A 221,973-nucleotide genomic window follows, 5' to 3' on the forward strand; every position below is an offset into this window, starting at 1 on the left:
AAATACTGTTTGTCGACACAAGTTTGGGTGACTGTGCTCTTATCCCTCAGAGGAAGCCATTTCGAAGGCCTCAGGAGGAAGCTATGCAACAGTCCCAATTGTTCTCAAGCAGAGGAGAGCAGCACTTTGGCTTACCCAAGTGCTGGCCCAGGAGGCCCTCAGCCGCTTTGCATCCTGCCAGGGACCTGTCATCACCAGTCAACTCTGTTTCCCGGCTCGTGAACCCAGATTACTGGGGATCTGAACACCAGGAGGGGCTGGCTGATTGCTGAGAACAGGTGGGTCCTGAAGGCCAGGCCAGAGCCTATTTGTGGGGAGGCAAAGTCAATTCCAGCCAAGATTCTGGAGAGGGTTAGAGAGGACATTTTTTTTTTTTTTTTTTTTTTTGAGACAGAGTCTCGCTCTGTTGCCAGGCTGGAGTGCAGTGGCATGATCTCAGCTCACTGCAACCTCCAACTCCCTGGTTCAAGCGATTCTCCTGCCTCAGCCTCCTGAGTAGCTGGGATTACAGCCACGCGCCACCACACCCAGCAAATTTTTGTATTTTTAGTACAGACGGGGTTTCACCATGTTGGCCAGGATGGTCTCGATCTCCTGACCTCATGATCTGCCCACCTTGGCCTCCCAAAGTGCTGGGATTACAGGCTTGAGCCACTGTGCCAGGCTAGAGAGCACATTTCTATCTCAGCCTCCATCTCCTGAGTGGGGGCTGGGGGGGCACAGATACCAGGCATAGTGAGGTGAACTTTGACTGAAAGCAAAATGACCAACCAAGACTTTGGGACTGAGCCCTTCATAAGAACTCAGGTCTGAGCAAAGCGATCCTGTTGGGGCCAGCCAGGTGCCTCTTTCTATGAAGGTGCGGGGCTCAGAAGAGCTTGGGGCATGCTCAGAGGACGACAGCGGCTTCAGTGGCCTGGACAAAGGGCATCCCTCTCCAGGGAGTCTCTTGCAGAGCAGTGCAGCCCACACCTGCAGGGCAGCTGCAGCCTCCTTGGGCTCAGGGGAGGTGCCGCCCTCCTGCACCCCACCTCTCCAGGACCAGCTCCTCAGAGTTGAGGCATGTGAGCACAGGTTAGGGGTGGGGTGGGGCCACCTGGGTTAGGATCTGACCGTGGGTTTGTCACTGCCCCACCCTGGCCCAGAAGGCTGAGTTAAGGATGGGAAGGGCCTCCCTGCAGGTTCCTGCCATGCCGAGACTTCAGCACCTTTCTCCCCACGCCATCCTTGTCCACAGTGTTAGTCCTTTACGCCAGATTTTAAAAACAGGTAAAGCACACACAGGATCCACGACACGTCTCCTTCTTCCAGCCTCCCTCTCTCCTCCTCCAAGGCCACATCTGAACATCCTTATTAAAATACCCCATGCATATGGAAGCACAGGTGTCATTATTCTCCTTTTTCTATCTTTTTTGGTCACAGAGACTCTGCTGAGAGGCTGATAAAAGCTCTGGGTTCTTAGTGCTTAGGAGTTAGAATCTGAAAAAACAGGCTGGGCACGGTGGCTCATGCCTGTAATCCCAACACTTTGGGAAGATGAGGTGGGTGGATCACCTGAGGTCAGGAGTTTGAGACCAGCCTGGCCAACATGGCGAAACCTCATCTCTACTAAAAATACAAAAATTAGCCAGGTGTTGTGGCACACCACCTGTAGTCCCAGCTACTCGAGAGGCTAAGGTAGGAGAATCACTTGAACCTGGGAGGCGGAGGTTGCAGTGAGCAGAGATTGCACCACTGCACTCCAGCCTGGGCAACAGAGTGAGACTCCATCTCAAAAAAAAAAAAAAAAAAAAAAAAAAAAAAAAAAAAAAAGCTCTGGTTCTCTTCCTAAGATAGGTATACACAAAAAAACATTTAGCATAGAGTTTCAGAGTTTCCACACTCCATGTGGCCCATCTTGCCCTACTCAGCAAGGGGTTCAGTTGTGGCTTACAGCAGTGAGGCTGATCTATACTCCATCCCCTCAAGGCCATCCCCCAACACCCACGGGTGCCCTCTGCTGCAATCCTGACAGGAGCTTGGCAAAGCAGCTCTTCTAAGGCCCTGAAAAAACGGCTGAGGCAGGCTAGCCATTCAGTGCCTTTTTGAATAAAATGAAATCTAAACTCTTGACATGGCCAAGAAGGTTCTTCACGCCTGGCCAGGCGTGAGCCTCCTCCCTGGCCTCATCCCAACGCTATTACTGCTACTCCGGCCGCACTGGCCTCTCCGTTCTTTATCGGACATGTCAATCCTGGGCCACCTCAGGGTCTTTGCCGAAGCTGTTCCCCATGCCTGGAAAAGCTCTTCCTCTCTAGTTGCACTGCTGGCTCCTGGCTGCTAGGGTGTTAGCACAGATACCTTCCTCCAAGAAGCAGCATTAGAAAGAGGCATGTGTCCCCACCCCCCAGCACCCTTTTTCTCTGTTGCACCATCTTAGTTTATTTTGCTCAGGGCACTTGCCACTTCTGAAATTACCTTTTTTTTTTTTCCTTAGTCATTCACTGTTTGTCTTCACCGTTAGGGGGCGAGCTCCATGAAGTCAGTGGCCTTGCCTGTCACCTCCCAGAACAGGGCCTGGCGCACACACTATGCACTCAGTGAATATCTGTGGAATGAAAAAAGGATCATAGTGGAGGTGAGATAAGAATCTTGACTCAATTCTCTGTCCCACCAAGGCGGGTGCTGGCAACCCCTGGCCCCCATTCTAGGCAAAGTTCCTGCCTTTCCCTCATGTCTCTATTGCCGGCCGGCCTGCTCTTTTCCCAGATCTCTGGAGCCACTCCCTCCCAACCAGCATCTAACAAAAACTCTTTTGTGATTTTATGCCTGGGGTATTTCATCTGAGTCAATTGGCTTCTCCAGCCTTAGCTCAGCTGAGTCCAAAGGTCTGATCAGTGTTTCCAGTGTAACAGCCAACTCTGTGGTCCCAGGGCTCAGAGCTCCACTCCAGGGGAACGAGGGAACTGACAGAGGACGGTCCAGCCTCTGCTCCCTGCGCTTTCGTTCCTGGGTCTTGTGGAAATAAAGGAAAACCAACTTTAAAAAAGCAAAGGCTGGCCGGGTGCAGTGGCTCATGCCTGTAATCCCAGCACTTTGGGAGGCCGAGGCAGGCGGATCAGGAGGTCAGGAGATCAAGAGCATCCTGGCTAACATGGTGAAACCCCGTCTCTACTAAAAATACAAAAAAATTAGCTGGGCGTGGTGGTGGGCACCTGTAGTCCCAGCTACTCGGGAGGCTGAGAGGCAGGAGAATGGCGTGAACCCGGGAGTCGGAGCTTGCAGTGAGCCAAGATCGCGCCACTGCACTCCAGCCTGGGCGACAGAGCAAGGGTGTCAGCCATCTGCACTTGCATTTTGACGGAGCTTCGAAGGCAGGCAGAGGAGTGGGACACCTTTATAGCTGAGGAAAGTGAAGGCTTCAGGTGTGCCCTGATTGGAGGCTGTTGGTGTGGGGAAGCTGCCCGTGCATGGGCTAACTAGAAGCAGGGCATCCTGTGTGCTTGGTTAGGGGTGCATTTTTGGCTTTCCCTGGTTGGTCCTAAAGTGAGAACAAAATTAAGGAAACTGTCAGTTACTAATCAAATTCTGGCTATTTGGGGCTGATCGTTACAGACATTACTGGTTATTGTTTAGCTTCCTGGATTGTCACTAGAGATAGCAATCTGGCTTCTTGCAAGCCTGACTTAGAGCAGGAAGACCTCCCAGGTTAATTGTTGCAGCTAATGAGTTAGTTTCCCCAGCAAGTGACCGCAGGCTGTGGGTGGGAGTTGTATTTTTTTTTTTTTCTTGAGATGGAGTTTTGCTCTTGTTGCCCAGGCTGGAGTGCAGTGGCGAGATCCCGGCTCACCGCAACCTCCGCCTCCCAGGTTCAAGCAATTCTCCTGCCTCAGCCTCCAGAGTAGCTGGGATTACAGGCTAATTTTATATTTTTAGTAGAGACGGATTTCTCCATGTTGGTCAGGCTGGTCTCTAACTCCCGACCTCGGATGATCTGCCCACCTCGGCCTCCCAAAGTGCTGGGATTACAGGCATGAGCCACTCTGCCCAGCCTAGAGTTGTATTTTAATATATGGTCTGGCCATTGTTCATTTGTATAATCAGTTTCTTAGTGTACAGATCGGTCATTTGGGGATTCTTTCTCCCTTCCCTTAGATGTGTGAATGCCTTGGAATAGTGGAATCATTGAGTATTTCATTTCCTTTATTCAGGAGCTCTCTACCAAAGGTATTCTCTGTGCAAAGATGGTGACAGATGTGGTAAAAAGAACAGGAAGGGGCCAGGCCTGTCCCCAGAGGCTGCAGTGCAGTTAGGGAACTGAGGCGTATTGTTCCTGAGAACTGCATATGCCACATGACTGGCTCAGAACAGGGGCTTCTGATGAGAGGAATTAGGAAGGCGTTATGGACAGTGTGGTTTCTGGAGTTCCGCTTTGAACCAAAAGCTGGATATCTATAGATGGAAATTGGGAAGGGAAGGGCGAGGGCACTCTTGGAAGGGAATACTCTGAGGAAGGGCGCGGGTGTTGCGGGCCTCCGTTTGGTCACTCGCTCTCTTCTGTGCTCAGTGCTTTGGCCCGTAGAGCCACTGGACACTGGAGACAGTGTAAAGATGCCTGCTGGGTTGTGACGGCTTCAGTGCGGGGCAAGGCCTGGTGGGAAGAGCCTTTCTTATCAAGATAAGGAGCCTGAATTTGGGCCCTGGGCAGTAAAAATCGCAATAATAACCAGCACTTAGTGAGCACCGGCCTCAGAGAGTCCCTGCAAACCATGAGGCAGTTACTGTTATCATCTCCATTTTACAGATAAGGAAACTGAGGCAGTGATTAAGGAACCTGCATGGGACCACACAGTATCAGAGGGGAGAGAATGATCAGATGTTGTGCTTAGCAAAAAAATTGTCTGTAACTGTGCTCCCCCAGATGCTGCCTCCCGATTCAAAGTCTTTGTTCTTAAATGTGCATCCTATTAGTAAGTACCCAGCCGTTACTAAGTACCCAGCATGGCCTCAGCATTTGCATGTATTATCTAACTTAATCTTCACAGCCCTCTGAAATAAGGAACTGGGATTATCATTCCCATTTTACAGAAGAGAAAACTGAGGAGCTAAGTAGCTTCCCTGAGGTGGTGCAGTCCAGGCCCCTGCACATCTACCTCTGTGCCACACTGCCCCTTGTCAAGAGGCAGGGATGTAACTGCCCATCAGTCAGGCCCTGATCCACAGCAGTGAATCCAGGGCCTGGGCTACGAGCTGACCCAAGTTAGGGGCTCTTGTCTTTCTGGATCACCCTTTAAAGAATTTGATGTAAGCTACAGATACTCGCCCCAGAAAAATGCACACACACAGACACACCGCATTTTGCATACTTTAAGAAATTCACAGGCTGGGCGCGGTGGGTCACCCCTGTAATCCCAGCACTTTGGGAGGCCGAGGTGGGCGGATCATGAGATCAGGAGATCGAGACCATCCTGGCCAACATGGGAAAACCCCGTCTCTACTAAAAATACAAAAAATTAGCCGGGCGTGGTGGCAGGCGCCTGTAGTCCCAGCTACTCGGGAGACTGAGGCAGGAGAATGGCGTGAACCCGGGAGGCGGAGCTTGCAGTGAGCCGAGATGGCGCCACTGCACTCCAGCCTGGGTGACAGAGCGAGACTCCACCTCAAAAAAAAAAAAAAAAAAAATCACAGATCCCCACAAATCTTTCCATGGGCCCTGCTAGGCAAGCAGGCCATAGGGGAAGACGTTTGGGGTAAATGCTTCAGCCTTTTTGGCTCCAGTCTAGGGCCAAAGGGCAAGCCTTTGAGTTCTACAAGGTTTCATTTTGGGGACAAGGAAAACAAAATTCCACATCTATTTTCATTTACTTCATCTGAGAAAGGAACAAAAGGCAGCAGCCTGCCCACCAAGCCCCCATTTTGGGGCTGACCTAATTACCCAGCTTCTCTCCCACACTCAGATGGCTGAACGCTGCTGGAGGAAATCTTCTAATTCTGCTGGTTTCTGCCAATGCACACGTATGGTTTCTAATCCCAGCTGGGCCTTTAACACTACTTGGCAGCTCTTACTGTACCAGATAAACACTCACACCCCGTTCCCACAATGGTCATTCCAACCCTTCTTTAATGATTCATTAAGCTTTAAAGTTTCCATGTGATAGCAGAAGCCCAGCTGCACATATTTCAATTCACACCTTTCATGGATTTATCCTGCTTCTCCCTCCACCTGTGCTCTAGATCCTTTGATTTTTTTTTTTTTTTTTTTTTTTTTTTTTTGCTATTTATTTAGTGGCTCCTGTGCCTGTCATTGGGCTAGGCTCTGGGATGCCTGTCATAGTCTCTGCTCTGGTGGAGCAAATAGCCCTGAGACAAAGACCATCATTCAATAAATATTAATAATTACAAGTGCCAGGCACAGTGGCTCAGGCCTGTAATCCCAGCACTTTGGGAGGCCGAAGCAGACGGATCAAGAGGTCAGGAGATCGAGACCATCCTGGCTAACATGGTGAAATCCCATCTGTACTAAAAATACAAAAGAAAATTAGCTGGGCGTGGTGGTGGGCGCCTGTAGTCCCAGTTACTACTCGGGAGGCTGAGGCAGGAGAATGGCGTGAACCTGGGAGGCGGAGCTTGCAGTGAACCGAGATTGCACCACTGCACTCCAGCCTGGGCGACAGAGTGAGACTCTGTCTCAAAAAAAAAAAAAAAAAATTAATAGTAATAATAATTACAAGTGTGATGAGGACCACCCAGGGACAGTGGGGAGTGTTACAGAATGTGTTGATCTGGGGGTTTCAGGAAGGCCTCCCTGAGGAATGACATTTAAAGCTGAGACTTCAGGGATGACATGTCGGCTGGGAATGCTTTGGCCTACACATAACAGAAAACCTGACTAACAGCAAAACCATAAGGATGTTGACTGTTTCCTCAAGAAGCCCAGAAGCAAAAAGTTCCAAAGTTTTTAAGAGGCTTCACAATATCAAGAAGCAGGAGTTGACATCTTTGCAATTTTCTTCACTTCTCTCTCAGTTATAAGATGTTGCCACAGAATCAACTGTGCCTTCCTTATATAACATCATCCCAATGCAAAAAAAAAGAGAAAGGGCTCTGGTTCCTCAACAGCTCTCTTTTATAAGGGCACAAAAATTCATCCACAAGTTCCCTGGAGTCTTCCTCTTGTGTCTTTTTGGTGAAACCTGGGTCATATGCCCACCCCGGATAGGCGAAGAGGAAGAGGGTTACCATGATTGACTTAGACCAATCATGATTTCTTCCATAATACAGCGAGGACCCCACCTTCCCTGAAAATATTTGCTGCCTATTGGATGCCTCACTTGAGGGTCAATGGGACCACCAATTCTGCATATATATGACTAGATAATTCAAGCAAGTCCTCCTACCAGTGAAAACTTTTATTTATTTATTTATTTACTTATACATTTTTTGAGACGGAGCCTTGCTACGTCGCCCAGGTTGGAGTGGAGTGGTGCGATCTTGGCTCACTGAAACCTCCGCCTCTCGGGTTCAAGCGATTCTCCTGCCTCAGCCTCCTGAGTAGCTGGAATCACAGGTGCCCACCACCATGCCCAGCTAACTTTTGTATTTTTAGTAGAGGTGGGGTTTCGCCATATTGGCCCCATGTTGGCCAGGCGGGTCTCAAATTCCAGGTTCCAGACCAGCCACCACGCCCAGCCTCTGGTGCTTTTAAAATGAGTTTTTCAAGCTTTTAAGTTTTTGGCCAGGCACAGTGGCCCACACCTGTAATCCCATCACTTTGGGAGGCCGAGGCGGGCAGATCACCTGAGGTCAGGAGCTTAAGACCAGCCTGGCTAACAGGGTGAAATCTCATCTCTACTAAAAATACACAAATTAGCCAGCCGTGGTGGTGGGCACCTGTAATCCCAGCTACTCGGGAGGCTGAGGCAGGAGACTCGCTTGAACCCGGGAGGCAGAGGTTGCAGTTAGTCAAGATCATACCACTGCACTCCAGCCTGGGTGACAGATCAAGACTCCATCTCAAAAATAAATAAGTAAATAAATAAAAAATAAAAATAGGCCAGGCTCACATGTGGTGGCTCACATCTGAAATCCCAGCACATTGGGAGGCTGAGCCAGGCTGATCACCTGAGGTCAGGAGTTCGAGACCAGCCTGACCAATATGGTCTCTACTAAAAATAAAAAAAATTAGCTGGGTGTGGTGGTGGGTGCCTGTAGTCCCAACTTCTCGGGAGGGAGGCTGAGACAGGAGAATTGCTTGAACCCGGGAGGCGGAGGTTGCAGTGAGCCGAGATCGCACCACTGCAATCCAGCCTGGGTGACAGAGCAAGACTCTGTCTCAATAAATAAATAAATATATAGGCCAGGCGTGGTGGCTCACACCTGTAATCTCAGCACTTTGGGAGGCCGAGGCGGGTGGATCACGAGGTCAGGAGATCGAGACCATCCTGGCTAACATGGTGAAACCCCATCTCTACTAAAAATACAAAAAAATTAGCCGGGCGTGGTGGTGGGCGCCTGTAGTCCCAACTACTTGGGAGGCTGAGGCAGGAGAATGGCATGAACCCGGGAGGTGGAGCATGCAGTGAGCCAGGATCGCGCCACTGCACTCCAACCTGGGCGACAGAGTGAGACTCCGCCTCAAAAAAATAAAAATAAATATATAAAAATAGAAATAAAAATACAAAAATTAGCTGAGCATGGTGGCATGTGCCTGTAGTCCCTGCTACTCGGGAGGCTGAGGCTGGGCAACAGAGCAAGACTCAGACTCAAAAAAAACAACATTAGGTTCAATAGATAACAGAGACATACTCGCCGTGTGCAGTAGCTCAAGCATGTACTCCCAGCAACTTGGAAAGATGAGGTGGGTGGATCACTTGAGCCCAGGAGTTTGAGACCAGCCTGGGCGACATAGCGAGACCCTGTCTCTACAAAAGAAAACTTTTTTTTTTTTGAGACGGAGTCTCACTCTGTCACCCAGGCTGGAGTGCAGTGGCATGATCTCGGTTCACTGCAAGCTCCGCCTCCCGAGTTCACACCATTCTCCTGCCTCGGCCTCCTGAGTAGCTGGGACTACAGGTGCCTGCTACCGCGCCCAGCTAATTTTTTATATTTTTAGTAGAGACGGGGTTTCACCGTGGTCTTGATCTCCTGACCTCGTGATCCGCCCGCCTCAGCCTCCCAAAGTGCTGGGATTACAGGCGTGAGCCACTGCACCTGCCCAAAAACTTTTTAAAAAAGGAATGAAGTACTGATGCATGCTGAACATGAATGAACCTTGAAAATATTATGCTGAGTGAAAGAAACCAAACAAAAAAGACCACATATGGAATAAATCTATTTACATAAAACGTACATGACTGGGCACGGTTGCTGACACCTGTAATCTCAGCACTTTGGGAGGCCGAAATGGGAGAATTGCTTGAAGCCAGGAGTTGACACCAGCCTGGGCAATACAGCAAGACCTCTGTCTCTACAAAATTAGCCAGGTATGGTGGTGTGTGCCTGTAGTTCCAGTTACTCGGGAGCCTGAGGCAGGAGGATCACTTGAGCCCAGCAATTTGAGGTTGTAAAATCAACTCTAGGTGGTTACTAGCCTTAAATAAGCTAGGCAAAATGAGCTGTAACTGTACCACTGCATTCGTGTCTGGGTGACAGAGGAAGACACCATCTTTATGAAAACAAAAAAATAAAACATAGAATGGTGGGACCAACCAAAACCAACAGATTTAAGTTTTTAAAAATCAGGATTTGTATTAAGTGTAAATGGACAAAATATTTCATTTAAAAGGCAGTGGTTGCAGACTGGATTTTTTTTTTCCATTTGAACTGTATGCTTTTTGTTTGTTTGTTTGTTTTTTAAGACATGGTCTCATTCTGGGACCCAGGCTGGTGCAATCATGGCTGACTGCAGCCTTGATCTACCAGGTTCAAGCGATCCTCCCACCTCAGCCTCCAGAGTAGCTGGGACCACAGGTGCATGGCACCACACCTGGCTAATGTTTTGGGTTTTTTTGTTTTTTGTTTTTGAGACGGACTCTTGCTCTGTCGCCCAGACTGGAGTGCAATGGTGCCATCTCAGCTCACTGCAAGCTCCGCCTACTGGGTTCCAGCGATTCTCCTGCCTCAGCCTCCTGAGTAGCTGGGATTACAGATGCGTGCCACCATGCCTGGCTAATTTTTAGCAGAGATGGGGTTTCACCATGTTGTTCAGGCTGGTCTCGAACTCCTGACCTCGTGATCCGCCTGCCTCGGCCTCCCACAGTGCTGGAATTACAGGCGTGAGCCACTGCACCAGGCCTTTTTTTTTTTTTTTTTTTTCCAAGACAGGGTTTCACTCTGTTTTCAGGCTGCAGTGCAGTGGTGTGATCATGGCTCACTGTACCCTCAAACTCCTGGGCTCAAGAGATCCCCTCAGTTCAGTCTCCTGAGTAGCTGGGACTACAGGCAAGTACCACCACACCACTCTAATTTATTTTTATTTTTTGTAGAGACAGAATCTTGTAAACTCCTGGCCTCAACTGATCCTCCTGCCTGGGCCTCCCAAAGAGCTGGGATTACAGGCATGCGTACCTGGTTGCTTTTTTTCATTATAGCCATTTTAGTGGGTGCAAAATGGTACCTTCTTGTGGTTCTAATTTGCATGTCTCTAATCACTAAAGATGTTGAGCATTTTTTCATTGCTTATTAGCAGTCTGTATATCTTCTTAGATGAAATGTCTATTCAAATCTTTTGTCCATCTTTTGATTGACTTGTCTTATTATTGAGGTATGAGTTCTGGATATTCTTTTCTGCATATACACCCATGTTGTTTTTCAGTAGAATTATGTCTTAAACTCAACTATACTCTGGTTTTGGATTTCACTGTCAAGATGATGTGACTTTTTTTGACATCTTTGTAGAGGTAGTCTAGTTATTCTTAATAACTTATGATGCTGTGGAAGCCTGAGATTTTTTTGAGTCTCTGGTGTATATAATATTTAAATTTAAAGAAATTTGGCCAGGCACAGTTGTGCACCACACCTGTAATCCGAGTGCTTTGGTTGGCTAAGGTGAGAGTGTCTCTTGAAGCCATGAGTTCAAGGCTGCAGTGAGCTCTAATCGCACCACTGCATTCCAGCCTAGGTGGCAAAGTGAGAGACCATCTCTAAAAAAAATTAAAAATAAAAAAATTAAAAAACAAATCTAGCAGCGTAAAACAACAGTCATTTATTCTCTTATAGTTCCAGAGGCCAAATGTCCAAAATGAGTCTTATGGGGCTAAAGTCAAAGTGTCATCAGGACTGGTTCCTTCCGGAGGCTCTGGGGGAGAAAGATTCTTTTGCTTGTTTCTTCCTGTTAATGGTGGCTGCCCACATCAATCACCTTGATCTCTGCTTCCACAGTCAAATTCCTTCTCTTCTGTTGTCAAATCGCATTCTGCCTACTTTGTGATGCCATTTAGAGTCCGCGCAGATAATTCTGGATAAGCTCCCATCTCAAGATCCATACCCTTGGCTGTATCTGCAAAGTTCCTTCTGCCTTGTAAAATAAAATTCACGGTTTCCAGGGAGTAGGACCTGGAAATCTTTGGGGCCATTATTCAGCCCACCACACTGTCCAGCAGAAATATAATTCCAGTCACCAATGTAAGCCACATATGTAATTTTTTTTTTTTTTTTTTTTTTGACGGAGTCTCGCTCTGTCACCCAGGCTGGAGTGCAGTGGCATGATCTCGGCTCACTACAACCTCTGCCTCCCGGGTTCACGCCATTCTCCTGCCTCAGCCTCCCGAGTAGCTGGGACTACAGGCATGCACCACCATGCATGGCTAATTTTTGTATTTTTAGTAGAGACAGGGTTTCACCATGTTGGTCAGGCTGGTCTCGAACTCCTGACCTCAGGTGATCCTCCCGCCTTTGGCTTCCCAAAGTGCTAGGATTACAGGCATGAGCCACCGCGCCTGGTCACCACATATGTAATTTAAAAAAATTTTAGTAACATTAAAAAAGTAAAATGAGACAGATGAAATTAATTTTAATAATATATGCCAGGCGCAGTGGCTCACACCTGTAATCCCAGCACTTTGGGAGGCTGCGGTGGGCGGATCACTTGAGGTCAGGAGTTTGAGACCAGCCTGGTCAACAATGCAAAACCCCATCTCTACTAACAATATAAAAATTAAGTTAGCCGGGCATGGTGGTGCATGCCTGTAGTCCCAGCTACTCAGGAGGCTGAGGCAGGAGAATCGCTTGAACCTGGGAGGCAGAGGTTGCAGTGAGCCAAAATCATGCCACTGCACTCCATCCAGCCTGGGTGACAGAGCAAGACTCTGTCTCAAAAAAAAAAAAAATATATATATATATATATATATATAGAGAGAGAGAGAGAGAGAGAGAGAGAGAATTCATTAATCCAGTATACCTCCAAGTTTTCATGTAAACAACAGGAAAAATATTGATATCTTGCATCCTTTATTGTAGAAATCCATTGTGTATTTTACACTTACAGTACATTGCAATTCAGACCAGTCACATTTCAAGTGCTCAGTAGTCACAAGTGGCTGGTGGCTACTGTATTGGACAGTGCTGCCAACTTCTTGTTTTTTTTTTTTTTTTTTGACGGAGTCTCGCTCTGCTGCCCAGGCTGGAGTGCAGTGGCGCCATCTTGGCTCATGGCAACCACCCCCTCCTGGGTTCAAGCGATTCTCCTGCCTCAGCCTCCTGAGTAGCTGGGACTACAGGCATGCACCGCTATGCCCAGCTACTTTTTGTATTTTTAGTAGAGACAGGGTTTCACCACGTTGCCCAGGCTGGTCTTGAACTCCTGACCTTGGGCGATCCTCCTGCCTTGGCCTCCCAAAGTGCTGGGATTACAGGCGTGAGCCACCACTCCCGGCCAACCACTACCAACTTCTAAGCTGGAAAGTCACTGGAATGACTGTTCAGAAAAGGATTACAACATGGCTTTTCTTTCTTTCTTTCTTTCTTTCTTTTTTTTTTTTTTTTGAGACAGTCTCACTCTGTCACCTAGGCTGGAGTGCAGTGGCATAATCTCGGCTCACTGCAACCTCCATCTCCTGGGTGCACGCGATTCTTCTGCCTCCACCTCCAGAGTAGCTGGGATTACAGGCACAGGCCACCACACCCAGCTAATTTTTTTGTATTTTTAGTAGAGACGGGGTTTCACCATGTTGGCCAGGCTGATCTCGAACTCCTGCCCTCAGGTGATCTGCCCACCTTGGACTCCCAAAGTGCTGGGATTACGGGAGTGGGCCACCACACCTGGGTGGCTTTTCCATTTTTAAGACTTAAAGAATTTGTATATACTGTTCCTACAATTTGTGTCCAATCATTAAACAATAGCCAAGACTTTCCTGAAGAACAAATTGGGAGGGAGTGCTTGGCCTATAAATATCAAACTTTAATATAAAGCTACCAACTGTGCAGTATTGTGCAAGGAGGAACAGATAGTAGAATGGAAGGTCCATAAATAGACCCATGCAAATATGGACACTTGATTTATGACAAACATGGCCTGCAGAGGGGTAATAACAGTCTTTTCAACACATGGTGCTGGAATAACTGAATCTCCAAATGGAATAATATGAATCATGACCCTCTACCTCCCAGTAAATGTCAAAATCAACTCCAGGTGGTTACCAATCTTAAATGAGCAAATAAAACAATAACACTTTCAGAAGATAGGCAAGGGACTTGAGCAGGCATCTCACAGAAGATATCCAAATGATCAGTTGACATATCACAAGGTGTTTAACCTCATCTATAAACACAGAAATGCAAGTTAAACCCATACTGAGGTACCATTGCACCACAAACTCACCAGAATGGCTAACCACATTGACAACCTCAAGAATTGGAGAGGGTGTAGAACAAGTGGAACTCTCATACACTGCCTGTGGGAAGAAAAATTAGTACAACCACTTTGGCATTCTCTAGTTAAGCCAAATAAACTCTCACCCAGCCATTCAACTCCTAGCTGTATACCTGACAGAAATTCATGCAATATCTACCATTTTTATAATAGCATATTTGAAATAGCTTAAAACTGGAAACAATTCATGTATCTATCAACAGTAGAATGGATAAATTGGCATATTTCTGAAATAGAATTCCATATGAAAATGAGGCCGGGCGTGGCGGCTCACGCCTGTAATCCCAGCACTTTGAGAGGCTGAGGCAGGCAGATCACCTGAGGTCGGGAGTTCGAGACCAGCTTGACCAACACGGAGAAACCCTGTCTCTGCTAAAAATACAAAATTAGCCAGGCGTATTGGCAGGCGCCTGTAATCCCAACTACATGGGAGGCTGAAGCAGGAGAATCCCAGGAGGCGGAGGTTGCAGTGAGCTGAGATCGCGCTGAGCCAAGATTGCACCACTGCACTCTAGCCTGGGCAACAAGAGCAAAACCCTGTCTCAAAAAAAAAAAAAAAAAAAAAAAAGAAAAGAAAAGAAAAGAAAATGAATGAACTACAGGTATATAAAATAACATGAATGCATATTTAAAAAGTCAGACATGCACAAAAAAATATGTTGTAATTATTCTGATTCCATTCTTATGAAGTTCAAAAATTGGCAAAATGAAATAATTGTGCATTATTCACAATAGTTGAAAGATGAAAACGACGCAAATGTCCATCAACAGATGAATGGATAAGCAAAATGTGGCATATACACACATCGTATGTATACACATACAATGGAATATGATTCAGCCATAAAAGGGAATGAAGTTCTGATACATGCTGTAACATGGATGAGCCTTGAAAACATTATGCTAAGTGAAATAAGCCAGATGCAAAAGGACAAATATTATAGGCACATTATATGAGGTACCCAGAATAGGCAAATTCATAAAGACAGTATATTAGGAGTTATCAGGGGCTAAAGGGAGGGGGGATGCCAGTTATTGCTTAATGGTTACAGAGCTTCTGTTTGGGGTGATGGAAAAGTTTTGGAATAGATAGTGGTGATGGTTGTACAATATTGTGAATATAATTAATGCCACTGAGTTGTACACTTAACAATGGTTAAAATGGCAAATTTTGTCATACATTTGTTTATTTATTTATTTTTGAGACAGAGTTTCACTTTTTGTTGCCCAGGCTGGAATGCAATGGTGTGATCTTGGCTCATCACAACCTCCACCTCCCGGATTCAAGTGATTCTCCTGCCTCAGCCTCCTGAATAGCTGGGACTACAGGCATGCACCACCACACCCGGCTAATTTTGTATTTTTAGTAGAGATGAGGTTTCTCCATGGTCAGGCTGGTCTCGAACTCCCGACCTCAGGTGATCTGTCTGCCTCGGCCTCCCAAAGTGCTGGGATTACAGGCATGAGCCACTGCGCCAACCTATTTTATTATTATTTTTTGAGACAGAGTTTCGCTCTTGTTGCCCAGGCACAATCTCGGCTCACTCCAACTTCTGCCTCCCAGGTTCAAGCGATTCTCCTGATTCTCCTGCCTCAGCCTCCCGAGTAGCTGGGATTACAGGCGCCCACCACCATGCCCGGCTAATTTTTTTGTATTTTCAGTAGAGACGGGGTTTCACCATCTTGGCCAGGCTGGTCTCGAACTCCTGACCTTGTGATCCATCCACCTCAGCCTCCCAAAGTGCTGGGATTACAGGCGTGAGCCACCGTGCCTGGCCCTAATTTTGTATTTTTAGTAGAGATGGGGTTTCTCCATGTTGGTCAGGCTGGTCTCAAACGCCCCACCTCAGGTGATCTGCCCACCTCGGTCTCCCAAAGTGTTGGGATTACAGGCATGAGCCACCGCCCTTACATTTATTTTACCATACTTTTTAAAAATTAATAATGTAATATACCAAAAACCATTGAATTGTACATTTTACATGGGTGAATTAATGGTATGCTAATTATATCCAATAAAGCTGTTTACAAAATCCGAAATGACTGCTTTTAGGGTTCATTTTTAGGTGGTAAACTAGTTTTAACAAGCGATTGAGTGATAACTCTAAATATCAAGGGAGCAGGATTCCTTCATGGGCACGGGAGGAGGGCGTCATCAGGAAGCAGCACTGTGGGGGCCTCTGGGATGCTTTGGCTTGACTTAGGCATTTGTTGCAGGAGGTTCATTTTATAACCATCCATTGAGCTATACATTTATGTTTTGCATACTTTTATTATTAATTTGTTTGTTTGTTGAGACAGAGTTTCACTCTTGTCGCCCAGGCTGGAGTGCAATGGCACGATCTCAGCTCACTGCAACCTCTGCCTCCTGGGTTCAAGTGATTCTCCTGCCTCAGCCTCCCAAATAGCTGGGACTACAGAGGCACGCCACCACACCCAGCTAATTTTGTATTTTTGGTAGAGACGTGGTTTCACCATGTTGGCCAGGCTGGTCTCAAACTCCTGACCTCAGGTGATCTGCCCAACTCGGCCTCCCAAAGTGCCCAGATTACAGGCGTGAGCCACAGCGCCCGGCCAGGGATTTTCAAAGGTTATGTTAACTATGTAATTTTGGCCTTATGTACTGACTTATAACCTAACTTTGGTGTAAGGTGTAACTCTATTGCTGGGCGCGGTGGCTCACGCTTATAATCCCAGCACTTTGGGAGGCTGAGGCAGGCGGATCACCTGAGGTCAGGAGTTCGGGACTAGCCTGAACGACATGGAGAAACCCCATGTCTCTACTAAAAAAATGCAAAATGAACCGGGCGTGGTAGTGCATGACTGTAATTGCAGCTACTTGGGAGACTGAGGCAGGAGAATCACTTGAACCCAGGGGGCACAGGTTGCGGTGAGCCGAGATCACGCCATTGCACTCCAGCCTGGGCAACAAGAGTGAAACTCCATCTTAAAAAAAAAAAAAAAGAGACTTGGCAACTGATTAGACTACAAGGGGAAAGGAGAGAAACTAAAGAATGATATTCCCAGGCCTAACAACTCTGATATTCTCTGGCCTAAACAACTGACTAAACAGTTGTTCTATTTATTGAAATAGGGCACATGGGAAGAAGAATAGTTGGAGGGTAAAGAGGATGGGCCCACTACTTTTTTCTTAATATTTTATCATGAAAAATTTCAAAAATACAGAAAAACTGACAGATTGTACAGTAAACAACCATATACCTACCACCTAACTTATTGCTATATTTTCTTCTTCACATCTTTCCATATACCTAGAAGAATTCATTTTTGAAGCTGAATTTGTGATATCTAGGAGACATCCAAGTGTCCTGTGTAATAGGCTGCTAGTGTAGAGTGCAGAAATACATTAAGAGCAGGCTACAAGTGCTGCCTCCTTTTCTTCATCTCCCATTCATACTCAACTCTCCAGAATTTGACTTTTGACACCTTCCGTTTGAAGGTGCTACCACTGAGGACACCGACTACTGAGAAGTCCAAAATTGAACTCATGTCTTCCCTCTGTGAAACCTGCTCCTCTTCCTCCTGTATGTTCTGCTGCCTTAGTCAGTATGAGCTGTGAAGTACCATAGACAGGGTGGGTTAAACAGCAGAAATGTATTTCTCACAGTTCTGGAGGCTAGAAGTCCTAGATCATGTGCCAGCATGGTCAGGCTCAGGTGAGGGCCCTCTGCCAGGTTGCAGCCTGCCAACTTCTTGTATCTCACAGGGCAGGAAGAGCTAGAGAACTCTCTGGGGTCCCTTTTATAAGAGCACTAATCCCATTTATGAGGGCTCCACCCTCATGACCTAATTACCTCCCAAAGGCCCCACCTCCTAATACCATCACACTGGGGGTTAGGATTTCAACAAATGCATTTAGGGGTACACATTCAGTCTGTAACACTTACCTTAGTTACCACAGCCTCAAACTTGGTAGTCACCCTAGACACCAGCAAACAGGTTCTCTCAACCCTATCTCCTGAAGAGCTTTTAAAAAAAGTCCCCTCCCTCACCATGCCCTCAACCTTTTTTTTTTTTTTTTTTTTTGAGATGGAGTCTGGCTCTGTCACCCAGGCTGGAGTGCAATGGCACAATCTCGGCTCACTACAACCTCTGCCTCCTGGGTTCAAGCAATTCTTCTGCCTCAGCCTCCCAAGTAGCTGGGATTAGAGGCATGCGCCATCACGCCTGGCTAATTTTGTATTTTTAGTAGGGACGGCTTTCACCATGTTGGTCAGGCTGGTCTCGAACTCCTGACCTCGGTTGATCCACTGGCCTCGACCTCCCAAAGTGCTGGGATTACAGGTGTGAGCCACCACGCCTGGCTAGATATATTTAAATATACCACACTTTCTGTGTTATTTCCTCTTCCTGGAAGATCTCCCTGAAGGCCAGGCTAGGTGGCTGTCTCAGAATTCTGAGAATATTTCTAACATTAGATGTTCAAGTCTCCACAGACGCTAACGTCCCTGAAGGTGGTGTTGTAGTCTTCGTTATAGCCAGAGTACTTTTAGCACTCTGCCTAACACAAAAAGGACTGTTTACTTTAGCTGAACTTTGCATACATTCAATGCTTTGTATATCCTTCCCTTTCAACAAAACCCTACTCAAGCTTGAATTCTGTGAAGCTTTCCCTGGCCTCTCCAATAATTAGGAGCTCTGACTCCTTTACTTTACTCACCGCCCCTGAATTGAGCAAGTTATATTTTAATAGTGTATACAACGAATTGCAGTGAATGTTAACACGTTCACCTTTTATTGCTAACAGCAATGCTACCCGTGCTTCCAGGCTCTATCCAAAATCACTGCTTCCAGATAATAGCTGGCTGGTCCCTAGGGAGAATTCTTTAACTCTCAGCATTTGATGCTCAATTCAGTACCTCCTCATATTCAGCACTGTAGCTTACAAGTGCTCTCCGGGTTCCCTTCCTCTCCTCCCCGACAGACTAAACTGCTAGGGTTTGGGACCGCAGTCCTCCTCTCCTCTGACTCCCACCTCTCTGCAGCATTTGGCGCTGCACTTTGCAAACGCAGCTCTAAAGCATCTCCGGGAAGCTCCTGCACAGACCAAAGCACCCCCCAGCTCCCTTTTTTTTTTTGAGACAGAGTCTCCTCTCTCGCCCAGGCTGGAGTGCGGTGGCGCGATCTTACTGCAGCCTCCGCCTCCCGGGTTCAAGCAATTCTCTGCCTCAGCCTCCCGAGTAGCTGGGATTATAGGCGCCCGCCACCACGCCCGGCTAATTTTTTTTTTTTTTTTTTTTTTTTTTTGTATTTTTAGTACAGACGGGGTTTCACCTTCTTGGCCAGGCTGGTCTTGAACTCCTGACCTCGTGATCCACCGCCTCGGCCTCCCAAAGTGCTGGGATTCCAGGCATGAGCCACCGCGCCCGGCCCAAAGCCCTTTAAAGACAAGTCTCCGCTTGCGGATTCGCCCGCCAGGTGACAAGGCTTCGTGGGCCAGGACTCCGCCCGCTCCCCGTGGGCTGGGGCGACCCAGGCCAGGAGGTTACACGTGGGACCGGGGGGTAGGGGAATTGCTGGGCCGGCCTTTTCCCCCTGCCTCCCCCGGTTCCTCTGTCCTGGAGGCCGTAGGAGATGCGCAGGACGCCCGCACATGCGCAGTGTCACTCTCGAGCTCCAGACTCGAGCGCGGCGGGCAGGAGGCCCAGGCGGCCCCGGGCTCCGGAGACTGGGCTGCCGGCTCAGGGGCGGGGCACAGCGCTGCCCTCGCCCGCTCATTGGCTCGCGTGCTGACGGACAGGTGGGGCGGACAGCCGGCGAAAGATCTGAGGGGCCGCTGGACTGGAAACTGCTACTGGGCTAAAAATACTTAAGTAAATAAATGAAAGCCTGTGGAGGAGGAGAGGAAGGAGAGGCGGGCGTGGGTTTGGGAGCAACTGAGGCTCCGCTTGCCCCTGGCTGGCGCAGGATGATGGTTCTTGGTTCACTCTCTCCGTCTCCGCTAGAACTGGAGCGGAGAAGTCTGCTTTCTGGAAGGTCGTCCTGGCGGCGGAGTCACACAGGACTTGTCCCCCTGGGACTCTTCATTCCGATTCTTTCAGATCCAGCCTTGAGGCCTCGGGTTCCTGGGAGCAGCTTTGTAGGGCTTGAGAGTCCTAGTCACCGCCACCCTCGGGTCCAGCTCAGGTTGGGGACTACAGCTCCGTCCCTCCGGCACTTGGGACGACACTCTTTGAACTGGCCTCCCAGCGTCCCGCCTTGCTGGCTGCCGACTAAACTTTTTTTTTTCTTTTTGAGACTGGGTCTCGCAGGTTGAAGTGCAGTGCCGAGACCATAGCTCATTGGGTGGCTGGGATTACAGGCGCGCGCCACCTCCCCGGCTCTCCGACTAGACATTATTTTATTTTATTTTATTTTTTGAGGCACAGTCTCGCTGTGTCGGCCAGGCTGAGTGCAGTGGTGCGATACTGGCTCACTGCAACCTCCACCTCCCAGGTTCAAGTGATTCTCGTGCCTCAGCCTCCCGAGTAGTTTGGATTATAGGTGGGCACCACCACGCCTGGCTAATTCAGTAAAGATGGGGTTTCACCATGTTGGTCGGGCTGATCTCGAACTCCTAACCTCAAGTGATCCGCCCGCCTCGGCCTTCCAAAATGCTGGGATTACAGCGTGAGCCAGTGCGTCCGGCCTAGACATTCTTAAAAGGCAAATTGGAACACATCCTCCGATTGAAAACGCCAGTGCTCCCTGGGCCAGGGCACCAAGATCCACTTAAAACCCTGCGGGTGAGGCATTAGTGATGAGCTCTTGCTTATCATTCCAGCCATATCTGAGAGGAAGGCCACCAAAGAGTCAGGCCCTTTTAGCCTTGACCCTTGTGCGCACTCTGCCCGCTCACACCCTCTACTTCTTTACTGGAGAAGCTCTGACCTCAACGCCCCTCCTGTGCACCTGTGCTGCCCCCAGCCCCACTCCCACCTCGGGACGTTCCTGTCATGCTCAGAGCACGCTGGGGGCCCTGTACCACAACACTTGTCACACCTGCTAGGCTCAGGGACAGTGAACAACCTCAGGGCAGGGGCTGTGTGTGTTCTGGATGTGTATCCCCAAGTCTAGCAGAGTGTGCATAGATAGGGGTTCAATAAATGGATATTGGCCAGGCACAGTGGCTCACACCTGTAATCCCAGCACTTTGGGAGCCTAGCCAACATGGTGAAAACCCGTCTCTACTAAAAACACAAAAATTAGCTGGGTGTGCTGGTGCACACCTGTAATCCCAGCTACTCGGGAGGCTGAGGCAGGAGAATCGCTTGAACCCAGGAGGGTTGCAAGTTGCAGTGAGCCAAGATCGTGCCACTGCACTTCAGCCTGGGCGATAGAGCGAGACTGTGTCTCAAGAAAAAAAAAAAGGATATTGAATGAATGAAGGCATGAATTCTAAGGATCAAAAGTGAAGCTTTAAAAATGTTAGGCTGGGCTGTGGCATTTTGGGGGCTCACCAAGGCCAAGAACCATATCTTCTTTGAGTCCTGATAGCTAGCTAACAAGGTGGCACTCCTTTCAAAATATGTGAATAAATTCAAGATGGCAAAGTGACGTCAAGCTGTTTAGTTATGGTCCCATCCCACAGCCTGTGAACATCTGCTCAGTGAAGGGGGCAGGGCCGTGGGCCTCAGGGGCCAGGCACTGAAGGAAATACAAGCAGGCTTAGGAGGGTGTGTTTGTCTGTGGTGTGTCTGAAAACGCCAGTGCCCTCCTGGGCTAGGGCACCAAGATCCACTTAAAACACTGCGGGTGAGACATTAGATAGACAATGAGGACACCAAATCCAAGAGGTGTTTACTGTAATGAGTGTTCAGAGGGGTGGGGCAGGGTGGGGTTCCCCCCATCTGACCCTCTAGGGCTCTGGGGTGACTCATTCTTCCTTGGGCTCAGAGGTGGAGCTGATATTTGTTCCTCCAGTTGAGCCCTGCTCCCCCTGGCCCTTGGCGTTCTCAGTGTCTCCAGACACTAGAGCCACGTTCCTCAGATAATTCATGTTGAAGCAGTTGACCTGTTCATCCCCAGGACTCAGGTAACAGCAGAGGGCAGGGTCTCGCCAGAAGTTACGTCGGGGACCACACAGATCATTGATGAAGGTTAATTTCTGATGAATGAGAAAAGTAAAACAGATGATGGGGTGGGGAGGTGGTCCAAGGACAGATGTAGATACTTGGGTGCCAAAGTCCCCCTTTCATCAGCTTCTACTGCTCTCTCCCTCATTCCCCTCCTGGGGCCCAGAGAGAGTGCAAGCCTGCCTTGCACAGCTGGATTCCTTGTGACTGACAGATGTGTACATCTGGAAATGCCAGAAGCTTGTGGCCCGGAGAAGGCATAATAGGAACTTAGAGATGGGGAGCAGGCCAGGTCAGAGTGAAGACTTTTCTGGAACCAAGAAAAAAACACCTCCCCCACTAGTCATTATAACCAAAGGCTGGTTTGAGGTACTAAAGAGAAGGGGTGGCCTGCAGTTCTAGCTCTTTCCCTCCCCTCCCCTGCATTCCTCCGGAGACTAGACTCCACACACTCACCTCCTCCTCTGCACAGCAGGCCTGTTCTGGAAATGGCAGGTCACAGCAGTGGGCAGTCATGTTGTGGATCAGCCCAGGAATATGTTTACTATGTTGGTGTGAAAGGGGCAGGGGTTAGGGTCTTTGGGCATCTTCTGGCATCAGATGGGGTTGGGATATTATGATTTTGCTTTTCCCAAAGGTGTCCCAAAAGGAAGTTTTCGGGAAAGGAAGAGAGTGGGGAAGGACTAGGCAAGACTTACTGCTTGGTGAGAATTCTTTGGTTTCCACAGAGGTGGCCCATGAGGTTGGGGGTGACTCGACTGATGTCAATGGTCAAGATGTCCCGGTCATAGTTGGGGTAAGGAGCCCGACGGGCAAAGCACTCATCCCGAGTAGGGCTGGGAGGGTGGCGGCAACACAAGTGGTGGTGGGTCTTCACAGCATACTCCCGGTCACAGTATTTGTCAAGGGTATCCTCCCACTGTGGACCAGAGAGAGGGAAGTCAGAAGCTGGACACTTGGCCCCTTCTCTCCTGACCATTGACTTCCCTTATCGTCCCTGGCAACTAGATGAGGGGCTCCCAGCCCGAGGGGCCCAAAGGGAATGGCAAAAAAGTAGAGGGTTAGGAGGCAACTGTTGATGTGTGGGCTTGGGAAGGTGGACGGGTGGAAGCCTGGATGAGGTTCCAAGCTGGTGCCGGGAGATGAGCTGGAACAGTGGATGGAGAAGGTCAGGTGAGGCCAGAGCTAGACGGATGGATGGATGGTAGACAGATGCGTGTGTGGATCATGAGTGGAGGAGGCCAGAAGTGTAGTACGAAGCTCAAGATGAACAAACTCAGGTGACAAACACAATGGATGGACGGACAGCCACAAGCAGATGAACGGGTGGACGCACTCACAGCAGGGGGTACATGGATGGATGGACTGGCAGGATCAGAGGTCGAAGATGGGCAGGCAGGCAAACAGGCTCTCGGGGAGGCTGGGACGCCCACTTACGGCCTTCCATGTACAGGTGTGATTGTTCCCCTGGCGGCAGCAGCGCTGGAACTCCCTCTCCAGCTGGATCAGTGCCAGCAGCTCCCTTTGTAGGGGGTCAGTAGCTGGCAGGTTGCGTGGCACAGAGCGGAAGCGCCTCAGGTGGCAGATGTTCTTGATATTGTCCAATGTGGGCACCCCAGGAGGGAAAGGCAGCTCAAGACCCGAGGAAATATCAGGCTGATGGCTGGGGCAGGCCCGGAGCTGGTAGTGTGGCTGGGGAGCTTCCTCCTGGAAGCAGGAGAACCGAGCCTCCCCCTGCCGCGTGCAGCACCAGTGGGGTCGGGTCTTGACCGAGAACTCGGCCTCACAGAATCGGCTCATTGCTTCCTCCCACTAGAGCAAGAGGGGAGGATCAGCCCACTTTCCACATTCCTGCCTTCCTCCCAGGCTCCAGGAAAGGACACTGGGCAGGCAGATAAAAAAGAAACAGTGGTTGTCCTCCGCTCCCCTGGCACATTGGGGAGGCCCAGGGTAGGGCCAGTGAACGGGACCTGAGGTTCCTCTAGACCCAGGCCTAGTGCTCTAACCCTTAAAACACACATACTGTCTGGGGGTTAAAGGACACCCCCCGGCATCAAGAACCCAACCTTACCACAAGTTTGGCACACTCTAGGCGGTTTGTGTGGCTGCGGCAGTGGCAGCAGCGGGAATATCCAATCTCCAGGAAATTGAGGGTCTCACCCTGGCGAGTGAGGTGGGAGTAGCTGGACTGTGGTAGGTTCCAGGGACCATATACCACATGCTGACGGTTAGGAAGGCAGATTTGGTTCAGATTGTCTGGAGAAGGCCGCCCAGGGGGGAAGCCATCCAGCCGGTGGCCCCAGCCCCCTTGAGACCGGTCCTGTTGGCAGTGCTGGGCTGCATTCCAGGACTCAGGTTCTGGATGGCTCTGGTCCCCAAATGGAGCTGGCGTTCCTGGAATGGGGAAAACAGTGGGAAGCGGGGACATGTGAAGGAACCCACAAAGGCTGGATGAGCTGGGAGGATTGAAAGAATCTGGGGTGGAGGAGAAAGGGTTGGGAGGATATAGGGGAAATGAGAAAGAACAATTTGTGGCTCTTCCTTTTAAAATAACTGAAAGGAAAAGAGAAGCGAGGTGTGAAAGGTGTCAGCTCACAGCCTGCCCCCACCTCCTGCTGCTTCTCAAGGCTCGGGCTTCCTGCTCCTCTCCCCAGGGTCCTGAGCACTAAGGCAGGAGGATGGACAGACCAAAGCTGTCACTCACCCTCTCTCGGCATGGATTGGATGATTATCTCCTCCTGATATGGAAGAGGTGGGTCTACTGGGGTAGAAGGAGTAAGCAAAAGCCATGTTGGGATGGCCATCTCTAGCAGAGAAAGCCTGGCTAGTTTACATGCACAAAGAAGAACTCAGCAGAGAAGCAAGTGAAAATAGATGCTATTTTTGCACATCTAATCACATAACTTTCTAAAACAGGTATGTCCTCAATTTTACAGATGAAGAAACAAAGGCTTGGAGAAGTATGTAACTTACCCAAGGTTATACAACTGGTGAGTGGCAGAGCCCACCGTCTTGTCTGCCCCGAAGCCCATGCTCTGGGGGAAGGCCATGAGGTAAAGGTGGGTAAAGAAGAGAGGGAGCTGCTTACCTTCCTTCTGTTCATTGGGGTGCTGGAGAGAGGGCAGCTCTTTTTGGAGGGGGACAGCTTCCTGAGGGAGAGGGGGACCCACTGCAAGATAGGGGTGAGGGCACCAAGGAGCAGGGATCAGCCTGGTGTCAACAGGATCCATAGTGGGATAGAGGTGAGGGAGGGTGGGCAAGCGCTCACCTTCCTTTTCAGCAGGGAGTTGGGCAGGTAGCAGCTTTTCCTGTTGGAGAGGGGTGGCCTCCTGAGAGGGAGGGGGCTGCACTATAGAAGGGGGAATGTGTGAGCAGCCCACCCTTTCGCCTAGCCAGGGCTGGGAGTGGGGGCGAGGGCCTCTTCCCTCCTTCCCACCTGAAAAGTGGGATATAGGCCAGATTAGAAACCTGGAGGGTCACTGAGGAGGGCATGGGGTGGTGACCTTACCTTGACTCTGTCCCTCAAAGGGAGGGCCATGCTGAGAGGAGTCAGGGTGATCCATGGGGAGGCTTCGGGATAGGGGTGGGGAGGGGGGAGCTGCGTAGCCAACTAGAAGCAAGAGGGGAGACATCAGAGCCCACAGTGCCTCCTGGAGTCCCAATCCCATGCTGCTCCCCCAAACTCTTACCTTCTTGAAAGTGCTCTGGCCTCAGCTGCCTCTGTCCTGTAGCCGTGAAGCCTGGAGGGAAGAAGGGCAAGTCAGGGGCCACTGGGAGGGCCTTCCCTGGACTTCAGCAAGGGATGGGGAGGCTGTGGAGATCAAGAGTGTAGGCCAGACAAGCAAGACACGAGATGCCCCTCTGTATTCACCTGCCCCGTGTCCCCTAATCCTCTCCCAGCCCCAACACACCTAGACATGACCAGCTGGGTTCTGAGAAAGCCTGTGGCGGTCTGATAGCTCCACCTCTACTGGCTCAGAGGTTGGGCCTAAAGGGAGTATGGCATACGGGATTGGGGAGGGAGGCCCTCATTTCCTCTGCCAGCTTCTTTCCCTCAGGGCTGTGGGTTGTCCTCCCCAGTCTCTGCTGGGATGCGTCTCTAGCTTTCAGAGGAAAAAGTCTGGACCTTGAGCTGGTTGGAGCCTACCCAATCCACCTCCTCCACCCACCCTGCTACTCCAGGCCCTTGAAACATCTTTAGGCCTTTGGTTAAGGAGGCTTCCTGAAGGTTGAGTGCTTCCCCTTCAGCCAGTCTCAGCTCTGCCTTAGTTTAGGTCTCAATTTAGGGCCTGGGGGACTGGGACAGGCACAGGGAAGGGTCACTTGTAGGTGATCTGCAGACACAAAAGACCAGGAGCTGGGAAGAATGATGGCATGTGGCTTCACAGAGAAGTGGACAGATTTGCTGACATCCTCAGCAGCTTCCTGCAGGAGTGCCCTGGGTGGTTTTTTTCCTTTTCTTTTCCTTTTTTTCTTAGTTTCCACCCACAGCATTGAGGGGTTCCTGTTTTGTTCAGGCATCAAAGCAGATAAAGAATGTGTTTGTGCTGGATGGAGGGTGGGTCTGTGGACGGACACCCCTCAACTCCTCTAATCAGACAGGGAGTCAGTCAGGCTTGCTGGGCCAGCAATCCGGTTTTGAGCAGCCTGGGGGCCCCTTTTCCCTCCCTTGCCTCTCCCACCAGCCACCTCCCTACATCCTCATCAGCAGGAGACCCTCACTCTGTGAACCCACCCCCCACTCAGTTGTCTATTTGACTGGGATTCTGTGTTTCTTGGCAGCAGTTTCTAGGAACCCCTCTCCTTCTGTGCCCCTGCTCTCTGCCTCCTTGGTTAAAGGCTCCACTGGCCTAGGCCCACTTTGGGCCTGCTCAGAAAAGGGAAGCCAAACGGAGAATCACTCTGCTAGTGATGAGCCGTCTGGGATGCCTGGACCCAGACCCCTGCCATGCAAGCCCAGACCCCCTCCTAAGTGCTGATCCCCCAACTCACCTCCCTCAGAGGCAGCAGAAGCAACAGCCAAATAGGTCAAGACCAAGGCTGCTCTGGCTGTGGTCCCCATCCTGGGGCAACTGACCACTGGACACTCAGAGGTGGGTCCTCTCAGGCAAGTCTGGATGTGAAGGGCCGGCCACTGAAGCTTGTCTGGTGGCTGTTACGGTTGTGAGCTTCAGGACCAGCTCTTCTTTTATAATTGTCTGGTGTGATCTCCCGCCCTCCTCAGCTTCCTGCCATGACTCAGTCCCAGCTGCTCCTCCTCTGGAAGCCACTCCTCCCAAAGTCACCCTGAAGCCTCCTCAGAGGATTGAGAAGAATGGGACTGATTAGAGGAGAACATTCTTATGAACTTCAAGAGAAACTGATTCAGAGAATCAAGGAGCAAGAGGTGTTTGAGCCCCTAGTTTGTGCCTCAGTTTCTCCATCTACATGCTGCCTTCTGTGGAGAGGGGATCTGCCAACTCATGAACTGGGGTTGGGGAAACAGGGCACAAAGGAGTTTACAGCGGGGAGCAGGAAACCTATCCAAGGGATCTCCCCTACCAGTGTGAGGTCTGGACTGTCCCTTTTCAATTTCCCTAACTCTCTGGGACAAAAAAGAGGGAGACAAAGTGGAACATCCTTTTATCCCACCTCTCCAGAGTCAGAGATGAAGACATATGACCAGCAGCTTCCAGTTTGTATTTATTTATTTATTTAGAGACAGAGTCTCGCTCTGTCGCCTAGGGGAGTGCAGTGGCGCAATCTCAGCTCACTGCAACCTCCACCTCCCGGGTTCAAGCGATTCTCCTGCCTCAGCCTCCTGAGTAGCTGGGACTACAGGCGTGTGCCACCATGCCCGGCTAATTTTTTGTATTTTTAGTAGAGACAGGGTTTCACCGTGTTAGCCAGGGTGGTCTTGATCTCCTGACCTCATGATCTGTCCGCCTCAGCCTCCCAGAGTGCTGGGATTACAGGCATGAGCCACTGCGCCTGGCCAATTTATTTTTTTTTGTAGTTTCATTCTCCTCACACCCAAACAGCTACAGCTTCCCTCCTTTTGTGGGGTCCCCAAACCAAGTCTCTTTTCAGGAGAGCAGACATGTGCCTCCACACAGTTCTGAAGTTCTGGGGGCTCCACACTGTCAGCTGGGTTGGGGTCTCCCATGTGAGGGAGGCTGATGGCACTCGCAGGTTTTTGCCTCATCTATGTACAAAGGCTCAGAAAATTTCTTCGGCATTTGGGACCCTCGTGTTCTGTAGCTCCACCAGTCGCTGCACAGCCTCAGGCAAGTCCCACTCCCCAAGGCGACGATTATCTCGAGTCCGAATGTTCACTGTTCTCTTACTTTGCTCTTTCTGGCCAACCACTGCAGGTAGAGGAAGTTTGGGAACCTCAGGGCAAATTCACCCACATGGAACAGTTTCTTTTGCTCTGCAGAAACTTGAGAGACCTAAATCTTTAGGAAGGGTGGGAGCAGAGCCCAGATATGGTTCACAGAAAGGAAGTATTCAGCTGTGTCTGCTAATACTAAATGACCAGTCCTGCTCATCCTGAGGAGACAAGGAAGTGCTTCAGTCCCCGCAGGCCTTATCACTTCTGGTCAAGAGCCCCAGGGTCAGAGACATAAGAGTCAAGCAGAGAAAGACAAACACTGAGAACCCCACAGAGAGAAAGTGTGTGTGTGTGTGTGTGTGTGTGTGTGTGTGTGTGTGTGTCAGAGACATTAGAGTCAAGCAGAGAAAGACAAACACTGAGAACCCCACAGAGAGAAACTGTGTGTGTGTGTGTGTCTGAAGGGGGTATTAGAGCAAATGGAAGGTGGCAGGAGTGGTGTGGCCTTCACACTGCCCCGCCTCCCCCCAACCACTCTGACCCTTAGAACAGTTTCCTCTCATCAGTCCCACTCTGGCTCTTGGTGTCTGTTAGGGCTGGATTCACAGAGTGAGGGGCCTCTGCTGAGGAGGATGTATGCAGGGGCTGACTGGGCGGTAAGGGAGGGAAAGGGGCCATGTACAAGTCCCTGGGATTGCAGCACAGCTTGCTCTGGGTGCTTGTGGGGAGAGTGGGGTGTGCAAAACTCAAGAATCAGGTAATCTGGCTGAGGAGTTTCTGCTCCTCGCCTTTGAGATAGAGCCCTGAACCCTGGAAAATGAAAAAGGGAGCATGGCAGTGCCAGAATTTTCTCCCTAAGGCCTTTCTCCTCATCCCTTAGGGCTGATTCCATCTAGGTCTAAAATAAACAAGGGCAATTAACGCTGTATTAACCCTCCCGTCCCTTTCTCTCTGATGCTCCCTTGGTTAATTAACCTAACAGACACCAACAGCTAGAGTGGAGTTAAAAAGAGGAAAACTATTTTGAGTGTCAGAAGTGGTTATGGGGAGGGCAGGGCAATGTGAAGGAACACAGGGCCCAAATGAGTCAGGTGTCCTGAATCCTGGCTCCTACCTGCTCAGGTAATGAGCCCCAATTAACCCAAATGTGCATTACCAGACTTGGTAAACTTAACAGCAAGAATGCAGACGGCAGGTGGGAGAACATTGGCTCTGAGGTTCAGCTTACCAAACTGAAAATTGTAGTGGGCAAGCTGGGCCCGGCGGATTCTCCGGCTGAGGGTCAGTCCAGAGTCTGCATCCAGGTCACTGACCAGTCCGGCAGCCCGCAGGCTCTGCTGTGCCTGCAACAGAGGTTTGGTGACAGGAAGTTAATTTACTGGAAAGTTAAGGAGCTAGAACAGTCTGATGCTCTTTTCCCTCAATGCCCCCATCTGTTCCTCCTTTCCCTGCCTCGGGGCTCTCCACTTCTCACCAGCAACCTCTCCTCATTTCATCTCCACATTGAGGCCTCCTCCCCATTCATCCCCAACCCCACAACCTTTCTGCCTCCTACTGGAGATGACCCCCCAGTTATTCCGTGGACTTTGCCTTCTAGCCACTGCTCTACCCAACCAGCTGTTTGACTCTGGTACCATCCATATCCTCAATTCTCTCTAGAAAGGAAAAATAAAACTGTGTACTCAATCCCAGTTTTGTGCCAAGTGCTCTTTTGGTGGCTTTCAACATTTGTTAATTTGTTTAATTTTCATACATCTCTACAAGGTAGGCATTAGTCACATTTTTTAGATACAGGATTTCCAGCATCTAGGACAGCAGCCACTCGAGCCCAGTCTTGTGGCTGCGAGGGCTGTGCTCCTTCCTCTACCACCCCTGCGGCCTCCTCCTGCCCACTGCAGGGCACCAGACTCTCTACTGGACCTGCTTCTGCCCCCTCCCTTACCTCAACTCCTTACCTCTTTGGCGTATTCCTCTTGCTCACTCCCCACAGGGATGACCACCACCTGGAACGGGGACAGCCACAGTGGCCTGGTAGGGAAAGAACAGATGATGGCAAATTAGTCACTCTGGCTCTGGCCAGAAGTGTGCTTGTATGGAGCAGACTTGAGAAGGAAAGAGGCTGGCATATGAAGGGGGACAGGATCTGGAGCATAACTATCCGGTTTGGGGCCAGAACAGAAATCCAGGTCAGAGGTCTCACCATTTCCCCCCGCAGCTTTCTGCCAGCACTCCCAACAGTCTTTCCACAGAACCGAGCACTGCTCGGTGAATGAGGACTGGACGCTCCAGGGCACCCGCCTGCCTTGAAAGGAAAAAGGGGGGGTGGATGGAATGGTGGAAGTATCACGAATTGTGTACCCAAGATCACCTTCCAGTTTTTAAGAAATATTCAGCTCTGGCAGGAGAGGGTGTGGAGGGTTTAGTTTTTAGGGCCAAAGGCAGAAGGACTTATTCCATGCACTGTCAAGGGAAAAGAGGATAGGGCAAGGTTTTATACCCCTTATACTGGAGGTCAAATCTCAGGGGCAGTTGGAAGTCAAGCTGAATTGTCCCACACTGATGTGGCCGGCCCAGGGCATCGTGGAGGTGCACGTCAATCTACAGGAAACAGATGGGAAGGCACGAGATAAGCCAGAAGCACTATCCAGAACCACTATCCTCCATTACCTGTGCCATCCCACCCTTTAACCTACCCTCATCCCGGGCTACTACCTTCATCATGTCACCTAGCTCTATCATACGCTACCCCTCCACTTCACTCTACTCAACTCACTCTGGCAGTAGTTCTCAGCAGCTCTCTCCATCTAATAATGGTGTTATAATATTACCTGATGTCCACACCCTGGCCTCTCAATTCCTTGAGCTCCTCATCTCAGAGATCTTCACCACCACCCATCTATGGCTACACCCTTTATCCTGTCATCTCCCCCAATGGCTGTACCTCTGAAACTGTCCATCAGACACCCTACTCTGATTACTGTCTCTTGGTCAGCCAGCTCTGACAATTATTCCTTTTTTTTTTTTTTTTGAGACAGAGTCTCACTCTGTCACCCTGACAGGAATACAGTGGCACGATTTCAGCTCACTGCAGCCTCCGCCTCCCGGGTTCAAGCGACTCTCCTGCCTCAGCCTCCTGAGTAGCTGGGACTACAGGTACATGCCACCATGCCCAGCTAACATATATATATATGTATGTGTGTGTATATGTGTGTGTGTGTATATATACACACACATATACATACACATATATATACACACATATATACATATATACACATATGTACACATACATATATACACATATACACACACACATATATACACATATACACACATATATACACACATATATATACACACACATATATACACACACACACACACACACATATATATATACACATATATGTGTATTTTTTTTTTTTCAGTAGGGATGGGGTTTCACCATGTTGGCCAGGCTGGTCTCAAACTCCTGATCTCAAGTGATCTGCCCACTTCGGCCTCCCAAAGTGCTGGGATTATGGGTGTGAGCCACCACACCCGGCCATGACAATTATTCCTATTAATGGCACTTCAACCCACCGGTTCTTTAACTCCTCTTTTTCTCTCCCATCCTCAGGCCCCTCCCACCTTTGTTTCTTATCCCATGAAGCTGTACCATTTTCCCTAGTTCCCTTTGTACCATTCATTGTTCTTCTGCACCTTAGCCTCCTACATCTTTGGCCCTGCAAGAGAACTGCTCAGTGCTGCCCAATATGTCACAAACCACACAGATGCAAATGCAGAGATTGATGCCACCATGGAAGTCAGTATTTCGAGATTCAGGTGGTCCCTGTCTGCTGCCAGCAATCCTTTGGATTGCCCTAATAAGCTCTATGCTCTGTTCTCCTCAGGGATTTTCCAGCTTTTTGCTCTCTCTTTTTATAGCAGTATCTGAGCCAGCAACTTATTAGACTGATTCAACATAATACACACTTTATGACTGTTATCTCTGTAACCTTAAGCACATTGTTTAACCTCTCTCAATTCTTTTCTTAGTAATAAAGATATTTTATTTGCCTACTGTTATTGCTGAAATAAATCAGAAGACACACTTTCATTACTGTTAATATTTTAATTTACTAACTACTTAGTGAAGCAGGTAAATAAATACCATATGCTGGAATAAACACTTGGGACATAAAAATGAGAATACACATGTTACCTGAATAAAAGACCCCAACACAGTCAACAGCAACTTTGAGTACTCAAAAGATTTTAGCCAGGCAAGGCACATGGCCCACTCCTGTAATCCCAGCACTTTGGGAGGCCGAGGTAGGTGGACCACCTGAGGTCAGGAGTTCGAGACCAGCCTGGCCAACACGGTGAAATGCCATCTACTAAAAAAGGGAATACAAAAATTAGCTGGTGTGGTAGCGGGTGCCTGTAATCCCAGCTACTGGGGAGGCTGAGGCAGGAGAATCGCTTGAACCCAGGAGGTGGAGGTTGTGGTGAGCCGAGATTGTGCCACTCCACTCCAGCCTGGCGACAGAGTAAAACTCCGCCTCAAAAAAAAAAAAAAAATTAGCTGGGCGTGGTGGTGCACACCTGTCCCAGATACTCGGGAGGCTGAGGCAAGAGAATCGCTTGAACCTGGGAGGTGGAGGTTGCAGTGAGCCAAGATCTGCCACTGCACTTCAGTCTGGCAACGGAGCAAGAGTCTGTCTCGGGGAAAAAAACAAAAACGAAAAAAACGCTGGGCAAGATGGCTCATGCCTGTAATAATCCCACCACTTTGGGAAGCCAAGGCGAGCAGATCACCTGAGGTTGGGAGTTCAAGACCAGCCTGGCCAACATGGTGAAATCCCATCTCTACTAAAAATACAAAAATTAGCCGGGCGTGGTGGTACATGCCTGTAATCCCAGCTACTCGGGAGGCTGGGGCAGGAGAATCGCTTGAACCTGGCAGGCAGGGGTTGCAGTGAGCCGAGATTGCGCCACTGCACTCCAACCTGGGCGACAGAGCAAAATTCGGTCTCAAAAAAATATATAAAAATAAATAAATAAAACAAAACAAACAAAAAAAAAGATTTTAGCTATATAACAGTTTTTGAGTAATTTCCTTTCTCTATCTTTTTATTTATTTATTTTATTGAGACAGGGTTTTGTTCTGTTACCCAAGCTGGAGTGCGGTGCCTTGATCATAGCTCATGCAGCCTCAAAATCCTGGGCTCAAGTGATCCTCCCACCTCAGCCTCCTGAGTAGCTGGGACTACAGGTGCCCACCATCACATCCAGCTAATTTTAAAATTTGTTTTAAATTTTTTGTAGAGACGGCCGGGCGCAGTGGCTCATGCCTGTAATCCCAGCACTTTGGTAGGCCGAGGCGGGCAGATCATGAGGTCAGCAGATCAAGACCATCCTGGCTAACACGGTGAAACCCCATATCTACTAAAAAAAAAAAAAAAGAAAAAAATTAGCCAGGCATGGTGATGGGTGCCTGCCTATAGTCCCAGCTACTCGGGAGGCTGAGGCAGGAGAATGGCGTGAATCCAGGAGGTGGAGCTTGCAGTGAGCCGAGATCGAGCCACTGCACTCCAGCCTGGGCAGCAGAGCGAGACATAGTCTCAGAAAAAAAAAAAAAAAAAAAATTTTTTTTGTAGAGACGAGGTCTTATTATGATGCCCTCTTACTATGTTGCCCAGGCTGGTATCAAACTCCTGGATTCAAGTGATCCTCTCAGCTCAGCCTCCCTAAGTGCTGGGATTACAAGAGGGGGCCACTGCACACAGCCTTTTCTTCATATCTTCAGCCCCCTCACTGACAACTCTCCTCTTCTCCACTCTCATTTCAGCAAATGATCCTGCCTCATGAAGAATTCAGATAATTGATACCATGGGATGGGAAGAGCCTCAACTTCCTGTTACCATGCCTACAAACTTCCTTGCATCTACCTTCAGCCTTTCCTTCCACCCTGGATACAATGGCAATGGTGATCCTTTCTATGAAGGCTTCTCAATCCTACCTTAAACCTCTCCAGGAACTTCCCTTTACAACAACTTCTCCCTCCAAATAGACTTCCTCTCATTATAGCATTTATTTTATTTTTCATTTTATTATTATTTTTTTGAGATGGAGCCTCACTGTCGCCCAGGCTGGAGTGCAGTGGTGCGACCTCGGCTCACTGCAACCTCTGCCTCCTGGGTTTACAGGTGCCTGTCACCACGCTGGGCTAATTTTTGTATTTTTAGTAGAGACAGGGTCTCAAACCCCTGATCTCAGGTGATCCACCTGCCTCAGCCTCCCAAAGTGCTGGGATTATAGGCGTGAGCCACGCCCCCGGCCTGTTTTATTTTTACTTTTTGGGATGGAGTCTTGCTCTGTTGCCCAGGCTAGGGTGCAGTGGTGTGATCTTGGCTCACTGCAACTTCCCAGGTTCAGCGATTCTCCTGCCTCAGGCTACTGAGTAGCTGGGACTACAGGTGTGTCCTAACACCTCACCCGGCCAATTTTTATATTTTTAGTAGAGATGGGGTTTCGCCACGTTGGCCAGGCTGGTCTTGAACTCCTGACCTCAAGTGATCCACCCACGTCGGCCTCCCAAAGTGCTGGGATTACAGGCGTGAGCCACCACACAGGCCTCATTTATTCATCTTCTAACTCCACCCTCAGGCCCTACTTTACTGAAAATGGTCCTTTGAAATCCAGCAGCCTTTTTACTAAATCCAGTGGACACTTTTCAGTCCTTTTTTCCCCTTGACTTCTTTTTTTTTTGAGAAAGGGTCTCACTCTATCACCCAGGCTGGAGTGCAGTGGGGCGCAATCTCGGCTCACTGCAGCCTCTACCTCCTGGGATCAGGTGATCCTCCCATCTCAGCCTGCTGGGTAGCTGGGACCACAGGCACAAGCTACTGCACCCAGCTAATTTTTTTTTTTTTTTTTTGGTAGACACAGGGTCTCCCTGTGTTGCCCAGATTGGTCTGCCATGTGTTTTCATCCTTATCCCCAGCCTCTGCCTACACTGTTCCCTCCTGAAACACACCTTTACTTGGCCAACACTCACCTTTCAGATTGGGAAGTGATTCCTGCAGGACACCTTTTGTAACCTCCCCGAGTAATGCTAACCCCAGCTAACGTGCTCTCTTGGTACCTACACAGCACAGATCTCGCAGCACTGATATGGCCTATTTACCTTCAGCAGCCCTCACTAGATTGTAGATGCCAAGAGGGCAGAAAGTATATTGTTTTTCTTTATATCCTACGTAAGTTTAAAAATATTTCTTTGTGGCCGGGCGCGGTGGCTCACGCCTGTAATCCCAGCACTTTGGGAGGCCGAGGGGGGTGGATTGCCTGAGGTCAGGAGTTCGAGACCAGTCTGGCCAACATGGCGAAACCCCATCTCTATTAAAAATACAAAAAAATTAGCCGGGTGTGGTGGTGTACACCTGTAATCCCAGCTACTCGGGAGGCTGAGGCAGGGGAATTGCTTGAACCAGGGAGCTGGAGGTTGCAGTGAGCTGAGATCACGCCACTGCATTCTAGCCTGGGTGACAGAGTGAGACTGTCTCAAAAAAAAAAAATTCTTTGTATCTATTAAATATTTACTAAAACAAAGCAAAAAATAAATAAATACAACACTAACCAGGGTCCCAAGCTTACCTTAGGTCCATAGAAGGCACCATCTCCAGAGTTGAGGTCCCAGGGTTCTCCAAATTCCTTCAGGGCCTGTTTAAGGACCTTTGAAGGAATGAGACAAGAGTGGAATACATCATCTTAGACTTCAAAAGCAACACATCCGGTCAGTCCCCAACAAATGACCCACTCACCAGATGCCTCTGAGAACCTTGATTACTGTACTCTCCACTCCTTCCCACCAGAGAGTGGTTTATCTGCCTCTATTTCTCTACCTCCTACTCACCTGTTCGGCCTGGTCCCAAAGGCAAGGGTCCCCCAGGAAGCCAGATGGCCGGGTGGACAGTGCCAGGCGGAAGGAGAAGCCAAGAACGGCATAGACGGAACGGAGGAAATCGAGACAGCTTTGGATCTCTGCTTCCAGCTAGGGGCAGGAAATAAGGGTCAGTGAGCTGTGAGCCCGCTAGAGATCAGGGATGCTGGCAGTTTGAGGAAAACAAAGGGCAAAAACAGAGAGGAAGCAGAAGCAAGCTAGGGGTAGAATGTAGCTGAATTATAGTACATACAGGGGGCAAATAAAGATCAGGGGTTTGCAGGTTCATAGGGAGAAAGAAAGGTGGTTTAGAAAAGCTTTGGTGGAGCCAGGGAAAGGCCACCTGATCTGTTGTACAGAAGATGTGAGCGTCATCCTGCTGGAAGCACCGCAGTCGGGTCAGTCCCCCCAGACCACCAGAGGCTTCGGCCCGGTGTAGAGCCCCAAAGTCAGCTAGTCGCAGGGGCAGTTCCCGCCAGGATCTGGGCCGGTGGGCGAACATCAGGCTGAGGTTGGGGTGCAGAGGGGTCAGGGCCATAGGGAGGACTAGCCCCCGAAGACTGCTCCTCCACCCAATCTGCTTGCCTACTTTCTCTGCACCATCTGCTATAACCCTCTCCAGCCTCAGCACATCCTCCCACTGAGTCCTATCAATCCCACTCATCACAGTCTGAGCCCTGAGGTTCAAAAGTGGATTTCTCAGTAACACAATAACAGACATCGTTTACCATTTCCCTGTTCTGTGATGGTCACTGAGCTGAAGGAGAAGCCTTAGATAGCAACTTTAAGGAGACTGAGACCTAAAGAGGTAAAATGAGTTTCCCAAATTTACATGGTTAGCTAGGGGGAAGACTGTAGGCTCAAATCGGTGTCCCAATACTCTTTCCAAGGTGCTTTCTTTTTTTTTTTTTGAGATGGAGTCTCGCTGTGTCACCCAGGCTGGAGTGCAGTGGCGCGATCTCGGCTCACTGCAAGCTCCACCTCCTGGGTTCACGCCATTCGCCTGCCTCAGCCTCCCGAGTAGCTGGGACTACAGGCGCCCGCCACCGTGCCCGGCTAATTTTTTGTATTTTTAGTAGAGACAGGGTTTCTCCATGTTGGTCAGGCTGGTCTCAAACTCCCGACCTCAGGTGATCCACCCGCCTCGGCCTCCCAAAGTGTTGGGATTACAGGCATGAGCCACCGTGCCCGGCCCCAAGGTGCTTTCTATTATTTAATATTTAGCAACCTGATTGTAACCCTAGCTCCCAGCTTACCAGTGTGCAGGGCAGTTCATAGGCTTGAGGGCGAGTGTATCTGTGATATGCCTGGTAGAATCGTCACTCTGGGAGCTGGGAGGCCTGTCAGAGCCTGGGGGCTGCACGGCAAACATGTCTTCCTGATAATGCTCCCAGTGCCCTGACTGTTCCCAGAGCTTCGTAGAAAACAGTGTGGGAGTTTTCACCTCGGAGAAACCACGATGGGCATACTCAGCCTGGAGAGGAGGGTACAGACATGGAAGGTCAGAGTAATTGGAAGGAAAGCAGGTAGGGTGTCAGCTGTGTGATCTTCCTGGGCCCTCAGGCCATGCTGATTGCAACCACAACCTATTAAATACCAGGTCCCATCTCTATGCTCCCCAACTGCAGACCACAAAATTGTAGTATTAAAGGTCACCAGCACTTTCAATATTTATGTTTATGATTCCAAACCAGCCCCCCCGCCTTTTTTTTTCTCTTCAAGACGGAGTCTCACTGTATCACACAGGCTGGAGTGCAGTGGCTCAATCTCAGTTCACTGCAACCTCCCCTTCCTGGGTTCAAGGGATTCTCCTGCCTCAGCCTCCCCAGTAGCTGGGACTACAGGCGCAGCCACCACACTGGCTAATTTTTTGTATTTGTTTTAGTAGAGACAGGGTTTTGCCATGTTGGCCAGGCTGGTCTCGAACTCCTGACCTCAGATGATCTGCACGGCTCAGCCTCCGAAAGTGCTAGGATTATAGATGTGAGCCACTGTGCCCGGCCCCAACCCCCATCTTTTAACACAAACACCTTAGCTTCTTCTAGTCCCTCAGCCCCTCCCTGGTCTTCTTTCCTCTAGACCTGGGTCCCCTTACCCTGATAAACGCCACTAGTGCATTATACACCCTTGTCCCTCGTGGCAGGAAGAAGCAGCTCCCAGGGCTCAGTTCATGGAAGAAGAAGAGCTCCTGTTCCTGGGGTCAGGAATAGCAATATTGGGTCACTTCAAGGGCAAGGAGGTGGCTTTGGAACTCAGAACAACTGACGGAGCTGCTCAGTCTGTGTGACTGAATCTGCTCCCAATTTCATAATCAGGTTCTGTCATCTCTCTCCAACCCTTATCACCATCCCTCCCTATCTTCCCAATCCCTGTACCTTCCCAATGCGCCGGTGGTCCCGCAATTCTGCTTCCTCCCTCCATGCTTCCCAGGCCCTCAGCAATTCTGTTGTGGGGAAGGAAATCCCTGACACTCTCTGCAGTGTCTCTGGGGCCCCTGAAGACCTCCATAAGGATGATGAGTTCTGTGTGAGGACATAGGGGATCAAAGGAAAGATGAGGACTGAAGGCCCCCAACCTTTTTCAAGACTCATATGATACTCTCAGTGTTAAGTGTCACAGGTATGCCTCTTGACAACAATCCCACCAGTAGGATGAACACCTCCATCCTCTAGACACCCTTCTTCTAGATTAAAGTGTTGAAATTGCCTGACTCTTAATTCCTACATACAACCTGGTCAGGCCTAACCTTACCTTGCCTTCTCTTTTTCTCCCCATTCTCATTACCCCTTTACTTAGTTCCTTCCCATTCTAATCAATGACTGCTTAGAGGAATAACCATAAGCTCTGGTCAAATGTCAGTCTATTCCTCCATTTATCAATATCCTATACAGCTGCTAGAAAAGTCAGTCTTCTATACCATATCCCATTCCTGGCCACATGAAATCCAAAAGCCTCTGCCTGCTCTCTCCTTTAACAGTACTAATGAGCCGGGCGCGGTGGCTCACGCCTGTAATCCCAGCACTTTGGGAGGCCGAGGCGGGCGGATCACGAGGTCAGGAGATCGAGACCATCCTGGCTAACATGGTGAAACCCCGTCTCTACTAAAAATACAAAAGATTAGCTGGGTGTGGTGGTGGGTGCCTGTAGTCGCAGCTACTCGGGAGGCTGAGGCAGGACAATGGCATGAACCCGGAAGGTGGAGCTAGCAGTGAGTCGCGATCGCACCACTGCACTCCAGCCTGGGCGACAGAGCAAGACTCCATCTCAAAAAATAACAAACAAACAAACAAACAAACAAGTACTAATGAGAGGCCGGGCGCAGTGGCTCACACCTGTAATCCCAGCACTTTGGGGGGCTGAGGTGGGTGGATCACAAGGTCAAGAGTTCAAGACCAGCCTGACCAACATGGTGAAACCTTGTCTGTACTAAAAATACAAAAATTAGCCAGGTGTGGTGGCACGTGCCTGTAACCCAGCTACTCAGGAGGCTGAGGCAGAAGAATTGCTTGAACCTGGCAGGCAGAGGTTGCAGTGAGCCGAGATCGGGCCACTGCACTCCAGCCTGGGCAACAGAGCAAGACTCTGTCTCAAAAAAATAAAAATGAAATAAAATAAAACTGTTAAACAGTACTAATGAGAAACAGTTTATACGTGTGTGTGTGTGTATATATACATCTGTCACCCAGGCTGGAGTGCAGTGGCGCGATCTCGGCTCACTGCAAGCTCCGCCTCCCAGGTTCACGCCATTCTCCTGCCTCAGCCTCCCAAGTAGCTGGGACTACAGGCCACCACCACCACACTCGACTAATTTTTTTTTCTTTTTTTTTTTTTTTCTTTTTTTGAGACGGAGTCTTGCTGTCGCCCGGGCTGGAGTGCAGTGGCGTGATCTTGGCTCACTGCAGGCTCCACCCCCCAGGGTTCACGCCATTCTCCTGCCTCAGCCTCCCAGGTAGCTGGGACTACAAGCGCCCGCCACCTCGCCCAGCTAATTTTTTGTATTTTTAGTAGACAGGGTTTCACCGTGTCAGCCAGGATGGTCTCGATCTCCTGACCTCATGATCCGCCTGCCTCAGCCTCCCAAAGTGATGGGATTACAGGCGTGAGCCACCGTGCCCGGCCACACCCGACTAATTTTTTGTATTTTTAGTAGAGACGGGGTTTCACTGTGTTAGCCAGGATGGTCTTGATCTCTGGACCTCGTGATTCACTTGCCTCAGCCTCCCAAAGTGTTAGGATTACAGGCGTGAGCCACCACGCCCAGCCCCTATATGTATATTTTTTGAAACAGAGTCTCACTCTGTTGCCCAGGCTGGAGTGCAGTGGTGCAATCTTGGCTCACTGCAACCTCTGCCTCCCAGTTCAAGCAATTCTCCTGCCTCAGCCTCCTGAGTAGCTGGGACTACAGGTGCATGCCACCACGCCCAGCTAATTTTTTATTTTTAGTAGTGACAAGGTTTCACCATGTTGGCCAGGCTGGTCTTGAACTCCTGAGCTCAAGTGATCCGCCCAACTTGGCCTCCCAAAGTGTTGGGATTACACGTGTGAACCACTGCACCTGGCCGACAGTCTATATTTTACAGCACTTTTTAACTTTTCCTTTTTCCTGCATTAGTTGGTTTTCATTATCTTTTTTTTTTTTTTTTTTTTTTTGAGATATTGTCTCGCTCCGTGGCCCAGGCTGGAATGCAGTGGCACAATCTCAGCTCACTGCAACCTCTGCCTCCTGGCAGAGTTCAAGTGACTGTCCTGCCTCAGCCTTCTTCATAGCTGGGATTACAGGTGTAGGCCAGCACACCCAGCTAATTTGTGTATTTTTAGTAGAGACAGGGTTTCACCATGTTGGCCAGGCTGGTCTCGAACTCCTGACCTCAAGTGATCCGCCTGCCTCACCCTCCCCAAAGTGCTGGGATTACAGGTGTGAGCCACCATGCCTGGCCTGGTTTTCATTATCTTTATGAGGTGAATTTACTGGTAGGACAAAAAGGAATAGCCTCATTTTATAGATGGGGAAAATAAGATTTACCCAAGGCCACCGCGCCACGGGGTTTTGCCATGTTGGCCAGGCTGATCTCAAGTGATCCACCCACCTTGGCCTCCCAAAGTGCTGGGATTATAGGCATAAGCCACCATGCCCAGTCTAAGTTCAGAGCTTTTTGCTCTACACATCTGCATTTCCCCTTGCTCCCTTGTAACTCATCCCATTCCATCTAGTAACTCATCTTGTCCAGAACAGTATTTTCTTTTCTTTCTTTTTTTTTGAGACGGAGTTTTGCTCTTGTTGCCCAGGCTAGAGTGCAATGGCACGATCTTGGATCACCACAACCTCCACCTCCCAGGTTCAAGTGATTCTCCTGCCTCAGCCTCACAAGTAGCTGGGATTACAGGCATGTGCCACCACGCCCAGTTAATTTTGTATTTTTAGTAGAGACAGGGTTTCTCCATGTTGGTCAGGCCGGTCTCGAGCTCCCAACCTCAGGTGGTCCACCCACCTCGGCTTCCCAAAGTGCTGGGATTATAGGCGTGAGCCACCATGCAGAACGGTATTTTCATAAAAAGCATGCCCTTCACTAAAGGTATTCTCCCTGTGCCTGTCAAATGGTGTTCATCTTCCTCCTGGACCACGCCCCCTCTCTCTACAACCCTTCCCTGTATAACCCATCCAGCTTGCTCACACCCTCCTGCTCCACCCCTCCACCCCCCTTAATACTGACATCATATTACAGCATCTGAATTGGCTTCTGGGCCCTAGCAGGCTGTCCAGTGTGTGCCATCAAACTGGGGTTTTTAGAATGTGGGGACAAAGTTTCTTTCTCCTGTATTCCCCGCTCAGCTTATGAGAGTAAAGAAAGGGCTTACAGGGCCAGGCTCAGTGGCTCATGCCTGTAATCCCAGCACTTTGGGAGGCTGAGAAGGGAAGATCACTTGAGATCACCCTGGCCAACATGGTGAAACCCTGTCTCTACTAAAAATACAAAAAGTAGCTGGGCATGGTGGTGCACACCTATTATCCCAGCTACTCGGGAGGCTGAAGCAGGAGAATTGCTTGAATCCAGGAGGCAAAGCTTGCAGTGAGCCAAGATCGCGCCACTGCACTCCAGCCAGGGCGACCGAGAAACTTGGTCTCAAAAAAAAAAAAGGGGGTGCCGACAGAAAGTATCACCTTCCGATTCTCCTGCTCATCCCAGTGAAAATAGGAATTTTTTTTTTTTTTTTTTTTTTGAGATGGACTCTCGCTCTGTTGCCCAGGCTGGAGTGCAGTAGTGCAATCTCGGCTCACTACAACCTCCGCCTCCCAGGTTCAGGCAACTCTCCTGTCTCAGCCTCCCGAGCAGCTAGGACTACAGGTGTGCGCCACCACACCCAGCCAATTTTTGTATTTTTAGTAGAGACGGGGTTTCACCATATTGGCCAGGCTGGTCTCAAACTCCTGACTTTATGATCCATCTGCCTCAGCCTCCCAAAGTGCTGGGATTACAGGCGTGAGCCACCATGCCCGGCTCAAAATAGGAATCTTAACCTAACTCTGTCCCACAACTGACCGATAGCAGCTTCAGTCCTCCAATCTGTCCAGTATGCCGAAGGTGGGGGCCCTGGCAAAGGTCAACCAATGTGCCACACCTAGGAGAAAGAAGAGGCCAGTTAGTGATTTTCAGAATCTTCAGCTTCTAGCTTTCTCCCTCTCATGGTCTTTAGCTGACAGAAGAGGTGAAGAGAAAGGAACTGTCCTACTGAGAGAGGGCAATGGCAGATAAAAATCAATTCCCCGGCAGGGCGCGGTGGCTCATGTCTATAATCCCAGAACTTTGGGAGGCCAAGGTGGGTGGATCACGTGGTCAGGAGTTCGAGACCAGCCTGGACAATATGGTGAAACCCCGTCTCTACTAAAAATATAAAAATTAGCCAGGCATGGTGGTGCACGCCTGTAGTTCCAGCTACTCGGGAGGCTGAGGCAGAAGAATTGTTTGAACCCGGGAGGCAGAGATGCAGTGAGCCGAGATCGCGCCACTGCATTCCAGCCTGGGTGACAGAACAAGACGTCATCTCAAAAAAAAAAAAAAAAAAAACTAGCCAGGCATGGTGGCACATGCCTGTAATCCCAGCCACTCTGGAGGCTAAGGCAGGAGAATCACTTGAACCCAGGAGGCGGAGGTTGCAGTGAGCCGAGATCGTGCTACCGCACTCCAGCCTGGGAGACAGACCAAGACTCCGTCTCAAAAAAAGAAAAAAAAAAAATCAATTCCCATTCCCATTTCTTTTTCTGGAGCAACACAAATTACCTTCTATCTTTTTTCCCTTATCGCATTTCTGGCCTTCTTCAATGCTTCCCCACCTCTCTGTTTGCCTTACTCTTGACAACTCTTACCCATATACTGTTGCTGTTGGACCTGTCACTTTCTCCTCAATCAAGTGAAGCTTAAAGGGGTTATCCTGGAAAAAGGTAGAAGGGAGATTGAAGAAAAGTGTTTATTCCCACAAAGATGTCCTGGAAGAGCCACCTCTTCCCTCCACCCCACCTTGAACAACTGGCGAAGCTGATCCCGTGAAGCCTCTAGCCTCCGGAAGGGTCGAGCAGCAGCTGTAAGTTCCTGGCAAATCCGCTCCAAAACAGGCAGCTCTGAGCCCCGGATTGTCCTGGAAAGAGGAGAATTGGTTGGGTTGCATCCTATGAGGTGCATCAATCACCTGGGTGACAAACCTGTTGGCTAGCGGGTAAGGTCCTGTCCTTCAAGAGAAATCTAGAGTTATAGGCAAAGACAGACAAACTCAGAGAAAATATAAATAGGAAATCAGGTAACAGATATTACAGCTGGAGAAAAAGCTCTATGCATGAAGTTAAAAGTTGAATGCAGGAAATCTGGATAGACAAAGTTAGAACAATAGTAATGAGGGCGATTAAGTAAAACTTGAATTTATGAAAGCTAACAAGTAACAAAGTAAGTTGTTTCTTCTTTTTCTTTTTGTTTTTTTTTGAGAGAGTGTCTTGCTGTGTCACACAAGTTGGCTGCAGTGGTTAAGATCATGGCTCACCACAGCCTCAACCTCCCAAGCTCAAGTGATCCTTCCACCTCAGCCTCCCAAGTAGCTGGGACTACACGTGCACCAGCCAAGAAGGTAAATTTCAAGCAAAGTTAGAAGAGGGACATGGACTAGCACAGAAGGAGATACTAATGTCATAGTTGAGACCTAGAGAAACCCTTCTCCTCCAGCTTCCTCATCCAAATGGAGCATGCCCAAGGCCCCTGAAAAGAGCCTCAGAAACCATCCCAGAATCATTCTCCTCCTTCCTTTCATTACTCACCTCTCCTTTCCCAGGAAGAAATCATGGTAAAAGCCATATTCTGTACTTGGACCTCTGCAGAGAACAGCACCTAGGAATTGTTCAGCTGCTGCCCCCAGGACATGGGTGCTGGAGTGCCAGAACACCTGGGTTCACAAAAAAGGGGTTCACAAGTTCATAAACTTCTCCCTTAACCCCTAGATCTCTGAGCTCTTCCTCACAAAAGCTGGTAGGAAAGCCGGTATGGTTCTTCTAGGAATAACTACCACAAAATGGGGATCCTAGATTTTGGGGGTGACCACTAAAAAGTAACAAGCTTTAAAAAAAAGGCTGGGCACAGCAGCTCATGCCTGTAACCCAAACACTTCAGGAGGTCAAGGCAGGCGGATCATCTGAGGTCAGGAGTTCGAGACCAGTCTGGCCAACATGGTGAAACCCTGTCTCTGCTAAAACATACAAAACTAGCCAGGCATGGTGGCGTGTGTCTGTAATCCCAGCTACTCAGGAGGCTGAGGCAGGAGAATCACTTGAACCCGGGAGGTGGAAGTTGCAGTGAACCAAGATCGCGCCACTGCACTCCAGCCTGGGTGACAGAGTGAGACTCCATCTCAAAAAAAAAAGACTGAATAGAAAAGAAAGAAGGCCAGTATTTTTTCTTCTTTCAGTGCATAGAAGCTCCAGCCCCACCCCTCAATCCTTGGTGCTTCCCAGTTCCAAAGCATAGAAGCTGGAGGCCAGTCAATCTTCTGCTGCTCCTGTAAGCTTTTAGGGCTTCAGAATAATTTTTCTTTTTCTTTTTTTTTGAGACGGAGTCTCGCTCTGTCGCCCAGGCTAGAGTGCAATGACGCGATCTCAGCTCACTGCAACCTCCGCCTCCAGGGTTCAAGCAATTCTTCTGCCTCAGCCTCTCAATTAGCTGGGATGACAAGTGCTCACCACCACGCCCAGCTAATTTTTGTATTTTTAGTAGAGACGGGGTTTCTACTATGTTGGCCAGGCTGGTCTTGAACTCTTGACCTCAGATGATCCACCTGCCTCGGCCTCCCAAAGTGCTGGGATTACAGGCGTGAGCTACTGTGCCTGGCCAGAATAAGCTATCTTCTTAACACAGTGGTTACTTAGGTCTCTGTTTGGTCTTTTAGTCCTATTTTTTTCTGTCCCAACGAATCTAGTGCGATATATTCCTCTTGGATTTGGTCACTATTTACACATAGATGGCAGGAGAACTCTATTTTTCTGGATCCTAATAGGCAAGGTCTGTGCTACCTGAGCTGACATGAAGAAGACAAGGTGGGGAGGTGACCAGGTTGTTTGCTCAGCTGTATAAGCCATGTTAGAATTGAATATACACTACAGATGACTTATAATGTACGTGCTCAAGAGTTGAGGGGGCTGAATTTACATATTTATCCTTTCGTTTTTCAACATATCATCTCTCTCCCTTTCACTAGCACAAATGTTTGCTTAATAGATTGAAGCTAAGTTAAAAACTTTCACCATAAGTTTCCTAACCAGAAATAGTCAAGACAGTCTGTGGTAGGTCTCCCTCCCAACTGCAAATGGAGAAACTGCGGCAAAAGAATAAAATGTTAGAATTTCCTGCTTCAATATCTCTTGGTTTAGTAGTCACTGTATTCCTGATAAGAAAGAAACTTACTGCTTTCCCCTCTGGGGAATCGAATGTCAGAAATCTGAGGTCAGAATCTGTCTCCAAGGGCCGCTCCAGATCATAAGGTTCTCCATTCACTTGAGCAGCCACTGCAGTATCTGCCAGTGTTGAACTTCAGCAGTGGAAGGTGGGGATGAAGAAAAAGACAGGGTTACAAGGCACAAAAAGGGAAATATCACATGTTCTGATTCCTATATGAGAGTTTAAAAAGTTGATCTCACAGTGGTAGAGAATAGAGTGATAGTTACCAGAGGCTGGAAAGGATGGGGGAGGGGAGATGAAGAGGTTGGCTAATGGGTACAAAAATAGAGTTAGACAGAAGGAATATGCTCTAATGTTCCATAGCAGAGTTGGGTGAATACAGTTAATAATAATTTATTGTATATTTCAAAATAGCTAGAAGATTTGAAATAGTCCCAACACAAAGAAATGATAAATGTTTGGGGTAACAGATATCCTGAACACCCTGATTTGATCATTACATATTGTATGCATATATCAAAATATCACATATATCCATTCATATGTTCAATTATTATGTATCAATTATTAAAAAGTAAATTAATGATTTAAAACAGACAGGGTTACAATCCACAGTGGGGAGAAAGTTGCTCATCTCTCAGCAACTGTAAACTTGCAAAGGTGAAATGAGTTACCAGAGCAACAGAAGCTTTCATTTCTTTCCCCAATGAAAGGACAGAGACTCTGATGCAGAAACTAATACAGATAAAACAAATCTCAGGCCGGGTTTGGTGGCTCATGCCTGTAATCCCAGCACTTCGGGAGGCTGAGATGGAAGGATCGCTTGAGCCCAGGAGTTCAAGACTAGCCTGGGCAACATGGAGAGACCCCGTCTGTATAAAAGAACAACAACAAAAAACAAAAACAAAATCTTCAGGAAAGGCTATCTTAATGGGGATGGAACAGAAACAAGCAGACCAAGTTTTCTTCCCCTGCTCAAGTGAAGAGAAAGTAAAGGGGCAGAAGGATAATCCTGGTAGTTACAGGATGGACCTGTTACCTGATCTGCCGGGCTAGTTGGTAGGGGGTTGTGTTCCATGCCACAGCATCAATTTTCTGGCCTCCAGGAAGTGATATCTTAATAGTCCGGGGTTCCTTCTGTGCCATGCTTGCTAATCTCTTTACCTGAGCAGCCCATAGCTCCTCAAAAAGGCCAAGCCGCTCTGCCAACCAGCGTGGAGGGGTCGACACAACTGCCTGGAGGGAAAGATATATTAGCAGGTAACACACGTCCCATCATTCTTTCTTAGAATTGCAGATGATGGCACTTTGGGATGGTTAAGTGGACTTCGTCCGAATTCCTACTTTTTAAGGGGATTGGGTGATACAAGACCCTAGGCTGGGGGTCCTTCGAGCTCAGAGACCCCCAGACCGCTAACTCGAGAATTAGATAACGAGTTTAGATACGAATCCTTTTCTGGGGACTCGGAGGACCAGGGAGAGGAGGAGTGGCGTGAGGCTGGGTTAACATAAAAATTTGGGGGCTTCGGCTGGGCTAAGTCTGATGCGGATCGGAGCTTTGGGGGTGTCTCACGCACCGTGTGTAGCCTGCAAGCCTGTAAACCTTGGAGCCGGAGACACCGCCACCTCTGATACAGGGCCATGTTCCTTCACTCCAGTGCCTACATCCTCAAACAGATTATCGCCGCTTCTCCTCCACGTAATTCTTCATTGGCTTCTGGTCCAACAAAGTCCGTGTCTATTGGTTACTACAGCTGCCACTCTAGTCTGGCACCACCTCCAGGAACTCCGAAGAGGTACACCCTACACAGCACCAGCAGCGGTGTGAGTGGTTCCGGCTGACCGGAAGACCGAAAATGTAACACACCCTCGCTATCCCCCAGACCCGTGGCGTTTCAGCTGAAACCCAAAAATAGCAATTAGGCGTCCTGTGGCTTTGAGGACAAGGGCAGGTGAACTTTTGAGGGCGAGAGTGGGAGAAAACCAGACAGGAAATGGTAGTAATTTCCCTTTAACTATACATTTTATTTTACGTGGTCCTTACAGCAAGTAGCAAAACTTAAGAGCATAGACTGGGGAACCAGACAGACCTAGTGTAAATTCTGGATCTGCCATTAACTATGTAATTTTGGGAAAATTATTTAACTTCTCATATTTATTTAATAGAGACCGGGGGCGGGAGGGGGGGGGGCGCGGGTCTCACTATGTTGGCCAGGGTAGTCTCGAACTCCTGGCCTCAAGCAATCCCTCCCCTCCCCCCCACCAAACTGCCACCGCGCTCCGGCCTCCCAGAGTTCTGGAATTACAGGCATGAGCCACCTTGCCTGACCTATTTAATTTCTCTAAGCCTCAATTTTCTCAACTATAAAATGAGAATAGTGTTACTCCCAATTGTTGAGTTAAATTTTATGTAAATCGTCTAGTGTGGCCCATGGTTTTTTGGTAATGGGCAAAAGCAACAAGAAGCTATTATGATAAATGAGTGTAACAGTTTTATTTTTTAATTTTGAGACAAGGTCTCACCGTTGCCCAGGCTGGAGTGCAGGGGTACAATCATGGCTCACTGCAGTCTCGACCTCCTGGGCTCAACTGACCACCTCAGCCTCTGGAGTAACCACTTTAAAGCTGGAGCAAAGATGGCCGCGCGCAGTGGCTCACGCTGTAATCCCAGCACTTTGGGAGGCCGAGGCAGGTGGATCACCTGAGGTCAGGAGTTCTAGACCAGCCTGGCCAACATGGTGAAACCCCGTCTCTACTAAAAATACAAAAATTAGCTGGGCGTGGTGGTGGGCACCTGTAATCCCAGCTACTTGGGAGGCCGAGGCGGGTGGATCACCTGAGGTCAGGAGTTCTAGACCAGCCTGGCCAACATGGTGAAACCCCATCTCTACTAAAAATACAAAAATTAGCTGGGCGTGGTGGTGGGCGCCTATAATCCCAGCTACTTGGGAGGCTGAGACAGGAGAATCGCTTGAACCCGGGAGGTGGAGGTTGCAGTGAGCCGAGATCACGCCATGCACTCCAGCCTGGGGGACAAGAGCGAGACTTCATCTCAAAACAAAACAAAAACAAAAAAGCTGGAATCAAGAATCTGCAGAGGTCAGTTTGAGTCCCTTTATACTCATGGTGCTTAATAGGGACTTTATAGACCTTTTAATCTTTTTTTTTTTTTTTTTGAGATGGAGTTTCACTCTTGTTGCCCAGGCTGGAGTGCAGTGGCGCGATCTCGGCTTACCGCAACCTCCGCCTCCCCAGGTTCAAGCGCTTCTCCTGCCTCAGCCTCCCGAGTAGCTGGGATTACAGGCATGTGCCACCCCAGGCCCAGCTAATTTTGTATTTTTAGTAGAGACAGGGTTTCTCCATGTTGGTCAGGCTGGTCTCGAACTCCCAGCATCAGGTGATCCGCCTGCCTCAGCCTCCCAAAGTGCTGGGATTACAGGCGTGAGCCACCATGCCCGGCTGAGACCTTTTAATCTTACAGATGAGGAATTTAAGGTCAAACAGCAAGTGCTGATGGTGATTTCTGAATCCAAGCTTGGTTCTCTTTTACCACACCATGCTTTCTCTAGAAGAGTTTGCTCCCAGTATACTCCCCCATCACCTCAGAAAGAGGTGCCTGACTAGAATTTTAGCTCTCTGCTCCCTACATAAGCCCTTTGCCTCTAACTCCTATCCCAGCTCTCAACTTCCTTTATCCTTTCTCTTCCCTCTCCCTGATACATCTAGGACACAGGACTAGGTAAATTTCATCAAATTTACTCAGTAAATATGGGAACATGGTCAGATTTGTAGTAAAGTATGAAGGGAAACTGACTTGGGGGTAGCCATCAGGCTGTCAGTAATTCTCATTAGTCCCCTCACCTGGAGGTGGGGATGGTTAGAGTTGGTTCTGAAGTTTCAATGGTGATAGAATCAAGGGTTGTAGAGGAAGAGGTGTCAGAAAAAGCAGTTTAATCAAGGTTTCCAGAGAGACCAGGTTTCCCGGGCAGGGCAGTTGATCTGAGTCACAAGAGCCTCCATGGATCTTGGGTCCATCTTCTGGTAGACACCCTGAAATACAAAGAGAAAGAGACAAGAGTGCGGGAGAGGAAGATAACTTGTGTGTGTGTGGTTTGGAGAAGGTAGTTAAGAATTTTTAAATGGCATTCAGAAAGGGTGGCAACAGGCAGAATTCTTCTCATGCCTCTGCACCAAAAGGGGAAAGGTGTATTGCAGGCAACAAAATGGTAGGTGCCCAATAATTATTGAATCAAGTATGTACCAATCACTGTATTGATTTGATGCTCTCATTTACTAACTGCTTACTGTGTGCAATGCAGTGAGCTGGGTGCTGAGGGGATGCCGATCAATCAACTACCACATCATCACCTATGTAACTTGTGTTGCAGTGGAGGAAGGAAGGAATGTTGAGTTATTCCATCCGCCCTCTGTAAGAAGCAAGCAAGCAAGTAAGCAAGCGCAAGAGCAAGCTAAGGCCAATTCATGAGTTACTGGTTCTTCTACAACTTCGGACTTGTGACTAGCATATGCCTCAGTATTGGGGAATTTTAATCCATTAGTCAGCCTAGGAAAAATCTATTCTTTTCTTTTTTTTTTTTTTTTTTGAGGTGAAGTCTTGCTCTGTTGCCCGGCTGGAGTGCAGTGGCATGATCTTGGCTCACTGCAACCTCCGCCTCCTGGGTTCAAGTGATCCTCCTGCCTCAGCTTCCCCAGTAGCTGGGATTACAGGTGTATGCCACCACACCCAGCTAATTTTTTTTGAGTCAGAGTCTTGCTCTGTCGCCGAGGCTGGAGTGCAGTGGTGCTATCTTGGCTCACTGCAACCTCTGCCTCCCGGGTTCAAGTGATTCTTCTGCCTCAGCCTCCTGAGTAGCTGGGATTACAGGTGCGCGCCACCACGCTCGGCTAATTTTTGTATTTTTAGTAGAGACAGGGTTTCACCATGTCAGGCTGGTCTCAAACTCCTGACCTTGTGATCCGACCACCTTGGCCTCCCAAAGTGCTGAGATTACAGGCGTGAGCCACTGTGCCCGGCCTGTTTTTTGTTTTTTGAGATGGAGTTTCACTCTTGTTGCTCAGGCTGGAGTGCAATGGCACGATCTTGGCTCACTGCAACCTCCGACTCCCAGATTCAATCGATTCTCCTGCCTCAGCCTCCCGAGTAGCTGGGATTACAGGCGCCCGCCACCACACCTGGCTAATTTTTTGTATTTTTAGTAGAGATGGGGTTTCACAATGTTGGCCAGGCTGGTCTTGAACTCCTGACCTCAGGTGATCCACCTGCCTTGGCCTCCCAAAGTGCTGCGTTTACAGGCGTGAGCCACCATGCCTGGCTTGAAACATCTATTCTTAAAACTTGGGCTGTTGCCCCTCCACCCTAGACTACTACTGAACACCCAGTGCTATGCCTTCACTATTTCACCTAATTCCTAAAACAACTATGTCAAGTATACTCCCTTTAAAACAGGAAAATGATTCTCAAAGAAGTAAAGCCCCCAGTCTATCTGAATGCAAAGCCCTTGTTGTTTATGCTATGCCATACTGCCTCTCAGGGACCAGATTGGTCATAATATGTCAGGTTATAAGATTCTGATACTTGTGGCCAAATAGGCCTTTGATATAGGGTAAAAGAGGTGGGTCCAATAGAAAGCCAAGAAAAGAGGCGTCTTCCGACTTTTCTCTACCAGATTAAGGTTAAGGAAAAAAGTGTGCAGAAAATAAAGCTAGATTTCCACAGAAGTGCAGGAAAAAGGGAATCCACAGTGAAGGGTGTCCTAGGCCCTTAGTAAAATTTTAGGAAATTCTCAGCTTAACTCCACTTTTGGAATAGAAATTCCAAGGTGACTAGAGTCCTAGTTCAGAAGGTATTGTTTTTATAGCTTTAAACTACATGTAACTTTAAACTACATGTAAATATTTTCCACTTGTCCTCAGGATCAGCACATACCTCCAAATCTATCTTACTTATTAGAAGCACTAAAGATGTAGAAAATATATTTGGCTGGGTGTGGTGGCTCACGCCTGTAATCCCAACACTGGAGGCTGAGGCAGGCGGATTGCTTGAGTCCAGGAGTTCGACAACAGCCTGGACAACATAGTGAGACCCCCATCTCTACAAAAAATAAAAAATTAGCTGGGCATGGTGGTATGTGCCTTGGGAGGCTAAGGTGGGAAGATTGCTTGAGCCCAGGAGATCCAGTGCAGTGAAGCGTGATTGCACCACTGTACTGCAACCTGGGCAACAGAATGATACCCTGTCTCAAAAAAAAAAAAAAAAAAAAAAAAAAAGAGAGAAGGCAGAGGCCGGGCACAGTGGCTCATGCCTGTAATCCCAGCACTTTGGGAGGCCGAGGCGGGCGGATCACGAGGTCAGGAGATCGAGACCACCCTGGCTAACATGGTGAAACCCCGTCTCTACTAAAAATACAAAAAATTAGCTGGGCGTGGCAGCATGCACCTGTAGTCCCACCTACTCGGGAGCTGAGGCAGGAGAATGGCATGAACCCGGGAGGCGGAGCTTGCAGTGAGCCGAGATCGCACCACTGCACTCCAGCCTGGGCAACAGAGCAAGACTCCGTCTCAAAAAAAAAAAAAAAAAAAAAAAAAAAAAAAAAAAAAAAAAGAGAAGGCTGGATGCAGTGGCTCACGCTTGTAATCTCAGCATTTGGGAGGCTGAGGCAGGTGGATCTGAGGTCAGGAGTTCGAGATCAGCGTGGCCAACATAGTGAAAGCCCGTCTTTACTAAAAATACAAAAATTAGCCGGGTGCGGTGGCTCACGCCTGTAATCCCAGCACTTTGGAAGGCTGAGGCGGGCAGATCACATGAGGTCGGGAGTTGGAGACTAGCCTGACCAACATGGAGAAACCTCGTCTCTACCAAAAATACACAATTAGCCAGGTGTGGTGGCACATGCCTGTAATCCCAGCTACTTGGGAGGCTGAGGCAGGAGAATGGCGTGAACCCGGGAGGCGGAGCTTGCAGTGAGCCGAGATTGCGCCACCGCACTCCAGCCTGGGTGACAGAGCGAGACTCTGTCTCAAAAAAAAAAAAAAAAAAAAAAAAAAAAAAAGCCTGGCGTGGTGGCGCATGCCTGTGGTCCTAGCTACTTGGGAGGCTGAGGTGGGAGAATCACTTGAACCCTGGAGGCAGAGATTGCAGTGAGCCGAGATCGTGTCACTGCACTCCAGCCTGGGCAACCAAACAAGAATCCGTCTCAAAGGAAAAAAAAAAAAAGATATTAGAGGTTAAAAAAAAAAGGAATAAGGTAAAATATATAAAGAAAGGATTATGAGGCCGGGTGTGGTGGCTCATACCTGTAATCCCAGCACTTTGGGAGGGTGAGGTGAGCAGATCACTTGAGGTCAGGAGTTCAAGACCAGCCTGGCCAACATGGTGAAACCCATCTCTACTAAAAACACAAAAAATTAGTTGGGCATGGTGGTGCACGCCTGTAGTCCCAGCTATTCGGGAGGCTGAGGCAGGAGAATCGCTTGAACCTGGGAGGTGGAGGTTGCAAGGAGTTAAGATCATGCCACTGCACTCCAACCTGGGAGACAGAACAAGACTCTGTCTCAAAAAAAAAAAAAAAAAAAGAAAAAGAAAAGAAAGGATTATGTCATTGCTAACAAAAACCTTTGGGGCCCAAAGAAGTAGCCAAAGTAGTGGCTAAAGGCACAAGTGGTAGGGAAGTTAGGTTTATTTTTTAAAAAATAATTCCCTAGTAATGTAAGTGGAAGATCTGGGATGGGGCCAATCTTTAACTTTGCTTTAAAATGCCATCATAGGCTGGGCATGGTGCCCCACACCTATAATCCCAGCACTTTGGGAAGCCAAGGCAGAGGACCGTTTGAACCCAGGAATTCAAGACCAGCCTGGATAACATAGTGAGATCCCATCTCTACAAAAATAAAAAAAATTAGCTGGGCATGGTGGTGCATGCCTGTAGTCCCAGCTACTCAGGAGGCTGAGGTGAGAGTTGCTTCAGCCCAGGAGTTGGGTTACAGTGAGCTATGATTATGACACTGCACTCCAGCATGTACAACAGAGTGAGGCCCCCGTCTCTAAAAATAAAATAAAAGGGCTGGGCATGGTGGCTCATGCCTGTAATCCCAGCACTTTGGGAGGCCGAGGCGGGTGGATCACCTGAGGCCAGGAGTTTGAGGCTAGCCTGGCCAACATGGCGAAACACCGTCTCTACTAAAAATACAAAAATTCGCTGGGCGTGGTGGCGGGCACCTGTAATCCCAGCTACTTGGGAGGCTGAGGCAGAATTGCTTGAACCAGGAGGTGGAGGTTGCAGTGAGCCGAGATCGCGCCATTGCACTCCACCCTGGGTGACAAGAGCGAAACTCCATCTCAAAATTAATAAAATAAAATAAAATCAGGCCGTGCACAGTGGCTCACGCCTGTAATCCCAGCAGTTTGGGAGGCCGAGGTGGGTGGATCACCTGAGGTCAGAAGTTCTAGACCAGCGTGACCAACATGGTGAAACCCTGTCTCTACTAAATAATAATAAAAAAAAAATTAGCCAGGCATGGTGGCACATGCCTATAATCCCAGCTACTTGGGAGACTGAGGCAGGAGAATCATTTGAACCTGGGAGGCAGAGGTTGCAGTGAGCCTAGATTTCGCCATTGCACTCCAGCCTGGGCAAAAAAGAATGATACTCCGTCTCAAAAAATAAACTAAATAAAATAAATAAAAATAAAATCAATAAAATAAAATGCCACAATGTGTCCGGGAACAGTGCCTCATGTCTGTAATCCCAACATTTTGGGAGGCCAAGGCAGGAGGACTGCTTGAGCCCAGGAGTTTATGACCAACCTGGGCAACAAAGCATGACCCTGTCTCTATTAAAAAAAAAAAAAAAGAAAAGCCACAATGGGAGAGAATGTTCAGCCACATTTGCTGAATGAGTAAAGAGGTAAAAGCTTTCTGTCAGGGGCATGGATAAATTGAACTTTGACTTTGAAAACAAACCCTTGGGCTCACCTAAAATCTCTACTAAGATTTCCCTTCCCAGAACATCTCTTGGGGCTGTAGAAGAAAAACAAGCAGACACTCCCACCCCAGCTCTTACACAACTGATATGTCAGGTCAGGGCAAAAAGAGGAGATCCGCCAAACACAGGAGCTAGTCTAGGTAGGGATGTGTCCATTTAGGTTCCACGCTAAAGTGAAAAACAAAGGGAAGGACAAAGTACTCTAAAAGAAGGTCCTAGATAACATCTGTAGAAGGAAATACAGGTTGAGTATCCTTATTTGAAATATTTGGGACCAGAAGTGTCTGATTTTGAATCTTTTCAGATTTTGGAATATTTGCATTATACTTACTGCTTGAGCATCCCTAATCTGAAAATCCGAAATCCTCCAATGAGCATTTCCTTTGAGTGTCATTTTCGTGCTCAGATTTTGGACTTTGGATTTGGGATGCTCAACCTGCATACAACTGAGGCCCACTTCTAAATAATAAAGATTTCAAATCATTTCCTAATCACTATTGCCCTTGGCAATGATTGACTATCTTCAGTGTTGTCTCATGTAGGTGCAAAGGACTGTTAGCCAGGGAGGAGGGAGAAACAGAGGAAAGGGATGCTGTCGGTCTCCTTTCTACCCATTCCAACTGAAACACCCCAAGAAAAATGTAGCAAGTTTCAAGTCCTTTTCTCTCCTCTCCCACAAATTATGTGGCAAAGGATATGAGTAATTCTCAAAAATAAGGGGACACAATGGGGATGAGGAAGATTGCTGGAATATCCAATTTACCATGACCCTGAACATGTCCAGGGTAGACTGGTTTAGCCAACTCTCAAGTCAAACACAAAAACCTGCAACCTGCATTTGTGTTTTCCTTTTGAGACGGCGTCTCACTCTGTCACCCAGGCTGGAGTGCAATGGCACAATCTTGGCTCACTGCAACCTCTGCTTCCCGGGTTCAAGCGATTCTCCTGCCTCAGCCTCCCAAGTAGCTGGGATTACAGGTGCGTGCCACCATGCCCAGCTAATGTCCCCCCCTCCCCCTACTCCGAGACAGAGTCTTGCTCTGTCACCCAGGCTGGAATGCAGTGGTGCAATCTTGGCTCACTGCAACCTCCGCCTCCCAGGTTTAGGCGATTCTCCTGCCTCAGCCTCCTGAGTAGCTGGGATTACAGGCGCGTGACACCACGCCCAGCTAATTTTTGTATTTTTAGTAGAGATGGGGTTTCACCATATTGGCCAGGCTGGTCTCAAACTCCTGACCTCGTGATCCGCCTGCCTTGGCCTCCCAAAGTGCTGGGATTACAGGCGTGAGCCACCACGCCTGGCCCTAATTTTTGTATTTTTAGTAGACAGGGCTTTGTCATATTGTCCAGGTTGGTCTTGAACTCCTGATCTCAAGTGATCTGCCCGCCTTAGCCTCCCTAAGTGCTGGGATTACAAGCGTGAGCCACCACGCCTAGTCTGTATTTGTGTTTCCTCAGTTGGCACTGAAGAATTCACTAGCCCCTCCACCCATATCTGTATTCTCAATTTTTGATTCTTCCCTAGGTGTGAACAAAGGATAGAAAAACGTAACATTTAAAAAAGGAAATGTACAGTTGGCTCTGTCTGGGGGTTCTGCATCTATGGATTCAACCAACCACAAAAGTACTCAGGAAAAGGTAATAAAAAAATTAAAAGTAACACAAATTTCAAAACATACTGTGTACAACTATGTACATAGCACTCACATTGTATTAGGTATTAGTAATCTAGAGATGATTTAAAATTTACTGGATGATGTGTGTAGGTTATATGCAAATACTATGCCATTGTATGTAGGGGACTTGAGCATCTGTGGATTTTGGTATCCATGGGGGTCCTGGAACCTGGTATCCTTCATGGATACCGAGGAGGGTTGACTGTAACTGCAATGATCAACTTTTACATAGATGTTGGCCTTCTTATCCTCTTCCCCTCAAACTTGTAACTAAGCAAAGCCTTCTCCTTTCCCCAGCAATAATTAAAAGTAACTGATATTTAGTTTTACACTGCACTTGCTTCTTTGCTTTAGAGTGCTTCTATTTCCTTCTACATGGGGAAGACAGAACAGGATGTTTACTTAAGGGCCAATCTCTCTCTTACCGATGACCCTCTCGTAGCCTTGCCTATGCAGCCTCAGTGAGTTATTACTTAGCAATTGTGAACAGCAGCTGACCGGACTTGTCCATACAGTTACTCATAAACAAGTATGAGAAACGCCCCAATACCCCAAAACCCATTCTGATTGTGTTTGCATTGCTACGTCTACATACATGAAGGAATAACTCATCCCTGCTACACAAGATTGGCTTACATTAAAAAAAAAATTAGGCAGAGGAAATTATGAATAACATGCCCAGAAAACCTAATGAGGAAGTCTCAAAGCTGTTGCTTCTTTAGGGGTAGATATAGAAATCAGGTGGGCAAGTCAAGGTCCCAAGAGACAAGGAAAAAAGGGTGAGCCAGATTCCAGTACAGTGGTACACCCTACCTGCTGGGTGTGTTCCCAGGCCACTGCTATTTAAGTGTCTGGTGACACATGTACGTACCTTCACATAAGCAAGGCTGCTATTTAGAGCCTTCTACCCTGCCAGTGACCCAGGCCTGGCCCAGATGCAGTGACTATCCCTCTTTACCCCTTACAGCCAGCATTCCAACCCAGCCTCACTGGGTTATGAACAAGGGATGGGGTAAGACAGAAGGGTTAAGTGTGGCTTCTGCACAACAGATTGCCAATATGCAGGAAGGGCAGATGTGGGCAAATAATTGGCCAGAAGGATCCCTGCTACCACCCCAAACCCCCAATTCTATGCTTGCTTTAAAAATGCTTCTTGGCTCACAGTTGCACAACCTTTTGAAGACATGCACAAAAAATTATTAATACAGTATATCCCACTTCACCAACCACTCCCTGAACATCTAGAACTCACCTGACCCATTATCCCTTTCCAAAATTCAATTACACAAAGGATCAAACAGAAAACCCACAAGGCCATAAAGATCTTAAGAGGCTCAGATTGCCTTCAGTGACATTAAGTGCAGAAGTCAAAGGGGACATCTGGAAAAGATCAACATGAGGGGAAAAGTCAACCACACAACAAAGGAAACCATACTTTATTAAACTGGAAAACAAAATATTGGGGACAAAGGGATTAAAAAAAAAGGAACGTCTGGAACAGAGTAAAGTGCAAGTGGTCACGAAGTGGGTGGTCTGTGGTATCTCTGTGTGTGCCTGAGAAATGTGTGGGCGCACACACCACTACTCCCACCCCCATACCCTTGGACCAAAAGCCAATACAACCATATCTTCTGAGATATATCCAGGCTTTTCCTTCTGCATTCTCTAGTTGGTTTCACCTTCGGCCCTGGACAGTCAGGTTGGGTCTTTGCTAGAGAAAACTTAGGTTTTCCAACCACAGGCCTGCTCCACAAAGCAGCGGTTTCAGCTCTGAGAAGTTCCCTCCTATTTGCACTCACTAGGAAGCCAGGGGCCCCTGGTCCAAGCCCGTCTCAAAGAAAAATGTCAAACCTTTCAAACTAGTTATTTTATTAAACAATATTAACACACATTTCAAAAGGATTTCATTGTTGTTGCTTCTAAAGCATGTACTTGTTTTGTTTTCCACACCGAACACGTGAGAATATCAATCCAACATATCTATTTTAGATCTTAACAGGCGCCCCCGCCCATTTAAAAAAAATAGTGGGGGAACTGGGGAAAGCAGTAATTTACAGCGGCTTCAAAACAGTAACAGCTGAAGCTCAATTCTGCAGGAACCGGTAACTTCAGGATTGAGAGTGAATATCCTGCCATTAGGAAGTTTATCGTATTCACATTATCTCGATAGGTTTGCTGGACCCATATATATCACAAACATTTTATTCCTGGTATTGGAAAGTATAAAAGTCCTATTCTCTGCTTATTTTCCCCTCCCTGGAATCAAACCAAATTCTATTTACTCTCAACTTTTGAGAGGGTAGAAGGGAGCAGGGAGAGAGCTCTCATCTAAGCTGACTGAAGAGTAAATTCTTTCAAAATATTTAAGGACCCTATTTCTGAACTGTATCACTGAACTTTAAGTGGTACTAGTGTATTCACAACCCCTACCAATTCTCTGTCTGTGATTTTACAGTGAGTACCAAGGACCTTACAACTTCTCACATTCTGCTTCCATATGAATCATGTCCTTGCTAAGACACACTATGTTATGCTTTCTTTAAAAAATATCTTGTTTATTTGTTTAAACTCAGGTTGAAATACAAAAGTCAGAGCATGGTCACGGAGTTTTAAATCACAGACACAGAAAGAATAAAACCCCTTTCTTTCATGTTATGAATACCAGAACTGTCTTTTCTGTTTCACTATATCACATATATACACATTGTCATCTTCATTTACTGATGTAAATGTAAATTTTAAGATTTCCTTAAAATTAATAGCTGACAGTCTCATACAAATCCTCACTTCCATCCTAAAACAAACATATTGAGGATTTTGTGGCTTAAAAAACAAAAAAGTACCCCACAAAAACCCAACTCCTTAAAAGTCCATCTTTGAAACTGTCCAACAAAGTCTTCCTTTCATGTATTAACCATCATACTTTTGAGGACAATTATCCCGCCCCAGCGTTCAGGAAGCCACTTTCCTGACATCCCCACATTTTCTGATAAAAATTAAATGGTCAAGAGCCTTTTCAAGTAAACACTACTTTTAGCTTAAACAAGAGCAGCAAAGAGAATTCACATTCTTTTATTCTAGAATGAAAAACATCCCATTTAATTTCTGCAAAAAAAAAAAACCTATTTCAATTTTGAAAGTCAAATATAATTTCCCCACCTCCCACCCCATTTTCTCTTATGCTTTTCCCTAACAAATGTCTTAGGACTCAATATAACTATACTTTCTTTTCTTTGCTACACTACATACCCCATCCCACACGTAAGGTCATGGTATCATGCATTTTTGTGGGGAGAGCTACAGGGCAGAGAGGGTCGAGGAAAGAAAGAACAGTTGGCTTAAGACCAGACAGGCATTAAGAAGATGAATGACCTGCAGCATCCTAACCCCAGAACACATGGCAAGCCCAAATAAATAACAGAATAAATTACGCAAAAACTCCCAAATCATGATGTGCACCTGGTTTATGCTGCTCTTTCTCTGAAAAGTTCATTCTGAGAGAATCATTTTCTGTCACTACATTGCCCACCCTCCCCCATCTTTAATATTCTACTGGAGGAAAAAGCAACCCCATACTTCCTATAGTTAGTTCTATACTAACTTGGAAGAAAATATGAAACTTGCTAGAATTCTCTGGAAAACTAAACACATACTGTTTTACTCATCTAGCTGGAGATTATCAGTTGAGTATGCCTTGGGGTAAGACACTAAATTAAAAAAAAATGGTAGTAAAGCAACATTTACTTTTCAGTGTCCCTAGATATAAAGATATAAACACTCAAAGTACAGTGATTGTCTATTTCCCAAGTACTAGATGTAGAAATACAAACAAGTCTTTCAGTCCAGGGAGAAGGAAAGCACTTATCTTGCATGTAAAACAACTAAGGGCAGAAATGGTCTTTATTTCCTATTGGGAGCGAGAGGTGGGGGTAAGACTTGAGCCTTGAAATGGGATAGACACAAGTGTATAATATAAAGGAAAATGCTACTTAATCTCCTCCTTTAAAATATCAAGAATAGGGGTGAATAACACGACTGAGGCAAGGGGAAAAGGAAGATAAAGACAAATATTTCTTTCTTTAATAGTTAACCTTTGTTGAAAACCACCAATAAATATCACTTACATTAGGGAGGCACCATGGTAAAATTAATGTCTACTTCTTATATTTAAAAATGCAGGGATAATATTTCTGTTGCACCTTTGTATCAATAGTCAACTGTAGTGACTGTCTTTCTGGCCACAGCAGAAGAAAAACTGAGGGAGATAAAGTCAAAAAAGAAAAGCAAGAGGCATGAGCTTGGTGCAAGACATGTGAAACTACCTTGAAAACATTTCCTATTCTCTTGTTTACAAAAAAACAGGCAGGTCACATCACACCATTAATGCTTCCTTTCCTTATTTTACATACTGTAGTCACTCCTTATTTTAACCTTGAGGCTGATTAAAAAAAGATTTTAGGAGAAGGGTAAAGAACTAAACTTCAACATGCCTTTAAAAACAAAACAAATAAACCTGACAGGTTCAAGGTCTCTCACATTTCCTCCCTTGCAACATCTCTTGGCTGTTAGCAGGACACAGATACACAGGGAAGGGAGCCGAGCTGGCTACAGCAGTTACTAAGCTGCCGAGAGAGGGGACGGGAATCCTTCCATTGACTACTCGATAAGCCAAGCCCAAAATAACATCCCAACATTGCACATGTGGTTATCTGTACTGATGGAAGTTTTATTTCAAATGTAATAATACTCTTCAATAGATGGGGTAAAATAAAGATTGTTTTCCTCCCCATTCCCCAACCCCCCAGCCAAATGAAGTGGCTTTGGTTGTGTTTCTTTACTTTTTTTTTTTTTTTTTTTTTTTTTTTTTAATACAAACAACGTGGGGAAGGTAGATAAGTGCAATGGGAGGGAGGATTGAATTGAATAGTGAAACGTAAGCGTATGTGATTTCTTACTTTGGAAGAGAGGCCCTTTGTTATAATAAAAAAAAATCGAGAAAGAGAAAACAAATAAAAACAACAACAATAAACCAAACTCCTACTTCCAATGTTCTCTAGACTGTTCAAAATGCCTTTCCCTTGGTTTCCATCAGTACCTGGGAGGGAAGAATGGGCGTTTTGGTGCAAAGAACGGAGGGCCCCTAGCAAAAGGTGGCCTGGGTCTCTTTAAACTGTGAAATGGGTCTCTGCTGAGAAAAGGTTCCCTAGGCCGAAAGTCTGGCCGGGGACTCCGTAAGATCATACCACTCCGGCTGATGGTGTCTCTGTGTGAGGGACCCAAGGGGGGGCCACTGCTGCTGTTGCTGCCTCCCCCACCTCCTCCTCCATGGGGTGGGCCCAGGTGTTCCAGAGAATGGGAGGGTAGGGTCAGGCTCTCTCGTACACGGCTAAGGCCAGGGCCGTTGAGGTCCCGTTGGGTGGGGACCCCGTGGTCCCTGGGTCCTGGGAGTACCCCAAAATGCTCAGCCAGGGTCCCTTGAAGGAGGGAACTATGGTCCTTGGGAAATACTGCCACAGCCCCTGCCACTCCGTGCTCTGCCAGTGGTGGGGCTGGGAAGGGTACAACTCCAGAGTGGTCAACAGGGGGTGGAGGAGGGGGTGGAGTAGAAAAGGGGACACCACTCCCACCACTGCTGCTATGTTCCCCAGGAGGGGGAGGAGGAGGTGGGGTAGGGAAAGGAATTCCACTGTGCTCTCCGGGAGGAGGGGGTGGGGCAGCATGGGCCAGGGCTGCCTCCTTTGTGAAGGGGTTCGAAAGATCCACAGAGGGTAGATGAGTGGGTGCATCTCGAGAGAAGATACCACCATGATCCTTAGGAGGGACAGGTGGGGCAGATGATGGCCCCACTGGCTCTCTCTGGAAGGGTGTCCCATGTTCCAAGGGGGATGGGGGAAGATGATGCTCAAATGTTGAGTTGAAACTGTTGGAACGAAAGCTGCCGACACTCTCCTGAAATTGAGGTGCCCGTTCCTTGTATGGTGCTGTTTTAAAGCCAGTGAGGCCTCCGCTGCCCCCACCCCCAAGGGATGCCAACTCAGAGGCACTTGAAGGGCCATTGTCAAAAGAGCTACCTGATGTGCTCAGATCAAACCAACCCACCCTTGAAGCCTCACGCCCATGTCCTCTATTTCCCTTCCCAGGAACTCGGATGGACTCTACGGTCTGGATCGGCTCCCCTGACATCCTCCTATTGGATGCACTGTGATAACCCAAGGTTTCTATAGGGGCCCCCTTTTCTTCTGTGCTATCAGGCAAGTCTAAGCAGGAGGAGGAGACGCGGGTTTCTATGCGGTAGTGCTCTTCTTGTTGCTGCTGATCAGTGGTGGTCAAGCTGGGTTGGGTGAGGTTTGAGAGACTGACACCATCACTTGGAGTGCCCTTGCTGGGAGCCTGGCCAAAATGCTTATCATCTGAGGGCTTACGTGAGGCGTTTTTAAGCATATTCTTAAATTCAATCGTCGACGTGGTGGAAATGGTGGAGGCCAGGACTTTCTCCACGCCTGACGTGGGTGGGTGACCCGTGGGAGCGGCAAGGGTGTTCTGCGGAGAGAAAAGGGAACGATGTGGGACTGGGTGAGGAGAGTCTGGGTACTGCTTCTGTGGCAAACTGAGATGCCCAGTGGTAGATTGAGACAAGCTATTGTGGTTGGAGTCAGGGGTGAAAAATGAATCATTCTTACTCGGTGATGGTGACCGGTCAGACCCAGGTTCATTCCCTCTTACGCTGAAGGCACCAAATAGCCCAGGGGAAGATGAGAGACGGTCACAGTTCTCACTAGAGTCCAGGAGGGCCCTTACAGATGGAGGGAAGGCAGACTTTACCCCAAATTCTTGGGCTCTGTGGCTATAACTGGACAGAATTGGCTGGTACTCGGTGGTATCAGACAGCTTGCTTGATTTCAGGATAGATTTGGCTGGTTTCTTCTCTAGGTTCATCATGGCAGAGGGTGGAGGCCCTGAATACTCAAAATCTCGGTAATCCTCATCTTCTTGGAAAGAAGTATCTGGGTAGAACTTTTCCTGTGAAGAGTCCATCAGGGAAGATGGTCTCTCCATTCCATCAGAAGGCTGCTTATAGGGAGATTCACTGCCCAGACCAAAGGGTCGATATGTAGATACAGAATTGGAGAGCTCTCGGGGGTAGCTTTCATCTCTCCCAGGGGGTGGTGATCTTGTACTGCTGGGTGTTGAGGAACCAGGGCTAATGATCTTAGAAAGCAGGGACATAGTATCTACACTGCTGGATGTGGGCTTGTCCATCATCTCATCCTGGGTGGGTGTCCCACTCCGTTCATCCCGTACAGGGGTTCCATCAATGTTGTCGATTGAGGTGCTAGTAGGGCCACGCTGGAAGTCTGAGGGATGGCTCTCTGATGGGGCGCTGGACCCCAAACTGCTCAGGATTGGGATGTTTAAGTTTAAGCCACTGAAACCAGGATTACCTTTTAAGAAGTTGTGAATCTTCATTTCCAGGCTTGGGGAGGTGGACTCTGACTCCAGCTTTGGCTTGGAGACCTCTGAAGATTGGCAGATGGTAACTTCAGTAGGTGGGGCAGCAGGGCTAGTACTGTGGGTAGCTGTAAACCCCAAAGAGTTGGAAGGTAGTTTAAAAGTAGTGCTTGGGAGCCCTGGGCTTTGCCCAATTGAGGCCTTGCTGGCTGAAGTTGAAGAGACTTCAGAAGTTGATGAGTTAGGAGAATAGTTGAAGCTTTTGGGAATAAAAGGTTGGGCACTGGAGGGCAGATTTCTTCCCTTTATGGTAGAGACTGTGGTGTTGGCAGGGGAGGCTGAAGTGCTCTGTGAGGCAGCTTCACTGGCTGGAACTGGGTTCCCAGTAACACTCTGAAGTAAAGATGACAGGCCTGTAGAAACAAAGATTAGAGGGGTTAAAAAGAACAACTCCCTATCATACAATGCAAACAATGTAGGCTAATCAGATACTCTCATTCATTTTGGTGGGAACCAGATAGACAAAGTGTAAGGCCAAAAGGAATCCAGACCAAACAAGCAATGGCTAAATGTCACAGAAAATACAGGGCCTATTTTATCAATAAAGAGCAAATCACTGAAATGTTTCCAGTACAGTCCAGAAATCAGCCCAACATGGCACAATAAAAGGCAACAGGAAGGGGGAGATTTTAATGTCAGAATCATTCATAGTTTAAGTTAGGCAAAGCAGGAAAAGAAAGGAGGCAAAGTTATTCTTAAAACAACACTTTAAGCCAGTATTTCTTAATGTTTGATCTGTGGAAGTGTTTCTCTAAATGCAAACAGATCTGTTCTACCTTTCCTGTCCAACCTTCAAACCAACCTTCAACCTTCAAACTTATTATCTCTAGTAAGTTAATATACATTGTTATTTTCAAGTGGGAGACAGGCAAATGCAAATTTCAGAAACTTATCTGAACAGCAAACACCTTTTTCAAGAAGCACCTCTTGGTAGACTGTTGTTACTTTTTGAAAAACAATGCTTTCAACCATCCGTTTTGGTTGTAAAATGTAGCTATAACAAACATACACCACAAAGACTTACAAAGACAGACCACCAGGGACACTGGTCCTTTCACAAGAAAACACACAATCCCCATTTTATAGTGTGGAAAATCCAAGGATTATTTAGTCCAGATTGACAATGATGGAATTTAACTGTGTTCACTGACAGTCAAAACTTTCTCAGAAGCACTGAGAAAGAATTCTTTGGGGCAAAGGCTGAAGTTCAACAAAGCAAACTGCTCCTGTAGAAAATTTTTTAGAAAAATATTTGACAAAAAGATAACAGAAGGTTCTATAAATTCAATCATATTTTTAAAAATTTACCCAATTTCTGGTCACAAATGAAAACTTTTGGCTGGGCATGGTGGCTCATGCCTGTAATCCTAGCATTTTGGGCAGCAGAGGCAGGAGGATGGCTTGAGGCCAGGAGTTTGAGACCAGCCTGGGCAACACAGTGAGACTCTCTCTCTAAAAAAAATTTAAAAATCAGCTGGGCATGATGGTGCATGCCTGTAGTCCTAGCTACTCAGGAGGCTGAGGCTGGAGAATCACTTGTGCCCAGTTCAAGGTTACAGTAAACTAACTATGACTCTGCCACTGCACTCCAGCCTGGGTGGCAAAGTGAGTCTCTGTATTTAAAAATAAATTAATTAAAAAAATTTTTAATATACATTTCACCCAAATTTATAGCTTTTAGTCACTGAATACACTAACATTGTTCCTTAGTAATTATATGATTAAAGAAAATACTTCATGTGATACTTTAATTAACGTTTCTTCAAAATTTCAATTTTAACCCATATTCTAACAGATTTGGCCTAAAGAATTTCAAGTCCCCTCCATCCTTGTAACATTTTAAAGCCATTTATTTCTAAATAATGTTGGATGGTCTTTATTGTTATCCAATATTCAATAATATCCAAACAACTGAAATAATGTTTACTTTAGTTATGATCCTTCTGAAGAAAAAAAAAATCCATGTTTCATTCCAAAAAAAGTTCCCTAGCCACATAATTCATCCCTCCTAATAGTTTCCTTTTTTTTTTTTTTCTTTTTTTAAGAGACAGGCTCTTGCTCTGTCACCCAGGCTGGAGTGCAGTGGTGCGATCATAGCTCACTGTAACCTCAACCTCTTGGGCTCAAAAGATTTATCTGCCTTAGCTTCCTGAGTAGCTGGGACCACAGGTGTACATCACTATGCCCAGCTAACTTTTTTATTTTTAGTAGAGACAAGGTCTCACCATGTTGCGCAGGCTGATCTCAAAATCTTGGGCTCAAGTGATTGTCCCACTTCAGCCTCCCAAAGTGCTGAGATTACAGGCGTGAGCCACCATGCCCAGCCTGATTTAATTCTTAGTAATCACTGTTCTCACAAAACCCAGAAGTCCTCAAACACTAGAATGTGATATATAATAATGTAATATGATTTTTAGAAGATATTTCAGCATATTTTTCAGATATTTTGGGATAACTTCTTCAAAAGAACATCTTTTTAAGATAGATATACTACTCAGATTTCTGGTAATAGGTAAAATTGTCTCTCACCACTAAATATTACTGTTCTCCAATCTTTTTTTTTTTTAATTATTTTTAAAAATTCTTAAAAACAATAGAGATAGGGGTTTTGCTATATTGACCAGGCTGGTCTCAAACTCCTGGCCTCAAGTGATCCTCCCATCGTGGCCTCCCAAAGTGTTAGGATTATAGGCATGAGCCACTGCGCCCAGCCAAAAGTTTGCTCATTAATCATAACAAGTCATACTCTGCTCCTTTGCCCACTTAAGTTTCTCTTTTTTTTGAGACGGAGTTTTGCTCGTCGCCCAGGCTGGCTCACTGCAACCACTGCCTTCCGGGTTCAAGCGATTCTCCTACCTCAGCCTCCCAAGTAGTTGGGGTTACAGCTGTGAGCCACCACGCCCAGCTAATTTTTTTGTATTTTTTTTTGGAAAGACAGGTTTACCCTGTTGGCCAGGCTGGTCTTGAACTCCTGACCTCAGGTGATCCACCTGTCCCCAAAGTGCTGGAATTACAGGTGTGACCCACCACACCGGGCCTGAAGTCTCTCTTTTGTGTTATAAATCTGTCAATACCTAGGGCTGTGGATGACACAATCAGAACAAAGTTCTGGGATTTTGTTAACAGTCTTCGAGGAAATACACCTATTTAAGTTGCTAGATACAATCCTTTTAAAAGTCAAAGAGAATTCCACATTCCATAAGGAACCTAGTTCTGTTCAAATTTTGCCTCATCAGAAATTCCACATCGGCCAGGCACGGTTGGTTCACACCTGTAATCCCAGCACTTTGGGAGGCCGAGACAGGCAGATCACCTGATGTCAAGAGTTCAAGACCAGCCTGGCCAACATGGTGAAACCCCGTCTCTAATTGCTTGAACCGGAAGGCGGAGGTTGCAGTGAGCTGAGATTGCACCACTGTACTCTAGCATGGGTGAGAAAAGCGAGACTCTGTCTCAAAAAAAAAAAAGAAGGCCAGGCGAGGTGGCTCATGCCTGTAATCCCAGCACTTTGGGAGGTCGAGGCAGGTGGATCACGTGAGGTCAGGAGTTCGAGACCAGCCTGGCCAACATGGCGAAACCCCATGTCTACTAAAAATACAAAAATTAGCCGGGCATGGTGGTGTAAGCCTGTAATACCAGCTACTCGAGAGGCTGAGGCAAGAGAATCACTTGAACCCGAGAGGCAGAGGTTGCAGTGAGCCGAGATCACACCACTGCACTCCAGCCTGGGCAACAGAGCAAGCCCCCGTCTCAAAAACAAACAAACAAATAAAAATAAAAAGGGAGAAAGCATAAACATGTCAAACTCTCAAATTGTCCCTGATATTAGTAGTACAACATGTGCTGCAGTCATCATCAATTCTTTATTGCTGATGCCAATAGATAGGGGCTGTGGATTATTACTTAATACTATTTAGTTCTGTGTAACAAAATTCTTCTGCACCTCCAGACAAACTTCACTATAATATGCTTGAATGACCCACTTACATAACAGTTTAGGAAACTGTTTTACACCACTCCTTTGATAGAGAGCAGGGTTTCTCAACCTCAGCACTACTGACACTTTGGGCTAGATAATTCTTTATTGTTGGGGCTGTCTCACACATTGTAGGATATTTAGGAGCATCCTCCTGGCCTCTACTCACTAGAGGCAGTAGCACCCCTACCATTACCCCAGTTGAGACAACTAAAAAGGTCTCCAAATATTGCCAAGTGTCCTCCCTGGAGGCCTTTGGTTGAGACTACTGATATAGAGTAAATCACTACACTGAATATATTGCCCTGGTATTTGTAATTCATTTCATAATTATACTATGGTACTTAAAAAGGATTTCATTGGTATCTGGAGCATAAGAGAGTAGAGAGTAGGAAGGATTTATGAAAAAAGGTTAGAAACAGGCAGTGTCATGCACAAAACATAATTAGTAAAGCTGAACAGAAAGGGTCAAATGAGAGAGATTATAGGTAGGTGAAAACAAAAATACTACATCTAAGACTCTAATAAAATAATAAATAAAATAATAAATAATGAAGCCTCTATAAAACATTAGGACAAAAAAAGATATATTCATGTCTCAGAAAATTTCTTTTTTTTTTTTTTTTGAGGCAGGGTCTCATTCTGTCACTTAGGTTGGAGTACAGTGGGGTGACCACAGCGTACTGCAGCCTTGAACTCCTGGGCTCAAGTGATCCTCCTGCCTTAGCCCCCTGAGTAGCTGGAACTACAGGCATGCACCACTATGCCCAGCTAATTTTTTTTTTTTTTTTTTTTTGAGACAGAGTCTTGCTCTTTTGCCCAGGCTGGAGTGTAGTGGGGCAATCTTGGCTCACTGCAACCTCCGCCTCCTGGGTTCACACCATTCTCCTGCCTCAGCCTTCCAAGAAGCCAAGACTACAGGTGCCCGCCACCACGCCCGGCTAATTTTTTGTATTTTTAGTAGAGTCGGGGTTTCACTGTGTTAGCCAGGATGGTATCGATCTCCTGAACTCATGATCCGCCTGCCTCAGCCTCCCAAAGTGCTGGGATTACACAGGCGTGAGCCACCGCGCCCGGCGCTAATTTTTATTTCCGTTGTAGAGACAGGGTTTCACTATGTTCCTGAAGCGTCATAAAAAATTTTTTTTTTTTTTTTTTTTGGACTGAGTCTTGCTCTGTCGTCCAGGCTGGAGTGCAGTAGCATGATTCCGGCTTACTGTGATCTCAGCACACTACAGGTGTGTGTCACCACACCCAGCTAATTTTCATATTTTTAGTAGAGATGGTATTTCACCATGTTGGCCAGGCTGGTCTTGAACTGCTGACCTTAGGTGATCTGCCCGCCTCAGCCTCCCAAAGTGCCAGGATTACAGGCGTGAGCGACTGCACCTGGCCATATTTTTTGATAATAAATGGACCCTTCCTACTGTCTTTAGCTTTGGTTAACATTGAAATTAATACAACTCAACATATATAAACCTGTATTAAAAGCTGGGACTAATGCAGCCCCTAGGGTGTCATGGTGTAGGTGAAAGAATATTGAACTCCAGTCAAGAAATCTGGCTTTCAGTCTTGGCTCATACTGAATAGATAGATAGGTATGTGACCATAAGCAGATCTTTCCACCTTACTGAGCCTTAGTTTCCTTACCTGAAAAGTAAGGGATTAGACTAGATAATACTTAGTCTCTTTCAGCTTTGACATTTTATAATTCTTCAGATGTCAGCTCATAGATGATAAATATAAAAAAAATAGGAGGGGTGCAGTGGCTCACGCCTGTAATCCTAGCACTTTGGGAGGCTGAGGTGGGTGGACTGCCTGAGGTCAGGAGTTCAAGACCAGCCTGGCCAACATAGCAAAACTCCGTCTCTACTAAAAATACAAAAATTAGCTGGATGTGGTGGTGGGCACCTGTAATCCTAGCTACTTGGGAGGCGGAGGTTGCAGTGAGCTGAGATTGGGCCACTGCACTCCAGCCTGGGCGACAAGAGTGAAATTCTGTCTAAAATAAAAAAAAGGATAACGACCACCAGGCATGGTGGCTCATGCCTATAATCCCAGCACTTTGGGAGGCCAGGAGTTTGAGACCAGCCTGGCCAACATGGAGAAACCCCATCTCTACTAAAAATACAAAAATTAGCCAGACATGGTGGTGTGGGCCTGTAATCCCAGCTGCTAGGGAGGCTGAGGCAGAAGAATCACTTGAACCAGGAGGCAGAGGTTGTAGTGAGCCGAGATCACTCCACTGCACACCAACTAGGCAACAGAGTGAGACTCCATCTCAAAAAATTTAAATAAATAAATAAAAAGAATAATGAATTAACTGTGTTATACATTTTATGGCTCTGGATTCATCAGAAATGGAATCCAGGATTAATTTAAGCCAGAGACAAACATTCACAATTCGAGTCCCTCTGGCACATGTCAGTTACCTTGCAGTGCAGGGGCTGACTGTGTCTGGGTTTTGGAAAGTGCAGACAGAATGCTCTCTGGGGTGATCTCCACCTTGGAGAGGATATTTGCCAGAGGGTTGTGAGATGTTGTCGTGGCAGGTGCAGGTGTTTTCAGGCCACTGGTGAGGTTGCTGGGGCTGGTGGGCGTTCCTGGAGAAGGTCTTGATGCAGGACTGACCCCTGGTGGCAGAAAGATGAACTCAAGAAAATGCAATTCAAAATGACTTCAATTTCCGATACTTCCCCTCACTTCAATGAGTTTGATATATTTAACAGGAATTCTTCTGTGGTTGATCCACAAATGGTCCATCATAACATGACATGTACAAAAAAAAAAAAAAAAAAACCCTGAAAAGATTATCTCCTTTTACTTGGAACACCATTAAAACAAACAAGTATTGGCCGGGCGAGGTGGCTCACACCTGTAATCCCAGCACTTTGGGAGGCCGAGGCAGGCGGATCACCTGAGGTCAGGAGTTCGAGACCAGCCTGACCAACATGGGGAAACCCTGTCCCTACCAAAAATAAAAAATTAGCCGGGTATGGTGGCAGGCGCCTGTAATCCCAGCTACTCGGGAGGCTGAGGCAGGAGAATCATTTGAACCCAGGAGGTGGAGGTTGCAGTGAGACAAGAGTTGAGACACAGTGAGACTCCGTCTCGAAAAAAACAAACAAGTATTAAGTGATTTTCATAGTTTTGAGAGCCCCAATATTTCTTATTTATTTTTAAAAAATAGAGACAGGGTCTTGCTACATTGCCCAGGGTGGTCTTCAACTCTTGACCTCCAGTGATCCTCCCAGCTTGGCTTTTCAAAGTGCTGGGAATTACAGGCATGTACCACCACACCTGGACAATCTTTTTTCTCCACCAAATGGCACCTACAGTTGAGAGCCCTGTAGGTGCTCAATAAATACTGCTGGCTGACTGGATGCTGAAAGCCACTGCAGTTGTATAACTCAGCCACTGCATAATTTCATGTGACTGGTAAGTTATATGCTTTTGAAATAGCTTTTAAAATGAGATTATTTAAGAAATTTCCTTTATATTTTTACATTTAAAAACACTGGGTTGATCTTTAACACAGGAAATAAAATATATAAAGAGAAAAACATTTGTTATTTTAAAAAAGATAAATATGAACAGATATTTCACAAAGAAACAAGTGAGAAGCAAAGGAAAAAAATTTTTAACATCTTTCATAGAAGAAATGGAAATTAAACAACTTTTTAAGGCTGGATTTGTAGACTGCACAAGGCAAGTAACTGGAGAAGGTAAGGAACAACAGAAGCTTTCATATATTAGTCATATAAAATAGCACTTTTTTGGATATCAATTTAGTTATATATTAAAATACTTTATTTATTTTTATTTAGTTTTTGAGATATGGTCTCACTGGGTTGCTCAGGCTGGAATGCAGTGGACATTCACAGGCGTGATCACAGTGAACTACACATCCTGGAATTCCTGGCTTCAAGTGATCCTCCTGCATTTGCCTCCCGAGTAGCTGGGACTACATGGTATCCCACCTTGCCTGGCAAAATTTATTTAAAAAATTTCGGGCTGGGTGCAGTGGCTCATGATTGTAATCCCAACATTTTAGAAGGCCAAGATGGGAGGAACACTTGAGCCCAGGAGTTCAAGATCAGCCTGGGCAACATAGTAAGACACTGTCTCTACCAAAAAACCCACAAAACTTAGCCAGATGTGGTGGTGCACACATGTGATCTCAGCCACTCAAAGGCTCAGGTGGGAGGATCACTTGAACCCAGAAGTTTGAGGTTACAGTGAGCCATGACTGCACCCCTGCACTCCAGCCTGGGTGATGGAGTGAGACCTTGTCTCAAAATAAATAAATAAATGGCCGGGTGCGGTGGCTCACGCCTGTAATCCCAGCACTTTGGGAGGCCAAGGCGAGCAGATCACGAGGTCAGGAGATCGAGACCATCCTGGCTAATATGGTGAAAGCCCGTCTCTACCAAAAATACAAAAAATTAGCTGGGCGTGGTGGCAGGCACCTGTAGTCCCAGCTACTCAGGAGGCTGAGGCAGGAGAATGGCGTGACCTGGGAGGCGGAGCTTGCAGTGAGCTGAGATCGCGCCACTGCACTCCAGCAGCCTGGGGGACAGAGTGAGACTGTCTCAAAATAAATAAATAAATAAATAAATAAATAAAAATAAAAAAAATTCCATTAAAAAGGTTTTATATACTTAACCCTTGCAAAGGGTTATTCATAAAATTTTTATAATTTACAGGTTTTTTTTTTTGTTTGTTTGTTTGTTTTTGAGACAAGAGTCTCGCTCTGTCAACCAGGCTGGAGTGCAGTGGCTTGATCCTGGATCACTGCAACCTCTGCCTTCTGGGTTCAAATGATACTTACGCCTCAGCCTTATGAGTAGCTGGGATTACAGGTACGTGCCACCACAGCTGGCTAATTTTTTCTTTTTTTGAGACGGAGTCTTGCTCTGTTGCCCAGGCTGAAGTGCAGTGGCGTGATCTTGGCTCACTGCAACCCCCACCTCCCAGGTTCAAGCGATTGTCCTGCCTCAGCCTCCCAAGTAGCTGGGACTACAGATGCATGCCACCATGCCCAGCTAATTTTTGTATTTTTAGTAGACAGGGTTTCACCAAGTTGGCCAGGCTGGTCTTGAACTCCTGACTTCAGGTGATCCGCCTGCCTTGGCCTCCCAAAGTGCTGGAAATACAGGCGTGAGCCACCAAACCTGGCCTAATTTTTGTTTTTTGTTTTTTTTTTGAGACGGAGTATTGCTCTGTCACCCAGGCTGTGCAGTGGCGCGATCCTGGCTCACTGCAAGCTCCGCCTCCCGGGTTCAGGCCATTCTCCTGCCTTAGCCTCCCGAGCAGCTGGGACTACAGGCGCCCGCCACCATGCCCGGCTATTTTTTTGTATTTTTAGTAGAGACGGGGTTTTACCATGTTGGCCAGGATGGTCTCGATCTCTTGACCTCGTGATCCACCTGCCTCGGCCTCCCAAAGTGCTGGGATTACAGGTGTGAGCCACCACGCTCGGCCATAATTTTTGTTTTTTTAAGTAGAGATGGGATTTCGCCATGTTGTCCAGGTTGGTCTCCAACTCCTGGCCTCAAGTGATCAACCTGTCTCCACCTCCCAAAGTGGTGGGATTGCAGGCGTGAGCCACCACACCTGGCCCTATAGTATTCTTTATAACAGTAAAAAACTGGAAACATACTAAGTGCCTAATAATAAAGGATTAGATAAGTCACCACATGCTATGCAGCTATTAAAAATGATGTAGAGAAATATTTAATGATTCATAAAAACATTTAAGATATGTAATTAACTTTTAAATAGCTAGTTTTGAAACAGTATATGCAATACACTTAATTACTTTTTAAAAAATTGTTATACATATTTAATTCTCCAAAACATTCATATACAGATATACTTTTAAGGGTAAACACAAGTGGTTTCCTTTGGGGTAATAGGATTATAGGTATTTATTAAAAATTTTTTTTCATTTAAAATTTTTTATTTAGAGATAGGGTCTCACTATATTGCCAAGGCTGGTCTTGAACTCCTGGCCTCAGGCAATCTACCATCTCAGCCTCCCAAAGTGCTGGGATTACAGGCATGAGCCACCATGCCTGGCCTAGATATTTATTTCATTCTCTTTGCTTATTTTCTAATTTTTCTATAATGACCCATTATTGGATTATTTTTTAATTTAACAATTAATTTAGCTGGGTGCGCTGGCTCACGCCTGTAATCCCAGCACTTCGGGAGGCCAAGATGGGTGGATCACCTGAGGTCAGGAGTTTGAGACCAGCCTGACCAACATGGTGAAACCCTGTCTCTACCAAAAATACAAAATTAGCCGGGCATGGTGGCACATGCCTGTAGTCCCAGCTATTTGGGAGGCTAAGGCAGAATTGCTTGAACTTGGGAGATGGAGGCTGCAGTGAGTGAAGTTTGCACCATTGCACTCCAGCCTAGGTAACATGACTGAAACTCCATCTCAGAAAAAAAAAAAAAAAAAATCATTAATTAAAAAAAATCAACAACAGACTGGGCACGGTGACTCACGCCTATAATCCCAGCACTTTGGGAGGCCGAGGTGTGTGTATCACCTGAGGTCAGAAGTTCAAGACCAGCCTGGCCAACATGGTGAAACCCCATCTCTACTAAAAATACAAAAATTAGCCAGGCGTGGTAGCAGGTGCCTGTAATCCCAGCTACTTGGGAGGCTGAAGCAGCAGAACACTTGAACCCGGGAGGCAGAGGTTGCAGTGAGCCAAGATTGCACCACTGCACTCCTGCCTGGGAGACAGAGCGAGACTCTGTCTAAACAACAACAACAACCCCCCCAAAAACAGATTAATGATTCAATTTAAAAAGATGGAAATTAACTTTTTATCCTCCTTACTGGGCTTACTTACCAGTATTTTTCATGACTGATGTTAAACTGCTAAGGATGGAACTGATCTTTGCCAGATCCACATTAGCCAGGTTTGGCAAAGCCAATGCTGGGGAAGGGGAAAGAGAAGTATTCACAGGCTTTGGAAGAGGTGGAGTTGCTGTCATGGTCACAGGCACTGGGGTACATGAAGAGGCCTTTGAGATATTTTCTGTTGGCTTTGTAGGTACAGAAGTGGATACAGCTGACTTCTCTGCAGGTTTTTCCTTCCTGTCCTCGACTGTTTCAACAAAGAAAAGAGATATTACATCCTACTACTTTCCAGACTTTGCTTCCTATATGAAATAACATGTCCTAATATTTCCGGACTTGGGGGAAAAGGCACTACTTTAGAGAAAACAACGACTCACTTCATGCTTTTTTGAAAAAGTCATACTCTTCATAATTTATGATAATTCCCACCTTTAATATCTGCTTAAAAGCAATTTCCAGCTGGGGACAATGGCTCATGTGAGGTCAGGATTTCGAGATCAGCCCGGTCAAGATGGTGAAATCCTGCCTCCACAAAAAATACAAAAAATTAGCTGGGTGTGGTGGCAGGTGTCTATAATCCCAGCTACTACAGAGGCTGAGACACGAGAATCGCTTGAACCCAGGAGGCAGAGGTTGCAATGAGCCGAGATTGTGCCACTGCATTCCAGCCTGGGCAACAAAGCGAGACTCCCGTCTCAAAAAAAAAAAAAAGCAAGCAATTTCCAGAATTTATCTTGTATCTTACTTTTCAATGATTCCTTTGCATTTTCTTAGTATTTGTGTATTAAATCTATACAATTCAAGAAGCATGTTATTATTTGGTACACATTTGTGTTCTGTCTTTTGGAAATGATATTTTTCATAAATTGTCCTGTGTTTTTCTTTTCCATTAACCTGAGAACTTTCTAAGAACTTCTGTTCTTAGAAACAGAACCTCTATAGTGTTCATTGTATTTTCCTCTGGCTTCCTGAAATTGCCCTATTGGGGGGTGCAATCAGGCACTAACTAATTTGAAACTACAATGTTTTAACTCTCGATCACCTTGAATAATTATTTTTAATGTTTTAAGGGCTGTATCAATAGTGCATTGAATTCAACAGGAGTCAAACTATCTAATAAGATTTATAAAGGCTGGGGATATAAGAGAAACAATTCACCAGATCAGGTTATTTCTGAAAGTGTGATTAACAAACTGACTTTGGAATTCTTGATGGTCAAAAGTGACAGAGAGTAAGGAATTCCAGTATAAGTGACCCCTCATCCCAAAACAGTGCTATTTAACATGAATACAATTTAAGCCACATATGCCACATATGTAAGTTTAAATTTTCTAGCAGCCAAATTAAAAAAAAAAGAATCAGGGCCGGGCATGGTGGCTCAAGCCCACCTCCCAGCACTTTGAGAGGCCGAGGCAGGCGGATCACTTGAGGTCAGGAGATCGAGACCAGCCTGCCCAACATGGTGAAACTCCGTCTCTAATAAACATACAAAAAATAGCCGGGTGTGGTGGTAGGCACCTACAATCAATCCTAGCTACTCAGGAGGCTGAGGCAGGAGAATTGTTTGAACCCAGGAGATGGAGGATGCAGTGAGCCAAGACTGCGCAACTGCACTCCAGCCTGGGCGACAGAGGGAAACTCTCTTTTTCTCTCAAAAACAAACAAATAAAAAGAAACAGACACATGTAATTTAAAAATTCTATTTTATTCATCCTAATATATCCCAAATATTTTCATTTCAGTGTTATAAATATAAAAATTATTAATGAGATATTTTAACTCTTTGGGAGAGTTTCTGCCACCATGCTCGGCCTAGTTTCTGGACTCCAATGTGTCTGTTTTTTTTTTTTTGGAGAGAGGGTCTCCCTCTGTCATCTAGGCTGGAGTGCAGTGACATGGTCTTGGCTCACTGCAACCTCCGCCTCCCAGGCTCAAGTGATTCTCCTGCCTCAGCCTTTCCAGCAGCTGGGACTACAGACGCATGCCACCACGCTGACTAATTTTTATATTTTTTGTAGAGACGGGGTTTCACTATGTTGCCCAGGCTGGTCTCAAAGTCCTGGGCTCAAGCAATCTGCCCGCCTCAGCCTCACAAAGTGCTGAGATTACAGGCATGAGCCACTGCAACTGGCCTCAATGTGTATTTTATACTTATAGCACATCTCAAGTTGGACAAGCTTCATTTCAAATGCTTAGCCACAGGTAGCTAGTAGCTACTTTCCCCCGACCGTCCCCCCAAGACGGAGTCTCGCTCTGTCTCCCAGACTGGAGTGCAGTGGCATGATCTCAGCTCACTGCAACCTCTCTCTCAGGTTCAAGCGATTCTCTTGCCTCAGCCTCCCGGGTAGCTGGAATTACAGGTACCTGCCACCATACCCGGATAAGTTTTGTATTTTTAGTAGAGACAGGGTTACACCATGTTGGCTAGGGTGGTCTCGAACTCCTGACCTCAGGTGATCCACCTGCCTTGGCCTCCCAAAGTGCTGGGATTACAGGCATGAGCCACCGCCCATGGCCTAGTAGCTAGCATTTTAACAGTGCAGATACTGAGCAATGATTCTTAACACATTTGGCATATCAAATCCTCAACAACTGCTCTAGAGATTATAATGCTACCTTGGTGTTCTATCTTTTAAGAAATGAACTATCTTTCAATACCTGCCTGTGATGTATTCATTGCTGAGAAGGCAAAACAGATAAGGAATAAGTTGTCTATTAATCACATAAAGACATACCAATGATTTTTGACCCATCATCTTCCACATCTGAGAGTTCCATGTCTTCCACATCACGATTATCTGTCACAGGTTCAGGTGTGGCAGATTTCTCACTCTCCATGGTTGGTGACTGGGATTCCTCACCTCCCATTCCCTGAAAAGGAGACTCAGAACCAGTTGGGGAGGGAGCGTCCATGCTTGGGGAAGGAACTGGTGATTCTTCAGGATCTGGAAGGGTTGACTTCAATTGATCCAACTTCTTCTTTAAATTGTTTACTCGGTTAGCAAAGGTTTTATATGCCTAAAAGAGAAAAAAGGAGTTTACTCCTTGGAAAAAGACCAGAAAGTTAACATTTTTTCTTTTTGAGGCAGAGTCTCACTTTGTCACCCAGGCTAGAGTGTAGTGGCACGATCTCGGTTCACTGCAACCTCTGCCTCCTGGGTTGAAGTGATCCTTCTACCTCAGCCTTCCAAGTAGCTGGATCCACAGGAACACATCACCATGCCTGGCTAATTTTTGTATTTTTAATAGAGATGGGGTTTCACCATGCCTCCCAAAGTGCTGGGATTATAGGCATGAGCCACCAAACCCAGCCTCTTCTTTTTTTTTTTGAGAAGGAATTTCGCTCTTGTTGCCCAGGCTGCAGTGCAGTGGCATGATCATAGCTCACCGCAACCTCTGCCTCCTGGGTTCAAGTGATTCTCCTGCCTCGGCCTCCCGAGTAGCTGGAATTATAGGCGTGCACCACCACACCCGGCTAATTTTTGAATTTTTAGTAGAGACGGGGTTTCACCATGTTGGCCAGGCTGGTCTTGAACTCCTGATGTCAGGTAATCCATGCACCTCGGCCTCCCAAAGTGCTGGGATTACAGGCTTGAGCCACCGTGCTCGACTGCTTTTTTTTTTTTTTTAAATAAAATTTTATTTTCTTAAATGAGAGATGAGGTCCTGCTATGTTATCCAGGCTAGTCTTGAACTCCTCGGCTCAAGTGATCCTCCCACCTCAGCCTCCCAAAATGCTAGGATTGCAGGCATACACCATCATCCCTGGCCACCCGTTTTGACTCTGATTAGATTTTCTATTATTAACCACGTACATTGTTGGCACAAAACAAGATAATATATCATCTGTCAAGCATGCAGTAGTTTCTAGTTTCTGCTTTTTATACTCCCTAAGTGAATATTACCATCCACACAGTTGCCTGAGTTAGAAACCTAGCAGTTATCTGTAATTTATATTCCCTTGCTCCTGTTTATCTATCCAACCAACCAATATTTATTGAGAGACTAAATGTATCTTCTAGGTACTGGAGATACAGCAAGAAATGAGACAGACAAGAAAAAAAAAAATCAAATCCAAAAATAAAGCAAAGCCTGGGAGGTCAGATGCTATTGTTTTAAAAAACAGGGGCTGGGCCTGGTGGTTCATGTCTGTAATCTCAGCACTTTGGGAGGCTGGGGCAAGGAGGATCACTTGAAGCCAGGAGTTCAAGACCAGCCTGGGCAACATAGGGAGATACTGTCTCTACAAAAAAATATAAAAAAATTAGCTGGGCATGGTAGCATGCGCCTGTAGTCCCAGCTGCCTGTAGTGCCAGCTACTTAGGGGGCTGAGGTGGGAGGACTGCTTGAGCCCAGGTCAGGTGCAGTGAGCAGTGATCACACCACTGCACTCCAGCTTGGGTGACAAAGCGAGACCCTATCTCAAAACAAAAATAGTTTGTTGTAAAAGAAGTTTTAGGTGTTAGAAAATCATTGCAAAGATAGTTCCCATATAGCCTATATCCAATTTTTCCTATTATTAACATCTTATATTAGTATGATACATTTGTCACATTAATGAATCAATATTCATAATTATTAACAAAAGTCCATACTTTAGATTTCCTCAGGTTTTTTTTTTTTTTTTTTTTTTTTTTACCTAATGTCCTTTTCTAACCTAGGATCCCATCCAAGATACCACAGAACATTTAGTAGTCATGTCTTCTTTCTCCTTAGACTCCTCTTGTTTGTGACACTTTGCTGGACTTTCTTTCTTTTTTTTTTTGAGATGGAGTCTCGCTGTGTCGCCCAGGCTGGAGTGCAGTGGTGTGGTCTTGGCTCACTGCAACCTCTGCCTCCTGGGTTCAAGTGATTCTCCTGCCTCAGCCTCCTGAGTAGCTGGGATTACAGGCGTGCGCCCCCACACCTGGCTAATTTTTGTATTTTTAGTAGAGACGGGGTTTCACCATGTTGTCCAGGCTGGTCTTGAACTGCTGACCTCATGATCAGCCTGTCTCGGCTTCCCAAAGTGCTGGGATTACAGGCGTAAGCCATCGCGCCCGGCCTGGACTTTCACTGGTTTTGACGATCTTGACAGTTTTCAAGAGTACTGGTCAGGTATTTTGTAGACTGTCAATTGAGATTTGACTGATATTTTTCTAATGGCTAGACTGGGGTAATGAGTTTTTGGGTGGAAGGCCACAGAGGTAAACTGCTACTGCGATCACACCATATCAAGGGCACATACAATCAATACGACTTACCACTGTTGATGTTAATATTGACCACTTGGCTTAAATCCTATTGATGTCCTGATAGTCTTAATTGCTAATGTCTTAAAGATATCTTTTGAATTTTTCATTTTTTGAGAGTCGATGACCATTAGATTGTGTTATTATTTTGTTTTGTAAATTCAAGAACCTTTATTTTATTTTATTTCAGACAGGGTCTCGTTCTATCACCCAGGCTTGAGTGTAGTGGCACGATCATAGCTCACTGCAACCTCCACCTCCCAGGTTCAAGCGATCCTCCCACCTCAGCCCTCCAAGTAGCTGGGACTACAGGCACATACCACCACTCCTGGATAATTTTTGTATTTTTTGTTGAGACAAAATTTCGCCATGTTGGCTAGGTTGATCTCGAACTCCTGACCTCAGGTGATCCGCCTGCCCCAGCCTCCCAAAGTGCTGGGATTACACGTGTGAGCCACTGTGCCCAGCCAAGAAGCATTATTTTTAAAAAGATATGAATACATTAGAATCTAGCTTTTTGCTTTTGATATAACTCAGTAGCTTATAGTAGACTAATGCTCCCATCAAGAACAAGTAGAAAAGCCAGATACACAGACACACTTGTTTGAATGTACTGGAGAGTGCTAAGGCCACCAAAAACTAAGTGGCAAATACTATCAGAGGGAAAGCATGGAGAGCTAAGCTGACATTATTTTCTCTTAGGATTCTGCTGATTCTGGGGAGCTAGGCAAGAAGCTGAGAATTAAGGCAAAAAGGACAAGAGAGGGCCACTATTAAATAAAGAGAAAAAAAGCAGAGCTTTTAACAGTCTTGCTGGTCTTAACAGGCAAAAATTAGAGGACTGAAAGGCCAAGATTCTGATGAAAGAGAGAACTGGCTCAACAATTTTCCCTTCAAGATATTTGCTGAATTCTGAAGCTGCTTGAGAGGGAAGAAGCCAAGCAGAAAACCTTGGAAAAAGCAGTGGTCTCATAGTGATGAGGAAACAAGGACTAGACAGTTCAAATTATGCCATGGAGAAGGGGGCTTAGTGATCATTCCAGGCTCTCTGTGGGAAAAATCTACATTCCAGAAGCTGGAGTGAACCAGAGGTGGAACAAGGCTTGCTTAAACTGCAATTCAGCCTCAAGTCAGTTAGGTTTCAGATTTAATTAATATGACCAGCCTCAATATCTGCCTAGCAAAACAAGGGTGAACTGTCTCTAAAGGAAGAAAAATCATCCAGAGACTCCATAATCTTTTAATGTTCAGCATTTGATAAAAAATTAGCAGGCATGCTAAGAGATAGGTCCAAATGGCTAAAAAGAAAATGCAGACACTACATTAGCAGCTACCTCTGGGCACTAAACAAAACAAAACAAAAACACCAAACACCACTAACATACCCGTAACAGGTGAAGCCAATATTGGAACTATATGACAAAAACCAAACAGCTATGATTAATATGTTCATGAAAATAGTGAAAAATTTCTTTCCCTTCCTCTGTGAGCAATTTAGTCCACAACCCATTAGCTGGAGCTGAGGGAAGAAACTCAGTGGCTTAGAGAGAATGGACCCAAAAATGAGAAAAATGTCTGCATGGGAGGGAGGCATTGCAAAGGATGTTGGAGTCTAAGCAGGATAAAAAGAAAACCCATAAAGGTGGTTGGAGAGAGATGGAAGTGCTGGGAGACTGGCCACAACTGATTAAGTAAAAATACTGAGGCCAGGCGTGGTGGCTCACGCCTGTAATCCCAGCACTTTGGGAGGCCAAGGAGCGCAGATCATGAGGTCAGGAGTTCAAGACCAGCTTGACCAATATGGTGAAACCTCATCTCTACTAAAAATACAAAAATTAGCTGGGCGTGGTGGTGTGCGCCTGTAGTCCCAGCTACTCAGGAGGCTGAGGCAGGAGAATCGCTTGAACCCGGGAAACAGAGGTTGCAGTGAGCCAAGACTGTGCCACCGCGCTCCAGCCTGGGCAACAGCACGAGGCTCCATCTCCAAAAAAAAAAAAAGTAAATATATTGAAGACAAGGGAGCAAGGTTTTACACTGTTAGAAAAGTAATTAGTAGCGTAAAAAAGTGGTGCCAGTGGCTCACACCTGTAATCTCAGCACTTTGGGAGGCAGAGGCAGGCGGATCACCTGAGGTCAGGAGTTTGAGACCAGCCTGGCCAACATGGTGAAACCCCATCACTGTTAAAAATATAAAATTAGCCAGGCGTGGTGGCGAATGCCTGTAATCCCAGCTACTTGGGAGGCTGAGGTAGGAGAATTGCTTAAACCTGGGAGGCGGAGGTTGCAGTGAGCCGAGATCGTGCCACTGCACTCCAGCCTGAGCAACAAGAGTGGAAAGTTCGTCTCAAAAAAAAAAAAAAAAAAAAAAGGGGGGGGGGATATGTCAAAAGAACACAGAAAGGAGCTCACATTGACCAAAACTTTGTCAAACTGAGCATCAAAGTAAATATTAGTAGTAATGAATTAAAACAGTGAGTAAATAGGATTCAAGTCCATTCATATAAATAAATGAATACATCGAAAGTCTGGTAAGGAACAAGATATTTACATAGTTTCAAAATACTTCCTCACAAAACATTCATTAATTGCTATATTAGTTTCTTAGGGCAGTGGTTAATTAAGTACTACAAAATGAGTGGCTTAAAACAACAGAAATTTATTGTCTCTGAAGGCTAGTGGTCCAAAATTAAGATGTCAGCAGGCTGTGCTCTCTCTGACACTGGGCAGAATTCTTCCTTGCCATTTCCTGGTTTCTGGTGGTGGCCATCAATCCTTGATGTTTTTGGCTTGTAGCTGCATGGCTTCAATATCTGCCTATGCTGTCACATGATGTTCTCCCTGTGCTTTTGTCCAGTTTCTCAGTTTCTCTTTTTTTTTTTTTTTTTTGAGACAGAGTCTTGCTCTCTTGCCCAGGCTGGAGTGCAATGGTGTGATCTCGGCTCACTGCAACCTCTGCCTCCTAGGTTCAGGCGGTTCTCCTGCCTTAGCCTCCCAAGTAGCTGGGATTACAGGCACCCGCCACCATGCCTGGCTAATTTTTCCTATTTTTAGTATAGACGGGGTTTCACCATATTGGCCAGGCTGGTCTTGAGCTCCTGACCTCAAGGGATCTGCCTGCCTCAGCCTCCCAAAGTGTTGGGATTACAGGTGTGAGCCATTGCACCCAGCCAGTTTCCCTCTTCTTATATGGACACCAGTTATATTGGATGATTAAGGCCCACCCCAGTGAACTCATTTTAACTTGATTATATCAGCAAAGACCCTATTTCCAAATAAGGTCACATTCACATGTACTGAAGGTTAGGGCTTCAACACATCTTTTTGGGGTGGATGATTTTTTTTTTTTTTTTTTGAGACGGAGTCTTGCTCTGTCTCCCAGGCTGGAGTGCAGTGGCACCATCTCGGCTCCCTGCAAGCTCCGCTTCCCAGGTTCACGCCATTCTCCTGCCTCAGCCTCCCAAGTAGCTGGGACTACAGGCACCTGCCACTGCGCCCGGCTAATTTTTTGTATTTTTTAGTGGAGACGGGGTTTCACGATGTTAGCCAGGATGGTCTCGATCTCCTGACCTCGTGATCCACCTGCCTCGGCCTCCCAAAGTGCTGGGATTACAGGCTTGAGCCACTGCGCCCGGCCTGGGGTGCATAATTTAACCCATAACAATCAACAAGGGAAAACTTTATAATGGACAAGCCTGGAAGATGCCACATTAATCAGAATATCAAGGGGAACATTACAGGTAGTGAGATAAACCAAACCTGTGTGCCATCTGACAAGACGAAACATGAAGAACACAGAATCACTTCTGTGATATTCCTTCTAAAGATGCATAACCTCAATCTGATCACAAAGAAATATCAAATAAACTCAAACTGGGAAACATTATACAAAATATTTGACTTGTAATCTTCAAACACATTTAGGTCACGAAAATCAAGGAGAAAGCTAAGAAACTGTTCCAGATCAAAGGAGAATAAAGAGAGATGACAACCGAATGCAACTTGTGATTCTGGATAGGATCTTTTCCTATAAAAACTGGCCAATATGAATCGGTTCTGAGGATTAGATTATAAGTGTGTCAAAGTATCAATTAATTTCCTGATTATATAACTACACCTGGAGGGGCACGGTGGCTCACGCCTGTAATCCCAGCACCTTAAGAGGCCGAGGCAGGTGGATCACCTGAGGTCAGGAGTTTGAGACCAGTCTGGCCAATATGGCGAAACCCCATCTCTACTAAAAATACAAAAAGTGGTGGTGGGCGCCTGTAGTTCCACCTACTCGGGAGGCTGAGGCAGAAGAATCGCTTGAACCCAGGAGGCGGGGGTTGCAGTGAGCCGAGATCGCGCCACTGCACTCTAGCCTGGGTGACACAGTGAGACTCGTCTCTAAATAAATAACTTTTTTTTTTTTTTTTTTTTTTTTTGAGACGGAGTCTTGCTCTGTCGCCCAGGCTGGAGTGCAGTGGCGCGATCTCGGCTCACTGCAAGCTCCGCCTCCTGGGTTCACGTCATTCTCCTGCCTCAGCCTGCAGAGTAGTGGGACTACAGGCGCCCGCCACCACGCCCACCTAATTTTTTTTTATTTTTAGTAGAGACGGGGTTTCACCGTGTTAGCCAGGATGGTCTTGATCTCCTGACCTCGTGATCCACCCACCTCGGCCTCCTAAAGTGCTGGGATTACAGGCGTGAGCCACCGCGCCCGGCTAAATAAATAAATACATACATACACCTGATGGTTATGTAGGAGAGTATGTCCAGTAGGAAATACACACTAAAACATTTTGGATAATGGGGTACAAGCAACTTATTTTCAAATAATTCAGGAAAAAAAGGTCTTCATACTGTACTTAAGATCTTTCATAATGGTGAGATTTAAAAAGATGAATAAATTTTACCAGAAAATTGAACTCTTTCTTTAAAAAAATTCAGTGGCAATTCTAGAACTGAAAAGTAAACCAACTAAGAATAGATGGGTTTGGTTTAATCATAGATAAGATTCAACAGAATAAAGTATTAATGAATTACAAGACTAGTTAGTAGAATATCTAGAAGGAAGCAGAGAAGAGAAATAAAAGATGGAAAATTCAGAAAGGATTATAAAAAAAGGCATTTGGAACACAACAATGAGATCCAATATACATACTAATGTGAGTTCCAAGAGGAGAGGAGGGAGATGAAACAGTAACAATAATTGAGATCTATAGCTGAGAATTTTTGAAAATTTATAAAAAACACGAAGCCATTTGTTATGGGTGAATTATCTATCTCTGCACCCCCTGACTCATATGTTGAAGTCCTCACTCCTAGTACCCCAGAATTATTTGAAGACAGGATTTCTACAGAGGTAATCAAGTTAAGTGAGGTCATCAGGATGGGCCCTAATCTAATATGACTGGTATCCTTATAAAAAGGTGAAATCTGGGAGATGGAAGGAGGGAGAAAGAAGGAAGGAGGGAGAGGAAAGGAGGGAGGAAGAGGGAAGGAGAAAGGAAGAGAGGAAGAGAGAGTACATGCAAGCAAAAACAGGAGACAAAACAGAAATCTAAAAATTATTTGATTAATTAAAAAAAGCAAAAAAGGAGTAACAAAGAAAAGGACACATAGGACAAATAGAAAGATGGCAGACTTAAACCCAAGCATATCAATAAGTAGACTAAACACTGCAAAGTCAAAGATTTTCAGACTAGATCAAAACATAACAATAAAACTAAAACAAGATCCAACTATATGCTCTTTGCAAAAGATATACTTAAATATAAAAACTCATGGGATGCAACTTAGAAGGAAATTTACTGTATTAAATGTAAACATTTCCTAAAAGCTGAAAATCAACCTGCTTATATCCATTAGCCAATTTGGGGTTGGGCAGGGGGAGAAAATCAATGATCTAAGACATTTTAATGTACTTTTCCTTTTCTTTCTTCTTTTAATGTACAGAAGGGTCTCACAATGTTGCCCAGGCTAATCTCGAACTCCTGGCCTCAAGTGATCCTCCTACCTCAGCCTCCCAAAGTGTTGGAATTACAGGCATGAGCCACTGTGCCCAGCCTAAGACATTTCTAAATATAAGGTCAGACAAAATTTCCCTCTCACAAACACTTTTTTTTGGGAAATTACTTGAGACTGCTCCAGTACAATGATAGAAACCAAGAAAAAAAGACATGGAATCTGGAAAATAGAGGACTCAACTCAGGACAACAGTTAAGAGCTATTTTAGCCTGAGACTTAGGGAATAACCTAAACTGGGGACGGAAAATGAAAATTCAGGTAAGGAGGACCCAGGGGGAAAAGGGAATTCAGAATAGCTGGTGTGATGGAGAATTTAAAAAGGCTATGCAAGGGCAAACAATAAAAGAGAAAACAAAACTCTAGGAAAAAACAAAACTTCTAGTACAACTATAGTTACCACAAAACCTTGCAATGAACAATGTTTACAGAGTTATAATGTAAGCTTTTTGAAAAATTGTTTTTCAACCTTTAGAGTAGCAAAGAGTAATTAAGTATGATTATAGAACAGAATGTAAATATTACCAACTTTGACAATACAGAAGTAAATATAGTTGGCTGGGTGTGGGGGCTGATGCCTATGGTCCCGTCACTTTGAGAGGCTAAGGTGGGTGGATCACTTGAGGCCAGGAGTTCAAGACGAGCCTGTCCAACATGGTGAAACCCTGTCTCTACTAAAAAACCAAAAACTAGCCAGGCATGATGGCATGCACCTGTAATCCCAGCTACTCGGGAGGCTGAGGCAGGAGAATCACTTGAACCCTGGAGGTGGAGGTTGCAGTGAGGCCAAGAGTGCGCCACTGCACTCCAGCCTGGGTGACAGAGCGAGACTCCATCTCAAAAAAAAAAAAAAAAAACAACAAAAAAAAGTAAATATAGTTGATTGAAGCTGGAAAATTGAACGGATAGATGAAAACTAATGGGAGCAAATAGGGATGCTACTAACCAAATTTTACGAAGTAGGGAGTCTAGTGTTAATGGTCAAAAAATAGTAAATACAGTCCTTTAATTTATAGATAACAGATTTAAAACAGTTATACAACAAAACTGGGAGAAGGAGAAAGGCGGGTGAGTATAAGCTAAATCCACATCTGTCATATCAGGAAGTTAACAGCTATTTCTAAAATAGGATAAATCAAGAAAGAATAATATGGGCAAATCATTTACAAATATGGGAGCAAATGCCAGAAAAAAATAGCAAAATTCATTAAAAGGGATTGCTTCTACGAAGTAGGACTGGTGGGACCTACAGTACCATATGCTTTTACGACGATACACAGTGATTAAAACTTAAAAAAAATTCATTATGGAACAGTTAGTTTCTTTCAGAGGTCATTAGACACATGCCCATTCATCACCTCTCTCCCTTTCTTGGGGGAATAAAAAGAAGTTCCCTGGCTGGGTGTGGTGGCTCATGCCTGTAATCCCAGCACTTTGGGAGGCCGAGGTGGGCGGATCACCTGAGGTAGGGAGTTTGAGACCAGCCTGACCAACATGGAGAAACCCCATCTCTACTAAAAATATGAAATTAGCTAGGTGTGGTGGCACATGCCTGTAATCCCAGCTACTCAGGAGGCTGAGGCAGGAGAATCACTTGAACCCGGGAGGCGGAGGTTGAAGTGAGCCGAGATCACGCCATTGCACTCCAGCCTAGGCAATAAGAGGGAAACTCCGTCTCAAAAAAAAAAAAAAGTTCCTTAATTCAGTCAATTTACATGAAATTTGGTAACAGGATGTTTCCATCCAGTTTTCTGGTTAAGAAAAAAAGTAAGGCCAGGGACGGTGGCTCACACCTGTAATCCCAGCACTTTGGGAGGCCAAGGTGGGCAGGAGTTCAAGACCAGCCTGACCAATATGGAGAAACCCCATCTCTACTAAAAATACAAAAATTGGGCCGGGCACGGTGGCTCCTGCCTGTAATCCCAGCACTTTGCGGGACCAAGGCAGGTGGATCACCCGAGGTCGGGAGTTTGAGACCAGCCTGACCAACATGGAGAAACCTCGTCTCTACTAAAAATACAAAATTAGCCGGGCATGGTGGTGCATGCCTGTAATCCCAGCTACTCAGCAGGGCTAAGGCAGGAGAATCGCTTGAACCCGGGAGGCGGAGGTTGCTGTGTGCTGAGATCGCACCACTGCACTCTAGCCTGGGCAACAAGAGCGACAAACTCCGTTCCAAAAAAAAAAAAAAAAAAAGACCCAGGTCTTATTCTACCACTTACTAGCTGTATTACCTTGTACAAGTTTACTAATCCTCATAATTTCTTCTTCTATTTTTTTTGAGACGGGTCTCACTCTTGTTGGCCAGGCTGGGGTGCAGTGGCGTGATCACAGCTCATTGAAGTCTGAGATCATGCCCAGATAATTTCTGTACTTTTTTGCTAGACACACGGTTTCACCATGGTGCCCAGGCTGGTCTCAAAGTCCTGGGCTCAAGCAATCCTCCTGCCTCAGCCTCCCAAAGTGCTGGGATTACAGGTGTGCACCACAGCACCTATCCCAAAAGTAATTTCATCTGCAATAAGGAGATAAAAATGCATATCCTAACAGAGTTAGATAATGCATGTTAACAATCTCTGAAATATAGTAACAAGCATTCAGTATAAGACAGCTTTAATTATTACTTACATTAGCCACCACTTTTACTTCTTTGTATTGTGCTTCATAGAAAATTCCAGCATTTTCCAGTGCTTCTGTTAATGAGGGTCCATTTTTCACCTGCTTATCTAATCCATTCACAAATTCTTCCAGCTTGGAGCTTGCCTCTTCAAATTCTTTGGAGAACTTCTTCCCACCTGTTTTATCTAAAATGACATGGGAAATATTCATTTCAGGATAAAATAAAAAATAAAAAAATTTAGTCTTTTGACTTTTGAAGAAAACCTCTCTTTGTGAACATACTCTTGCTGCCTTACTGTGCAGTACTCTAATACTCTTAGTTTCATTTTTTTTTTTTTTTTTTGAGACGGAGTCTCACTCTGTTGCCCAGGCTAGAGTGCAGTGGCGCGATCTCAGCTGACTGCAAGCTCCGCCTCCCGGGTTCACGCCATTCTCCTGCCTCAGCCTCCTGAGTGGCTGGGACTACAGGCGCCTGCCACCACGCCCGGCTAATTTTTTGTATTTTTAGCGGAGATGGGGTTTCACTGTGTTAGCCAGGATGGTCTCGAGCTCCTGACCTCGTGATCCGCCTGCCTGGGCCTCCCAAAGTGCTGGGATTACAGTTGTGAGCCACCGTGCCCGGCCTCACAATTTTATCTTAAACAAGTTTCTCCAAATCACAAAATCACAAAACAGATTATTAAAATTCTTTACAGAACAGACTCATGTGAACCTGCCAGAGTGAAGGCACTTGTAATTAAGGTAAAGAAAAGAAAGTTCAACTAAAAGAGTTTGTTGATTAATTATTTTCTTCACAAATTGGATTCCACACCGCTACTTACTTAGGAATAACAGAATGAAGCTCAACTGTATTCGCTTATACCATAACTTTTGCATTACAGAAGGTAGTAAGATGTTATCTCTTAAACGAGAAAAGTAACGTTCAGAAAAGTAAAAATAAAGTGACCTCTGTATGTATCACAATAAAAGTTCTTCTTTCCTATCTGAAAAATATTCATGATAATTCAGTATATCTACTTCTTTCCCAGTGACTGGCAGAATATGGCTTTGGATATGAGTATAAAGTTTGGCTTTGCCTCTTATCAGTTGTGTAACTTGGGTAAGCTACTAATCTCCTTACAAGACCTCAGATCTCTCGTGATAAAATAGAGATTTTTAGTATGTTTTCTGTTATGAGGATTGAATTAGGTAATATATGTTAAATTGTTTGTTTTTAAAAAATTTTTCTTTAGAGACGGTCTCTTCTGTCACCCAGGCTGGAGTGCAGTGACATGATCAGAGTTCACTACAGCCTCCTGGGGTCAAACAATCTGCTTGCCTCAGCCTCCCAAGCAGCTAGGACTACAGGTGTGTGCCACCAAGCTCATTAATGTTTTAATTTTTTTGTAGAGACAGGGTCTCACTATGTTGCCCAGGCTAGTCTCAAACTCTTGGTCTCAAGCAGTCCTCCTGCCCTGGCTTCCCAAAGTGCTGAGATTACAGGCACTGTGTCTGGTCTGTTAAATTTAAAGTACGGTACAGGAATAAAATTGGTGCCAAAATTAATAGCTAGTAGTCATTTACTTATTATTTCAAAAATATTCATCAAATATCTATTATGTGCCAAGCATTGTTCTAGGTGCCAGGGTATAGCAATGAACAAATCAATATAATTTCTGCCTTCATGAGGCTTACATTATAATAAATTATTAGTATGATTTACAATTTACAATGCAAGGAAACTAGATGGTCTAACTAGATTTTATGAGGCATTAGAGTGACTTCATTAAAGAGCATACCCATACCAATTAACCATACATGTGAAATACAACTGTCTATATATAACCTAGTACACCAAGAAAGTACTAGAAATGAGAACAACAGAATTTACTTATGAAATTTATATGCATGAAATAACTACCTGGGAAACCAGAGGTGCCACAACTGCTTTCTACCCAAGGATCTCCTTATGAGGTAAACCAGTATGATTACCGGAAAAATGACACATATGGAAAGAAAATCTGACTTACTCTAAAAGGATGTAAGCATTACCTTTTAAGCATTTGAGAGTTTCTGTGCTGCACACATCCACCCTCATAGTTGACAACTGCTTTTCCTTCAGTTCTATCTGATCTTCTGAGCGCTTGTATAGCAACAGCTCTTCAATTAGGGCCTGAGACTAAACACAGACCAGAGTCATATTTCATTTACAAGATCATTCAATTATTCTCATTCTCTCTCTCCTCATTTTGTAAAACAAAACAAAACAAAACAAACAAACAAAAACCCTAAAGCTTAACAAAACCCTGGGAGGAAAAAAACTTTTCACTTTTTCTCACGGTGACAGATATTAATGATCAATTATCATGTCAAAACCATGTTTAGTTATAGACTTCATTTATTTATTATTTTTTGAAATGGAGTCTCGCTCTGTTGCCCAGGCTGGAGTGCAGTGGCACGATCTCGGCTCACTGCAAGCTCCGCCTCCCGGGTTCATGCCATTCTCCTGCCTCAGCCTCCTGAGTAGCTGGGACTACAGGCGCCCGCCACCACGCCCAGCTAATTTTTTTTTTTTTAATTTTTAGTAGAGACGGGGTTTCACCGTATTAGCCAGGATGGTCTCGATCTCCTGACCTCGTGATCCGCCCACCTCGGCCTCCCAAAGTGCTGGGATTACAGGCGTGAGCCACCGCGCCCAGCCTAGTTACAGACTTTAAAAGATCCTTTTCCTTCATTACACAAAGCTAATTTATGGATACAGAATTAAGACTAAAACAGACAAAGGTCCATTTATATAGCCTCTTTAAATTTTAATTACATAAACATAGCCTTCTGTTATTCTAAGCAAATTCTAATTTAGAAAGAGTTTCACAGGAAAATAAACTCTCTTGCTGGCATAAATTGAATATGGAACTCAGCTGATAATAGATATACTGGAAGAAGGTTATTTCTACCATTAGGGGAACAGATAAAACGCCAAGCAATCTAATCCCAATCTGGGTTCCTTTAGAACAGTTCATGCATGTTTAAAACATGACATGTGTAATTGAATACAGATAAATCTTATTGGACTATACAGGAAACTATAATACAAAAGGGGTGAATAATACTTTGCTATATTAAACAAATTCTGTAACTTACTCGAAATTCAGCAACTATCTTAGACTTGAGAGCAGCTTTTGGATTTGTAGATGCTGTTGGAATTAAACAAAAGGTCATTAAGAATACAGACACAAAAAGTTGACTAACAGGAAAAATTTTAGCTCTATAGTTGAAGATATACTCTGAACATATGGCAAACATGCACATTTAAGTCATAATTCCTAAAATAAATAATGGACTAGGAAATTTGAACATTCCTAAATGTGGTCAATGTAAAAATACGCTATTTAGACAGACCTAACCTACTTACCTCCAACAGACCCTTCAGGTCATAAAGTCCTAGAATTATTGATTTGGAGACACTGAGATACATCAAGTACCTTTTTTTCCTAGTCTGGGTGTAACAGGATCTAAATACCTCAAATTAAGAGTGTTCAGGAACAGGACATCCAATTAATCCTGAGCACTGGCTGAAGAAAATTGGTGACAAATAACTCTATTCCTATAAATTTATCCTTTGAATTTCTTTTTCTGCTGACTCAATTCATAGCAAAAATAGGCAAGGAAACTTCTAGGTATATTAATACTGTGGTTGAACTTTGGCTGAAATGACGACTCCTGTTGTTCCTAAGCATGCAACTTATGACCAAAAAGATGTCTGAGGACTCCCTTAATCATGATGGATATCATATGCTCGCTGGAGCAAAACCATCCCAAGTATCTCGTTTCACCTCCCAATTCTCACTGTCTTTTACTTTGTTCCCTCCACACCTTCAAGTCTCTCTCAATATTCCTCAGTTTGCCCACAGCAGCCTATCACATGCAGTATTCCATTCCCTTGATCTCATGCTGGGTAAATACGATAAATATAACAGGAGCTCCCATTACAGAATGAGCTTCTGGCCAGGATCTGAGGTCCATGTCTAATTTGGTAGAGTATATCCCCCAAATCTGGAGATTTCATGGTTCCCACAGAAATGCTTCTTAATGCCTAGTCTCCTCTTCAGATCTGTTGTTTAATGCCAGCTGCCTCTAACATCATATATCCTTGAACCTGAAAATTATCCTGGACACTATCAAGTATTTTTTTCTTCTTTCAATCCCCCAACTACTCTTGAATCTTCACTCAATTAAACCCTTTTCTGCATTTCCTTTGTTTTAAAGTGTAGTTTTTGTTTGCTTTTTTTTTTTTTTTAGAAGTATCTCCATGATGGCTTGTTTAGCATAGGTCACTGGGAGCCTCCCAGACCTGGAAAACAGGCTTGCCCATGGTTTATGCCAGGTACGATGTCAAATGGTCTACATTTTCTTCTGCTCCAAAAAGAGGAGGTAATTTTATATTAGTTGAGATTTTGTTCCTTACTTTGTGATTTCTTCCACTGCTTATTCGGTTGTTTGTTCAGATTTTCTTTCAGCTGCTTCTGAGTTTTGAAAGTGGTACCTGGAAAACATTTCAGTTTTTGCAATCTGGCATTATGGGAAGCTGTTCTGTCTGTCCACTTCAGTGCCAAAGTTGCAGCATGAAAAAAGGCAATCCGAGACTGTGTGTTGTTTCTTTCTTTCCTTTTCTTTCATTTTTATGAAAAAATAGAAATTCCTACCCGATCTAAGAAGCTGTCAAATAAACACGATTTTTATCATCAGCAAAATTACCAATTCTGAAAAGAATAGGGGAGGAGGCTTAAAAATACCAATTAACAAATTAAAATGAAGAATTTAACAGCTTCTTAGAAGATGCCATTTTTAAAGCAAATTTCTAGTAAAATGACGGTCATGGTAGCAGATTATCACAAACTTCTGTTCAATAACTTAATTACATGCATATAATACATAATTCCTTTTAACAAAACAGTACACAACTTACTGTAAATCTAAATCAAAAGACAGTCTAAAGACTGCTGATATATGCTTACTACCAAACAGCTTAGTAAGAACTGACACCCTGTGCAAAAATTCTCCAACAGTAAGGGCACAGGGCAGTATTTATTAACACAAACAATGAACCATTTGAAACACTCAACGCAAATGCAGGAAAATAACCAGATGGCTATTACCACTTAACATGCTTGACTTTTGTAGTCACTAAAAAACAAAATCCGACCCCATCCCTAAAACCAATTCTACTTACATTTTAATTCAAACAGATCTAGATTTTTCATAAATATTTAACTTTAAACAAATAGGGCTAGATTCAAAACTTAATTTTTCACTATTATACAACATGACCAGATCTATAAAATTATGTAATTGTAAAGACTGACTCAAAATTTTCTTTTAGGAGAGAAAAAGACACTTACTCAAAGCTTCTCTCAATGCCACAATCATTTCTTCTGGGTATACATTTCTATCTTCCCAGATTTTAAAGATTCGTTCTACAGACTTAGAGACAGATGGATCCCTGAAAACAAAGAAAAAGTAATACAGACTATAAAAACCTTGACTTCTACTCCAAACTAGAAATCTGAAAATAAAGTTATCAATAAAATTATTTTCCAAATTTCTTCTGATGTTTATTTCAAAACCTTTTTTCTATCCAGGACTAAAGAAATCTTAAACTTTAAGATTATTTTAACTTAAACTTAAAATAATTACCAATTCAACACTTTTATAAATGACATAGATGAAGCTACAGATGACATACTGACAGCTTTGATGGATATGAACTTGAGAGGGCTGGGAATGTGCAGACACAACTGGCATTCTAAAACACAATTACACTAGTACTGAATGAGAAGACAAGGTTTAGCAATGCTATATTTTTTCATTTTTTAAAGGTTTAGAAAAAATCATGAACCAATCACATACTGTAACATGTTTTCTAAAAAACTATTACATAATACTATGAGAATACATAGTAAGAATGAGGGAAGTAAAGGGTATTGGTTTATTCTGTTTGGTTCACAGATGAGCTTCAGGTTCAAGTTGGCTACCTAACTTTAAACAATGTTGGCTGGGCACAGTGGCTCACGCCTGTAATCCCAGCGCTTTGGGAGGCCGAAGTGGATGGATTGCCTGAGGTCAGGAGTTCGAGACCAGTCTGGCCAATTTTGGGAGGCCGTAGTGGATGGATTGCCTGAGGTCAGGAGTTTGAGACCAGTCTGGCCAATTCTGGAAGGCCGAGGTGGGAAAATCACTTGAGCTCGGAAGTTTAAGACCAGCCTGAGAAACAGAGAGAGACCTTATCTCTACTAAAAATGAAAAAATTAGCCACATGTAGTGGCACACATTTGTAGTACCCCCTACATGGGAGTCTGAGGCAAGAGGATCTGTACTGTACTGACTGGTGATCACAACACTGCAACCCAGCCTGGGCCACAAAGCAAGACCTTGTCTCAAAAAAAAAAGTGTTAAAGTAGAAGTGAATGAGAAATAATTACCAATAAAGTTAATAATTTAAGTAAAGATTTTAATTATGTCTTACGTGAAATGCAGAAGAAATAAAAAACAATGCAGGAAGGGCGTAACCATTGTCAGGGAGAGGAATCAAACTGGTGTGATCTCAGGAAGCAAAACAAGGACAAAAGTATGAAGCCGTAGAGAAAAGAAATTTTATTCTAGCAGATCTGCCAAAGAACAGAAACCATTCTAATAATTTCATAGATCTATCAAAAGACAAAACAGGAATATAACCTCTCCTTAAGTGAATCCACCAAACCATATGGAGATTGAAGACAAAAAAAAAAAAAAAAAAAAAAGCTATGTCAAACTTAAGGCCTCTTTCAAGGATGAGAGCCTATGAATCCATAACATCATGTGTTCACAAAGAATTTTTTTCTTGCCTAAGAATGGCTTATGTAAGAAACAGAGAAAATTGTATTAAACCTTACAATTTTCTTTTTTTTTGAGACAGGGTCTCACTCAGTTGTCGAGGCTGAACTATGGTGGCGTGATCTTGGCTCACTGCAGCCTCAGCCTCCTGGGCTCAAGCGATCCACCTGCGTGTGACATGCTTTATTGCAATATTTGCTTTATTGTGGCGGTTTGGAACTGAAATCTCAATATCTCCAAGGTATGCCTGACTATGTGTGTGACTGGTTTCAAATACAATACTAACATTTATAGAAGAAAAAGACTGTAAGATAGTAATGCTGAAATTGTTATCTTGTAAATCTCCATTTGGTGAAAGTGAGTGGATTTTTCTTTATACTTTTCACAATTTTCTGTGTTCTATAATGTTTAGATACAGCCGGATGTGGTGGCTCATGCCTGTAATCGCAGCACTTTGGGAGGCCGAGGGAGGCGGATCACAAGGTCAAGAGATCGAGACCATCCTGGCCAACATGGTGAAACCCCCGTCTCTACTAAAAATACAAAAATTAGCTGGGTGCGGTGGCACATGCCTGTAATCCCAGCTACTCGGGACGCTGAGGCAGGAGAATTGCTTGAACCAAGGAGTCGAAGGTTGCAGTGAGCTGAGATTGCGCCATTGCACTCCAGCCTGGAGACAGCGTGAGACTCCGTTTAAAAAAAAAAAAGTTTAGATATGTACTTACCATTGTTATAGCTGCCTATAGTATTCAATACAGTGACATGCAGTGCAGGTTTACAGCTGAAGAGCAATAGGCTACACAACATAGCTTCGGTTTTTAGTAGGCTATGCCATCTACGTTTATGTAAGTACACTCTAGGATGTTCAAAGGATAAAATTTCCTAATGACACATTTTTCAGAACATACTCTTTTTTTTTTGGAGACAGAGTCTTGCTCTGTCACCCAGGCTGGAGTGCAATGGTGCGATCTCGGCTCACTGCAACTTCCGCCTCCTGGGTTCAAACGATTTTCCTGCCTCCGCCTCCGGGATAGCTGGGATTATAGGCGCCTGCCACCACGCCCAGCTAATTTTGTATTTTTTTTTAGTAGGGACGGGTTTCACCATGTTGGTTAGGCTGGTCTTGAACTCCCGACCTCAAGTGATCTGCCCGCCTTGGCCTCCCAAAGTGCTGGGATTACAGGTGTGAGCCACCGCACCTGGCCTCAGAACATATTCTTGATGTTAAGCAACGCATGACTTTTTTTCTTTTCTTTTCTTGAGATGAGTCCTGCTCTGTCGCCCAAGCCGGAGTGCAGTGGCACCATCTCTGCTCACTGCAACCTCCGCCTCCCAAGTTCAAGCGATTCTTCTGCCTCAGCTTCCCAAGTGGCTGGGACTACAGGCCAGTGACACCATGCCCAGCTAATTTTTGTATATATATATTTTTAGTTGAGATGGGGTTTCACCGTATTGGCCAGGCTGGTCTCAAATTCCTGACCTCATGATCTGCCTGCCTCGGCCTCCCAAAGTGCTGGGGTTACAGGTGTGAGCCACGGTTCCTGGCTCAACTTTTTTTTTTTTTTCTTAAATAATGACAGAAAGAATCTCAGCATAAAAAATATAAGAAGTGACAACAGAGTCTGTTCTTTCTGGTTAATAAACCTCTAGAAAATTGTAAGGTTTAGGCTGGGCACGGTGGCTCACGCCTGCAGTTCTAGCACTTTGGAAGGCTGAAGCTGGCGGATCACCTGAGCCCAGGAGTTTGAGACCAGCCTGGGCAACGTGGCGAAACCCCATCTCTGCAAAAAATACAAAAACTTGCCAGACATGGTGGGGCACACCTGTAGTCCCAGCCACTTGGAGGGCTGAGGTGTGAGAATCGGTTGAGACCAGGGGTTCGAGTCTGCAGTGAGCCCTGACAACACCACTGCACTCCAGCTTGGGTGACACAGTAAGACTCTGTCTCTAAAAACAAACCAATAAATTTTTAAAAAGTTACATTTACACTATACTATAGTCAATTAAGTGTGCAATAGCATTATGTATTAAAAACAATATCCATATGTTAGTTAAAAAAATACTTTATAGCTAAAAAACTCTTAACAATCATCTGAGTCTCCAGCAAATCATATTCTTCTTGCTGGTGGAGGGTCTTGCCTTGATGATGACTGATCATGATAGCTGGGACTGCAGGCATGCACCACCACACCCAGCTAATATTTGTATTTTTAGTAGAGACAAGGTTTCACCATGTTGGCCAGGATGGTCTCGATCTCTTGACCTCGTGATCTGCCTGCCTCGGCCTCCAAAGTGTTGGGATTACAGGTGTTAAAAGCCACCATGCCTGGCCTTAATGTTGATATTTTGACCTCTCCCTATGAATCACAAATGTTCTTCATGCCATCTAGAATGGTGAATCCTTTCCAGAAGGTTTTCAATTTCCTTTGCCCAGATCCATAAAAGGAATCATTATTAGCAGCAACTATAGCCTTACAAAATGTCTTTCTTTCTTTTTTTAATAATAGAGACTATGTCTCGCAATGTTGCCCAGGCTGATCTCAAACTCCTGAGCTCTAGAGATCTTCCCATCTCGGACTTCCAAAGTGCTGGGATAACAGGCGTGTGCCACCGTGCCCAGCCTGTATTTTTTCTTTTTATTTGAGACGGAGTTTTGCTCTTGTTGCCCAGGCTGGAGTGCAATGGCGCGATCTCAGCTCACTGCGACCTCTGCCTCCTGGGTTCAAGCAATTGTCCTGCCTCGGCTTCCTGAGTGGCTGGTATTACAGGCGTGTGCCACCATGCCTGGCTAATTTTTATTTTTAGTAGAGACGGGGTTTCACCATGTTGGCCAGGCTGGTCTTGAACTCCTGACCTCAAGTGATCCATCCACTAGCCTTGGCCTCCCAAAGTGCTGGGATTACAGGTGTGAGCCACCATGCCCAGCCCTGTATTTCTTTTTTTTTTAATTGAGACGGAGTCTTGCTCTGTTGCCCAGGCTGGAGTGCAGTGGCGATCTTGGCTCACTGCAAGCTCCACCTCCAGGGTTCACCCCATTCTCCTGCCTCAGCCTCCTGAGTAGCTGGGACTACAGACGCCTGCCACCACGCCCAGCTAATTTTTTGTATTTTTAGTAGAGACGGGGTTTCACGAGGTTAGCCAGGATGGTCTCGATCTCCCGACCTCGTGATCTGCCTGCCTCGGCCTCCCAAAGTGCTGGGATTACAGGCATGAGCCACCATGCCCGGCCGGTTTGTATTTCTTAAACAACAAGAATTGAAAGGTCAAATTACTCCTTTAACCATGGGCAGAATAAATGTTGTGTTAGCAAGCAAGAAAATAACATCAATCTCCTTATACATCAGAGCTCTTGGGTGACTGGGTGCATTGTCAATGAACAGTAATATTTTGTAAAGAATCTGTGTTTTTTTTTTTTTTTTCCCTGAACAAGAGCAGGTCTCAACATTGGGCTTAAAATATTCAGCAAACCACACTGTAAACAGATGTGCTGTCACCTGGGCTTTGCTGTTCCATCTACAGAGCACAGACAGAATAGATTTAGCATAATTTTTAACAGCCCTAGGATTTTCAGAATTGTATATGAACACTGGCTTCAACTCAAAGTTGCCAGACAGCTGTATTAGCTCCTAACAAGAGAGTCAGCCTGTGCTTTGAAGCAAGGACTGACTTCCTTCTAGCTATGAAAGTCCTACATGTCATCTTCCAACAGAAGGCTGTTTCATCTACCTTGAAAATCTGCTGATTACTGGAGCCACCTTCATGAGTGATCCTAGCTGAAGCTCTGGACAACTTGCTGCTGCTTCTACATCAGCACTTGCTGCTTCATCTTACACTTTTGTGTTATAGAGATGACTTCTTTCCTTAAATCTCATGAACCTATTTCCACAGCTTCCTCACCTCTCTCAACCTTCATAGAATTGAGGAGAGTTAGGGCCTTGCTCTGGATTAGGCTTTGGCTTTATGTTGTATCTGGCTTGATCTTCTATCCAGGCCACTAACTTTCTCCATATTAGCAATAAAGCTATTTTGCTTTCTTATCATTCATGTGTTCACTACAGTAGCATTTTTAATTTCCTACAAGAACTTTGCATTCACAACCTGGCTAACTGGTGCAAGAGGCCTAGCTTTCAGCCTATCTTGGCTTTCAACATGCCTTACTCACTAAGCTTAATCTTTTCTAGTTTTTTATTTAAAGCGAAAGATGTGTGACTCTTCCTTTCACTTGAACACTGAGAGGCCACTGTAGGGCTATTAATTGTTCTAATTTCAATATTGTGGTGTCTCAGGGAATAAGGAGGTCCCAGGAGATAGAAAGAGATGGGGAATGGTGGGTTAGTGCAATCAGAAAACACACGACATTTATCAATTAAGTTCACTGTCTTACATGGACGAAGTTAGGAATATGTAAAAACAATTATAATAGTAACATCGCTGATCACAGATCACCATAACAGATACAATAAAAATTTGAAATGTTGCAAATATTACCAAAATGTGACACAGAGACATGAATGAGCATATGTTGGAAAAATAGCACCAATAGGCACAGGGTTGCTACAAACCTTCAGTTTCTAAAAACAACCACATTACCTGCAATGCACAATGAAACAAAGTATGCCCTCTCTTCACACAAAAAAAATTCTATTCTATTATTTTCACTTAACAAACATTTCCCCATGTTCCAATCAACTCTTTATAACTATTCCTTTCTTTCTTTTTTATTTCTATTTTTGGAGATAGGGTCTCACTCTGTCACCCAGACTGGAGTGCAGTGGCGTGATCTTGGTTCACTGAAACCTCCACCTCCCAGGCTCAAGTGATTCTTCTGCCTCAGCCTCCCGAGTAGCTAGGATTACAGATGCACACCACTACCACCTGGCTAATTTTTGTATTTTTGGTAGAGACAGGGTTTCACCACGTTGTCCAGGCTGGTCTTGAACTCCTGACCTCAAATGATCCACCCGCCTCGGCCTCCCAAAGTGTTGGGATTACAGGTGTAAGCCACAGTGCCCAGCCCTAAACATTACTTTTAATGACTACACAATACTCCATTAGTATTTATAAATTTATACTTAAAGTTCCTAAACTTTATTCATAAAGGTTTCTCATATTTTCTGTTAAGGCTGTTCTTAAATATCTAAGAACAGCTTTAACTGTTCTTAAAATTCTTAAAAACCGTTTACATATATATATACATAGACAGTCTCGCTCTGCCGCCCAGGCTGGAGGGCAGTTGCACGATCTCAACTCATTGCAACCTCCGCCTCCCAGGCTCAAGCAATTTTCTTGCCTCAGCCTCCCCAGCAGCTGGGATTACAAGGCATGCACCACCATGCCCAGCTAATTTTTGTATTTTTTGGTAGAGACAGGTTTTGCCACGTTGGCCAGGCTGGTCTTGAACTCCTGGCCTCAAGTGATCTGCTCGCCTCAGCCTCCCAAAGTGCTGGGATTACAGGCATGAGCCACCATGCCTGGCCAGATATTTCATGTATTTTACTGCTAGCATGACTCACCATCCTTATTGCTAACTTCTCAGAGTAAAACTCACTTATTAAGTCTATTGATGGTTCAGTGCTTCTTCTTGGTTAAAAAACAAATTATATGCCTGTGTGTGTGTGTATACACACTATATATACATACATATATATGTATATATACACATAATATATAACTATATATAACATTATGTATATCTGACATATATATAACATATTATGTATATTACATATACATATTATATATATTGCTAACTTCCCAGTGTAAAACTTATTTAGAAGTTTGGTGATGGTTCAGTGCTTCTTGGTTAAAAAAAAAACTATGGTAATCCCAGCACTTTGGGAGGCCGAGGCGGGCGGATCACGAGGTCTGCAGATTGAGACCATCCTGGCTAACACTGTGAAACCCCATCTCTACTAAAAATACAAAAAATTAGCTGGGCGTTGTGGCGGGCGCCTGTAGTCCCAGCTACTCGGGAGGCTGAGGCAGGAGAATGGCATGAACCCGGAAGGAGGAGCTTGCAGTGAGCCGAGATTGCGCCACTGCACTCCAGCATGGGTGACAGAGCGAGACTCCGTCTCAAAAAAAAAAAAAAAAAAAAAAAAATTATGTCTCTGTGTGTGTGTGTGTGTATTATATATACAGACAGAGAGAGAGGGGGTCTGTTTGTTGATGGTAAATTTCTGTTTTTGTTTCTGTCTTTATGTTTTCCTGGTTCTTGAAAGTAGTTTTGCTTTGTATGCAAATCTACACTGACAGCTACTTTCTATCAATGCTATAAAAATATTTTTCACAACTGCCTCTGGCTTCCACTGCCGCTGCTGAGAAGTCTGTCATCAGTTTAATTGTAGTCCTTTTTAAAAATTAAAAAAAATTTTTATGGGTACATAGTAGGTATGTATCTTTTGGGGGTACATGAGATATGTTGATATAGTGTGTAATAATGACATCAGAGTATATAATAGGGTAGCCATCACCTCAAACATATATCATTTCTTTGTGTTACAATCATTCCAATTATACTTCTCCCCCAACCCCCTCACCTTGAGACAGGGTCTCACTCTGGTCCCCCAGGCTGGCGTACAGTGGTGCAATCTCGGCTCACTGCAGCCTTAATCTCCCAGGCTTAGGTGATCCTCCCACCTCAGCCTCCTGAGTAGCTGGGACTATAAACACATGCCACCACACCTGGCTAAATTTCATGTTTTTTTAGAGACGGAATCTCACCATGTTGCCCAGGCTGGTTGCAGACTCCTTGGCTCAGGCAATCCTCCCACCTCAGCCTCCCAACTTGTCAGGATTACACGTGTGAGCCACCATGCCCAGCTCCAATTATTACTCTTTAATTGTAGTCCTTTTATACTGATCTTTTTTTTTGGGGGGGGGGGCTGCTTTTTTTAAAATCATTTTCTTATTGTGATTAAATATATGTAACATAAAGTGTGCCATTTCAGCCATTAAATGTACAATTCGGTGGCAGTAACTACATTCACAATGTTGTGCAATTCTCACTACTATTTCCAAAATTTTTCACTACCTCCCTTAGACCTCATCACCTCCCAAAGGCTCCACCTCTTAATACTACCACATTAAGGACTAGGTTTCAACATATGAATTTCGGGGGGACATAAATATTCAGACTACAGTACTCCGTACCAATAACTCCCCCTTACCTCTTTTTCCCAGCTCCTGATAACCTTTAATCTCTCTCTATGGACCTAACAATTCTAGGTATTTTGATAAATGTAATCATACAATATTTGTCCTTTTGTGTCTGGCTTATTTCAGCATGTTTTCACGGTTCAACCATTTTGTAGCATTTATCAGACTTTTTTTTTTTTTTTTTTTTTTTTTTAAGATTTAGGGTCTTGTTCCATCACCCAGAAGAAAGTGTAATGTCATTCCTTTTTTAAGGAAAACTGTGGTAAAATACACGTAAAATTTACCATCTTAACCATTTTTTTAGTGTACAGTTCAAAAGTTAAGTACATTCACACTGTTGTGCAACCAAACTCCAAAACTTTCTTCTCCCAAATTGGTATACTATATCCACTAAACAATAACTCCCAATTCTCCCCTTTCTCCAGCAACCATGATTCTACTTCCTGTCTCTGAATTTGACTACTGAAGGTGACTGATGTAAGTGGCATCATATAATACCTGTCCTTTTGTGACAGGTGTGTTTCACTTAGCATAATGTCATCAAAGTTCACCCATGTTGCGGCATGTATTAGAATTTCCTTCCTTTTTGGCCGGGCGCAGTGGCTCACGCCTGTAATCCCAGCACTTTGGGAGGCTGACATGGGTGGGTCACCTAAGGTCAGGAGTTCAAGACCAGCCTGACCAACATGGTGAAACCCTGTCTCTACTAAAAATACAAAAATTAGCTGGGTATGGTGGCGCGCGCCTGTAATCCCAGCTACTTAGAAGGCTGAGGCAGGAGAATTGCTTGAACCCAGGAAGCGGAAGTTGCAGTGAGCCGAGATTGTGCTGTTGAACTCCAGCCAAGGCAACAAGGACAAAACCCCGTCTCAAAAAAAAAAAAAAAAAAATCCTTCCTTTTTAAGACTGAATAATATTCCATGTTTGTATACATCACACTGTTTATCCATTCATCCACTGACAAACATGTAGACTGTTCTTCCTTTTGACTACTGTGAATAATGCTGCTATGAACATGCCTATACAAATATCTGTTTAAGTCTCTGTTTCCATTTCTTTTGGGGTATATATCTAGAGGTAGAACTGCTGGATCATGTGGTAATGCTATGTTTAATTTTTGAGGAACCACCAAACTGTTTTCCACAGCAACTGCACCATTTTACATTACTACAAGAAATGTAAATGGGTTCCAATTTTTCCACATCCTCTCTAAGCCTTGTCATTTTCTAGTTGTTTGTTTGTTTTGAATTATAGTTACCCTAGTAGATGTAAACTCTGGATGCTTTTAAAACTGCTTGTTTTATAATTTCATTACAATAACTAGGTATAAAATTTTTATTTATGCTATTTAGTATATGTTATTGCTTCCTTTATCTTAGATTCATATTTTTCATCACTTTTAGGGTGTTCTCAGCCCGTGTTATCTTTTTTTTTTTGAGATGGAGTTTCGCTCTTGTTGGCCAAGCTGGAGTGCAATGGCGCGATCTCAGCTCACCGCAACCTCCACCTCTCGGTTCAAGCGATTTTCCCGCCTCAGCCTCCCGAGTAGCTGGATTACAGGCATGTGCCACCAGGTCTGGCTAATTTTGTATTTTTAGTACAGACGGGGTTTCTCCATGTTGGTCAGGCTGGTCTCGAACTCCCAACCTCAGGTGATCCGCCTGCCCCAGCCTCCCAAAGTGCTGGGATGACAGGCGTGAGCCACCACGCCCAGCCAGACAGTGTTATCTTCTAAAGAACTCAAAAGTTCTCTCCTTTTGTACAGAATCTCCCAGGCTCAAATGATCCTCCCGCCTCAGCCTCCTGAGTAGCTGGGACTGTAAGTACACACCACCACGCCTGCCTAATTTGTATTTTTTTTATAGAAATGAGGTCCCACTGTTGCCCAGGCTGGTCTTGAACTCCTGGGCTCAAGTGATTCTCCCACCTTGGCCTCACATGCTGGGATTATAGGTGTGAGCCACCACGGCTGGCCTTCATTTTTCATTTTCCCCACTCCTTATTTCTCCTGTTGCACTCTGATTTCTTCAGAACTACATTCTTGTGTATTCTCTTTCAAGAGTTCCTATAGATTATTTTTTTCCATCTGTCCAAATATCTTACCTGTTGTTCATTTTGTTATTCCATTTAATGTTTCTCTAACATTTCATATACATTGCTCTACACATTCTGTCTGATAATTCCAATCTCTGAAACTCATTTGGGAAGGAACTAAATCGACGGATTCTCAATTGTGGTGGTCTGTTTTTCTGTGTGTTCAGAGATCTTTCACTGTGAGCACGTTTGTTTTTAACCTATGGGATTCCTTGTGGCCTAAACAGAAAATGTGTTCATATAGAGAAACTATATCTCAGAAGCCAGGGGGAGCTAATTACACAAGAGCACATTTGCCCTTCTCCAGAGCCTAGTTTAAATGCCAAGATCACATAGTATTAATGTTATCGGCATGCTGGTTAATGTTAGCTTTGCCATTCTAATACATCCACTGTTTTTGGTTCTGCTTAAGTTTTGTCAAGGATGTAGTTATTTTATAACAAAATGACTCCTTGGAATAGATGGTTGACTATTCTGCCAGAAGTCAAATCATAATTATATACAAACAACTGTTTCTTCAACTAGACTACAGAACTTCTTCAAAACAGTGATTATAACTTATTCGTTGTTGTTTCTTTGCTGTTACTAAATAGTAGCTGAATGAATGACAACAGGATATTATTTTCTTTCTTTTTTTTTTTTTTTTTTGAGAAAGGCCTCGTAGTTTGGTAGGTCGAGGTGGGAGGATCGCTTGAGGCTAGGAGTTCGAGACCAGCCTGGGCAACATGGTGAAACCTTGCCTTTACAAAAAATACAGAAATTAGCCAGGTATGGTTGTGCATGCCTGTAGTCTCAGCTATCTGGGGAGCTGAGGTAGGAGCACTGCTTGAAACCCAGAGGTCAAGGCTGCAGTGAGCCATGATTGTGCCACTGTACTCCAGCCTGAGAGGTTAAAAAGCCACTACTGGCTGGGTGTGGTGGCTCACACCTGTAATCCTAACACTTTGGGATCAACTGAGGTTGGGAGTTCGAGACCAGCCTGACCAACATGGAGAAACCCCATCTCTACTAAAAATACAAAATTAGTCAGGCGTGGTGGCGCATGCCTGTAATCCCAGCTACTTGGGAGACTGAGGCAGGAGAATCGCTTGAACCCGGGAAGCAAAGGTTGTGGTGAGCTGAGATCGCACCACTGCACTCCAACCTGGGCAACAAGAGCAAAACTCCATTAAAAAAAAAAAAAAAGCCACTACTGACCACAATGTCAATTTTCACAGAATTTACAATCACCACAAACCATGTAACATGCTTAGTTACATAACCTTTTCTTCTTTGATTTTTAAGTTAAAAAAAAATGGGCTGACCTTGTAGAACTGCTAGGATGTTCAACAGCGACCTTATAGAATTGCTAGGATGTTCAACAGATGCTTTCTTTGCTAATGACACCCCCCTTACTCTTGTAACAGGAAGGTACTAGCAAATTATTTTAAAGGGGAAAGTTGATAAAGTACAAGAGGAGGTGTCCAGATGTCACAGTTACATAAAACTAAACACCACAATCTTGTACCTCACTCAGAGGGGTCTCTTTCCTTTATCAATACCTCATTACTGGGAAGTCATCAGAATAATGTGCTGTCTTACAGGTCCTTAGTAACATTTGCTAATTGTCTGAATAAAAGACTAAGTAATGGGTTGACTCAGGCCAGGTAGCACACACCCCTAGTGCCAGCTACTTGGGAGGCTGACGCATGAGAATAGCTCGAGACAGGGAAAGGGAGGGAGGAAGGATCACCTCAAGAGAGAGGCAGTCAATACTTAGTCAAAAACCCTTGAAGCTGAAAAACAGTGAATGAGGATAGATTTTTTTTTTTTTTTTTTTTGAGACAGAGTCTCACTCTATCACCCAGGCTGGAGTGCAGTGGCGTGCAATCTCGGCTTACTGCAACCTCTGCCTCCCAGGTTCAAGCGATTCTCCTGCCTCAGCCTCCCGAGTAGCTGGGATTACAGGCGCCCGCCACCACACCCAGCTAATTTTTTGTATTTTTAGTAGAGACAGGGTTTCACCATGTTGGTCAGGCTGCTCTCGAACTCCTGACTTCAGGTGATCCACCCACCTCGGCCTCCCAAAGTGCTGGGAGCCACCACGCCCGGCGAGGATAGATTTTCATTCTAAAAATTCAAAAATTTGCCACTCTGTATCTCCTAATTCCCATTCATATAACTTAGTCTACGACAAATATCTTCCCTAATGTACCACTTTCGTTTTATGTTATCTTTTGTAATGCAGAAGTTTAATTTTTATGTAATCAAACTCAAATATTTTTATTACAGTTTTTTTGTGTCTTAAGAGCCTTTATTCCCTATAATCATAAAAATATTTATATTTTCTCCAAATATTTTAAAGTTTTGTTTTACACACCAAAGTAATTCACTTGGAATATATTTCTGTGTACAGTGTAGGAAATCATTTATTTTTTCTATACAGAAAGTGTTATACCCCAGAATCCTTTATTAAAGAGTTCATATTTGGGACAGAGACTCGCTATGTCACCCAGGCTAGAGTGTAATAGCATGATTATGGCTCACTGCAGCCTTGACCTCCTGGGCTCAAGAGATCCTCCCGCCTCAGCCTCCTGAGTAGCTGGAAACACAGGCACGCACCACCATATCCAGATAATTTTTGTATTTATTGTAGGGATGGGGTCTTGCCATGTTGCTTAGGTTGGTCTCAAACTCCTGGGTTCAAGCAATCCACCCACCTTGGCCTCCCAATGTGTTGGGATTACAAGTGTGAGCCATCACGCCACACCCAGATACCTTAACATTTTCTTTTCTTTTCTTTTTTTTTTTTTGAGATAGAGTCTCGCTCTGTTGCCCAGGCTGGAGTGCAGTGGGGCAATCTCGGCTCACTGCAATCTCTGCCTCCTGGGTTCAAGCAATTCTCCTGCCTTAGCCTCCCAAGTAGCTAGGACTACAGGCACGCGCTACCACGCTCAGCTAATTTTTGTATTTTTAGTAGAGATGGGGTTTGACCATGTTGGCCAGGATGGTCTCGATCTCCGGACCTCAGGTGATCCACCCGCCTTGGTCTCCCAAGGTGCTGGGATTACAGGCGTGAGCCACAGCACCCGGCCTTTTCTTTGTTTTTCTTTTTAAAAACTTTTTATTTATTTATTTATTGAGACTCAGTCTCACTGTATCACCCAAGCTGGAGTGCAGTGGCGTGATCTCGGGTCACTGTAACCTCCACTTCCCGGGTTCAAGTGATTCTCCTGCCTCAGCCTCCCAAGAAGCTGGAACTACAGGCGCATGCCACCATGCCCAGCTAATTTTTGTATTTTTAGTACAGACGGGGTTTCACTATGTTGGCCAGGCTGATCTTGAACTCCTGACCTCATGATCCACTCGCCTTGGCCTCCCAAAGTGCTGGGATTACAGGCGCGAGCCATAGCACCCGGCCTATCTTAACCATTTTCAAGTGTACAATTAAATGGCATTAAGTACATTCGTATTGTGCAACCATCACCACCATCCATATCTCCAGAACTCTTCCCATCCTGCAAAACTGAAACTCTATGCCCATTGAACAATAACTCCCCATTCCCTGCCCCCTACCCCAGTCCCTGGCAAACATTATTCTATTCTCTCTTACAATGAATTTGACATTGAAAGTACCTCACTGTGTATTTGTTTTTTATTTAATTAGTTTCTGCTCTTATTTTATTATATCCTTCCTTTCTTGGGCTTATTTTGCTCTTCTTTTAAAACTTCTTGAGATGGATACTTAGCTCACCGATTTTTAGAGCATTTTCATGTTCCTTTATAATGCTTTACATATATTAGCCTATTTAATCCTCACAGCATCCCTAAGAGACAAACTGTACTATTATTCTCATTTTACAGATGGGAAAACTGAAGCACAAGAAAGTTAAATAAACTACTCTACCAAGTAAGAGATCCAGGATTTAAACCCAGGCAACCTTGCAAGTTTGACTCCAAACCTTGCATTTTTAACCTCTAAGCTCTGCTGCTTCCCAAGGAGGAAGAGCTACTCCATGAAGAAAAATTCATAAGCACTTATATTAAGATACACAGTATGAGCGTTTGGCTAGAGCAATGTCTCATTACTGGGATTCAGGAGAGCTGGTGGTAAGGATGGGAAGACTGAGATTTGACTATAGAAGGCTTTAAGTGGCATCCCTTTTTTGCTTGTTTGTTTGTTTGTTTGAGACAGGGTCTCACTCTGTCGCTCAAGGCAGAGTGCAGTGACACCACCACAGCTCACTGTAGCCTCCACCACTCAGGCTCAAGCGATCCTCCTGCTTCAGCCTTCCAAGTAGCTTAGACCACAGGCATATGCCACCACACCCAGTTAATTTAGTAGAGATGACGTCTCCCTATGTTGCCCAGGGTGGTCTCATACTCCTGGGCTTAGGTGATACTGCTGCCTTGGCCTCCCAAAGTGCTGGGATTATAGGCATGAGCCACCACACCCAGCCCTCTCTTACTTTTTAATGTTCAGTTTCCTATCTCCAAGTAGATTTATATGATTTATTTTATCATCAGTATCCTCATCTGTAAAATGAGGATAATAATCTTTGCCCCTAATTACATCATATATTTGATTTGAGAATCAAAGAAGATAATAAAGATGGAAGGAAATTTCTTTTTCTTTTTTTTTTTTGAGACGGAGTTTTGTTCTTGTTGCCCAGGCTGGAGTGCAATGATGCAATCTCGGCTCATTGCAACCTCTGCTTCCCAGGTTCAAGCAATTCTCCTGCCTCAGCCTCCCGAGTAGCTGGGATTATAGGTATGTGCCACCACGCCTGGCTAATTTTGTATTTTTAGTAGAGACAGGGTTTCTCCATGTTGGTCAGGCTGGTCTCAAACTCCTGACCTCAGGTGATCCACCTGCCTCGGCCTCCCAAAGTCCTGGGATTACAGGCGTGAGCCACCTCACCCGGCCAGAAATTTCTTAAATCATAAAGCAATATAAAAATATATTTTAAAGGTTTTCAGAGTATGCCTTGCTAATATTAATTTGTTAATAATAATAATGGCAGTAGTAGGCACAGTCATCTTCCTCATCATAGCAGCAGCTAATATTTATTGTTTATTAAATGTCAGTTACTGTTCTAAGCCCTTTATATATATTATTAACTCTTTAGTTTCCACACTTTATGAAGTATGTACTATTACTGGATTCATTATACAGACGAGAAACTAATTTTATTTACCTAAAGTTATAGAGTTATGAGGTGGCAGAGCCAGAATTCAAATCTATGCACACTGGTTCCAGAGACTATGGTCTTAAACCATTGTATCTCTAGACATCTGTGTGTATGTAGTCTGAAGTGAATGAAAAAGGTAACACAAACCGGGAAACTAGTTAGCAGGCTATAATATTAATATAAATATATCAAACAGAGCAACAATAACAGAAAATTGAAAGGCAGAGAGAAAAGGAGGAAGAAACTTTAACAGAAGAATCAGTCCCTGGTAAGTGACTAAGAAATAAGAAAGAAAAATTAAAGATTACTAAGGTGCTGTTATAAAATGAAAAATTGTAAGTTAGATTTAGGAGGGCTATTTGGCAGAATAGAAATAATAGAGGACTGAGAGTCAGAAAAATCTGGGTTCTAGTCCCAGGACTTTTACTAAATTGTCATTTTCCTTTGGGTGGTATCTTAACTGCTCTGGACTTCAGTTTTTCTCATTTTGTAGAAAGAAATAATAAAATCTGGGCCGGGTGCGGTAGCTCATGCCTGTAATCCCAGCACTTCAGGAGGTCAAGGCAGGCGGATCATGAGGTCAGGAGTTCAAGACCAGCCTGACCAACATGGTGAAACCCTGTCTCTACTAAAAATACAAAAATTAGCTGGGCATGGTGGCGCTCGCCTGTAATCCCAGCTTCTCAAGGCTGAGGCAGGAGAATCGCTTGAACCCAGGAAGCGGAGGTTGCAGTGACCCGAGATCGTGCTGCTGCACTCCAGCCTGGGCGACGGAGTGAGACTCCATCTCAAATAAAAAGAAAAAAAAAATAGAAATAATAAAATCCAATCTGCTTATCTGCAAAGTTAGTTACCATTTATATAGCAATTTTCAATTTATATTGAACATATTTTCACATAAATTGAAACTGTAGGAGTAGGACTTTACACAAAGTAAGGCATGTTAGTGTTTCAGGCATTCTGAACTGAATATGGACATATAACATTTAAGTAGAAATTCTCAACTGGCCGGGTGCTGTGGCTCACACCTGTAATCCCAGCACTCTGGGAGGCCGAGGCGGGTGGATCACCTGAGGTCAGGAGTTTGAGATCAGACTGACCAACATGGAGAAACCCCGTCTCTACTGAAAATACAGAATTAGCCAGGCGTGGTGGCGCATGCCTGTAATCCCAGCCTCTCAGGAGGCTGAGGGAGGATAACTGCTTGAACCCAGGAGGCGGAGGTTGCAGTGAGCTGAGATCGCGCTACTGCACTCCAGCCTGGGCAATAAGAGCGAAACTCTGTCTCAAAAAAAAAAAATTTTTGTTTTCAGATTTCGGAATATTTGCATTATCCTTACTGGCTGAGTATCTCTAATTTGAAATCCAAGATGCTCCAATGAGCATTTTCTGTGTGCATCATGTTGGTGCTCAAAAAGCTCCAGATTATGGAGCATTTTGCATTTCAAATTTTCAGATTATGGGTATTTAACTGGTACCAAGCTCATTATTTCCTCAAAATCTGTCATGACACCTTTTCCCAAAAAAGGTCATGCATATAATTCTCTATACACCCTTAAGAGTCAATAAAATCACATTAAGCTCTTATATAACAACTAGCATAAATTCATTTTTCAGTTCAATTAAAGATGAAAATGTATAAGCACAAATAATTGCCTTTTACGAAAACCTGGGATAGGGACAGGATTTTGGAAAGCTCTACCCACATTAAAGATATACCTACTCTTACACCACCCTGACACAATACAAGCAAACCCTCAGTTCTTAAAGGGATTCTTCTATAATCTATATATAACTTATTGAAGTCGTTGCTGGTTGCAGAGTAGTCCACAGTTTCCCAAGTGTAACTCAACTCTGACATTCATAGACACTTTTCCTGTGCTTCAAATTAGTGTTTCAACTATTCCGGTCTCATGGTGATGTATATTCAGATAAACTGGCATTTCTGTCCCTTAGCTAGGACCTCTAGGACACAAATGGCAAATACCAGGTTCGTTTAACTTTCATTTTTACCCCTCCCTCTCACATACATATTTTCCTACAATAATAACTAGTATATCTAAAATACAATCTCCAGGTTTCCAGCCCATGGAATTTCCAACCTGTGATGGAAAAGATAAACTGAAATTTAATAAAAAGAACTGAAATAACTGGATAAGTACTAGAGAAAATAGTTTCCCAACTTATCTGAAAGTCCTACTTTCCCTTATTTGGGCATCTCTTTTAACATGTGGCCGTTGAGTCCACCCCATACCAATTTTTAATCAAGTGAAATCAATAAACACCTTAAAGGCATTCAAGGAATAAAATTAATGTCCCTAATAAGTTGCCCATGGTTCAATATGATCATCAAATGTGTTTTGTCAGCAATATTATTTTTTAAATCTGACAATGTCACACATATAAAAATGGTGTGACTTCATATAAAAATCCAAATTTCTGTCCTGGTTTAAAAGCGAGAAAAGTTTGGCAGCATATGTTAATGTTGGGCTTATATTTCTTCATGGCCATCAGCCTAGGACTGAGTAACTGCTGTCCCTATTAAGTGGATTTTTTTCTCACACTCAACCTATTTCACTCATCTATATTACCTGCCAGGAACTTCTAGACATTTGCCCCCCTTGAATTAAAGGAATCAAAATAGCCTTAAGAGAAAAAAATTCAGAAAAGGAATCAGTGTATAGTAGTATTGTGAATAAGAGTTTTATTTTATTTTTTATTTTAATTTTATTTATTTATTATTATTATTATTATTTATTATTATTATTATTTTGAGACAGAGTCTCGCTCTGTCACCCAGGCTTTAGTGGCATGATCTCGGCTCACTGCAAGCTCTGCTTCCCGGGTTCATGCCATTCTCCTGCCTCAGCCTCCTGACTAGCTGGAACTACAGGCGCCCGCCACCACACCTGGCTAATTTTGTGTGTGTGTGTGTATGTGTGTTTTTAGTAGAGACGGGGTTTCACTGTGTTAGTCAGGAAGGATGGTCTCGATCTCCTGACCCTGTGATCCACCCTCCTTGGCCTCCCAAAGTGCTGGGATTACAGGTGTGAGTTTTAAAAGGGGAAGTGGTGGTTAGGATGGGGCTATTTAAGGAATACTTAAGTTCTGTATTTGTTTATTTAAGAGATAGCGTCTTGCTCTGTCACCCAGGCTGGAGTGTGGAGTGCCATGGTATGATTATAATTCACTTCAGTCTTGAATTCCTGGACTCAAGAGATCCTCCTGCCTTGGCCTCCTGGTAGCTAGGACTACAGGCACATGCCACCACACCTGGCTAATTTTTAATTTTTTTTGTAGAGACAGGGTCTCGCTATATTGCCCAGGCTGGTCTCAAACTCCTGGCCTCAAGTGATCCTCCCACTTCAGCCTCCTAAAAGTGCAAGGATTACAGGTGTGAGAACCATCACACCTGCCATTAAGCTCTTATTTTAATATCCTCTGATTTACCATATACTTTATAATTTATTTATTTATAAGCAAGAGTATATTCTGTTTCACTAATACAATCTTCTATTCCTGCTTCCATTATTGTTTTAAGATATATTTGATAACCGGTAGGGAATTTTAACCTTACTTTTCTTAAAAAAAATTACCTTGGATATTTATCCTTCCACAGGAAATCCTACTGAGATTTTGATTGGGATTACAGAGTATAAATAACATATTAGGAAATAAATGTATTTTTAACAATACCAAATCTTTTCCTTCAAAAAACCCTATATATCTTCATTTATCCAGATCTTCTTTAATATCCTTTAAATTTTTGAAATTTTATAAAAGCCTCACATACTTCTTATATTTATTCTTGGGTGGGGTTTTTATTTTTTGTCTTGCAAGATAAATCTTTCTTCCTAATTACAGTTTAAAATAAGTTGCTGCTGGCATACATAGGAAAGCTACTGATTTTGTATGTTCAACTTGAATCTGGCTATTTAGCTGAGTTATCTTATTAGTTGATCATCATGACTTTCTATGTAGGCTAAGGGCTGGCAAATTATGAACCTCAGACCAAATCTGGCCTTCTGCCTATTCTTATTGGAAGATAGCCATACCCATTTGTTTCTGTACTGTTTGGTGCTTTCATGCTAGAATGGCATTGTTAAGGAGCTGTGACAGAGACACTATGGCTCAAGAAGCCTAAACTACTTAACTATCGACCCTTTACAGAAAAGGGTTGCCCCTCTGATGTAGATAATTATATTACCTGCAAGTAATGACAATTCTGTCTCTTCTAAATGCATTTATTAATTCATTCCTTTTTTCTTTTTCTTGAGACGGGGTCTTGCTGTGTCGCCCAGGCTAGAGGGCAGAGGCATGATCTCAACTCACTGCAACCTCCACCTCCCAGGTTCAAGCGATTCTTGTGCCTCAGCCTCCCGAGTAGCTGGGATTACAGGTGTGCACCACCACATCCAGCTACTTTTTGTACTTTTACTACAGATGGGGTTTCACCATGTTGGCCAGGCTGGTCTTGAACTGCTGACCTCAAGTGATCTGCCTGCCTCGGCCTCCCAAAGTGCTGGGATTATAGGCATGAGCCACTGCACCTGACCTATCTATTCATTCATTCATTTCTAAATAAATGGAACCTCCAGCATAATGATCAATAGTAATGATAAAGAAGGACTTCTGTCTTGGAATGCTTTGTTTCATCATTACGTATGATGCTTACTACAGGTTTCTGAAGACATGTTTCATTGAGTTAAAACATTCTTGGGGGCTTAAGGTTTTAATTTAAGAACTGTACTTTATTCCGAGATTATGTCCTTCTCACTTTTTTCCATGAAACAATGGTAGTAACACACAAAGTAGTTGTTTTTAAACATATCTTTACATGATTTAAAAAAAAAAGGTTGACAACTGTATATTAATCCATGAAATAGGTCATGAAATTCAAGTCAAGGAAACACTAGGCTAAGTTATAGATACTACAGTGATATTTATAGCAGAAACTCTGGTGTATTGTTCTTATTCACAATTATACTGGGTTTTATATATAAAGAGGCAGCATGGATTAGTGGTTAAGTGGCAAACAACATGGGCTTTGGATTTAGATAGCCTGAAGTGGGAATCTGGCTCTCTGCCTCCAGGCAGCTCTGAGAGCTTAGGCAATTTACCTAATCTCTCCAAGCCACAGTTTCTTCTTCCTTAAAATTAGGGTAACAAGGCCAGGTGCGTTGGCTCACTCCTGTAATCCCAGCACTTTGGGAGGCGGAGGCAGGCGGATCACCTGAGGTCAGGAGTTCGAGAGCAGCCTGACCAACATGGAGAAACCCGTCTCTACTAAAAATACAAAATTAGCTGGGCGTGGTGGTGCATGCCTGTAATCCTGGATACTCGGGAGGCTGAGGCAGGAGAATTGCCTAATTGCTTGAACCCAGGAGGCGGAGGTTGCGGTAAGCCGAGATTGTGCCACTGCACTCCAGCCTGGGCAACAAGAGCGAAACTCCATCTCAAAAAAAGAAAAAATTAAGGTAACAATAGTGCCCACGGTATAAAGTTGTTCTCAAAATTAAATGATAAAGCACTTTGTATAATATTTAGTCAATTATAAATATCCAACAAATGGTAGGTGTTATTATTTTATGCACTTATTTACTTAGTACATTCAAGTAGTACCATATTTTAATCTTTTCTAATAGCAAGGTAGACATTTTAAGTTAACAATCCTATGGAAGGAAGAGGGATCAGTCAGTTCTTTTGTTTTATTTCTTATTTTCAATATATTCCATAATTTGACAGGATCATTCAGTTCTGACTGGGTTAATACTAACAAATGGGTCAATGATAATAAATATATAATCTGAGGAAGCATTTAGCTATTATGGTTGTTCCATATAACTGTTTATATATTGTTCTATATATTGTTTATCCTGTAACTGTGTGTGCCTCTTATAGAAAACAATTTACAAATATGGATGCAACACAAAGAACACAGTATTAATACAGGGCAAAAATAAGATCAGATATAAGTTTGTACTGTATATACACCAGAATTCTCCCCGAATGTGGGGATGTTCAATAGGCATTCAAAAAGAAGGGCCCATGGTCAGAGTTTAGGAAATGCTGTGGTTTTGTTTTGTTTTGTTTTGAGACGGAGTTTCACTCTGTCGCCCAGGCTGGAGTGCAGTGGCGTGATCTCGGCTTACTGCAAGCTCTGCCTCCTGGGTTCAAGCCATTCTCCTGCCTCAGCCTCCTGAGTAGCTGGGACTACAGGTGCCTGCCACCACGCCCGGCTAATTTTTTTGTATTTTTTAGTAGAGACAGGGTTTTACCATCTCTTGATGGTCTTGATCTCCTGACCTCATGATCCACCACCCGCCTTGGCCTCCCGAAGTGCTAGGATTACAGGCGTGAGCCACCGTGCTCAGCCAGGAAATGTTTTGAAATTAGCTTTGTAAAGCTCCAAAAAGAAATAAAATTATTGATATGGTAATGTGAACTCTGAATCTTCAGGAAAGGAAAAGTAGTATGGATCATTTTCTAAACTTTTTTGAGCACAGAACCCTTCTTCCTCTGATCATTTCATAGGAATACACTGTGGGAAGTGCTGGATCCAACTACCGCTAAAAATGAAGTTAAATCAATATGGAGTTGGGAGTATGACAGTGGGAAATAATTTCCATTTCTCTTTACAGATTTCATGGAGGGAAAAAAATTTCAGTAAGACTCAGAAAGAAGAAATGAAATGTGTTAAAACAAACAAACAAAACAGACACAGCAGTTAGAAGGAAGCACATTCAGAGATTATCACCAGGAGACATACATGGTCAAATAAGGATAAACAGGAAACCAGCTTTTGAAAACAGAAGAGAGAGCTTTTAAAAGAAAAACATGGCCAGGCACAGTGGCTCACGCCTGTAATCCCAGCACTTTGGGAGGCTGAAGCAGGTGGATCATGAGGTCAGGAGATTAAGACCATCTTGGCTAACATGGTGAAACCCCATCTCTACTAAAAATACAAAAAATTAGCCGGACATGGTAGCACGCACCTGTAGTCCCAGCTATTTGGGAGGCTGAGGCAAGAGAATTGCTTGAACCCGGGAGGCGGAGGTTGCAGCGAGCCGAGATCGCGCCACTGCACTCCAGCCTGGGCAACAGAGCGAGACTCTGTCTCAAAGAAAGAAAGAAAGAAAGAAAAGAAAGGAAGGAAAGGAAAGGAAAGAAAGAAAGAAAGAGAGAGAGAGAGAAAGAAAAGAAAATAAAAGAAAGAAAGAAAAACGTGTGTTAACAAGAAAGTAATAATCAACCATTTAGGCAAATTATCCTTAATCTTCAAGCATGTTCAATTATTACAGTTCTTAATGGGCTAAGAAACTAAAATTCTAAGTTGTCTAAGTTTAGATCCCATAGAGCAATAAAGATTTACTTACTTCACTAGAGCAGCTGCTTCAGGAAGTACATCAGCAAATGATTCACGGAATATGATTGCATTTTTCCTTTTACAGTTCTGTATGACATCATTGGCAAGGTAAAAGAGATTCAAACGGTGGGGATATGCAGCTAGAGATGACAAAAGACAATAAATAAAACCAAATGAGTCAATTTGCACTTAGTTCAACTTATTCCAAATACAGTGTTCTCAAATTGTAACTGGTTATTTTTTTTCTTACATGGATATAAAGATGAATGTAATTACATGGATGGAAGGGAGGAAGGATGGATGGGTAAACCGACAAATGAACTAATGGATGGAAGGGAGGCTGGATGGATAAACTGACAAATGAACTAATGGATCAGTTTACCAAACATACTAAAAACCTTCACTACTTCACGTTAAGTTTCTGTTCAAGGTACTCCTCAAGGACATTTCTCCCTCACTTTGTAGATGTTTGGCACTAAAAAAAAAGACCCAGTAACTCTGGAGAAGCTAAAATAAAACAAAATTATAGTCTCAAACATCTGAGAAGACAAAAAAAAAAAAAATGAGTTGAACATGCTCAACTTGTTGCAGAAATACCAAGGTTAGTAGAAAGAGCATGGGCTTTGTAATCAAATCAGAATGTGACCTCAAGCAAATTGCTTAACATTTATTACAGATAGACCCTCTCCCCATCAACCAATCCAGATACTACTCAGATACGTCTTAGTCTTCCCATCTGCTGAAGGGAGGCTCTGCTGCTGCTTTCATCACTAGACGAATGTCCTGCAAAATAATATGATCCTATGTATGCATCTAGGTTAAGCTTTTCTTCTTCTTCTTTTTGTTTTTTTTTTTTTTTTGGAGATGGAGTCTCACTCTGTCGCCCAGGCTACAGTGAAGTGGCGCAATCTCAGCTCACTGCAACCTCCGCCTCCTGGGCTCAAGCAATTCTCCTGTCTCAGCCTCCCAAGTAGATGGGACTACAGGTGTGCACTACCACGCCCAGCTAATTTTTTTGTATTTTTGGTAGAGATAGGGTTTTATTATGTTGGCCAGGCTGATCTCAAACTCCTGACTTCAGGTGATCTGCCTGCTTTGGCCTCCCCAAAGTGCTGGGATTACAGGTGTGAGCCACCACGCCCAGTCGGTTAAGTTTTTCAATGGCTCATGACAAAGCCCAATCAATGTACTATCTGGAACCCTGAGCAAAGTCACCTTAAGTTTCATTATTATGCTGGGTAATTTCAATGTCTATATGGATGATCTACCATGTTTTCTTGTCTCTCAGTTCCTTGACCTCACATTCGGTGACCTCCAAGAACCACTCCTTTGTACATTTTAAAATCTCCTTCTCTGATCACAACCTCCCACTCCTATTATACTTGTTCTTCAATTTCATCAAGATGTCAGCTTTTTATTTTCTCTAACTCTACATTCTCTTCTCAGTACTCAATTCTTCATCAATTCCAGAGTCTCTGTCCATTATTTAAACCAATATTTTATTAAAACCCTCATACTCTTGTCCTTCTCCCTAATTCAGCCTTCTATCTCATGTGCTCAACGAAATCCCAAATTTGGATCAATCTAACTGCATTTACTGCACCTTTATTTCTGCTGCTGGGTTCTAAAATCACACACAAAAAATTAAATCATACGAATTAAAAGTCTCCTTCTTCACCTGGGCCCGCAATGCTACATACAGTCCCTCCACATGTGCTTAGTCAGCATCCTCTCTCAAAGAACTATTTCAAATTTTAACCACTTGTCAGGCCCGAATCTTTACCACATCTCTTCTTCTCACTCTCAGGAGATAAGCTTATATGGTGTTTCACAGAGAAGGCAAAAATCGTTAAATGGAAATTATCTTGTCACAAAAAATGTATCCACATTTAAACTCACCTAGATCAATTTACCTAGTAAAAAGCATCACTCCTATTAAAGAGTAATCCTTCCACTACGTACTGTTTCCTAGACTCTATTCACACCTTGAGAACCTTATGCTCCATTAACTATGCTTGCTTCTTTTTTTGTGTTTTTTGTTTATTTGGAGACAGGGTCTCACTCCTGTCACCTAGGCTGGGGTGCAGTGGTGCGATCACAGTTCACTGCAGCCTCCTTGGGCTCAGGTGATCCTCCCACCTCAAGCCTCTCGAGTAGCTGGGACTTCAGGCATGCCACCATGCCTGGCTAATTTTTTTTGTATTTTTAGTAGAGACAAGGGTTTGTCATGTTGCCCAGGCTGGTCCTGTACTCCTGGGCTCAAGCAATCTGCCCGCCTCAACCTCCCAAATTGCTGGGATTACAGGCATGAACTACTGCGCCTGGCTTATCCTCGCTTCTTGTATTTTAATTTGATTCTTATTTGTATTTACTTATTAATTATTATTATTATTATTTTTGAGACAGTTTCACTCGTCGCCCAGGCTAGAGTGCAATGGCACAATCTTGGCTCACTGCAACCTCCGCCTCACGGGTTCAAGCTATTCTCCTGCCTTAGCCTCCCGAAGTAGCTGGGATTACAGGCACCTGTCACCAAGCCCAGCTAATTTTTTTGTATTTTTAGTAGAGATGGAGTTTCACTATGTTATGCTGGCAGGCTGGTCTTGAAATCCTGACTTCAGGTGATCCACGGGCCTTGGCCTCCCAAAGTGCTGGAATTACAGGCATGAGCCACCGCACCCGACCTCTTATTTATATTTATATATTTATATTGTATTCCTTCAGGCTGTCTCTCAACATATGTATATGCAAGTCTCTCCTATCTTAAAGTTTTCTTGTGACCACCTTAGGTTACCCCTAGCCTTTCCTTCCTTGCCTAATGTTAGTTAAGACCTTTTAGGGTGAAGAGTCTGAAAGAGTTTTGTATACTCACTGTCTACACTTTTAACTCCCATTAACTCCATAATTATAGGAGCCACTCTTTTATTGCACTTAAAAAATATGCAATCTACCATGCTAAGAGCTTTTTATAAATTGTTATCTCATTTATGTTGCGAACAGTTCACTCAAACACCAATTTTCAAGGTTACTAACAAACTCCAATTTACTAAACTCAATGGAGATTTTTTTTTAATGTTATTTCTTTATAGCTTTGGCGTGCAGAATAATCTGTCACAGTACTTTCTCCTTTGGCTTCTCTCTTAACCACTCTCCTGGTTTTCATCCTACCTCTCCGGGTCCTCCTCTAGAATCATGTATAGGTAGCCAGTCTGGCCGTGATCATCCTCATTTAAATGTTGATGTTCTCCAGGATTCTCTCCTGAGCACTCTTCTCTACTCATAGCATAGTGTTTTAAGATTTCAGGCTGTAAGTCAATCTTTTCCATTTCTGGCTCTGTCACTTGTTAGCTTTGGAGTCTTTTACACTACTTAACTCTTCTCTATGTTGCTTTCCTTTGTAAAATGACAACCTTACAGGATTGTTAGAAGAACTAAATAAAACAATGTATGTAAAACAATTAAGATAGGGCTTAATACACAGCAAATGGAATGCTATCAGCATAATCACCTCCTTCCAGTTGCTTTAACTACTTCAACCTATGTATCAATGACTCCCATATCTGTAGATATCAAGCCTGGATTTCCCTTTACCAGTCAATGTACACATCCACTTCAAAGTCTCCGAGGCACCCTGAGCTTGATTTTAATTTTTTTTTTCTTCTGTCACCCAGGCTGGAATGCAGTCACAATCTTGGCTCACTGAAACCTCTGCCTCCTGGGTTCAAGTGATCCTCCCACCTCAGCCTCCCAAATAGCTGGGACTACAGTCACATGCCACCATGTCTGGCTAATTTTTTTTTTTTTTCTTTTTGAGATGGAGTTTCGCTCTTGTTGCCCAGGCTGGAGCGCAATGGCATGATCTCAGCTCACCGCAACCTCTGCCTCCTGGGTTCAAGCGATTCTCCTGCCTCAGCCTCCCGAGTAGCTGGGATTACAGGCATGCGTCACCATGCCTGGCTAATTTTGTAGTTTAAGTAGAGACGGGGTTTCTCTATGTTGGTCAGGCTGGTCTTGAACTCCTGTCCTCAAGGAATCCACCAGCCTTGGCCTCCCAAAGTGCTGAGATTACGAACATGAGCCACTGCACCTGGCTGATTTTAATATTTTATTTTATTGTAATTTATTTATTTATTGAGACAGAGTTTCACTCTTGTTGCCCAGGCTGGAGTGCAATGGCACGATCTCAGCTCACCGCAACCTCTGCCTCCCAGGTTCAAGCGATTCTCCTGCCTCAGCCTCCTGAGTAGCTGGGATTACAGGCATGCGCCACCGCACCCAGCTAATTTTTTTGTATTTTTAGTAGAGCTGGGGTTTCTTCATGTTGGCCAGCCTGGTCTCAAACTCCCGACCTCAGGTGATCCGCCTGCCTCGGCCTCCCAAAGTGCTGGAATTACAGGCGTGAGCCACAGTGCCTGGCCTTATTATTTTATTAATCATCTTCCTCTTTTTCTATCTGTTACTACTCTTTAGTCAGAATTTTAGCAATTCTGACTCCTTCTCCTCCTTATCCCCCTACACCTATTAATAAATCTCCAAACTCTAGCCAATTTTGTCTCCAATAATATTTCTCAACTTTATCCCCTCTTGTCTTTCCCTTCCTACTATTGCTGTTTTCTGGGTTTCATCGCCGTTGACCTGAACCACCCCTGCAACAGGTTCCTAGTCATCTGCCCCTAGACTTGCTCCCCTTAAATTTCCTCCCTATATTGTTGCCAAATTTATTTCTTTTCTTTTTTTATCTTCCTTCCTTCCTTTTTTTTTTTTAAGAAAAGATCAGATTTATTTGGAGAAAACAAAAAACCCACAGCCCAAAGGATGCGATTTTATATCTCAAGACATCTCCCAGGTATTAAGTCTACAGATTACAAATCATTTTCATAGAAAGTATTTTTGTATAAATTTTACATGCATTCAGGAGTGGGACATAAATCAATCCCCATTTCTATTTTAACAGGGGAGCAAGGTAGGGAAGTGGGAGCCAAATTCATTTTCAAATATGCAAAATTGTCCAATTATTTATCATATCAAATCTGTCAGATTTCGCACTGCTCAATGGAAAAAGCTGAAACACTTTAGCTTCCTTTATAATCTGCATCCTGCCTTCTCTTCCAGTCTCATTTCTTCCCCCTCAAATTCAAAGTTCCATCTTTAATGAATTACTCACAATTGCCAAAAACCCTGCTACCTTGTGTTTTCTCTTTTAGTCAGAATTTTCCTTTTCTAGGATAACTCATCCTAAACCGTTTTCAGTGGTTTTCTACTCATCCATAGGAAAACGTCCAAAATTTTAAATTTAACTCATGTCAGTTTCTGACCACCCCCATGTTAAATCTCTACTTCTTCCCGCAAACCACCCCAAACTATTTTATTACTACTTCTCCTCAATGCAAACTCTCCACTCTAGTCAGAGCACTCTGGAAATTCTGGAGGAATGAAAAAAAGTGGTTGAGGTAATCTGGGAAAATGCTTAAAGGCAGTGGTCTTTAAGCACCCTATACTTTTACCTACTATAGCATTTATCACATTGTAGTGTACTTGTCTGTATCCTCACTGGATTATAAGCATCCAGAAGACTGGAATTTCTCTTGTTTACTGCCTTGTTCTTTTTTTTGGAGACTTAGTCTCACTCTATCGCCCAGGCCAGAGCGCGGTGGTGCAATTTCGGCTCACTGCAACCTCCGCCTCACAGGTTCAAGCGATTCTTGTGCCTCAGCCTCTCCAGCAGCTGGGATTACAGGCGCTTGCCACCATGCCCGGCTAATTTTTGTATTTTTAGTAGACAGGGTTTACCACGTTGGCCACGCTGGTCTCGAACTCCTGACCTCAAGCAATCCACCCACCTTAGCCTCCCAAAGTGCTGGGATTACAGGCGTGAGCCACCGCGCCTAGTCTAGTGCCTTCTTCTTTTGTTTGTTTCTTTTTTTTTTTTTTTTTTTTTTTTTTTTTGAGACAGTCTAGCTCTGTCGTCCAGGCTAGAGTGCAGTGGCGCGATCTCGGCTCACTGCAACCTCCGCCTCCCAGGTTCAAGCAATTCTCTTGCTTCAGCTTCCTGAGTAACTGGGACTACGGGTGCGCATCACCACGGCTGGCTAATTTTTGTATTTTTAGTAGAGATGGGGTTTCATCATGTTGGTCAGGCTGGTCTAAAACTCCTGACCTCAGGTGATCCACCTGCCTTGGACCTCCCAAAGTGCTGGGATTACAGGCGTGAGCCACCGCGCCTAGTCTACTGTCTTCTTCTTTTGTTTGTTTCGGTTTTTTTTTTTGTTTTTTTTTTTGAGACAGTCTAGCTCTGTTGTCCAGGCTAGAGTGCAGTGGCGCGATCTCGGCTCACTGCAACCTCCGCCTCCCAGGTTCAAGCAATTCTCTTGCTTCAGCTTCCTGAGTAACTGGGACTACGGGTGCGCATCAGCACGCCTGTCTAATTTTTGTATTTTTAGTAGAGACGGGGTTTCATCATGTTGGTCAGGCTGGTCTAAAACTCCTGACCTCAGGTGATCCACCTGCCTTGGACCTCCCAAAGTGCTGGGATTACAGGCATGAGCCACTGCGCCCAGCCTATAATTTTTAACTTATTTAATACTTTCTATATGCCAGGGACTGTTTAAAGAGGATACAGATATTAACTTACATCCTCACCACAATTCTATGAGGTTGGTACCAGCCTGAGCAACACAGTAAGACGCTATCTCTCCAAAAAAAAATTTTAAGTTAGCCAGGCGTAATTGCATAACTGTAGTCCTGTTACTCAGAGGCTGAGGTGGGAGGATCACTTGAGCCTGCGAGGCTGAGGGTGCAATGAGCCACAATCGCCCCACTGTCTGTGTGACAGACTAAAGCCAGGAAGGAGCCCTGAGCCCTCACCAGAGACCAAACTGGACCTTGATCTTGAACTCTGCAACCTCTAGAACTGTGAGAAAATCAATTTCTTTGTTTAAGCCACCCAGTCTGTGGTATTTTGTTATGGCAGCCAAGCTGACTAATGCAACTGTTTAAGGAATATCCTTGTTTTTAAGAAATGAACACCAAAGTACTAAATAGGGCAGCATGTCTGCAACATATGCTCAAACAGTTCAGAAAAAAAAAGTGTGTGTGTGCCTGTAGAGAGAGCAGTAAGAGAGATAAAGCAAATATGTTAAAATGTTAATAACGGGAATCTGAGTGGAAAGTACACAGAAGGTTTTTGTAATACTCTTGAAACTTTTTTAACATCTGAAATTATTCAAAAATAACAAGTTTAAAAAACATATACAGACTCCAACCACTACTTACTACCTCCATCACTGCCTGTGGTCTAAGTCACTATCATCTTTTGCTTGAATTATTGCAGTAGCCTCCTACCTAGTCTCCCTGCTTCTACCTTTGCCTGGCTTCAGTCTAATCTCAACTCAGAAGAGAGGGTGATCCTTTAAAAATATAAATTGATCATATTATTCTACTTCTTAAATCCCTCCCATAATGGTCCCCTCTTTAACAAGAGTAAAGTTCAAAGTCCTTACAATGGCCTAGAAATCCTAAACAATCTGGCACTGTGTTATCTTCCTGACCTAATTTCTTCATCACCACTGATTCCATTGTAGCCACAGAGGCCACCTTGCTGTCTTTACAAGGCCTCCAACACACCTGGCTGAGTCCTTGCTTCACGGTCTGTTAAGCTCACTGTTCTGGAACTTTCTTCCCCCGTTTTTCTCATGGCTAGTTCAATCACCTCTTTAAATCTTGCTCAAATGTTCCTTTCTCAGTGAATACGTTCCTGACTACCTTACTTAAAACTGCAACATCAGGCCAGGTGCGGTAGCTCACGCCTGTAATCCCAGCACTTTGGGAGGCCAAGATGGGTGGATCACCTGAGGTCAGGAGTTCAAGACCAGCTTGACCAACATGGTGAAACCCCCTCTCTACTAAAAATACAAAAATTAGCCGGGTGTGGTGGCATGCATCTGTAATCCCAGCTGCTGAGCAGGCTGAGGCTGAATCGCTTGAACCCAGAGGCGGAGGTTACAGTGAGCCAAGATTGCGCCACTGCACTTCAGCCTGGGTGAAAGAGCAAGACTCCGACTCAAAAAAAAAAAAAAAAAAAAAAAAATTGCAACATCAAGCCAACAACACTCTTACCACCCTTCTTTGCTTTATTCTCCCAAATAACACATAATTGTCCAATATACTATACAATTTATTTTTTGCCTATCTTCCCCACGAGAATATAGGCTCATAAGGGAAAGGATTTTTGTCAGTTTTATTTACTGCTGAATTCTCAGCACCTAGAATAGTGCTTAACACTTAGTTGGCATTCAGTAACTACTTCTTGAATAAATAAATTAGGAAAAAAAAAGAGAAGGAAGAAAAGAAAAGGGGAAAAATAGAGTAGTCCTCTATTCAGTTTGGCTAACAATCCCCTAAGACTTCTCTGTAAATGCACAGCATTAGGTGCTAGGGGCTAGGTACAATGAGGTTTTCTAGGGGCTGTTGCAGAAGTTAATCTAGATATAGTCAGTGTTCTCACAACATCAATTCCTCAACAATCTACAAGCTAAGCATTCAGCTTTAATTATTATGCAGAAGGGGAAAGGAATTAACAATAGGAAACTGGAAGGTTACTGATTTAAGTCTAAGTACCTACAAAATAAAACTGTTAACTTGGTAGGAGACGGGTTAGATAATTTTTAACTTGAATTATTTACATTTTATGTCTACCTTGCCTTGTTCCAACAATGGGCTAAGACAGCTGATACATAGTGTTTTCAATCCATGTAGTCTTTACAGAAAACAAGCATTATGGTATAATGGAAAGGGCATCAGCACGAGAGTCCAAAGATCTGAGTTGTAACCCCTGAAAAAGATTCATTTTCATTAGCTTAGGTCTGTCTTCATTTGCAAAACAGGCTGTAGAAAGGAAAAACAAAAAGAAGAAAAAGCCACATGGACAAAAATGTTATTTATAGTTGTAGAAAAACTAGAAGCAACCTAAAGAATAGTAACAGGGGAATAGTTAGGTAAAGGTGCATCCATATTATGTGGATAATAAGTACATGTCTATAAATAACATGAAGATGCTTGCATGAGAGTTAGTGAAAACACAGGAAAGAAAAATGTACATATACCATTATGTAAATTATGTAATACACTATTTAAATGTACATGTAAAGGTACATCCATATTATATGGATAAGTACATGTCTGTAAATAACATGAAGATGCTTGCATGAGAGTTCGTGAAAACACAGGAAAGAAAAATGTACATATACCATTATGTAAATTATGTAAATACACTATTTAAATGTATAGGCGGGCCGGGTGCGGTGGCTCATGCCTATAATCCCAGCACTTTGGGAGGCTGAGGCGGATAGATCACCTGAGGTCAGGAGTTTGAGCCGAGCATGACCAACATGGTGAAACTAAAAATACAAAAATTAGCTGGCCGTGGTGGCGGGTACCTGTAATCCTAGATACTCGGGAGGCTGAGGCAGGAGAATCGCTTGAACCTGGGAGGCAGGGGTTGCAGTGAACCAAGATTGCGCCATTGCACTCCAGCCTGGACTACAGAGTGAGACTCTGTCTCCAAAAAAAAAAAAAAAAAAAAATTATATGAATATTTTAAAATAAATGTTATTTTCTAAACTTTCTATGTTACAATTATAATACCTTTATATAAAAAATAAAAGCATAGGCCAGGTGTGGTGGCTCACACCCATAATCCCAACATTTTGGGAGGTCAAGATGTAAGGATCGGTTGAGCCCAGGGGGGTCAAGGCTGCAGTGAGCCATAGTTGTGCTACTATACTCCAGGGTGAATGACAGGGCAAGGTCCTGTCTCCACACACACAAAAAAACCCATATGAAATAACTAGTTTAGATTAGATCGTCCATAACATACCCTCTGGCTTCAATATCCTATGATTAAATAAATATTTAACTGTAAGGACACTCAGTACAAATAATGGCAGTGTCACTTGAATATTTAAATAGAAGAAAACAACATCTTTTTTCAAAGAATCTACATCTTCTCTTTAAAAAGATAAATCTTCCAACTTCCTTAAAATCACTTAGTTGCTTTGTTGAGGGTTAACAAGAAAAAATTATCTGAAAAAGTATCAAGGTAGCAGAAAGAACACTGAACTACATAGAAAATCTGAGTGCCATACTCCTCCACCACTATGTGAGGATGAGCACATTATCATTCAAACTGTTACATTTTGAGAGTGAAAGGGCATCACATCAGGACAGGTGGTCACATACGTTAGGCTGAGCTAAGACGCAACTAGCCTAAGTCTATGTAAAATGAATGTACTCAAAAAAGTTTCTAAGGCCCCTTTTGGATCTAAATGTTATAATTTTATTTCTTTTTTAAGAACTGAAAATACTGAACAAATGGTGCTATATGTATAGAAGTCAGAGATGCTTTGTTTACTAAATAATATATTTTTTAAAGGAGTACCTTAATTTCTTGCTTAGGGATTCAGACTCACAATTAAGTTTATCTGGGGAGATACTAATGAATGAACTTAAAATGTACCTTAAACTCCTCTGATGAGATGTTCTTGTTGGGACTGAGAAACAATGAGAACCCTAGCACTGTATGTGCCATACCCAATAACCAAAAGTATTATGTGAATACCATATGCTCTACAGAATGAAGTACAAAGAATATACTAATACAGAAATTAGAGACATCAAGAGATGTACATTACTAGAGGTCATATCATATTCGAACTTACAAGAATTTACTGGCTAGGCATGGTGGCTCACGCCTGTAATCCCAACACTTTGAGAGGCCGAGGCGGGCGGATCACCTGAGGTCAGGAGTTCGAGACCAGCCTGATCAACATGGAGAAACCCTGTCTCTTACTAAAAATACAAAATTAGCCGGGCGTGGTAGCACATGCTTGTAATCCCAGCTACTCGGGAAGCTGAGCCAGGAGAATCACTTGAACCCAGCAGACGGAGGTTGCAATGAGCCGAGATCACGCCATTGCACTCCAGTCTGGGCAACAAAAGCAAAACTCCGTCTCAAAAAAAAAAAAAGAATTTACTTGTAAGTACTTGGCAGGGCATGGTGACACATTCCTGTAATACCAGCACTTTTGGAGGCCTAGGCGGGAGGATCATTTGAGGTCAGGAGTTCAAGACTAGCTTCACTAACATGGTGAAACCCCATCTATAGTAAAAATTAGCCAGGCATGGTGGCAAATGCCTGTAATCTCAGCTACTCGAGAGGCTGAGGCAGGAGAATCACCTGAACCTGGGAGACAGAGGCTCCAGTGAGCTGAGATTGTGCCACTGCACTCTTGCCTGGGCAACAGAGAGAGACTCTTGTCTCAAAAAAATTTTTTTTACCTGTAAGTACTAAGCCAGAGTGTGAGAGAGAAAACAATTAACAAGAACCCTAAACAAATATTCAGGGGTAAAGGCAATTACAGTAGTCCCTCCTTAACATGGGGGTATATGTTCTAAGACCCCTAGTGGATTCCTGAAACCAGACAGTACAGAACCTGACTGCTGTCAACGGAAACACATATCTGTTCATATATTCCACCAAAAATTTAATGCCCTTTTCATCTTAACCAAGAAGTTAATCAAGCACCGTGGCCATAACTTTTGCAGTATGAGGTGCAACAGCAAAACTAGCACGAATTTCTTTTTCCTTCTTCATCATTTCACAGATAGGAGATTCATTCTTATCACAGATCTTAGCAACTTCAGCATATGATTCATTGTCTTATTAAGAACTTTAACCTTTTCACTTAAAGGAAGCACTTAATGGCTTTTCTTTGGCATATCCAAATTAAAAGCATCACTATTCTTGCGCTTTGGGACCGTTATTAAGTAAACTAAGGATTACTTGAACACAAACACTGCAATACCCTGGCAGTCAATGTAACAGGGGCACTAATGGGTGGGAAGCGTCAACAGCATGGATACAAAGGACAAAGAGAGGATTCCTGTCCCGGGCAAGATGGCATGAGATTTCATTATACTACTCAGAATGGTGCACAATTTAAAACTTATGAACTGTTTATTTCTACAATTTTCCACTTAATATTTTAGGCATGGTTAACCAGGAAAGTGAAACTGTAATTATCAGAAAGACATCTGAGGCCATAGAGAAATACTCACTGATGAAGAACCAGAAGAAATATTATCTTCATAAAGATGATGAGAGAGAGAGAAACCAGGAAGTTTGACTCTCCCTAAATCGGCTTCAAAACATTCAGCTGATTTACTCTCTTAATATGATTCACCCTACGGAATTATATGCTACCAAATATAGCACAAATCATGCATATATATATTTCTGTACTAGGCTGTTTACCAAAAAAAATCAAAAATTTTGTCATTACTAAAAATTTCCAGTATGTTCAAGCCTAATTTCCTTTTATGTACTGACTTTAGAAGCCAAGTCCTGAGTAAAATAACTTCAATATACACTGAAAGAGCCATATCTAAATTAAAAATCTGAGTAGTATGTTAACATTCATAAGGTATCAATCCACCAGTTACTTAATTTACTACTCATTTCTGTTAAACATTGTTACATATGATTATCTAGAAATCTACTAAATCAAATAGTATACATTTTCACCCAGGATCTGTGAATCACAAAAATCAGTAACAAACCATACCAAATCCTCCAAAGGAAAAACTCCAAGCATCAATTTTTCTCTATCCTGCAAACAACCCTCAGCAATACTTGACAAAGTCCGTGAAATATTGGTAGATTCAATAAATTTTCATGAACTACCAGCTTCATGCAAAGCACATGCTATAATAGGTAAGAATAAGTAAGATATGGTAGTCTGAATTCAAGGGACTAATAAGCACTGAAATAACAATATGTAATAATGGAGAGACATGCACTAAAGGTGCAATAAATATTAAAATGAGGTCTAAAACCAGACTGAATTCTGGATAGGAACTCTTGAATGTAAGTTATACAGATTTTTAAAAAATATGTGATGAGGCCAGGCACAGTGGCACACACCTGTAATCCCAGCTACTCAAGAGGCTGGGGAAAGAGTACTGCTTGGGCCTACAAGTTCAGAGTTCAAAGTCTGAAGTTTGAGACTAGCCTGGGCAACATAGGGAGACCCCATTTCAAAAAAATTTTTTTTTATCTGGATGAGATCTGATACAGCCTAGCAAAGACATCCACTTTAGCTATAAGAAACAGACTTCTTAGGCCAGGTGTGGTGGCTCACACCTGTAATCCTAGCACTTTGGGAGGCCGAGGCAGGAGGAATGCCTGAGCTTAGAAGTTCGAGACCAGCCTGGGCAACTTGGTGAAACCCTGTCTACCAAAAATACAAAAAATCAGCTGGATGCGGTGGCAAGCACCTGTGGTCCCAGCTACTCGGGAGGCTGAGGTGGGAGGATCACTTGAGCCTGGGAGGCAGAGGTTGCAGTGAGTCAAGACTGTACCACTGTACTCCAACCTGAATAACAGGGTGAGACCCCATCTCAAAAAACAAAAACAAAAACAAAACAGCCTTGTTCAAAATTTTGAGCCTAAAAAATTATTTCAAACTAATATTTAACCACAAAACACGCATTAATAAAAACAAACACAAACACATAATCACACAAGTGTGGCTGCTAAATCAGCTGGGTCTTAGGTCTTTTTCAGGTTTTCTACTTCTCCTGGAGTCAATAGGGTTAATATTTTTATGGACACTTTCTCCATTTCCTCTAGGCTTTCAAATTATTAACGTAAAGTTGAACATTTATTTGTCTATAATTTTAAAAATCTCTAGACCTACAGTAAGCTTTAAAAAAACATTGGGTAAAAGAGGCCAGGTGCAGCAGTGGCTCATGCCTGTAATCCCAGCACTTTGGGAGGCCGAGGTGGGTGGAATACCTGAGTTCAGGAGTTTCAGGCCAGTTTGGGCAACAGGGCGAAATCCCATCTCTACTAAAAAAACAAAAATTAGCACACCAGTAGTGCCAGCTACTCGGAAGGCTGAGGCATGAGAATTGCTTGAACCTGGGAGGCAGAGGTTGCAGTGAGCTGGGACTGTGACACTGCACTGCAGCCTGGGCCAGAGCAAGACTCTGTCACACACACAAAAAATATTGGGTAAAAGAATGTGGTTGCATACAATGGAATATTATCCACCCATAAGAAGGAGAAAATTCTGACGTACGCCATAATATGGATGAACCTTGCAAAGTCATTATGTTATGGAAATAACCCAGTCACAAATGAACAGATACTATATGATTCCACTACCATGACGTACCTAGGAGTAGAAAAATTCAGAGACAAAAAGTAGAATGGTGGTTGCCAGGGGCTGGGGAATGGAGAGTTATTGTTTAATGGGTATATGCGTTCAGTCTGGAAAGTGAGACGAAGTTCTGAGGATGGATGGTGGTGATGGCTGCGTAACAATGTTAATGTTCTTCATGCCACTGTACCTACACTTCAAATTGGTTAAAATGGTCAATTTTATGTTATATGTACTTTACCACAGTTTAAAAAAACTGATAATATATATGTATGCAAGTATTAAATCACGCTATAAGAATATAGCAGACATTATGCAAAATGGAACTGAGTATGTAGAGAAAGAAGGTGAAGGGTAGCTTACTTTTCATTTTATAACATATACTTAGGTTGGTACATTTATTTCACTGCAGTAAAAGATTTCACTATGAATATACCACAGTCTTATCCATTGAGCTGCTGATGGACTTTCAGGTTGTTTCCACATTTTCTTTGCTTTTCTGAAACGGGGAATCTCTTTTTTTTTTTTTTTTTTGAGGCAGAGTTTCGCTCTTGTTACCCAGGCTGGAGTGCAGTGGCGCGATCTCGGCTCACCGCAACCTCCGCCTCCTGGGTTCAAGCAATTCTCCTGCCTCAGCCTCCCGAGTAATTGGGATTACAGGCCATGTGCCATCACGCCTGGCTAATTTTCGTATTTTTAGTAGAGACAGGGTTTCTCCATGTTGGTCAGGCTGGTATCGAACTCCTGACCTCAGGTGATCCGCCCACCTTGGCCTCCCAAAGTGCTGGGATTACAGGCGTGAGCCACCGCGCCCGGCTGAAACGGGGATCTTGATTTGCCACATTGTTGCCTAGGCTGGAGTGTAGTGGTGCAATCACACTTCACTGCAGCCTCAACCTCTTGGGCTTAAGTGATCCTTCCATCTCAGTCACCTGAGTAGCTGGGACCACAGGCACGTGCCACCACATGTGGCTGTTTTTATTTTTTTGTAGAGACAAGGTCTCACTATGTTGCCCAGGCTGATCTCAAACTCCTGGGGTCAAGCGATCCTCCCATCTTGACGTCCCAAAATCTGGGATTACAGGCGTGAGCCACCACACTTGGCTTGTTCTCTACATTTTTATATGATAAATAAAGCTGACATGAATATTTTAATATCTGTATTCTGGGGCACATGTGCAAGAGTAGAACTGCTGAATTGAAGATAGGTATGCAAATGTTTGACTTTACAATTGCCAATGTTTCCATTTAAAACCCCATCAAGGCCTGTAATCCCAGCACTTTCAGAGGCCGAGGCCAGTGGATCACAAGGTCAGGAGTTCAAGACCAGCCTGGCCAAGATGGTGAAACCCCGTCTCTACTAAAAATACAAAAAATTAGCTGGGTGTGGTGGTGGGAGTCTGTAATCCCAGCCACTCGGGAGGCTGAGGCAGAGAACTGCTTGAACCTGGGAGGCAGAGGTTGCAGTGAGCCGAGATCGTGCCACTGCACTCCAGCCTGGGTGACAGTGAGACTCTGTCTCAAAAAATTAAAAAAATAAAAATAAAAAAAAAAACCCCCACTGGGCACGGTGGCTCACGCCTGTAATCCCAGCACTTTGGGAGGCCAAGGCAGGCGGATCACGAGGTCAGGAGATCAAGACCTTCCTGGCTAATACAGTGAAACCCCATCTCTACTAAAAATACAAAAAATTAGCCGGGCGTGGTGGCGGGTGCCTGTAGTCCCAGCTACTCAGGAGGCTGAGGCAGGAGAAGGGCGTGAAACCAGGAGGCGGCGTTTGCAGTGAGCCGAGATTGCGCCACTGCACTCCAGCCTCGGTGACAGAGTGACACTCCGTCTCAAAAAAAAAAAAAAAAACAAAACCATCAAAAGTACTATGAAAGGGGTAATCCTAGCATGTTGGGAGGCCCAGGCAGGTGGATTGCTTGAGTCCAGGAGGTCAAGGCTGCAGTGAGCTACGATCATGCCACTACACTCCAACCTGGGCAACAAAGTAAGACTCTGCCTTTCTTTTTTGAGACGGAGTCTCGCTCTGTTGCCCAGGCTGGAGTGCAGTGGTGCAATCTCAGCTCACTGCAACCTCCGTCTCACAGGTTCAAGCAATTCTTCTGCCTTGGCGTCCTGAGTAGCTGTAACTACAGGCTTGCACCACCATGCCCAGCTAATTTTTGTATGTTTAGGAGAGACAGGGTTTCACTATGTTGGCCAGGCTGGCCTCAAACTCCTGACCTCAGGTGATCCACCTACCTGAGCCTCCCAAAGTGCTGGGATTACAGGCATGAGTCACCATGCCCAGCTAAGATGCTGTCTCTTTTTTTTATTTTTATGAGATGATGTCTCGCTCTGTCGCCCAGGTTGGAGTGCAGTGGCGTGATCTCGGCTCACTGCAAGCTCCACCTTCCCGGGTTCACACCATTCTCCTGCCTCAGCCTCCCGAGTAGCTGGGATTACAGGTGCCTGCCACCACACCCGGCTAATTTTCTGTAGTTTTAGTAGAGACGGAGTTTCACCACGTTAGCCAGGATGGTCTCGATCTCCTGACCTCGTGATCCACCCGCCTTGGCCTCCCAAAGTGCTGGGATTACAGGCATGAGCCATCGCGTCCAGCCCTCTTTTTTAAAAAAAAAAAAAGTACTATGAAAGGCTCAATAAAATTCAACATTCATTTATGATAAAAAGTCTCAGAAAACTAGAAATATAAGGGAACTTCCTCAAACAAAGGACATTTATTAAAAACTTACAGCTAACATCATATATAATCGTGGAAAACCAAAAGCTATCCCCCCAAGAACAGCGGAAAAGGAAGAATGTTCACCCTCACCCTTCCTCTACACAGGGTTTCCCAACCCCAGTGGCCTATTAGGAACTGGGCCACACAGTAGGAGGTGAGTGGCGGGTGAGCGAGCATTAACCCCTGAGCCCCAAATCCTGTCAGATCAGTGGCATCATTAGATTCTCTCATAGGAGCATAAACTCTATTGTTAACTGCGCATGCCAGGGATGTAGGCTGTGCACTCCTTGTAAGAACAACGCCTGATGATCTGAGGTGGAACAGTTTCATCCCAAAACCAACCCCATCCCAGTCTCTTCCAGTTGGGGACTGCTGCCACCATCATCCTAGAAGTTTCAGCCAATGCAATAAGGCAAGGGAAAGAAAGAAAAGGTATATAGATTAGAAAGGAAGAAACTAAACCATCTCTATGTATAGACATGATTTATCCATATAGAAAAATCAGAGACCCTACAAAATAGGTACTTGAACTAATAAGTAAGTTTAGTAAGGTTGCAGGATACCAAAGTCAACTATATTCTTACACAGCAACAAACGGGGAAATTAAATTTTTCTTTAAAGAAAGTACTACCATTTATAAGAGCATGAAAGACTTAGATTATCACCTAGTAAAATACATGCAAGATTGCTATGCTGAAAAGCATACAAACACTGATAAAAGAAATCAAAGATGACCTAAATAAATGGCGAGATATACCATATTTATGAAAGACTAAACATATTTAACAATTCTGCCCCCAAATTAATGTCCACATTCAATTTAGTCCTAATCAAAATCCCAGCAGGATTATTTGTAGAAATCAACAAGCTGATCCTAAAATTTATAAGGAAAAACAAAAGACCCACAATAGACAACATAGTTTTGAAAATTTTGTTAGAAGACGCATACTACCTGATTTCCATACAAGCTACAATAATCAAGGCAGCATATATATACGTGGGCAATCAATTTTTTTTCTTTTTTTGAGATGGGGTCTCACTCTGTCACCCAGGCTGGAGTGCAGTGGCGTGATCTCTGCTCACCGCAACCTCTGCCTCCTAGGTTTAAGCAATTCTCCTGCCTCAGCCTCCCAAGTAGCTGGGATTACAGGCGCCCACCATCACACCTGGCTAATTTTTGTATTTTTAGTAGAGACGAGGTCTCACCATGTTGGCCAGGCTGGTCTCGAACTCCTGACCTCAGGTGATCCACCCGCCTCAGCCTCCCAAAATGCTGGGATTACAGGCATGAGCCACCGCGCCCAGCCGGCAATCGATTTTTTACAAAGGTGCAAGATGCATAGACAATTTAATGATGAAAGGACTGGCTTCTCAATAAATGGTGCTCGAACAATTGGATACCCATTTTAAAAAATTGATCCATATCTCATGCTATTTGCAAAAATTAATTCAAAATGCATTATAGACCTAAGGTAAAACCTAACTATAAAACTTCTATGCCTGTAATCCCAGCACTTTGGGAAGCCAAGGTGGGAGGATTGCTTGAGCCCAGGAGTTTGAGACCAGCCTAGGCAACATAGGAAGACCTTTCTCTATAAAAAAAAAATTAAAAGATAACCGAGGTGAGGAGGCTTGCATCTGTGATCCCAGCTACTCCAAAGGATGGGGTGGGAGGATCCCTAGAGCCTAGGTGGTTGAGGCTGCAGTGAGCTATATGGCACCACTGCACTCCAGCCTGGGTAACCAAGTGGGACCCTTTCTCAAAAAATAAACTAATTAAAATAAATAAAACTTCTGTAAGAAAATATAGGAGAAATTCTTTACGACTTTGAATTAAAGAAGGATTTCTTATATGTAACGAAAATATAATCTGTTAACATTTTAAAAATAAACTGGACTTCATCAAAATTAAGAAATTATTGCTTTTTTAAAAATGCTGTTAAGGCCGGGTGTGGTGTCTCATGCCTGTAACCACAGCACTTTGGGAGGCTGAGGAGGGTGGATCACTTGAGGTCAGGAGTTCAAGACCAGCCTGGCCGACATGGTGAAACCCGGTTGCTACAAAAATACAAAAATTAGCTAGGCATGGTGGTGCACACCTGTAATCCCAGCTACTCCGGAGGCTGAGGGAGGAGAATGGCTTAAACCCAGGAGGCGGAGATTGTAGTGAGCCGAGTTCACACCACTGCACTGCAGCCTGGGTGACAGAGTGAGACTCTGTCAGAAGAAAGGGAAAGGGAAAGGAAGGAAGGAAAGAAGGAAGGAAATAAAGTAAAATAAAATAGGCCAGGCACGGTGGCTCACGCCTGTAATCCCAGCACTTCGGGAGGCCAAGGTGGGCAGATCACGAGGTCAGGAGATCGAGACCATCCTGGCTAACACAGTGAAACCCCGTCTCTACTAAAAATACAAAAAATTAGCCGGGCGTGGTGGCGGGCACCTGTAGTCCCAGCTACTCGGGAGGCTGAGGCAGGAGAATGGCGTGAACCTGGGAGGCAGAGCTTGCAGTGAGCCGAGATCGCGCCACTGCACTCCAGCCTGGGCAATAGAGCGAGACTCCGTCTCAAAAAAATAAAATAAAATAAAATAAAATAAATATAAAAACACAAAAATTAGCCAGGCATAGTGGCAGGTGCCTGTAATTCCAGCTACTGCGGGGTGGGGGTGGGGTGGGGTGCTGAGGCAGGAGAATGGCTTGAACCTGGGAGACAGAGGTTGCTGTGAGACAAGATCATGCCACTGCACTCCAGCCTGGGCAACACAGTGAGACCCTGCCTCAAAATAAATAAATAAATAAAATTAAAGATGCTGTTAAGAAATGTTTGTGTGTTGCTCAAGGCCCACCTCTACTAAAAACAGAAACAAATTAGCTGGGCATGGTGGTGGATGCCTGTAATTCCAGCTACTCCGGAGGCTGACTGAGGCAGGAGAATCGCTTGAATCCGGGAGGCAGAAGCTGCAGTGAGCGGAGATGGCGCCACTACACTCCAGCCTGGGCAACAGAGCAAGACTCTGTCTCAATAAATAAATAAATAAGAAATGTTTATGGTGGCTTTATTCATAATTACCAAGAACAAAACAACCCAAATGTCCTTCAACAACTGTGAAACATCCTTAAAATGGAATACTATTTAACAACAAAAAGAAACAAAATTTTGCTATGTATGTTTTACTACAATTGCATCATGCTAAATGAAAGAAGTCAGACTCAAAAGGTTACATCACTCCATTTACATGACATTCTGGAAGAGTCAAAACTATAAGGTCAAATAGTGGGTCACAGACGAAAGGGGTTCAATAAAAATGGGGAAGAATTTGGGGAGTAACAGAACTTATATAAGTTCCATATGTTAATTGTGGCGGCTACACAATTATAAATTCATCAAAATTTATAGAACTGTACATTTAAAGGGTAAACTTTGGTGTATGTAAATCATAACACAATAAACCTGACTCCCCACCACCCAAAAAAAGCAAAACACCAACAGAATCAATGAGACTTGCTGTTGTGGCCGGGTGCAGTGGCTGACGCCTGTAATCCCAGCACTTCCGGAGGCCGAGGCAGGTGGATCATGCGAGGTCAGGAGTTTGAGATCAGCCTAACCAACATGGTGAAACCCCCTCTCTACTATAAATACAAAAATTAACTGAAGGTGGTGGCAGGTGCCTGTGATCCCAGCTACTCAGGAGACTGAGGTAGGAGAATTGCTTGAATCTGGGAGGCAGAGGCTGCAGTGAACTGAGATCATGCCACTGCACTCCAGCCTGGGCGACAGAGCAAGACTCTGTCTCAAAAATAAAAATAAAGAAAGAAAATTTTAATTTTAATAATGCTGAATTTATATATTTATTATGGTAATCATTATTTTTATTATGGCTAGCATAGTGTGTCTCGTTTGAGAATTCTTTCCCTACATTATTCTGTTCCATTGGTCTATGTGCCTATTTTTATGCCAGTACCATGCTGTTTTGGTGACTATGACCTTAGAGTATAGTTTGAAATCAGGTAATGTGATGCCTCCAGATTTGTTTTGCTTAGTTTTGCATTGGCTATGTGGGGTCTTTTTTGGTTCCATATGAATTTTAGGGTTGTCTTTTCTAATTCTGTAAAGGATGATGGTGGTACCAATTGATCTTTGACAAAGCAAACAAGATAAAGTGGGGAAAGGACACCCTATTCAACAAATGATGCTGGGATAATTGGCAAGCCACATGTAGAAGAATGAAACTGGATCCTCATCTCTTACCTTAAACAAAATAAATTAACTCAACATGGATCAAGGACATAAATCTAGAACCTCAAACTATAAAATTCTAGAAGATAACAATGGAAAAACCCTTCTAGACATTGGCTTAGGCAACTATTTCATGACCAAGAACCCAAAGGCAAATGTAATAAAAACAAAGATATAAAGCTGAAACTTAATTAAACTAAAGAGCTTTTGAAGAGCAAAAGGAACAGTCAGCAAGAGTAAACAGACAATCCACAGAGTGGGAGAAAATCTTCACAATCTATACGTCTAACAAATGATTAATTTCCAGAATCTATAATAAACTCAAACAAATTACCAAAAAAAAAAAAAAAAAAAAAAAAACACACAGACGATCCCATCAAAAAGTGAGTTAAGGACATGAATACACAATTTTCAAAAGAAGGCATACAAATGTCAAACAAACATATGAAAAAATGCTCACCATCCCTAATGATCAGGGAAATGCAAATCAAAACCACAATGTGATACCACCTGACTCCTCCAAGAGTGGCCATAATCAAAAAATCAAAAATTAATAGATGTTGGCATGGATGCAGTGAAAAGGGAACACTTCTACACTGCTGGTGGGAATGTAAACTAGTACAACCACTATGGAAAACAGTGTGGAGATTCCTTAAGGAACTAAAAGTAGAACTACCATGTGATCCAGCAATCCCAATACTGAGTATCTACCCAGAGGAAAAGAAGTCATTATATGAAAAAGATACTTGCGGCCGGACGCGGTGGCTCACGCCTGTAATCCCAGCACTTTGGGAGGCGGAAGCAGGCAGATCACGAGGTCAGGAGTTCGAGACCAGCCTGGCCAACATGGTGAAACCCCGTCTCTACTAAAAATACAAAAACTAGCCAGGCGTGGTGACATGTGCCTGTAATCCCAGCTACTTGGGAGGTTGAGCAGGAGAACTGCTTGAACACGGAGGCAGTGGTTGCAATGAGCCAAGATGGTGCCACTGCACTCCAGCTTAGGTGACAGAGCAAGACTCCACCTCAAAAAAAAAAAAAAAAAAAAAAAGATATTTGCATACACATGTCTGTAGCAGCACAATTTGCAATTGCAAAAACGTGAAATCAACCCAAATGCCCATCAATGAGTAAATAAACTGTGGTGCTGTGATGTATACACACACACACACACACACACACACACACACACACACACACACACACAATGGAATACTACTCAGCCATGAAAAGGAATGAATTAATTGCATTAGCAGCGACCTGGATGAGATTGGAGGCTACTATTCTAAGTGAAGTAATTCAGGAATGGAAAACCAAACATCATATGTTCTCACTCATATGTGGGAGCTAAGCTATGAGGATGCAAAGGCATAAGGAAGACACAGTGGACTTTGGGGACTCAGGAGGAAAGAGTGGGAAGGGGGTGAGGGATAAAAGACCACAAATTGGGTTCAGTGTATACTGCTCAGGGCATGAGTGCACCAAAATCTCACAAATCACCATTAAAGAACTTACTCATATAACCAAATACCACCTGTTTCCCAATAACCTATGGAAATAAAAAAATTTAATTAAAAAAAAAGAATTATTTCCCTATACTATGGTCATAAAGATGTTCTTTATTTTCTGATAAAACTTTTGTTTTGTTAGCCTTTTGTATTTGCCTTTATCCTATGCAGAAGCAATTTTTGTGGCCAGGTGCTGTGGCTCACGCCTGTAATCCCAACACTTTGGGAGGCCGAGGAGGCAGATTGCTTGAGCTCTAGAGTTTGAGACCAGCCTGGGCAACATGGTGATACCTGGTCTCTACAAAAAATACAAAAATTAGCCAGGCATGGTGGTGTGCACCACCTACTCTGGAGGCTGAGGTGGAGAATTGCTTGAACCCGGGAGGCTGAGGTTGCAGTGAGCCGAGATTATGCCACTGCACTCCAGCCTGGGCGACAGAGCAAGACTTCGTCTCAAAACAAAAACAAAACAAAAAAAAACTCCACAAAAAGGTTGAAAGTTCAGTAAACATTCCTATATTTTACCTACATTTAGCAGTTGTTAATATCTTGCCACATCAGCTCTATCTCTCTATATATACAACATTTAGTTCTCTTTTGCCAAACCATCTTAGATTGTAGAGAGCAATATAATTTATCCCTAAATATTTCAGAAGGAACATTCTCTCATACAATCATAGCAGCATTATATCTTAAAAAAACTTAATTCAGGCCTGGTGCAGTGGTTCACGCCTGTAAACCCAGCACTTTGGGAGGCTGAGGCGGGCAGATCACCTGAGGTAGGGAGTTCAAGAACAGCCTGACTAACATGAAGAAACCCTGTCTCTACCAAAAATACAAAATTAGCCAGGCGTGGTGGCGCATGCCTGTAATGCCAGCTACTAAGGAGGCTGAGTCAGGAGAATCGCTTGAACCCAGGAGGCGGAGGTTGCAGTGAGCCGAGATCGCGCCATTGCACTCCAGCCTGGGCAACTTTTAAGAGTGAAATTCCGTCTCAAAAGAAAAGAGAAGAAAACAACAACAACAACAAAAAACATTAATTCAGCAACACCAGCCGATATAAAGCTCATCATCAAATTTTCCCAACAATCACCAGACTGTTTATAGTTGGGTTTTTTTTTTTATATACTGTTATTTTTACCTTTGTTTTTTTCACTCCAAGAACCAAAGTTCTTATGTTTGATTTTCATTATCTCTCAATGTAGGAGAGTCCCTTCACCTCTCCCTATTCTTCATGACTTTGATGATCCAAGCCAGATGTCCTGCAGAACATCCCACATTTCAGGATTCATTCATTTTCTCAAGAGTAGATTCAGGTTAAACATTTTTGGCAAGAATACAACTTTGTTGGCATTGTATACCACCCACTACCTTCCATCAAGAGACATATAATTTTCATGCCATCCCACTACTATTGATGCCAAATTCTCTCTGCATTATAAATGCATGTTTTTCCCTCTATAATAAAGTAATAATCTATAATTATCAATTTGTAACTCATAATCTATGGGGTGATACATTCACACTGTAGGAATACTATATACTGCTCCTCAACAGTCTTTCACCCAATTTTTTTTTATTGGTTTTTTTTTTTTTTTTTTTTTGAGACAGGGTCTCTCTGTCGCCCAGGCTGGAGTGCAGTGGCAGATCACACTTCACTGCAGCCTCAACCTCCTGGGCTCAATCGATCCATCCACCTCAGCCTCCTAAATAGCTGGGACTGTAGGCATGTACCATGCCCAGCTAATGTTTCTGTAGATGCGATTTTGCCATGTTGCCCAGGCTGGTCTTGAACTTCTGGGCTCAAGCGATCTGCCTGCCTTACTCTCCTGAAATGCTGTGATTTACATGTGTGAGCCACCGCACCCAGCCCTCTTTAATAATGTTTTGGTTTGGGTCTTAACGCCTTTATTCATGCAGCTACTATAGCGGTATGTTTTTTATTGTTTTTGGTTAGTAACTGCCTTTTAACTTTTCTATTTTAGATATGTCTCTCTATATAGCCACATTAAAAAAAAAATCTGAACTGATCATCCCTATCTTTTAACTGCTAAAATTATTCTTTTATGTTTAACTGTGATTGATATATTTGAATTTGTTTCTATCATTTTATGTTGTGCTTTTATTTGCCCTGCCTTTTTCTATGCTTCATACTTCTTTATTCCCTTCATACCTCTGTGCCTTTTGGGGAAGTTTTCTTTTCTTTGTTTTTTTTTTTTAGACAGGGTCTTGCTCTACTGCCCAGGCTGGAGTGCATGGCGAAATCATAGCTCACAGAAATCTGCAACTCCTGGGATCAAGCAATCCTCCCTCCTCAGCCTTTCCAGTAACTGGGACTACGGGTACTTGTTGTCACCAGGCCCAGCTATTTTTTATTTAGTAGAGACGAAGTCTTGCTATGTATGTTGCCCAGGCTAGTCTTGAACTCCTGGCTTCACGCAATAGTCCTGCCAAAGCGCTGAGACTACAGGGATGAGCCATGGCCAAGAAATTTATTTTTTAAATTGTTCTCCCCCTTCTAGTGGCTGAAAGTTATACATTCTATTTTTACCCAATTTTTTTTGGAGTCTCACTGTGTCACCTAGGCTGGAGTGCAGTGGCGCGATCTCAGCTCACTGCAGCCTTCGCCTCCTGGGTTCCAGCAATTCTTCTGCCTCAGCCTACCCGATAACTGGGATTACAGGCACGTGCCACCACGCCCAGCTAATTTTTGTATTTTTCGTAGAGATGGGGTTTCACCATGTTGGCCAGACTGGCTGGAACTCCTGACCTCAGGTGATCCACCCATCTTGGCCTCCCAAGTGCTAGGATTACAGGCGTGAGCCACCGCACCCACCCCTAAATCACTCTCTTCTTCTCTCTCTTTTTTTTTTTTGAGATGGAATCTTGCTCTGTCGCCCAGGCTGGAGTGTAGTGGTGCGATCCTGGCTCACTGCAACCTCCGCCTCCCGGTTCAAGCGATTCTCCCGAGTAGCTGGGACTACAGGCGCCTGCCACCATGCCTGGCTAATTTTTTTCAATTTTTAGTAGAGATGGGCCTTGAGCAACACACAAACATTTCTTAACAGCACACCACCATGCCCAGCCCACTCTCTTCTTGAACTACAATACCGAACAGAGATAGTTTTGTCCTTTTTTTTATTTTTATTTTTTGAGATGGAGTCTCATTCTGTTGCCCAGGCTGGAGTGCAGTGGTGCGATCTCGGCTCACTGCAACCTCTGCCTCCCAGGTTCAAGTGATTCTCCTGCCTCGGCCTCCCAAGTAGCTGGGATTACAGGTGCCCACCACCAGGCCCGGCTAATTTTTGTACTTTTAGTAGAGACAGTGTTTCGCCATGTTGGCCAGGCTGGTCTCAAACTCCTGACCTTAGGTGATCCGCCCGCCTCAGCCTCCCAGAGTGTTGGGATTACAGGCGTCAGCCACTGAGCACGGCCTGTCCTGGCTTTTTAAACTATACTAATTAAATATCTCATACAGGAAATGTTCATTCAGATTTACTCTTATGGTTACCAATTTACTTGCTTAGCACTGCATTTTATCTCTTAGATTTTTTTCTGGGATTATTTTCCTTTCCCTAAAGTATATGTCCTTTTAAAGGTCATTAACGGGCCAGTGTGGTGGCTCACACCTATAATCCCAGCACTTTGTGAGGCCAAAGCAGGAGGATCACTTGAGCCCAGGAGTTTGAGATAAGCCTGGGCAACACATGAGACCCTTATCTCTACAAAAATAAATAAATGAATTAAATAAAATAAAGGTCATTAGGTGAAGATCTGTTGGTTTCTAGCTTTTGTCTTTATGGAAATGTCTTTATTTTGCCCTTGTTCTTAAAACTTAGTTTTGCTAGGTAGACAATTCTAATTTGATGGCTGTTTTCTCTCTGCACTTTGAATATTTTATTCCAATGTCCTCTTGCTTCCACAGTTATCAATCTGTCATTCCTTTGTAAGTAATTAATAATCTATAATTATCAATTTGCATTTCATGATCTGTGCAGTGATAGTTTCATACTGTAAGAATACTGTATACTGAGGATAGAATACCCATCCTCTCCTACTGTTTTTAAGAGCTTCTCTTTGACTTCGATATTCTTCAGTTATCTATAAAGTATGTACAAGTAGCTTTCTTTTTATTTAACCCCCTTCCTTCATATGCATTATGGTCCCTATATTTATATATTCACATATTTCATCAATTATTCAATTTTCTCCATTATTCCTTTAAAATATTGCCTGTTCTTAATTCTCTCCTTATAAGACTTCAATCACACATGTTAGACTCATTATGCTCTTCCTTTTAACTTATTTCTTAACATTACATTCTGGGAAATTACTTCAGATCTTTCAGTTCATGAATTATCCCTTTGCCAATGGTCTTATCTGTTGTTCAAATCATCCACTAAGTTTTCAATTTCAACAGTTATACTTTTATTTCTAACATTTCTCTTTGGTTCTTTTTCAAATTTGCATAACTGTCTAAGAGTTGTTCCTTGATATATTTTAGATTCCTTTATTAATTTAAATATTTTATACATGGTTCTTTTTATTTATTTATTTATTTTTTGAGACGGAGTCTCACTCGTCGCCCAGGCTGGAGTGTAATGGCATGATCTCGGCTCACTGCAACTTCTGCCTCCCAGATTCAAGTGATTCTCCTGCCTCTGCCTCCCGAGCAGCAGGGAGACTACAGGCATGTGCCACCACGCCTGGCTAATTTTTTAATATTTTTAGTAGAGATGGAGTTTCATCATGTTGGCCAGGCTGGTCTTGGAACTCCTGACCTCAGGTGATCTGCCTGCCTCGGCCTCCCAAAGTGCTGGGATTACAGGCGTGAGCCACTGTGCCTGGTCAGTTGTTTTATATTTCATATCTTATTATTTCAATAGTTTAAGTCTTTGGGGTTTGTTTCTATTAAATCTCACCCACAGTTGTTTATTTCTTTGTGTTTGGCAATTCTTTTATTGTAAGCTTATATTTTGTTGAATTTTATCTATGGGAATTCTGAAAGCCTAATCAGAGAAAGCTTTTTCTAAAAATGTATTTGCATTTACTCTGGCAGAGAGTTAAGGGCAGTAGTGACCCAGGTTCAATTCAGCATCTTTCTCAAGGGGCTTTTCAACTTTTCTGGGGGCCCAAGGCTTAGTCTCCCATTACTGCTGATGTGAGCGTTTGCCTTCAGGAAAACGTTGCCAGTCTTGTTTGCTCACAAGCTTACTCACTGCTCCTGTTTCAGCAGACTCTTTACTTCTGTGAATGAACAGACCCTTGGAAACCTCCCTTACTCTTTTAGTACACCCAGAAATGCATTAAAATGTGTGCTTGTTAATGTCTACACAGAATTCTGAAAAATTTACATAGATGCTGCCTCCTCAAGGAGGTAGACAGCATAACTCCCCTAAATTGTGGGCTGTGCAGTGACTTCTTCCCGAAGAGTACAATGTGTAAGAGGCTTCAAAAAAGAAGAAATCTGAAAAAAACTATCTCAGCCAGGTGATCAAGGTTAGTATCATTAGCGGTAAAACATGTTGATAGGATGGACACTCTTGATATCATGTGATGAAAATGGAACTTTACCTCTGTGTTCTTCCTCCAAAGAAACAATAACCCCAGCTAATCATTAAAACAAAAAACAACCACAAAAAAACAGACAAATCCACACTGAGGGACATTCTACAAAATATCTGACCAAATCTAGGGAAGCTTAAAAGAAAACTGTGGACACAGTGGCTCACACCTGTAATCCCAGCACTTTGCGAGGCCGAGGCAGGCAGATCGCTTGAGCTCAGGAGTTTGAGACAAGCCTGGGTAACATGGTGAAACCCTGTTGCTATAGAAATTACAAAAATTAGCCAGGTGTAGTGGTGCATACCTGTGGTGCACACCTATAGCCCCAGCTACTCGGGAGTCTGAGGTGGGAGGATTGCTTAAACCCGAGAGGTCGAGGCTGCAGTGAGCACACCAGCCTGGGCGACAGAGCAAGACTCTGTCTGCAGGGAAAAACAAAACAAAACAAAACAAAACAAAACAAAACAAAACTGTCAAAATCTAGAGGAGCCTAAAGAGATAATAATTAAATGTGGAGTTATGGAGAAAACAACAGTAGGTAAAAACTAAGGCAATTCATAAAATATGGACTCTTAATAATTACATATTAGGCCGAGTGCAGTGGCTCACGCCTGTATCCCAGCACTTTGAGGGGCTGAGGCAGGCAGATCACGAGGTCAGGGGTTCAAGACCAGCCTGGCTAATATGGTGAAACCCCGCCTCTACTAAAAATACAAAAATTAGCTGGGTGTCGTGGTGTGTGCCTGTAGTCCCAGATACTCAGGAGGCTGAGGCACAAGAATTGCTTGAACCCAGGAGGCGGAGGTTGCAAGATCGCACCACTGCACTCCAGCCTGGGCGACAGAGTGAGACTCCATCTCAAAAAAAAAAAAAATTACATATCAATATTGATTCATTGGTTTTAATAAACGTAACATACTAATGTAAGATGTTAACAACAAGGGCAACAGGATGCAGGGTGTATATATATGTGTGTGTGTGTGTGTGTGTGTGTGTGTGTGCGTGCGTGTATATATAGTGTATGTGTATATATGCATATACATATATATGTGTGTGTATACGTGTATATACGTGTATACATGTATATATGTATATGTGTGTATATATACACACGTATATACACATACATATATACACACACATACAAGCACTCTCTGTACTATCTTCACAACTTTTCTATAAACCCAAAACTACTGCAAAGCTAAAATTTTATTTAAAAATTATGTCTGGGCCAGGTGCAGTGGCTCATGCCTATAATCCCAGCACTATATGAGGCCAAGGTGGGTGGTTTGCTTGAGCTCAGGAGTTTAAGACCAGCCTAGGCAACATAGTGAGACCCCGTCTCTACAAAAAAATACAAAAATTAGCTGGGCGTGCTGGTGCACCCCTGTAGTCCCAGCTACTTAGGAGGCTGAGGTGGTAGGATGGCTGAAGTCTAGGAGGCAGAGGTTACATTGAGCTGAGATCACACCACTGCACTCCAGCCTGGGTGACAGAGTGAGAGACACTGTCTCAAAAAAAAAAAAAAAAGAGAAAAGAAAAAAAGAAAAAAATGGCCAGGAGCAGTGGCTCACGCCTGTAATCCTAGCACTTTGGGAGGCCGAGGCAGGCAAATCACCTGAGGTCAGGAGTTCAAGACCATCCTGGCCAACATGGTGAATCTCTGTCTACTAAAAATGCAAAAATTAGCCGGGTGTCATGGTGCCTGCCTGCAATCCCAGCTACGGGGGAGGCTGATGCAGGAGAACCACTTGAACCCAGGAGGCAGAGGTTGCAGTGAGCCAAGATCACGCCACTGCACTCCAGCCTGGGTGACAAGAGTGAAACTCCGTCTCAAAAAAAAAAAAAAAAAAAAAAGGTCTATTGCAACTTCTGTAAGATTTAGTTGTATTTCTGGTGGAAGGATCCTGCAAAATATCTAGCCTGTCACATGACTAGAAACAGTACAGTTTCACCTGCAACCCAGTACAATCATGCTCCTTCCCTCTGGCAAACTTTCTCTTCTCTTAGTTTCTGAGAAACCATTTTGTTCTGATCCTCTCTCCTTTCCCTAACACACCTGTTTTTGCACTAACCTTGAAACTCTGGTGCTCCCAAGGTTCTTTCATTGGCCCTATTCTCTTCTCACTTAACACACTGTGGTCTGAAGTGCTTATCCATTAACTAGTAAACATATGCTTAGACAGATGACCCTTGAACAACACAAGTTTGAACTGCACAGGTCCCACTTATACGTGGATTTTTCAATAAATACATTTTCAAAATTTTAGGAGATTTACAACAATTTGAAAAAACTCACAGATGAACCATGTAGTCTAAAAGTATTTTAAAAATTGAGAAAATTAGGTATGTCATGAATGCATAAAAACTATGTAGACACTAGTCTATTTTCTCATTTACTACCATTAAATATACACAAATCTATTTTTAAAAGTTAACATCTATCAAAACTTATGCACACACTTAAAAGACATACGTGCAGCCATCCAGTTGAGAGTAATGTAAACAATCATAAAAATTCAGTATTATATCATAACTGAATAAAATTCACTACTGTACATACTGTACTGTAATAATTTTGTAGCCATCTCCTGTTGCTACTTCAGGGAGCTCAAGCATTGTGAGTATCCACTCAAAACACCCTGTGATGCTAATTATCTCTATGTAAGCAGTTCATCTCTCCAGAAAATTGCATATGTCAGTAAAAAGTGATCTCTTGTGGTTCTCATATTTTTCAGGTTTAGTGCAATATTGTAAACCTTAAGTAAACACCATGGGACCCACACAAAGTGCCACTAGTGATGTTAAAAGTGCTCCAAAGAAGCAAAGAAAAGTCATGACATTATCAAAAAAAGTTGGACTGCTCAATATGTACCACAGATTGAGGTGTCCAGCCGCAGGTGCCCACCATTTCAGATGGTTCATTTTGTAAAAAGTGACATAAACTTATGGTATTGATAAATGCAGCACCACCAAGCCCAGCTAATTTTTTTTGTATTTTTGGTAGAGATGGGGCTTTGCCATGTTGCCCAGACTAGTTTCGAACTCCTGGGCTCAAGCAATCCACCTGCCTCGGCCTCCCAAAATGCCGGCATTACAGGCATGAGCTACCACGCCTGGCCAACTGTGCTATTTCAAATACCAAAATACAGGCCGGGTGCGGTGGCTCATGCCTGTAATCCCAACACGATGGGAGGCCAAGGTGGGAGGATCACTAGAACCCAGGAGTTCGAGACCAGCCTGGGCAACATAGTGAGATCCCCCACCATCTCAAAAAAAGTAAAATAAATAAATAAATAAAAATAGATAAGAACCAAAATATGGTATTTTTCTTGGCATAATACAAAATCAGCTTTATTTATCTTTCTTACCTTAATGTCTTCTCTCTATCTAATCATACACCACACCCCTCTCACTTTCAATACAAACTCTACCCTACTTACCTACGATTTATTACTCAACTCAGGAAACTCCCCTAACTCATTCCCCTCTACCCTTGTCACCACCTACTTAAAAGATTGAGAATATGCACCCAAGGGGGAAAAAAGCCCTCTATAACAAAGGATTTCTCCTTGGGGAAAGAAAATATTCAGATTTCTATTAGGGCATCTTAGTCAAGTTGGCCAAGAGAAAAATTAAAAGTTCAGCAATTTTGAACCACTCAACAGAGACAGTTCTGAAAGCACTACTCAGGGGAGTTAAACATGGCAAGATGATACTGAAGTCCAACCTAACCAGCTACATCACATATGACAACACTAAGGGTACCTCTAGCAAAAAGACCAAAGTCAAATGACATGGCAAAGCCAGTAGGAGCTAATGATTAGTATTATGATAACCCATACTTAATATTTACATATTTACAGTTTTGTAAATTTATATTTTGATTTGATATTCTAGAATGATAATACTTAAAATATTAAATATATTACCTACTTATTTATTTATTTAAAGGCAGGATCTTGCTTTGCCGCCGAGGCTAGAGTGCAGTGGCACAATCATGGCTCACTGTAGCCTTGACCTCCTGGGTTCAAGTAATTCTGTCTCAGCCTCCCGAGTACTTGGGGCTACAGGCACATGCCACCACGCCTGACTAATTTTTTTTTTTGGTGGGGGTGGTGCGGGGTTAGATATGGACTCTTAAATATGTTGCCCCAGCTGATCTCAAACTCCCAGGCTCATGCAATCCTCCCACCTCAGCCTCCCAAAGTGCTGGGATTACAGGCATGAGCCACCGCACATCCAGCCACTTCACTAATTTCAATTTATGAATTTCAAAAGCTTTGAATAAAACCCAAATGTTATATTAATACTAGTATTACAAAAAGTAATCTTGGCTCAGTGTTACAATCACCATTTATTGTAGCTTTTATGTGTACATGTAATTACCTTTTTTAAGAGATGGAGTCTTGCTATGTTGCCCAGGCTGGAGTGCAGTGGCTATTCACAGCCAGAATCATCATGCCTTATAGCCTTTAACTCCTGGGCTAAGTGATTTTTCTGCTTTAGTCTCCCAACTAGCTGGGACTTCACACGCCACCACCACACTCAGCTAGTTACCTTCTTTTAAATATATTCCCCTACCACAACTCTTAATGTCTTAAAAATCATGCCTTTTGGCTGGGTGCAGTGGCTCACGCCTGTAATCCCAGCACTTTGGGAGGCCGAGGCAGGTGGGTCACCTGGGGTCAGGAGTTCAAGACCAGCCTGGCCAACAGGGTGAAACCTGGTCTCTACTAAACACACACACACACACACACACACACACACACACACACACAAATTAGCCAGGCGTGGTGGCAGGCGCCTGTAATCCCAACTACTTGGAGGCCGAGGCAGGAGAACTGCTTGAACCCAGGAGGCGGAGGTGGCAGTGAGCAGAGATCGTGCCACTGCACTCCAGCCTGGGCAACAAGAGCTCCATCCCTAATAATAATAATAATAATAATAATAATTATAATAATTATAATAATGATGCCTTTTATTCCTTCTCTGTGTCTTTTCCATTCTCACTTAGCTATGCATGCGTGCCTTCTGGTTATGACTCCTCTCTGATTCTTTCACACTTTTGCTTATATATCGGATGTCTTCTTTCACCTGTTTCACATAGTTTTTGAAAAACCGTTTCCTCCATGAAGCCTTTCTTACTGTATACAAATATAAATTGGTACTCCCTGCTCTGCAACTAGGATTTTCCCAGAAACTCTTACATTACCAAAGTTTTCCCCAAGCATGTTCCAGGAAACAGTAGTCACATGAGATGGCTAAAAACGAAAGGGATTCCATGGTCAAATAAGTTTGGAAAATGCTGAATATCCTACCCACCCCTTCCAGAAACTCATAGGTCTTTGTATTAAGGGTACTAAAGTCCAGCAGCATGAAAGCAGGTTTAACTTTAATTTGGTAGTTCCTAAACTTTGACAGTGAAACCCTAAACTATCACCACTTTTTGGGAAATTCTGTTGTACAAAGTACAAATTTGTACTGTTATTTTTGTTCACTACTATAGTATGGTATATTTTCTCCATATCTTATCACATTTGTCAGTTGATGCATATGTGCTACATATGGCAATCTGAGAAGCCTAAGAGGACAGAAGTGAATTCTTATCCTAGTTGATACTAAAAATAGCATGCATGTGTGGGGATGTCCTATGAATGAATTTCAAAAGCTCTTCACTTTTCTATTATCAGGTTTTTTAAGTCTTCTTAAAGTGAAATTGTTTTGTACTCCTTGTTTCTATTATTTATTTTTAAAAATCCAGTAACACCAAGAATACTGATGTCCTTTTAAAATCTCTTCTTTGGCTGGGCACGGTGGCTTACACCTGTAATCCCAGCAAGTTGGGAGGCCGAAGCAGGTGGATCACCTGAGGTCAGGAGTTCAAGACCAGCCTGGCCAACACGGCAAAACCCCGTCTGTACTAAAAATACAAAAATTAGCTGGGCATGGTGGCACGTGCATCTGTAATCCCAGCTACTCAGGAGGCTGAGGCAGGAGAATCGCTTGAACCTGAGAGGTGGAGGTTGCAGTGAGCCAAGATCGCGCCACTGCACTGCACTCCAGCCTAGGCAACAGAGCAAGACTCCGTCTCCAAAAAAAAAAAAAAAAAACCTCTTATTTGAGGCCAGGTCTCGTGGCTCACACCTGTAATCCTAGCACTTTGGGAGGTCAAGGCAAGAGGATAGCTTGAGTCCAGGAGTTCGAGACCAGCCTGGGCAACATAGCAAGACATCATCTCTACAAAAAATTTTAATAGTTAGCTGACCATGGTGGCCTGCACCCATAGTCCTAGCAACTCAGGAGGCTGAGATGGGAAAGATCACCTGAGTCCGGGATGTCAAGGCTGCAGTGAGCCGTGATCGCACCACTGCACCCCAGACTGGGTGACACAGTGAGACTCTGTTTCAAAAAATAAAAATAAAAAATCCCAGCCGGGCACAGTGGCTCACTCCTGTAATTCTGGCATCTTTGGGAGGCTGAGGTGGGCAGATTGCTTGAGCCCAGCAGTTCTAGACCAGCCTGGGCAACGTGGTGAAACCTTATCTCTTATTCATTTATTTTTAAAAACTAGAAAGGTGTCTTCCTATGTTGACCAGGCTGGAGTTCAGTGGCTATTAACAGGCATGATCAGGGTGCACTGTGGCCTCAAACACCTGGCCTTAAGTGATCCTCTCATTTCAGCCTCCCAAGTAGCTGGGACTATAGGCAAGTACCACCGCACCCAACAAGATGCATTTATATTAGCACAATAGCTATAGGCCAGGTGCAGTGGCTCATGCCTGTAATCCCAGCACTTTGGGTGACTGAGGCAGGCAGATTGCCTGAGGTCAGGAGTTCAAGACCAACATGGCCAACATGATGAAACCCCGTCTCTACTAAAAATACAAAAATTAGCCGGGCATGGTGATGGGTGCCTGTAATCCCAGCTACTCAAGAGGATCACTTGAATCCGGGAGGCAGAGCCGAGATCGCCACTGCACTCCAGCCTGGGCAACAGAGCCAAACTCTGTCTCAAAACAAACAAACAAATGAACAAACAAAAAAGCTATAAAAACATAAAAAATTCTTAAGTTCTCAATGAATTTCTAGAACTACAAGATGTTGCTATATGAATAGGTCCTTGAAATAATCAAAATAGGAAAACAGCTTCCAAATTATATGTTCTTTTGCTATTTGCTAATATTAATAAGAAAGGGCTCAAAAAAAGCCATGTCCACTCCTTTACATTATTAACCTTAATTAACATTTCACATAGAGTATGCAGGATTAATCGGAAGAATTTAAAAAGCTTATGCAGACAGGCCTGCATAAAACGTTATAATAACTGTATAACTGCATTTTAAATGACAAGTTATCATTTGCTGAATTTTCTAAATGTCAGGTAGTTTGCCAAACACTTCATATGAAGCATCTTATTTAATTCCACCAACAATCATATAAGGTGAGCTATACAATTATTATCCCTATTTAAAAGCTTTCAGAGGTTAGTAGCAACCATAATGTCTATTTGAGATCGAAGCCCATGTTCTTTACCAACTAACCAACATACAACAGTACAATACAGTATGTCTCCCTACATACATAAATCTAACAAAAAAATTGTGTCCTGTGGCCGGGCGCGGTGGCTCACGTCTGTAATCCCAGCACTTTGGGAGGCTAAGGCGGGCGGATCACGAGGTTAGGAGATCGAGACCATCCTGGCTGACATGGTGAAACCCCGTCTCTACTAAAAATACAAAAAATTAGCCAGGCGCAGTGGTGGGCGCCTGTAGTCCCAGCTACTCGGGAGACTGAGGCAGGAGAATGGCATGAACCCAGGAGGCAGAGCTTGCAATGAGCTGAGATCACGCCACTGCACTCCAGCCTGGGCGATAGAGCAAGACCCTGTCTCAAAAAAAAAAAAAAAAAAAATTGTGTCCTATTGCAGCAGTTCTCAACGTGTGGTCTGGGGTCACACTTAAGGAAGATTCATTGATTAAGCACTTTTGTGTTTTTGGAGCCAGGGTCTTGCTGTTTTCCAGGCTGGAGTGCAGTGTCACAATCACAATTCAGTGTAGCCTCAACCACTGAGGCTCAAGCAATCCTCCCACCTCAGGCTCCTGAGTAGCCAGGACTGCAGGTATGCGCCACCATGTCTACCTATTTTTTTTTTTTTTGTAGAGATGGGGGTCTCACTATGTTGCCCAGGCTGGTCTCCAACTCCTGGACTCAAGCAATCTTTCCACCTTGGCCTACCATAGCGCTGGGATTACAGGCATAAGCCAGCACACCCTGACAATTACAGCACTTTCTATGTTCCATGCCTTCTTCTAGGTGCTGAGGATGCAGTGGTGAACAAAACAAATAATCTGTTGTTAGCAGTTTACATTCTTTTTGGGGGTGAGGGGGGCCATGTGTCTCAATAAATAAGCAAATAAATAAACAAGGCAGTACCTTATAATGAGAAAAGCCATAAAGAAAATAAAGGCCAGGCGTGCTTCACGCCTGTAATCCCAGCACTTTGGGAGGCCAAGGCGGGCAGATCACAAGGTCAGGAGATAGAGACCATCCTGGCCAACATGGTGAAACCCCGTCTCTACTAAAAATACAAAAAAGTTAGCTGGACGTGGTAGCGAGCACCTGTAATCCCAGCTACTCGGGAGGCTGAGGCAGGAGAATCGCTTGAACCCAGGAGGCAGAGGTTGCAGTGAGCCGAGAGCACACCATTGCACTCCAGCCTGGCGACAGAGAGAGACTCCGTCCCAAAAAAATAAAAATAAAATAAAATAGGAGCCGGGTGTGGTGGCTCACACCTTAATCCCAGCACTTTGGGAGGCTGAGGCAGGTGGATCACCTGAGGTCAGAAGTTCAAGACCAGCCTGGCTAATAGCAAAACCTCATCTCTACTAGAAAAATACAAAAATTAGCTGGGCATGGTGATGTATGCCTATAATCCCAGCTACTTCAGAGGCTGAGACAGGAGAACTGCTTGAACCCATGAGACAGGAGAATCGCTTGAACCCAGGAGGAAAAAAACAAAAAAAAATAGGGTAATGTGATAAGAGAATGATGGGCGAGGGAAAGAGGTGGGCTCTCAGACAACCACCATAAGGTCAACCTCCAAGGAGATGACACCTGAGCTAAGATCTGAAAGACAAGGACATCAAAGCAAATTTTTCAAATAGCTAAATTTATGTAGTTTGAAGGTTTATCCTTTATTCTGAGAAAATGTCCTTCTAACACTTTTGGAATTAAAGTATAACCTTTTTTAATAAAGTGATAGTTTATAAAATGGTGGGTAGTGATGCTATAAATGTAGTATATTTTTATGTCCATTTTTGGCAAAATAAAAAGCTAACAAACTTATGATCTCACAAATTAAAAATAAAAATTAACTGGTTGATAAAATAAAGCCTAGAGACCATCGGGCAATATGCGATGTTAAGATGAGAGACAATGGATATCTACATTGCAGAAAATTGACAAAGGTCATTCTATATTTTGGTTTCAGAAACCCTTTATATTGGTAAAAATTACTGAGGACCTCAAAGAGTTTTGTTTTTGTGGGTTATAGCTATGGCTATTTACTATATGAAATTAAACCTGGCCGGGTGCGTTGGCTCATGCCTGTAATCCCAGTACTTAGGGAGGCCAAGGCGGGCAGATCACAAGGTCAAGAGATCGAGGCCATCCTGGCCACACATGGTGAAATCCCATCTCTACTAAAAATACAAAAATTTGCCAGGCGTGGTGGCTCACACCTGTAATCCCAGTGCTTAGGGAGGCCGAGGCGGGCAGATCACCTGAGGTTGGGAGTTCGAGACCAGCCTGACCAACAGGGAGAAACCCCGTCTCTACTAAAAATACAAAATTAGCTGGGCATGGTGGCACATGCCTGTAATCCCAGCTACTCAGGAGGCTGAGGCAGGTGAATCGCTTGAACCTGGGAGGCGGAGGCTGCAGTGAGCCGAGATGGCGCCACTGCACTCCAGCCTAGGTAACAAAAGCAAAACTCGGTCTCAAAAAAAAATACGTAAATAAAAATAAAATAAATAGAAATTAAACCTAAGAATTTAAAAACATCCATTAACCCATTAAAAACAATAAATCCATTACAATTAATAAATTATTTCTTTTCTTTCTTTTTGTTTTTTTTTGAGATGGAGTCTCGCTCTGTCGCCCAGGCTGGAGTGCAACGGCGTGATCTGGGCTCACTGCAACCTCCGCCTCCCAGGTTCAAGCAATTCTCCTGCCTCAGCCTCCTGAGTAGCTGGGATTACAGGCGCACGTCACCATGACGGTCTAATTTTTGTTTTTTTTTTAGTAGACACAGAGTTTCGCCATGTTGGCCAGGCTGGTCTTGAACTCCTCACCTTGTGATCTGTCTGCTCGGGCCTCCCAAAGTACTGGGATTACAGGCATGAGCCAATTCAGCTGGGCCTTTTTTTTTTTTTTTTTTTTTAATGAAGTCTCACTCTGTTGCCCAGGCTGATGTGCAGTGGCACCATCTCGGCTCACTGCAACTTCCACCTCCGGGTCCAAGGGATTATCCTGCCTCAGCCTCCCAAGTGGTTGGGATTACAGGCGTGCACCACCATGCCTGGCTAAGTTTTGTATTTTTAGTAAAGATGGGGTTTCTTCATTTTGGCCAGGCTGGTCTCGAACTCCTGACCTCAAGTGATCCACCCGCCTTGGCCTCTCAAATTGCTGGGATTACAGGCACTCAGTGAGCCACCCTGTCTAGCCAATAAATTATTTCTTAATTAAAAATAACTATATTTTGTAAAACAAAAATTTAGTGGGAGCAAGTTATTTTTCATTTTTGCAAATCTGTTTAATGGTCTGGCTTAAAAGGAAAGAAGTGTGTTCTTCTACTTGCTTCTATATGAGAATGGACAGGTGCAAGGCTGTTTGGGAACTTTTATCCTGTATATACCACACTGTCCATGGAACACTATAAAATACCAATATACTCTGAAAGAAGCAGGAAGCCGTCTACCATAATGGTAAAGTGTAGGCCTTGGAGTCAAGACTGCTTAAGTTTGCAACCTGGCTCTATTGTTCATTAGTTGTGTACCTTGAACAAGTTATTTTAACCTCACTGAGCCCTCAAGTACTTAATTTATTGTCATTTATAGGGTTTATTATTTTACCTGTCACCAGTGTAATTTACATATACATCACTAATAGATTTACTCAGTAATAATATATTAACTAATGAATTGTTAAATGAAATCACATAAGAACTCAGTAAATGTTATTTTCTTACTAAACTATTAGTGTTATGTTTGTAAAATTAACTACATTAATGACTGGAAATATAAGATTATTAAGTAATAACAACATACTTGTAAGCAACTTGGGCTTTGAATCCACCGTATTTCTTTTCTTTCTCCCACTTACCTTCACGTGACTTCTGCTTATATAAAACAAAATTAAGCTTATGCTTAGCCACCCTGAAACCAGGCATGTTTCCTTTTCCTACACTATAAATGTTCTGACAATTTCCCCAAAATAATCAATTTACTTCTCTGAGACTCAATTTATAAATTTTTAATAAATTTATAAATTCAACTGTTACACATTTATATTTTATAAATTCATATTTTTTATAAATTTACAAATTCATATTTTGCAGAGCTGACATCAAGATTATAGGTAATACATGTATGATAGCTAGTAAGGATCCTCAGTAAACAATAAGGATCCAGCAATCCAACCGAAGTGATAACTATTCTAAACTGTTAGAGCATATAAAACTCATATTATTATACTTCCCAGAACCAGTTATATGTGTTCAATTCCTATCTTACTTACTAAATGTTTTTTTTTTTTTTTTTGAGACGCAGTCTTGCTCTGTCGCCCAGGCTAGAGTGCAGTGGTATGATCTCGGCTCACTGCCAGCTCTGTCTCCCAGGTTCACACCATCCTCCTGCCTCAGCCTCCCGAGTAGCTGGGACTACAGGCGCCCGCCACCACGCCCGGCTAATTTTTTGTATTTTTAGTAGAGACGGGGTTTCACCGTCAGCCAGGATGGTCTCAATCTCCTGACCTCATGATCCGCCCGCCTCGGCCTCCCAAAGTACTGGGATTACAGGCGTGAGCCACCGCGCCCGGCCCATTTACTAAATGTTAAGTTCCTTATAATTCCATCTCTTTCAGCACCCAATACAGGGGTTTACATAGAGGAAGTACTCAATATTTCCTTTCTTTTTTTCTTTTTTTTTCTGGAGATAGAGTCTCGCTCTGTCACCAGGCTGGAGTGTAGTGGCGTAATCTCAGCTCACTGCAACTGCTGCCTCCTGGGTTCAAGCAATTCTCCTGCCTCAGCCTCCCGAGTAGCTGAGACTACAGGCACATGCCACCACGCTCAGCTAATTTTTGTATTTTTAGTAGAGACAAGGTTTCACCATGTTGGCCAGGCTGGTCTCAAACTCCTGACCTCAGGTGATCTCCCCACCTTGGCCTCCCAAAGTGCTGGGATTACAGGCGTGAACCACAGCGCCCGGCCAGCACTCAGTATTTCTAAGTTCATTTTCTCATTCTGTATCTTTAGGCATAACATATTATAAGAGAATTTTAATCTTTCAAGTAATACTGCCTCCTAGACACAAAGATCATCATTTTAAAAGACTGTATCGGCCGGGCGCGGTGGCTCACGCCTGTAATCCCAGCACTTTGGGAGGCCAAGGCGGGCAGATCACGACGTCAGGAGATCGAGACCATCCTGGCTAACACGGTGAAACCCCTTCTCTACTAAAAATACAAAAAATCAGCCGGGCGTGGTGGCGGGCGCCTGTAGTCCCAGCTACTCAGGAGGCTGAGGCGAGAGAATGGCGTGAACCCGGGAGGCGGAGCTTGCAGTGAGCCGAGATGGCGCCACTGCACTCCAGCCTGGGCAACAAACAGAGCAAGATTCCGTCTCAAAAAAAGAAAAAGAAAAAAAAAAAAAGACTGTATCATGCTACACTCTAAAACTATGATGACAGTAAAGGAACACAAAAACAGCTCAGGATCCATTCTAGGTTTTTTAAAACAAAAAATGTTAAGTTATAATCCCAAACATTAAAAGATCCTTTTTTCCTTTCACAGTGCAACTTTTACTAACGGGTAATAAAGAATCACTCTATCTCTCTGCTAATGGATTCCAGAGAACTAGAAAGTGCAAGTAAGTGAAATTAATTATAAGAGAAAGAAGTGAAGAAAGAGAGATCAAGGCCTCAATCAAACACTAGTAAAATTTAAACCCAGCAAACCAAACATTTTCATTTCCTTCATCAAAGAGCCTCTATTTCAATATTTCTCTAAAAACAAGAGAATAAGAATGAAGCATTTTTAAAAACTATCTTTATCTTAGCCAGAAAAGCTTTAATATTTCAAAGCACAGATGGAATTGTTGCCTTTTCTCAAAAGGAATAACTAGGTTCTACTACTTTCTCCCTAAGATGTACATTCCTCCAGTGTTCTATAATTAATATCTGTGGGGGCAGTGGAATTTGAAATCACTACGAAACACAACTACTTTTTGTTTCCTTGACAAATAGATGAGAAAGTCAGTCAAGCTGGTTTGTAAATTGTTCTGTTCTTGGGTAATTTTTATTAGGGTCTCTGAGTTCCTTCAACAAATTAAACCTCATGTATCCTTAATTCTCAATTGAAATTTTAAAACAACTGACCAAAATCTCCCCTTTTGACTTTTAAAAGTACTGCTGTAAAACAATAAACACCTGGAAAAAGTGGGAGGAAAAAAGAGAACATAACTGACAAAAGCCTAGGAGGAAGAAAGAATTTTGATGCCACTATTATTTATTAGTTTAAGAAAGGCAGGAAGCCAAATCATTAAGAGTAAAATCATTCAACCCAAGGAAGCTGATAACAACAAAAAAGAATAAAATCAGTAAGCTTCTACTCCCTAAAAAATTACGCACATACATACACTCATCCCTCCTCTACAGACAAAACTAACATTAAAGTAATTCTGGGTGGCCTCTGTAAGCAAATTTTAATATTAGTGTTTTTCCACTGCTATTGTAATTTTCCTTTCAAGATACCTCCATGTCACAGAACCATGTGAAGTTTGTCAGCAGTGTTTCACACTTTTAGTTATGGGAATGTTTATTTGCTACAAAATTTACTCTTTAGCTTACTATGGAATTTGGTATAGTAAAATTATGTTTTACATATTGCTTCAAACCCACCTAAGGCCATGGATGAAATCACCCTTCTGCTCTAAGAGACTAAGCAGCTAAAAGGAAGAACATAACAACTGCTTGGAAAGTCTCACAATACAGACAAAAAGGCTTAATATATACCATTACAATAATTATAGTTTATAATTAAGACAGTTCCATGTTTCGAAACATTGCCAGAAACCTGGAAAAATACCACCTATAACTCTATGAACCTAGAGCAATGGAATGAAAAAAAAAAAAAGGTGACTTAGGCATCTAAAGGGGAGGGAGAGGATGGATAATAACGCAATTATAACAGAGCTCCTGCTCAATGAATACGGAAATGCCATTAAGCGTAAACCAAGAGTAAAAATATGCAAGAGACCAAAATAGATTTATTACTTCTTTGGGGGGCTGAGACAAAGTTTACCTTGAACCTCAAAAAGAACCTAAGCCAATAACACAGTAGACTAAGTAGAAAGAGTCATCTAAAATACTAGAATGCCCCAACAGCCTTCTGAGAATAGAGGAATAAACAAACTTAAAAGTGCTTTTCCTATATTCTCATTCAACAATCAACAAAGACTTCTTTGACCAAATGTATGAGAGTTCTCCCCACACACACCAAGCAAGCAATTCTGCAATGAACACCAGCTAGGTGCCCTCCAATTCAATTCTGACACTGGAAGAGAGCATCAGATCCCACAGACTGAGTGCTCAGTCTCACAAGACTGCCCCCCACTTCCCATGCCAATCACAAATCTCAGGTTAACATTTGCTCTGACCCAACCACCATAAATCGGGGCTCACACAACCCCCTTCTTGGGTTCCATTAATTTGCTTGAGCAGCTCACAGAACTCAGGGAAACACATTTACTGGTTAATTATAAAGGACATAACAAAGGACACCAATGAACACCAGATGAAGAGATGGAGGGGGCAAGGTAGGGCTAAGAGTGCAGAGCTTCCAGGTTCTTTCTGGGCATGCCAACCTCCAGGAACCTCCATGTTTTGCTGTCTAGAAGCTTCCCCAAACCAGTCCTTTTGGATTTTTATGGAAGTTTCGTTATGAAGGCATAATTAATTAAACCACTGGCCACTGGTGTTCAATTTACCCCTTCAGCTCTTCTCCCTTCCCCAGAGGTTAGATGGTAGGGCGGAAAGTCACAACCTCTAGTCCTGCCTTATTCTTTCCAGTGACCAGCCCCCATCCTTAGGCTACCCAGGGGATGCCAACCATCAGTCAACTCATTAGCATACAAAATGACACTTATCACCTTGAAGACCCAAGGATTTTTGAAGTAGTATGCTAGGAAATGGGATAGAGACCAAATAGAGATTTCATAATACCATAGCCTTCTCTCTGGACCTCTTCTCTATCTGTACTTGCTGCTCTATCTTACTAGACTTACTTCCCTATCTACACTCTCTCTCTAGTTGATCTCTTCCAGCTTCCTGGCTCTAAAAACAATCCATATACTAGACACCCTATGGTGATTGCTGAACAACTCTATGAATATACTAAAACAATTGAATTGTACACTTTAAATGAGGATATTTTTTGTGAATTATATCTTTAAAAAGATTTCTTAAAATAGACATCCCAAACCTAACACATCCAAAACTAAATTTCTCATCTTCTTCACAAAATCTGCTCCACTCACAGCCTTCCCCATATCAACAAATGTCAACTCTTATCTTTCTAGTTGCTCAAGCTAAAAAAAAAAAAAAAAAAAAAAAAAGTCATTCTTGATTATTCTCCTCCTCTCTCACCCCACATTTAATCCACCTAGAAATCTGGCTGGACCTACTTTCAAAATAGATCTAGAATTAAATTACTTATCACTTCCGCTGGCCATAACCTGGTCCAAGCCATCAATATTTTACACTGGATTACAATAGCCATCTAATTGGTATCCCTGTTCCAGCAGAAACAAGAATAACCTTTTAAAAACAAACGAGTGCCAGGCGTGGTGGCTCACGCCTGTAATCCCAGCACTTTGGGAGGCTGAGGCAGGCGGATCACTTGAGGTCAGGAGTTCGAGACCAGCGTGACCAATATGATGAAACCCTGTCTCTACTAAAAATACAAAAATTAGCTGGGCATGGTGGCATGCACCTGTAATCCCAGCTACTCAGGAGGCTGAGACAGGAGAATCGCTTGAACCCGGGAGGCAGAGGTTGCAGTGAGCCGAGATGGTGCCATTGCACTCCAGCCTGAGCAACAGAGCAAAACTCTGTCTCAAAAAAAAAAAGAAAAAAAAAGAGTTCATCTCCTTTTGCTTAAATGGCTCACCATCTCACTCTGAATAAAAACCAAAGTCCTTACAATGCCTATAAAACCCTTGGTGAATCCCATTTCGCCCCTCCCCAACACCACCCACCATAATCTCTTTGAACTCATCCACTAATCATTTTAACAACTCCTTTCCAGTCACAGAAGCTTTCTTGCTGCTCCCTAAACTCACCAGGCACACTCTAACCTCAGGACTTTTGTTTTTTCTGTTCACTTAGTCTTGAACATGCCCACCTCATACCCTCATGTCTATATTGCTTAATATCATACCTCCCTACTCAGATGTCACCTTCTCAGTGAGGCCTTCCCTTACCATTTAATGTAAAACTGCAAACCCCTCTGTTTCCCCCTTCCCTGCTTTATATTTCTCTAGAGCATTTATCGCCTTCTATTATGTTTAATATTTTACTTATCTGTTTGCTGTCCGTCTCCCCTTACTAGAGTATATGCTGTCTTTGTGTGTGTGTGTGTGTGTGTGTCTGTGTGTGTGTGTGTTTCTTTTTTCAGACGGAGTCTCACTCTGTTGCCCAGGCTGGCATGATCATGGCTCACTGCAACCTCTGCCTCCCGGGTTCAAGCAATTCTCCTGCCTCAGCCTCCCGAGTAGCTGGGACCACAGGTGTGCACCACCAAGCCCGGCTAAATTTTAAGCTCTGTGAAGGCAAAAAATTTTGTTCATTTTGTTCTCCTGCTGTATCCCCTGTGCCTAAACAATGCCTTGCACAGTAGGTGTTTGATAAATATTGAAAAAACTGAATGGAAACTAGGGATTTATAAACAAATTTCATCTTAGAGCTCAAAGTTAGGGTCTGTATCTACCCACCTGTATTACTTATTTGTTTATGTATGATGTGTGATTAAAAAGCTGTATGCCTATGGCAATACTGTTACACTCTACAGGTCATCAATCTAAATGAACCTTACATTTAGAAAGGTTTTTACCTAGACGATAGCTTCAATAATTATGTTCCATTTTTTTCCCTTTTTTTAATTAATCAAAAACATAAATAAATGCCTATCAGAACTTCAAATCACTAAGAGATAGTTATGCCACAGAGGGGGAAAAAAACAAAAAACACAAGAATTTAAAATCTTGATAGTCTAGTTAATCTATATAGTCTAAATCTTGAATAAATAAGCAAGCTATCAAAATTTTCTTGCACTGTAGAAAATATTTTATCAATAAGAAAGGCTGTGTAGGATGGTGGGTAAGAGTGTATACTGTAGATCAAGAATGCCTGGGTTTGAATTCTGTCTCCATCTCCACCACCTATTAGCTCTGTAACCATGGGCAAGTTACTTAACCTCTTGGCACAGCCGGGCACGGTGGCTCATGCCTGTAATCCCAGCACTTTGGGAGGCCAAGACGGGCGGATCACGAGGTCAGGAGATCGAGACCATCCTGGCTAACACGGTGAAACCCCGTCTCTACCAAAAATGCAAAAAATTAGCCAGCCTGGTGGTGGGTGCCTGTAGTCCCAGCTACCAGCTACTCAGGAGGCTGAGGCAGGAGAATGGCGTGAACACGGGAGGCGGAGCTTGCAGTGAGCCGCGATCGTGCCACTGCACTCTAGCCTGGGTGACAGAGCGAGACTCCGTCTCAAAAACAAAAACAAAAACAAAAAACCTCTTTGTGCCTCTGTTTTCTAATCTGTAAAATGGAGATCACAATAATACCTAATTAAAAGAGTTGTGAGAACTGAATGAATGAATACACGTAAAATGCTTAGAACAGTGCCTGGCATATAGTAAGCACTTAACAAAAGTTAGCTATAAAATTATTACCAGCTTCATGATCCATCTAAGGATCTCGATATCCAAACTGAGAAACCATTGGCATACATTAACCGTACTTTGTAAATTCTCTGCAAAACCAAATCCTGTATGAAGAGATTTTTTTCTAGTCCATGTTTATATGTTTCATTTTGAAAAACATACCAGCTTGCATTGAGATTTACTTCAAAGTACTAAGGGAGAGGAGGTAAAGTGAAGGAGATAGGCGAAAAAAGACTGTTATGTGATAACTACCGAAGTGGGGAGATCAGTAGAAAGGTGGGGTGTCATTACCCTTCTATTTTTATACATAAAGTTTCTATGAAAAATAGCTAAGAAGAGTGCGGTGGCTCATGCCTGTAATCTCAGCACTTTGGGAAGCCAAGGAGGGTGGGCTGCTTGAGCTTAGGAGGTTGAGACCAGACTGGCAAACATGGCAAAACCCCATCTCTACAAAAAAATACAAAAAATTAGCTAGGTGTGGTGTGTGTACCTGTAATCCCAACTACTTGGCAGGCTGAGGCAGGAGAATCACTTGAACCCAAGGGGCAGAGGTTGCAGTGAGTCAAGATCATGCCACTGCACTCCAGCCTGGGTGACAGAACAAGAATATGTCTCAAAAAAAAAAAAAAAAAAAAAAAAGACAAAATGGATGTCATTAACACAATATTTTCCATTTTGTCCTACTAGTTCTTCAAAGCATATGCTAATTTACTACAGAGAGGCTAGTCCAATTCGTCTCTCACAAACTGGGAATGTAATTTCCAGCACTGTGCCAAGGTGCCCAAAACAAAATTCTGATGTAATTATTTTGAATACTCTGGATCTTAAAACTGTTTCTATCTGCATAAATATCATCATCATAAATAATACATAATTTGAATGTTTTCTATGTGCTAGGGCCCAATGATGAAATACATGCATTATCTGCTTAAATCTAGCCAAAAGCCCTGAGAGATCATAGGATTCCTCTACAAGTAGACAGAATTATCTCCACTTGTAGAATGTAGAATTTTCATCTACAGGTACAGAACTACTTATAGATGAAAAACTGAGGTTCACAGTTTAAGTACTTTGCAAAGTGTCATCCAGTATTAAGTGACCGGAGTTAACATGTTAACACAGGCCTAACTCTTTTATATTTTTCCATATTGATTCCCATTTTACCATTAAAAATGGGAAAGAAGGTCTGGGCCTGGTGGTTCACGCCTGTAATCCTACCACTTTGGGAGGCCAAGGCAGGCAGATAGCTTGAGCCCAAGAGTTCAGCCTGGGCAACATGGCAATACCTCGTCTCTACAAAAAACATAAAAATTTGGCCGGGCGTGGTGGCTCACGCCTGTAATCCCAGCACTTTGGGAGGCTGAGGTGGGCGAATCACTTGAAGTCAGGAGTTTGAGACCAGTCTGGCCAACATGGTGAAACCCCATCTCTACTAAAAAATACAAAAATTAGTTGGGCGTGGTGGCATGTGCCTGTAATCCCAGCTACTCAGGAAGCGGAGGCATGAAAATCACTTGAGCCCGGGAGATGGAGGTTGCAGTGAGCCGAGATTCCGCCACTCTACTCCAGCCTAGGCGACAGAGTGAGACTCTGCATCAAAAAAAAAAAAAAAACAAAAACATAAAAATTAGCCAGGTGTAGGCCGGGCACAGTGGCTCACGCCTGTAATCCCAGCACTTTGGGAGGCTGAGGCGGGCGGATCATGAGGTCAGGAGATCCAGACCACGGTGAAACCCCGTCTCTACTAAAAATACAAAAAAAAAAAAGAAAGAAAAAAATTAGCCGGGCGCGGTGACGGGCGCCTGTAGTCCCAGCTGCTCGGGAGGCTGAGGCAGGAGAATGGCGTGAACCCGGGAGGCGGAGCTTGCAGTGAGCCGAGATCGCGCCACTGCACTCCAGCCTGGGCGACAGAGCAAGACTCTGTCTCAAAAAAAAAAAAAAAAAAAAATTAGCCAGGTGTGGTGGCATGGTTCCAGCTACTCAGGAGGCTGAGGTGGCAGGATTGCTTGAGCCCAGGAGGCGGAGGTTGCAGTGAGCGGAGATCATGCCCTGCACTCCAGCCTGGGCAACAGAGCCAGACTCTGTCCCTCCCCGACCTCCCCACAGAAAAGAGAGAAAGAAGAACGAAGTACAGAAATGATAATCTGGGCAAATTGCACATCAAGTCCATATACCTCCAACTACTGTACCTGTAATTTCTTTCACTAAATTATAAATGCTTCCTTCTGATAAACAGAAATTAAAGCAATTCTGTTCCTTAAGTTCTTGATTAGCTATTTCGCATTATGTTGGCAAACATTTACTGATTGCTAACTGTACGCCAGCACTATCCTAGTTGTTTGGGGACAGGGCAACAAATAAGACAACCTTGTCATCTGGTGGAGGGAAGCCAGACAATAAACGTGTAACAAACAAGGTAATATCATATACTGAAAATAAGATGATATGACAGCAATTGAAGGCACTACTTGAAATAAAGCGAGGCTGGGTGCAGTGGCTCACGCCTGTAATTCCAACACTTTGGGAGGCTGAGGTGGGTAGATCGCCTGAGATCAGGAGTTCAAAACCAGCCTGGCCAACATGGTGAAACCCTGTCTCTACAAAAAATACAAAAATTAGCCAGGTACCGGGTGCGGCGGCTCACACCTGTAATCCCAGCACTTTGGGAGGCTGAGAGGCAGGTGGATCACCTGAGGTCCAGAGTTCAAGACCAGCCTGGCCAACATGGTGAAACCCTGCATCTACTAAAAATACAAAAATTAGCCAGGCATGGTGGCGCATGCCTGTAATTCCAGCTACTTGGGAGGCTGAGGCAGGAGAATCACTTGAACCTGGGAGGCAGAGGTTGCAGTGAGCTGAGATCGTGCCATTATACTCCAGCATGGGTGAAAAGAGTGAAACTCTGTCTCAAAAAAAAAAAAAAAAAAATTAGCTGGGCTTAGTGGTGCACGCCTGTAATCCCAGCTACTCAGGAGGCTGAGGCAAGAGAATCACTTTGACCTGGGAGGAAGAGGTTGCAGTGAGCTGAGATCACGCCGCCGCACTCTAGACTGGACGACAAAGCGAAATTCCATCTCAAAAAAATTAAATTAAATTAAATTAATTTAAAATAAATAAAAAACAGATACATGTAATTTTAAAAAATCTATTAAGACTCCGTATCAAAAAAAAAAAAAAAAAAAAAACAAGAAATAAGGTGATCAAAGTAGGTCTTTCTGAGGAGGTAATATTTGAGATTTGATCTAAACAATGAGAAGGAGGCAGGATGTGAAGAAGCTCGAGGTAGGCAGAGCAGATGGTACAGGACTTACAGATCAATGTAAAAGAAATTCAGATCTTCAACTTGTTGCAATGGGATATCACTGCAGGGTTTTAAAGCAGAGGAATGACATTTGTTTATGCTACAGAAAGATCACCTTAGAAAATGATGGTCTGAGGTCAGGAGTTCGAGACCACCCTGGCCAACATGGTAAAACCCTGTCTCTACTAAAAATACAAAAATTAGGGGGACGTGGTGGTGCGTGCCTGTAATCCCAGCTACTTGGGAGGCTGAGGCAGGAGAATTGCTTGAACCCTGGAGGTGGAGGTTGCAGTGAGCTGAGATCGCGCCACTGCACTCCAGTCTGGATGACAGAGCGAGACTCCATCTCAAAAAAAAAAAAGAAAAGTAAAGAAGGATAAAATAAAAATATCTCTGGAACATATCCTCAGATAGCCTATTTCTCTAAATTATTTCCTTTTATATGAACAAAAGTCTCATTACACACTGAAATAAAGGATAAAATTAAAATATCTCTGGAATCTAATAGTTACTTAAATTTATACTGAGGTCTAAATATAAATATAAATTACTAAATAATGGATGTCAGAAGAAAAAAGAGAAGCAAAGTGGCATCAGGAAAATGGACAGAAAGGCTGGGAATGCCAAAGATACCTGCTCCACAATTTTTCCTAAAGCTGACTTAGAAACCAAACTCAAAGTAAACTAAGTATAACTGTAAAGAAATAAGAACTTAAATGTAAACAAGGCCCATGCATAAACTGTTTTCATTGCACCCCACACCATTCTGCTGAATATTTCTCTCAAAATGCTTTATTTACAATGAGACCAGTGAAGTTCATTAAATGTAAATACAAAACAACTAAAATCACCCTTAATCATTTTAGAAAGTTAAATTCCATTCCACTAGAAAAACAACATCATATTTAGCCAAAAGCACTTAACTATATAAACTATACACAATGCACTTCAACTGACACACTGCCCTCCTGGAGCATTCATTTTTTCACTCTTAAGATATCAATAAAGGAAATAAGCTCAGGCACAATAGCAACAACAACTGAGGTAAAAAATTCTGGCTTCATTTTATCTCATTATTGCTGACTAGAAAAAAAACTGTAATTGTCACTTGTGATCCCACACAGCAGAGACGGGACGGGGACCAACTTATTCTTGCAAATGATGTAACCATACAGTTAAAGCCCCAGAGCCCAAGGTGAGGAAATGTAAAATGCTTGCATAGTTCAGTAAAAATGTTTTAAAATAGGGTGGAGAAGAGGTTCTCTCACTCATATTAGAACTGCTTGCAATATATCACTGGTATACCAAGTACGTTAAACATTATTTTACAAAGTTAATGATGAAGTCAAACCCTAACCCCACCATTTTACTGAGTAACCTTAAGCAACTTAATTTCCGAGTCTTAGTTTCCTCGTTTGTAAATCAGTGATTAAAAAATCTACTTCTCAGACGATTTTAAGGTACAATGAGATGACTGGGCACATAGCAGATACTTAACATGTGAGTCTTCAATGATGACTGTTAGCATATTTGATGTTTTTGCACGTTATAATTTTACCTCTGGGCAAGAAAATAACTATTTGATCGGTTATTGGTAAACACAGGTAATTCTGTCCTGTATCTACTAATTTCTCTGCATTATTATTCAAAGAACCACAAAACATCCCTCCCAAAACTTTAAACACAAATAGTTCGAAGCATGGGGCCTATAATTTTGCAAGTTTTATCTATCTGTTCTCTAAAAGGTAAACAAATCAAAACACTACAGGAGCAATGGCAGAAGTGGAATAAGGCAGAATAACTGGATGATGGGTCTCACTGGTGAAATGCCGCAGGCAGGAAGCAAAGAAAAATTCTAATAGATGTATATGGAGTATGAGTTAACCCTCTCTTCTCAGCAGGAAACAGTAACTTCTCCACACTTCCTCCTATAAGATTTGAAACGTTCTGCAAACAATCCATGCTTTAACAGAGCTCGTTTCTGCAGTAAAGCAGCAAAATGGAAAAATCTCCAGGATAAAGACAAAAAAAACATAACTGGAGAAAAAGGTACTACATATTCAAAAAGCACATTTCCTGTGCACATTACCCATGAGATCAACTCAATTGTGTAAAAAGGTATTTCAGGTAATTAAAAAGTAACGGGGCCGGGCACGGGGGGCTCACGTCTGTAATCCCTGCACTTTGGGAGGCCGAGGCAGGTGGATCACCTGAGGTCGGGAGTTCGAGACCAGCCAGGCCAAAATGATGAAACCCCGTCTCTACTAAAAATACAAATAATTAGCCGGACATGGTGGCGGGCGCCTGTAATCCCGACTACTCGCAAGGCTGAGACAGGAGAATCGCTTGAACCCGGGAGGTGGAGGTTGCAGTGAGCCGAGATCGCGCCACTGCACTCCAGCCTGGGCGACAAGAGCAAAACTCCGTCTCAAAAAAAAAAGAGGAACTGGACACGCTTTATATTTGAAGGTATTAACGATGATACTGACTACTGTATCGCAGTTGTTTCTGGTCAGTATCCAAGAAACCTGTATTTTATTGCAGCAAACACAGGTACAGGGAAAACCCGGTGGTGCCTCAGATCTATGTAGAGCTCATGCTGCTTCTTAACATTCATCCAGGTAAGGCTCTCCTTACTACATATCACAAGTTTTAGAAACATTCATCCAGACAAGGCACTCCTCATTAAACATCACTGGATTTACTACTGCTTAAAACCACAGCTCGCCTACCATCAGGAAAGCCAGAAATCATTAACACGTCAAGGCCTGTAAGAAATAAACAGACGCTACAATTTCCGCGAAGGTTCGGAAAAATCAATACACCTTACAAGGCTCTGAAATATTAAAAACAATATACGTAAATCTCCATGGATCTGGGCCCAACGGCCCAAGGTCACAACAATTCAATGGCTAAAAAACCCAAGAAATGAGTCTCCTGCAATTCAGGACAATCCTGGCTAGGAATGGAGTCTGGGTTTGGGACCACTGGGGTCGAACCTTTAATGTGAACAACCCCAACCAAATGCTGCGGCTCCGTGGGAAAACCCCAAGCGTTTCAGGCCACACTTCCATTTCCCCAGTCTTCCCTTCCCTAGTCACCCCCAACACTCACATCTCCGGAGCCACTTCATCCAATGATAGACGATAGTACTGTGGTGTTTTTTGTTCTCTATACACCAAGACGACAAGCCTTGAATGGACTCCATGGTGTTGGTTACCGACTGGAATTTTCGATCCAACGAGGACTCCAGAGCCCCTGCCGAAGAGGCCGACGAGGAGGAGGCCTTACTGCTGCCTCCGCCGCCGCCGGCCGCCATCTTCCCGGTTTGCACAAGCGCTGCTGCTCCTCTGGCGGCGGCGGCGGCGGCGGCGGGAGCGGGCAAAACAATCACTGCGAGTGCGTGAAAGCCGTAGGTGGGGAGGGAGGCTAGGGGGTGGGGATGGTGCACGCGCTGGGCTCTTCTGGAGGTACGGACGGGAACACCAGCTGCTGGGCACGCTGGCAGCTCCTACACGCTGCAAGGAGGGGCTGCGGGTCTCGGAGGTTTTATCAATATTGTTCAAGGGGTCGTGTTTAAACCAGTCAGTAATCACGGAAAAATTACGCAGAAAACAGGACCTGCAAAGCCTTTCAAAACGCCTGACGCCGAAACTAATCGTTTTATACTTTTCGGCTCTCAATGCTAAGGCCCTTCCCCGCCCCTGTTCCCACACTCCTGTGAGCCAGGTCGGGCGTTAATATCTTAAATGTAATACTACCCGACTGCCCCTTCAGTTGCAGAAATCTTTCTTTCCTTTAGACTCGCTAGCACAGAAAAGGTCCAAGGCTACCTAGTCAGGATTTTTTTTGCAACGCAATAGCAGCAAAGGGGCAGCAACAGTATCGCGCACGCGCCACTTGGCCCCACCCCCCCTACCCCTGCTTCCTTCTCAACCTTGAAAGCAGAGGGAGGCGTGATGGCGGGGCAACCTGACCAATCAGGAGTGGAGAACCACAAGCGCGCGCAGGAGCTCTGAAGCCCCCAGGGCCCAGGAGGAGCTACGATTATTTTTGCGCCTGCGCAGAAGATCAGCGTGTAACGGGATGGAAGGAAAAACTGGGAGGGATGGGTGAGGGAGTTGGTATAACTAAGGTTAGCCGGATGGGGGGGTTCCCCTGCCCCGCCCTTTGCTGCTTTTGGCCGCGCTCTTGGGTGTGTTCAGCTCACACAACAGAGACAGAAAATTCCCACCACTGAGACCACTGTTAGTCTTCAGGGGCTGCAGCCATCGCCCCCAACTCCTCGGAGCAGCAACGCGCGACAAAATGGCTGGCAGCCATCTTGCAGCACCACAAAAGATGCGCATGCGCCAGATCCAGTGAGCCATTCACTACGCAGACTCCGACACCAAACCGTATTTCTTGCTGCCCATGGAAGATAACATTCACAGCCGCTTGACCGTTTAGGTTACAGGGAAAGGAAATAAATGAGGAAGTTAAAGGAAATTTTCCTCATAAAATTTTTCGAGGCGAAAAAAGAATGGCAAGATGTGACCTCATTTTCGCCAGCTATGATACAATCTTAAAATTGCATAATACATTACAGTTTTCAAGAGTCTTACATAACTATTATATGAACCTTATAGGAACCATTTTATCGCAGGTATCTATGTAAATCCTCTGAGCTAATTTAAAGGCTCCTGTGTTCCCACTAAACATATACAGTTTTATTTTAATTCTTTTAACGTCTCCTCACTGCGGCCATGCCTCTTGAGGCAGGGAACCTGTTTTGTCAAGTTCATGTCCACTATTCATTAATTCAACGAGTTGTTGAACCTCTTGTGCCAAGTACTGTTTTAGATCATGGGGAGCAAAACAGACAAAAATCCGTTCCCTCCGGGATTTAGTGGCAGGACACCACCAACAAGTACATTTCAGACAGTATTAAATTCTGTAAAAAGGTGAAGCAGGGTAAGGGAGAAAGGGGTGTGTGTGTGCGCGCGCGTGTGTGTACGTGTGCACGGCACGCACGCGCCAGTATAAGAATGGTGGTATGGTGAACCAGGAAGTCTTCTCGAAAGAAATAACTCGATCTGAACACTGAGAAAAAAGCAACCAAGCAGATAATGCGAGACGGGGAGCGGAACATGCTGGCATTAGGAACAGCAAGTGCAAAGGCTCTAAAACACAGTCTCGCTCTGTCCCTGCCAAGGCTAGAGTGCAGTGGCACTATCATATCGCACAGCAGCCTCAATCCCCCAGACTCAAGTGGTCCTCCTGCCTCAGCAGCTCAAGTAGCTGGGACTACAGGCCTGCACCACCACACCTAGCTAAAAAAACAAAACAAAACAAAACAACAACAACATTTTTTTGAGAGGGGGAGTCTCCCTATGTTGCCCAGGCTGGTCTCAAACTCCTAGCCTCAAGCAGTCCTCCTGCTTTCAGCCTCCCGAAGTGCTGGGATTATAAGCTCAAGCCACCATGCCTGGTCGTGACCCCACATTTTTTTTTTTTCTGTAACTCTAGCCAAAGACCCACTTTTTTATAGACTATTTTTGAGCAGTTTTAGATTCACGGCAATTGTGTGGAAAGCACAAGGAATTCCATATACCACCTGCCCCCACACATGAATACCCTCCCCCATTATCAATGTCACGCACCAGAACGATACATCTGTTACAACTGACAAACCTACACTGACACATTATCACCCAAAGCCCATAGTTTACATTAGGGTTCGCTCTTGGTGTTATACCTTGAGTTTGGACAAATGTGCATGTATCCACCATTACAGTATCATACAGAGCAGTATCACTGCTCTAAAAACCTCTGTGTTCCACCTATTCATCCTTCCCTCCCCCTTATTCCCCTGGCGACTACTAATCTTTTTACTGTCTTCATAGTTTTGCCTTTTCCCGAATGTCATATAGGTGAAATCATTCAGTATGTAGCCTTTTCAGACTGGCTTTTTTCACTTAATAATATGCATTTCAGGCGGGGCACGGTGGCTCATGCCTGTAATCCCAGCACTTTGGGAGGCCGAGGTGGGTGGATCACGAGGTCAGGAGTTCGAGACCAGCCTGGCCAACATAGTGAAACCCCCGTCTCTACTAAAAATACAAAAATTAGCCGTGCATGGTGGCGCACGCCTGTAGTCCCAGCTACTCCGGAGGGTGAGGCAGGAGAATCACTTGAACCTGGGAGGCGGAGGTTGCAGTGAGCCAAGATCAGGCCACTGCACTCCAGCCTGGGCAACAGAATGAGATTCCACCTCAAAAAAAAAAAAAAAAAAAAATGCATTTCAGTTTCTTCCATGTCTTTTCATGGCTTGATAGCTCATTTCATTTTAGTGCTGAATAATATTTCACTGTCCAGATGTGCCAGTTTTATTTATCCATTCACCTGAAGGACATCTTGGTTGCTTCCACATTTTTGCAAGTATGAATAAAGCTGTTACAAACATCTCTGTACAGCTTTTGAGGTGAATATATTTTCAACTCCTTGGGTAAACACGGAGGAGCACAACTGTTACATCATATGGTAAGAATATGTTTACTTTTGTAAGAAATCATCAACCTAAGGCCGGGCGCGGTGGCTCATGCCTGTAATCCCAGCACTTTGGAGGCCGAGGCCGGTGGATCGCCCGAGGTCAAGAGTTAGAAACCAGCCAGCCTGACCAACATGGTGAAACCCCATCTCTACTAAAAATACAGGGCCAGGTGCGGTGGCTCACACCTGTAATCCCAGCACTTTGGGAGGCCAAGTGGGGTGGATCACAAGGTCAGGAATTAAAGACCAGCCTGACCAATATGGCGAAACCCCCTCTCTACTAAAATTACAAAAAATTAGCCGGGCGCAGTGGCACATGCCTGTAATCCCAGCTACTCAGGAGGCTGAGGCAGGAGAATTGCTTGAACCTGGGCAGCGGAGGTTGCAGTGAGCCGAGGTCGCGCCACTGCACTCCACCCTGGGTGACAGAGTGAGATTTTGTCTCAAAATAAGTACATACATACATACATAAAATGAAATAAAACAAAGCAAAATTAGCTGGACATGGTGGCAGGCGCCTGTAATCCCAGCTACTTGGGAGGCTGAGGCGGAAGAATTGCTTAAACCTGGGAGGCAGATGTTGCAGTGAGCCAAGATCACGCCATTGCACTACTGCCTGGGCAACAAGACTGAAACTCCCTCTCAAAAAAAAAAAAAAAGAAAGAAAGAAAGAAAGAAAGAAATCGGCTGGACGCAGTGGCTCATGCCTGTAATCCCAGCACTTTGGGAAGCCGAGATGGGCAGATCACCTAAGGTCGTGAGTTCAAGGCCAACCTAACCAACATGGAGAAACCCCGTCTCTACTAAAAATACGAAATTAGCTGGGCATGTTGGCGAATGCCTGTAATCCCAGCTACTTAAAAAAAGAAAAAATCATCAACCTACCAAAGTGGATTTACTATTTTGCATTTCCATCAGTTCTACATCCTCACCAGCATTTAATGTTGTTAATCTTTTGGATTTTGGCCACTCTAATAGGTGTGTAGCAGTATCTAATTGTTGTTTTAACTTGCATTTCCTTAATGGCATATGATGTGGAGCATTTTTTTATTTTTTTGAGACAGAGTTTTGCTCTTGTTGCCCAGGCTGGAGTGCAATGGAACGATCTTGGCTGACCACAACCTCTGCCTCCTGGGTTCAAGCGATTCTCCTGCCTCAACCTCCTGAGTAGCTGGGATTACAGGCATGTGCCACCACGCCCAGCTAATTTTGTATTTTTAGCAGAGATGGGGTTTCTCCATGTTGGTCAGGCTGGTTTTGAACTTCCAATCTCAGGTGATCCACCCGCCTCAGCCTCCCAAAGTGTGGGGATTACAGGCATGAGCCACTGTGCATGGACTTTTTTAATTTTTGAGAAGGAGTTTTGCTCTTGTTGCCCAGGCTGGAGTGCAATGGCATGATCTTGGCTCACTGCAACCTCCGCCTCCCAGGTTCAAGCGATTTTCCTGCCTCAGCCTCCCAAGTAGCTGGGATCACAGGCATGCGCCACCATGCCTGGCTAATTTTGTATTTTTAGTAGCGACAGGATTTCTCCATGTTGGTCAGGCTGGTCTTGAACACCCGACCTCAGGTAATGTGCTCACCTTGGCTTCCCAAAGTGCTGGGATTGCAGGTGTGAGCCACTGTGCCCGGCCTGATGTGGAGCATCTTTTCATATGTTTATTTGCCATCTCTGTATCTTTTTTTGATGATGTGTCCGTTAAGGTCTTCGGCCCACTTTTTTTTTTTTTTGAAACGGAGTCTCACTCTGTCGCCCAGGCTGGAGTGCAGTGGCGCCATCTCGGCTCATTGCAAGCTCCGCCTCCTGGGTTCACGCCATTCCCCTGCCTCAGCCTCCCGAGTAGCTGGGATTACAGGCGCCTGCCACCACACCCAGCTAATTTTTTGTATTTTTAGTAGAGATGGGGTTTCACCATTAGCCAGGATGGTCTCGATCTGACTTAGTGATCTGCCTGCCTTGGCCTCCCAAAGTGCTGGGATTACAGGCGTCAGCCACCGTGCTGGGCCCTTTTTTTTTTTTAAACGGAGTCTGTCTGTTGACCAGGCTGGAGTGCAGTGGCAGGATCTCAGGTCACTGCAACCTCAGCCTCCTGGGTTCAAACAATTCTCCTGCCTCAGCATGTCAGGTAGCTGGGATTACAGACATATGGCACCATGCCCGGCTAATTTTTGTATTTTTAGTAGGGACAGGGTTTCGCCATGTTGGCCAGGCTGGTCTGGAACTCCTGACCTCACATGATCCGCCCACCTTGACCGCCCAAAGTGCTGGGATTACAGGTGTGAGCCACCGCGCCAGCCCCACTTTTTAATTGAGTTGTTCATTTTCTTAGTGTTGAGTTTTAGGAGTTCTTCGTATATTTTGGATAAGTCCTTTATCAGATACATCTTTTGCAAATATTTTCTTCCAGTATGAGGCCTTTTTTTTTTTTTCTGGTGATGGAGTCTTGCCCTGTCGCCCAGGCTGAAGTGCAGTAGCGTGATCTCGGCTCACTGCAACCTCCGCCTCCTGGGTTCGAGCAATTCTCATGCCTCAGTCTCCTGAGTAGCTGGGATTACAAGCGCCCACTATGATGCTCGGCTAATTTTTTGTATTTTTGGTAGAGACGGGGTTTCACCATATGGGCCAGGCTGGTCTTGAACTCCTGACTTCAAGTGATCCGCCTGCCTCAGCATCCCAAAGTGTGGGAATACAGGCATGAGCCACCACACCCAGCCCTTCTTTTCATTTTCTTGACAGTGTCTTTTGCACAGCAGAAGTTTTCATTTTAATTAAGTCCAGTTTATAATTTTTTCTTTCATAGATCATGCCTTTGGTGTTGTTTCTAAAAAGACAAGGCTGGCTGGGCACGGTGGCTCACGCCTGTAATCCCAGCACTTTGGGAGGCCAAGGCAGGCGGATCAGGAGGTCAGGAGTTCGAGACCAGCCAGGACAACTAAGTGAAACCCCATTCCTACTAAATATACAATTAGCTGGGTGTGGTGACACACACCGGTAGTCCCAGCTACTCAAGAGGCTGAGGCCGGAGAATCGCTTGAACCTGGGAGGCAGAGGTTGCAGTGAGCAGAGACCACACCATTGCACTCCAGCGGGGGTGACAGAGTGAGACTCCATCTCAAAAAAAAAAAAAAAAAAAAAAAGTCAAGGCCAACCCCAAGTCAGCTACATTTTCTGTTATCTACTAGGTGCTTTACAGGTTTGCATTTTACATTTAGGTCTGTTACCTATTTTGAGTTAATTTGTGTCTGGATTCACTTTTTTGCATGTGAACATCCAGTTGTTCCAACACCAATTTTTAAAAAAGATTATCTCTCCTTTATATTGCTTTTGCTCCTTTGTCAAAGAGCAGTTGACTATGTGAGTCTATCTCTGTGCTCTCTACTCTGTTCCACTGATCTATTCTTTCACCAATACTATACTACCAGCTGGGCATGGTGGCTCACTCCTGTAATCCCAGCACTTTGGAGGCCGAGGCTGGTGGATCACCTGAGGTCGGGAGTTCAAGACCAGCATGACCAACATGGTGAAACCTCATCTCTACTAAAAATACAAAATTAGCTGGGCATGGTGGCACATGCCTGTAATCTCAGCTACTTGGGAGGCTGAGGCAGGAGAATCACTTGAACCCGGGAGGCGGAGTTTGCAGTGAGCTAAGATTGCACCATTGCACTCGAGCCTGGGCAACAAGAGTGAAACTCCGTCTCAAAAAAAAAAAAAAAAAGCCAGCCACGGTGGCTGACACCTGTAATCCCAGTACTTTGGGAGGCCGAGGCGGGTGGATCACCTCAGGTCAGGAGTTCAAGACCAGCCTGGCCAGTGTGGTGAAACCCTGTCTCTACTAAAAATATGCAAAACTTAGCTGGGCATGGTGGCAGGCGCCTGTAATCCCAGCTACTCGGGAGGCTGAGGTAGGAGAACTGCTTGAGCCCGGGAGATGGAGGTTGCAGTGAGCCGAGATTGCACCACTGCACTTCAGCCTGGGCAATAGAGCGAGACTCCATCTCAAAACAACAACAACAACAACAACAACAACACCTTCATTACTGTAGCTTTACAGTAATTCTCAAAGTTGGGTAATGTCAGTCCTTCAACTCTATTGGATTTTTTTTTTTTTCCCTTGAGACAGGGTCTCACTCTGTCACCCAGGCTGGAGTGCAATGGTACTTCCCAGGCCCAAGTGATCCTCCCAGCCCAGGTAGCTGGAACCACATGCACATGCCACCATGCCCGGCTAATTTTATTTTTAAATTTTTTGTAGACCGGGTGCAGTGACTCATCGCTGTAATCCCAGCACTTTGGGAAGCCAAGGCAAGAAGGTGACTTGAGCTCTGGAGTTGGAGACCAGCCTGGGCAACAAAGCGATACCTCGTCTCTACAAAAAAATTTAAAAACTAGCCAGGTGTGGTGGCATGTGCCTGTAGACTCAGCTACTCGGGAGGCTGAGAGGTGGGAGGATTGCTTGAGCCTGGGACGTCAAGGCAGCAGTGAGCTGAGATCATGCCACACCACTCCAACCTGGGCAACAAAGCAAGACCTTGTCTCAAAAAAAAAATAAAAATAAAAAAAGTTGCAGAGATGGGATCTCCCTATGTTGTCCAGGCTGGTCTCAATGATCTTCCAGCCTCGGTCTCCCAAGGTGCTGAGATTACAGGCATGAGCCACCACACCCAACCAGAACTGACATCTTTACAATACTGTCTTCCTACCATGAATGTGACATACCATTGCATTTATTTAGTTTTTTTTTATTAGAGTTTTGTAGTTTTCTTCATATAGATCTTACACATATTTGGATTTATCCCTAAGTATTCCACTTCCTTTTGGTGCTAATGTAAATGGAATTGCTTTTAATTTCAAATTCTACTTGTTCATTACTCATATACAGGAGAGCAACTGATTTTTGTATTGTAACCTTATATCCCGCAACCTTACTATAATCATTTATTAATTCCAGCCAAAGGGTTTCTAAAACTCTTTCCAATGAAAATAAAAAATGAAAAAAATGACTCTTCCAAAACTAATAACTGCCGTTAACTAAAGGTATTCAAAAAGGACTGGAAATAGATGAAATTACCAAAATTCACGAAGTTTTTGTTTGTTTGTTTTTTTTTGAGACGGAGTCTTGCCCTGTCGCCCAGGCTGCAGTGCAGTGGCGCGATCTCGCTTACTGCAACCTCCGCCTCCTGGGTTCAAGTGATTCTCCTGCCCCAGCCTCCCGAGTAGCTGGGATTACAGGCGCGCGCCTCCATGCCCAGCTAATTTTTGCATTTTTAGTAGAGACGGGGTTTCACCATGTTGGTCAGGCTGGTCTTGAACTTCTGACCTCGTGATCCGCCCGCCTTGGCCTCCCAAAGTGCTGAGATTACAGGCATGAGCCACCGCGCCCGGCTCACAAAGTATTTTAAGTGATAACAGCATCCCCAGGTAAGAACTATCCTGAGAATAACATTCATTTGAAAGAACATATCTGTCCCTACCTCTTTATTGTACAAATGAGGCAATATACACTTAGTGGCTCAGTTTGGTCTGTACTCAAACAAATCTGGGTTCAAATCAAGCTCTACAACTTACTAAGTCATAAACTTGGGCAAATTATTTACTCTAAGCCTCAGATTCCTCACCTCTAAAATGCATATGTCTTATAAGTTTGTAAGGAGAAATAAGGAGGTAATGCTTGAGAAAATTTAACAACAATTAACACCTGGAGGTACAGAGAGACGAGTGATATACTCAAGACAAGTTTGAGTCTCATTATGGGTACATTACAATAAACTATAGCATATTGTAATATAAATATTTCTTTTAGATCTTATGCAATCAATTCATTTTTGAAGTAGTGTATAAATTATTTACACATATACTTGTAACAAATCCTTTAACAGAATAAAAACACTCATTTTTATGACAATGAATTTTTCCCCTGCATTTGCTTAAATCAAGAAATACTAAAATAGCTAGTTCAATTCTCTAGCTCCCAAGTTTCATAGATATAATTACTAGTAAGCACTCAAAATCTTCATTGCTATGTCCTGGTAAGCTAGAGTTATTTCAAAGATTTCATCCTGTACCATCCTTCAGATGATGAACCTCACTCATCTGGGTTAGTTTGCTTTTCTCTTTTTTTTTGAGATGGAGTTTTGCTCTTGTTGCCCAGGCTGGAGTGCAGTGGTGCGATCGTGGCTCAGGGCAACCTCTGCCTCCTGGGTTCAAGCAATTCTCCTGCCTCAGCCTCCCGAGTAGCTGGGATTACAGGCATGCACCACCACGCTCGGCTAGTTTTGTATTTTTAGTAGAGATGGGGTTTCTCCATGTTGGTCAGGCTGGTCTCAAACTCCAGATCTCAGGTGATCCACCGACCTCAGCCTCCCAAAGTTCTGGGATTATAGGCGTGAGCCACTGCGCCCAGCCATGCTTATCTCTTTTTTTGGCTTTTTTTTTTTGAGACGGAGACTGGCTCTGTCGTCAGGCTGGAGTGCAGTGGCGCGATCTCGGCTCACTGCAACCTCCGCTTCCCAGGTTCAAGTGATTCTCCTGCCTCAGCCTCCTAAGTAGCTAGGACTACAGGCACGTGCCACAATGCCAGCTAATTTTTGTATTTTTAGTAGAGACAGGGTTTCACTATATTGGCCAGGATGGTCTCAATCTCTTGACCTCGTGATCCACCCGCCTCGGCCTCCCAAAGTGCTGGGATTAGAGGCGTGAGCCACCACTCCTGGCCTTTTTTTTTTTGAGAAGGAGTTTTGCTCTCGTCGCCCAGGCTGGAGTGCAGTGACACGATCTTGACTCACTGCAACCTCCGCCTTCTGGGTTCAAGCAATTCTCCTGCCACAGCCTCCTAAGTAGCTGGGATTACAGGTGCCCACCACCACACCCAGCTAATTTTTTGTATTTTTAGTAGAGATGGGGTTTCGCCATGTTGGGCAGGCTGGTCTCGAATTCCTGACCTCAGATGATCTGCCTGCCTCGACCTCCCAAAATGCTGGGATTACAGGCGGTAGCCACCAAGCTCAGCTTGCTTATCTCTAAAAAAGGAGAATCCTTTGAGCTGGAGCTTAAAAAAATTAAAATCAGGCCAGGCGCGGTGGCTCACAGCTGTAATCCCAGTACTCTGGGAGGCCGAGGTGGGCAGATCACGAGGTCAGGAGATTGAGACCAGCCTGGCCAATATGGTAAAACCCCGTTTCTACTAAAAAATACAAAAATTAGCCGAGTGTAGTGGCGTGCGCCTGTAGTCCCAGCTACTCAGGTGGCTGAGGCAGGAGAATTGCTGGAACCTGGGAGGTGGAGGTTGCAGTGAGCCGAGATCACACCACTGCACTCCAGCCTGGCGACAGAGCGAGACTCGGTCTAAAAACAAACAAACAAACAAAAAAATTAAAATTAAGAAGGAGAGAAGTTGCACTAGTTTTGCCTCAAAGCCCTGTGTGGTCCCCTATCTCTTCCCACCTCCTTGATGGTAGTGCTCCCTAATACTACCTTAAAGTTGGAACTCTGACCAGGACCTGAAATACAGATTTTTTTTTTAAAGGGGGTTAATTTTATAACACAGAATGTTTTAACTTTTTGTCAAACATCCATTCTCCAATACCAATTCATAGCATGCTCCACCTAGCAAGAAGGTATGGGAGCTCTATTGACTTGTTTGATCCATTCCCAACAGAGGCAATATGAAACGGACGGATAGGTATGGTAAAAATTTTGGACTTCAAATACCCCTAAAATCAAACCAGAAACATTAAATGCTGAAATAAAACCACCCACATGTAGTCGGATTCATAGATAGAAATTAAAAAAAAAAAACTACACAATTTCTATTAGAAGCGGATTTTTAAACTAGTAAAAGAGACAAAATGGGCTAAATTCTTAAATCCTATTCCACTTTACAAACTGACCCATAGCATCCTCCTTGGACTTTCCCTGTGTCCATTTCACCCACAACACACATTCCCACATAGGCATCCCTTAGAGGAACTGACTTCCTGGAAAGACTACTTAGCCAAGTCCTGAGGTAATCTGTCTAACCTGGTGATTCTCTTGGTTAAGGGATGGATACTCATTTGTCCCTCCTTCCTCCCTTACCACTTTACACATCTCCCTGCTTCATTCTGCTCCAGGAAAACAGTATTTATCATTCTAGCTCCAGGATGAGATCAAACATTTCCACTAGACTTCAAAAATACACATCCATCTATCCATCCATCCATTCATCCATTTATATATATAAATAAATGTCAATGACAAAAAATGTTTTTTTCCACAGCAATTGCTAAAAGTCCGGAAAAAAGATCACCTGTAGACCCAAACTCTAATACTTACGAATGTGTGAAAAATATCACACCAAGTTTAAAAATAACTCTTTAATCATATGCACATAAGGGGAATAAAGGGCAACACCAGGCTGACTCAGGAGGGGAGCAAGATATTCTCCCTTTGTCCCAATGTCTGCTTGGCACAGTTCTGAGATCACACAAACAAGTGGGAGGGGGTTGGGAAATAGAATAAGTGAGAGGACTGAAGAGACAAAGGCAAGGGGGGAGAGGCAAGGGCTTGCAGTAGTCTCAATCAGTGGACTCTAACACAGATTCACTCAGCGCAAGGTCCCAGTAGTGTTCAGCCCCATGCTTTTTGAAATGCTCACGAGCCATGTTCTCTGTAGGACACTGTTTAAACTTCATCTCTCCAAAGCTCCGGTCTTTGGCTGTACCCTAGAAAAGAGATATATAATAAAAACACTTCAATTTCTTATTTAAATCAGATAATATTCTTTTATAAGAAGACCTAGTAACATTTGTGAGACATGTGCCCAGCTGAACGTTATTTTGTGGTTAAAAAAAAATTGTGACCTCCATTTCCTTGGATATTTGTGTTTTTCTGAGACAGAGTCTCGCTCTGTCGCCCAGGCTGGAGTGCAGTGGCACGATCTCGGCTCACTGCAAGCTCCGCCTCCCGGGTTCAAGCCATTCTCCTGCCTCAGCCTCTGGAGTAGCTGGGACTACAGGCGCCCGCTACCACGCCCGGCTGATTTTTTGTATTTTTAGTAGAGACGGGGTTTCACCGTGTTAGCCAGGATGGTCTCGATCTCCTGACCTCGTGATCCTCCCGCCTCAGCCTCCCAAAGTGCTGGGATTATAGGCGTGAGCCACCGCGCCCGGCCTCCTTGGATATTTTTATGAGTTTTTACGAATTCATATGCATAAGGCTTTTAGTTTTTTGAAATGAAGTGAGGAATTATTTGCTCTGGTGCCTGGGTGGAACAGCAAGTCAGGAAGAACTATGGAAGGTGGAATGAGATAAACTTATCTCCTACCAGGCCTTAAGGACTAAATTTGAGCCTTCAAAAAGGACCCAGAAACTATTTATACAAGCAGGAGGCTTTGGGGCCCAGCAACAAAGAACAACTAGGGGCAGGGAACAGAAGAAGAGCAGGTACCAGCAGAGAATTACAACAGAAAAAGACAGTACTGGGCAGAATGGCATTCTTGCCAAAGTTACCAGCAGCAATGGCAGTCATAAAGCAATACCTCAAGAGGCGTTCAGGGAGTAGACTCCAATAAGGAGGCTGGAGCAGAACTTGGCTTATTTCTGAACATGAGAGACAATTCCTGAAAACTAAATTCCTACAACATTAATACTGGTTCTCTAAGAAGCCGGGACTTTTTCAGTAAGTACTCTTCAGAGATAAATAGAAGAAAATTGAAAGATGAGGGTGCTGAGATATGTGAAGGTAGGGCTGGGCACAGTAGCTCATGCCTATAATCCCAGCACTTTGGGAGGCTGAGGTGGGAGGATCACTCAAGGCTAAGAGTTCAAGACAAGCCTAGGCAACATAGTGAGATCCATTTCTAAAAAAAAAAAAAATTTGCCAGGCACAGTGGTGTGGACCTGAGGTCTCAGATACTTGAGAAGCTGAGACTGGAGGATTGCTTGTCCCTAGGAGTTCAAGGCTGTAGCGAGCTATGACTGCGCCACTGCACACCAGCCTGAGCAATAGAGCAAGACCCTATCTGTAAAAAAAAAAAGTTGATTAAAAAAAGATAACAAATATGCAGGTGGGAACTTATAAAACAGAGAACAAATACTATGGTTATTATCATCTAATTTGTATGCATAAATTGAAGAATCTGGGATAAGGCAGGATACATGAAAACCTTTTTTTTTTTTAATTTTTATTTTTTGATTGCTCCTTCAGAAGAAAAACTATTAATAGCAATTACCTATAAAGACTGGTCTGAAGAGATCAGCGAATAGGAAGAGACTTTTGTTTTGAGACACAGTCTCGCACTGTCACCCAGGCTGGAGTGCAATGGTGCGATCTCGGCTCACTGCAACCTCCGCTTCCCAGATTCAAGTGATTCTCCTGCCTCAGCCTCCCAAGTAGCTGGGATTATAGGCACTGGCCACCACGCCCCACTAATTTTTGTATTTTTAGTAGAGACTGGGTTTCACCATGTTGGCCAGGTTAGTCTCGAATTCCTGACCTCGTGATCCGCCCACCTCAGCCTCCCAAAGTGTTGGAAGTACAGGCATGAGCCACCGCACCTGGCCTGAGACTTTTTCTTTTTTTTTTTAAGACAGGGTTTCACTCTGGTGCCCAGGCTGGAGTGCAGTGGCATAGTCACAGCTCACTGCAGCTTCAAACTCCAAAGCTGAAGCAATCTTCCCACCTCAGCCTCTCAAGTAGCTGGGACTACAGGCAGACGCCACCAGGCCAGGCTAATTTTTGTATTTTTTATAGAGACGGGGTTTCGCCATATTGCCCAGGCTGGTCTTGAACTCCTGAGCTCAAGTGATCCAACCACCTCATCCTCCCAAAGTGCTGGGATTATAGGCGTGAGCCACTGTGCTGGGTCTCAGTAAGTACTCTTCTGTATAATTAGAATTTGTTTCTAATCTTAATAAACATTTACTACTTTTGTAATAATGTACCACTTTTATAATAAAGAATTCATTAATAGAAATAAGCACATTTTACTGCTCGCTTCAGCAGCACATATACTAGAAATAAGCACATTTTAAAAATAGAAGATATATGGCCGGGCGCGGTGACTCATGCCTGTAATCCCAGCACTTTGGGAGGCCAAGGCAGTCGGACCTCAGGTCAGGAGTTCGAGACCAGCTTGACCAATATGGCGAAACCCCGTCTCTACTAAAAATACAAAATTAGCCAGGCGTGGTGGCTCATGCCTGTAATTCCAGCTACTCGGGAGGCCGAGGCAGGAGAATCACTTGAACCCAGGAGGCAGTGGTTGCGGTGAGCTGAGATTGCACCATTGCACTCCAGCCTGGGCAACAAGGGCAAAACTCTGTCTCAAAAAAAAAAAAAAAAGAAATGGAGGGGCTGGGCACAGTGGCTCATGCCTGTAATCCCAGCACTTTGGGAGGCCGAGGCAGGCGGATCACCTGAGGTTGGGAGTTTGAGACCAGCCTGACCAACATGGAGAAACCCTGTCTCTACTATAAATACAAAAATTAGTCGGGCATGGTGGCGTGCACCTGTAATCCCAGCTACTTGGGAGGCTGAGGCAGGAGAATCGTTTGAACCAGGGAGGTAGAGGTTGCGGTGAGCCGAGATCATGCCATCGCACTCCAGCCTGGGCAACAAGAGCAACAAGAGCGAAACTCCATACCGCCCCCCGCCCCCCCGCCCCCAAAAAAAGATATACATGTACTATACCTAAAAGCAAACATGAAAACATTAATACTGGTTTTAATACTGGTTCTCTAAGAAGGCTTCAGGGGTTAAAGAACTAGATAACCATAAAAAATATTCCACTTGAAGAGTGATTCAGTCACATTTTATGAAGCACTATCACATAATTATCTAATTTCATTCTCAAAAACTTGACAATATAGAGAACAAATCATATCCACATTTTATAGCTAAGGCAACAGAATTTGACATTAAGTGTCTTGCCCAGATTGCACAGCTAATAAGCAGCACTGCCCAGCCTCCTAACTTTATATTCTTAAGTCTAGTACTTCCTTCACTATATCCAAAGGTAAATCCCACAACAATTCATTCCCGTTTCCAAGTCTCATTTTCATGACTGTGAAATAAATAATTTTCGGTAGAGAATTTGTATTCCTGCTACCAGCAGCACTGTCCACGCACTTCCCCAGATAGCATATACTAAATACTCACCAATTTAATTAAACAGATAATCAGGAAGAATTTACTGCCAACCATTTAAAAATGGATTCCAAAAAGAAACATAAATTATTTAAAACATTATTCACTGATTACATCTTACATTCCATTGCTCTACTCAAATAGTATAAATATTCAGGAGTTGGCTAAAGTTTTACAATGTTTTACAAAGGATCACCTACCTCCCAGACTAGTACACATTTGTTGGTTTTCTTCACAGCTTCCTCATCAGACTCCTCATCATCTGGAAGAGAAATCTTGTCACAGACTTAGACTTGAGATTCAGGTTCTAAACAAATAATATTCAAGTCTACCCAAACTCTCTAAAATATTGTCACCCTTTTTATGTGTTGGACCAAGTGTTCTCTTTTCTGTTGCTCTTTATTTTCCCCAAATTAGACTTGAAGCTCCAAGTAGGCAGTAATATTAATTGATACAATTAGCATTTACGTAGCACTTGTTATGAATCAAGAGCTCCACCAGGTACTGGGAATAAGGAAATAAAAGACAAGCAGTCAAGAATAAAAACTTGTCCTAGGCACTTTGGGAGGCAGGCTTCATATGTCAACATCATATATTACTCTCAAAAAACTTTCACCCAATGGAGGAGGAGGGCAGATATACCAAATCAAAATTATCGGCCAGCGTGGTGGCTCACGCCTGTAATCCCAGCGCTTTGGGAGGCTGAGGTGGGTGATCACCTGAGGTCAAGAGTTTGAGACCAGCCTGGCCAACATGGCGAAACCTCATCTCTACTAAAAATATAAAAATTAGCCAGGTGTGGTGGCAGGTGCCTGTAATCCGAGCTTCTCAGGAGGCCGAGGCAGGAGAATCACTTGAACCTGGGAGGCGGAGGCTGCAGTGAGCCGAGATGGTGCCACTGCACTCCAGCCTGGGCAAAAGAGCAAAGACTCCATCTCAAAAAAAAAAAAAAAAAAAAAAAAAATGCACGTGTAAAACAAAATATTTTTTATTCTCAGGTATCTTAAGATGAACTCTCTGCAGATTTTATTTATATTTTTATTTTTTTGAGATGGAGTCTTGCTCTGTCACTCAGGCTGGAGTGAAGTGGTATGATCTCGGCTCACTGCAACCACTTCCTGGGTTCAAGTGATTCTCCTGCCTAGGCCTCCCGAGTAGCTGGGATTACAGGCGCACGCTGCCATGCCCAGCTCATTTTTGTATTTTTTAGTAGAGATGGGGTTTCACCATGTCAGGCTGGTCTCAAACTCCTGACCTCAGGTGATCCACCCGCCTCGGCCTCCCAAAGTGCTGGGATTACAGGCATGAGCCATCACACCAGGCCTCTCTGCAGATTTTAAATGCTAATCCAGGTGTTCAAAGATGAGAAGAATGAACACTAATGGGAGTATGATGGCCAGAAGAATGTCTGGCCTTCAAATATAGACAGTCCTTGACTTACAATTTTTTGCCTTGAGTATAGTGTGAAAGTGATAAATATTTAGTAGAAAATGTACTTCAAATTTAAAATTTTGAGATTTTCCTGGGCTAGCAATATGCAGTAAAATACTCTTACATGAGATAAAAATAGGCTTTGTGTTAGATGATTTTGCCCAACTGTAGGCTAATCTAAGTATTCTGAGAAAGTATAAGGAAGGCTAGGCTGTTATGATGTCCTGTAGTTCAGATGTATTAAATGCATTTTTTTTTTTTTGAGATGGAGTCTTGCTCTGTCGCTTAGGCTGCAGTGCAGTGGTGCGATCACAGCTTACTGCAACCTCCGCCTGCCAGGTTCAAGCGATTCTCCTGCCTCAGCCTCCCGAGTAGCTGGGATTACAGAGGTCCACCACCACGCCCCAAATTTTTGTGTTTTCAGTAGAGACGGGGTTTCACCATGTTGGCCAGGCTGCTTACGAACTCCTGACCTCAAATGATCTGCTTGCCTCGGCCTCCCAAAGTGCTCAGATTATAAGTGTGAGCCACCGTGCCTGGCCTTAAATGCATTTTTGACTTAACAATATTTTCAACTTATCTTAGGTTTATTGGAACTAACCCCATCATTAAGTTGAAGAGCATATGTGTGAGTATGTACATGTACATGTATGTGTGTGTGTGTGTACATGTGTGTATGTATGTGCGTGTGTGTGTATGTATGTGTATGTGTGTGTGTGTATATATATATGTCAGACAAAAGAAATAGTTTGATCAAAGCAGAGCTTTTTTGACCTGAAGATCTTTTTGGCTTCAATCCTTAAAAAAAAAAATCAAATAATAATATAATATAGACACTGTACACATGAATGTATAGCTTACTAGATTTGCTTTTTCTTTTTTTTGAGACAGGGTCTCATTCTGTCACCCAGGCTGGATTGCAGTGGCACGATCACAGCTTACTGCAGCCTCGATCTCCCCAAGCTCAAGTGATCCTCCCACCTCAGCTTCCTGAGTAGCTGGGAATACAGGTGTGTGCCACCACATCCAGCTAATTTTTGTACTTTTTGTAGATATGGGGTTTCACCACGTTGTTTGCCCAGGCTGGTCTCAAACTCCTGGCCTCAGGCAATCTGCCTGCCTCAGCCTCCCAAAATGCTAGGATTACAGGCATGAGCCACCATGCCTAGCTGCTTGCTGAATTTTCAAATACTGAATAAATTCATGTAACCGGTACTCAGATCCAGGACAGACACAGAAACCAGCTGGTAGAAAAGCCTTAAATGATAGGCAAAAAAATAACTTTACCATTCATGCATGTAATCATGTAGTAAATATTGTATGAATGTCTAGGAGGCTCAAAGTCTAAACGGGTCTTTCTAAAATTCCTGAACACTATCTAGTGTTATCAAGAGTGTCACAGGGAGGAAATAAGATGAACGGACAGATGCACCATCCCCACCTCCCACAGCTCTCCCCCTTAATCCCCTCTAACCCCCATTCACCATCTCCCTTTGTGTTAGATGTCTGTTCATCCCACTTTATCCGATGCAGCATAAGACGCTTAAATTTCTTCTGGGCCTTGGGGCCTGGAAACAGAGAAGAATAATTTTGCCAGAACTGTGGAAGATGATAGGGTAGAAAGAACCTCTGAGCTCAGACATTAATGTGGTAGTTGAAGCAATCTCAGGAACCACATCTTAGGGCCTTCTACTCCAAAAAACACAGAAGCAGAGACCTAGCATATTATATCAGGTATGGCACTAAAATACGATCTTTTTCTCCTTTCTCCCCACAATGCTAATCACTCTAAGCCTAGGGTTGTCTGGGGACAGTCTCCCTCAAGTTTTTCAGACTCACCCCCTTCCACTACTACCACGTTGACATCCTTGTGCAGTACCACCACCCCTGTCAGGTACAGTTGCCCAGCATTGGCTTCAATCTTGAACTTCTTGGCTGGGTTGCTCAAATTTCGAACTCTGGAGAAGGGAAAGTTTAGTTATGTCTTCCATTTTAGCATCAGCAGCTGCCTGAATGGAGTGGCAAGTAAAAAGATGAATCCAAAATGGTTTCCTCTCTATAAACAAAGACCTCTGGAGTAAACAAATAGATGAATGCTTAAAAGGTAGAGTTGATGAGTCTAGAAATATTTCCACACTCTTACATTTCTTCAAAGTCTAGCACTTTACATTAACCATTACATTACTAACCAAAGTTTACTCTAAGAGTCAGGGAGAGGTATTTACTATCATCCAAAAATACTTACAATCTCATTGTTCTTGACAATGTAAAGACCTACAGACTTTTTGTCCTCTAGACCCTTAGACTCTTATAATATAGGATTACTTGGCTGGGTGCAGTGGCTCATGCCTGTAATCCCAGCACTTTGGGAGGCCAAAGTGGGCAGATCACGAGGTCAGGAGTTTAAGACCAGCCTGGCCAACATGGTGAAACCCCATCTCTACTAAAAATACAAAAATTAGCCGGACGTGGGGGTGCGTGCCTGTAATCCTAGCTACTCAGGAGGCTGAGGCAGGAGAATTGCTTGAACTTGGGAGGCAGAGGTTGCAGTGCGCTGAGATCACGCCATTGCACTCCTGCCTGGGCAACAAGACTGAAACTCCGTCTCTAAATAAATAAATAAATAAATAAAATATATATATAGGATCACTATATAGGCATGAAAATTTTCGAGGAGGATATGTGAAAAACTGTTAATAGCAATTACCTAAAGAGAGTGGTTCTAAGGGATCAGAGAATAGAAAGGAGACATTTTGAGTAAGTATTCTTCTGTGTTGTCAGAAAATTTTTTAAATCTTAATAAGCATTCACTATTTTTGTGATAATGTACCACTTTTATAATAAAGAACTAGTTAATAGAAATAAGCACATTTTAAAAATAGAAGATACACATGTACTCAACATAAAAGAATAAAAACATTAAATCAACACAAAGGTAGAAAAATATTTACAACATATAAAATGCATTTTGGAGTGAGGATGAAACACAGCAATACATCAGGGTAAGGATATGACTACGGAGGAAAGAAAATTTGTAATGCTTCCATGGATGTTGGAAGCAAACTCAGACCATTTAAAAAAAAAAAGATGAAAAAAAAAAGAAATAGGATGATATTTTATAGTTCTCAAAGGACATACAATCTTTAGTTCACATCTTGGCCTGAACAAGTATATTGACTTGTTCAGAACTAATATTCTGGTAAAAAAAAAAAAAGAAGATTTGAGAGGGAAGAACTGGGTAACCATAAACATAAGTCATTAACTCTCGCTATTTTACAAGATTTACTAGCTCTTGATCCACACTAGGGTCATTAAAAGAGATTAGGAACTGGTGTTAGGTATGCTTTTAGGCCACAATGATTCTGCCTCAAGCACTTGGAAAATGTTTTAGTAATTCTAAGGGGAAGTTTGGCCCAGTATGGACACCTACCTATATACAGATATGTGTACCCCCTGTGAAATGTCTTCTTTAAGCTTTTTAATTTTCTTGACCTTTCTCTGTTCTGCTGTGAGTTTTCGGGCAGCGTTGGCCTCTTCATGCGCTCTGTCGTGACAGGAAGGACATCCACAAGTGAGAAAGGCATTGAAGATCAGAGGCAGGGCTGAGGGAAAGAGAGAGCAACGGAGAACTCTCCCCTCCCTCCAAATATGGACCCCCCAGAAGAGTTTGGGAAAGGTACTTGCCCGAGGTTTCCACCCAATCCCATGGCACTTACTTCTGTCTTTTTGCCATCTGGGCTCTGACGTGGGCTTCTACCTTCGTGGGGTCTTGAACAGCTTCTGTTCCTAATACTCGCATCAAATTAGAAATTCTCACTGCAGTGAAGAGAGGACAACAATCAGTCTTTGAAGTCACTTCTCCAGCTGGAGTAACTTGTTATTTCTTCCATACCAATTCATATTATTTACCTATTTCAAATCTCTGCTCTAAACTCACTTCCTCCAATAACTCCTATCTTGAAAATCCCATCCAATCACTTCAGCATTTGCAGAAGTTCACACAATTAAGTTGAAGATTGGTATGCATTTACATTATCTGAAAATTTATGAAGGATGTGGAACTTAATTTCTTTCATATTTTTCACACTGATCACAGCATCTAGTGAAAGAGCTTATAAATAATAGTGCTCAGTCAAAATACTGCTGAACGAGAATGTAACTACAGGGTCAAGTTTTTTATCCTGTACTTTCATTGTAAAAATTAAAACATTAAGAATTATGTACATAAAAAGTCTACGCAAATACTGCAACTACTATCTCCATGAATTTCAAGACCTGTATTCTTCCAGGAAAACCAGAGTGTTGTATGATCAGTATGCTTAAAAATAAGTCATAAATGGCCTCTATAATGAATGTGTTGACCTATCTTAATATGAAAAGATGGTAGAAAACTGGGAGAAAAAGGACCCCAAGAATAATTCTTAGAAACAGAAATCACTCAAACACAGAGATGTTAAAGTTCCTCCAGGATTAAAGACATAAACTTGCCACTCTTTTTAACAGAAGAGGCCACTGAGAAATGCACCTTTGGGTTCTGGAGGAGGCATCAGGCCCAGCCTGACTTTTTCTTGTAGTTCCTTCTGTGCTTCCCTCCTTGTTTGTCTCCGAAGTTTTTTCTGTTCCTTCTTGGTAAGATATACTCCCAGAGTAACTGGTGTGTCATTGTCAACTGTCAGGCAGAGATATTAGTATACCAAAGCAGTAAGAATACATATATATATATATATTTTTCTCTCTCACTCTGTCACCCAGGTTGGAGTGCAATGGCACGATCTCAGCTCACTGCAGCCTCTGCCTCCTGGGTTCAAGTAATTCTCCTGCCTCAGCCTCCCGAGTAGCTAGGATTACAGGCACACGCCACCATGCCTGGCTAATGTTTGTATTTTTAGTAGAGATGGGGTTTCACCATGTTGGGCCAGGCATGAGCCACCAGGCCCGGACAGCAATAAAAATATTAAAGAAACCTAGGTAAATATCAATATCATTAAAAGAAACTTTAGGCTGGACGCAGTGGCTTATGCCTGTAATTCTAGCACTTTGATAGGCCAAGGTGGGAGGATGGCGTGAGCCCAAGAGTTCGAGACCAGCCTGGACAACCAAGTGAGACCCAACTCTATTATAAACATTTTATGTAAAAAATATATTGAGGCCAGGTGCGGTGGATCACACCTGTAATCCCAGCACTTTGGGAGGCATGGGTGGGCAGATCACAAACGAGGTCAAGAGATAGAGACCAGCCTGGCCAACATGGTGAAACCCTGACTCCACTAAAAATACAAAAATTAGCTGGGCGTGGTGGCACGCACCTGTAGTCCCAGCTACTCGGGAGGCTGAGGCAGGAGAATCACTTGAATCCGGGAGGTGGAGGTTGCAGTGAGCCGAGATTGTGCCACTTGCCACTGCACTCTAGCCTGGCAACACAGCGAGACTCCATTTCAAAAAACATGTGTGTGTGTGTGTGTGTGTGTGTGTATAAACTTTAAATAGAAAATGAAGAAAACTCGTTAATAAGGGATCAGTAAGATTAAAATCAGTTCAGGCCTGGTGCCCGGCAATATGGCTATGTTTTTAAAAAACATTCTTATCTTTCCTTTTGTTGAGACGGAGTCTCACTCTGCTGCCCAGGCTGGAGTGCAGTGGCGCAATCTCAGCTCACTGCAAGCTCTGCCTCCTGGGTTCACGCCATTCTCCTGCCTCAGCCTCCTGAGTAGCTGGGACTACAGGCGCCCGCCACCACGTCTGGCTAATTTTTGTATTTTTAGTAGAGACGGGGTTTCACCTTGTTAGCCAGGATGGTGTTGATTTCTTGACCTCGTGATCTGCCCGCCTCGGCCTCCCAAAGTGCTGGGATTGTAGGCGTGAGCCACCTCGCCTGGCCTCTTATCTTTCTTAAGTAGTGTTCTTAGTTGTTTTCCTTTAAGCTGTTAAACCCCCTCATTCAATGATACCTGGCAAATGTAGAAAACAAAATTAGGGCCAGCTGCGGTGGCTCACGCCGGTAAACCCAGCACTTTGGGAAGCCTAGGTGGGCAGATCACTTGAGGTCAGGAGTTCAGGACAAGCATGACCAACATGGCAAAACCCTGTCTCTACTAAAAGTTCAAAAACTAGCCAGGTGTGGTGGCAGGCACCTATAATCCCAGCTACTCCGGAGGCTAAGGCAGGAGAATCGCTTCAACCCAGGGGGGTGAAAGTTGCAGTGAACGGAGATAGTGCCATTGCACTCCAGCCTGGGTGACAAAAGCGAAACTCCAACTCAAAAAAAAAAAAGGCCGGGCGCGGTGGCTCACACCTATAATCCCAGCACTTTGGGAGGCCAAGGCTGGCAGATCACCTGAGGTCAGGAGTTCAAGACCAGCCTGACCAAACATGGTGAAAGCCTGTCTCTACTAAAAATACAAAATTAGCTGGGCGTGGTGGCACATGCCTGTAATCCCAGCTACTCAGGAGGCTGAGGCAGGAGAATTGCTTGAACCCAGGAGGCAGAGGTTGTGGTGAGCTGAGATCATGCCGTTGCACTGCAGCCTGGACCACAAGAGCGAAACTCCTCAAAAAAAAAAAAAAAAAAAAAAATAGAAGCAACTTTGTTTCCCAGTTTCAACTTTGGGAAACTAACAAAAAGCCCTTTGGAGTTAGCATCCCTCACAGTGGGTAGTGGAGCATATCGCATCTAATAACACGCCAACCCAAGAGTTTGGCTCTTGCATTTGCATTTAGCTGTGGATGCCACAACAACATGTGGTTCTATAAAAGGAGCAAGCTGAGGGCTGTTTCCTAGGAACAACCAGGGAACTGTAAATGTAAAGCTTCATGAAATTTTGGGGTTTTTTTTTCTTTCTTTCTTTTTTTTTTTTTTTGAGACAAGGTCTGGCAGTATCATCCAGGCTGGAGTGCAGCAGCACCATCTCAGCTCACTGCAACTTCCACCTCCCAGGCTCAAGCCATCCTCCACACCTCAGCCTCCCAAGAGGCTGGGACTACAGATGCACACCACCACGCCCGGCTGATTTATTTTTTGTAGAGATGGGGTTTTGCCATGTTGCCTAGATCTCAAACTCCTGAGCTCAAGCAATCTGCCCACCTCAGCCTCCCAAAGTGCAGTGATTACAGGCATGAGCCACCATACCCAGCCAAATTTTTTTTCCTTGAGATGGGTCTCACTGTGTTGCCCAGACTGGTCTTGAATTCTTGGCCTCAAGCAATCCTCCTGCCTTGGCCTCCGAAAGTGTTTGGATTAGAGGCATGAGCCACCATGCTTGGCTGTCTCATGAAATTCTAAGCACAGGAATATGCACTTAAAATGTATGTTCACTGGTCAAACAACAAACTATTGTCAGGAAAAAAACTGAATTAAAAAAAAGAATTACACATGGGTAGTGGCTATTGTATTGAACAGCACAGATACAGAACATGTTCCTCACTGTATAAATTTCCAGTGGGTAATGCTGCTCTAGAGACTTGATTCAGGAATCTATACATTACCTGGAGGATTGAGCTGGGCTGGATGTTCAACAAGATTTGTGATTCCAAAATAATCTTCTCTCTTGGGATTTTCCTCTGTACTAAAATTGTAGGAAGAAAAGAAAACACGATATGTGGGTAGAGATGATTCTAAGAGAGGAGTCTCAGAAATACAATGAAAAAATCCACTCTCTATAATGGGTTCTTGTGCTTGATATACCTAAAATAGCATTTAGGTACCTAAAATAGCATTTAGGTACCTAAAATAGCATTTAGGTACCTAAAATATATAGTTAAATTACACATAATTTTCATGATGAGAAAACTGAGTCCCTCTATGGTTGAACACACTCTCCACAGCAATCATTCTCAACCTTTTTTCTACCATGCCACAGCTGACAGACGCTATGTTCTCTCATTAGTGACAATAAGTCCCTGGAACAGTGGCTGACAAAGAATGGGCAACGAAAGGCTAAGACAAAATCTACTAAAGTCATGTATCAGAATGATGGAGCAGGGCCAGGTGATGTGGCTTATGCCTATAATCCCAGCACTTTGGGAGATGAAGGCAGGTGGATCACCTGAGGTCAGGAGTTTGAGACCAGTTTGGCCAAATAGTGAAACTCTTGTCTACTAAAAATATAAAAACTGGCCAGGTGTGGTGGTATTTGCCTGTAGTCCCGGATACTTAGGAGGCTGAGCTAGAAGAACTGCTTCAACCCAGGAGACAGAGGTTGCAGCGAGCTGAGATTGTGTAACAGAGTGAGACTCTGTCTTAAAAAAAAAAAAAAAAAAAAAAAACAACGCCGGGCGTGGTGGCTCATGCCTGTAATCCCAGCCCTTTGGGAGGCTGAGGCGGGTGGATCACCTGAAGTCGGGAATTTGGGACCAGCCTGACCAACATAGAGAAACCTCGTCTCTACTAAAAACACCAAAAATTAGCCAGGCGTGGTGGTGCATGCCTATAATCTCAGCTACTTGGGAGGCTGAGGCAGGAGAATCACTTGAACCCAGGAGGCGGAGGCTGTGGTGAACCAAGATTGCTCCACTGCACTCCAGCCTGGGCAACAAGAGCGAAACTCCGTCTCAGGAAAAAAAAAAAAAAAAGGATGGAGCAGATATATTTAAAGCTCTTCAAATGTGTCTTATATCCTTTTTTTTTTTTGAGACAGAGTTTCACCCTGTTGTCCAGGATAGAGTGCAGTGGTCATGATCATAGCTGACTGCAGCACAGACCCTCCTGGGCTCAAGTGATTCTCTCACATCAGCCTCCTGGGTAGCCAGGACTACAGGCACAAGCCACCATGCCCAGCTACTTTTTTTTTTTTTTAATCTTTGTAGAAACGAGGTCTCACCATATTGCCCAAGCTGGTCTTTAACTCCTGGGCTCAAGCAATCCTTCAGCCCTCAGCCTCCCAAAGTGCTGGAATAACAGGTGTCAGCCACCAAGCCCAGTCTTATATGCTATATTTACTATTATCTCACCTACCAACTAATAATCCTTGCTCTATCACAATGAGATCTTTAGGAAATGTAAACACCTATAATACATAGCAAAAGAATGTAATTAAGGAAAATAATGCTAAAAACAGGCAACAATGTGTAACAGAGCAAAAAGAATTCTAGACTTTGCTTTTGTAGATTGTGTCCCTGGTTATCCTACATTAACCCCAAAAGCTAAAAACAGCCTATATATATGATACATCACTTACAAATGCAGGAGCTTGGCCAGGTGCAGTGGCTCACGCCTGTAATCCCAGCACTTTGGGAGGCTAAGGTGGGCAGATCACCTGAGGTCAGGAGTTCGAGACCAGCCTGGCCAACATGGCAAAACCCTGTCTCTATCAAAAATACAAAAAGCAGATGGGCGTGGTGGCACACACCTGTAGTCCCAGCTACTTGAGGGGCTGAGATTCAAGGAGAATTCAAGGAGAATCTCTTGAACCCGGGAGGTGGAGGTTGCAGTGAGCTGAGATCGTGCCACTGCACTCCAGCCTGGGTGACAGAGCGAGACTCCCTCTCAAAAAAAAAAAAAAAAAATACAGGACCTTGTGTACAGTTACTTATCTCTCTTGGATTTAAAAATTTTAATTAATGAATGAGTACCATCCTTCCCACTAAAACCATAGCTTTACTAAAAGGTATTAACTTGAGTCTTAAACTCAGCTGATTAAAAACTGTTTTTTTAAAAAGGTACTAAAACAAACTCACAGATCAAAGCCATTGGGGATTATGTAAGAGTCCCACCACTCAATTTCAGGAATATCTCCTTCCTTTAGCTCCTTCTTAGGAGCAATGAGGGCAAGCCTAGTCGAAGTATGGATGCCTGTTTTTCGAGCTGCTTGTGAAATCTCTGCCTGTAGCTTCTCCAGTTGAGCCTAAAAACAAGATAATCCAAGACAGAAAGATAAATTGGAGTCATAGAAAACAGAATGTGTAGAATCTCAATTTTTTTTTTTTTTGAGACGGAGTTTTGTTCTTCTTGCCCAGGCTGGAGTGCAATGGCATGGTCTTGGCTAACAGCAACCTCCACCTTCCAGGTTTAAGCGATTCTCCTGCCTAAGCCTCCTCAGTAGCTGGGATTACAGGCATGTGCCACCACCCTCAGCTAATTTTGTATTTTTAGTAGAGATGGGGTTTCTCCACGTTGCTCAGCCTGGTCTCAAACTCCTGACCTCAGGTGATCTGTCCGCCTCGGCCTCCCAAAGTGATGGGATTACAGGCATGAGCCACTGTGCCCGGCCAGAATCCCAAATTTTTTTTTTTTTTTTTTTTTGAGACAGAGTCTCACTCTGTCACCCAGGCTGCAGTGCAGTGCAGTGTAAGCTCCGCCTCCCGGGTTCACGCCATTCTCCTGGCTCAGCCTCCCGAGTAGCTGGGACTACAGGTGCCCATCACCACGCCCGGCTCATTTTTTTGTATTTTTAGTAGAGAAGTGGTTTCACCATGTTAGCCAGGATGGTCTCGATCTCCTGACCTAGTGATTCGCCCACCTCGGCCAAGAATCCCAAATTTTAAAACACTTCCCCATTGAACTCTTTACACCTAACGCAACAAGTTCATAATTTCTGAAAGCTTAGAAAGGAGTTGTTCTGCTTTATTTTATCTTTTATTCAGTTCATATACATAGATCTCACCTTCAACCCCTCCCTGAACTCCACAGTATATGCCTGCAGTAATACCCAGAAATTGAATTTTATGGCCGGGTGTGGTGGCTCACGCCTGTAATCCCAGCACTTTGAGAGGCCGAGGCGGGAGGATCATGAGGTCAGGAGATCGAGACCATCCTGGCTAACACGGTGAAACCCCGTCTCTACTAAAAATACAAAAAAATTAGCCAGGCGTGGTGGCGGGCGCCTATAGTCCCAGCTACTCGGCAGGCTGAGGCAGGAGAATGGCGTGAACCCGGAAGGCGGAGCTTGCAGTGAGCTGAGATCGTGCCACTGCACTGCAGCCTGGGTGACAGAGCGAGACTCCGTCTCAAAAAAAAAAAAAAAAAAAGAATTTTATGAAAACCTCACTTTGAGAGGATAAAAAGGCAAAGGTCATTCAATATACAATCAATTCAACTCTCCAGGTTGTCTCATTAAATTTTAACTACAGGCAAGCCTTCCTTAGTCACTCAGAATGTTTCAAATTGTTTCCCTCCACTTAGTTGTATGTGGAGAATTTTCAAACTCAATTTCATAATATTTCCACTTATGTAGAAACGAATTAGGAAGTAAAATCTGCTAAAAAAATTATGTATTATATTAATAAATATATATATATATTTTTTGAGACGGAGTTTCGCTCTTTTGCCCATGCTGGAGTGCAGTGGTGCGATCTCGGCTCACTGCAACCTCTGCCTTCCAGTTTCAAGTGATTCTCCTGACTCAGCCTCCCAAGTAGCTAGGATTACAGGCACCCACCACCACGCTCGGTTAATTTTTGTACTTTTAGTAGAGACGGGGCTTCAGCATGTTGGGCAGGCTGGTCTTGAACTCCTGACCTCGTGATCCACCCACCTCGGCCTCCCAAAGCGCTGGGATTACAGGCTTGAGCCATCTTGTCCAGCACATTTTTCAAAGTATTCATTGCTTTAAATCAGGGGTCCCCAACCCACCAGTCTTTTAGGAACTGGGCTGCACAACAGGAGGTGAGCAGCAGGCAAGCCAACAGTCTCATCTGTACTTACGATTGCTCCCTATTACCCGCATTATGGCCTGAGCTCCACCTCCTGTCAGATCATCGGTGGCATTAGATTCTCATAGGAGCGCGAACCCTATTGTGAACTAACTGTACATGTGAGGGGGCTATGTTGCATATTCCTTATGAGAATCTAATGCCTGATGATCTGTCACTGTCTCCCATCACACCCAAATGGGACCATTTCAGCAGGAAAACAAGCTCAAGGCTCCCAGTGATTTTATATTATGGTGAGTTATATAATTATTTCATCATATATTACAATAAAATAATAATAGAAATAGGCCAGCACAGTGGCTCACGCCTGTAATCCCAGCACTTTGGGAGGTCAAGGCAGGCAGATCACAAGGTCAGGAGTTTAAGACCAGCCGGGCCAACATAGTGAAACCCTGTCTCTACTAAAAATACAAAAAATTCATCAGGCATGGCGGCGCATGCCTGCAGTCCCAGCTACTCAGGAGGCTGAAGCAGGAGAATTGCTTGAACCCAGGAGGCAGAGGTTGCAGTGAGCTGAGACTGTACCACTGCACTCCAGCCCAGGTAACAGTGCAAGACTCCATCCCCCTCCCCGCCCAAAAAAAAAAAAAAAGGCAGGTGCGGTGGCTCACGCCTGTAATCCCAGCACTCTGGGAGGACAAAGTGGGCAGATCACCTAAGGTCAGGAGTTCGAGACCAGCCTGACCAACATGGAGAAACCCCGTCTCCACCAAAAATACAAAATTAGCCAGGCGTGGTGGCACATGCCTGTGATCCCAGCTACTCGGGAGGCTGAGGCAGGAAAATCACTTGAACCTGGGAGGCAAAGGTTGCAGCAAGCCGAGATCGCCCCATTGCACTCCAGCCTGGGCAACAAGAGCAACACTCCATCTCGAAAAAAATAATAATAATAAAGTACACAATAAATGTAATGTGCTTGAACCATCATGAAACCATCCTTACTCCAGGGGAAAAATTATCTTCCATGAAACAAGTCCCTGGTGCCAAAAAGGTTGAGGACTGCTGCTTTAAATGACCTATTTATCTAATTTCCTAGAACATAGAGATTTAACAATGTTTTCTTGTCAGCTTCTTAACTTTTTCCAAATTCTGTGTTATACTCTAAGCCAGATACCTTTGTCCGTAATCGCTGAGCAATCTTCTCAAATTTGCCCTTGTCATGGAATTTAAAAGTGCGTCTCTGGCGCTGGGAAGGGGCAATGGAGACTCGGGGGTCAAAAAAGGTATTGGATTCCATGTCTTCTGATGGCTTTTCCTTTAGTTGTTGCTTGAATTGTTCCCTCTTCACAGCACGAATATTGGCTTTCAGAGTAGGCATGCGGTGTGTCAGCTCAATCTCCTTGCCTGTTGCATCTACAGTGCGCCCTTGCTCATCCAGGATCAGTGGTGTAGGTTTCGTTTGGTCTTTTAACTCCACCTTCCTGAAAAATAGCCCGCAAAGAAATAAATCCTGTATGGAACATTAAGGCAAGCAAAAAACAAAATAAAGCCAGGCGTGGTGGCTCAAGCCTGGAACCACAGCATTTTGGGAGGCCAAGGCAGAGGGATCACTTGAGCCCAGGAGTTAAAGACCAGTCTGGCCAACACAAGGAGACTGCATCTCAACAAAAAATTTAAAATTAGCTGGGTGCGGTGGCATATACCTGTGGTCCCACCTACTCAGGAGGTTGAGGAGGATCACTTGAGCCCAGGAAGTCGAGGCTGCAGTGCCTTCTCTATAAGAGTTATTTGGATGGACAGGTGTGGTGGCTCACACTGTAATCCCAGCACTTTGGGAGGCTGAGGCGGGTGGATGGCTTGAGCCCAGGAGTTCCAGACCAGCCTTGGCAACACAGTGAAACCCCATCTCTACAAAAAATACAAAATTTAGATGGGCACTTGTAGTCCCAGCTACTGAACCTGGGAGGCAGAGGTTGCAGGGAGCCGAGATCACTGCAATCCAGCCTGGGTGACAGAGTGAGACTCCCTCTCAACAACAACAACAACAACAAAAAAAAGGACAATAAAATAATTCTAGGGAACAATCTCATCAGTGAGCAATACCATCTTTTTTTTTGAGACATGGTCTCACTCTGCTGCCCAGGCTAAAGTACAGTGGCACAATCACAGCTCATTGCAACCTCAACCTCCCAGGCCCAAAGAAATTCTCCCACCTCAGCCTCCTAAGTAGCTGGAACTACACGCATGCTCTACCATGCCTGACTAATTTTTGTATATTTTAGAGAGATGGGGTTTTGCCATGTTGCCTAGGCTGGTCTTGAACTCCTGAGCTCAAGCAATCTGCCAGTCTCGGCCTCCCAAAGTGCTGGGATTACAGGTGTGAGCCACCGCGCCCTGCCAATAGTATCTTGATTAAAAATATCAAAGTGGATATTTCAGTATACAGGACAACCAAATGAAATGAGTTTATAAATTATATGAATTTATAATCCTATCTTTCCTTATCCCTGAATTCTTACGTCACTCATGGGATGCCAGACCAACTGTAGATGCTAAAAAAAAGGTAACATCTTTGACCAGTTGCAGAGGAACCTCAGATCTAGTCTCACACAATGTGGTTTAATGGATAAATCTGAGTTTGAAACCAGGAAGGAAACCTGGCTCTACTCCTAGCTCCAACATTAGATGAATAACCTTAATCTCAGTTATATAAATCATAAGAAGAATAAACCCTGCAACAGGGAAGACGAGAAAAAATTCAACTGGTTAATCAATCACACCTAAGAAATATGAAACTGTGAGAAATGATCTAGGTTCTGTGGAAAAAGAGGATCAGTAATATTTTGTTTGTTGTTTTCTTTGAGCCGGAGTCTCCCTCTGTCACCCACGCAGTGGCACGATCTCAGCTCACTGCAACCTCTGCCTCCTGGGTTCAAGCGATTCTCCTGCCTCAGCCTCCCGAGTAGCTGGGATTACAGGCATGCACCACCACGCCCGGCTAATTTTTGTATTTTTAGTAGAGATGGGGTTTCACCATATTGGCCAGGCTGGTCTCGAACTCCTGACTCCTGACCTCAGGTGATCCACCTACCTCAGCCTCCCAAAGTGCTACGATTACAGGCCTGAGGCACTGCACCCAGCCAGATCAGTAACATTCAAAGGTATTTATTGCTTCTCAAACTTCAGAAATGAAAAGGTATTCCATGAAATAGACACTCACGGGGGAGCAATGCCCATGGCATGGAGATTAGCCAGGCCCACCATGTTGGCATTGCCGATGAGTCCTGGCTTCAGTGCCAGCTGGGCTTGGATTCGAGCTTGTAGTTCAGCTGCTTTCCTTGCCTTCTCAATGGCATCATTCATGAAAGTGGCAGCCTGGGAGGGCTGAATAGTGTTGCCAATTGGAAGTCGCTCTGGTTGGGAGGAAGAAGGAGTCTTTGGCTGTGAGATAGAGAAAAAGAAATCAGAGGAATTAAGACAGGCAGACAAACACACATACATACACACAGATATACACACACATCATGGTAGACTGTAGCAGATGATTATGAAGTGAAACATGTAGTCACCTCTTCTAGTCTCTCATTTTGAGTGGATGGCAAGAAATTCTGTGCCAAAGATTATTCTGTTCAGAGTAATCTAGACACAATACCTGAGGTGTAGGGGGGCTAATGAAGCTCAGCTGTTTTTTCCTCTCCTCGATTTGTCGTGTTGCTGCCTCCATCATCTGTTTGATCTGCTCTCCAGGAAAAAAATTGAAAAACTGTTAATTTCTCCTTCTTACTTCTCCCATTCAGGTTTTTAAACCCACAAGGCTCTCAGGTCTAGACACTTAAAATGTTTTGAATGACTACCACATTCTGCCTGCACCACAGTGCAAAAAATTTAGTCAAGATAAGTGAGCACTGGAATTTTTCAACCCATGTTCCTAAAGCAAGATTAGCATATTAGGTAGTAATATAGTGTGATGATTGAGACTCTGGAGTCAGAGAAACCTGAGTTTGAATCTTAACTCTGCCACTTAATGCCTTTGTTATCTTGGATAAGGAACTTAGTCTCTAAACCTCCTAAGTGTCTAGAAGGGGGAAGAAAACAGTACCTACCTTATAGGTCTAGTGTTAACCACTTAAATAATGCATGCAAACCTAACAGAACCTACACAAAATATTATACTTAATTTTTCTTTTCTTTTTTTGAGATGGAGTCTCGCTCTGTCACCCAGGCTGGAGTGCAGTGGTGCGATCTTGGCTCACTGCAAGCTCTGCCTCCCGGGTTCATGCCATTCTCCTGCCTCAGCCTCCCGAGTAGCTGGGACTATAGGCGCCCACCACCACGCCCGGCTAATTTTTTGTATTTTTAGTAGAGATGGGGTTTCACCCTGTTAGCCAGGATGGTCTCGATCTCCTGACCTTGTGATCTGCCCACCTCGGCCTCTCAAAGTGCTGGGATTACAGGTGTGAGCCACCACACCCAGCCTATACTTAATTTTTTTTAAAAAAGCATGATATTAGTACTTGAACTACTAGTTTGGGAAACAAGAGACGATGGTGCAAAGACCTGCTCCCTAGTCTCTATAAACCCCTTCTGTCCTAAAGAAGTTCAGAATGATAAGCTTTGAGGGTATGGCCAAACAACTCCTCTTACATTTTGCAAAACAGACCTGTTCTTAAACTGCTTCAAGATATTTTTAAACATTTGTCTTTAACATTTTTTCTTGAATAGGTGATATATTCAAAATTCAAAAATTACGGAAGGGTCAGGCATGGTGGCTCACGCCTGTAATCCCAGCACTTTGAGGGGCTGAGGTGGGCGAATCACTTGAGGTCAGGAGCTGAAGACCAGCCTGGCTAACATGGTGAAACACCGTCTCTAGTAAAAATACAAAAATTAGCCGGGTGTGGTGGTGGGCGCCTGTAATGCCAGCTACTCAGGAGGCTGAGGCAGGAGAAGCGCTTGAATCCAGAAGGTGGAGGTTACAGTGAGCTAAGATCATGCCACTGCACTCCAGCCTGGACAACAGGGGGAGACTCCATCTCTAAATAAGTAAAGAAAGAAAGAAAATAAAAAAATTAAAAATTACAGGGCTGGGCGTGGTGGCTCACGCCTGTAATCCCAATACTTTGGGAGGCTGAGGCGGGTGGATCACGAGGTCAGGAGATCGAGACCATCCTGGCTAACAGGGTGAAACCCCATCTCTACTAAAAATACAAAAATTAGCTGGACATGGTGATGCACGTTCTGTAATCCCAGCTACTCAGGAGGCTGAGGCAGGAGAACTGCTGGAACCCAGGAGGCGGACGTTGCAGTGAGCTGAGATCACGGCATTGCACTCCAGCCTAGGCAACAGTGCAAGAGCGAGACTCTGTCTCAAAAAATAAAATAAAATGAAATGAAAAATTACAGGCTGGGCCTGGCGGCTTACGTCTGTAATCCCAGCACTTTGGGAGGCCGAGCCGGGCGGATCACGAGGTCAGGAGTTCGAGACCAGCCTGACCAACATGGTGAAACCCCGTCTCTACTAAACATACAAAAAAATTAGCTAGGCGTGGTGGCGCGTGCCTGTAATCCCAGCTACTCAAGGGACTGAGGCAGAAGAATAGCTTGAACCCGGGAGGCGGAGGTTGCAGTGAGCCGAGATAGCGCCATTACACTCCAGTCTGGGCGACAGAGTGAGACTCCGTCTCAAAAAAAAAAGAAAGAAACATAACAAAAGGATATGTTGTGAATACGTCCATCCCCATTCTCCATAAAAAACATCATTGGGCCTGGCACGGTGGCTCATGCCTGTAATCCCAGCACTTTGGGAGGCCGAGGCGGGTGGATCACGAGGTCAGGAGATCAAGACCATCCTGGCTAACATGGTGAAACCCCATCTCTACTAAAAATACAAAAAATTAGTCGGGCATGGTGGTACGTACCTGTAGTCCCAGCTACTCAGGAGGCTGAGGCAGGAGAATGGCGTGAACCCGGGAGGCAGAGGTTGCAGTGAGCCGAGAACGCGCCACCGTACTCCAGCCTAAGTGACAGAGCAAGACTCCATCCCCCACCCCCAAAAAAAGAAAATAATTGACTGGGCGTGGTAGCTCACACCTGTAAGTCCAGCACTTTGGGAGGCTGAGGCAGGAGGATCATTTCAGCCCAGGAGTTCAAGACCAGCCTGGGCAACGTGGTGGAACTCAATCTTTAAAAAAAATACAAAAATCAGCCAGGCATGGTGACCTGTAGTCCCAGCTACTTGGGAAGCCAAGGTGGGAGGATCACTCAAGCCCGGGAGGCAGAGGTTGCAGTAAGCCAAGATCTCGCCACTGAACTCCAGCCTGGACAAAAAAGTGAGACCTTGCCTGAAAAACAAAAACAGGCTAGGTACAGTGGCTCACGCCTATAATCCCAGCAATTTGGGAGGCCAAGGTAGGCAGATCACTTGAGGTCAGGAGTTCCAGACCAGCCTGGTCAACATGGTGAAACCCTGTCTCTACTAAAAATACAAAAATTAGCCGTGCATGGTGGCACATGCCTATAATCCCAGCTACTTAGGAGGCTGAGGCAGGAGAATCACTTGAACCTGGGAGGCGGAGGCTGCAGTGAACCGAGATCGCACCACTGCGCTCCAGCCTGAGTGACAGAGAGAACATTTCACACACACACACACACAAAAAATCCATTTCTTTCCTTCTGTAAATATCACATATATGCAAATCCACCCACCCATATTTCTGTATATGTTCTATTACCCCCCTCAAATATTAAATGGTAAAAGAAACACTTATGTGGTATTATTTAACAATGCCAGTTGAAAAAACACAAATACTTCCTGTTAAAAAAAATACAAAGTCAACTTAAAATTATTTATCAGTGGATTATATCTTCTTTGCATTATGTTTGGAGAGTCTCCTCTGTCATTAGGATGAGTTCTGATCATTTCATTTAATTTTCTCAATGACTCAACGACATAGGTAATTAGGCAAATAATGTACATAACACACTTTGCTTGCCACAGTAAATGGCAATTTCAATACCCTTACCTAGAATACTCCTGGTCAAATCAAAGAATGCTAAAACATAAAGCAGGAAATAAAATTTTCCCAAATGCTGGCCTGGCATGGTGGCTCACACCTGTAATCCCAGCCATTTGGATGGCTGAGGTGGCAGATCACTTGAGGCCAGGAGTTCCAGAGCAGCCTGGCCAACATGGCAAAATACCGTCTGTACTAAAAATACAAAAATTAGCCAGGCGTAGTGGTGTTCGCATGTAGTCCCAGCTACTTCGGAGGCTTAGGCAGGAGAATCGCTTGAACCTGGGAGGTGGAGGTTGCCGTGAGCTGAGATCACGCCACTACACTCCAGCATGGGCAACAGAGTGAAACTCTATCTCAAAAAAAAAAAAAAAAAAAGTTTCCCCAAATGCTAAACACTAATTCAAATCAAGATCACAATAAGGCGAGGCACGCTGGCTCACGCCTGTAATCCCAACACTCTGGGAGGCGAAGGTGGGCAGATGACCTGAGGTCAGAAGTTGAAGACCAGCCTGCCCAACATGGTGAAACCCTGTCTCTACTAAAAGAAATACAAAAAATTAGCTGGGCGCAGTGGCTCGCTCCTGTAATTCTAGCACTCTGAGAGGCCAAGGTGAGTGCATCACCTGACATCAGGAGTTCAAGACCAGCCTGGCCAACATGGTGAAACCCCATCTCTACTAAAAATACAAAAATTAGCCAGGCTTGGTGGTGGGTGCCTGTAATCCCAGCTACTCAGTAGGCTGAGACAGGAGATTTGCTTGAACCCGGGAGGCAGAGGCTGCAGTGAGCTGAGATCGCGCCACTGTATTCCAGCCTGGGCGACAAGAGCAAAACTCCACCTCAAAATAAAATTAAAAAAAAAAATTCCACAATAAATACAGACCCATGCACCTTTTGCTTCTTCAACTCACAAAACCACTTTGCTTCCAGTCCCTAATCACTAACCTGGAGCTTAGTCAGCATGCCAGGGCTCTCTGACGGAGGCCCAGGGATCACCTCTGGCTCTTCTTCCACCTCCTCAAAACGGGGTATTCGTCGCTTCTTTACTCCTGATGATTCTTTAGAGATCTCAGAGTCATCACCAAACACCTCCTAAGGGAACCCAAGATGAAAGAAAAGCTGTATCCCTCCCCGTGGGGAGAAGGGAAGAATTATCCTAGCCCCCACCAGCATTTTCTGGCTATTCCCAGGGGAATATGACACAACCTTGCAAATAGCCACCTGCCAGAAGCAGGGTCTACTAGACTCTCCACCAAGTGGACCATCTCACCCAACTTCAACATTCTCCTAATCCAGTCAAACAAATTTCATTCCCATGTTCTTATAAATGTTCCCATCTCAAGGTCTTTGCAAATGCTACTGCCCACATTTATAATGATTTCTCTCAACTTTTCCACAACCCCTGTTGCAAATCCTGCCTAAAACTCACCTCCTCCAAGAAGCTTTCCTCATTATAACCTTATCCCACTCTGATTAAACTTTTGTTTCACATTCTCTTAGCATGTAAGAGCTTGGTTCATATTAGGTTAAATTACACTGTTGATATTCTGTTTGCCAAGTGTTAAGTATTTCAATGTTAGTATAGTTTTCCCAACTAAGTCTAAGCTCTTCCAGGACAGGGGCTTTCTCTTTCTTCTTCAGTAATCCCCATTAACACTTTGTTTTCATCAAACAATGGAAACTCAAATATGATGACTAATTTGCAAGGTGAATTTAACAGGACCAAGAGTGGCCAACTGGAAGGGACAATGGGAAAAAGCAAATGTACACACCGGTGGTAGGCTTTGGGTGACATCCCCTCTTCACTAGGAGGGCTCGTGTTTTGCAAGGACATATCCTCGGCCAGGGGCGAGCGCTTCCTGGAACTCCTACAGTTCAAGAAAAAGGACTCTCCCATAATATATTGTGTGGGGTGGGGACCTGAATGGACCAAAAATGGGACCCGTATCCCAAGGCTATCTAGACACCTCCTTCAAGAAGCCATTTTTATTAATCCCACCCAATGTAGTCACTTCATTCACAGCATGCCCTCAGCACTCATACAGAAGTATGCCCTACTGGCCAGGCGCAGTGGCTCATGCCTGTAATTCCAGCACTTTGGGAGGCCGAGGCGAGCAGATCTTGAGGTCAGGAGTTCGAGACCAACCTGATCAACATGATGAAACCCCGTCTCTACTAAAAATACAAAAATTAGCCAGGCATGGTGGCATGTGCCTGTAATCCCAGCTACTCAGGAGGCTGAGGCAGGAGAATCACTTGAACCTGGGAGGTGGAGGTTGCAGTGAGTCAAGATTGCGCTACTGTACTCCAGCCTGGGCGACAGAGTGAGACTCACCCTTGAAAAAAAAAAAAGGAAAAAAAAAAAAGAAGTATGCCCTATCGTGACATAATCTTCACTGTACAGATCTGTGTATACTGTGGATCAATCATTCCACCTTAAATATAACAAAATTCAACATAGGTCTGAAATTCTATAACCAACCCTAAAATTTACATGAAACTGCTACTTAGATTTTATAATACATGAATATATATTTTGTGATACCCCTGCCTCTTCTAAATTGCAACTCCTGGGCTCAAGAGATCCTCTTGCCTCAGCTTCCCAAGTAGCTAGGATTACAGGCACATGCCACACTGCCTGACAAATTACAAATTGTTTTAAGGCAAGGACTATCTCTCCTTCTCTGACCACCCTACAATGCTCCAAACACAAAGGGCACAAATCTCTCTGTTTTTTTATTTTAGTTCCATAGCCTGGCCAGGGAACCAAGCAGACATTACTTATTCACTCTTTTCCCTCAGGAAAAGTAATGGGATAGCCAAGGTATCAGAAGAACTTTGGAAGGTTTGATAGCAGTCACAGAACTTTTTTTTTTTTTTCCTAAAGAGAGATACTGGGAAATGAGTAGAAAAATAGGCTACTTGATACTGCTAATACTGAAAGAGGCCAGGATCAGTCGGCAACTACAGAATAAAAAGTGTAGTAGTTAAGGGGGTACTGACAACTCCTCCAAGTGTTTCACTCATGGCAGCAGAGGACCAGCAATATGCCATAGAGCAAATGGTAAGCTCTCAAGAATATAATAAATAATAGTTATTTTTTGGTATTCTATCTACAAGTGCATTGCAGAGAAACCTCTACAAAGAGGCAACAATGAGGTGTACAGCTCAGGTACCAGTGGAGTCACATTCTAAAACAACTTATTAAGCCTCAAATAAATCAAAGATAAAATCTTAGAGCAATCAGTTTATAAGTAACAGTAAGAAGGAAAAAAAGGAAATATGGAGAAACATGAGAATCAAAACTCCTGTTATCCAAAAAAAGACAAAGCTGCCAATTATTTCTTTGGATATTTCAACCCATGAACTTAGAGGTAGTTCAGATGGTGATGACACTAATTCATCTCTCCTACTCTAATGTCTAAGTACCTCTCTTGAACATTTGCTGCTCTAAATAGAGGATATCAACGTGTGAACTGGTAAGCTCAGCAACTCTGTTACCATTCAAAACAGTCCTGAGCTCATTAGACAGTAAATTGTAACCTACCTTTAGCTCTCGTTTTCTGCTCCTGTCACTGCTAGACTTGGAATGCCTAGAGCTTCGGCCTTCCTCCACAGCCTCAAACAGTTTGTCCACAAATCGGAGAGTAGAATCGTCAAGAAAAGGTTTCAGATGATCTGACAGGAAGAAAGGCGGTGGTAGGGTTGGAAAGGTAAGAGTACATAGTCTAATACTAGGCCTATAACAGGTACCAACACTGGAATTTTATTCCCAGGAGTGAAACAAATTTTAAGTTTTTTGTAGGATTCCCATCTCTCTTACACTAAATGACCTTGCCCTGTGAGGTGAAAATAGTTATAATTTTTTGGAGTGGGAAGTGGTGCAGTCAGAGCAACCTGTTTACCTTGAACATCAAGTTTAAGATGAATAACCACCCTCACCTTTCCCAAATAGCAAGTTGTAGAAGACTACCATTAACAAAATCTACCTCCTTCAAGCTTTTTCATGTATTTCATAAAGATTTTTGTATGTTGAGATGTTCAGTCTGAATCTGAATATGCCTATCTGACTTAAGCATACTTCCTAAGTAAATCTAACTTAGGTGACTCAGTATGGTAGCCAAACGAAGATTTAAAATCTATCACAAATAACATAAAAAATAAGCAATTAAGAGAAAAAGCAAATTATTATTTAGCCTATTTTCACTATAATACAGGTGAAAATAAAATATGGCCTGCCGTTTTTTTAGATGTTCCCAACAGAGAGAATTTTGAGGAAGTTCAAAGCAGTGTTTGGGGTCACCCTATATGTTAAGACAAAAGATGCAGAAAGGTACATACCGGCTGCCTTCTTCTTGTCCATGCCCTTCCCCACACAGTTCAATGCTGCTGTGACCACCGTAGGCTCTGAGAAACCCAGGACCCTCTTCACTGTCTTCTCTATCCATGGTTTCAGCTCATCCAGCTCCCTCTTTGACAGTGCCATTTTTCAGGAAAAAAGAGAACAATAGCTCAAACAGGACTCAATACTACACCTAAAAAAAAAAAAAAAAAGAGAGAGAGACAAGTTAGAGAATAAGAAAAGACTAAAGTGGGCTGGGTGCAGTGGCTCACGCCTGTAATCCCAGCACTTTGGGAGGCCAAGGTGGATGGACTGCCTGAGGTCAAGAGTTCGAGACCAGTCTGGCCAACATGGTGAAACCCTGCCTCTACTAAAAATACAAAAAAATTAGCTGGGCGTGGTGGCATGTGCCTGTAATCCCAGCTACTTGGGAGGCTGAGGCAGGGGAATAACCAGGGAGGTAGAGCTTGCAACAAGTCAAAATCGCACCACTGCACTCCAGCCTGGGCGACAAAGAAAGACTCTCTCTCAAAAAAAAAAAAAAAAGACTAAAGTGATCCAGGGAAATGGTTAGTACATCAGGAATGCATTCCCCAGCCCTATTCTCAATCCCTAGACAAGTTTTTCCAACTCATTTGGAGGCAAATATTTTCCCCAAGAACCATATCTCAAAGCAGAAAGAGATCCCACTTGATTTTTAATTCTAACTCTTAAGTTGATCAATGAAATCTGTGGAATAAACAAACTCTGTGAATAAGCTAAGTCTGAGAAATTAGTTCTAGCTTCTTTCTTGATCCTGTCATATCAACAAGGACTTGCAAACCTAGTAACACTAAAACAGAACTAAAAAAGCCCATCCAGAGGCCAGCTTTTCCATTCTTCCTACTTCCAGGCAGGCATTCCCTAACCCAACCCTGACTTATGTAGGATTCCCTTCTTTTAAGGTATGCAAGTAAAAGAGGGTTTATCCAGGTCAGTCATCCTAGATATTAAATTAAATCTCACGATCTTTAAGAATGTTCTGGCCGGGCGCGGTGGCTCACGCCTGTAATCCCAGCACTTTGGGAGGCTGAGGCGGGTGGATCACGAGGTCAGGAGTTCAAGATCAGCCTGGCCAAGATGGTGAAACCCCATCTCTACTAAAAACTACAAAAAAAATTAGCTGAGCATGGTGGCAGGCGCCTGTAATCCCAGCTACTCGGGAGGCTGAGACAAAGAGAATCGCTTGAACCCAGGCAGCAGAGGTTGCAGTGAGCCGAGATCGCGCCACTGCACTCCAGCCTGGGCAACAGAGTAAGACTCCGTCTCAAAAAAAAAAAAAAAAAAAAAGAATGTTCTGTCACATTTCTCTGTGGTCATATTCATCCCAGTGGGAATTCTGCATACAGGTAATTATCATGTTCAATCTACAGGGTCTCCATCAGCTGACTTGATGATCCTTCAGCTCAGAAAAGAATACCCTCATTTTTCTTTTGAGACAGAGTCTCACTCCGTCGCCCAGGCTGGAGTGCAGTGGCGTAATCTTGGTTCACTGCAACCTCCATCTCCTGGGTTCACTTGATTCTCCTGCCTCAGCCTCCCAAGTAGCTGGGACTACAGGCATGCACCACCACGCCTGGCCAATTTCGTAGTTTTAATAAAGACACGGTTTCACCATATCCGCCAGGTAACGCCTTACCTCAAGTGATCTGGCCACCTTGGCCTCCGAAAGTTCTGGGATTACAGGCGTGACCCACTGCACCCGTCTCTACTAAAAATACAAAAATTAGCCAGGTGAGGTGGTGGGCACCTGTAATCCCAGCTACTTATGAGGCAGAGGCAGGAAAATCACTTGAACCCAGGAGGCGGAGGTTGCGGTGAGCCAAAATCATGTGCACTCCAGCCTGGGCGACAGAGTGAAACTGTGGCTCCAAAAAAAAAAAAAAAAAAAAGCCAGGTGCGGTGGCTCACGCCTGTAATCCCAGCACTTTGGGAGGCCAAGGCAGGTGGATTATCTGACATCAGGAGTTCGAGACCAGCCTGGCCAACATGGTGAAACCCCATCCCTATTAAAAATACAAATATTAGCTGGGCGTGGTGACCTGCACCTGTAATCCCAGCTACTCTGGAGGCTGAGACAGGAGAATCCCTTGAACATGGAAGGTGGAGGTTGCAGTGAGCCGAGATCGCACCACTGCACTCCAGCCTGGGCGACAGAGCAAGACTCCGTCCCGGGGAAAAAAAAAAAAAGGTATCTAAATGGGAGTCAATAAATTGACTGACCTCAATTTCCAAGCTCAGCTATTCCCAGCAGTGCCACTTATCAAAGATCTGGGAATCATCTTTCAAGATGTTTTAAGACATCTTTTCTCCAAAAAATCCAGTCTGATTAACTTCTACATTCTTGGTAAGTTTAGCCTCTATACTAGAGTCTATAAGACTTGCTGCCAAATAGACTTACTTTTGATATATCCAAAGGAAGCTAGTAGATTGAAGTGATGAAACTAAGACTGAAAGATTTTCTGCCTCAGTGACAAGTTATGTGAGTAATTCTATGGTGGTTCTATTACCCCACAATGAGTAGACATACAGCGTACCAATTTCTACATATTACACATGTATTGCACAAAAGCGGCATATCCAGATGCCATAGAAAGTGAAAACAAGAGTTCACACAGAAACAGTTGGCACACTGAGCCCCACCATTTACAAGCCCTTGGGCAAGTTAAGTAATTCTTTGGAGCCACAGTTTACCATCTTACAAAATGAGGACTGCCATATTTACATCTTAATTCATTCAATAAATATTTATTGAGTAACTACTAAGTGTCAAGCAATGTACTAGGTGCGGTGGATACATAAAACAGTGAGCAAAACTAACAAGAGTCCTCACCTTAACGGGTCTTATATTCCACTAGAATTGAATGATAGGCTAGAAAGTATAAGCAATTTGAAAGCCCAAAGCAATAAATGAGGTGCCACTGTTACCTCCATAAGATGACGTGCAAACTAAACAGCCAATGGACAAAAAAGTTTCAAACGGTAATTAGCCTTGTCACTAATCAAATGCTCAACAATAACTGCGAGGTGCGGGGGTAGTGGGGGTGCGGAAGGAAAGCGAGGTACAATGATCTCTCCTCTCAATGAGCAGGCAGCAGAATCCAAATCCAGTCTTCTGAAGGAATTCCTTACTCCGTGCTCTTGTTTGCTACAACCTGAGTTTCCCTCTGCAGCCCCCCCCCTCCCCCGCTAATCTTCATTTTTACTCTCTCCGTCACTCCAACCAGTCTCTTACTCTACCTTGTTCTACCTAAACTCCTCACCCCAGAGCTGGTCTCCCAACCCGGTCTCCTTCCCGCCCCCGCCCTTTTCCTCTCAACAATCTCATTCCAACCTCTTCTCCCACCAAACCAGGTACTCCTTTCACACTCCTTCCCGCTGAACCCTCCCGCTTCGGTCCTCCCCTTGGACTGAGTCCCGGGCCACAGTGGCGCGGACTGGAATTACCCTCTGTGGGCCCGGGGCCACTACTCACCTCACAAACTTCAGCCCCTGAGACGGAGCCCGAACGTTACACCGGAACCGGAAACCTTCTGACCGCCCTACGGCCTGCCGTCGCTACCGCCACCGCCGCCGCCACGCCGCTGTCTCCCAACACGTGACCAAGGAGGGCCGGGCCGCCAATTCGCGCAGCCGTATTTGCCACTTTCTTGGAGGCTGAACGCATGCGTCGCAGAACCGAAAAGTTTCCCTGAGCAAGTTCCTTGCTTTCTATTTCCCAGGCTAAACCTATTAGCTAGATTTCTGCCAAGGTTTTCTTTTTAGCTTTTTTTTTGAGACGGAGTCTCGCTCTGTCGCCCAGGTTGGAGTGCAGTGACGCGATCTCGGCTCACTGCGAGCTCCGCCTCCCGGGTTCACGCCATTCTCCTGCCTCAGCCTCCCGAGTAGCTGGGACTACAGGCGCCCGCCACCACGCCCGGCTGATTTTTTGTATTTTTAGTAGAGCCGGGGTTTCACCGTGTTAGCCAGGATGGTCTCGATCTCCTGGCCTCGTGATCCGCCCGCCTCAGCCTTCCAAAGTGGTGGGATTACAGGCGTGAGCCACCGCGCCCGGCCGATTTCTGCCAAGTTAATGTCTTTAACTTCCTGAAGCGGAAATTGGGCTACTTGCTGTTTTCCTCATATGGAGAATAAGTGCGCAAAAGTAAACTTAGGCTAGAATGAAGAGCGAGGCTTCTGCGTTTGTGTTCAAACACAGCCTTTCTGGTAGAAAGTAAACCCTTTCTCCCTAATTTAACAGTGGTGTCAGGCCGGGCGCCGTGGCTCACGCCTGTAATCCCAGCACTTTGGGCTCAATAAATGACAAGTGAGACTTACCAGTATTGTTTTCTCCATTCTATCAATAGGTCTATATATTAACTTTTCTCCAAAATGAGGCTCTAACCTACTGACCCTTTATTTTTTATTTTTATTTTTTATTTTTTGAGACGGAGTCTCGCTCTGTCGTCAGGCTGGAGTGCATTCGGCTCACTGAAACTTCCGCCTCCCGAGTAGATGGGACTACAGGCGCGCGACCACCACGTCCAGCTAACTTTTGTATTTTTAGTAGAGACGGGGTTTCACCATGTTGGCCAGGATGGTCTCCATCTCTTGACCGCGTGATCCGCCCACCTCGGCCTCCCAAAGTGCTGGGATTACAGGGTTGAAACACCGCGCCCGGCCCCTACTGACTCTTTAAATCGATGATTCATAACAACATGTGTGTGGACAAAGATAGTTTGGAAAAAGATTGTCCAGTATTATGACACAATTTCTTATATGAGAAATGGAAAAAATTCCATTATTTTTATATTATAAACTATCCAAACTAAAGTTCCAAAATGTCTTCTTGGTGGTAGGCTGACTAGAAGATGCAGTTGTTCTTCAGGGAGGTTATTCACATTCCCCAGATAGTAGGAGATTTTTGTATCTAAAGATAACAATGTACATACCAAGCCCCACCTTCCCTGATGGGGCAGCACGACATAACAGGATAAAGCCTGGCTCTGAAGGAACAAGTTGGGGGAGTTTGAACCTACTGCTCAACTTATTCACAAATCAGTTTCCCCACCTACAGCTTCTAACACCAATGTCTCACAAAATATTCACTCAAAAACTCTGTTGAATGGGTTAATGAGTTTCAACATTGCAGGGTTGTTGTAAATTTATTTTGTTTTGGTGCTTCTAACAGTCTGCGTTCAATTCCCTATGGAGAAATGTGTTTCTAGAAACTGGTTTTAGGCCAGGTGTGGTGGCTTACGCCTGTAATCCCAACACTTTGGGAGGTCGAGGCGGGTGGATCACTTGAGGTCAGGAGTTTGAGACCAGTCTGCCCGACATGGTGAAACCCCATCCCTACTAAAAAAAAAATGCAAAAATTAGCTGGGTGTGGTGGTGGGCACCTGTAATCCCAGCTACTCAGGAGGCCGAGGCAGGAGAATTGCTTGAACCCGGGAGGTGGAGGTTGCAGTGAGCCAAGATCGCGCCACTGCACTGCAGCCTGGGCGACAGAGGGAGACTCCATCTCGACAAAACAAAACTGATTTTATTTCCAATTTTTAGAATTGGATACATTTAAACTGTAGCTTTCCGGTTACTAGCTGTGTTTCCTTCAGCTAATTTTTTCTGAGATTGTTTCCTCAATTATAGAATAAGAATCTCTACTTCAAAAAGGTATCGTGAGGATTAAATGTAATGTGTAAGACACAGTGTGGTACTGGCGTAAGAACAGGCAGGTAAACCAACAAAAGAGAATAGAGGGTCGGGCGCGGTGCCTTAGGCCTGTAATCCCAGCACTTTGGGAGGCCGAGGTGGGCAGATCACGAGGCCAAGAGATCGAGACCATGCTAGCCAACATGGTGAAACCCCCGTCTCTACTAAAAATACAAAAATCAGCCGGGCGTGATGGCACGCGCCTGTAGTCCCAGCTACTCTGGAGGCTGAGGCAGGAGAATCACTTGAACCCGGGAGGTGGAGGTTGCAGCCAGCCGAGATTGCACCACTGCGTTCCAGCCTGGTGTCAGAACGAGACTCTGTCTCAAAAAAAAAAAAAAAAAAGAGAATAGAGAGCCCAGAATAAACACTCACATATATGTGGTCAGCTGATTTTTTTTTCTTTTTTCTTTTTTGAGATGGAGTTTCGCTCTCATTGGCCAGGCTGGAGTACAATGGCGCGATCTCGGCTCACCGCAACCTCCGCCTCCCAGGTTCAAGCAATTCTCCTGCCTCAGCCTCTGGAGTAGCTGGGATTACAGGCAAGCGCCACCACGCCAGGCTAATTTTGTATTTTTTCATCTTCTTTTTTTTGAGACGAGTCTCGCTCTGTTGCCCAGGCTGGAGTGCAGTGGCACAGTCTCAGCTCACTGAAACCTCCGCCTCCTGGGTTCAAGCAATTCTTCTGCCTCTGCCTCCTGAGTAGCTGGGACTACAGGTGTGTGCCACCACGCCCGGCTAATTTTTTGTGGTTTTAGTAGAGACGGGGTTTCACCGTGTTAGCCAGGATGGTCTGGATCTCCTGACCTCGTGATCTGCCCGCCTCGGCCTCCCAAAGCGCTGGGATTACAGGCGTGAGCCACTGCACCCGGCCTCATTTTGTATTTTTAGTAGAGACGGGGTATCTCCATGTTGGTCAGGCTGGTCTCGAACTCTGGACCTCAGGCGATCTGCCTGCCTCGGCCTCCCAAAGTGCTGGGATTACAGGCATAAGCCACCGTGCTCGACATTTTTTTTTTTTTAGACGGAATCTCCCTCTGTTGCCCAGGCTGGAGTGCAGTGGCACAATCTTGGCTCACTGCAACCTCCACCTCCTGGGTTCAACCAATTCTCCTGCCTCAGCCTCCCGAGTAACTGGGACTACAGGCGCATGCCACCACGCCCAGCTAATTTTTTTTGTATTTTTATTAGGGGTTTCACCATATTGGCCAGGCTGGTCTCAAACTCTTGACCTCGTGATCTGCCCACCTCAGCCTCCCAAAATGCTGGGATTACAGGCATGAGCCCCTGCACCTGGCCATGGTCAGCTGATTTTTGACAAAGATGCCAAGGCTATTCAATGTGGAAAGGACAGTCTGTTTAACAAATGATGCTGGGAAAAGCAGATATCCACAAACATAAGAGTTAAATTGGACCCCCTACCTCATACCGTATACAAAAATTAATTCAAAATGGATCTAAGACCTAAATTTAAGAAATATACAAAAACTAGAGGTCGGGCACAGTGGCTCACCCCTATAATTTCAGCATTTTGGGAGGCTGAGGCTGGAGGATGACTTGAGGTCAGGAGTTCAAGACCAGCCTGGCCAACGTGGTGAATCAATCCCCGTCTCTTCTGAAAATAGAAAAATTTACCAGGTGTGGTGGCACACTCTTGTAGTCCCAACTACTTGGGAAACTGAGGCAGGAGAATCGCTTGAACCCAGGAGGCAGAGGTTGCAGTGAGCTGGGATCACGCAACTGCACTCCAGCCTGGATGACAGAGGGACCCTGTCTCAAATAAGTAGATACATACATAAAAGTAGGGCTGGGCACAGTGGCTCACATCAATAATCCCATGCAACTGCACTCCAGCCTGGATGACAGAAGGAGATTCTATCTCAAATAAATAAATGTAGGGCTGGGCACAGTGGTTCATATCTGTAATCCCAGCACTTTGGGAGGCTGAGGTGGGTGGATCACTTGAGGCCAGGAGCTCTAGACCAGCCTGCCCAACATGGTGAAACCCCATCTCTACTAAAAATACAAAAATTAGCTGGGCATGGTGGTGCATGCCTGTAATCCCAGCTACTCAGGAGAGAGGCACTAGAATCTCTTGAACCTGGGAGGCAGTGGTTGCAGTGACTCAAGATTGTCCCACTGCACTCCAGCCTGGGCCACAGAGTAAGACTCTTTTTTTTTTTGGAGACACAGTATCGCTCTATCCCCCAGGCTGGAGTGCACTGTTGCGATCTCAGCTCACTGCAACCTCTGCCTCCCAGTTTCAAGCAATTCTCATGCCTCAGCCTCCCGAGTAGCTGGAATTACAGGTGCCTGACATCACGCCCGGCTAATTTGTGTATTTTTAGTAGAGATGGGGTTTCGCCATGTTGGCCAGGCTGGTCTGCAACTCCTGGCCTCAAGGGATCTGCCTGCCTTGGCCTCCCAAACTGCTGGGATTACAGATGTGAGCCACTGCGCCCAGCCTGGGGTGAGACTCTTGTCTCAAAAAACGCCTAAAACTAAGGAGCAATAACTGTAAAACTCTTAGAGGAAAACACAGGAGAACAGGAGTGTATCTTTTTGACATTGGATTTGGCGATAATTTCTTGGATGTGATGCCAAACATACAGGCAAACAAAGGAAAAACAGATGAATTGGACTTCATCAAAATTTAAAGTTTTGTGCATTAAATGACACTATCAACAGAATGAAAAGGCAACCCACAGAATGTGAGAGAATATTTGCAAGTCATATATCTGATGAGATTAATATCCAGAATATATTAAGAACACTTACAACTCAACAACAAAACAACCTAATTCTTTTTTTTTTTTTTTTTTGAGACAGAGTCTGCTCAGTCACCCAGGCTGGAATGCAGTAGCACAATCTCGGCTCACTGTAACCTCCGCCTCCCAGGTTCAAGCAATTCTTCTGCCTCAGCCTCATGCCACCAGGCCCGGCTAATTTCTGTATATTTAGTAGAAACAGAGTTTTGCCATGTTGGCCAGGCTGGTCTCAAACTCCTGGCCTCAAGTGATCCACTGGCTTCGGCCTCCCAAACTGCTGGGATTACAGGCGTAAGCCATCGTGCTGGTCAAAACAACCTAATTCAAAAACAGGTAAAACACTTGAATATATGTATGTTCAAAGAAGACAAAAAATGGCAAATAAGCACATGGAAAGATGCTCCACAGCATTAGTTATTAGGGAAATGCAAAGCCAAACCACAAGGAAATACCACTTCACATCCAGTAGGATGGCTACTATAAAAATAAAATAAAATAAAATAAAATAAAATAAAATAAAAGAGGTCAGGTGCAGTGGCTCATGCTTGTAATCCCAGCACTTTGGGAGGCCAAGGTGGGTGGATAGCTTGAGCCTGAGAGATCAAGGTGGCAGTGAACTGTGATTATGCCACCGCACTCCAGCCTGGGTGACGGAAAAGGAAGGAAGAAGGATCCAGAGGGAGGAAGGGAGGAAGGGAGCGAGGGAGGGAGGAAGGAAGGAAGGAAACAAGTTGGAACCCTTGTGCCCTATTGGTAATATAAAATGGTGCAGCTGCTATGTAAAACAGTATAGTAGTTCCTCAAAAAATTAAAAATAGAATTTTCAGATGACCCAGCAATTCTACTTCTGGGCATATACCCCAAAGAAATGCAAACAAGGTCTCAAAGATATATCTGTACCCCTGTGTTTATAGTAGCATTATTCACAATAGCCAAATAATGGACGCAACCCAAGTGTCCATCAACAGATGAGTAGATAAACAAAATATGGTATATACATACAATGGAATATTATTCAGCCATAAAAACAAATGAAGTACTGATACATGCTACAACACAGATGCTAAGTGAAATAAGCTAGACAAAAAGGGCAAATATTGTATGATTCCACTTTTGTGAAGTAACTAGGATAGCCAAACAGAGACAGAAAGTAGAATAGAGGCCATCAGGGGCTGGAGAGAGATGAATGGGGAGTTAACGCCTAATGGGTACAGAGTTCCTGTTTTGGGTGATGAAAAGTTTTGGAAACAGTGGTGATGATTATACAACATTTACTTAATGGTACTGAATTGCATACTTAAAATTATTAAAATAGAAATTTCATGTATGTATATTTTATCACAATAAAACAAAACATATTTAGGACCGGGCCTGGCACATATTAAGACTTAGTAGATCGTATCTGTTGTCATAGATTCCTTCAATAAATATTTACTGAGCATTTAAATGTTGGGCATTATACAAAGCACTGGGAATACAGTGGTAAAAAAGGCCAGGCACGATGGCTTATGCCTGTAATCCCAGCACTTTGGGAGACCGAGGTGGGAGGATCACCTGAGGTTAGGAGATTGAGACCAGTCTGGCCAACATGGTAAAACCCTGTCTCTACTAAAAATACAAAAATTAGCCAAGCGTGGTGGCATGTGCCTGTAATCCCAGCTACCTGGGAGGCTGAGGCAGAATAATTGCTGGAACCCAGGAGGCGGAGGCTGCAGTGAGCTGAGATCTCCAGCCTAGGCAACAGAGCAAGACTCCATCTCAAAAAAAAAAAAAAAAAAAAAGAAATAAATAAACTGTGCTATTATAGAAGCAAACTTATAAAGGTAAACTTAAGACATTAAAAAGATAATACAAAGTTGGTAAAGGCATCAAGGAAGGCATGTTAGAAAACATTCCAGGGTCAAGCGTGGTGTCTCACATTTGTAATCTCAACACTTTGGGAGACGGAGGTGGGTGGATCACTTGAGCCCAGGAGTTCAAGACCAGCCTGGGTAAAATAGCAAAACCTCATCTCTACAAAAAATACGAAAATTAGCTGTGTGTGTTGGCATGCGCCTATAGTCCCAGCTACTTGGGGAGGCTGAGGTGGGAGAATCACATGAGCCCAGGAGGTCAAGGCTGCAGTGAGCCATGATCGTAGTACTGTACTCCAACCTAACCAACAGAGTAAGATCCTGTCTCAAAAAGAGAGAGAAAAAAAAAATCCAGCTGAGAGCTGGTGGACTGGGGAGGAGAGAAAACAGCATGTGCTGTGATCCAGAAGTGCATTTCAGGGGAAAAATGGGTAGAGAGAAAAGCAGGGTTCAATCATAAAGAGCCTTAAATGCCATGCTAAGTGGTTTAAAGTGGTTTAGATTTTGTTTTGAAAGCAATGGGAACCAATGGTCAGTTTAAGCAGGAGAGTGAAAGGATCAGAATTGCATTTTAGAACAATCACTCTGCCCAAAGCGTGAATAGATTGAAGCCAGACAACACTAAGGTAAGCCGATAGCCAAATAGCTGTTGTAGTAATCCAGAAGAGTCATGATGGTAGCTGGGAGTAAGGTCGTGGCGTTTAATCATAGAGATAGCCAGAAGGGATTAAACACATGCTAGTCACGGCTGAATGGGGAGGAGGAATCAAGGATCAGGTATCTGGGCTGGGCACAGTGGCTCACGCCTGTAATCACAGCACTTTGGGAGGCCGAGGCAGGCAGATCACTAGAGCCCAGGAGTTCGAGACCAGCCTGGGCAACATGGTGAAACCCCATCTCTACAAAAAATACAAAAATTAGCCAGGTCCAGTGGCGTGCGCCTGTAGTCCCAGCTACCTGGGAGGCTGACGCAGGACAATCACTTGAGCCTGCGAGGCAGAGGTTGCAGTGAGCCAAGATCAAGCCATTACACTCCATCCTGGGTGACAGAAGTGAAATGCTGTCTCAAAAAAAATAAATAAATATAAATAAATAAATAAATAAATAAATAAAATCAGGTGTCTGGCTGGCACAACTAGGGGACTATAATTAATTGCTCACATCCATTGTGTTCTGTGTG

At 44.2% G+C, this 221,973-nt stretch overlaps 4 protein-coding genes across 23 annotated transcripts; all 4 read right to left on the bottom strand.

The window, feature by feature from the left end:
- Positions 1-21,629: 21,629 nt before the first annotated feature.
- Positions 21,630-27,084, bottom strand: ECM1 (extracellular matrix protein 1). The gene is made up of 10 exons (NM_001246589.1): positions 26,914-27,084; positions 25,611-25,661; positions 25,430-25,531; positions 25,190-25,270; positions 25,010-25,090; positions 23,993-24,315; positions 23,359-23,733; positions 22,620-22,840; positions 22,378-22,465; positions 21,630-21,953 (listed from the first exon to the last, which is right to left on the bottom strand). Exons 1-10 carry the CDS (start codon positions 26,981-26,983, stop codon positions 21,723-21,725), a joined length of 1,623 nt encoding a protein of 540 aa, NP_001233518.1. The 5' UTR covers positions 26,984-27,084; the 3' UTR covers positions 21,630-21,722.
- A 500-nt stretch (positions 27,085-27,584) lies between these two features.
- TARS2 (threonyl-tRNA synthetase 2, mitochondrial) lies at positions 27,585-47,874 on the bottom strand. 4 transcript variants are annotated; one of them, NM_001280341.1, is given in 18 exon segments: positions 27,585-28,268; positions 29,463-29,577; positions 30,190-30,262; positions 30,435-30,536; positions 30,732-30,832; positions 35,873-35,950; positions 36,132-36,269; positions 36,502-36,664; positions 37,415-37,632; positions 38,254-38,352; positions 38,534-38,680; positions 42,698-42,776; positions 43,522-43,586; positions 43,673-43,790; positions 44,458-44,582; positions 46,094-46,217; positions 47,127-47,323; positions 47,665-47,737. In NM_001280341.1, coding segments are annotated over 18 exon segments (2,157 nt in total). In that variant the 5' UTR covers positions 47,731-47,737; the 3' UTR covers positions 27,585-28,119.
- A 10,311-nt stretch (positions 47,875-58,185) lies between these two features.
- On the bottom strand, positions 58,186-171,744 carry RPRD2 (regulation of nuclear pre-mRNA domain containing 2). Of its 12 annotated transcripts, none has more exons than XM_054670515.2 (12): positions 170,523-171,744; positions 117,635-117,764; positions 94,365-94,465; positions 93,431-93,508; positions 92,107-92,159; positions 91,018-91,144; positions 88,996-89,171; positions 77,866-78,148; positions 75,120-75,377; positions 70,683-70,883; positions 64,208-64,627; positions 58,618-63,305 (listed from the first exon to the last, which is right to left on the bottom strand). In XM_054670515.2, exons 1-12 carry the CDS (start codon positions 170,725-170,727, stop codon positions 63,217-63,219), a joined length of 2,121 nt encoding a protein of 706 aa, XP_054526490.1. In that variant the 5' UTR covers positions 170,728-171,744; the 3' UTR covers positions 58,618-63,216. The 12 variants fall into 12 exon arrangements, with proteins under 12 accessions (XP_016781905.1, XP_016781909.1, XP_016781916.1 ...); XM_054670509.2 differs by having other exon boundaries at positions 63,446-64,627; XM_016926416.4 differs by having other exon boundaries at positions 58,186-64,627.
- Positions 171,745-182,279: 10,535 nt separating this feature from the next.
- PRPF3 (pre-mRNA processing factor 3) lies at positions 182,280-214,489 on the bottom strand. 6 transcript variants are annotated; one of them, XR_010147640.1, is made up of 16 exons: positions 213,957-214,489; positions 210,442-210,635; positions 209,648-209,778; positions 207,046-207,192; positions 202,737-202,820; positions 202,305-202,525; positions 200,259-200,565; positions 197,171-197,337; positions 194,981-195,060; positions 192,024-192,167; positions 191,215-191,314; positions 190,929-191,042; positions 189,338-189,570; positions 188,983-189,066; positions 186,268-186,329; positions 182,280-182,642 (listed from the first exon to the last, which is right to left on the bottom strand). XR_010147640.1 is itself a non-coding variant. In NM_001246426.1 (16 exons), exons 2-16 carry the CDS (start codon positions 210,584-210,586, stop codon positions 182,496-182,498), a joined length of 2,052 nt encoding a protein of 683 aa, NP_001233355.1. In that variant the 5' UTR covers positions 210,587-210,635; positions 213,957-213,996; the 3' UTR covers positions 182,280-182,495. The 6 variants fall into 6 exon arrangements, 4 of the variants coding, with proteins under 4 accessions (NP_001233355.1, XP_016814359.1, XP_016814341.1 ...); NM_001246426.1 differs by having other exon boundaries at positions 189,338-189,456; positions 213,957-213,996; XM_016958870.4 differs by lacking the exon at positions 192,024-192,167 and having other exon boundaries at positions 189,338-189,456.
- Between the last annotated feature and the right edge of the window lie 7,484 nt (positions 214,490-221,973).

This window comes from Pan troglodytes, chromosome 1 (assembly GCF_028858775.2).
Source record: "Pan troglodytes isolate AG18354 chromosome 1, NHGRI_mPanTro3-v2.0_pri, whole genome shotgun sequence".
In the NCBI taxonomy this organism is placed as follows: domain Eukaryota; kingdom Metazoa; phylum Chordata; class Mammalia; order Primates; family Hominidae; genus Pan; species Pan troglodytes.

What these genes read in the sequence shown, in the direction of transcription:
- ECM1 (NM_001246589.1), bottom strand. Translation starts at nt 26,983, where the DNA reads ATGGGGACCACAGCCAGAGCAGCCTTGGTCTTGACCTATTTGGCTGTT. An exon ending in TTCTGCTGCCTCTGAGGGAG is followed by an intron (nt 25,662 to 26,913) that starts GTGAGTTGGGGG and finishes TCTTCCCTCCAG; the next exon opens with GCTTCACGGCTACAGGACAG. An exon ending in GCCAGAGCACTTTCAAGAAG is followed by an intron (nt 25,532 to 25,610) that starts GTAAGAGTTTGG and finishes TCTTGCTTCTAG; the next exon opens with TTGGCTACGCAGCTCCCCCC.
- TARS2 (XM_016934387.4), bottom strand. Translation starts at nt 47,730, where the DNA reads ATGGCCCTGTATCAGAGGTGGCGGTGTCTCCGGCTCCAAGGTTTACAG. An exon ending in TTCTTCCTGGGAAAGGAGAG is followed by an intron (nt 43,791 to 44,457) that starts GTGAGTAATGAA and finishes TCCTCTTTCCAG; the next exon opens with GACAATCCGGGGCTCAGAGC. An exon ending in TTTGGGACCAGGCCGAACAG is followed by an intron (nt 35,951 to 36,131) that starts GTGAGTAGGAGG and finishes ATTCCTTCAAAG; the next exon opens with GTCCTTAAACAGGCCCTGAA.
- RPRD2 (XM_016926416.4), bottom strand. Translation starts at nt 170,727, where the DNA reads ATGGCGGCCGGCGGCGGCGGAGGCAGCAGTAAGGCCTCCTCCTCGTCG. An exon ending in GCAGTGGAAGAAATCACAAA is followed by an intron (nt 92,160 to 93,430) that starts GTAAGGAACAAA and finishes TAATTCCAACAG; the next exon opens with CATCTACAAATCCAAAAGCT. An exon ending in AACTCTCAAATGCTTAAAAG is followed by an intron (nt 89,172 to 91,017) that starts GTAATGCTTACA and finishes ATGTCATTTTAG; the next exon opens with ATAAAACAGGTGGGAAGAAG.
- PRPF3 (NM_001246426.1), bottom strand. Translation starts at nt 210,586, where the DNA reads ATGGCACTGTCAAAGAGGGAGCTGGATGAGCTGAAACCATGGATAGAG. An exon ending in GCAGAAAACGAGAGCTAAAG is followed by an intron (nt 207,193 to 209,647) that starts GTAGGTTACAAT and finishes GGGTTCCCTTAG; the next exon opens with GAGGTGTTTGGTGATGACTC. An exon ending in ATCCCCAATGGCTTTGATCT is followed by an intron (nt 195,061 to 197,170) that starts GTGAGTTTGTTT and finishes CTACAATTTTAG; the next exon opens with TACAGAGGAAAATCCCAAGA.